Source organism: Sus scrofa, chromosome 3 (assembly GCF_054392235.1).
Source record: "Sus scrofa isolate SSC_HxYL_T2T_F1_AM1 chromosome 3, Sscrofa_HxYL_maternal_Yorkshire_Landrace_v2.0, whole genome shotgun sequence".
Taxonomy (NCBI): Eukaryota; Metazoa; Chordata; class Mammalia; order Artiodactyla; family Suidae; genus Sus; species Sus scrofa.
In genome coordinates this window covers 57,756,729-57,999,362 of record NC_139385.1, presented here as the reverse complement: position 1 = coordinate 57,999,362, position 242,634 = coordinate 57,756,729, and the positions used below count along the sequence as shown (strand labels likewise).

At 49.1% G+C, this 242,634-nt stretch overlaps 6 protein-coding genes and 1 long non-coding RNA gene across 29 annotated transcripts; 6 read left to right on the top strand and 1 right to left on the bottom strand.

Annotated features, from left to right (window-relative positions):
• Positions 1–1,691: 1,691 nt before the first annotated feature.
• LOC100521785 (zinc finger protein 2) lies at positions 1,692–12,131 on the top strand. 2 transcript variants are annotated; one of them, XM_021087076.2, is made up of 5 exons: positions 1,692–1,830; positions 4,490–4,656; positions 5,745–5,871; positions 8,830–8,946; positions 10,613–12,131. In XM_021087076.2, the coding sequence occupies exons 2-5, from the start codon at positions 4,636–4,638 to the stop codon at positions 11,053–11,055; spliced, it is 708 nt and encodes a 235-aa protein (XP_020942735.2). In that variant the 5' UTR covers positions 1,692–1,830; positions 4,490–4,635; the 3' UTR covers positions 11,056–12,131. The 2 variants fall into 2 exon arrangements, with proteins under 2 accessions (XP_020942735.2, XP_084874592.1); XM_085018466.1 differs by having other exon boundaries at positions 1,703–1,830; positions 8,830–8,931.
• On the top strand, positions 10,613–32,130 carry ZNF892 (zinc finger protein 892). Of its 6 annotated transcripts, XM_085018457.1 has the most exons (6): positions 10,613–11,850; positions 19,531–19,697; positions 21,142–21,230; positions 24,126–24,228; positions 25,528–25,614; positions 27,613–32,130. In XM_085018457.1, the coding sequence occupies exons 2-6, from the start codon at positions 19,640–19,642 to the stop codon at positions 28,881–28,883; spliced, it is 1,608 nt and encodes a 535-aa protein (XP_084874583.1). In that variant the 5' UTR covers positions 10,613–11,850; positions 19,531–19,639; the 3' UTR covers positions 28,884–32,130. The 6 variants fall into 6 exon arrangements, with proteins under 6 accessions (XP_084874583.1, XP_020942731.1, XP_020942733.1 ...); XM_021087072.2 differs by lacking the exons at positions 10,613–11,850; positions 19,531–19,697 and adding an exon at positions 19,972–20,057; XM_021087074.2 differs by lacking the exons at positions 10,613–11,850; positions 19,531–19,697 and adding an exon at positions 19,972–20,066.
• A 15,792-nt stretch (positions 32,131–47,922) lies between these two features.
• On the top strand, positions 47,923–80,774 carry PROM2 (prominin 2). Of its 12 annotated transcripts, XM_085018454.1 has the most exons (27): positions 58,305–58,405; positions 58,759–58,870; positions 59,379–59,483; positions 60,645–60,694; positions 61,275–61,324; positions 61,723–61,925; positions 62,023–62,143; positions 62,873–62,936; positions 63,171–63,260; positions 63,550–63,749; positions 64,105–64,179; positions 64,949–65,012; positions 65,261–65,420; positions 65,757–65,909; positions 67,078–67,201; positions 67,749–67,840; positions 67,969–68,053; positions 70,408–70,554; positions 71,029–71,100; positions 72,086–72,178; positions 72,318–72,371; positions 72,705–72,785; positions 73,017–73,085; positions 73,737–73,826; positions 74,043–74,149; positions 74,505–74,579; positions 74,734–76,580. In XM_085018454.1, exons 3-26 carry the CDS (start codon positions 59,389–59,391, stop codon positions 74,566–74,568), a joined length of 2,403 nt encoding a protein of 800 aa, XP_084874580.1. In that variant the 5' UTR covers positions 58,305–58,405; positions 58,759–58,870; positions 59,379–59,388; the 3' UTR covers positions 74,569–74,579; positions 74,734–76,580. The 12 variants fall into 12 exon arrangements, with proteins under 12 accessions (XP_084874576.1, XP_084874575.1, XP_084874581.1 ...); XM_085018453.1 differs by lacking the exon at positions 58,305–58,405 and having other exon boundaries at positions 58,451–58,870; positions 59,411–59,483; XM_085018450.1 differs by lacking the exons at positions 58,305–58,405; positions 58,759–58,870; positions 59,379–59,483 and adding an exon at positions 47,923–47,934 and having other exon boundaries at positions 60,355–60,694; positions 74,505–74,575.
• A 2,853-nt stretch (positions 80,775–83,627) lies between these two features.
• KCNIP3 (potassium voltage-gated channel interacting protein 3) lies at positions 83,628–177,067 on the top strand. 2 transcript variants are annotated; one of them, XM_021087060.2, is made up of 9 exons: positions 83,628–83,767; positions 97,093–97,258; positions 165,840–165,964; positions 166,366–166,435; positions 166,700–166,770; positions 172,179–172,286; positions 173,433–173,537; positions 174,285–174,347; positions 174,921–177,067. In XM_021087060.2, the coding sequence occupies exons 1-9, from the start codon at positions 83,753–83,755 to the stop codon at positions 174,966–174,968; spliced, it is 771 nt and encodes a 256-aa protein (XP_020942719.1). In that variant the 5' UTR covers positions 83,628–83,752; the 3' UTR covers positions 174,969–177,067. The 2 variants fall into 2 exon arrangements, with proteins under 2 accessions (XP_020942719.1, XP_003124884.2); XM_003124836.6 differs by lacking the exons at positions 83,628–83,767; positions 97,093–97,258 and adding an exon at positions 143,799–144,352.
• Positions 177,068–195,432: 18,365 nt separating this feature from the next.
• FAHD2A (fumarylacetoacetate hydrolase domain containing 2A) lies at positions 195,433–226,243 on the top strand. Of its 5 annotated transcripts, none has more exons than XM_005662301.4 (8): positions 195,433–195,522; positions 218,601–218,848; positions 220,239–220,455; positions 224,311–224,370; positions 224,575–224,737; positions 225,640–225,748; positions 225,859–225,946; positions 226,056–226,243. In XM_005662301.4, exons 2-8 carry the CDS (start codon positions 218,607–218,609, stop codon positions 226,116–226,118), a joined length of 942 nt encoding a protein of 313 aa, XP_005662358.1. In that variant the 5' UTR covers positions 195,433–195,522; positions 218,601–218,606; the 3' UTR covers positions 226,119–226,243. The 5 variants fall into 5 exon arrangements, with proteins under 5 accessions (XP_005662358.1, XP_084874573.1, XP_013851302.1 ...); XM_085018447.1 differs by having other exon boundaries at positions 222,336–224,370; XM_013995848.3 differs by having other exon boundaries at positions 218,580–218,848.
• Positions 226,244–226,330: 87 nt separating this feature from the next.
• LOC100524431 (glycerol-3-phosphate acyltransferase 2, mitochondrial) lies at positions 226,331–238,574 on the bottom strand. The gene is given in 22 exon segments (XM_085018445.1): positions 226,331–226,631; positions 226,927–226,982; positions 227,220–227,285; positions 227,369–227,489; positions 227,570–227,701; positions 228,096–228,173; positions 228,295–228,514; positions 228,516–228,778; positions 228,850–228,920; positions 229,531–229,649; positions 229,931–230,013; positions 230,179–230,298; positions 230,640–230,852; positions 230,954–231,053; positions 231,351–231,484; positions 231,876–231,975; positions 234,250–234,378; positions 234,601–234,705; positions 235,094–235,167; positions 235,860–235,973; positions 236,107–236,225; positions 238,499–238,574. Coding segments are annotated over 21 exon segments (2,478 nt in total). The 5' UTR covers positions 236,170–236,225; positions 238,499–238,574; the 3' UTR covers positions 226,331–226,514.
• LOC146404646 (uncharacterized) lies at positions 236,222–240,907 on the top strand. Its single transcript, XR_014841211.1, has 2 exons — positions 236,222–237,612; positions 238,970–240,907. It is a non-coding gene; the product is annotated as an uncharacterized LOC146404646 (long non-coding RNA).
• The last annotated feature ends 1,727 nt before the right edge of the window (positions 240,908–242,634 follow it).

The window sequence follows — 242,634 nt, the reverse complement described above, 5'->3', positions numbered from 1 at the left end:
AGTTTACATATTCTTGTCTATACCTATTAAATTGATCCATTAATAATCAGCATAAATTTAACTTCACTCAACACTCCAGCAATTTGCTGTTTTTTGTCCTGCCACTGAGAAATTTTTTTGCATTATAATATGGTAAAGCAGGATTCAAATAATTTAAATATTAATTACTTGAATAATTGTTGAATATTAATTGTTTAAATATTATCAATCATTACATTATTAATAATATGTATCCACCAAAAAGAGAAGAAGAAAAAGCCATTACAAAAGGTTGGTCACTGCTGTGGGCAACTGAGGCTCAACCCCACTGGCATCCAGGGAGTCATGGTGAGTGAACCTCAGAATTGTCTGCCCTTGATATGGAAGTGGGGAGCTTTTAGCTACCAGCTCCCACCCCACATTGGTTGCGGGTTGCTGGACTAACACCAAGGGTTTCTGTAGTTTTCCTTGGTTGCAGAGTCAGAGAAACTCCAAGGTGGAAAGTGAGAAGTATGGGGTACAGCTAAGGTGAGATGTATATTTGACTATATCTGTACAAAAGTGGTTGCTGCAAGCATGGCTGAGTTAGAATTTGGACCATGAAAATGTAAGGTGGTGCAGCCAAAGCGTCCCATGTGAGGGTACAGGGTGATTTCATTTGAATATATTGAGCTTGAGATGCTTTTGAAATATCCAAACATATATGGCAATGTTTTATAGGCAGACTGAAACTGAAAAGTGTGATCCCCGATATATAGATGACATCTGGAACCATGTGAAAGGAGGAAAATTGCTCATGAAGAAGGTGTAGTGTAGCAAGAGACTAGGGCCTAGGACAGGTGCTTGGGGAACACCAAGATTTAAAGGATATGAAGAAAGAAAGAGCCGGTAAAAGCAGAGTGAACAGAAGAGGATGGAGACGTGAGGGGAGCACCAGGGGAGAGCAGTGTCACAGAACTGAAGAGAAAAGACTGTCAAGAAAAGGAATAATCAAAAAAACATTCACTGTTGCCAAGCAGTCAAAAAGGACAAAGGATGTACTGGCATTTGTCATTATTGGAAGTTGGCATCAAAGTCATACTGAAATGCCCTTGGTTAAGGAAAGAGTGGCTGTCGAAGGTAAAAATATCAAGTATTGGCAATGTTGAGTAGTTTGGCTTTGATGAGAAGAGAGAGAGGATGGTAGTTGGAGAGGGATGTGACACTGCGGAAAGATTTCTTTTAAAATGTTAGAGATGCGAACACTTATCAGGATATTTTAGGTACAGGAGACAGAAAATGCTTCTCCAACTTTCTTAAGCCTAAATGTGCTTTATTGTCTGATAAAATTGCAAAGCCCTGGTGTAGCTCTGTTTACCGTTAAAATTAGAGTGGTTAGAAAGAATGGATGTGAACAAAGGCAAATTTTTAAATTAATTACAATTAATTGTTTCAGCTGCGTCTTCCCCCCACCCTCACCCTTACCAAGTGAAAGAGAAGAGGTAGCAGGTGCCTGAGGAGGGTAGGAAAGGTTTAAAAAATATCCCCCTGGAGAACTTGATAGCAAGCTGCTTAGGAAGAAGGCCATCCGCGGTAGGGTGGCGGCAGGCAAACAGGGCTATGATACTTCTTTGGCTCCTTACCCATACGCTTTCCTACATTTTTACTACAGATGTCGAGGTCCCCCTTTTAAATGATGCACGCGAAGATCTTGTAGCTACCTTAGGGGGCGTGGTGTATAAGTGGGCGTGGCCTGGGAATCGCCGCTACGCCAGCACCCTTCTGGGAATCGTAGTTTTCTGAGCGCATTTTGTGCAGGCGGTTTGCTGTTTTTGCGCCTTAAGAGGCTCCAGCGAGGAGGGGGCCCCCAAGGTGAGGATTTAGGATTGGGTGTGGTGGGAGAGGCGGCTCTGGTTGCAACACGTTTGAGGAAGGGTCGGGGAGGTGGGACGGATGCGTCGCGCCATGACGTGAAGGTGGAACTGAAATTGGATGTTTTCGAACTGTCCTTGGTCGCGGCTGCCCCGGCTGACCTGGGCAGGCGGGCTCAGGGTAAAAGCACGGCTCAGGGTGAAGACGTATGGCAGCGAGGTGGAGTGAGGTCACAGTAGCCTGGCCTCCTGAGTGTTCGATGTGCTTTGCGGTGCTCAGGGCCGCGCTCCGCAGTGCTGTCCGCCGATTGAAATGGCGCATTTCTTCCCTTAGCCTTTCTGACCGAAGGTCGCTGTGCCATCCTTTCCCTGCTTACCCCGCCTAGGGGGATTGGTACGACTGGATTGCACTGACTCCGCTGAATCCTGCTGATCCGTCTTGCCCGGAAAGCACCTGAGATTGCCCGTTTCTCTGGATTCCCCGGATCTGGGCCAGGGTTTCCTTACAACCCTTTCCACCTGGCCTGTGATGCTGCTCCCTCTTCTAATCCTCTAAGGCTGCTTTCCAACACCAACCAGACTTTCTTGCAAAACTTGGTATTTCAGTTAGACGGTAAATATTTCCTGAGTACCAAATATGCGAAAGTAGTTGTCTTAGCGTGAGGAAAGAAAGATTTGGCTCTCAAGATTCGGCTCCCAACATGCATCATCTACTTGGAAAGATAAAACAAAAATACAAATAGCTGTGATTGTATAAGGTAGTATATTTTAGGCGACTGAGACAGAAATCTGAGAGTTCAAGAAAGGTAAAGACCCTGCCTCTTTCGTTTCGTGGATTCATTTGGGAGTGGATTGGAAACAAGCTTATAGGCTTGGCTGGAAAATTCCAAAGCTTCTTTGTGAGGAAATTGACACCTACCTTTTGTTCTGTGAACCATGTTGGACGCTGTGTCTTCTATGTATCCCCACGACCCCAAAGAGCTCTGAGAAGAGAGGTCTTGGTAGCAGAACATGAACAGTGAAGCATCTGGTTAGGGAACTAGCAGATTCTAATACCTGTCTTAGGTCCATTTGGGTTGCAAATTACAGAAACCCAGTTCAGACTAGTATAAGGGGGATTCATTTTGAGGATACTTGGTAGGTCACTGAAGCCAAGGAGAAGACAGCAGGAGTGCCTGAGAACTGGAACCAGGGGCCAGAACAAACTCAGGACCCTTTTGTAACCCCTTGCCTCTACTTCTCTCTACTTTTGGTTCATATTTTCTTGTCACTGCTGACTGGCTTTTTCTGTGCTTGGATGGCATGACAAACTGTGACTGTCAATGGATCCCAAGTTTCCATGCCCTCACGGGGATGCTTGTGAAAAGAGACTGACCTCTCCTTGTTTCCAGTTCCAAAATTCCAGGGGAAGGACTCTAATTGGGTCAGATGCCAATCAGCTTTGGCCAAGAAGTGGAATGAGTTATTTATTTATTTATTTATTCATCTATCTTTTTAGGGCTGCACTTGCAGCATATGGAAATTCCCAAGCTAGGGGTCAAATTGGAGTTGTAGCCTCCGGCCTACACCAGGCCACAGCAGTTGGGGATCCTAGCTGCCTCTGTGACCTACACTGCACCTTATGGCAATGCCAGATCCTTAACCTACTGAGCTAGGCCAGGGATTCAACCTGCATCCACATGGGTACTAGTTGGGTTCATTACCACTGAACCATGACAGGAACTCCTCGTTTTTTTATTAAAGTGTGGATGTGGGTAAAGATATTTCCTTGAAAAGTGTGAAGGGTTGTTGGCAGAGCTCAAGAGACAGAACCATAGCTGCCTGTCACTCACGTTGAAGTACTTCTACTAAGAAAGCTACTTTAAAAGGAGTCATAGGCCAGGCCTGGCCTGGCTGTAGTTGGATCCTCTGAGAACTGCTCTTTTTTGTGCTCCTTGGCTACAGCTGATTGGGCAGGAGGTGGAAACATGTATTAAGGTCATTTGTCTCTCACTGGCCAACAATCAACAGTGTCTCAAGGATTTCAAGTAAGAAACATAGAATCTGTGGCCAGTTAATTGTGGATCAGCAAATCCAGGACAATGTTCAGAACATTCTCTTGAGGGATAAAAAGATGTAAGACTCAGGTAGCCCTTGATGGCTTTAGAGAGCAGCCTTGATTCCAGCACCATTGTCGTTTGTAGTCTCCTCCAGGCACATGTCATAAAGTATAATCTTGCAGAGTTCCTGTCATGGCTCAGTGGTAAAGAACCTGATTAGTATCCATGAGGACACAGGTTCGATCTCTGGCCTCGCTCAGTGGGTTAAGGATCCAGTGCTGCTGTGAGTTGTGGTGTAGGTTGCAAATCCTATCTGGCTCGGATCCCTCATTGCTGTGGCTGTGGTATAGACCAGCAGCTACAGCTGATTCAACCCCTAGCCTGGGAGCTTCCATATGTAGTGTGTGTGGCCTTAAAAAGAAGACCAAAAAAAAAAAATTTGTGGCAATATCCATAATATCCATCCCCTGGGAAAGGGTGAGTTTGCTTCTAAGTTTGCTTTGGTCTAGGTAGGGTATTGGGAGTGCGGGCTGTTTCGCACCTAATTGTTCGATAGAGATTTTTAGCCTGGGTCAGACAATTACAAGGTATGATTGTGCTCCTTCATGTTTCCTTGTCTAGCTCTGCCATCTCTGCACTGGGCCTTTTCCAAGAGAACACAGATGAGGAGAGAATGGCAGCTGTGCCCCTAACAACCAGATGGCAGTTGAATTGGACTTCCTTCCTTCTGGAGCTTTCTTACTAGCCAGAGAGTGAATGCCTTGGAAATGGGTCCCCATCTGGTCAAGGTGGGCTCTACAGAATATTCACTAGTACCCTGTCTGGCTCCAGATTCTCTCCTTCCAAACCATACAACACAGATGCAGAGATCTTCCTTCTAAGAGGCCCCTCATAGAGCCTTGGCCACCAGCCCCTTCATGAGTTTATAGGAGTTGGGAGCAGAGGGTTGAGACAGCTCTGTCTGTGACAGTGAGCTTGATGGTCTAGGGACTGCTTAGAAAACTTTCCTGAGAATCTAAACATTCTAAATCCTCTAGGCTGGACAAGATGATATTTTCCTTTCAAAGAGGCACTGTATCTTTGATCCCATTTCTCCAATTTCCATTCTTTATTTTATTTATTTCTTTATTTTTTATTTTTAGCTGTTCCTGTGGCATATGGAGGTTCCTGTATCAAATCGTGTCAAAATCAAATCCAAGCTGGACTTGCAACCTATGCCACAGCTGCAGCAATGCCAGATTCTTAATCCACTGCACTGGGCCGGGGATCAAACTGGCACTTCCACAGAGACAAGCCAGATCATTAACCCACTGCCACAGCAGGAACCCTTCCAATTTTGGTTTTTAGAATATCCTGTTACTCAAACGCCCATCATGAATCTTCCTTTGACTTGAGAACCCATTGGTCAGGCTGAGATCTCATAGATCCACTGATGTTAGAACTGGAAGTGACTTTAAAGATTATCTAATCTAGGCGTTCCCATGTGGCTCAGCAGGTTCAGGATCTAGTGATGTCACTGCAGTTGTGCATGTTCCATCCCTAGCCTGGAAACTTCCACAGGCTGCAAGCATGGTCAAAAAAAAAAAAAATTCTAATCTGATTATTTCATTCTATAGTTTAAGAAACTGAGGCTACAACATGTAGTACCTGCAATTTGAGGCTCTGCCATGGATATGATGGTGTGAGGCCATAATCAAGAGTTTCATGCCTCAGGCTACAGACCTGTACCTCTTCCTTAAAATATGCAGTCTCCTTGTCATCATCAAAACCATTTCTTTTCCATTCCATATGTCTTCCAATGTTGTTGTCTTTACACCTCCTCAGTGACACCTAAGAGAAGACACAAAAGTGAGTAAGAATATGTTTGTCTTTTCAGAAGTCACTCACATTTAAGGATGTGGCTGTGAAGTTCTCGAAGGATGAGTGGAAACAGCTGGTTCCTACTCAGAGAGCCCTTTACAGGGAGGTGATGCTGGAGAACTATCAAGATTTCATTTCTTTGGGTGAGCATGACTTTCCGTAGTGACTCAGAATCTACCATTGAGTATGTGTGTAAAGAATATGGCTCTTCTGGAGTTCCCGTCGTGGTGCAGTGGTTAACGAATCTGACTAGGAACCATGGGGTTGCGGGTTCGGTCCCTGCCCTTGCTCAGTGGGTTAACCATCTGGCGTTGCCGTGAGCTGTGGTGTAGGTTGCAGACGCGGCTCAGATCCTGCGTTGCTGTGCCTCTGGCGTAGGCCGGTGGCTACAGTTCCGATTAGACCCCTAGCCTGGGAACCTCCATATGCCGCGGGAGCGGCCCAAGAAATAGCAACAACAACAACAACAAAAGACAAAAAAAAAAAAAAAAAAAAAAAAAGAAAGAAAAAGAATATGGCTCTTCTTTTCTTACTGGAGCAGATTGTACATCTTTGGATAGATTCCCCAGGAAGGATAAAAGATTGGATTGTGAGTTTATATACTTATTGTTTTGGTGTTTAAAGTGATGTCTAAGTAGTGGGATTTGGTAGATGCCTCAAGGAGCTTCTTTGAAAGTATATTGCTCAGCAAAGTAGTAATGAAATCCTACCTCCTTACAAAGAGGTAAAGAACAGATTCCTGTAGATGTCAAAACTCATTCAAAAGACTTTGAAATACAGTCATAAGTAATAACAGTGAAGGAGAAGTAAGGTGTAGAGAGATCATACTGAATCTGGTAGGAAAAGGAACCACCTGACAGTTTTTAAAACAAGAGAAAAGCCTGAGAAAATGCTAGCGCTCCCTAGACCACAGTAATGGACCAAAAGAAAGATAGGCAGAGCAGGCCAGCTGATTGGCATTAAGGCATCTCGGCCAAGAGGACATGGCCCTTTTGAACTGGATGGAATCTATAGGATTAGTGAAGGTCGGACTAAGCCCCTAGCTTTAAGTTAAAAAAAAAAAATGTATTATATAAAACTGAAAATGGGTACCCTCTTTTCTGGGAATTGTCCCAAGGGGGAAAAAGATAAGATAAATATTTATTTCCATTTTGCCTAAAATTGTGAAAAAATGGAAACAGCATACATACTTTGTAATAAGCATTTAGATAAATAATTATACATCCATAATGGACTACAGTATTGTATGGTCTTGACAAGGATGATATTTATAGAGTTACAAAGATAGTAATGGTATATTGCGTTTTTGTTTGTTTGTTTGTTTGTTTTGTTTTTGTCCTTTGAGGGCTGCACCTGTGGCATATGGAGGTTCCCAGGCTAGGGCTCAAATTGGAGCTACAGCTGCCGGCCTACGCCAGAGCCACAGCAACGCCAGATCCGAGCCGTGTCTGTGACCTACACCACAGCTCATGGCAATGCCGGATCCTTAACCCACTGAGTGAGGCCAGGGATTGAACCCACAACCTCATGGTTCCTAGTCAGATTCATTTCCGCTGTGCCATGTTGGGATCTCCAGTAATGGTATATTGTTAAGTAATAAAAACAGGATACAAAATGATTGGAACTTGTGTATGTTTAAAGCACATATCTATTTGCATGCATGGGAAAAGTCTAGAAGAATCTACACCAAAATTTTGGAAAGCTTCCATGTGACTTTTCCTTTTCCCTTTTTTTTTAATTTCTCAATTATCTACAGTGAACATATTTTAAAAACTATAAAGAAGATGAGGAAACATTTTAAAATGCATAGAGTGATTAGCATCAAATTTAGTGTAGTGGTTAGCTCTTGAGGGAAAGGGAGAGAGAAGGGCTTCACTCTTAGTGTTAATGTTTATTTCTTAAGTTAGATGGTGAACTCATAGGTATTTGTTTTAGTCTCTATGCCTTTTGTATGTCTTAAATATTTAATAATGCATTTAAAACTAAATAAAGAAAATCAAGAGTTCTCATCGTGGCGCATCGGGAAATGAATCCTTGGATCCCGAGTTGCTGTGACTGTGGTGTAGGCTGGCGGCTGTAGCTCTGATTGGATCCCTAGCCTGGGAACCTCCATATGCCATGAATGTGGCCCTAAAAAGACAAAAGACAAAAAAAAAAAAGAAAGAAAGAAAGAAAGGCTTTATAAGTGTCACTACCTGAAAATTTTAAAAGTCAAAGACATCATAATTTATTTTTTAAGAATTTCTAGAAGTTCCCATTGTGGCTCAGTGGAAATGAACCTGACTAGTATCCATGAGGACGCAGGTTCGATTCCTGGCCTTACTTAGTGGGTTAAGGATCCGGCATTGCTGTGAGCTGTGGTGTATGTTGCAGACATGGTTCGGATACCACATTGCTGTGGCTGTGGTGTAGGCTGGCAGCTACAGCTCTGATTCAGCCCCTAGCCTGGGAACCTCCATGTGCTGTGGGTGTGGCCCTACAAAAACGAAAAATAAAAGAATTTCTAAAAAGTCGTTATTGGAGTTCTCTAGTGGCTCAGTGGGTTAAGGACTGGCATTGTCACTACTGTGGCTTGGGTTGCTGCTGTGGTGAGGGTTTGATCCCTGGCCCTGAACTTCTACACACCATGGGAATGGCCAATAAATAAATAAATAAATAAAGAAAGAAAGAAAGAAAGAAAGAAAGAACATTATTTATTGACATTTTCAGTTTTAAGTGTTTTATATTAATTGTACATAAGTTGAATTATATTTCTAAAACTCTTCTTTTGATATGTAGTTTCATCAAATTCAGTATAATTGCACAGATGCATAATTAAGGGAATACAATTTATTATTTTTAAAACTACTGGGAGTTCCTCTTGTGGTGCAGTGGAAAAATAAGTGATCTAATAGCTCTAATTTAGATCAATAGATAAAATTTAGATTTTATGGCAAGTTGTGACTTCCCTTTCACAGAACGGAAATTGGCATCTTATTTTAGAAGTTAGGATCTGCTTCCTGGATAGTTCCATTTTCCTCTCTAGAGAGTGAGGGGCTATTATTAAACCCTGGAATTTCTATCCCAAACAGCCATGTTTCATTTTGGTTTTTTGTGAGCAGGACTTCTACTTCCTAAAGCTGATGTGATTTTCCAGCTGAAGAGAGGTGATGAGCCATGGAAACTTGAGTTTTGGGAAGCTGAAGAGAGAGACGTCCCAAGAGGTCTGTATGAGCCAGGTAGGTGGGACTGTGCTGGACAGTTCACTTAGAGCCATCTCCTTGGGGTCTCATAGGCCCGTGGGGATGGTTTCTGCCATACTGGACATTGGCCTGGAAAATGTCCCCCAGATTGACACATGGCTTTCTTGTCATCTTTCTCAAGTTCTTGCTCAAATGTGCCACCTCATTTAGGCCTGCCCTGACCACCCTTATTAAAAATGAATTCCCTCCCTCCTTTTCCCCTCCCCAGCCCCTGTGCTACCTGTCTTCCCAGCTGTCTGCCTAACATGCTTTGTTTTTACTTCCTTATTTTGTTTATTGTCTGTCCGTACCTACTCTCTGATTAAAATGTAAACTCCAGGAGTTCCCTGGTGGCCTAGTGGTTAAGGATCTGGTGTTGTCACTGCTATGGCTTGGGTCACTTCTTGGATGAGGGTTTGATTCCTGGCCTAGGAACTTTCACATGCTGTGGGCACAGCCAAAAAAAAAAGTAAATGCCATCAGAGATTTTTGTTTAATGTTCGCTGCTGTATCCCTGATGTCTGGAACAGTACCTGGTACGTAGCACACACTCAGGTATTTGTCAGAGGAATGAATAAGTGGAGCTGTGCATAGCAAGGCCCTTCCACTTGTATGTTTTGTTGTTGTTGTGGGGGTGGGTTGAGACCTATTTTTATTTCAACTTTGCTAATACTTTCTTTTTTCTTTTTTTTTCTGCTTTTTAGGGCTGCAGTATGGCATATAGAAGTTCCCAGGCCAGGGGCCAAGCCTACACCACAGCCATGGCAACTTTAATCAGACCCTCATCTGAGACATATACCAAAGCTTGCAGCAATGCTGGATCCTTAACCCACTGAGCAAGGCCAGGGATCAGACCTATATCCTCATTGATACTAGTCGGGTTTGTAACCCGCTGAGTCATGATGGGAACTCCAACTTTGCTAACACTTTCTTATCTTTCCTGCTTATCCTTTTCCATCTCTGCCTCTTCTTCCTCTAAAATACAGTCCAGTAGTCAATGACACTGCCCTTTCTCAGGTGCTAGCCTGTCTCCCCACTTACACGCTGCTGTTTACACTCATGGACACGTGACAAATTCCCAGTCATTTCTGTGCTTCTTTGTGTCTCTCCTATTTTTCTGCATATGTATCTCTCCCTGAAATGCTTTCCTTTTGTCTGTTCACATGGTTATCTTGACTTTCAGATCTCAGCTTAAATGTCGCTAGATGACCCTTTTTAAGGGTCCTTCCAAGGAAATCCCCACCTCCAGCTCCCATGCATTATTCCCTTCACTGTGTTTATTACCATCTGTTATATTTTGTTTGTTTATTCTTTGTCTTCTGCCTGGTAGAATATAAACATCATGAGGGCAGGGACCATGTCTATCTTGTTCACTGAGTCTCTGTGACTTTTACAATGCCCAGGACTTTAGTAGGCACCTTGTAAATATCCATGAATGAGTAATTGAAACTTGTTTTCTGGGCCACTGCCCACCCTCCACTTCCAGTCTTTATTCCTGTCTTTTCCTCTGCCATTTTTCAGCCTCTCTATATGATGTTTTTCTTTTGAGGAGCTACCAATAAACCAGGCAGTATCTTGTATCCATTCTTTTCTGAACATACACAATGTTTTCTTTTTCACTGGCACTAAACCCAGTTATAGCTCTGTTTTCTATTTGTTTTAGACCAGAAGGGTAGACTTGATAACCAGGACTCAACTCAAAGGCAGAATGTTTCTGAAAATGTAAAGTCACAAGAGACATTAATAGACAAACTCAGGAAAGATGTTCTGGATCCTGTACTTGGCCAAGAAAACCCTGAGGGCACAATGAAGGAAAATCCTTCAGGGGAGACTCCAAGGGAAAAGGACCTCAGACAAGTGTCTACTCCTGCCAAAAAAACTGACAGTAAAGGAAGAAGCTTTAAGTGCGGCATATGTGGGAAGACACTGTTCAACCACTTGTCCCTCACTCGCCATCAGAGGACCCATACTGGAGAGAAGCCCTATGACTGCGAAGAGTGTGGGAAAGCCTTTAGCTACAGGAGTTGTCTTAAGAAACATCTTATGTCTCACAGTGGAAAGAGCCCTTTTGAATGCAATGAATGTGGGAAAACTTTCTATGACTGATTAACCCTCACTGAACATCTGAGAACCCACACAGGAGAGAAGCCCTTTCAGTGTAATCAATGCAGCAAGGCTTTCTTTGTCCATTCCTCTTTTACTCGACATCAGAGAATCCATTCAGGAGAAAGTCCTTATGAGTGTACAGACTGTGGGAAGTCTTTTAGCCAGAAGAGCATTCTCGCATGCCACAGGCTCACACATACCGGAGAGCGGCCCTATGTATGCGAGGGATGCGGCAAGGCTCTGTTTGACCGATCCTCGCTTATTCGCCACAGGAGAGCCCACACTGGAGAGACTCCTTTTGGATGTGACAAGTGTGGGAAAGTTTTCTTTGACCGCTCATCCCTTAATCAGCATCGGAAGATTCATAGTGGAGACAAGTCCTATAAATGCACTGAATGTGGGAAAGCCTTTCTCCAGAAAAGACGGCTTATTCAACACCAGAGGGTGCACACGGGGGAGAAACTCTATGAATGCAGTGTGTGTGGAAAAGAGTTCAGTTGCAAGTCATCTATCATCCAACATCAGAGACGTTATGCCAGACAGGCTTCAGAATATCATTGGGGTGCTTCAGCAAGACAGGGGACCCCCATAGAGACTTAGGATGCTCTTGTTCAAGATAAAGACTTAATATCTGAGCACTTCTAAATACGCTTCTTCTCATGCTTCCATTTGGTACCAGTCTCAATAAAAAGTTTCAATGGACAATGCCATAAACCTCACCTGGGATGCCTCAGATTTAAGATTATACTCTGAGGATACCCAAAATGGTCAGAAGCTCTCCAATCAGTATGCTCTGTAAGTGTCTGAAGGGGACCCTCATATAAGCATCATATATTTTATTCATTCATGCATGCATTTGTTTATTGCTGGACTGACTGTTCCATGAGACAGGAACTATTTCATATCTGTGCACTGCCGTTTTCTCAGTGTGGTGGCTGAAACTTATTTCATGTTTCTATATGAATGAATACCTATCTGGTCATAAGAACTTGAGTCCCAAACCCAGCACACTTTTTAGAACCAGAAACTTCAGTAAGAAAATAAACATCAAGCTAATATCTACTTAGCACTACAAATAACTTCACTGTAGTTGTGCTTTTAGCTCTTAATCCGTTCTTCTTGGAGCTTCCTGGAGCCCTGATCAGAGTCATTGGCTCTTACTCTTCACTTAGGTCCTCAGGACCTTCAGTTCCCCTGAACTTTGGCTCTTCTGCCATCTTACCTGACCTCTGGGCTCTGGTGGACTAACCCATCACCCAACTATTCTTGTTTCTAGGGTAATAGTTGTTTTTATCTTGGTTTTAATCTCATTAGTAACCAAGATTCCTTAGCCTGGCTTTGCCATTCCATTGATGCCCTGGACACAACACTTTCCCTTCACATCATATATTCACCCGTAGCTACTGAAGGGAAAAGCATTCATACCAGAAGTTCAAAGTCCAGTTGCAATAACCAGCTGTAGCCATGGAAACTGGATGGGGCCCCAGGCTGAAGAAGTCAGCCACAGTGAACGAGGAGATGGGGCCATGTCTAATCTCAAAGAATACCATACAACCAAAGTTAATTCCAGGAATAGCTCACCCCTGAGTAGTCATCCTTAAGACTAAAGCAGCAGGCATGAGGATGTAATAGAAAGATGGACCACCTGTCCATTAGATGTGATGTTCTTCTTGCCCACAATGTCAGTATCTGTGAGACCAAAAATGCAGACTTTTCTATCCATATCTACATGGTGGAGACAGAGATTGTCTCCTCATACCTCCATCTCTGAGAATCCCTGCTTAGTAGTAAAGGAGCAGCTCTGGAGAGCAGTGGAGGGAGCAAGAGCCTCAAGATAAGGAGAAGGACAGGTTCTTCATGTCTAGGTGTTTTCTTTCTTTCCTTTTCTTTTTTTCTTTCTTCCTTTCTTCCTTTCTTTCTTTCTTTCTTTCTTTCTTTCTTTCTTTCTTTCTTTCTTTCTTTCTTTCTTTCTTTTCTTTTTTTCTTTCTTTCTCCTTCTTTCTTTCTTTCTTTCTTTCTTTCTTTCTTTCTTTCTTTCTTTCTTTCTTTCTTTCTTTCTTTCTTTCTTCTTCCTTCCTTCCTTCACTTCCCTCCCTCCCTCCCTCCCTTCCTTCTTTCTTTCCTTCTTTCTTTCTTTTTCTTTTTAAAGCACAATTAGGAGTTCCTGCTCTGGCACAATGGGGTTGGCGGCATCTTGGTAGTGCTGGGATACATGTTCAATCCCTGGCCCATCACAGTGGGTTGAGGATCCAGCATTTCTGCAACTGCAGCTTGGGTCACCACTGTGGCTTGATCTGATCCCTGGCCTGGGAACTCCTTATGCCATTGGGAGGCTACATAAAAAAATTTTTAAAAAATCTTTTTAGGGTGACACCGGTGGCATATGGAGGTTCCCAGGCTAGAAGTTGAATCAGAGGTGTAGCCACTGGCCTATGCCACCATAGCCACATCAATGCCAGATATGAGCTGCATCTGCACCCTACACCACAGCTCATGGCAACTTGGGGTCCTTAACCCACTGAGCGAGGCCAGGGATCTAACCTGCATCCTAAGGAATGCTAGTCAGATTCTTTTCTGCTGAGCCATGATGGGAACTCCAAAAAAATTATTTTAATTTCTTTTGCCATATTGGCTCATCAGTGGATGAAGGATAGAGAATTAGCCTAGCCTTTGTCTTTTATCTTGTTAATGAGCAGGAATCTGGAACTCTAGGCAGGACAAGTGGACCTATGGTGAGGCCCAGTAGCAGAGGCCACAAAAAGTCAAAGATCTGACCCTGTGGTCATCAAAGCTCTGACCACTGGTATGGTGCCCAACACATTGAACATGCCATAGGTATCATGTAAGGATGCGGATTCCTTTCCGTCATATGTGTGTATAAAACCCATGCAAAGTCTGCAGAAGAGGCAAATGACCAAATATCCTAGGATGAACAGTTCAACTTATTGATCCATGCTATAGAACCTCATGATAAAGAAATTTGCAATAGCTAAAGTGTTGATAATGAGCAGTGGGTACTGGTTACTATGGCAGAAGCTGTTTGTTGCCAAACTTGTAGACATTCTTTTTTTTTTTTTTCTTAACAATAGGAAATCTGAGCCTGCCTGAATTGCAGAATGCCCAACTATATTTCTTGGTCTCTTCTGCAGTGAGGTATGGCTAATCAAGCCAATAAAATACTTATATATCAAATATCAGACCAATAATATATTGCTATATCAATTAACAGGCCAATGATATAGTGATATAATTGAAATTTGTTCTATAGGACTTCTGAAAAGGCACCTTAAATGAGAGGACAGCTAGAAAACTTCCCTTTTGCCCTTGTCCTTCCCTTCTTTCTACCTAGAATGTGGTTTTAATGGCTGGAATTCCAGCAGCCATCTGTGACTTTAAGCATATAAGCCATGCCTGAAGGATTGGAGAGGAGACAAACAGAAGACATTTGATGCCCTGATAATCTTACGGAGCCTCCATACCAGCCCTGGACTACCCACTTCTGATCTTGAATGAAAGGGATTAAAGCCTTATGCATTTAACCACTGTATTCACAGCCAAAGGAAATTTCTGTTAAACTTTCCAAAGCAACACATAGAGTCAACAGAAAAGGATCTAACTCTTCTACCCAGAGGGAACACTATTTTAGACCAGGACCATTGTGAGGCTGGCCTGATCTTAGAGGTGTAACAGGCCACATTTTCATGATCAGTTCTGGCGCATCAGTGTCTCCAGGGTTGTGCTAATTGTAGCAAAGTAGAGATGACAGGAAAAGAGGTACATCTTTCCTGTCCCTATAGCTCAGCATAATTCTTTGCAGATCCCTGATAAGAATCTGGTAACTCAACCCTAGAATCCTTCAAATATCCTTTTACATGGCTGATTTTCTTCAGGTCAACTTATCTCCACTCTTACTAAAAAAAATAAAATAGCCATCTATCCATATACAACTATATTTTTAAGGTACTCAGAGAGTGAATTAGAAATTAAATATGTATAACTCACCACAGGAAGTTGGTTACTTGTTACCAAGAGTCAGTTTCATGTGCAGCTCTTGGCTGTTACTGAACTTGGTTGTGGAGCTGACCTAATGGTCTTCCAGGTCTACTGCTTGTCTGTTTCTGTTTGGGGATGTGTGAAAGGGAGGGACGTGGTGTGTCTTGGTGCAAAAGGATGACTTGAGATTGGCTGAAAGGTGTTTTTCTTCTAAAGGTTTGTTGGTTTCTCTCACAATGCAAATGCCCATTCCCACTATTTCCTTGCCATTAACCCCCTAGGAGCTACCCTGCTAGGAAATGGCAATTTCCATAACTCCCTTGAAGTCTGTTTGACAGAAGGGTAAGACAGAGTGAGACCTCCTTCAATTGAATAAGTAACCTGATGGGTTTCAAAGCATCCCTGCTGCTATTATTTTCTAGCTGTTGTGAGTGAACAAAGCAAACATACACCAGCAGACCAAGGACAGGATGAAACCAACCCTGAATGTCCTATCTGGGCAAAGTTGATGCAGGCCGCTGTATCACATGGCTTGATATAAACTGCCTAGGTAGACCTCCATGTCTCAGATAGCTTCAAGTTCTTCAGTCTTCACAATTGCCCCTCCCATCAGGTTAGGGTAAGGATTAAAATGCCCAACCAGCATTTGTCAGGTTCCAGAAGGCTCTCCTGGTTATTGCTTGTGATGTCACCAGCCATCTTGGCTTCATTCTGTGGCTCTCTGCTGGACTGCTCTTTTGCAGCTTCTCTCCCATCAGTGTGACTCTTTCATTCTGATGAGTGGTTGGAAATTTTACATGCAAATTCTGTGACTCTTTAATAGAGAATATACATTCCTCAAGCATCTGTCCACTGCCACCAAGCTATTTACTTCCTTGAAACTCTTGGTGCTAGGACCTGAGACCCTCTATCATTCCCTCCTGGCATCTCCAGCTCCTCCTTACTCCATCCAGGTCTCAGCCTGTGCCTCAGCCTTACTTGGCTGGTTCTAACAATTGCTCCTAGCTCCACCTTGAATCTCACTGCTTGTGCCCCACAGTTCCCTGAGACAATGAGGCCGTTAGAGGGACCAGGGGGTCAGAGACCACGTTCCCAGTTTCAGCCCACATTTCCTAGGAAGCTGAGCTTGAGGCTAGGATTAAGAGCTGATGCTTTATGAGGTACAAACCCAGGGTAGCAAAAGTGAGGAAAGGAAGTGAAGCAGGGAGAGATGGGAAGAAAAGCAAGGTGATCTATTCCCCATTGGCCACTGCCTCACAACAGGCTGAGAAATAGTAGGTTATTCATCTACTTGGCTCTGCAAGAAGACGCCAGACTGTCTATGTGGAGAAACTATAGAGCAGTTTATAGGCAGAGAAGCAGAAGGAATTTATCTGATCAAATCCCTCCTGTCTTCTTCACACTTTCAGTCTGCATCATAGGGAAGCAAGATCCCACAGCTCAACGTGTGGCACATTAACAAGTCTGGTGGTACAAGGAGCCAGAAACCTGCCACATGCAGTTGTTTAGCCCCAGGTAAGCAAGGGGAGAGACCCAGGTTGATGATAACTGTCCCCCACAGGTGGTGTGGCCACAGGGCTGAGTGGCCTTATAGGCACTGGCAACTGAGGTGCAGCAAATAGCTGAGGGTCTGTGCAGAGGCCCAGAGGTAACGTGAGCAGGCACAAGACTCACACCTGACTTACTCCCTTTGCTGTTCTGCCCCAAAGCCAATTTCCTGTCTCAAGTGTGCCTCCTTCTCTGACTACCTGAGACTTTTAACTCTTCTGTTGAATCTTCTGTCCCTCAAGCCTCCACCTCTTTGCCACCCAAACTCTTCTTTTACTTTTCAGCTTTTCCCTCATCCATGGTGATTAAAGGATTCTTTGTTTACCTCTTTTAACAACTTTCACATCAAAGTTAATGGCCTTTGATGGCACTGTAGCTTCTTGAGGAAGATAAGGATGCTTTCCTGGCAGGGTGTTGTGGCAAACACAAAGATAGACTAGAAGGAAACAGTGATTCCTACTAAATTCAGGAAAACTCAAGCACAACCCACCCTTAAGTGATAATGGGGACTCACTGGAGACCAATGGATTTTTATCCCAAGGTGTTCACTCGACTGCTTTGTGACACCAATTCATATGCTTGGGCCAGCTGCTGATGTCCATTCTAAAGTAGAGCCTATGCAGATAAAAGCAGGGCTATGAAGAAAGTCCAGGTTTTCCAAAAGCATACAAATGAAAGCCAAATGAGGGCCATATTAGTCTTAGGCACTTAAACCTTCTTTGCAAGTACAGAGCATACTCTCACTCAGTTATCAATCATGTAAGTACCAGTAAATACTCTGAGCATACTCCGTGCCCCATGGAGCTTAATCTCTGGTGTATGTGTGTTGGGATACACCCAATAAAACTAACAATCATATGTTAGAGAGAAGTGCTATGTAAAAAAAAGAAGTATGGTTAGAGAAGTGTTCACAGGGAAGATAAACAAAGGCTTGGAGGTGAGAGAGCAAGCCATGTGGGCAGCTGGGGAAGGACATCCATGCAGAGAAACAAACACAAAGGTTCCATAGTGGAAGTATGGTTCACTTGATTGATGAGTGACAGGCCAGTATGGTGGCAGCAGAACAAAGGGGAAAGGAAGAGATCAGAGTTAGGGGATGTGGATGATGCAGATTTTGAAGGGCTTTGTGGGGCATTGTAAAGGTTCTGGTGTTTTTTTCCGAAATAGGAAGCAGCTATGTTGAGACTAGAACATGCAGGGCAAGAGAAGAAGTGACACCAGTTATGGGCATTTGCAGTGATCCAGACAACAGATGACGGAGGCTTAGACTAGCATCATAGCAGTGGGTGTGGTGAGAAGTAGGCAGATTCTGCATATGTTTTGAGAGCATGGCCAACAGGATTTGTGGAGGAAGTGGGTGTAGGTTGTGAGAAAGAGGACTGGTTGACTCCAAGGTGTCTGAACTGAGCAGCTAGAAGGACAGAGTTGCCGTTCATTGAGATGGGAAAAACTGCAGGTGGAAGAGTTATGGCAGTGGGGGAGGAAAGACATCAAAAGTTCAGTTTTGAACAGGCTACACTGGCAATCTATATTAGACATCCAAGTAAAGAGTTTGAGGAGATAAGTGGAAGGTCAGAGGAAAAGTCCCAGGCTTGAGATATAAATTGGGAATTGACCACATTTGGGTGGTAGTTAGAACATCTAGACTGAACAAGATCACTAAGGATTAAGTGTTGATAGAAAAGGAAGCAGAGCCCAAGAATTGAGCCCTGGGACATTCTAACATTTAGTTTGTTCCCAAATGAGAAGTTTCAGCATCCCTTGGGGACTTGTTAGATGTGCAGATTCTCAGGCCCCACCCCAGACATCCTGAAATTCAGCACTGTGGTTTAACAAGCCCTCCAGGGGCTTCTGATCATGCTATAGTTTAACCACCACCGGCTTAGAAGCTGAGGAGGAAAAACTACTTAAAGTGCCTGAGAAGGAGTGGCCAGTCAAGGAGGAAAACCAGTGTTTCCAGGAGGGAGTAGTCATTCTGTCACCTACTGTGGATAGGTAAAGTGAGAGGACTAGGGGGGAGTGAGAACTACCCACTGATTGGGTAACAAAAGAAAGGGGATTTTGCAGTGAAGGTTAACAAAAGGAAGGATGGTATTCCCAGGCGTTCAGACATATCAACTGGTGGTACCTTTCACACACATTTTTGGAAAGAAACTGCCCACTCTGTATCTCCTGCTGATGGGGAGGGGGTTCCCTCCAGCTGTTCTTTGAGCTGTCAGGGCTGTGTCTCTGTCACATGCCCCTTCCCCCAGCCCTAGTTGATTAGGAGCCAACCAATTAGAAGATAAGCATAGCTATCTGTATATCAGAAACCTAGTATAATAGTGGTTTATATAAAATAGAAGAGTTTATATCTCTTCACATTAAAGCCCCAAGCTCTGTTCCACCAAACTGTCAGGAGCTCAGTTCTTTCTGTCTGATTGGTTTGCCATCCTTAGGGTATTAACCTTATCCACACCATCCATGATGACTCGCCTGTGTTCCAGCCAGCATGGAGGAGGTTTCTTTTTCCTTTTAAGAATCGCTTTGCTCTCATCCCCCTGGCAAGACGCAAGGATGACAAAAAATGTCGTTTTTACTCCAGACAGCCTTAGGCCTAGCTAAAAGTTGGGATTCTATTAGAGAAAGGACAAACGGACACTGTGGCTTGCACCCAAGCAGGGACAGTTAGGCTAATTTGATTTTCTTTCTTGGAAACTTGAACTGGATAGAAAATTAGCAACTTAACTGTGGATAGATAAGTGAGAACATCAGCCTGAACACCCCGACTCCCAGCCAACTTTTCCTAGAGCTCCTCAGGAGTTTGTAAGACTATGAAAGTTCTGGGCACCTTGAGGTCAGTGGTACTGACCTGCTATTAACTACTAGCCTCTGGCGCCCCAGACTGAGATGCTTTCCAGGACTGAGTCTACTTTTCCTTATTCCGAGGTGCAGCCTGGAGCAAACATTCCCGTTTACTTGGGGGTAATCTCTGTCCCCCCGACAACGGATGGTGGAGACTCAGCTGAAGAGAAGCGACGGGATGGGGTGAGCATCCTTTGGGATGCGGGCGTCTCCCCTCCGAAGGTGTACCGCGGCCAAGAAGGAGGAATCCTGGATAGGTGAGGGGCGCCTCCGTTTGCCTGGGGGAAGGATGAGGCGGTGTTTGGCGCGGCCGAGCTCATCTTCCGGGGGCCGGAGCCCAGAGTCGGTATCGAGGAAGGGGCGGTCCTTGGAGCATCCGGAAAGGAGCTCACCGAAGTGCTCACGTACCCTAAAGACCCAACACCGAGTGTTAAGGGGTACTCCGGTACTTAAAGCCGCCGGGCCAGCTCTCCGCGGGGTCCTCTGGGAAGAGGCGTCCGGTGACGCACCCCGCGGAGGATTTTGGGACTTGTAGTTCAGCAGCGAGTTCGGGCCGGCGCCACTCGGCCCAGAAGGCTTTTAGATGCCTTTGTCGCCAGCCAGCAGTCCTCCTTGCTGTTCGTGAGGTCGCGCCTGGGGGGGGGGGGGGGGGCGTCAAGGAGGGTTAAGCGCGTGTCCTTCTGAGTCTGAGTGGCTGGAAGGTGGGCGGGGGAAGGTTCCTGGGTGGAGGGCGCCGGGCTGCGAGGGGCGCGCGCGCGTTCCTGAGTCTCTGGGTGGACCAGAGCCGTGGATCCCCGGGCCCCTCGTGGGTTCGCCACGCCCTTCTCGCGCGGTTGTCACCTGCGCCAGCGGGGAGGGAGTCGCTATGGAGTCTTGGGGCAGAGGTGAGAATTTCGGAGGAATGCCGCCTGCTGGAGAGAAAAAGGAGAAAGGCTGCCCTCTGGCTGGGGCAGGCTCGGAAAGAATAAGCATCACGCCTTCTGTGGAGAGAGCCCATTTGGTCTCATGTTGGGGTTTAAGGGGATCCCGTTACCTGCCTCCTCCTGCTGGTCTTTAGGATGATGTATACCTCCTTTGCCCCCCAAATCAACAGATCTGACAATTTGGCTTTTGATAATGACTTTCTTTTGTTCTTATGGGAACCGCGTAAGACAGTTACGGAGGAAGGAGACTATCAAATAGATCCATTTGGCAGATGGAGAAAGTGAGGATTCAAGAAATCACAGAATTTGTTTAGAGTCCTGGATTTCCCCCCCCACAGGATCCACTGCTTTTCTGAGAAAGCCAGTATTGTATCTGAAAAGCTAATATTCAAGAAGAATTTAACTAGTCTTTCATCCTGTGAGCCTGGACTAGAACAGGAGTGACTCATTAAGTGAGACACGGATTGACATACGGGGACTTTGAGATTGTCTTGATTATCACTCAGCAGATGAGAAATAGGAATATGTATTTTAAGTGTACAGAATATTGTGCCACAGTGCTCCTGGGGTTTAAGGGCCGAGGAGCATAGGAGGAACCTGAGGCAGCTGTGGGCGTGGCTGTCTGGCTTCAGAGATGTTTTGGGATTGTCCCCTCGGGGTGGAGGAGGGCTGAGCGTGTGTCCTTCTGGCTCCCTGTGTTGACTTTTCTTTGGTGACAAGTAAATGGGTGGCAATTTCTGTGAGAGTAAATCACTGTGGCTCCTATTTCCACTTATAGGGTCACTTTCTGAGGATTCAGACCTTCCCCATTCCGGAAACCCTAAAGAAAATGGCCTGGTCACTGTGGTGCTGACCCCAGCATCCAAGGTAGGTTTATATTTTTTCTTCTTTTTTTTTCTCCTGTTCTCAGACCATGACTATGGTTCCTGGCATTGTTATGGACTTGCTCAGCCCTGATTGCTACACCACTGGCTTCCTCCTCATAAAATGATGAGCGATAACCTAACAGTAAATGCTCCTCACCTGTGCAGAGCCTGCCCTTTCAGCATTACTTCTCTATCTACTTAGTGCTAGATGCACACGTTCAAGCTTTTCAGTACTGAGATTGGTCTCCTGGTGAGTTGCAAAGGAGTAAGTGCCAGTTGCCTCTGCCTTGTGAAGTTTACTGAGGAGATAAGATATAAATAAGTAAAGCAGTTAAATGGCAGAAGATATATATATATATATATATATATATACACATATACATATATATAAATGCAGAAATTACTGCATTAAGTAATATTTGACATTACTTAATGTCAAATATGACACACAAGTCATAATAGACAAATCATAAAAGACCTTAGAAGAGGTTTTCCATACTCTTGAGTATTTGGGGGAAAAACACTGGGATAAAAGCTGTACATTGAAAAACAAGTAAGAGTTGGAAAGTGGAATATAGGAATATTCTGAGAGAGGAAACAGCTTTGGCAGAAAAGTCTTCATTTGCTGAGAGAGTTGGAGGTCCTCAGGGGGAATGTGTGTCACTGTGGAGTGAGGCAGGGTGTGATGAGAGAAGCATAGGTGTGTTGTAGCCAGACTACAGGGAAATCCACACAGGACCTTATTCCAAAGACGAATCAGGCCCCATGAAAGTTTTTAGAGGCCTAGCAAGATGAAACCTGCCATGACTGATTGGAGAGAGATTAGTCAAGGTGCTTCTGGAGGATCTGGCCTAGGATACTGGGAGAAGGCAGACCCCGTGGTAAAGGGACTAGGGCTGCTTGTCAACCAGCAGCCCCGTAAGAGAGTGTGATTGCTGAGGTTTTCTGCTGGTGTGTTACTGCTGCATTGTTTGTAAAGAAAGGAGACTATACAATTTACATGGCTTGAGTTGAGCCCTCCCAAGGTGTATGGCCTTAATGGACCATAATTTAAATTGAAAGCATAGTGATTTCATACTTGAAGTATTAGAAAAGGAGTTAAATTATTTTTATTTTTTTAATTTATTTATTTATTTTTGTCTTTTTAGGACTGCACCCGAGGCCTATTGAGGTTCCCAGGCTAGGGGTCTAATCGAAGCTACAGCTACTGACCTACAACACAGCCACAGCAACTTGGGGTCCGAGCTGTGTCTGTGACCTACACCTACATAGCTCATGGAAATGCCAGATCCTTAACCCACTGAGGGAGGCCAGGGATCAAACCCACAACCTCATGGTTCCTAGTTGGATTCATTTCTGCTATGCCACGGAAACTCTGAGTTCAATTATTTTGAGCAGAGGATTTTCAAAATAGGTAGTTCTTTTAATTTTATTTCATTCTATGAATAATTTCACCAGTTGTTTTTGGAGCAGCTATATGTGTGTGTGTGTGTGTGTGTGTGTGTGCGCGCGTGTGTGTGAGACATAAACATTTGAATGCAGAATCTAAATAAAGTCAACATTATGTTCATATATATATATGTTCAGGGAACTATGGCAAAAGTGATGTCAAAGACATCCATGATGACTAGTTCATTTCCTAGCATCCCAGGGACTGGTTTGTTTTAATGTCTCCATTAATACGAGGTTGTATGAAAAAATTTTCAATTGAATTAGAAGAATTATGAGACATTACTTTTATCAGCAGTAAACAGACTCAGCTGTAGATTCAAAAGAGCATTACCCAACCTGCTCACTCTCCATAAGTTCTAGTAGACAGTCTAAACTTTGTGCTTGTCACCTAAATCAAAGTTAGGTAAACACTCCTGCAGTGTTTTCAGTGTTTGATACTCTTCTGTTGCCTTCCAACCTCTGTTCCCATGTACACTTTTATAGAATGTCCCATTTAAATTTGGTTCTACTAAATCTTGTCCAGGTGTTTCTCCTTTATTCACCTATTGGACGATGTGCCAGAGGCAGGGGCTGCTTCACTGAGCAAACTTGAACCTGGCCTCTGCTCTCATAGAGGTTAGTGTCTAATAGGACAGACAGATGATAATCACACAGTCACCTCAGTGTGTGTGTATAACCCAGGAAAAGGGAAGGAACATGGCGGGTGCTACAACCCAGAGAGTCAGTCACCTTCCCTGAGGAGGTATCACCTGAGCTGAGACCAAAGTGTGAATAGGATGAAAATAACTGAAAGGATGAATCGATGGGAGGATATTCAGGAGCAAGAAGCGGCTGTGTAAAGGGGTAGAAGGGAATGTGGCACACATTTCAGGCCAAAGGACGGCCCCCAGCTGGAGCAGAGACAGTGCAGGAGGAGCTGTGTATGATGGGGTGGAGAGTAGATGGAGGGTGGGGGGGGCGGTCGGACTGATTGGGGAGAAACAAGAATGCATTGGGATCTCCCATAGTATTTGGGCTTAAAATACCATTTGACAAATCTATATACTGTGACATATAGCAAGCATCTTAATATTTAATATATATTGCACTGTATTCTGAAAGGAAACCTAGAGAGAAAAATAATTCATGTTTCTTGAACCTCTTTAAAACCATACCATCAAGGAAATACTTAATTCGTAATTATTATATTTTCTCCACCTTCCCACGTCTAAATAGTAAGGACTTCTGTAGTTCTCTAATTTATTGCTACATAAACTAATAACTTTTTGCACAAAAGGTGTTCCTTCCCACTTGCAGGTTACATGTGACTCTGATGCATGGAGGCAAGGAGCCAGTCTGGGTTAGGAGGGATGGTAGAGGTCATTTTCTGTAGCCTTTCTGTCTTCTCTTATGTCCTCTGTTTGAGTCCTTCCCAGAGGTGAGCCGGGTGTGTTTGGTTTTTCAGGAGTCGATGATCAGGGATATGGCTGAGGCTCTCACTCCGTGGAGGCAGCTGAACCCTCCTCAGGGAGACATGCCTGAGAAGCATAGGAATCTGGTCCTGCTGGGTAAGGATGGCTCCCCAACCCCCTGTGAATTTACTTAGTGCCCCAGAGTTCTGAGTTTCTTAAATTCAAAGTTGTTTTTTGTTTTTGTTTTTGTTTTGCTTTTTAGGGCTGCACCTGTGGCATGTAGAAGTTTCCAGGCTAGGGGTTGAATTGGAGCTGCAGCTGCCAGCCTACGCCATAGCCACAGCAGCACAGGATTCAAGCCACATCTTCGACCTATACCACAGCTGGTGGCAACACTGGATCCTTAACCCACTGAGTGAGGCCAGGGATAGAACTGCATCTTCATAGATACAGTCAGGTTCGTTACTGCTGAGCCACAACAGGAACTCCAGTTTCAAAGATTCTTAATTCCTATGTATGGCCTGAGACAAGCAATTTCTGCTTTTTGTTTCTAAATATAGGTTTAACACTTCTAGAGGTAAAAATGGACACCTTGGAGTTCCCGTCGTGGCTCAGTGGAAATGAATCTGACTAGCATCCATGGGGACGAAGGTTCAATCCTTGGCCTCGCTCAGTGGGTTAAGGATCCGGCATTGCTATGAGCTGTGGTGTAGGTCACAGACGCAGCTCGGAACTGGTGTTACTGTAGCTGTGGTGTAGGCCAGCAGCTACAGCTCCAATTCAGCCCCTAGCCTGGGAACCTCCATATGCCACCGGTGTGGCCTTAAAAGGACAAAAAAAAAAAAAAAAAAAAAAAAAAAAAAAAAAAAAAAAACCACCTTTTTATAAAAAAAATTTTTTTTGTCTATTTTTTAGGGCTGCAGCCATGGCATATGGAAGTTCCCAGGCTAGGCATTGAATCAGGCTGTAGTTGCCGGCTTACACCAGAGCCACAGCAACTCAGGATCCAAGCTGTGTCTGTGACCTACACCACAGCTCACGGCAACGCCAGATCCTTAACCCACTGAGCAAGGCCAAGGATCAAACCTGAGTCCTCATGGATACTAGTTAAATTCGTTACACTGAGCCACGATGGGAACTCTAGAAATGGACACCTTCTAAAAATTGCATTTGCCAAGGCAGTAGCCTCCTTCTTCCCTATTCTCTGACCAAGGATACCGAGACAAAGTTCTAGTGAAAACACCTGCTAAGAAATGTGTGTATTCTTTTAATAGGGAGAGGTAAAAACAAGTGACTTAGTTCTGAACTCAAATAGGCCCCATATCCATCTTCCTCCCTTCTACAGACAGATCCAGAACCCACCTTTTTCTCTCTCTTATACTGTCTTTCCTAACAACCAAGGAGCTAACACTGAACTCTTTACACTGAGACTCCTTATTCTTTGTCTGCAAACAGGGCTTCCAATTTCCAAGCCTGACGTAATCTCTCAGTTGGAGTGTCGGGGGGAGCTGGAGAGAGAAGTCTCAAAGGCAACTAGTCCAGGTGAGTGATTGTTGGAAACAATGAATGTAAAACCAAGATGATCAGTGGGAAGAGTATCTTTGAAATGCTTGTGGAGGAGCCTTTTCAGATATCGCTAGACCTGCGGAAAGGTTGACATGAAGAACCTTTCTCCTGTGCCACATGCCAGCTCTGTGGATGATGATCTGTCATAAAGTCATAAATTTACTTTTTAGACAATAAATACTTTCCACCCTTTCAAGCCAGTTCATTTTACCAAATAAGGTGAGATGAAATCAACATTTTCATGCTTGTTAATGTCTTGGGTGCCAGGCTCCAAACCAGGCTGTTTTGTATGTTATTTTATCTCTGCAGTATAGTGTGACTTTTTGTATCAGATCAATGACTAAATTGATCTCTGAGTTTTCCCTTGCCTTCTTTCTCTAAGTGAAGGCAGCATGGCATAGTGGTTAAGAGTCCAGACTTTGGACCCACTTTTTCTGGGTTCAAAGCCAATTTGAACTACTTAACTAGCTCTGCAACCTTTAGCAAGTGAATTATCCTCTCTGTGACTCAAATTCCCCAAATGTAAAATGTAGATAATGATAGCACTTCAGTCACAGGGTGGTTGTGAGGATCAAAGGAAACAATTTCAGAGAAATGCTTAGAATAGTACCTGGCTATATGCTAAGCAAATGATAGCTGATGATTAAATCCTGCTAACATTTCTTTTGAAAGATGTCATGGATTTGAGCCCATCATTCCTGTCAAACTGCATACTGCAGTAGACTACCAGCTAATTATGCTTTCATTAGTCATATCTTTGTCTAATTAGACAGCATAATACTGCCGGATTACCCACAGTGAGTTGCTTACTCTGCCAGTTTTATATTCTTCTACCTGCCTTCAAAGCCTTTATTTTTTGTTTTTTCCTTTTTATGGCTGCACCTGTGGCTAGGGGTCAAATCAGAGCTGCAGCTACAGGCCTACTCCACAGCCACAGCAACATGGGATCTGAGCCACATTTGCAACCTATGCTGCAGATTGTGGCAATGCCAGATCCTTAACCCACTGAGTGAGGCCAGGGATTGAACCCTCATCCTCACAGACACTATGTTGGGTTCTTAACCTGCTGAGTCACAGTGAGAACTCCCCAGGACCTTTGTTAGTGTACCTGCCTTCTCATTTTACCTTCTCTGTTCAACTTGAACCTTGAACACCAGACAGGCAAGTCTCTGACTGTCCTCCACTAACCATGTGTTCTCTACTGATGTTTGAAGCTTCAGTTTTTCCACTCCCCTGAGCTGAAGGTCCATTTTTTTTTTAACCTGTTTCTACCTATTGTCCTTAGAATCCCAGCCACTTCCCTGATTATATGTTGTTGAGAACATCGTATTGTTTTATTTTGTGTAGAGTCATGGTTGGAATAGATTTTAATGACCATTTAAGCCTGGAATATTTAAATGTTTCTAGCAATGCAGCTATCCCCCCAAACTCTTACTAGGAAACTTAGAGCTTGGGGCAAGCATCCTGACAGACTGGGGACTAATCTGAGCATGGGGGGATTTGACCTTCCCCTCCCTACACATGACTCATTTGATTTTGGCCACACCCACGGCATGCAAAAATTCCTGGGCCAGGGATTGAACCTGCACCACAGCAGTAACCAGAGCCATAGCAGTGACAACACGAAATCCTTAGCCTACTCACATACCAGGGAACTCTCAGGGAAGACTGTATTTATTATCTGCTCTTTCCCCATCATCTCTTTTTAGTCTTGTTCTGTTATTCTTTGTTTTTTCCTCCCCTGCTAGATACAGGAATATTGAGTGTCTGCTCCCCTCTCTATGCCTCTGCATCACTTTGCCCAGTCATCTTTCTTTTCTCATGTTCTTGCAACATTGCAAGTCTGTTTTTGAGAATTTCCAAATTCCTCTGTTTCCTGTAAACACGTTTTTGTTAGTTTCATTATTTGCCTAACATAGCAATTATTTTTCTCTTAGTCTGGAAAGCAATACATTGTGTTTTTGTTTCTTTCAGACTGGGGGCCAGGACCAGAAAGCAAGGAGCTAATTCCAGAGCAGGACATTTCTGAAGAAGAATCAGCCCCTGTGGTATTAATAGAAAGATTTCCAAAGGAAAGTTCCATTGACTGTGAGGATTCTTTAGAGAGTCAGCAGGAAAACCATGAGAAACATTTAATCCAAGAGATTGTCCCTCAGAAGAAACCTTCAGGGGAGAGAAGTTACCAGTGTGATGGATTTGGAAGAAAATTTAGTCGGAGGTCATTACTTGTTCAACAGCAAGGAGAGGGAAAACATGGTTGTGATTCATTTAAAAAGAACTTGAAACAAAATTCAGATCTAATGAAACATGAGAAAATGTGTGTAGGAAAGAAACCTTGGAAATGCAATGAGTGTGAGAAGGCCTTTAGTTACTACTCAGCTTTTGTCTTGCATCAGAGAATTCACACAGGAGAAAAACCCTATGAATGTAATGAGTGTGGTAAAGCCTTTAGCCAGAGCATACACCTTACTCTACACCAGAGAATTCATACAGGAGAGAAACCTTACAAATGTCACGAATGTGGGAAAGCCTTCAGTCACCGCTCAGCCCTTATTCGGCATCATATTATCCATACTGGGGAGAAACCCTATGAATGCAGTGAATGTGGGAAGGCCTTTAATCAGAGTTCATACCTTACTCAGCATCAGCGAATTCATACTGGAGAGAAACCTTATGAGTGTAATGAATGTGGGAAGGCCTTCAGCCAAAGCACGTTCCTTACCCAGCATCAGGTCATTCACACTGGAGAGAAACCCTATAAGTGTAACGAATGTGGAAAAGCTTTCAGTGATCGTTCAGGCCTTATTCAACACCAGAGAACTCATACTGGGGAGAGGCCTTATGAGTGCAATGAATGTGGGAAAGCCTTTGGCTACTGTTCTGCCCTGACTCAACACCAGAGGACTCATACTGGGGAGAAACCCTACAAATGCAATGATTGTGCCAAAGCTTTCAGTGACCGCTCAGCCCTTATTCGTCATCAGAGGACACACACTGGAGAGAAGCCCTACAAGTGTAAGGATTGTGGAAAAGCTTTCAGCCAAAGCTCATCTCTTACAAAGCATCAGAAAACTCACACTGGAGAAAAACCTTATAAGTGTAAGGAATGTGGGAAAGCTTTCAGCCAGAGTTCATCCCTTTCTCAGCATCAGAAAACTCATGCTGGAGGGAAAAACAAGGAATATGGAAAAGCCTTTAGTGAGCATTCAGCCTTTGGCCAGCAAAAGAGAATTCATACTGGATAAAGGCCATGTAAATGTAGGACATTCAGAACATATTTATGGAACAATCACTATACATGCTGAAAGGGCTACAAAGGAATTTAAGACTGTTACAAAAAAGATATTGAGAAGTCATTGTTGATAGGAGACATAGCTGACTTGAGTGTGAAAGAAGAGTTTTACATTTTTAAAAATGTCCTAACAGAGGATGTTGTGAATTTCCCTGGGAAGAGAGAATTATTTCCAACACCCTTATGTGTATGAATGTTGCCAAATCCTTTGGAGACAAATAGGGTGTGCCATGATGGAAAGAGGATGTCTTGGCTGGGCTAGGTGGTCTCATAATGCTAAGGGGGATCCAGTTTTTAAAGGAATAAATGGTTCTTTTAGGGGACTTGCAGGAGTAGAAATCAGAGGTTGGCAGTTCACAATGAGTCTGTCCAGTGTGGAGAGTGGCGATTGAAGGGAACTTGCCTTTGGTCTTAAATCCAAGAGCACTTGGGAGGTAGATGGCAAGGATAGGAGAGGAGAACTGGGGGGATGAAGTCAAGAAATGTTGATTGAGATAACCACACAAATGAGTACTAACAACCAGGAAAAATATTAGTCAAACTTGTTAGTTGGTCAGTTGCAAAGTCTCCATCTTGAGGCCAAGGAATGTGGCCTGGCAAGTCTGCTTCTGCACTTTTGGTCTCTTAGACCTTGCTTCTTGAGAAGGCACCTACTAAGAATCATATTAACTCCAAGAGTCAAGATCAACAGCTAGAAAGGGAGACTATGGAAGGGACTGCTAATGTTTTCAATTTATTTTCAGCTGAGTTACCTGAGAATGTGCATATTTATCAAGCTTTACCTCAGTTGTATATAGTTTGTACCTTATACTTTTCATACAGTCATTTTATTTAGCTGTAGACCTGAACTGGCACTGTGTATTAGATTGTGAAAAACTTGAAAAGACTAGACATACTTACCTTTCATCATTTTACTTTTGAATAGAGGCAGATGACATCTTTTTTTTTTTTTTTTTTTTTTCATTAGCCACATCCATGGCCAGGGGTTGAATCCAAGCCATAGCTGTGACCTCTGCCACAGCTGTGGGCAATGCTGGATCCTTAACCCACTGTGCCTGGCCCAGGGATCAAGCCCACGCCACCATAGAGACAATGCCAGATACTTGACCTGCTGCACCACAGTGGGAACTCTGCAGGTGACATCTTTTTTTTTTTTTCATGGAAATTTTGAAGGTTATTTTTGCAGACAATTTGAATACTGTGTTTTTAGTTTGTACAAGTTTGACTATGATGTCTTAGTGTGCATTACTTTGAGTTTATCCTGTTTCCTGAGTTTCTTGAATCTGTAGGTTTATGTCTTTTGCCAAATTGGGGTAGTTCTCAGCTATCACTTCTTTGAATATATTTTCAGCCCCTACTTCCTCACCCTTTTCCTCCTTCCAGGACACTGATTTTACAAAGGTTAGATCTTTAATTATAGTCTTGTAGGTTCCTGAGGCTCTGTTTATTCATTTTTCACTGTATTTTTGTCTTAGTCTTCCTGGGCTGCAATAACAAAATACCATAGACTAGGTGGCTCAAACAACAGAAATTAATTTCTCATAGTTATAGAGGCTGGAAGTCCAAGATCAGGGTGTTTACTTTGGTCTCTGGTGGGGGCTCTCTTCCTGGCCTACAGATGGCTGCCTTCTTGCTGTGTTCTCACATTGCCTTTCCTTGGTGCATGTGTGTGGAAAGAATAAGAGAAAACTCTTTCTTTTCCTCTTATAAAGCTACCAGTCCTATTTGATTAGGAATCCAGTCTTTTGACCACATTCAACCTTAATTAACCCTGAAAAACTCTACCTCCAAATACAGTCTCATTGGAAGTTAGCACTTTAGCATATGAATACAATTCAGTCCATAGCATTCAATGCCTGGCCTCCCAGAATTCATGTTCTCACAAGCAAAATAAATTGATTCCATCCCAGCAACCCTCCAAAATCTTAACTGATTCCAGCATCAACTCTAAAGTCAGGTTCAAAGTCCCACTGAAAGTATCACATAAATCAGATATGGGTAAGACTCAAAGTATCATTCATCCTGAGGCCAAGTTCTTGTCCTACTGTGAACCTGCAAAACCAGGTAAGTTATGTGCTTCCAAAACATGATTGTGGGACATCATAAGATAGACATTCTTTTTCTCAAAGGGAATTAAAAGGAGAGGGTGATGGGTCCCCCGCAATCCCCACACCCAGCAAGGCAAACTCCATGAGACCTTAAGGCTGAATAAGTTCTATCATCTGGTCCTGTAGCATCTAAGTCCGACAGCCTTCCTTCATTTGTCAGGTTTTTCTGTCCCTTTTAGACCCAGCTGGCAGTGTTTCTGCTGGTATAACCCTGTTTCTATTCCTGGCTTCTGCTGATGGCTGATGAAGTCTAGGGTCACACCCATGATCTCTTTATCAAGTAGTTGCTCAGCCACACCCTTAGTGTTCTTTTTAGATGACATTTTCTGGGAGTTTCCCTGTGACTCACTTTCCTGTATTTTGCAGCATGGCTAGAATTTCCCAAATCTCTAAGTTCTAGCTCATTTTTGCTTAACAATTCCTTCTTCAGTTCATCTCTCTCTTCTTGAATTTTCCTCTCAGCAGAAAGGAGCGCCCAAGCTGTGCCTCCAGTACTTTGCTTGGAAATCCCCACAAGTTCTACCTTCCACTAAACTCTAGAACACAGTGCAGCCAAATTCTTGCAGTTTTATAGAATTATCTTTCTTCCTGTTTCCAATAATGTGTCCCTCATTTCCATCTGAGACCTCACCAGAATGGCCTTAAATATCCATATTTCTAGCATGCAGCTCAAACCTCTTCCAGCCTGTGCCCATTAATGAGTTCCAAACTACATTTTTAGGTATTTGTTAGAACAGCAGCCCACTTCTAGCTACCAACATCTGTCTTAATCTGCCTGGGTTCCAAAACAAAATGCCAGCAGATCTCATTTTATTGCATTTCATTTTATTGCACTCCAAATGTATTACAGTTTTTTGGCTTTTTTTGTTTTAACAAATGTGGCAACCCTGTGTTGAGCAATTCTGTTAGTGCTAACAGCATTTGCTCACTTCATGTCTCTGTGTCATATTTTAGCATTTCAATATTTCAAACTTTATTATTATATATGTTATGGTGATCTGTGATCAGTGATCTTTAGTAGTATTATTATGAGTCACTGAAGGCTCAGATGATGGTTAGTGTTTTTTTAGCAATAAAATATTTTAAAATTAAGATAAGTACGTTTTTTAGACATAACCATTACACATTTAAGAGACTACAGTCTAATGTAACGACAGCTTGAATATGCACGAGGAAACCTAAAAATGTATGTGACTCACTATTGCAGTATTCACTTTATTGTGGTTTTTTTGGAACTGACCCTGCACCATCTCTGAGGTGTGCCTGTGCTGTAGACTAGGTGGCTCAAACAACAGAAATTTAATTCTCACAGTGCTGGAGGCGGAGAAAGCCAAGATCAAGGTGGCAGTCAATTTAGTTTCTGCTAAGAGCCCTCTTCCTGGCTTGCAGATGGCCACTTTCTGACTGTGTCCTCATCACCTTTGCTCGGTGCATGGGTGGAGGGGGAGAGAATTCTCTCTTCCTCTCTTTAGAAGTCAACCAGTCTTATCAGAGTAAGAGCCCTCATTTGACCTAATTACCTTCTAAAAGCCTTACTTCTAAATGCAGTCATATTGGGGGCTCCTAAGTCTTCCATATATAAATTTGGGGGACACAGTTCAATCCATAGCAATTTACTCTTTGTTGTTCAGATTGGGTATTTTCTCTTGTTCCGTCTTCAAGTTCACTGATGCCCATTAATGTATTTGAGCCCATTGATGTGTTTTTCACTTGCGTTTGACTCTCCATTCTGTTTCTCTGCTCAGAATTTATTTTTAAATTTGAATCAAGCATGTTTGTAATTGCTCACCAAGTCATTGTTTTAATGACTGTTTTAAAATCCTTCCCAGTTAATCCTAACATCTGTGCCATGTCAATTTTGGCATCTGTGGATCATCTTCTCACTTAGGTTGAGTTTTTCCTGGTTCTTTGTGTGATAAGTGATTTTCAGTTGAAATCTGAACATTCTGTATATTATGTTCTGGGGCTCTGAGTTCTGTTTGGAGCTCTGTTTGGACCAGATCCGAGGACTCTGCTCTGCTGGAGAAGGGGTTGGGGGGACACTGCCTTATTCCTGTAAGTTGGTGTTGGAAATCCAAACCCACCATTGGTCTTTATTGCTATGCGGGACAGGGGTTCCTGTTACTGCTGGGCTGGGGTGGGAGTTGGAGCTCCTCACATGGCCTCCACTGACACCACATCACCAGTAAGGATGGGGAGAGACTTCTGGTCCCTGGTTAGGGTTGGAAGCCTAGTCTCCCCACGTGGTCCCCAGTTGTGACACTGCCAAGGTGGGATGGGGAGGGGTTAGATTTTAAAGTCCTGTCCGGAGTTCCCGTTGTGGCGCAGTGGTTAACGAATCCGACTAGGAACCATGAGATTGCGGGTTCGGTCCCTGCCCTTGCTCAGTGGGTTAACGATCCGGCGTTGCCGTGAGCTGTGGTGTAGGTTGCAGACGCGGCTCGGATCCCGAGTTGCTGTGGCTCTGGCGTAGGCTGGTGGCTACAGGTCCGATTCGACCCCTAGCCTGGGAACCTCCATATGCCGCGGGAGCGGCCCAAGAAATAGCAACAGCAACAACAACAACAAAAAAGACCAAAATAAATAAATAAATAAAGTCCTGTCCCCCACTTGACATTCTGTGACACCACTCAAGGTGGAGGGGGGGCATTGAGGACCCTCATTACAGCCTGGGGAGAGTGGGCGTGTAGCTCTCCACTCAGCCTTTGTTGGTGTGGATAGGACCACAGTGTCTTTCCATGACCTCTGGCTGGAGTAGGGTGGTTATTGTCTAAAAGTGTTCTATCTCCCTAGGCCACTCTTTTCCTATTCCCTTGACTAGAAAGACCACCCTCTTCTTGGTTTTTGTTTGTGTGGGTGTTTCTGGATTGCCCACTTTTTCAGAGCAGTGAGGCAGAAGGAAAACCCAAAGAGTGCTCTCTTCTTCCTCAGGCCCCAGGTCCCCAGCCAGTCTGTACTCTCTCCAGCTTTCAGAATCTTCTTATGTTGTTTTCTGTAGCATGTCCAGGGTTTTTAGCTGTACTTGGAGAAACAAGGAAAGTCACAACTCCCTCTTTCTCCTGACATTCTCCCATCTGACACTGAAATGGCAGGTCAAGTTGTGTCAGAGGTTTGTGGCATGAACAGGGCATTTGTACCCAAGTAAGGACCAAGAGGAATGCTTACTTGTTCCCAAGTTGGAAGGTAGAAACTGCTAGGCCTCTAGCATTATCTGGCTTTGAAGGAGCTATAGTTTTTAAGTTGAGAAAACACCAGTATTAAATTGTAGATTACAGATTTGAGAAGGAAGGCTAGATATGACTAAGAAAATAAACGGGACTTTCCATAGTGGCTCAGTGGAAACAAATCTGACTAGTATCCATGAGGATTTGGGTTTGATCCCTGGCCTTTCTCAGTGAGTTAAGGATCCAGCGTTGCCATGAGCTGTGGTATAGGTTGCAGACAAGGCTTGGATCCCGCATTGCTGTGGCTGTGGCATAGGCCAGTGGCTACAGCTCTGATTTGACTCCTAGCTAGGGAACCTCCATGTGCCACAGGTGCAGCCCTAAAAAAAAAAAAAGAGAGAGAGAGAGAGAGAGAAAGAAAGAAATAAACTATGGAGTTAAACATTTGTTCCAAGAGCATGTGATAACCACTGGAGAGTTAGGTTCAGAATTTCGGGGTTTCTCCTCCTAGTTTGTATTATCTATATGTGGATTGCATAGGATATAACAGAAAAACAACAGAAGGACAATACCTGGGACTTGGGACAAATCACTTCATCCATTTAAATCTCTTTTCTCATTTATATACATTTTTCTTTTCTTCTCTTTTCTTCTTTTTTGGCCACACCCTTGGCATATGGAAGTTCCTGGGCTAGGGATCAAATCCGAGCCAGAGCTGTGACTTGCACCACAGCTGCAGCAATGCCGGATCTTTAGCCCACTGGGCCATAACAAGAACTCTCATTTCTGTATATTTTAAAAGGTAGTACCTACTTGAGAGTGGCTATTTTAGGTAGAGAATGGATGCAGAGTGATTTGTAAGCTATCAAATGCTGTATAACTAGGTATTGATATAGCTATTTACGTGACGTCTCTATCATATATGCCATATGATGGTGTAGCCCAATGAAAATGAAAATGATAATGAATATAATGGAATGTATCTTTTATCTCATTTTAAAAAATAAAGCCTTAAAAAATGAAAAGTAGTAAAATATGCATCTTTTGAGATGATCATATGGTTTAATCTGTTAATATGCTACATTGATAAATCTTTTTTTTTTGCATTATAGGGCCACATGCGTGGCATATGGAAGTTCCCAGGCTAGAGGTTGAGTCAGAGCTTCAGCTGCTGGCCTATGCCATGGCCACAGCAACACAGGATCTGAGCCACTTCTGCAACCTACACGTCACAGCTCAGACAATACCAGGTCCTTAACCCACTGAGAGAGCCCAGGGATTGAACCTGCATCCTCGTGGTTACTGGTTGGGTTCATTATCACTGAGCCACAACAGGAACCGCTAAATCTTTTAATGTTAAAAGAATATTTTCATTCCTGGGATTTACCCAATTTAATGATTTTTCCCACCCCTGGAAGAGTTTGTTCTCCTTGACTGTTTAGTTACATTCACTTGGTAAATGGGGATTATTGTTTTATAGTGTGTGATTTGATTGGTTTTAGGGCCACTCAGATTTTCTATTTTTCTTAAATTTTTTAAAGTTAGGCTTTTATAAAATTTTTTTTTTGCCGCTAAGTTCAAATATTTTCATTTTCTTTAAAATCCCTATTTTATCTGTAGTTATGTCCTCTTTCTCATTCCTGGAATTGTTTATTTTTACCTTCTCCTTTTCTCTTGTTTGTGTTTCCAGAAGTTTGTCAATAACTCCTTTTAAAAAATAGGCTTTTTGGTGTTTTATAAAATTAACTTTATTGAATTTAAATTGAATGTTTTATAAATTCACCCATATCAAGTGTCCAATGAGTTTGGCAAATGTCATATCTGTTTAACCACCACCATAATTGTGTGTCTTTATAGTATAGTTTTTTCCTGCCCCCTTTTTCCTTTCAATTTCATTGACCTTTTTATTTATTTTTTTTTTTGGTTGAACTGGCAGCATGAAGAAGTTCCCAGGCCAGGGATCAAACCCATGCCATAGCAGTGACAACACTGAATCCTCATCTACTAAGGCCACCAGGGAACTCCTCCTTGACTTTTTGAAAAAAAAATAACTTATAGTTTCATTGATTTTGTTTCCTGTTGTTTATCTATTCTTTTTATCATTTATTTCTGCTCTAATCTTTATTATTTTCCATCTGCTTTGGTCTTAGCTTGTTTTTCTTATTCTATATCCTTGAAGTGTGAAGTTAGGATTTTGATTCAAGATCTTTTTTAGCATAGGCATCTACTACTCTAAATTTCCCTGCTAGTGCTGCTTTTGCTGCAAACCTTAAGTTTTAGCATGTTGTGTTTTCATTTTCATTTGTCTCAAGATATTTTATAAGTTCCTTGTGATTTCTTCTTTGACACATTGGTTGTTCAAGAGTGTGTTAATTTCCACATAAGTGTGAATTTTCCATTTTACTCTTTTGTTATTCATTTCTAATTTCATTCCACTGGGGTCAGAAGAGACAGTGTGATTTCAATCTTAAAATTTTTAAGACTTGTTTTCTGGCCTGAAATGTGACTTATTGCAGAGGATGTGCTTATTGAGAAGGGAATTTAAACCTCTGAGTTTATCCTTTTCTTTGACTATCTTGTCCAACAACATTGGGAACAACCAGCCAACCTTATTCTATTCATTTGTGTTCTGTGTCAGGCTCAGCTTGTAATGATGCTATGGGCTAGGAATGCCTGAAGCACTCACCTGGGCACAAACTACTCGTGGTGAGCCTGGAGCCAGTGTTGTGGCTGGACCAGCCCTTGTGTTTCTTATTATAACTGCAAGATGCACCTCAGCAACACCCATCAAAGGACTCTTTTAAAAAGATTTGTTAGGAGTGCCTTGAGACCTTAGCAGTTAAGGCTTTGGCCATTGTTACTGCTATGGCTCAGGTTTGATCTGTGGCCTGGGAACTTCTGTATGCTGCTGGCACAGCCAAAAGAAAAAAAAAAAGATTTGAAGTTCCAGATGTGGCTCAATGGGTTAAGAACCTGACTAGTATCCATGAGGATGCAAGTTCGATCCCTGGCCTCGCTCAGTGGGTTAAGGATCTGGCATTGCCACAAGCTAAGGCGTAAGTCCATAGGTCTCAGATACGTCTCAGATGTGATGTAGCTGTGGCTGTAGTTTAGACTGGCATCTACAGCTATGATTCAATGCCTAGCCTAGGAACTTCCATGTCCTCAGGTGTGGTCCTAAAAAGACAAAAAAGAAAAAGAAAAAAAATTGCAAAAAAAAGGAAAAAAAATATTTATTACTTACTGGTTGTGGAGGCCCAAGGGCCACAAAGCAAAGTCAGAGGTGGAGAGACGAAGAGTGTGGACCTGAGTCTCTCCCTTTATTGGGATCTGAGAGTGGGTCCTAGGGTTTCACAGGATCACTCTTTATTAGCAAATGTAAAACACGAGAGCAGGGAGTTCCCTGGTGGGTCAGCAGGTTAAGGATCCAGCATTGTCACTGCTGTGCCTCTGGTTATGGCTGTGGTGTGGTTCAACTCCTGGCCCGGGGACATCCAAATGCCACGGGATCAGCCAAAATAAATAAATCAAAATAAATACATAAGTAGATCATTTTTAACATGAGAGCAGGAATTAGTGCAGGGAAAGGGAAAAGCAGGGTCAGTTACGTAGGTGGCCCAGGGCCTTCTAAAAGGGGAGCATATGGGTGGGGAGGTCAGGTTTCTTTCCTAGGTGTTTTGCTAGTAGCTGTGTGGAATAGCAACACGTTTATTCAAGATGGGCATCTTTGAAATGGATGTCTTGGCAACCAAAAGCTTGATGTCAGACACTTACACAACAGTTTTCTAAAAATGTTCCAGCTCCTTGCTTTTTATAAATGGTTGATAAGAGTATCTGAGGCAGATATTTTGTCTATCTCTGTTGTCAGATCCATTGTCATGGACGCTCACCAATTCAAATGCTAATCTCTTCTGGAAACATTTTCACACAGATATTTCAAACCCAGAAACCATGTTTAACCAGCTATTTGGGCATCCCCTGGCTCTCTGTCAAATGGTTTAAAATTGGCCTTCACACTAATATATGTTTACCATATAGTTTTATAGTTTATTTTTTCTGCCTTTCTCCCCTTCTTTCTTGTTTTCTTTAGGATTTGATGAATAAATTTTATTAAATTTCTCTTTTACTTGATGAATTTGAAACATATACTCTGTTTCTATTCTTTTTAATGGTTATTATTTAACAAGCTAAGTTAGCTTAAAGCATGTTTAGAGTAACCAAAACTCTAAAGTTAATCAATTTCATCATCATTCCTACAAAGATATTAAGGACTTTGAATGCTTTTTTTAAAAAATTTTTATTTAATTTTTTACTTTTTGGCCATGCTCTTGGCATGCAGAAATTCCCAGCCCAGGGACTGAACCCTAGTCACAGCAGTGACAATGCCAAATCCTTAACTGCTAGGCCACCAGGGAACTCTGGGGACCTTAGAATGCTTCACCTTTAACCACTCCTGTGTCAGTTAGTTATTGCTGCTTAGCAAACTATTCTAAAATTTAGTTCAAAAGAGTAACTATGTGTTATTCCTCATGAATCCATAGGTCAGCTGGATGGTGCTGCAGAACTGATCTCAGCTGGGCTGTCATGTGTTTACAGCCAGGTGATGGGTCGGCTGTGGCTGGCTGACTGAGGATGGCCTTGGCTGGAGTGCTGTTGCCCTCCGTCCTGCCCTTCCAGCATCCTAGCTCAGGCATGCCCCCTGGTGGCAGGTCCAAGAGTGGAGACAAGCAAGCCCCTGTTTGAAGCCTCAGCTAGAAATTAGCATGCCATAATTGTCAGGGCCAAAGCAAGCCAGAAAGCCAGGCTGAAATCAAGAGTTTGGGAAATAGATTCCGCCTCTGTATTGAAGGAGCTATAAAGTCACATAACAAATGTGGACATGGAGAGGTGAAGAATTGGGTCAGGAGTTCCCGTCGTGGCGCAGTGGTTAACGAATCCGACTAGGAACCATGAGGTTGCGGGTTTGGTCCCTGCCCTTGCTCAGCGGGTTAAGGATCCAGCATTGCTGTGAGCTGTGGTGTAGGCCGCAGATGCGGCTCGGATCCCGCGTTGCTGTGGCTCTGGCATAGGCCGGCAGCTACAGCTCCGATTAGACTCCTAGCCTGGGACCCTCCATATGCCGCAGGAGCGGCCCAAGAAATGGCAAAATAAATAAATAAATAAAGCTCTACATTAAAAAAAAAAAAAAAAAAAGAATTGGGTCAGCCTTTGCAATCACTGTACCACACTCCCCCTCCCATCTTAAATATTAGTTTTACAAGTACTGACATTGTCAATGTTCATTTAGATTTGCCCACAAGTTGATCTCTACTCATTCTTACATTTCAGAAGACTTTCCTTCTGGAATCATCTTTCTGCCTGAACTACGTATTTTTTAAATTTATTTATTTGCTTTTTAGGACCACACCTGCAGCATAGGGAAGTTCCCAGGCTCGGGGGCAAATCTCAGCTACAGCTGCCAGCCTACACCACAGCCACAGCAATGCAGGATCTGAGCCTCATCTGTGACCTACGTCACAGCTCACGGCAACACCGGATCCCCGACCCACTGAGCGAGGCCAGGGATCGAACTCGCATCCTCATGGATACTAGTCGGATTCATTTCCGCTGTGCCACAATGGGAACTCCCAGGACATATTTTATTTAATTAATTAATTAATTTATTTATTTACTTACTTATTTTTTGCTTTTTAGGGCCACACCTGCAGCATAGGGAAGTTCCCAGGCTAGGGGTCCAATCCCAGCTATAGCTGTCAGCCTACGCCACAGCCACAGCAATGCCAGATCTGAGCCATGTCTGCGAACTACACCACAGCTCATGGCAACGCTGGATCTTTAACCCACTGAGCGAGGCCAGGGATCGAACCTGCAACCTCATGGTTCCTAGTCAGATTCGTTTCCACTGAGCCACGATGGGAGCTCCCCAGGACATATTTTAGAAATTACTTTGGTGAGGATCTGTTGACAGTAAATTGTCAGTTTCTGTTAGTTGATATCTTTATTTTTGCCCCTGTTCTTGATGTATAATTTCACTGGGTGTAGAGTCCTAGGCTGACTGCTATTTTTCTCTCAACATTCTAAAGATGTTGTTCTACTTTCAACCTGGCTTTGTTTCTCATGATTTCATAAGCATGAGTTGTGAGCTTCAATCATACTGATCTTAACAAGGGGGAATTTTCAAAGAGCTGTGTCACGTGATGTTTCTCCAGAGAAGACGCGTATAAATTCATGGTTTGGACTGAGATTTCATAGGCATCACAGGAAACATTACCTCAAATGTCAAATCCTCTTGGGGACAAGGCTGTGATTATGATTTACTAGGGGAAAATCACCCCAGCCCCAACTTCCACCCCTAAGTATGGGGGTGCTTAGACAAATAGTATCCCTGTGGAGTTCCTGTTGTGGCGCAGTGGTTAACGAATCTGACTAGGAACCATGAGGTTGTGGGTTTGATCCCTGGCCTTGCTCAGTGGGTTAAGGATCCGGCGTTGCCATGAGATGTGGTGTGGGTCACAGACACGGCTCGGATCCCGCGTTGCTGTGGCTCTGGCATAGGCCGGTGGCTACAGCTCCGATGGACCCCTAGCCTGGGAACCTCCATATGCTGTGGAAGCAGCCCTTGAAAAGGCAAAAAGACAAAAAAAAAAAAAAGTATCCCTGTGGATTCCAGTTTTGGGGGGTTAGATTTAATTTCCACCTCTTTTTCCTGAAGGGTCTCAATCATATGCAGTATCCAAGGTCTAAGTCACCACCCTGCTCCCAGTGGCTCTTGAATCTCAAAGTTTCAGATTTGTTAGGACTGGCGTGCAAGGCAGGAAATTTCTGGTTTCTTTCATTCTTAGAAATGCATGATTTTTATTAACCTAACTGATTTTACAATGAAACAATTGCTGCCACAATAATTGATAAAAGCAGAAAGGAAGCTACCGCTCCTCTTTCCCTCTTTCCTTCCTTCCCTGTTTTCTTCTTTCCTTTCTCGACATCTCAACTAGTTTTTACCTGTTTTTTGCTTCTTGCCTCCTTTCTTCCTTTTCCTTTTAATTTTTCTCCTACCACATTTGCTTAATTTGTATCTATGTATGTTTTCCCTTTGCTGATCTATTTGAAACTCAATTGCCAGCATTGTGGTATTTCAACCCTGATGTCATGTATTTTATGAGAATATGTGTCAGTGTGTACCTTTTAGGAGCAAGTTTAGTCTCCAGCATAACCACAGTACCATTATTCAACCCAGGAATGCTAACATTTATGTCATAAAATGTCTAAGGTATAATCAGTTTTAATTTACCCAGTTATCCCGATGTCATTTACAGCTCTGCCGTCTGTTGCCAGTCAAGGTCATGCCTCTGTAGTCTGCTTCAGTCTAGAGTGGTCTTTCAACCTCTTTCTGCCTTTTGTGACATTAACATTTTGAGGAGTCCAGGCCAGTTGTTTTGTAGAATGCCCTGAAATCTGTATTTTCTGATTACTTTCTCATGATTAGATCCAGACTAGGTATTTTTGGCAAGAAATCCACAGAGCTGTTATGTAACCCACATTAAGAGACTCACGATGCTGATTTGTCCTATTATTCCTGAAGCTAAGTTTTATTACTTTGTTCACATGTCCAGATTTGCTCAGTCTAATTAACAATCTCTCCTTTTGGATGTACTAAGTCCATCTAGGAATATCTCCCAACAAACTTTCACACAGTGTTTTTGGACTCCATTGAAGAGCCTTGCTGGAGTCAAGTACTACATTATTTCTTCCAAAGTGGTATTTTCCCAACTCTGTTACATCTATATTTAGCAGCTATTGAAAACAAACAAAAAAACCCGTTCTTACATCCCACCCATTTTTTTTCAGTATCACTGTGAATTGCGGATTTAAAAAATTATTGTAATTGAGGTTTAGTGTTCCTAATGTGTATAAATCTTCAGTATACAGCTGGGTGAATTTTTACATCCGCATCCACCCCTATAACCTCCAACCAGCTTTAGGTCCAGATAGAGAACACTTCCGTTATTCCTGAAGGTCCCGCTTCCCCACTCCAGTCAATCAGTCAGTCCACCCCATCCTACTTCATCTTCCCAATCTCTCACCTCCTTGCCCCACCCCCATCCCCAGGTAATTACTGTTTGGATTTCTATCTTGACATCTCAACTAGTTTTACCTGTTTTTGGTTTGGTTTGGTTTGGTTTGGTTTGCTTTTTAGGGCAGGACTCATGGCATATGGAAGATCCCAGGTTAGGGGTTGAATCAGAGCTGTAGCCTCCAGGCCACACCACAGCCATAGCAATGAGGGATCCCAGCCACATCTGCCAGCCTACACCACAGCTTACAACATCAAGGGATCCCCAACCCACTGAGTGAGGCCAGGGCTCAAACCCACATCCTCGTGGATACTAGTCAGATTCATTTCCCGATATCTGAGCCACGACAGGAACTCCTAGTGTAACCTGTTTTAAATCATCATTGAAATAAAATCGGAGTACATACTCTTTTATATCTGGCTTTCTCACTCAGCATTTTGTGTGATTCACCCATCTTGCACATATCAGTAATTTGTTCTTTTCCACTAATGATATAGTATTCCTCTGTATGGATACACTACAGTCCATTCTACTGTTGATGGTATTTGAATTGTTTCCCGTTTGGGACTATTATGAATATAACTGCTATGAACATTGCTGATAGGCTTATGCTTTTCTCTTAAGGATATACCTAGGAGTAGAATTCCTGGAGAAGACATATGTTTAGCTTTAAAAGATAATGTCAAATGGTTTTCAAGTGATTTTTTTTACCACTTTATAATACCTCTATCAGCAAAGCATGAGAGTTCCAGTTTGTCAACACTCTATAATTTCAGTCTTCAAAATTTTAACCATCTGACTCATGTGTTGTGGTCTCTCATGGTGCTTTTAATTTCCACTTTTCTGATAGCTAATGGTACTGAACACTTTTTCAAATGCTAATTTGACATTTGGATATCTTTTTTTTTTTTTATAAGGTGACTATGAGTTCAAGCTCATAATGCTTGCCACACAACAAACAAGTAAATCAAGTGACAAGTTGTTGGGGCAAAAAATAGCAACTGTTTGGAAAGCCTGAGAAGATGCTAGACTGGTGTCCCAAAGAACCATCCTCCCCAAGTTAGAATTCATGCTTCTTTTATACTTAAAGTCCTGGTTCCAGCCAGACTCAAGAGGGGATGTGTTCATTTCTTCCTTCCTGCAGCCATTCACAGGTGGGCCTCGTCAGGATGTTCCTATGAGCTAAACAACGGTGTTTTTGGTTAATGCTTACTACTTGGGAGGCAGATTTCTCAGAAATGCGCCATTATATATAATTTAAGCTTATAGGCGACACTCCTTTAGTGATTAATTTGTACTAGAATACAACATTTCTTCCCTGTTATAACTATTCAGATATTTGGTCCGTTAAAAAAGATTCTCTTTCTTATTCATTTGTGGAAATTCTTTGTATATATTCTTTTTTTTTTTTTTTTTTTTTTTTTTTTTTTTGTCTTTTGTCCTTTCTTTGCTGTTGTTGTTGTTATTGTTGCTATTTCTTGGGCCGCTCCCGCGGCATATGGAGATTCCCAGGCTAGGGGTTGAATCGGAGCTGTAGCTACCGGCCTACGCCAGAGCCACAGCAACGCGGGATCCGAGCCGCGTCTGCAACCTACACCACAGCTCACGGCAACGCCGGATCGTTAACCCACTGAGCAAGGGCAGGGATCGAACCCGCAACCTCATGGTTCCTAGTCGGATTCGTTAACCACTGCGCCACGACGGGAACTCCTGTATATATTCTTGATACAAGTTGTTAGAGGTCTATATTGGGAATACTATCTCCCATCGATTTGTTATGTTAAAGTGTGGAAAGTGGGAACCCTTAGTGTTGGCCGCTCTGTCCTTATTGTCTGACATGGAAGAAAGTTCCAGGCTTACTTTTTTCCTTCCTTGCACCAAATTTGGAATCAGCCATTCTCTAAGGATCCTTGGTTCCTTTTAATGAGAAATAATTTTTTTTAATATCCAAAGGTAGCTCTTACATTTTTGTGAGTAGACATATGATGTTTCAATCCAGCATTTTCATTTGTGTGAGAAGTTTTAGAAGGAACATCGCTGACATAATAGCTTATATGAATGCTTATTTCCTTCTTACGCTGTTCATGTAGAATTGGACTTCTCCAAATTTTAGAAAGAAAACTCATATGCTACTGGCGGGGAGGTAAAAGTGCTACCATCACTTTAGAAAATAATTTAGAAGTTTCTTATAAAGTTAAACATATACCTGCCTACCCATTGGCCCAGAAATCTGATTCCTGAATATTTACCTAAGAGAAATGAAAACATTTGTTCACACAAACACTTATATGAGATTGTTCCTAGTAGTGCTATTCTTAGTAGCCCAAACTGGAAACAGCCTAAATGTCCACTAGCAGTATAATAGAAAAATAAATTTCAGCATCTTCACACAATGGATCACTGTTTAACAATAGAATGAGCTACTGGGTCTGGATGGATTTTGAAAACATGACTGAAAGAAGTCAGAACATATAGTACATGCTATACCATTCCGTTTACATGAAGCTCTAGAAAGGACAAAACTGGCCTATAGTGATGGAAAGTAGAAGGATCACTGCTTCTTGGGGGAACTCTGTCTGAGAAGGGGCACAGGGAACTTTCTAGGGTGATGCAAATGTTCCTCCTTGTCATGATTTGGCATAGATTCCACAAGTGCATATCCATTTGCCCCAAGTGTGCAGTTAAGATTTATGTATGCAGCGTGTGCAGCATTTTTCTAAAGTATGTATGAATGTATGTGAGTGCGTGTGTATAATTCATGTCTCCAAGTTTTAAAAGAAAGAAAAAGGAAAGGAAATGTTAACTGACTGGCAAAGACTCAGAGTTAGCGAAGTAGATCTCATTGATTTAAGATTAGTTGAAAGGGGAAAAAGGAGACCTCTGCAGATCTCCCAGGTGCTGCTGTCCTGAAACTCGGCTGTGGTTTTTGGCCTTTTAAGGGGTTTATTGTCCTTTTAAGAACTTCCCTGTAGTTCCCTTTGGCTTTACCAGGTGGCAGTGTTGCACCAGTCAGCCAGGGGACAACAGTAGGGTCAGACCACAGAGATACCTGCGCTCTCTGGAGCCCCTAAGGACTAGTTTCATTTTGTCATCATGTCCACTTTGGGGTGATAATATTACTCATCTTGATTACCTATTTGATTCACTGACCTCAGCTGAAAACAACTCTTGTCTTTTTCCAGCCTGTGGAGGAGTTTGGGAAATGATTTACCTTCACAGAGCCATGCCCGGCGATTTTCATGAGCCCCAGGCTCATTATATTGATAATTGCTAACATTTGTTGAGCGTTTGCCACACGGCAGGAACTGGGTAAGTGCTGAATCTACATTACATCACTTCTGCTTTCAGAGGTAGGGACTATTCCTAAACCAAAGTTTCTGGTGAAGAAGCAGATGAAAAGGGGTTCTGTGATGTCCCAGTGCTGGTAAGAGGGGAGCTGGGTATGACCCTAGTGGTCAGGCTCCAGGGTCACCGTCAAGCTCAAGGCGAGTGGACCTGGGATTCTCCTGGTCTTGTCACCGAGACAGGGTTTGGCTGACGTTCCCGAGACGGGACTTTGCTTTTCATCCCTTCAAAATTCTGGGGTGGCCTCACCTGTTCAGTGCTTGTCATTCTTAGCACATCAGTGGACTAGCCCTCATTTAATCCAGGACTTCTAGCCTGTCTGCTTCAAAGAGGAATAAGGTGATGGGTTTCTTCAGAGGCCTTGTCTATGGAGAAACAACAACAGGGCAATGATTCTGTTTTCTTGTCATTAACCTGATCCCTTCTATGGCTCCTACTAATTTAGGTACAAAGTTGCAGACATATTTCTCCAACCACCTGTGCCCCCAGGGTCCTCAGTGGGTCCTCAACAAAGGCTTGTGGACTGAAAGGCCTTATGAATTCTTGGCATAATGCACCTGAAATTACTTTTAGCTCTCTAATTCTAGTTTGCCTCACTATGTGAGGTGTCTTGTCCTCTGTTGGACTCTTTGTTTTTGAAAAATGTACTTTCTTTCGGGATGACTTGAAGTTACATTCAGGTCTTATGGTTTTAAATTTTCTTTTCTTTCTTTCTTTCCTTTCTTTCTTTTTTTTTTTTTTTTTTTTTGAGGGGGGAAGGCAATATCTGCAGCAGAAGTTCCTAGGCTAGGGGTTGAATCAGAACTATGGCCTACACCACAGCCATAGGAATGTGGGATCAGAGCCACATCTGCAACCTACACTACAGCTCATGGCAACACTGGATCCTTAACCCACTGAGCAAGGATTGAACCCACATCCTCGTGGATACTAGTCAGGTTCTTAACCCGCTGAGCCACAGTGGGAACTCCTGGTTTTAGATTTTAGAAGCACACCTTCCTCCAGGGTTTCTTTAAAGGACTCCAAATTCTAGCTCTTCATTTTAGCTTTTTATATACACACACACATACATTTAAAATAATTTTTTCCTTTTCAATACACGTATCTGCTCAGTTGGGGCACTGAAGCCTGTTGCTGCTTTGTGCTCTTGCAGCCCCATGGGACCAACAGCGGGCACGTGGCTCATTGCCTAGCCTCCCATGGAGTCAGGTCTGTAAAGTTGTTGCCATAGAAATGACCAGAGGCCTCATGGTGGAGGTGCAGAGCACAAGCTGCAGTGGGGAGATGGCTCTGACCCTGGCTTATCAGCTGGGAGGAGGGAATGCCCTATGGCTTTGATTGAGGTACATTCTGGCTGTGCCCACAGGGAGCCCTGAGACCCCTTGCCTGGAAACACACTCTTGGATGGTTCTGCCCCAAGCAAAGCCTTCACACGGAACCCCAGCCCAGCATCCTGGTGAGCCTGCTCTGAGTACTCCAGCGATGTAGACTCATTTCTCAGAAACTCAAGTGGAGAGAGGAACAGAAACAATGACACCCTCAGAGGGGAGGTGTGGCCCTGGAGAGAGGTACTCCGGCCTCAGCCCTGCTGGGTGGTGCCATTGGAGGATAAACCTCTGAGAACTACAGGAGGGCACTTGGGTGGGGATGTAGCCAGTTCAATGGCAGAGAAACAGGAACAAAGCCCTGGTCGGCTGGGGACAGAGAGACTTCGTTGTGGCTGTGTCTGGGGATGGAGGGGTGTGGCAGGTGTCTCTGGAGATAATAGTTGACCAGCACATGAAGATGCCAGGATTGTGCCTGGTCTATGTGGGGGGGGAGGGCTGTAGTTAGGATAGTCTAGCTTATGCTTCAGTAACAGATTAGCTCCAGAACTCAGCGCCTAATCCAACAAGGATTTATTTTTCACTCTAGTGGCTGAGGCTGGAGTATGCGGACCGAGGCAGAGGTGGGGGGGGAGGGTGTTGGGTCTGGCAGTTCTGCCAAGGCCCTGGGATCCAGGCAGATGGAGGTGCCACCATCCTGTAACATCCACATCTCCATGTGCAGCTTCAGGGTACCCCATGGAGGGAGAGGATCTGGGACCTCATCCTTGCCATGCTGGGCCTTAGGCGAAAAGCAACACCCTCAGCTTCTGCTAACAGCCTGTTTTCCGGGATTGGCCAATCACAGAGCCTCAGCCCAGCTACAGGGAGGAGGCTGAAACAGGGCTTGTCAGCCTGGACACTGTCTTTGCCGCAGCATCTGACCAATTCTGTGGACAGAATGCTATTAGGGAGCCAAGAGCCCTAAAGTATTTCATGTGGGGGAGTCTAGTGATCAGATGGGGTTGCCCGTGGGCCACTCTCCGGCACAAGGTAGTCCGTCGCCTGGGTAGAGGCTCCACAGTGTGGCAGGTGCTGCTGAGTCTCAAGGATTTTCATGTCAGAGAACCCAAAGGGATTCCTACTGTGCCCACTTCCTTGACCCGAAGCGAAGGCCATTTCCCTCTGAAAGGTTCCAGATGCTCCTGATGCCCAATATCCACCCAAGAGGAGCCTGAGGCTTCTTGTGAGAACTTGGCCTTGGTGGGATCTGGGTCTGAGAGCTGACCCTGGAGGACTCCCAAGGCCTCCTTTCTCCTTGCCCCTGGGCCACTTTCCTGCCCCTAGCTGCCTGCTGCGACTTGCCTCCACCTGCCCAACACCTTGGACTCTGCATCCTCGGGCCCCACCTGCAGACCTAGCTGTGCTGCGCTGAGCCTGCTGCCACCTGTGATACCAAGCTTCTGTCCAGCGCCGCTTTGCCACCGCCACTTTGCCACCGCATCGCCACACACTGACTCCGACATGTGTGTCCATCTCCAGACATTCTGCCCATCCTTGATCTTGCCCAGAGCCAGCCTGTTCCTTTAGGTCTTCCCCTCCTGGCTCCATTCTGTTGACACCTGATTCCCCTTTTGTCACGCCTCTTTTTAAAGGACCCAGTCTGCTTTGGGGCACGGAGTCGTCACCTCCAAAGTGTGCTCCTGGCCTGGCCGAACTCAAGCAGCCGTCTGTCCCCTGTGTCACCCCACGGGGGATCAGCATACACCCCAATGGCCCCTCCATCAAAGCCCTGATGTTCTCATCTCTTGGGTTTTTCCTCTCCCTCCCTCTGGGCCAGGAGGACCCCGGCTCTGTCTCCCTCAGCCCTGGAAGCAGACATCCCAGGCCTGCCTCATATACGGGAATGATGCTGTTTGAACCAGAACTCCTCCTTCCGCAGTTGCTGGAAATCAGCTGTAGCTTTGTGGGAATGAGGGGGGCAACCTTAGCAGTCAGCAAGACCAAACCTCCCTTTTGCATTTGAGGAGATTCAGGTCCTCAGAGGTGAATGAGTCTGAAGTAAAAGGCCAGAGTCCAGATCTGTCCTTTCTGAGTGTGACATGTCCTGGAAGTGTCACCTGCTGTGTACACTTAAGGTGTGCAAGTCCCATCTTGAACAGAATCCCTGGACAATATAGCACCCGGTTACAATTTGGGGTTTTTGATACCAGGATCTGAGACAGGAGGGAGATTTAAGATGACATGGGGGGAAGGGCCTGAGGATGGGGAGAAAGTTCCCTGGCAAGAGTCAAGCAGGCTGCTAGGAACACGATGACTGACATTTCAATTTGAAGTTTTTTCCTCCCTCTGCGGCAGTCGCCTTCCTTACCCCACAGCCATTACTCAGAGATCCTTATATAAGTATTTAGTGGTGAGTCAGGGATGAAGAAAAAGGGCCAGTTCTCCAGATGCCAGGTGGTGGCCAGCAGCAAGGTGAGCCAGGGGTGGGGGCAGGTCCCTGAGATAGCCCTCCTTTGCCCCAAGGTCTCCAACAGAGAAGTGACCTTGAAGGGAAGTGGAGGGGAATGATGTGGGGCAGGAGTTGAGCCATTTGCCTTGGACAGGAGAGGAGAGGAGGATCTGGGGACTCTCCAGGTGGAAGTCGCCACTCAGGGGTCCAGTCCTAGGGGTGCAGCTGGCAGGAGAGGCTAGTGTAGGACCTGCTGTTCCCCTGGGCCTTGAGTGTTCTGCCTGTGTTGCTGGAAGAGGGACCTCTTCCAGGGCCTGAGTGTGGGCTCTTGTGTAACACTTGGAAATGAACTGTCTGGGGAGACACATGTGCTGACAAAGCAAAAGACTTTTTTGGGAAGGGGCGCCTGGGTGGAGAGCAGCAGGGTGAGGGAACCCAGGAGAACTGCTCAGCCATGAGGCGCATGGTCTCAGGCTTTATGGTAATGGGGTTAGCCTTCCGGGTTGTCTATGGCCAATCATCTTGCTTGCTGCCCATATTTGGTCCAGCTCAGGGTCCTTCCCGATGCTGCCAGTATCTCTCAGCCAAGTTGCATTCCATTGCAAAGTTTTCTGGGAGGTTGGCAGAACATATTATGGGCTGACGTCTCCTCCCTCCTTTTGGCCCTTCCTGAATTCTCCCAGTTTTTGGTGGCAGCACTGTGTTTCTTTGGGGATCTCCTGTTGTGTGACAGCTCACAAAGCGGTTATTATCATGTCTGGCCAAGGTGGGCGGTTTCTGTGAATGGTTCCCAAACACCCAGAGCTGTCATACTGGCCATGTGTGCTGTACCACATTTGAGTACCAGCAGAGTCGAACAAGTGAAAGGGGAAAAGGAAAATGTGGCTTTGATTTGATAAGCACCAAAATCTGTTTTGATGCAATTTAGGGATGAGTGTTTACATTTTTTTTTTTTTGGTCTTTTTTTTAGCTATTTCTTGGGCCGCTTCCGCGGCATATGGAGGTTCCCAGGCTAGGGGTAGAATCGGAGCTGTAGCCACCGGCCTACGCCAGAGCCACAGCAACTCGGGATCCAAGCCGCGTCTGCAACCTACACCACAGCTCACGGCAACGCCGGATCGTGAACCCACTGAGCAAGGGCAGGGACTGAACCCTCAACCACATGGTTCCTAGTCGGATTCGTTAACCACTGCGCCATGGCAGGAACTCCTACATTTTTTTCAGTACTATATAATTTGATCTTAAAACACTTTCACTACTTGGGAACTAAGAGAATAGAACATAATTGTATTAGGCAGGAAGTTCCCATTGTGGCTCAGTGGTTATGAACCCAACTAGTATCCACGAGGATGCGGGTTCAATCCCTGGCTTCGCTCAGTGAGTTAAGCCGTGAGCTGTGGTGTAGGTTGCAGGTGCAGCTCGGATCTGATGTTGCTGTGGCTGTGGCATAGGTCAGACACTGTAGCTCCAATTCAACCCCTAGCCTGGGAACTTCCAAGTGCTGCAGGTGCAGCCCTACAAAAAAAGACACTAAATAAATAAATAGGGCAGCCAGACATGACACATTATTCTGCAGGTTAAAGGAAAACACACTCTCTGAACTGTGCTCTGAAAACAAAGGCATCTGTAGTCAAATATGCTTGGGGCACCCAGGGAAGTGGTGGAGGCTGGATCTACCCATGTCCACAACTGTCTTCTTCCTGAGCCACAGAACTCCTGGCTTCATTCCACATACCTAGCCCAAGGAGCATGTTCTCAGCCTCCCTATAGCTTTGTGTGGCCTTCCGATAAAGCTCTGATCAACGAAATGTAAATTCAAGGTCTGGGAGGGGGTGACTTGGGGGAAGGCCGCTTTAAAGGGAGTTGCTTTATATTCCAGGAAGGATATCAGCCCCTCTCAGCCATCCCCCAGCCTGGAATGCAGTGTGATGACTGGACCTCCACAGTCATCTTGTTCCATGAAGCAGTCATAAGGTGAGAAACCACCTTAGTATGATGGACTAACCAAAAGAGAGGAGGAGCCTGGGTATTATTGCCCTGGATGGCCAACCCTCAGTCTCATTTAATGTGAGAATACACTTCTGTCTTGGTCTCATTGTTATTTTGGATTTTCTGATGAAGTCAGTTGAATCTAATCCTAAAAGAAATAGCTGGTGTAGAAAACTCACTTCTGGGACCATCATAGTTCATAGTAGTGAATTAAAGTCAGGGAGAACTTTTACCATAAAGAAACCTATCATGGGTGGAATTCTAAAGATGTCCCCTGAAGATTCCTATCCCTTGGTCATTCAATTAAACACTAGTCTAGGCACTGCTGTGATGGAATTTTGCAGATGTAATTAAGGTTACTAATCATCTGGCTTTAAGATAGAAAGCCAGTCTGGGACATCCAGGAATGGCTTCTGATCACAGGCTGGCATGCAGAGGAGTTGGCCAGAGAGATGAGGTGGAAGAGGCAAGAGAGATACCATAGATGACAAAGTCAAATGTGGAAAAGATTGGATGCACCATCGCTGGCTAAGGGGGTCTAGGAGCCTGTGAGCAGAGAGAAGCTGCTAGATTCTGCCCAAGGCTGACAGCGAGCCAGGAAAGGGGGTGCCACTGCTGCATCTCCCCTCCATTTGGAAACTGATGCTCCTCAGTCATCTGCATTGAAAAGGCTGGGTCCACTGTCTTCTGAAGGGACTTCTTTGTTGACGATTTCAGATGTCACTGCACCATCATCCTCTGCATCTGGAGGTGTCCTCCCCTCTCCTCCCTATGTGGAAGGTGCTGAGCTGCACTCTGTATGTCCAGGGCTGTGCTCCACTGTCTCTTGTATCACTGCCACTCTCCTTGCTTCCTCAGGGGTTCCTGCTCCACTGTCCAGTGCATTTTGAAGGCACAGCTGCAGTGTCCTCTGCATTTCGATGGCATTGCCCACTGCCCTCTGTATGCAAAGGCACAGCTCTGCCATCCACTTCCCCTTCCCTTCATTGCTCTGCTGTCTTCTGCATCTGGAATCTCTACTCCACATCCTTTGCTTTGGAAGGAATTACTCCCATGTTCTCTGCAACCCCAGTGCACTGTGCTGCTCTCCTCACAACCTCCTCTGTTGTCCTGCTATCTCCTGGTCCACTGTCCACTGCTCTTGGACCTCACTGCCCCACTGTCGTCTTGATTTCAAAGCCTCCCTCCTGTCCTCTGCATTGGAAGAACCAGCTGGAGCGAGGTGGAGACCCCACTGCTCTGGTCCCTGATCTTGTTTATTTTACTACCAGCACATCAGCCCATCCCTAAGGGCTCCATTGTGGCCTCATCAGCGCCCCCAAGGAACCCCAGAGACTGCCTGACCTTGGCAGGGAGGTCTCTGCATCTCAAAGCATCCTGGGAATGGTATTACTCCCCAAATCCCTCTAGTGTATCACTGCTACTCTCCTTGCTTCCTCAGGGGTTCCTCTATAACTGGAGGCACCCCTAAAGGTGCTTCTGGGGCTCTTCAGATGCCCAGGCTCCCCCTGCCACCCGGCTACTTCCTGCTCCCCACACCCTGAGACCAGCACTCTCCCCTCTTCTCACAGCCACTGCCCAGACCTGTATGGATCTGGTCCCTGAAGCCTGGCACAGTAGCACCTGCCTCTGGTGGGTGGAGGAGCGGGGAAGAGATGGCTGTGGGCTGGAATGGAGTCCTTACACCCCCTCCCCATTCCCCACAGGAAACATCCAGAGAGTGTGATGTGGGGGCGCCCTTGCCCTCCAGAATAAGGGCTGCTCTCCTGTGATGGGGGCTGGGACTGCCCATGACTGTGGCTCTCAGACCACTTGGCTCATCAGAATCCCTAGGGAGCTCACCAACTCACATACACCTGAGCTCCGACCCTGGATATTTGCAGCCCAGCACCTGCAGGTATTTCCAGTTTGGGCATCTGTTGAGACCTATGCTCCCACCAGCAGTGTGGATGGCCTTCATCTCTGCACGTCTTACTGGCCAAGTAGCCAGGCTCCAGCTCACGTAATAGCTCCCTCACAGCCCTGAAAAGACCAGTTCTCCAAATTGAAGCCTTGGGACATTGCCTCTTATCAAGAAGAGAAGGTCTCCAGGGGTAATGAACAGTTTTGTTATCGTTCCCATTCCTCAAAAGCTGCATTTTTAAAAAACCTTAATTTTATTTACTATTTTTTTCTTTTTATGGCCATACCTGCAGCATATGGAAATTCCCCAGGCTAGGGATAGAATCAGAGCTGCAGCTGCAGGCCTGTTCCACAACCACAGCAATTTGGGATCCTTAACCCACTGAGTGAGGCCAGAGATTGACCCTGCATCCTCATGGACACTATGTCAGGTTCTGAACCCACTAAGCCACAACAGAAACTCCCAAACTTGGCATTTCTTTGGGTGAGAGTATGTGATTTCATAAGCCACTCGCAGTTTTTGTGGCTTCCTCATGTTTTAGGGGCCCAGACTTATGTGACCTCACACACCTGGGGGAATATGTCCATACTTGACATTTTGTGGTGCCTGTGTCTCCACTGGCAGTAATCGTGCATTGCATAAACACATGATGAGCCCCTCACTTTGGATTTGACCTTCCCTAATGAAATGGAGGTGAGGGCAGAGCTCTCATTATAGGTCACCCAGAGAAGAAAGACCTGCCCTTTCAAAGAGGCCCAGAAAAGGAACTGCCCAGTTACCTTCTGGGGACGGTATCCTGCCTCCTGGGGACTGGGGGTTGGCCCACTTTGGACATCAGAAGGGCCTGCTGCGGGGATGACCTCTTGGGTGTCAGGGGGTTCCTTGGTCCTTGCCTGTGGTCTACCTGTTCAGCCCCATCCTCAGCCTGGGGAATGCACCAGCTGCCCGGAAAGGGGAAAGGCTGCTGCTACTGCGGAGCCCCAAGAGGGCTGTGTGTGCCTGTCCTCATCCTCAGCAGCTGTGAAGGGGCTCAGTGGCTGGGTCTGCAGTGCAGCAGAAAAGGCAGGAGAGCAGTGGTGGGAGGAGACGGGCAGGGCAGGTCTCTGGGCTGCTTCCAGCGTGGAAGACTGGAAGCTAGGGGGCCTTTCCCCGACTCTCCTGTCCTTCCTTCTGACCTTTCGGGTGGTCCTGTCCTGGACACAGGTGGCCTCTCATGGCTCGGTGCTCCAGCCCTTCCTCACCTGGTTGTGGCTGTCTCGAGAGGGAGTTAAAGTTCCAGGGCAGGACTGAGCAGCACGGGACAATGGTCTGGGCCTCCACAGGGGGGGCCCTTTGACCTCTTGAGCTGGCTAGCATTACTGAGGCATCTTAGCTATCTGGCCTCATTATTGACTTGTTCGGACTTGTGGTCAGCTGGTCCATTATGGGTTTTTTTGTTTGTTTGTTTCCATGAACAAGTGATGAACCTAGGAATCTGTTTGCAAAGTGGTCATTACAGTTCTCCTGGCTCCATTTCTTGCTGCAGATCTGAACCCCATATTCCAGTGGACTGAGATTCTTTCAACTCCTTATCCTGTTATCAGGACCACATACCTCTCCTGGTTTTGTGTAGTCAGCATTGAGCAGGAGATGGGTTCTGATTCAGAGCAGGTCACAGGCCAGCAGGAGCTATCATTTGTCAAGCACAATGATGTCACCCTGGTAATAGTTGGGTGGGCTTATCTTTTGGGCCTGAATCCCCTCTTCCAGGCCTCCACTCACTAGGAGCCTCTGCTGCCAGAGCCTGTATCTTCTCCAAACTATCTGGAGGGGACAGAGCGTGGAGCCACTTTTTCCTGGCAGTTTAAGACTTTTGGCATGAAACTCCTGGGCACCTGGGCAGAATGTGCCCATGAGAAGACTCGGGGGCAAGACAGCTCTGGAGGATGTGGACAGTGGTGCTGTCAGGAACATCCAGGACAAAGAAATGGATGCACGGCACCTCCAAAGAGGGACCACCTGTCAGCTTCCCTTGCACTTGCTGTGATGATGGGAGGAGCCTGCACTGGAAGCGATGCTATAATAGGGCCAGCAGCCCATCTCCGGCCTGTGTCTTGTTTCCTGAGTCCGGTTCTAGGAAAGAAATGTCTTCTCTTTCGATGATTTGAGGTCTGCTTTCTTCAAGTCTAGGGAGACATTTAAAGAAAATAATCTAGGAGTCCCCATCGTGGTGCAGCAGAAATGAATTCGACTAGGAATTGTGAGGTTGTAGGTTCCATCCCTGGCCTCTCTCAGTGGGTTCAGGATCTGGCATTGCTGTGGCTCTGGTGTAGGCTGGTGGCTGTAGCTCTGATTAGACCCCTAGCATGGGAACCTTCATAGGCCACAGGTGTAGCCCTAAAAAGACAAAAAAAGACTAAAAAATAAAAATTAAAAAAAAAATAGAGTAATCTGTGCTGGGGTCTGTACACGGGGCTGAGGAGGATGTGACAGTGAATAAAGTAACTTGTCTACGTGAGGGAGATAGACTCGTGAGCAGGTGCTAGGGAAGGAGCCTGGGGGAGGGGGCCAGGGAGCCTCTTAGCGAGGACCCCTGAGCCAAGTCTTAGGGGATGAGCAGAAGTGGGGTGAAAGCTGGGAACAAGAGTAAAGAGGAGGAAATCCTCTGGCAGGAAGAGGACAGAGGGGGTGTCGCAGGGAGGGAAGAGCATGGTGTAATCGCCAGGGTGCACTGAGGGGGGTCCAGTGGGTGGCCAAGGGCCTGGAGAGACCAGTTAAAGAATGCACTTCTTTTTTTTTTCCTTTTACAGCCATGCCTGTGGCATACGGAAGTTCCCAGGCTAAGGGTCAAACCAGAGCTGCAGCTGCAGGCCTGCACCACAACTACAGCCACACCAGATCCAAGTCTCATCTTGCAGCAACGCCAGACCCTTCACCCACTGAGCGAGGCCAGGGATTGAACCTGCATCCTCATGGATACTAGGTAGGGTTCTTAACCCACTGAGCCACAAGGGGAACTCCAAGATTTCACATCAGTCCTGAGGCTGGTGCGGGAACCACTGGAGGGTTTGAAACCAAGGAGTCACATGGGCTGATCCCCAGTATCAATGGTCCATTCTGGAGAAAAGCCCAGGAGGTGGCACTGGAAGGACACAGTGGAGCAGCAGATGCAGGGGTGAGGGACAAGAAGTCAGGGATAGTTTCATGGTTCAGGGTCACCATGGCAAAAATTCTCCTACTCAGTGGACTATCCCCACATACCTACCTCCCACCACACTGGACTGTGGTGGCCTGGGGGATGCTGACTCACATTGGCACTCAGTTTCTTCCTGCTAGGATTCAAGATGTGGCCTGCAGTGCTATGGGCTCTGACACCAGCTGATCTGGGAGAACAGGTAGCCTCAGACTGGCAGGACAGCCCTCTCTGTGCCGTGGCCTCTGTGGGCTCCTGGCTAGCGGGTGGTGGCGGGGAGGCTTCCACCCAGAGACCATCCAAGACAGAGCAGTGGGCACTCAGTGGGTTTCCTATTCCAGCCCCCAGACCACCTGAGGTCCAGCTCCATGTCCCATGCCCGGGCTCCTCGAATTCTCCATATCCCTATGATAAATGCTCACTTTAAAAATCTTTCAGCAGCCTAAGTGGATCTCTGATTCTTGCTAACAAAAGAGTAGTGACTTGCCGTGAGCTGTGGTATAGATCACAGACATGACTTGGATCCTGTGTTGTTGTGGCTGTGGTATAGGCCAGCAGCTGCAGCTCTGATTTGACCCCTAGCCTGGGAACTTCCATATGCCACAGGCACAGCCCTAAAAACAAAACAAACAAAACAAAACAAAACAGTAAAGCTCAAGAGTGGTAACGAAGGTGATGCTGTGCCCTAGCCATGATGATCTGTCCCCATGGGCTGATTTACAACCCATTCCTGGGGCACAGTGTGGACTATTGAGGCCAGAAGGAAGAGGAAGAAGCCCTCTTACCTGCTTCTTCGGTGAGAACTACTGGGTATCTCCTCTCTGTTTCCAGGAGGGTGGCACCAGGTAGCCAGAATGCCACACCTGGTGTCCTTGGGCCCAACTTCTGAATCAGGGCGGAGTCCCTCTACCTTGCCCAGGTCTCTACCTCCACACTCCCCTCCCTGACCTCAGGGCTGTGGGGTTTGGGGACCATCAAACTTCTGAGGATGTATGAGTCAGGGGTAGGAAAGTGACTCCAGGAAGTATTCCCAAGGGAATGAGGGCCAGCTTATCCCAGCTCATCCAAAGAATTTTAAAGGCCTGGAGTTCTCCCATTGCTCAGCAGGTTAAGGATCCAGCATTGTCACTGCTGTGGCTCTGGTTTCTGCTGTGGCAAGGGTTCGATCCCCGGTCCAGGAACCCCCATATGCCATGGGTGTGGCCAAAAAAAAAATAGAATTGTAATGGACCCCAGAGGGTGCAAGAGGAAGAGGGAGCATGCAGGTGTGCCCAGAAAGGTAAAAATAAAAGGAGGGGGCAGAATGCCTCTGGACTCCCCTCTCTACTTCTAGAAGCCCTCCAGCCCTGCTGCCTGCCAGCCCCACACCCCTAGAGGCTACTGCAGGGGCATTCCTGCTGCCCAGAGGCCCAGCCTCTACAAGGTCCACATGGTCTGCTCCTCCAAGGAATTCTATTTAGCAGCAGTTTCATCTCTTTCTCTTTCCAGCACCCAAGGCTGACCCCTGAGCCCCATGTGCTTTCCCAGGTGAGGCTGGGTGGAGGGGAGGAGACTGGGGCTGATTAGCCAGTCTGATGATAGACTGTTCCATCAGGATCCAGCTCCAGAAGAAGACTCCTTCCTGGCTTGGCCACTGGCTGGGGAAAGTTCCCTCTTCCATGCCTCACTTTGCCCATCTATCAAATAGGCAGATTCAGTATCTCCATCAACCCTCCTGCCCCTAGGCTAAAAAAGAGGCTTGGTATGGCTCACTTTTTTCTTGGCAGAACTCTTATCTTCAAAGTATATTAGAAACACATGAAAACAATAGCAGTAGCAACTGATTGGCTCGATTACAATAGCTGAGAAGAGGGTGGGGAGGAGGCAGGACCTGGGGGCCTGGGCTGCTTATTTCCCAAAGTTACAAGTGTTTCTAATCCTCCCGGGGAAGCTGGGACCTCCACTCTCCTGCTACTGGGAAGCCCAGGTCAAAAAACAATGAAGACTAAATAGCAGTTGCTAGTTGCACCACAGGTGGATTCTAGCAAGCTGGGAAAGGGCCCTTTCCAGCCTGCTGGCAGTAGGACTAAAGCTAGAGAGTCGAGTTTCTGTTGTGGCTCAGTGGGTTGAGAACCTGATACAGTGTCTGTGAGGATGTGGGTTTGATCCCTGGCCCTGCTCAGTGGCTCAGGATTGGGCGTTGCTGTGGCTGTGGCATAAGTCTGCAACTGCAGCTCTGATTTGACCCCTAGCCTGGGCACTTCTATATGCTGTAGGTGCAGCCATAAAAAGAAAAGAAAAAAAGAAAGTGATGGTCAGGGCAGTAATTCCTTCCAACAGCTCACTTTGGAGGAGGAGAGAGAAGAGGAGCAGGGGGCTCTGGGGAGACTAGCCCTTCCTGATGGCAGCCTCCAGGAAGCCAGCGAGCCCCCAGGGCAGGTCCTGAGCTCAGGTGAGTCAGAAGGGAAGGGTGAGCAGTGGGAACAGCCTGCCTTTAGCGATTGGGCACAGTAACAGGGCAGAGGGGTCAGGGGCTCCAGGGGAGGTGCTGGCCCTGGATCCCGGGACCTGAGGAGCACCCCCAGCCCCTTCCCTGCTGCAGCCTGAGCCTCAGCTCTGAGTCACCCTTTGATGAGGTTACATTTCCTGTCCGCACCCCGTTATTAACTTATTAACTGGACTCTTCCTTCTACCACTGCTTATTCTTGTCTTCTCCCCCCGCCCCCCGTTCCGGCTCTGAGAAAACTGCAGGGACAGCAGTGGGAAGGGTGGGGACTCAAACCTAAGTCACTTCTCTACCAAGGACCCCAGCGAGCAGCCCCAAACCCCTGTGCCCCTCACCCACCCTGACAACCAGGGCTGAGCTTGGGGGTCGCAGAGACAGACCCAGCTCTCCCTCCAGGGCTCCCGTGGGGACTGCTATGGAAACTCACAAGGAATTTCTGATACTTCTTTGAAAGCAAGGAACACATGTTTTTTGCACGCAAATTAGGAAGCACAGATGAGCAGAAGAGGATGAAAAATTGCCAAAGATGCCACTCAGAGGTTTTATGCCTTCATTCCAGGTATGACTTTGTAATCAGCTACTGGGACTTGTTAGTGCGCTGTGAGTAGCTTGCAGGTCAAAAGAGTCATTTCCACATCATTTTCTTTAATGACTGCCCACTGTGAGATGCTCATTTTCCCAATCCTTTCACGGTGGTGGTGAAGGGATTCATCCGGCTGTGCCCTGTATCATGAATAACGCTGATGGGAACATCATCCATCCGTTTAACAATATTTCCCCACGACCTGCTCAACTATAAGTTCCCTCTGGGTACTGGGCTCACAGCCATCGACAAAACAGAGGCCTGTGCAGGCACATCTCTGGGCATATTCTTGAGCGTTCTGTCATGACTGGATGATGGGACATTGCTGGGCGGAAGGACACACCTTTACTGGGATTCACCCTGCAAAGGCCAGTGCCCATCTGAGTGGCCCCTCAGAGAGTCGCTCTGGACACAGCCTGGTGGCCTCTCTGGCCCAGTTTGGCCTGGCAGAGGGCCCGGGCATGACTCGAGGGGACAGAGGAAGCTGGGACATGAACCTGGTTGCTTGGGCCAGAGCTTCACCGATGGCTGTTTTCCCAGGCTCTAGGTTTGGCTGCTGAGTCTGGGCACATAGTGTAAGAGTTGAAAGTGGGCCATCCTAGATAATCCAGAGGAGCCGAGGTGCTTCCCTCGCCTACTTCAGAGGCCGCCCTCGCAGGAGCATCTGCGGAGGGCAGAGTGCCCAGGCTCCCACCCCGGGCCCCTGGGGGCGGGTCCGGACCAGGCCCTGCCCCCACCCCCACCCCCCAGCTCAGGCCTCCGCCCCTGCCCTGGACGCTCTCCGGGCGGGTGCCCAGGTAGCCCAAACCTGTCGGGCCGGTTTCGAGAGCGGCGGGACCGAGTCTAGTGTAGGATGCATGGCCTGCCCTGTGCGCTGCCCGCACTCACGGCCGCCTGAGCCCGGACCCGACCTGCCCGCAGCCCACCGGCCGACCCCATGGTGCGCGCGCCGGGCCTCCTGGCGCCCCTGCTGGGCCTGGGCCTGGGGCTGGCCCTGAGCCTGCCGGGGGCGGGCGCGGCCGCCGCGGACTGCAGGGCCCTGGGTCGGGTGGAGCGCCTGGCGTTCACCCCGGCGGCCAGGGCCCGGTGGCTGGCCCCTCGCGTCCGCGCGCCGGGACCCCTGGACTCCCTCTACAGCACCGTGCGCCGCTTCCTCTCTGTGGTGCAGCTCAACCCCTTCCCGGCCGGTGAGTGTGCCCCTTCCCCGGGAGGGCCTCCGTGGCTATTGGGTCCCCACCCTGCACCCTAATTCCTCCTCCACCGCAGGGCGCGCTCACCCTTCGCAGGCACTTGGAGGGCAGGGTCCCCAACGCTCGCCCCCCCATCTTCCTCCCAGAAGCTCTGGGCACCCAGGACATCACCTCCCTGAGTCACCTTGGGCAACCCCCTTTCCTCTCAGAGCCTCACTTTCCCTGTCCTAAAGTAGAGGAAATTACGTGGGAAGTGCTGGAAGAGCTGGATGAGATTTTCTCTGGGTCTGGTGGTGCTAGGGATTGGGAGGACCAGGAGGGGCTGCAGGACCCCTCCCAGCCTGTCCCCTGCTTCTTAGGGAAAGAGCTGCTAGACAAGGTCCTTTCTCAGCCAGGCTGCTGGCTTCCCTGGAAGGTCCAGGAGGAGCGGTGGGCCAGCCACACCCTCCAAAGCCTTCCCGGGGTATTGTGGTCCGGGGAGGACCGCTTCTGGAGAACCCACCCTCACCTGGCAGTGGGGGTGGACACAGGGCTAGGGCAACCGCTGTCCCCAGATCCAGCTTGACTCTTTCCCTAGAGTTGGTAAAGGTCCTGCTGAACGAGCCGTCCTCTGTGAACGTGGATGAGGTGAGCACTGGCGCTGCTCCCTGGGGAGGGAGCTCAGGGTGAGTGCATGGGGCAGAAGGGGAAAGGCCTCCTCAGCTAGGCTTACTTTGCTGGGTGACCCCCAGGGTGGGGTCTCAGGTACCTTCCCCTCTTCTGACTTCACACCACAGCTCAGTCCTTAACTGGCCGAGGAGTTTGCAGTGAGCCCCACCTCTCGGAGTTCAGTTCCCCCTTTGTAAGATAGTAAATAGCAATAGGCATTGTGCATCTCTCAAAGTTCAAGGAGATGTGTATGATGTGCCTCCTGCCCCTTCCCCCCATCGGGCCTGTGCCTCCTTTCCCTTCTGGTTTCCCGCTGGCATCTCAGGAGCTGGAACAGGAGGGTTAAGACAGCCCCTCTGCCTTGCTGTTCATCCCAGGTGGTGCGGTATGAGGCAGGCTACATGGTGTGTGCTGTGATCGCCAGCCTCTACCTCGCGGTGGTGCCCATTGTAGGGCTCTGCTTCTGTTGCTGCCGTTGCCGCCGGCGCTGTGGGGGCAGAGTGAAGATGGAGCACAAAGCAATGGCCTGTGAGCGAGGCACCCTCATGGCCTTCCTGCTGCTGACCACCCTCGTGCTGCTGTGAGGGGCGCCCAGGTCAGGTGGGAGGTGTGGGCTGAGGCCCAAGGGGCCCCCCCGGGCATCCAGCCAGCCCCTTTCTCCTCCTCCATCCCCTCAGGATCGGTATGGTCATTGCCTTTGTGACCAACCAGCGCATTCATGAGCACATGGGTCCCAGTGCCGAGGCTGTGTCTGAGACTCTGCTTAGCCTCCGGGGTCTGGTCTCCGATGTCCCCCTGGTGAGCACCAAGTGACCCCTTACCCCCACGTCCCCCGGTGTAGGGGCTAAGCAAGACAGAATAGGGTGGGTCCTGCAAATTAGAAAGTGTGTCCCTTTCAGGAGTTCCCATTGTGGCTCAGTGGGTTAAGAACCTGACTAGTATCCGTGAGGATTGATCCTGGGCCTCGCTCAATGGGCTAAGGATCTGGCATTGCCATGAGCTGTGGTGTAGGTTGCAGACGCAGCTTAGATCTGGCATTGCTGTGGCTGTGGCATAGGCCAGTGACTGGGGCTCGCTGTGCCTCCTATTTCACCTCTAGCCTGGGAGCTTTCATATGCCCCGGGTGCAGCCCTAAAAAGAAAAGGAAAAAAAAAAACAAAAAAAAGTGGAGTTCCCATTGTAGCTCAGCTGTAACGAAAAGTCTGGCATTGCCAGGAGCTGTGAGCTCTGGCGTAGATTGCAGATGCAATTCGGATCCTGTGTTGCTGTGGCTGTGATATAGGCCAGCAGCTATAGCTCTGATTTGACCCCTAGCCTAAAAAAAAAAAAAAAAAAAAAAAAAAAAGTGTATGCCTTCCAGCATGCACATGACTGCCCCCTGCTGGAGGCTTGCTGTTATCCATAAACGTACCCACAGTATCTTCAGGACGCCCTGCTGTCCTGGGTCAGGAAGGGCTGGGGAAAGGACAGGAGAGGGGCTGTCTGGGGACAGAGAAAGAACATACTTGTGACCCTGTGTTTTCCTAGGAGCTGCAGGCCATGGCACAGCAGTTTTCCCTTCCTCAGGAGCAAGTCTTGGAGGAATTGGATGGTGAGGGTTCCAGCTGGCAGTCCCTGCCCAGGCCTGCCTTGGGGACGCCCTCTCATCCCCTCATCCCCTGGGAACACCCTCTCAGAGGCAGGGATCGGGCCCAGCTGAGCAGCGCAGCAGCCCCCTGCTGCAGGACAACCCTGGGGAGCCCAGGGGAGGATGGATAGCCTGGCAGGGGGTGGGGTGGGTTAGGCTTCTGGGGCCCAGCCCTATGGACTGCCCTGTGCTCTCCAGGTGTCGGCGGGAGCATTGGGAACACGATCCACACCCAGCTCAAGAGCACAGTGTATGAGATGCTGGCCTCAGTGCTCAGCCTGGGCCAGGGTGAGAGCCTCTGGGGAGACAGGCCCTGCCCTCACCCAGCCTGCATTTCTTATGCCCCTTCAGCAGGCCCCACCCCTGACTTTCCCACGGCTTTATCCTAGGGTCCCTTCTGGCATCCCTGCCCACTCCTGACTTAGTGTGCCCTGGGGCAGTCTCCACCCTAACTGCAGAGATTAATGACCTCTGGTCCCTCAGGTGGGGGCGGGAAAGACATTCTGCCTCTCGCAAGGCCTCCGAGGAGGCCACTGGTAGCAGTGCAGACTGCTGAGTCCAGAGGTGGGTCTCTCAGCCCTGCAGGTCTCCGTGGACCACCTCCGAGCCCTGAACGCCACCTCCGTGGAGCTGCAGGAGGGGCAGCGGACCCTGGGGCCAGCTGTCCGGGGCCACCGGGAACGTCTCCTGGCCCTGCTGCGGGAGCCCAGCTGCCAGGGCTGCGCAGAGGCCCTGAACAGAGCCCATGCTCTGGAGCTGGGAGCCGACTTCAACCAGGTGCTGGCCCAGAGCGGAAGCCCCTTGGAAGCTGGCTGCTCCGGGAATCCTGGGCAGCCTGGGTCCTGGGTATTTCCTGAAATGGACTCCTGATCCCTCTCCACGCACCTAGGGTTAATGGCCGTCAACCTGGCAGCTGGGCGAGAGCTTTCCTGGGCCATGCGCTGTGCTGTGAGCCTCATGTGGATTAGCTTCTTGAGTTCTCACTGCCACCCAGGGTCTTTGGGGCTATAATAGTCCCCCTCTTGCACACAAGGACACTGAGTGTTCAGAGGCCTCTGCCCCCCCTTCTATCCCTCCCAGGCCTCTCTGTGGACTTTGTCATTATACCCCCCTACCCCCTAAACCATTTCAGGTACCCTCAGTAGACGATGTCCTGCATCGGCTGAAAGGTGTCCCAGAGGCCAACTTCTCCAGCATGGTCCAAGAGGTGAGTGCCTGCACTGGTCTCTCTGACTTCTCCCCCATGTACTTGGGAACTCAGATGCCAGGGGCCTCAGTTACCCACTTGGGGGTGGGAACCCAGTTGAACATAAGACTTGAGTCAAGTCAGGGCCTTATCTGCCAAGTGGTGCCCTGGGCTGTGGGCTCACAATGCTGATCCTTGAGAGCACACGGTCTGATGGGGAAGGCAGGCCTGGAGCTCAGAAGGAAGAGTTAGGGCCCTCAAGGGGTTGGGGGGTTGGGGGCTGGGGATGGCAAGGCGCAGGCTTGCAAGCTGAGCCCCTGAGGGCAGGCAGGCTCTCTTGGGTGGAGCCCAGCTGTGGGGGGAGGGTGCAGCGTGAGTCAGCACCTGTGACCCAGGGCCTGGAAAATGCCAGGGAAACAATGAGTCAGCTGTGCTAGGTGACTAGAGCAGAAGGTTCCAGGAGGAAGGAAGTGGGAGCTGAGGCTGGAAGAATAGGTTGGAGCTGGACTTTAAGGAAAGAGACCTGGCAGTTGTGTGCAGAGTGGCTGAGAGTCTACTGCAATAGTCTAGGCAAAAGGGGTGGGGACAGAAAGGAGCAGTGTTTGCGGGAGTTGGCTCAGGCCAAACCAAAGGGAGGGGAGAAGAAAGCATTGACCAAGAGCAAAGGGAAGCTGTTTCCTGATTTCCTGGGTGGGGAGCACCAGATGGGGTTGCGTTTTCTCTGGACCTGTCCCCAAGCTGGGACACCTGGGCAGAGAGCAGGAGGCACAGCTGCATTTGGTTCCTGCAGGAGAACAGCACCTTCAATGCCCTTCCGCTCCTGGCAGCCTTGCAGACGGCTGATGTGGTCACAGGTGAGGTCCCGCCTGAGGGGCTGGGCTGGCTGGCTGCCCAGGATGCCCCCACCCCACCCCCACCAAAGAGGCTTGTTGCAAGAGGAATGGGGCAGTGGTATGGAGAAGGTGAAGGCTGTCCTCTTGGCTGGGCCTGGACAGAGAGTGGACCACCTCTGTGTGTCCCAGATGTTCTTCCTGTCCATCCATCTCCTCCCTGGGCCCCTGGGTGTCTTCTCCATCCCATATGCCCCTGCTGCTTTGGGCAGAGCTGAAGAAAGTGGTGGCCCAGCAGCCTGCAGGGCTGAGGACCCTGGTGGAAGCGTTCCCAGGCTGGGAGGCGGCTTCTCGCTGGAGCCGGGCACTGGAGGAGGTGGAGCAGAGCAGCCGCCCCTACCTGAAGCGGGTGCAGAGATACGAGAAGTACAGGTGCCTGGGATCCTGGGGGGAGGGGGGTGGGATGGGCAGCTCAGCTTCTCAGCCACCCAGTTTCTAGCCCTCATCACCCTCCTTGTACTAAGTCCCTGCTTCCATTTAAGCCAAGATCCTGACTCATTGGACCTTGGTGTCCCCACCTGGGCAGTGTGCCCTGAGGATCTGAGCCTGGGGACCCAGTAGGAATAGTGGGGCCTTAGGAAGCATCCACCCCACACTGCGTAAGCCCCAGCCTTGGGGATCTGGTCCTACCCAGCCACTAGATCCTCCATTGGCCTCTCCTATGCCCATTACCTTCCTCTCAGTGACACTCCACCTTCTCCTCGGCAGGTGGATTGTGGGCTGCGTGCTGTGCTCCATGGTCCTGCTTGTGGTGGTCTGTAACCTGCTGGGCCTCACCCTGGGCATCTGGGGGCTCTCTACCAGGGAGGACCCCAGCCACTCAGAAGCCAAGGGCGAGGCCGGAGCCCGTTTCCTCATGGTGTAAGGAGGGCTTGGGAGAGGGGTAGGGTTTCTCCCTGCTGGGCTGGCATGTTGCTCTCTTGCCTATGGATGGAGCCTAGTGTAGCTGCAGGAGCCAGTCCTGGGACTCAAGAGACTGAGCTCTAGTTCTGCTTCTGGGCCAACTTGCTGGGTGGCCCTGGGCAAATTAGAACCCATCTGGGCCTTGGCGTCCTCACTGGTATCAAAGGGTTGGCCTAGAGCTGGAAGGGCAGATAAGCAGTGCTTCCCCTTCCCAAACCGGTGGCAACTCTAATAATCGATGAGCCTGGAGACAATCTCAAAATGCTTCTTAACCCAGCATCTGCAGCACCACTCATAGGACATGACCACCAGAGATAGAATCTGTTGGCTATTCTCAGACTAGTCCCATTCTAAGGCCGGGGCTGCCTCATTCACTTATGCAGGTTGGTCATGCCAAAAGGGTGCCCAGCCAAAGGCTCATGTGAGTGAAATCCAGCCTGCATTTCACCCTCCAAGCCTTAGACCCCAGGATGGGACCATGCCCGTATCACAGAGAAGCCCTGGTCAGCAGCACAGATCCTACCTAGATGCTCCAGGTTGCTGCCACCCCTGCTGGAGGTCATGGCTGGCCATGTCAGGTGGCCCTGTTGAGGCTGAGCTCTGGAGCTGATCACCTCCATGTGCCCTAGGCCCAAAGGCCAACCCGCCTGGCTCCTTGTTTATTTATTTTTTTTGGCCATCCTGTGGCATATGGAGCTCCTGGGCCAGGGATCAGATCCAAGCCACAGGCGTGACCTGCAGCTATAGCAATGCTGGATCCTTAACCCACTGTGCTGGGCCAGCGATTGAACCTGGGTCCCAGCACTCCCAAGACGCTGCCAATCCCGTTGCACCACAGTGGGAACTCCCATCCTGGCTTTTTGAGCAAAGGAGTGGCCCTCTCCTCTAGGCTGCCAGGGCCTGCCAGGGGACTGGCTATGTGGGGGGTGGGGGTGGGGGGACAGTCAGCAGTTCTGAGTCCTCACTCCTGCCCTGGAGGCTGAGTCCTCTGAGCTCCTTTCCCTAAAGTGGCCGGGGGCTGACTCACTGACCATGCTGGCCCTGGGATGGAGATGGGGGCAGAGGGTATGGTCCAAGGCTACCTCTCACTTCCCTCCCATCTCAATCCTGTCCTCACCTTCCCCAGGGGTGTGGGCTTCAGCTTCCTCTTCTCCGTGCCCCTCATCCTTCTTGTCTTCGTCACCTTTCTGGTGGGCGGCAATGTGCAGACGCTGGTGTGCCGGAGCTGGGAGAGCGGGGAGCTCTACGAGGTGGGCCTGCCCTGCTCTGGGACCCAGAGTGGCGTGGAGACAGATGTAGGCAGAGCAAGAGGTTTAGAAGGAAGTGGGAGCCTAAGGGGGCAAGAGGGAGAGAGACAAGAGGAATGATGGAGATGGGGAAGGGGCAGAAAACCAGCAATAAATAAAGGGTGAGAGAAAAGAGCCAGCAATTCTGGGAGGCTGTCCAGCCCCCAGGCAGGGACCCTGAGGGGTGGCACCCAGCCCTGAGCCCCTTGATCTAACGCTGAGTCTGGGAACTGGGGTTCCTGGTTCCCTATCACATCCAGCAGGGGAGCCGAGATGCTGGCCTGGATCCTCTGCCAGAGACCAGACTGGCCTCCTCCTAGAGATTCATGGGGAATGTCCCTGCCAGGAGTTAGGGTCCAGGGGTGATTTGAGTTAGAGGCAGGTTTGGGCTGGAGTCACAGAAGTGTGTATGGTCTGGGCTGTGCCAGGGCGCTGTGGGACTAGGCCTTGTGCTGGGGTGGCCTCACCCCCCAACTCCAGGCCCATCCCCTACTCTGTGCCCCATCCGCAGTTTGCAGACACCCCAGGGAACTTGCCCTCATCCATGAACTTGTCCCAGCTTCTCGGCCTGAAGAAGAACATCAGCATTCTCCTGGCCTATCAGTGAGTGGGAGGCCTGGGCTGGGGGACGGGGTATGAGGAGAGGCTGAAGTGAGTGTCCCATTAGGGTGTCACCAGCCCCCACCTGCGCTCCTTCTGTCTCATCTCCTACACCTGTGATTCCTCCTCAGGCAGTGCAAACAAGGGGCCGCACTCTGGAAGGTCCTGCAGCTCAACGACTCCTATGACTTGGAGAAGCATCTGGATATCAGCCAGGTGAGAGAATCTTCTGAAACACCACGGGGAACCCCTCCTGCAGATTCCCCCCTTTTCTGGTCGTGCTTTTGTGGAGGGGTCATCCCCTTGAACCCAAAAAGTCTGTAAGAGTGATTGAGGTACCTCACAGGCAGAGGACTCAAGTGCCAGCTTAGGGCCTGGCCTATGGCTTAGAGCCCAGGGAAGGTTCCAGGGTGTGTGGGTGAGTGCGTGCATGCCTGGAGGCAATGACCAGCTCTGAGCGCTGTGCTCTGGGAAAAAGTCAACACAGCTGAGGTTGAGGCCTGGACAGTGAGTGAGAGGGCTGGGGTGACCAAGGCCAGGCATTGGTTGGGATGCTCTAGTTGGGAGTAGGGAGGTTGGGAAGGGGGTGTGGTAGTGGAAATGATGGTGATGAAATTGGATACCACTGGAGGAGGGGTCACCATAGCCCCCGCCTGAGCTCACACAGCCAGTAGGTAGTGGCTGGATCTGAACACCCACATCGCCACCATGAGCCTGTTTCCTAATCACTGGACTTTGCCAGAACTCGGTTTGTAGAACTATAGAGACTTCTCCACGCTGGCAAGAGACAGTTCTATAACAAAGAAAAAGAAGAGCTACCTTATGAGAGGAGAAGTACTCCGAGCATGTGGTTCTCCTAGGGGTGCACAGAAGCTGTGAGCCCTGCCTCCTTTCCTCCCTCTGTGCCTAAATGAGGGAAAGGGGAGCTGCTGTGGCTCTGGGGCCCCCAGGAGCCCTTCCCCAGCATATCCTGGGAAAACCCACATTTCTCCCACCTGCCTCTCTCCTTACTCCTCCTAAAATGCTGACTCCTTGTTCTGCATCCTCTCCAGAAACCTTCCAGCTGCTCTTGAACCCACCACTAGGTCCTGGCCCACAGGGTAGCATAGCCCAGTGGTCCAGATTTCTGTCCCAACCCCCTGCCTTGAACTGTGGAACCTGAAGCAGTTTCTCTAATGCCGTAGCAGCCTCCTCCTTCAGCATCTCTAATCTGATGAGAGGTCCACCAAGCAGGCGCTGTCCTCATGCGAGGCCACAGGGTGCAGACTGGCCAGGACAGGCTGTGGCAGGGGGCCTGGGCGGTCCAGGGAAGGGAGGGGTTTAGGTCACAGAAGAGTCTGGGCAGATGGGGCTTCAGGTCCACAGGGACTGGGCAGTGCTTGGGGGTCATCTGGTAACATACCAAGTGTGACCTTAGAAGAACTTGTCCTCCAAGGAGATAATAATGAGCTGACGATGCAGAGGTAAGTAAGACAAGGTGTGCTTTCCAGGGCACCAGGAGGGCTCTGCCCACCTTCAGACGTTCCCTGTACCTGTTACAGATGCTGCTCTAAGGAACACCCCCCACCCCCCGCCCTGACAGGATGGGCCTTTTCTCCCTCTGGGCAAGGCGGTATCAGGGATGGGGAGAGGGGCACCGAGCTGGGCTCCATCCTCTGATGCTCCTCTCTAGCTTCAGTGTCTCATCTATTCAACACCGAGGCTGAATTTCATGCCCTTTAAATCTCTCCCAACAATGGTTGGAAAAGGTCGAGTCCTGTTTTAAACTGTGCTCTGTCTTAGAGGTGTGATTGTGTCTATTCACTCACTCATCCATTCATTCTTACACATTCAACAAACTTGTACCACACCCACCACATGAGAGCCTCTGCTCTAGAAACTGAGGATTTGGTACAGAGTGGGCAGACAAGGTGCCCCCCACCCACTATGGAGCTGATGGCCATAAACAAGTACCCAAATAAGAACATAGCAAACAGGAGTTCCCACTGTAGCTCAGTGGTTAATGAATCCAACTAGGAACCATGAGGTTGAGGGTTCGATCCCTGGCCTTGCTCAGTGGGTTAGGGATCCGGTGTTGCCGTGAGCTGTGGTATAGGTCACAGACACGACTCGGATCCCCTGTGGCTCTGACTCTGGCATAGGCCAGCAGCTACAGCTCCAATTAGACCCCTAGCCTGGGAATCTCCATATGCCGCGGGTATGGCCCTAAAAAGACAAAAAGACAAAAAAAGAAAAAAAAAAAAGAGCATAGCAAACAGGTGCAATGAAGACCTCAACACATGGCGATGTGATCGGTGGGCCAGGGAAGCTGTTTTATATTGGATGGCCTGGGAAGGTCTGTGTTGCTGTCCTGTAGCCAGATGAGTGCTGAAGAGAGAGGGGTCTTGGTAGGGGTGAGTTGGACTTGGGGGGGTGGGGTGGGAAGCAGAAGCCTGCTGGGAGCCTGTCTGGAGCCATGAGCATTCAGAGTGGGGGCCCTGAGGGCCAGGTGACCTGTCACCTAGGATAGCAGCTCTGGGGTCCTGGCTCAGCCACTGGGCGTAAACCCACCCTGCCCCCTTGCCTCCTAGTACACGGCCAAGCTGCAGCAGGAATTGCAGAAACTCGAAGTGGAAGTGAAGAATCTGGAGCTGCTGAGCCCAGCTGCCCGCCAGGACCTGCAGGCCCTGCAGAGCAGCGGGCTCGAGAACATTCACTATCCCAGCTTCCTTGTCGAGGTCAGCAGTGGGTACCACAGGCCAGACTGTGGCAGAACACAGGGGCCTGCGAAGGGAAGGGAGGTGGGAGATGTCTCGACTTGCCTTGCCCTTCCACCTTCCCTCAGCTCCTCTGAGGGTCCGTGGGGCCTCTTCTGTTGGCCCCAGGCCAGGTGGTGTTACCACCTGGACTGGGCGGAAATGAACGTGCCCCAGCAGAGCAGCACACGTCGCTGTTCGTGGTCCTGAAGCCCGTTGCTGTAGCTAAGGCTGGTGGGACATCACCTCTCCATTGGTTTACACCAGAGGGCGCCTCACTTTTTTTTTCTTTCTTTCTAATGGAAAAGGTCTCATATATCTCACAGCTTCAGGTCAAACCCGCTGTGACTGATGTATCACAGTAGACTTAGCTGGTGTGGGTACTTTTGAAAAGACTGGGAATTCAGGGGCTGGGAGAGCTGAGGTTCACGCCCTCTTGGCTTCTCTTGTCTCCAGATCCAGAAGCCTGTGGTGAACACCAGCATGGAGAAGCTGGCCCAGGAGCTGGAAGGACTGTCCCAGACCCAAGTGAGAAGGGAGCAGAGACCCCAATGGGCAAACAGAGGACTGAGGACCCCCACCCCTGAGGCTGAGGCTGTGGGTGCCTGGCTAGGATGAAGGGCTTTGCAGTGTCAGTCCTGACTCGATTTCTACCCTCGATTGGCTGGGTGGCCCTGGGCAAATCATGCTACCTCTCTGGGCCTTCGTGTCTTCATATCTACAAGTGGGTTATTCCCCTACCTCAGATTGGGTAAGGCAACTGGTCTGACATTTGGGCAGGTGTTTCTAGGGGCTTACTGCTTGTGGAATCCACTGACACAGGTACTGTGAGGAGAGCACAATAGATCTGGACAAATGCCCTCTGCAAACTTAAACTCTACTTGAAAATAGCATTTTGTGTTTATAAATATTAAGAGTTAAAAAACGTTCTATTCAGGGAGTTCCCACTGTGGCTCAGTGGTTAGTGAATCTGACTAGGAACCATGAGGTTGTGGGTTCAATCCCTGGCCTTGCTCAGTGGGTTAAGGATCTGGCGTTGCTGTGAGCTGTGGTGTAGGTCCCAGATGCGGCTTGGATCCCGCGTTGCTGTGGCTCTGGCGTAAGCCGGCAGCAACAGCTCTGATTAGACCCCTAGCCTGGGAACCTCCATATGCTGCGGGAGCAGCCCCAGAAAAGTCAAAAAGACAAAAAACAAAAAAATTGTCTTCAAAACATCTCATAGGCACTCCCGCATCCCCCCTTAATGGGTGATGGGTGGAGCAAGGCAAATTTGTCTGTTTCAGCAGGTACCACTCTTGGACAGTTTCTATGGCATCTAGCGAGCTACGGTGGGACCTAGAACTTGGGCTCAGGCCCCCAAAGCTAGATTTGGCCCAGGAGCTTAAGGAAGCCACAGTCTTCGGCCTTAAGCCCATTTCCCACCTCCCTGTCTAGTTGAACAGTTTGGTAAAGGATGTTCTGGCAGGGCTGTCTTGGCCCAGGCACAGTGCCATTCTGATCTGTCTCCCCTCAGGGCAGTTCTCTGCTGGGGCAGCAGCTGCAGAAGGAGGCCCAAGGGCTCAGAAACCTCCATCAGGAGAAGGTCCTCCCCCAGCAGAACCTCTTGGTAAGTTTGGAGGCCCAGGGAGCTTGAGACCGGGGTTCCAGGGAGGAGAAGCAGGGAGGGGCCTAACAGAGGGAGGGGTGCTGGGCAGACTTGCTTCCCAGTGATCTTTTCCCCTAACCAGTTCTGATCTCCTTCACAGGCTAAGCTCAACCTCAGTGTCCAGGCCCTGGCGTCCTCTGCCCCACATCTCCAGGTGGCTGCTGGCGATGGATGGGGGGTAGGGGGTGGAGCAGGTGGGCAGCAGAGGGAGGAAGGAAATATGGGCCTGGGTGTCTTGGGATCATGCCTGCTCCACCTGGTCCCCTTGGAGGTTGAGGGTGGGGTAGGAAGAAATGAGGGGTGTGGCAGATCCTTGAGGACTGCTATCTTTGGTCTCTGTGTCCTTAGGGTCTAACCCCCCCACCCAACCCCCCTCCTAGGTGAGTGTGTTGTACATGGTGTGTTGAGTTCACAAATGCATGAATGAATGAGTGGCAGTTCCCTGACTGAGCAGGACACCAAGCTGAGCCCCTCTCCCTTCCCCCAGCTGGAGACCTCAGGTGTCCTGGACAATGTCACTCACCTGGAAGGAGAGCTGCCAGCCTGGGCCATCCGTATCCTGAGGAATGTGAGCGGAGACGATGGGGCGGGGGCAGGGGCAGGGGGCTGCCTCAGAGCCAGAGGCGAGTTGAGGGGTTCTGGTACACGGGACTCTCACCCTCAGGCTCCCCCAGCTCTGCCCCGTCACTGTGGCTCTCAGGAAAGCCAGCTCATCCTGTCCTGATGGTGCCAGGCCCCAGGGGGCAGGGGAGCTGACCCTGGGACTCCTACCAGCCCAGGGTCCCTCTCTTTCTTGCAGGAAAGTGAGTGTTTCCTGACCCGGGAGATGGGCTACTTCTCCCAGTACATGGCCTGGGTGAGAGAGGAGGTGAGTGGGGGTTCAGATCCTCTGACAAGCTCTTCACCCTCTGCTGCCCCCGGGGTGCCCTAGGCCTTCGGCATTGAACCCAAACTCCCAAACCCACCATCTGGCTGGCTGCCTTCTGTCCACTCAACCTCTGCTACAGCCCTTCTCTGAGGCCCATGGGCCTGGCTGGCCATGGCTTTCTAGAACCTGCTGTCCACACCTGGCTCCCTGCCCTTCCTCGTGCTGGTCCTCTTGCCCAGCCTGTCTGAGGCCACCCAGCCCTTGAAATCCATCTCCTCCTTCAGGCTGTCTGCCCCCACCACCATGTGCTAGGCCGGCAAGGGTCTTCTTTAATTGTGATTGTGTCCGTGCATGCATGTGTGTGTGTGTGCGCGTGTGCACAGTGCACAAACATGTGTTGCCTCCCTGTGAGAGTGTGATGTAGAGAACAGCTCTGGGCACACAGTAGGAACTTAACACTGGCTGGTGACTGAGTCGGGGGGAGGATGAATGATGAGATGACGTCAACATGTCTTCACCTCTGTGTGTCTGTGCACAGCTGTGCCCTGGCTCCCCATTGTGTCCCTGGGCCCATCTGTGTTCCTGCCAACCTCTCTGAACACCTGTGGGTCTGGGTGTCTTGCATGGACCTGCATCATGTTGCCACCACAGGTGACCCAGCACATTGCCACCTGCCAGCCCCTCTCTGGAGCCCTGGACAATGGCCGTGTGATTCTGTGTGACATGGTGGCTGACCCCTGGGTGAGTGTCCCCCAGTTCATCGGGGCTGGTGGACATGAAGCCCCCATGGGAAGGGCAGCTGAGCAGGGCCCTGCTCCAGGCCTGCCCCCAGTCCTTCCCTCCAGCTCTGAGATTGCTAATCCACGCCCCTCGTGGAGTCGGGAGGAAGGGGGTGCCAGTGAGGTGGGAAGATGCCGCTGCCCAACCACCGTCAGCTGACCTCACATCCTGTTCCAGAACGCCTTCTGGTTCTGCCTGGCCTGGTGCACTTTCTTCCTGATACCCAGCATCGTCTTTGCTGTCAAGACCTCAAAGTACTTCCGGCCCATCCGGAAACGCCTCAGGTGAGGCTGCCAGGACTGGGGATAGGGGTGGGGGCAGCAGGGACCCAGGAAGTGGTCCTTTCAGCTACTGGGACTGGCCCCCTACCCCACTCTCTCTTGAGACCCCTGGGTAGGGGATGTTTGTGCCTGACCCTAAAGAGTCAACAAACTCTGAGGAGCTCCAGGGCCAGAAAGTTCTTCCATGTGTCTGCCCCAAATCCTTCTTGCTGCAACATATCCCCCAGACAGCTTTTGGGAACTCCTCCTCCCCCTGGAGAGCTCCTGAGGCGAGAAATTCCAGGCTCTGGTTTTGTTGCTGTGTGGGGCTGAGGGTCTGGCCCTGGGGCTCACCCACTCCTTCCCTGCGATGCTGCAGCTCCACCAGCTCTGAGGAGACACAGCTCTTCCACATCCCCCGGGTCACCTCCCTGAAGCTGTAGGACCCCCGTGAGTAAGTTTCCCTACCCCCTTCACTCCTTGGTGCCGGGGTGGGGGTGAGAAGGGAACGGGGGATTTGGGATCAGGGGTCTCTAGTAGCGGGAAGGTTCTGGGGCTTGGCTGGGACTGACAGGCCTGAGCTCGTCTCTCCCCTCCCTCCCCTTCAGTCTTAATCCAGAACTGGGAGACTTGTCAGTTGCAAGGTGATGCCCGGGGCTGCCTTGGCCTGGACCAGAGGACTTCTGTTGCTCTTGCTGCCCAAGCCCAGGCCAGCATCCAGGCCTGGATTTGTCCCCCGATTCCTGTTACCTGACCCCATCTTGCTGTTCCCTTGGCACCTCTTTCTGCTCGAGACTCTTTCATTCATTCTCACAAACATACTTTACGTCAGTAGAGGCTCAGAGCCAACAGGTTCTTCCAGGTGTCTCTCCCTTATCCTCCTTATGCAGTGTGTCAGTGCCAGGATGAGCCTTTTCTCTGCTGGTGGATCCCCCTCCTCAGCCCCTTGAGTGGGACAAGGCCCTGCCCACCCTTACTCTGTCCCTCTGTCCCTCCCCCACTTCCTCTCCAAGCTCCCTGCCCCCTTTCCTCCTCTGGCCCCTCTCTGGCCCCTCTTCTCTCTGTCCCCTTCCAAGCCTTTACATCCCCCCCAAAGCCCTTTTCCCCCTTTGTCACCTCTTTACCTTATCTTGCTACCTGCTGGCCCCCAGGCACCCCTCCTGCCCAACCACATTAATCAGGTAGAGCCAGCAAGCAGGCCAGGGGCCATGGTGGCCTGGGCCTGGGCTGGCTGCAGACTCTGCTTCATGGCCCCTGAGCCCTGCATTGCTCAGGGACTGGGGCCCTCCATGGGGGCTGGCCTGGATTTCTGGCCCCAGTGTGGGCGGTGAGGGAGGCCTGTACCTTGGCCTGCAAATCACGTTGCTCTCTGTCCCTTGGCTCCTCTCTGAGCACAGGCTCCCTGGGAAGCAACCTGGAACGTGGGCTGGAGCCGGGGCTCCCCTCTGGCTCCCTAGAAGGAGGCCTTTTCGAAAGCCCCCACCCAGCTTTCCCAGGAGAGATCTGGTGGCCACAGCAGAATTTTGTACTGTGTCCCTTCTATCCTGTGCACATGGTCTACTGCTGTCCCCAGTCCATCCCTATGCCCTCCCTGCGTGCTGGACCCTGAGTTCCAGAAATGGGAAAGAGGAGAAGAGAGAGGAGGAGATGGATAGGACCCGGGATCCATTAAAGTGTTCTCACTTGGCTAAGCCTTGGCTCTTTCCGCTCTCCCAGGCTAGGGCCTTGGATGCGGTTGGTGTTTAATGTGTGTTTTTGGAGCAGAGAATCTAAGACCTCCTTTTGAGTGTGGGCATCCAGGGGTTACCCCAGCAACCAGCAGGTGGGGAGTGGGGCTCTCATCTGGGAGCAGGCAGACCTGGCTTCACATCCTGGTCTAATGTTTGGCAATTGAGGCACCTTGAACATGATCTGAGGGCCCCTAGACCTCAGTTTCTCCATCTATAAATGGGGAGAATAGTCATAGGTGCCTCATAGGGTTGTGACCATGTATGGAAATCCCATGGCAGGGGCCTGGCGCAAAACAAATACTCAAAAGCTGCTGCCTTTTTTTTTTTTTTTTTTTTTCCATGACTGCCCTGTGCCAGAGCAGAGCTGGGTCTAGGTAGATACAAGCAAAGGGAGAGATGGGTCCCTGTTCAAAGGAGCAAAGCCCTTAAGATTGTAATCTGCCAAGTTTCAGGCAGTGTCTATTTAGTTGCAGCAACCAATTTGCTACTAGAAATTGGGATGGTGCCTATACAATATTGTCACTATTGCAGGCACACTCTCAGAAAAGCATTCTTGAATGTAACACAATTCCCTCTTTTTGGCTTTTCCAAGAGAATGTTTGGCTTACTTTTCATCTGTTGCCCTGTGTGGGGAGCTGTGGCACCCTGTATTTAAAGAATAAGATTGATGGGATACAAATAGAAATAGAAAATTATTAAAAATCATTTCTAGTTCTGTATCAAAACTGTATTTTATATATTTGAGAAAACTAAGTATAGTTATTTTAAAGTCCAATAACTCCCTAATATGGAGGCTCTGGGAGTCTGTTTCTAGTGTCTGTTATTTCTCTTGGTTTTTGTTAGTGTGATCTTGTCTCCTCACATGCTTGGCAAAAATTGAGCACCAGACATTTTTTCTGAAAACCTGTAGAAATAATTTGAAGCATGGAATGCATAGATCTTGCTCCTTGAGGATTATGTTTACATCAGGGAGTTGGCTTAGGATCCTGCAAACCAGGTTGTTTTTTGTTTGTCTGTTTGTTTTTTAGCTGCACCCATGGCATATAGAAATCCCCAGGCCAGGGACTGAACCCATGCCACAGCAGTGATAACACAAGATCCTTAACCCTCAGGGGTCCCAACCCAAAGCATGAAAGATTTTCCAGGTACCCCCCTGCTCTTGGTGGATCTAGTTTTTACCTACTTAGTCCCAGAGGCTGTTAAGAGCTCTGCCCAGCATCTTTGCAGTAGCTTCTGGAATCGGCAGACCCCCAAGGGGGAAAATAGCCCCAGGTGCCAGGTTTAAATCTCTGGGCTTCCTTCTTTTCCCAGATCTTGACACTCTAGTTTTTTTACTGCCTTCTTTGCTCCCTGATGCCCCTAGTCAAACTCTACGAAATATTTTTTTGAGCAGCTTTTAGTTGTCCTCAGCTGGGAATTTAGTCCAAATTATCTAGTCTAGCATGATCGGAAGTAATAGTCCTTAAGAAATTAACTGATCTTCCCCTTATGAATTTGGAAAGGCTGTCACTCATTAAATTCAGTATCCAGAAACCTTGGCCCAGCCAACTGAACCTGGACTTTTCAAAGGGTCTCAGTTTGGAGAGTGTCACTGTCAACTCTGGTAACCTGGGGGTGGGGCTGGTACTCTATACGTGACAGACAGAAATAGCCACAGAACAAAATATATTGGAGTTCCTGTTGTAGCTCAGCAGGTTAAGAACTTACCATAGTGTCTGTGAGGATGTGGGTTTGATCCCTGGCCTCACTTGGTGGGTTAAAGATCTGACATTGCCATGAGTATAGGTCACAGAGGTGGCTGGAATCTGGTGTTACTGTGGCTGTGGCGTAGGCCTGCAACTGTAGCTCCAATTTTATCCCTGGATCAGGAACTTCCATATGCTGCAGGTGTATTGTAAAAAGAAAAGAAAATTACAAATATGCCCAGCTTTAAAATACGGGGATCCTAAAATGCTCATCCTACTTTATGTATGAAACATAGCTCCTTTGTGGTCACAGTCCTATCTGTTCTCAGGACATTCCCTGAGGGGGTGGGGATCCTTATCCTTGTTTCACGGTTGAGCTGAGGCAGCTCTGAGATGCTCTGTGGCTGATTCAGGGTCCCCTAAGTTGAAGCCCCACCAGACCTTGAATTCAGATGCCCTGATCCTGGCACAATGCCAGCTACATCCCCTGTGGGTGTGTGGGAGGGAGGCTCTATCTCCAAAGAGCTGTGATCCAGGTGTCCCTCCTATCCCTGTGGCAGGAGGGGTGACAGATTGGAGGCCCTGGGAGTTCTGCCAGCCTGGCCATCCCAGAGAGAAGACCCTGAGCCATGCGTGGCAGATTCTGCCAAAGAAATGACACGTGAGTCAGGGAGTCAGGTGCCAGGTGGCTGCCAGGGTAGTCCTGGCTGGCTCCAGGTGTGTAAAAAAGGGCCCGCCGTGTGGCCAGGGACCCACTCAGGCTACCTGAGGGGACAAACAGTTTCACTTATTGTTCTCTGAGTATAAATCAGGAAGTGGGTTAAGCACTTCACACGAATTCACTACAAGATAGGCGCTGTTACTCACCTATTTATTGTTGAGAAAACTAAGGCTCAGGACTGGATGTGGGCCAGGCGGAAAGGGTGCAACTTACCCCAAAGAATCAACTGACAATGGTGGCACTTTTTAATTCAGGTGATACCTGAATTCTCGGGTATCAGCCTGCAGCCTGGCTCTGAGTGGTCAAGGACAGGTCCTTCTTTTCACCCTGGGACCCAGGGCCCCTCTGCTCTTAGCTCCTAGTGCCCCATCTCTCCAGGCCTGGATGCAGGTACTGAACTAGGAGGCTGAAGCCTGGTCCACACCCCACGTGCTGCTGGAATGAAGCCCCTTCTGTGTGGCCCCCAGTCCTTCCTTGCATTTCCTGGATGTGCCACCCCCAGAGCAGCTAGCAGTCACCCATCCTACAAATTGAACACCCCAGCACCTGGTAAGGGGAAGGCGGGGGGGGGGTACACAGAGATGACCCCACCCAGCCCCTGACCTTTGCCTGCCAGCGATGCAGCTTTTAGGCAGCCTGAGCCCTATTTAGTCATACCTGCCATGCTGAGGGTACCCAGGAGTCAGCTATGAGGTTAGGGGAGATTTGGGGGAGGTAAGCTGAGCCCAAGGGGAGGGGTGGGGGACCTACCCTTCACATCAAGCCAAAAGGAAGAGTATTTATGTATGTATGTATGTATTTATTTTCTTTTTAGGGGCCGCACCTGTGGCATACGGACATTCCCAGGCCAGGGGTCAAATCAGAGCTGCAGCTGCTGGCCTATACCACAGCCACAGCAATGCTGGATCCAAGCTGTGTTTGGGACCTACACCACAGCTTGCAGCAACGTGGGATCCTTAACCCACTGAGCGAGGCCAGGGATCAAACCTACATCCTCATGGATATTAGTTGAGTTCTTAACCTGATAAGCCACAACTGAAACTCCCAGGAAGAGACTTTAAAGAGAGCCTTCAGGGAGTTCCCATTGTGGCTCAGCACGTTAAGAACCTGACTAGTATCCATGAGGATGCAGGTTCGATCCCTGGCCTTGCTCAGGGGATTAAGGATCCGATGTTGCCACAAGCTGCAGTGTAGGTCGCAGATGCAGCTTGGATCCAGAGTGGCTGTGGCTGTGTCTGTGGCTGTGGCTGTGGCTGTGGCTGTGGTATAGGCTGGCAGCTGTAGCTCAAATTCGACCCCTAGCCTGGGACCTTCCATATGCTGCAGGTGCAGCCGTAAAAAAAATAATAAATTCTTAAAAATACTAAAGGGAGCCTTCAGAGAGCTCCCGGCATCCCCTGCAGTGTGAGAATTGCAGCAACCTGATGTCCCAGCCTTTCTACAAGGTCTAAAGAGCAAGGACAGGCTGGCTGTTCTGCTGGCAGAGCCAGGGAGAGAGAGGGCTGCTGACCCAGATGAGTGTCTCCTGTGAGGGGGGTCAGCATGGAGGCTAAATGGAGGGTGGACGGCCCCAGCTGAGGGAAGGCGGAGCTGCCTGTGGTGTTGGGGCTCCGAGGCCCACTGATGTGCACAAGTAACATACCCCGGGCACAAGGAAGACAGGGAGGTGCCTGATGATGGCAAGGCTCTGAGGACCCATGGAGGTGCCCACAGGAGCAAGAGCAGTAGCTTCAATCCTCTGCCAGACCCAGAGCGCAGTTCAGGATGAGGCCCCACCTCACTGAGCTGGCAGAAGGCTGGTGCTACCCAGCAGGAGGGCTGGCCTTGACCTTGACCAAGGCCTCAACCTGAGCTGAGACTGTTGTGTGCTGTGAAGTGAACCACTGTATCTTTGTAGCGGGTACATCCGGGCCTGCTGGCTTTCCACCTTGCAGGTGGTCAGGCAGTGGAAGAAAGTTCCAGAGCCAGTGGAAGACACACAGTAAGGCTGCATCAGGTGGCTTTCCAGTTGCACAGCTGTGCTGGCTCATGGTGACATGTTCATGGCGTCCTGGGGTGGGCTGTTTGGGGGCAACAGACATTTCTCGGGGCCTCCACAGGCCTGGTGAGACCCACCTCCACCTAGAGGAGATGTTCTTCATCAACAGGGGCACTTGGTGGGACCCCAAAATATACTGAGCACCTCTGTCTGACTCTCTGTGCCCTTCAGCCAGCGGCAGGCAGAACTGGGGCCAGAAAGGGTCTGAAAAAAGATGCAAGCTGAGGACTCCATGAAGCCAGGTTTGAACTACCTGAGGAGGAGGGATTTGAACTTGGGCCTGGAGTGGAGCGGACTGTGAGCAACAATCAAAGAAAGTCCAGAAGACCCCAAGACTTGTGGGTAGGGATGGTGTGACCCCCAAGGCAGCTAAGGTGGCTCGCCACTGCCTTCTCAAAAGTGATGTATGCAAAAAAAAAAAAAAAAGTGATATATGCAGATATGCAGATGTTGTAACATAAGGAAACTCAACCTTCCTCCAGGCTTGAGATGATCCCTTCCTTCCCCCTTTTGTGCACGTGGATCAAAAAAGAATTTCTGGATTTGTATCAGGGTGAAAAGAAAGAAGTTTATTGAGCATGGTGAGGTGGAGAGAAAGTAGAGTTTATTGAATAAGAAACACTGCAAGTGCAGCAGGATGACTTCCTGATGATCAGGGAGAGCCAATGCCAAGTACATGGTTGTGTCTGTTTTTATAGCCCAGGGAGAAGAGCGGTCTCTTGATAACCTGCTGACCTGCTGATTGGTTGGGGAAAGAGGGGTCTTACGATACACTTGCTGGTTGGTTGGGGGTACATAAACCCCCTATAGGACTGGGGTGAGGAGTGGGCTGTGTACCTTTCCTAGAAGGGAGGAGGGCAGGTTACTCTAAGTGGGGGAGGGAGCATTACAATGAGATGGGGTGGGGTGATGATAAGGGTCTGGTCATTCTTGCCTTGGTCAAAGACTTTGGGTTCTAGCTCCTTGAAGGAGTCTTGAAGCCCAACATCCCTTCCAGATGTCCTCATCCTCGGGCTCCCCACCCCCCAGTATGAGGAAAACCATAGCTGAAGCCCATCATGCTGAGGTTCATGGCTGACAAGGCAAGGTCCTTGGGGCTGATGCATGGCCAAAGAATCTCTGGAAACTCCCATACAGTCTCAGGGAGGGTTTGCCACTGCCCGCATACCCACACCACTGTTGGACCCACTGAGGCCCAGGTGGGGAGCCCTGCTCTCCTGTCCTTTTTCGTTCCTGCCATCCCCAGGGGCCTGTGCGGGACCAGCTGGGAGGGCTCTAGAAAAGCCCCTGCCGAGAGTGGGGGGATGAGAGGCAAAGAGCACGGTGGGGCACCCTTCGAAGTGTGTTTTAGGAGGAGGACCCCCTTGGTGGCAGCTGCAGTGGGAGGTTCCCCGGGCCCAAGGGTGTAGGGGCCCAGGGGAGGGCAGCTGCCTCCTTTCATTATAGCTGAAGCTCATAAACTTGTTAATTCAGAAGGAAAGCCTCTCTGGGTAATGGAAGCTCAGCCCTCAGGGCAAACCTGGGGTGGGGGAGGGCTTCTCTGGTTCCACCCCCGCAGACCAGGCCATAATTAAGGCCAGGCCTGGCCTGGGTGGCGTGATTGGCAAGTTTCCAAGCCCATGTATGGAGCATGGGGCGGGCGGGCGGGGGTGGGGTGTGTGTGTGTGCAGTTTTAGGCCTGTGCTCACTTAGGGCTTTGTCACTTTCTAACCTAGGACCTTGGGCAAATCCATTAGCTTTTCTGGGTCTAACCTTCATCAGCTGCAGAGATAATGACATTTCCCTCCCAAGGCCACTGTAAGGACTCAGCAGGCTCAGGAAGTCCCTGCTTGCTCAGAGCCAAGGTCACCAGGTGAAAGGCCCCCAGGCTCTCAAGGAGCTCAGCCTCTACTCTGACCCTGACTGACAGCTGCAGGGGGCTTGCCCTCACCTCTTCCCAGTGCGCAGCCAGGAGGGGCATCCAGTGTCCTCTGAGTCGCTGCCCAGTGTGAGGCCCAGGCGGGCCTGGAAGTCCAGCCGGGCCAGACACCCTGGGCCACCTCTGCTCAGGAAACAGTCCTCCTCCCTCCATGGGTCAACAGCTCCAGACTATTTTTTTCCTGCCCAGGATCTGAAAGTTGAAGCTGATTGGCTGCCTCAAAAAAACCCCCCAAAACAAAACAAAAAAATGGAGAAGGGCACGCAAGAGCTCCTGTGCAAGCAGAGGAGGGGGTGTCTCAGGGCTCTGTTTCCATGGGAACCAGTGGCACAGGCTGGCTCTCTCCTCGGGGTGCAGAAAAGGGAAACTTGGCAGATGTTTCAGGCACCTGGCTCCTGGGAGGTTTCCCTGGGGACTGAGCAAATGCCCAGGAGTCTGCCCTCCTAAGGGGCAGGAAGGGACCCCTTCCCCAGGATGCTCAGGGGCTCTCACTCCTTCCCTCCACCACCAGGAGCTCTGGCCAGGTCCCTCAGCTGCCCTGATGTGGTCCCATTCCGGACCCACACACTGGGGACAGATGCCAGGCCACCTGGAGAGTGTTAAGGAGCTCAGGGCTGGGGTGGGCTCTCCCATGGCAGGCAGAGCCCCTGAACGGTGAAAGGAGATGGGTAAAGGTGGGCATAGATGAAGCAGGTGCAAGACCCCTGCCTGTGACCCACATAATGTGCCATGGTAGCCATCACCATGGCGGGGGTGGTGGTGGTGGCGGTGGTGGTGAGAGGGCCCAGCACCCAGAATGTCCCTACCAGGAGGATATTCCAGATGCCAGGGGTGCTCAGAGGTCATCTGTAGGGTAGCTGGAGGGACAGCAGGGAGCCCCCTCTCCGCAGCTCACCTTGACTGCAATGGCCTCAGCTCATCTGGGAGGTCATGCCACCTGGGGTCCATAAGAAGGGGCCAGTAGGATGAGGGAGGGGCTGGCCTGTTCTGGAAAATGCTCTGGGAGGCTCTCCAGGCCCCACTGCTGCCCTGCCCCCTACTAGGACAGGAACTTGTGCCTGAGCTCCCCTCCCCCCAGCCCGGGCTCTCTGCACCCCCACCTCCCTGTTCCAAGGTCGGGGAGCAGAGAGAGTGTGGGTTAGAGAAAGACAGTTGGGGGGAGGTGGCACACAGAGACACCTGGTGACAGGGAAGAGGGGACACTGAGAGAACCGGACTTCGACAGGCCAAGAGGGCGATGTTAGGAACGATTTGTACGGAGAGTGGGCCAGAGAGCCTGGGAGAGACGGAAAAGATGAGAGCGAGAGACCGGAGAGGTTGAGCGTGGAGGGAGGCAGAGCAGAGGGGGTGGAGCGTAGTGTAGACGCGCGCACGGAGGGAGGGTGGGCAGGGGGCGGGCGTGGAGCCGCCAGTAACAATTACGTCTGGATCCAAGCAAACATGAGGCGGCTGCCAGCCCGGCGGCGGTGGCGGCAGTCCTGTTCGCCTCGACTGCGTTCAGGGGAGGCTGGCAACAGTTTCCTCCAGCGCCCAGGATGCAGCGGGCAAAGGTAGGAGCTGGGGTGCTGGGCGTTCGCCTAGGGCTGGGGAGCGGGGGCTTCTGGGGGTTGCCCTGGACCAGAGAGCCTTGTTGTGCCTCCTCCTTTGACCCCATCCCCGGATGTCCCCTGTAGGGTCGCTTTTAAGAAAGTAAGTGCTGGAGTGCCCTGGCTGGGAGGCTAGACTCCTGGGGTCCCCTTTGGACCTTAAGCGTCTGTGCGGAGGAGGAGCCTGGGGTCGGTCACGTGGTTAAGTTATGGGGCAGGTGCCAGGTGCTGACCCTGAGCCCACCGCTGTCGTGTAGGGGAAGGGTGAGTGCTGGGAGAGGATGTCTTAAGTTTCAAGGCTGGTGGATAAGTGCAGGTAATTAATGAATGCCCACTTCCTAAAGGACTCTGAGACCCCTGCCTGGGACACATACTGGTAGTTCCAACTCTGTGGGGCTGTTGGGAGATTGGAGAGAGATGGTGTGAGGAGAATGCCTGGGATAGAGTTCAGGACATGGTGGCAAGGTGATGGGAAGGATGAAGAGTAATGAAATGCAGAAAAACAAAGGGAAGGAAAATAAGCTGTCCCCCAGAATACAGTCAATACGTGGAAAATGTGTATTGATGCCTTGTCAGCTCCCCACATGTTTGAAACAGTCTTCCTTTGGAAGGAAGAAGAAACACCAGAATTAGATCTGACTGCTTGTAACAGAACAGCCCAAATAACAGTGGTTTTGAACAAGGTTGCTTGTGTTTCTCTGTCATGCTGAAAAAATTTGGAGGGAGGTAATAGAGGGCTGGCACGGAGGCCCCACAGTCAGCAGGGACTAGGCTCCATCTGTCTCAGCAGGGGCTCTCAGGATCCATCTGTCTCACTGGCTTCCATTCTTGAGGTTACCTTAAGGTCCAAAATGGTTGCTGGAGCTCCAGCCAGCACACACAGGAAATAGAAAGAAGTAAGGGCAGGAAAAACCCACCTCAAATCAAGGTTTTGTGAATAAGGAAGAATGGATACAGGGCTGGCATCTGGCAGTCTCCCCTACCCAGCCCCCTAGAGATATATGCCCGCCTCTGTCACCCACGAGGACAAGCAGCCCAGAGTGGGCTTGTGGCTGCTGGCTCCAGGCCACCGTACCCCAGACCACAGGCCACCCCTGGTCTTTCTGGTCCATCTCTCAAGGGTGCCAGGAGAATGGGTAGAGCTGATGACATGAAACCCCATGAGCCTGGCAACAGGGCATGTGGAAGAGGTATTTTATCTCCTGTCCCCTTAAATCTCCCCAGCAACCTTCAGGCTGGTAGGACAGAAGGAGAGAAACTTAGCACCTTGTCATAGGCTCACACACTGTGTGGTCACTGCACACACATGCTGCGGCAAGCACAGGTCTCATGGATCCACAGGCATCAGCATAAGCATGCAGTATGCACAGCCACGCCATGCGACCACCTATAGCGGCCTGTGAAGCACAAGCTGCGTGCACTCAGGTAGGATTTCTAGAGTCAGGCTGCATGCAGATGTCCCTGGGCAGGGGACAGTCCTCCTATCTTTCCTGTGCTGGCCCTACCTGCCAGGAGGCTACTCCCTGTCCCTGCCAGGGGGGTGGAATGAATGGTTCAAGTCCTGCAGGTGCATCTGGCCCTTCCCGAAGCCCTTGTGACTCCACACTGCCCTCCACCATAACCAAGCCCCAGTGGCTGTCACTGTGCCTGCTGGTGGCCTTCCTGAAACTGACCTGGCCAGAGACTGGAACTGGTCCTACACCTTCTGGTCCTGGTGAGGCAGGGACAGTGACACTACCCGGTGCCTCTCCAAGGTCGGCTGGGAGATTGAAAAATCACCTTCCTCTGTAGCGGCAATAGGGACTATGGCACAGAGCACAGAGCACAGGCTGGGAGTCGGCCCCCCTCACCCACCCTCTGCTGTCTGTCACTGTCATTTGTGGATCCTCACAACATCCCGGGGGCGGGGGGCGGGTAGGCACTGCCACTTCCCCTTGTGCAAATGTGAGGCCTAGGGGTGGCAAGGCTTGTGCAGACAGGACATGAACTCCGTGAGCTCTTATGAGAAAGGAGCAAACAGAACCCATGGCCGGCTGCAGCAGGTGTGGGCTACCAACCTGGTCCTCATGGCCTGGCATGTCCACCCTCTACCTGCCCAGGTTCCCAGCTTCTTGCAGGGCATTCGTGGGAGGTGGGCCCTAATTTTCTCCTCTGTTTCTGAAGATAGAAATCAAGCCCCAAATCGAGATGAGTAGTGAAGTGGCTCTGACTGTTCTCCAGCTGGAGCCTGGGACAAAGTCCGGGCTGAAGGGTGGGAGCCTGAGGTGGCCGCTCCTGCTTCCATGGTCTTCCCAACAGGCCCCGCACCTGCGTGATCTTCCTGGACCCCCATGCTGCCCCCGAGGTAGCTCTTGGTATTGTACCCACTTTAGAGATGAGGAAACTGGAGCCTGCCAGCTGTACAAAGTGTTACAGCTGGGTTTGAACTCTGCTCTCTCTTACTCCAAAGCTCAGTTCCCTAGGGCTTGGGGGAAGGCTACAGGAAGAGAGGGGTGTGCCTGTAACCAGGCAGCTGAGGACGTGCCCCATCCCATTTGGGGGCTGGCTCCATGGGTTTGTGGCCTGTTGCACCCTCTGACCCTTTGGTGAGTGCCCACAAGTCAGACCCCACCCCTGGCCATGTCCCCTGGATTAGCCACATGACCTTGAGCCAGCCACAGTCCTTTTCTGGTCTGTGGGTCCAGAGCTGCAAAGGAAAGGATATCAGGAGCCCTCTCGTTATCACAATCTTCTGCAAGAGTGGGAGCTGCTTTGCTGACTTGGGCTGGCTTGGGGCCCATCTGCTCTCCCACCTCACCCAGGAACATCTCTGGGGACACCCAGGAGCAGCTGCAGAGCCCTGAATGTGGCCTTTGTGAGGGAGAGGGGCAATCTTGGTTTCCAAGGCAAAGAAAAGAGATGGGCCAAGAACTTGGCAATTCTTCCTTAGCTGGTCCTCCGGCCCCAGGCAGGAAGGAGACAGAGAGGGAGGGAGGGAGGATGCTTGTGGAGTGAGTCACCACACTCCCCCCAACCCCCCCAGCTGACTGATGTTTCTCTGAAACAGGTGCATCTGTCAGCTGTGATCAGCCCACGTCCTAGAGCCACAGAGCAGCCATGTGACAGGGAGAGAACCAAGGGGACCTGCAGGTGCCAGAGTTGGAGAGGGGGCTGAGCTGAGCTGAGCAGGACAGCCGAGAGTTGGCCCAGGCCTGGTCGCCTCCTGGCCACCCCTCCTTCCAGTTTATGCCCCTAGGGCAGACAAGGGGAAAATCCAAGTCCTGCTGCTAATGCCACGCTCTGTGACCCCCTGGGCCCGGCCGGGATTTAAGATTCTGTCTCAAGATGGGCCCTCTAGGCAGTGACCCCAGAGAGTCAAATTCTAGCCCCAACTCTGCCCAGGTGACTCTGCGAGCTTGGGCATGGTCCACCCCTTCCTGGGCCTCTGTCTCCCCATCTGGGCCAGCCTCCCTGTGCTGAGCCGTGGAGGTGGGGGTAGAGGTGGGGCCACTGCCAAAAGTGCTGTTTTGCCATGATGCAGATCAGCTGGCCTCACATAAAAGCCCCCCCCAACATATCACAGAGCCCATCCCCATCATTTGGAATTGGTGGGCTGGCCGGGAACTAAGGTGGCCACAGAGATGACACGGCTGCACCTTGTCAGCTGTTAGCCTGGTAGCTGTGTGTCCTCAGACAAGTTTTTCAGCTTCTCTGTTTCATGGTCTCTTCATTTTCCTGGGGAAAATATTATCGATCTCCTAGCTAAATAAGATCCTCCACGATCTGCTTAGCACGGCTCCAGGAGCCTAGCGAGAGCTCCAAGCATGGTGGGAGTATGAATGTTACTATTTTTTCATGACTGAGTGGAGCTAGCACCCCGACAGGAGAATGTTGTCAATGAGCAGCTCGAGTCCACCCCTGAGGTGATGAGAAGCCCTTGTTGCCTGGGCAGCCAGGGGCAGATGAGGAGCTTGTGTTCTGGCTGAGGTGGCAGCCATCAGGGGCAGGGCAGGGACAACTCAGTGCTCCCCTCCCCCGTGCCAGGGCTGTGGGAGGGGCGGGGGCCCAGGCACACGTGCATGCGCGCACACATGTGAGTTCTGCAGGAACTCATGACCATCTCAGCTCCCCGCTCAGGAGGGAAGCTGCGTGGCTGGCATCTGTCGGTGCCCGCCCAGGGGTGGGTGGAGAAGCGAGGCTCCCCAAAGCCTCCCCATCCCAAATCCTCGGGGCCTGCACGACACAACGCCCACTGCCACTTCCTGCCATCTGTCCCAAGTGATGGAAATAGAGCAAGCGAGGACGGGTGGGTGCTCAGCAAGCCAGCCTGTGGCAGTCCCGGGGGAAAGGGTCAGGGTGCCAGGCAGCTCCACGTCTGAGGCAGTAGTTCCCACTCCCCCAGGCTCTGGCCTCAGGCCTCCCCCACCCCGGGAGGGAGGGAGGTTTCGAACCCCAGACCACTGCCTCCCACATGCAAGGCTCAGGATTTCCTCTCTGGGGGGGATAAGCATGCTAAACCTTAGCTGCACTTTCAGATCAACTGAAGGGCTTTATCAAAATAGAGCAGCACAGGCACGGAGTCAAACCTGCAGCTGTGGGGCGGCAGAGGTGGGGAAGCTCCCAGGTGATTCAGTGTGGCCAGCTGTGCAGAGCAAGTTGGGTCTCCCTGCTGACATTGCGGGGCCGGGGGTTTGGCCCTGCCCCTGGCACTGGGCAGCTGGACCCTCACTTGGCACCAGAAGGGTGAAGAATAGTGCTCATCACTCCTGCTGGAAACATCCTATCTGTTGCCTCAGTTAACCTTCCTAAGTCCTGTGAAGGCATACCATTATTCCCATTTTACAGGTGAGTAAACTGAGGCTCAGACTGGTCAAGTACTTTGTCCAAGTTTGCCCAGCCAGGAGGTGAGGGCCTGGGGTTCAAGTCCCTGTCTGGCTGACCACAGACCTCTTCCCGCTGTACGTGACTGACTGAAATAACATCTGCCTGCTTGAGATCCCCCCTGGTCCGCTAAGTATATTTTCTGCACCAGCATCCAGTGGGTCCTGGGAGCTCTCACGAAGCCCAGCAGCCTAAACGCCTGTAAACGTCTGGGAGAAGCTAGCTGTGCTTTTTTTTTTTTTTTTTTTTTTTTTTTCGCTCCTACGGCATATGGAGGTTCCCAGGCTAGGGGTTGAATCGGAGCTGTAGCCACTGGCCTACAGCCATAGCCACAGCAACGCGGGATCCAAGCCGCGTCTGCAACCTACACCACAGCTCACGGCAATGCCGCATTCCTAACCCACTGAGCAAGGCCAGGGATTGAACCCGAAATCTCATGGTTCCCAGTCAGATTCATTAACCACTGAGCCACGACGGGAACTCCTAGCTGTGCTTTTTGCATCAGCATTAACTCAATGACATCGCCTCTTGGGGAGGGAGTCTGATAGTTTTCACCCCAAAGCCTGCCATGTGCCCATAGGTCACCTGTGCCAAACCTTATCTGACATGCTCTTTGGGGGTTCTCTGGAGCCCAGCTGACCTGGACCACAGAACTTGAACTAGCTGCTCAAAGGTCTGGCCTTGCTGTGCCCCTAATGGCCTGACCAGATGGGCTGCCACAGGGCAGAGCTGTGCCCACTGGGCATAGGGCATTGAGCCTGGGAAGTGCCCTGCAGGCTGTGGGATACTGGCCTTTCCGGGGGCCTGCAAGGGATGGAGAGCCTACGTGTGGGTCCCACTGGTTACAGTTACTGAGGAGTCACCTGGACCTGGCCATCGCTACCCACATCTACAGCAGGTCCTAAATACCCATTTCTCTGCTGCGCCTGGCTCAGCCCCATGCCATATTCCCCTTGACTTGGGCAGCCCCGTCCAAGTTGGCCTCTTGCCTCACTGTCCCCAGTTCTCCACACTCCACCAGTCCTCCTTTCTGACACGACTCTGACCGATCCTAGCCTGGACTTGGGTGGAGAGAGGAGCTGGGGGTAGGGTGTGCCCTGGGAGCAGGAGGCTGCCCCCAGCCAACCAACTGGCAGGTCTGAGAACCATCTAGGGCAGTGCTGGCCAATAGAAATGTATTATAAGACACAGATGTCATTTTTTTTTTTTTTTTGGCCACAGCCATTATCTTTAATAATATATTTTATTTAACCCAATGTGGGCATTCCCTTTGTGGCTTGGTGTGTTAACCTGAACTAGTATCCATGAGGATGCAGTGAGAACTAAGTATCCATGAGGATCCTTAACCCACTCAGGGTTCACGGATCTGGTGTTGCCATGAACAGCGATGTAGGTCGCAGAAGTGGCTTGGATCCAGCATTGCTGTGGCTGTGGTGTAGGCCACCAGCTGCAGCTCCGATTTGCCCCTTAGCCTGGGAACTTAATATGCCGTGGGTGCGGCCCTAAAAAGAAAAAAACGAACAAGCAAAAAACCCAATGTAAATATTATTTCCATACGTAATCAATATAAAAATTATTAGTGATTTTATTAGAAAGGATTTGAAGTCCAGGCTGCATTTGCACTGACGGCTCATGTCATTCTGGACCAGCCACATTTCACATGTTCAACAGCCACACATAGGGAGTGGCCACTGGATGGGGCAGTTCAGCCCAGGGGGCTCAGCCCAGCTGAGTGGAGCAGGCCCCTAGGTCTCCAGGCTTCCTAGCTGTTTGTACTCTGCCTTTATCAATTTTGCCTTATCTGCTACCACCTGTGCCATTGCTTATTTTATTTTATTTTTTTGCTTCTTATTTTTTCTTTAAATTAGCTCACATTTTGGGATTTCCCTGGTGGCCTAGAGGTTAAGGACTTGGCATTGTCACTGCTGTGGCTCCGGTTTGATCCCAGACGTGGGAACTTCTGCATGCCGTGGGTGTGGCCAAATTAATTAATTGCTTGATTAACTCGCACTTTAAATTTCAATAAATTCATTTAAGAGGGAATCTTTTTTTTGTCTTTTTGCCTTTTCTAGGCCGATCCTGCTGCATATGGAGATTCCCAGGCTAGGGGTCTAATCGGAGCCATAGCCTCTCACCAGAGTCACAGCAACGCGGGATCCGAGCCGAGTCTGCAACCTACACCACAGCTCATAGCAACGCCTGATCCTTAACCCACTGAGCAAGGGCAGGGACCAAACCCTCAACCTCATGGTTCCTAGTCGGATTCGTTAACCACTGCGCCATGACGGGAATTCCTAAGAGGGAATCTTTAGATCGTTATTGTAATAGGAGAGTGGGTAGCTTCAGTTCAAGCATAACAACACCGTGAAAACAAAACAGCAGCATTAAATTCTTGCCCTGCCCCCAAATATGTGGCACGTGGGGGCTCTGAGCTGGAGCTCGAGGGATGCTCCAGGGTCCCAGGGTCTAAGTCATCTCCTGTCCCAGGCAGGCAATTCTCCCAGGTGTTCCACTTCCCAAAGCCAATGACCTCCAGCCACAGCCCAACAGGACACACCTGAAGGTGAATCAGTTGAGTTTACTTCTTGTTGACCTTGGGCCCTAACTCGCACCACAGGGAGTGAGGCGAGCTTCGTGGGAGGGTGTGAGAAAGACCTATTACAGGACCTGGGCTTCAGCCGGGTGATTTGGAGGAGGGCCTACAGATCCTCAAAATACTGGTGTGATCGTTAAATAAGGCACCTCTCCAAGCACCTCACAGTGCATGGCCAGAGCAGTCCCCTTCCTGTCCCTCCCCTGCTCCCCGCAGACCTGGGGACTTGGAAAGAACATGAGATCTGCCTGTGACCTTCCTGGCTGGGCAGAAGCTGCAAGTTGGGCTTCTGGGGTCAGTGGCCGGAAATGGCTCAGCCTACCTGCAGCCTCTGCCCTTGAGGGAACCTCATGAGCTTCCGAAGGGGCTGCAGGTTCCCAGCCTAGGACCTTTTCTGGGACCTGGCCCAGAATGTTCACAGGGCCAGAGGTGCCACTGGGAGCTCTGTGTGACCTCAGGAGCCAGATCTTTGGGGCTCACTGGTCTCTGCCACCCAACCCTGGCCATGCCCTGAGGCCCACAGAAGGTGGAGGGGGGCTCCAGTCCCTGTTAACATGTATCAGGCAGGAGCAGGAGGGGAAAGTCTCAGGTGAATTATGAAGGGAGCATTAGGGAGCCTTCACCCAGGCATCTGTGCATATTTGTGTGTGTGTGTGTGTGTGTGTGTGTTTAAAATACTTTTTTGTATGTATGAGAGTATTTAAAAAAAATTTTTTGGCAACACCCATGGCATGCAAAAGTTCCCAGGCCAGAAATCAAACCTGAGCCACAGCGGTGAAAATCTCGAATCCTTAACCACGAGGCCATCAGGGAGCTCTCCAGTATGAGAGTATTTTTTTAATTGAAACTTTATTGAGATCATTGTAGACTCACGTGCAGTTTTCAGAAATAAAACAGAGCTGCTGAGCAGCTTTACCCAGTTTAACATGCACTTGCGTGTGTGTCCGTGTGCACTTGTGTGCCTGTTTAGTGCTGCTCACTCTGATCACATTTGTGGGTTTGTGTTTCTACCACCACAGTCAAGACACAGAACAAGGCTGTCACCACAAGGACTCCTCGTGGCCACGCCCACCTCTCCCCACTCCCCTGCCACCTCGCTCCCCATCCTTAACCCCTGACCCATTCATCAGTTCCCCTTCTAAAATGTCATTTTGAAATGTTATATAAATAGAAGCATAGAGTGTATGACCTTTTGAGGTTTTAGCCTTTCACATAGGTACAAGTGACAGCTCGTTATGGTTTTATTTGCATTTCCCTGGAGACTAATGATGCGGAACATCTTTTCTTGGGTTTGTTGTCACCTGTACGTCTTCCTTGATGAAAAGTCTGTGTCTGTCTTTTGCGCATTTCCTAACCGGGCGCATTGTTCTTTTACTGTTGAGATTTGGAGGCGAGGGTCTCTTGGGTGTTGGGTGCCTGGATGAGGAAGAGCTGTCCCCACAACAGGCAGGGTCAGCTCTCAGAGGAAGAGAAGGAAATGCCCCAGGAAACAAATAAATAGGATAAATTCAAAAGCAGTGTGTGCTGTGAGGCACAGCGGCTGCTGACAGGAGTGATGAATGGCAGCCTAGAGAGAGGGGTCTCCCAGTCCCTGATCTGAGCGAGGCCTGACGGGGAGAGGGCGTTGCCTTGAGTGTCCAGGAACAGTGTGTGGGTGGGGGGAGGGGGTGCAGGTGAGGGATGGGTGTGTGGGTGGGGGAGGGGTGTTCAGGTGAGGGAGGGGTGTGTGGCAGGGGAGCAGCAGGTGCAGAGTTGTGACATGGGACAAGCCAGGCATGCTCAGAGCAGCCAGGACAGCAGATGAGATGGGTTGACAGGTCAGGTGGGATTGACAGAGGGCGATTTGCAGGCCCAAACAAGGCCCTGGGTTTTATTGAAATGCAGCAAAAGCCACTGGGGTCTCAAAGCAGGTGGCCGAGGATTTAATTTGTGTTGCTCTCCTCAACTCTGTCACCTCCCTCTATAGAAGCATCAGGGAATGAGGTGGTGCCCACCAGCATCTCTAGTCAGGTGGAGGGAGCCCAGAGTGGCCTTATGGCTCCCTGACCGCCCCAGCTGACCCTCCCCCAGACAGACAAGTGTCAGCTAGAGCTGTGGTCACTGCCCCGCTCCACACCCACTTCAAGCGAGAGGCCCAGCCTCTCAGCCAGGTGGAGGACCCAACCCAGGGCGCCTGCCACCACTGTCCAACCCCTTCTGCCAAGAGAGCTGTTCCTTTACCTGGGAGGGCATCGGGACACTTGTAAACTCTTACTCTGTCATGCTTAGCCCCCATTTTCCAGGGCTACTCTGGAGCCTGGCCCAGGAAAGCCAAGCAGCACAGCCCGTGGCCAAGACCCCCTGAACTTTGGAACAGGAGCCGAAGAGGACAGTGTGGCTTGGCCCTAAGCATCTCTGAGACTTAGTTTTCTCATCTTTAAAATGGTGGCAGTGTTGCACACCTCCTGGGGTTCTTAGCCCTACCCCGTGGGACTTCCCAGCTGTCCCAGAGGACAGAACCCCAGGCCACCCAATGGGTCTCTCCGACATCAGGCTGGACCCAGCTTCAGGATCCCCAGGACTGGAGTTCCTGTGGCTTAGCAGGTTAAGAACCCGATTAGTATCCACGAGGATGTGGGTTAGATCCCTGGCTTTGCTCAGTGGGTTAAGGATCCAGTGTTGCCATGAGCTGTGGTGGAGGTTGCAGATGTGGCTCAGATCCCGCGTAACTGTGGCTGTTATGCAGGCTGGCAGCTATAAGTCCGATTTGACCCCTAGCCTGGGAACTTCCATTTGCTGTGGGTGTGGCCCAAAAAAGCTAAGAAAAAAAAAAAAAAGATCCCCAGGACTAGTTGTGGGTTCCTCGAGGGCAGCCAGCACCGTTGTGGAATGGAGGTCCCACAGACGGCTGCTGCCCTGGGCTCTGAGCCCCACCTCAGCTTCTCCCTCTGAGGTTCTCCATCAACCACACGTGCAGAGCCCACAGCAGAGTTCAAGAAATAAAGAAGCACCAGCTGCCCGTCCCCCCCGCCCCCGCCACCTGCACTGAAACAAAGACTTTATTCAGTGAGGCCATTTCTCTCCTGAATAAGATTGTTAATCATGGAGAAGGTCTCTCTATGACACAGCCTGGGCAGGGTGTGTATGTGTGTGTGCACGCACGCGCGTGCAGGGGGCCTCCCTCAGCATCCCTGGCACCATGGGACCCCTGGCCACTTCCTGCCCTCTTGGGATGGTGGATGCCCCCTTAGCTGCCATTCTGGGCACCATTGACCCCCCTCCTTGCTGGGCTGAGCCTTGAAGGAGGGGAGGAGCCTGGCGGGTGCTGCTGAGGGGGAGTGCTGGGAGGTGGCTTGGTGGCGGGGTCGGGGGTGGAGGGGGGGGTACTGGGAGTGACAACTGTAGGAGGGAGAACTGGCAGCTGGGACCTGGCTGGGAAAGTCAGAATAAAAGGTTTGGACGTCGCCCTGTCTAGGTGGCCACTTCACCAAAAGCTGACCAAGAGGCCTACTGTCCAGCCCCAGCTCAGCACTGGAGGGTCTCCCACCTCGCCGGAGCCTTCAGGGGGCTGCACACCATTTTCCTCTCTGCTGGGTATCTGCACAAACTCCACAAGTTAGGGGACATTTGTAGGGTTTTTCTTAGTCGCCATGTTCAGGAAAGCCCCTGCCAAGGGCAAGAAGGAACCTAAAAGGCCAGAAGTTTGCTTTCCTAGCTCTCCTTGCAGCCAAAGATTGGGCATATATCCTGGGCTGGGATAGTCTAATGCCTGCACTCACCCTTCCTTCCTTCCTTCCTTCCTTCCTTCCTTCCTTCCTTCCTTCCTTCCTTCCTCCCTCTCTCTCTCTCTCTCCTTCCTTCTCTGTCTCCCTCTCTCTTTTTCTTATGGCTGCAGCATATGGAGGTTCCTGGGCCAGGGGTTGAATCAGAGCTGCAGCTGCCTACCTGCGCCACAGCCACAGCAACGCCAGATCCAAGCCGCATCTGTGACCTATGCTGCAGCTTGTGGCAATGCTGATCCTTAACCCACTGAGTGAGGCTAGGGATCAAACTCACATCTTCATGGACACTCTGTCAGGTTCTGGGCCACAACAGGAACTCCCCAACTCCTCTACTCCTGGCTTTGAACCTGGAGCTAGTGACTCAACTGAGATGCCTCCAGCAGCAGCCTCCTGGGGCAGCAGGGCCTGATACGCCAGTGAGGGTCAGAGGTTCAATGAACTGGGGGCCATCTGTGGCAGGGACCCAGTGGGCCAGGTCACATTTAGGGCACAGCCGTCCGGAGCAGGAGGCATGGCACCAGGCCAGCATCTGGACTCAGCAGATGCCCAGCGGGCCACCCTGCTGCCAGCAGGGGCCCTGAGGACGGAGAGTCGCTGGCTGGCCAGGTGGGGGCACTCAAAATATTGATGTAGAAAAACCCGTCTTGCTGCTCTGGGCCTCCACTGTGACGTGGGCCATCCTTTCTTCCACCACATGGGATGGAGCTCACAGCCCAGCGTCTTAACAACCCAGCCACGGCTCCCTCCTCCACGGCCCTCCTGCCAGTTGTTTGAGTGGTTCCCTCAGATGGCTGCACAGTGTAGACTAGTGGGTTCCCTCAATGCACCCCCTCCTGGGGATGTCATCAGGCCTTTCAGGCAGCCTCAGTTTGCCTCAAGGTGAAAAAAGATAGGCCGGCAGCTGCAGCTCTGATACAACCCCTAGCCTGGGAACTTCTATATGCCGCAGGTGCAGCCCTAAAAAAAGGAGGGGGGATGGAGGGCTGTGGGGTGAAGTGAGGAGGCCCAGCTTGGCTGTGTGGCCCTGGGTGGATCCACTCCCCTCTCTGGACTTCGGTTAGTGAGGGGTTTGGTCTGTGATCTCTCAGGAACTGTCCTGCTCTGACAACCAGGCCTGTTTCAAGGTCCGGGTGGGGGGCATGGAGCCTCACTTCCCTTCTTCAAGGGGCCCCATCATAGCCAGACCAGGGTGCAGAGTGGGGAAGCCCATAGGCCCTGCCCTAAAGCGGGAACTCCCTCAGCAGTTACCACCGCACAATCCAAGCCGTTGTGGAACTGTGGACACAAGGACGGACCCAACTTCCTCAGCTTTACAAGCTGGGGGGCTTCACTAGCTGGAGGGAGGTGACTTGCTAGCTGGATCTTTTTTTTCTTTTTAGGGCCACACCTGTGGCATATAGAGGTTCCCAGGCTAGGCCTACACCACAGCCACAGCCATGGCAACACCAGATCTGAGCTGCCTCTGTGACTCACACTACAGCTCACGGCAACACCAGATCCTTAACCCACTGAGTGAGACCAGGGATCGAACCCACATCCTCATAGATACTAGTTGGATTCGTTACCACTGAGCCACAATGGGAACTCCCGCTAGCTGGGTCTTAGAGCATGAGCAGGGCTCAGTGGGCTGAGCAAGGGAGGCACTCCACGGCCTGGGCAGAGAGTACAAGGGCGTGGAAGCAGCTTGTTCACAGAGCAGCCTGGTGCACCAGCAGGGAGTGTGTGGGAGGACGGGGTGCGCAGCTCCACAGTGGCCTTGACTGTCCTTCTCAACCCACTCCTCCAGCTTGGGTCACCGGGGCTGCCTTTTATAGTGGGCACTGTCTGCCCACGAGACGGCCTCGTCGTGCAGAGACTCAAGGCTCTTAGAGAGAGAGGGGCTGCTGAGAGACTGGGCAGATGACCAAGGCCAGGGGCAGCAGAGTCCTGGGGATGCTTGTGGGGCCGGGGCTCCTGGCAGGCCCCCCTGGAAGCCAAGACCCTGGGTGGAGGGAACAATGGCCTTGGAGGGGGCAGATCTGGAGGTCCCTTCTGTGAGCAGGGGCTCAGGGCCGCTCTGCCTGTTCCTGATGCAGGAGGTGATGAAAGCGTCGGACGGCAGTCTCCTGGGCGACCCCAGGCGCACACCGCTGAGCAAGAAGGAGGGTGTCAAGTGGCAGAGGCCGAGGCTGACCCGCCAGGCTCTGATGCGATGCTGCCTGGTCAAGTGGATCCTGTCCAGCGCGGCCCCGCAGGGCTCAGGTAGGGGCTGTGCCACCTGGGAAGGGGGTGGGGTCTGTTCTGAGCTCAGTCCTGCTCAAGGGCTGAGAGACCACCCTGGGGCCCCAGCCTGGGCTACACCACCTCTGCCTCTGCTGGGGGACATCTCTGCTCATCCACACCTGTCCCCATTCATCGGTGCCTGCTCCCTGCTGGGCAGGGAGCTCAAGGCGGCATCCAGGGCAGTGGGGACAGAGCACTGGGACCACCCTGGGGTCTTTCCAGTTGGGAGCTGGGCTTCAGAGCCTCACTGGCTGGTAACCTGGGGTAACACACTCTTCCTTTCTAAGTCATCTGTGAAAAGGGGGGCTGGTACCCACCTGTCGGGTGCTACTGTGTGCAGGGGCCGGGTGAGGAGAAGGCCCTGGCTCCCGCCGCTCTTCGGTCCTGCCCAGTGCAGCCCAGGGGTCGACTCTTTACTCAGCCTGAGTTCTGGGAATTCCTGAGGGAACTGGGAGAAATGTCTGCCTGGCACTTGCTGGTGGTGACATTTGGTGTCTGTGAGGCAGCAGGAGAGGCAGAGGGGACCTCGTGCAGCCCCTGTACTCACATACAATGTGCACACCACACACTCACACCTGTGCACACCCACCAAGCACATGTGGGTGCACACACCTCACACACAGGTGGGCATGCCCCACGCAGGCATACACACCGCACGACTCCTGTGACCACACCCACAAGGCATGCATAAGAGCCTGCCTCTTTGACTTTTAGGAAAATGTGCAGACGTGGACCCTGACAGCTGTGCGTTTTTTGTGGTCTCAGATGCTCTGTGGTTTCCAGGGAGCCTCAGTCCCCTTGTCTGGAGAATGGGTATATTCCTGGCCCCAGCCTCCCAGGCTTGGTGGAGGTGGGGCCAGCCGTGTGTGCATGCCAGGTCTGTGTCCCTTACCTGTGCCCCCACACCAGGGCACTCCCGGTGCCACTCCAGGTCCCTCTGTTCCCTTCTCTGAGCCCCTGCCCACCTGTGCTACTCTGTCACCCCAGCTGACATCTGCTGTTCTCCTTTTCCTTCACCACATCGCTAGTGCCTATGAATACACATGCAGGGTCCATGCACACTCCCCAGCTTCTCAGGATGGGGCAGAAACATGAAGTCACTAAAAGTTCGGGCAAACAGCTTTACCAGGAAGCTTACATCTTTACCAGCTGTTTTTCTGCCACGGGGTAAAAGCAATTCCATGTTCCATCTGGGTAAAAACGGGGAGCAGAGTGGGCGGGGGCGCCCTCGTGTGGCCAGCCGCGTGCACTGACAGGCTCGGGTTGACTGCCGACACAGCCTGGCCTCGCTCAATTCTTCCCTGCCTGCGTCTCCAGGGTTTTCTTGGCAGCAGCACAGGCTCCTCCTTGTCCTCTGGTGGATCGTGCAGCCCCTTGGTGACCCCAGTGTCTGTCTCCCTCCCTGGTCTTCTCCATCCAGCACTCCTCATCCCCAGGCCTCTTTGCTGCTGAGCCCTGGCTCCAGCTTCCAACATCTAGGAGGAACATCGGGTAAACGGTGGTGGTGCTTCTGGATGTGGTGTGCCCCCCTCGCTGAGGCCTTTTGAACATCTGAGTATGGGTGGACACAGAGAGGAGCAAGCCAAGGGGCAGGCTTGGTGTGTCCCGCATCACAAGGAGAGGGGGCCAAGGGGACCATGTCCGCCTTTAGCTCAGGTAGGTTCCTAGACAGCAGGGTCTTTCCCCTTCAGCTCCTTCTAGAGCCATCTGGGAGCATTTGCTGAATGGCTGGTCACAGCCATGCAGCAGTGGGGGCAGTGAAAGTGTGCAGGGCCGAGGACACCAGCAGCAGCTTTGCCTAGCCCTGCCTGTTCTCCTGGCAACATGTTTCAGGCACCCTGTCAGTCCCCAAGGGGACTTGTGGGGCCTGGAAAACGAGAGCCTTAGCTATGAGAGGCTGGCAGGGAGGGTCACCCTGTTTTACTAAAACTAAAGAGCAGACCGATGCTCAGGGAGGCCACATGAGTCAGCAGGCCACATGGTCAGGGCAGCGGCTGAGCAAGGGCTGTGACCTGGAGCGTCTCCCTGTGCTGCGGGCGGGGTGCCCACCCTGATGTGTGTTCTCCTTGTCTTTTCTCTTGGGAGCAGCAGGCAGGGGAGCCTTGAGGTCTGCAGCAGCCACCCTCCTGGGCTGAGGAGCTGAGAGCCCAGTGCACCCTTGTCTCCACCCAGCATTGCTTGGGCCTCGGCCCCGCAGTTACTTGAGGATGCAGTGCTGGCCCGGTCATAGTGAGGGTGCCGTGTGCTCGTGAAATGCTGGGCAGACAAAATGCCTCCACTTCTTCAGGAGCCTCCCGGGCTCTGGGTGCAGAACACAATTGTATCATTCAGTGTGACTGTCCCTGTGCTCGGTCTGGTCCAGCCAGGTGTCTGTGGAAGGCGGCCGGGGTGGCCAGGACACAGCGCTGTAGTTGGTGGTGGAGATGGAGGGGGCGGTGACTGTTCCATTCAGCAAAAGGGTCTGAGACACAGATTTCTGGGACATTCTGGAGGGAGAGCCAGGCCCTGGGCCCAGTAAAACACACAGGTGTCCCCTAGCCTCATCAACCTTGGCAAAGGGTGGGTGGGACTTAGGAGGGCAATGGATGCATGAGGGCAAGGTTCTGGGCAGCTGTGTTCTGGGCTGTGCAAGTGCCAGCTTGGAGTCAGGAGCCCATCAGCAGCGGTGGCCTCTAAGATATACATATACATGTATATGTACATGTATATATATATAGATGGGGACCCAGATCAGAGCAGCACAGAGCAGGGTGTGTGGCCCCACCCCACCCAGGAGGAGTGCCCATCCTCGGCCCAGAAGTGCATCCCCTGCCAACACTGAGCGGCCATCCCCTGTGACCCAGAGGCTGGGACTCTGAGCTACTCTGCTTGTCTCTCCAGCATCTAAAAGTCCGTCCTGTCAGCAGTTCCTGTTGTGGCTCAGTGGGTTAAGAACTCCAGTAGTATTCAGGAGGATGTAGGTTCAATCCCTGGCCTTGCTCAGTGGGTAAGGATCCAGCGTGCCATGAGTGGTGTAGGGCACAGATGCAGCTCAGATCCCATGTTGCTGTGGCTGTGGTGTAGGCCGGCAGCTGCAGCTGTGATTCAACCCCTAGCCTGGGAACTTCCATATGCTGCAGGTGTGGCCCTAAAAAAAAGTCCTTCCTGTCAAGATGCCAGGCTGCCTCTCCAAGGGCAGAGCTAAGCCATTAACTGGACAGACCTGCCTCTCAAGTCTGGCTCCCGTGAGGACTGTGGGACTGGGTATCTTTACCTGTAAAACCAGATTATTAATATCACCCACAGAGCAAGCTGGGGTCTTGGTGGCAAACAACTGAATCCAGGCTATCTGGTTTAAGCAGAGAGGCCTTTACTCTAGGCTATTGGGAAGTTTCCGGAAACTCTAGAGAATGAGAGAAGAAAGCCTGTATGTGACAAGGCCTGGGACGCACCTGCTGCTTTGGAAAATGCCCCATGTCCCAGGCCATCCAAGAACACTGGAGCTGCAGCCACATGCTCCTGTGTGACACATGCAATTATTCCTACCCCCTCCCCCAAAGTGGGGACCCAAATTCTCAGCTACCACCTCCATCTCTGGGACTTCCTGATTTCTCCTAAGGTTTCATCAACCCCATGTAAAATTATAAAGTCACCACCACCATCAGCACTCCTGATAAAAATGCGGTAGTAGAAAAGTATGGGGACAAGAAGGTAAATTAGCTTGTCTATAACATGCAAGGATATACCAATATATGCTAATGGAATTTTAGAAGGACCAAGATACCTTCAACATCATGTTTCAAAGTGAGACACCAGGAGTTGAATGGGTGGATTCTAGGGGGAAGAGGATTTCTCTGGAGAGTCCAACCCCATAACTTGAAGCAGAGACCCCTTGGTTACCTTTTGTTACCTAACGAAATACCCCTAAATCTAGTGGCTTTAAAACAACCATCATTTCCCCTCTCAGTTCCGTGGGTCAGGCATCTGGGCAGGCCTCCCTGGATGGTTCTTCGACCCCCCTCGGCATCAGCTGTGATGACTCACTTGCGTTTGTTTAGCTGGTGAGTAGGCTGGGCTGGAAGGTTCAGGAAAGTCCAGCTGCTTCTGACATGGGGAATGGGGAGAGGCCAGCGGATCTTGTAAGCACTGGCCTTTGGCCACCATTCTTTGGTCAGTAACGCTGATGTGTGGGACACGGTAATGGGTGGCGCTGCTGGCAGAGAGGAGGGTTCATATCCAGCACCAGTGTCCATTCCAGAAAGAGGAAATAATGCTCCCCCCACCCCAGGATGGAGGAGATACAGTGTAGCTGACCTGCCACCTGGTGGCTGGATTGTCACCCTGCTGACAGGCTGGACCCCAGCTCTAGCCAGATCAGCCCAGCGAGGAGAAGTTGTCTTCTTGAACCCTTGAGGAATCTTAGTTCACCGTGGTGTTTTGTTCATGGACAGGGCTGACTGATATGCATGGTTGGGCCATCTTGTCAACCAGACCCTGAGCCCACTGCCCCAGCTGGGTTGCCCTCTAGGGAACATCCACCAAGGACTGTGACATTCTCACACCTCCTAGTCACCACCTGTCCAATCTTCCCTCCACCTCCCTGACTCCTGAATACCCCTGAGTCCATCTAAATCTGTACTTTGGGACACCTCTCCTTCTGGTGACATGGGCAAGCAGTTGGACTCAGCGTTCTGCCCACCAGGGAGATTTCCCTTCTCTATTGCCCTCCCTGCCACCCCAGTTGCCATGTCAACTTAGAGTTGGGCCATGTGCTTTTTACATACATGTGCTTTTTCCTCCTCTGATGGTCTTAGGGACTTCCTACAGGGCACAGGTGTGGGCTGATGGGACGGTGGCAGTGCAGCTGCTACCAGAGAGGTCTGAGTCCCTTGTGTGAGCCTATGCCTACCTGAGCCTTCTGGACCCCCAGCCCTGAGCTCACCTGTGTGCTCACCTGTGTGCGATTGTGGGGTGCTGTGAACATGCGCCTTTACAGCTGGGGTGAGGCTGACACTCAGTTGCTGTGAGCAGCTCAGGTCTCAGGTGTTCCCTCTCCCTGAGGGCCCAGTATTGAGCCACTGGCCACTAGAACTGGCCTGCCCTGGGCCCTGCAGAGCACCCTAACATGCCTTAGACACACTGTGGGCCATGGAATGCGCTGGCTCCTTGGGCCCAAGGTGAAAGCTGCTCATCTGCAGCTTGGACCTGCTGCACCGCTTGTGGTCAGAAACAGTCTGGAGCAGTCCGCTGGCCTGTGCTACACATGAAGGCCTATCACACACTGCACTTCCGCTCACTGGCTGGGAGTGCAAGGTGCAACAGTTCGTCTTTCACTTTGGAGGAATATTTTGACTTGGCTGCCCATGCATGTAACCGAAACCCCAAATAATAGTGGTTTAGTTTAGGCAGAGGTATGTATCTCCTATCTGAGAAATTTGGCCTAGGCAGTGGGTGGCACTGGTTTAGCAGCTTGGGGATTCCAGAATCAAGGTCTTTGGGTTTTTTGGACTTTCCTCACAGTGGCAAAGTTGTTGCTCTGGCTCCAGTTGTCATGGCTTTGCGCCAGGCAGGAGAAAGGAGAAATCAGGGGAATAGAGGAAGTGATGGCACCGATGTCAGGAAGGCCACATGCTCACAGAAATCTCTGGAAGATTTATGCCTACATTTCTAGCCAGAACTGAACCATCCTGACTGCAAGGAAGGCAGGGGGGTGGCATTTTTTTTAGGCTGGGCGTATTTCCACCCCCAATGAAATCTGAATTCTGTAGGTGAGAAAACAGAATGAATGCTGAAGTGACATTCGCTGCCACATGTACCTCACAGAGTTGTTTTGGTGCTCAGAAGGGCCTTGGTGAGCTGCCTGTGCACACAGGGTGCTCAGCGAGTGTGGGGGCAATGCCTGCTCCCGTCACACCCTTGGTTCCCCCCGTATCCCCCCATCCCGAGGACCCCTGCCCATCTCCCCTTTCTCCACTCTGTGGAGGTACCAGCAGGGCTGGAAGATGGGGTCAGCAAGCAGAGGTCAGAGGTGAAGAGCCACCGGAAAGCCAGGGCCCCACCCATCCCCCAGCTCTGCCCAGCGTCCCCAGCCCCTGAGCCTTCTGGCCATCGGGCTACATGGGAGCAGGGCTGCTCCCTTTCCGGCTGCTGCTCAGGAGCCCTGAAACTGGGATGTGGCCCCTTTGCAGAGAGATCACATCCTCAGCTAAAAATCACACCAGTAGCACCTCCCCCCCTTGCTGCTGGGAGCTCAGGAGCAGCACCCACCCCCGCCCTCACACCCTCCCAGCCCAGGAAGCTGTAGGAGCCATTCCGCCTCCAGGGAGAGTGAGTGCCAGGGTCCTGAGGAGTCACGCTAGGTGCAGGGTGAAAGGCCGGCCCTGGGGCAGGAGCAGGGCTGAGCCCCCAGTGGGGTGAGCAGGAAACTGGCCAGCCCCTGGGGGCTCTGGGCTGGGCTGAGGTGCAGGCGGTCCTGGGAAAGGTCCAGAGGCAGGAGGTGGGGCCAGAGCTTGGAGGACAGAAGGCAGGCCAGCGAGACCAAGGCACAGATAGCCTGAGACTGAGAGACAGCCCAGAGGTGGGAGAAAGAGTTCTAGAAGAAAGGCTCTGAGTACCAGGTTGGGGAGAGGCAGGCAGAGGCGGGACAGAGCCAACAAGGGCGGCACTGTGGCTGGGGTTCCTGGGGTCAGGCCCGGGGATGGCAGGGCGTGGTGAGGCCCCTGGCCCGGCCCACGGGGCTGCACTGAGGCTGCAGGAGTGCCAACATGGCTGCAAGAAGCACCTGGGCAACATCATCAGCTTCTTCTTCCGCTTCATCTCCGGGAACCTGGCTCGAGGTGAGGACTGCTCTGGTAGGACTGGGCACAAGGGGCAGGCCCACTTCGAAGGGGGCAGGGGTGATGGGTCAATCGTCCCAAGAGCCTTAGGGTCCTGCCTTGCAACCTGGGGGCAGTGAGTGCCAAGCCGGAGGCTCCCCCCACCCCCCACCCCTGTGGGCCTGGGGAGGGTGAGGGGTTGGGGAGGGGACCTCCTTCTCCAGGGCGCAGACTCAGGCACAGCCTGGGCTGGGAGGGAGCCAGGGACCCTCAGGCCTGCCCTCTCGCCTTGCACACACCTACCTCCTTGTCCCTCCATCCCTGAGGACCCTCCTCCTCCCTCATCAAAGGTAGATGTGACATCTGCAGCGAGGATGAAAGAAAACAAGTGAGTGGGTGGAAAGGCTGGTGAATAGAAAGGGCTCAGTCGGTGAAGCCATCTTGCAAAATCAATGAGGTCCCCTAACCTGAAATTCTAGCACGGACAGAAAGGGGGCGCCCCTGCAGCCTCTGTTCTCAGACGTAGGCCTGGGGAGAGGCCCTGAGTGGAAGTGACTCCGAGCAGGTGGGGTCCCACCACCCGTTGGCCTCCCCCCTCTGCAGCCCTGTCTCTAGGTGCTCGAGGCCTGAGCAGCACCACGTCTGGGGCGGGGCCCTGTGGATTGGGAGGCAGACACAGGGAGAGGGGCTCCTGCGTCTGGGGACCTGGAGTCCCCTTGGCAGGACGCCCCCTGGGGAGGGCTGGTGTCAGGAGCTTCAGACCATGAGAGGAGAGACCCTCAGCTGCTGGGGGCTGGTGGGCCCTTGTATTCTGCCCTGTTATTGGAAGGATGTGAAGATAAGTAGGCTAAAGAAATCACACAGTTCTCTAAAGAGAAATCAGGTTAAATCTCTAAGACAGAAAGATGAGTCGATGTTGACAGCTGACATGGTGGCTTTTTTAGCCAAAGCTGAAGGCCGCTCCTTCTGCTCAAAGGTGCTCGTGAATGCTGACGGACACAGTGTCAAGATCAAGCAGGGCTGGGCTGGGAAGCTTGACGTTGGTCCCCTCTCCAGGGGCATCTTGTCCTCTGCCCTGTCTCGAGTGCCTAGCACAGAGCCTGGTGCCCCCAATACTTGTCAAATCAATCAAATTCCCTGTGTTGTACAGTAGGACCTTATTGTTTATTTTATATGGAGTAGTTCGTATCTGCTAACCCCAGACTCCAGATTTATGCTACTCCCACCCTTGTCTTTGAAGGGAGACATCTGGGGGTTGGGCCCAGAGCCAGAGGGATGTGTCTGGAGTGGCCAAGCCTCTGGCCATGACCCTCCTAGCTGTTTCCTCTTGCTCCTGCTGGCTGGTGACCTAAAGCATCTCTCGAGAGGACCTCTGTTCCTCATCTGTCTGGCCAGGGCTGTGTGGAATGACACCTGCTCCATGGGGCAGCCATGAGGGTCAGTGAGCGCCCCTGCTTAGTGGAATTTCAATGCATGGGAGTCTTTATTGCCAGTAGCTTCATGCACCTTTTCTAAGTCTCTTAACCTGCCTGCTATGCTTGTAGGCTCAAAGGTGTTTTCTCTCACTCTCTCTGTCTCAGTCTTTCTAGAAAGGGAAGGATTCTGCCAGTCTGTGTCCCCTAAGGGTTTGGTCTGCTTCCGGACCTCAGGCCCCTCATCTGACAACACTCACAAAAGTCTGGGCTTGCTGGTCTACCTCTGAGCCCCTTCTAGCTCTGGGGGATGCTGGTTCCAGCATTCACAGGATGACTGGGATGGGAGGAGCTGCCTGGAGTTGGGGGGAAGGGAGGAGATGTGGGCGGATGCTAAAGACACCAATGCTCTACATCAGCGTAGGAAACAAGCTGGAGGAAGTGTGGCTCTTTGTCACTTCTGACCCTTAAAGGCCGCTCGGTGGAATTGCTCTTCCCAGCCCTTTGGATGAAATTTTGTGCAGCTCCTGTGGTCATCGTTCAGGTGTTAGCGGGCACCCAGGGAAGCCTCAAGTTCCAGACCTTCATTCACCCTGGCATCCTCCACTCCCACCCCCGACTGTCTCAGGCCTAAGGACGGAGCAGGAAGCCTGGGCATCTTTGCTCTCTCTCCGCTCTTGCGGTTGTTTGTGATGCCCTTTAGCCTCGCAACCCATGAGACTTCCGCTCTCCAGGTGGTCTTTCTTGGAGGACGATGGCTCCCCAGCTTCTCTCACAGAGTCGAGGGAGTCCCATGCAAACGTCACTGGGTGGGTGTCCAGGTTCTTCCATCACCCTGGCTGCCTCTGGCCAGTGTGGTCACCACCATCCCCCTGCCTTCCTCTAGGTGTGGGTCAGACCCACCTGGCCTTGCCTTCCCCAGACTCCAAAGACACAGGCCCAGAAGCCTCGAACCTGGACAGAGTACCACCCCCCCCACCCCCCGTGGTGGGAGGAGGGACCATTTTCCAGCATACCAACCAGCCTTTCCAAAGACATTCTCTCCCTTCATCTCACCAGCCTTTCTCTTCGCGGGGTGGGGGTGGGGGGGTCACAGAGTTGGTTCCCAGTGCCCTAGTGTTATCTGCAGAGCTGGTCTTGGCCTTCGGGACCTTGGCCCAAACCCAAAACGAAAAATCACATTTAACACTTGGATATGAAACATGGCGTCCACACCAAGATGGGGAGAGCCCTGTCTTCTGGGCTGCTCACCACACCCTGCAGCAGGGGCCCAGGCTTGGGGCCCCCAGGGATCAGGCCAGTGCGGGGCAGAGGCCGGGAAGGGCCAGGAGCCAGGAGAGGGGCTCAGGCTCCAGGCTGAGGTGGCAGAGACCCAAGGTTACAGATGAAGTTGGGCCCAGCTGGCTTAAATTGTCAAAGCACATTCTCAAAGTCTTAAAAATATCCTCCTCCAGCATATAGACCGTGTCAGGTTCCACTGAAGTCCTTAATGAGGGTACCAGCAGAGTGACAAAGCTGATGCAACAGAGAAAGGCCCCCAGGGGTTTTTAGAGATGGTGGAAATAAAAGGAACACCGAGCTGTAACTGCTTAGGTGGAAAAGGAAGAAAGATTCAGGGCAGTGAAGGCACGACCTTGGGGGTTACCTTCTCTGCCAGAAGGAAGAGGAAATTGTCACATCTTACCAGCTTTAAGGGCTTGTAAAATGGCTGGGCCCTGATCAATTGCACCACTTTGTTCTGCTCGCCTGGACGGTCTGATGCAGGTGCTGGACAATGCCCCAGTGAAGCCTGGAAGGGCGTACAAAGCCCTTGGGCTTTATTTCCACAATTTAAAAATAATTTTTAAATAAAAAAGTTTTAATTCTGCCACTCATAAAAGGTAAAGGCTCATTAAATGTGTCAAGAGTTTGTGGAGTTCCTGTTGTGGCTCAGTGGTAACAAATCCAACTACTGTGCACGAGGACACAGGTTTGATCCCTGGACTTGCTCAGTGGGTTAAAGATCTGGCATTGCCATGAGCTGTGGTGTAGATTGCAGACAAGATTTGGATCCTGTGTGACTGTGGCTGTGGCTGTGGCTGTGGCTGTGGCCAGCAGCTGCAGCTCTGATTTGATCCAGCCTGGGAACCTCCATGTGCCACAGGTGTGACCCTAAAAAGCAAAAAAAAAAAAAAAAAAGTTTATTGGAGTTCCCTGGTGGCTCAGCAGGTTAAGGACCTGGCGTTGGCACTGCTGTGGCTCAGGTCGCTGCCGTAGGGCATGTTCAGTCCTTGGTGTTGGAAACTTCTGAATGCCATGGGTATGGCCAAAAAAAATTTCAAGAGTTTATTTGAATTGGGCAGTACCAAACCAAAGGTAGTTAGGAACATTCCATTGACAGGAGCTATGGGGTGGGGAAGTTTTTATAGAGAAGATGCAGAAGTGAAGTAAGGACATTGATTGGTTATAGCTTAATTGGTTGTCTTATTTGGGAAAGCCTAGTGGCTGTCTGTGATTGGTTGTTCATCAGTTGCATTTTCTTGAATCGAGCACGTTGACATGGTTTAGGTGGGTTTTTTTTGTTTTTGTTTTTGTTTTTTTCCAGCTGCACTTGTGGCGGCATATGGAAGTTCCCAGACTAGGTGTCAAATCGGAGCTGCAGCTGCTGGCCCACACCACAGCTACAGCAACACCAGATCCAAGCCGCATCTGTGACCTATGCCACAGCTTGTGGCAGCGATAGATCTTTAACCCAGGATGAGGGAGGCCAGCAATAGAACCCACATCCTCAGAGATGCTATGTGGGGTTCTTCACCTGCTGAGCCATAGCAGGAACTCCTAGGTTTTGGTTTTGACCATAAGCTACCAAGGCATAGAGCCAACTCAGTCCCATAGCTTCTTGTTTAATAATTTCCTGACCAACGATTTGGTAATACTGCCACTCTCCATCACCGCTCCAATTGTCTCATCATGAAACTCATAGGTTATGACGTCGGGCTGCGGAAGAATTGGTTTTGCTCTTCGTCTCATGGTCCACCTAGTTTCTCTTTCTCCAAACCCAGTGAGACCCTCTGATGTACTGCTGGTGGCTACAAAGGTGAAGTGTATTTAAAACTCTTGAGAGAGCACACCAGGGAGAGCAGGAAGGTGACTACCAGGAGGATGGTACTGAGACTAAGGATGCTCCTTAGCTGGGGCCCCAGGGACCACACCAGTTGGTAACAGATAAATCAAAGAATGCACCTGAAGAGGCGTCAACCTTTTTTTTAGCCTAGGGGCTTGTTTGTTCATTTGTTTGAGTTTCTACTTTACCAGAGTTGTTGATCCAAGGAGGGCAGGAGGTCACTGCTATGGCATAGACTCTTCTTTGCTCAGCCAGCAAGTAATCTAAAGTCATTCTATTATCTGAAACCATTTGATCTGCTCAAAATAACCTCTTAGCCACACAGGCGTATTTTGCTACCTAGTGCTCTTTTTCTTCTTCTTTTTTTTTAACAGCTACACCTGGGGCATATGAAAGTTTCCTGGGCTGGGGGTCAAATCAGAGCTGCAGCTTGGAGCAATGCCAGATCCTTAACCCACTGAGCAAGGCCAGGGATTGAACCTGCATCCTCATGAGCACTATGTCAGGTTCTTAACCCACTGTGCCACAGTGGGAACTCCCTGCTACTCATTATTCTTCCCCTTTGAAATTTCTGCAAGACATCCCAGGTTGAGTTGGTCGATGGTTCCCTCTTACTTAACCAGTCTCTTCGTCCTGAGAATAGGTCAGTTCAGTTAGACAGTTGAGTGTCATTTCAGGAAGACGTGTTGATGGCGGGTCCCCAAGCACTCATGTATTTAATAAGAGGTCTCTCTATGGAAACAAAAGAAAAATAAAGGATAACGGTAGGAACAGATTATAAATCAGTTTCTGAGACCAGAGCTCAGCCAGTTGAGAAGGTTTCTGGATACTGGACTCCTAGACATTGGGCTCAAAGCATCTGTTGCAGTTTGAATGTCTTTGTGATGTCATCGGGTGTTTGAATGAACTTCCTGAGTGGCCCATGTGGCAGCAGGCACAAAGCTTATCCATATGTGACCTGTGGGGGTGGTTTCTCTGAAGTTCATGTCAAGTCATCCAGCTCCAGTTTGCAGGGCTTGGTGAAAAAGACAGTTTTTGTTCTCAATGATTCCAAGTCAGGAGGGTGGAAGAAAATTGGAAACATTTAGTTTGGAGAGTTGTAGCCAGATATGGGAGGAAACTAGAAGAATTCAGGATCTAGCCCAGTTTACAGGTACATAACAAAAATCTCAAGACAATGACCATGACTAGAATCTGATCTCCACCAGGGTGTGTTAGAGTTTTCTACAGAAACATAATTTTTCTCTGTATAATTACCCCAGTAATCACAGTGAGATGAATTTATTTGCAAAAATAAGTCTAGTCTCATTAGAATTGGCCTGATTATTTATAGAAGAGCAGCAAGAGTAGCGATTGTATGTTTGTTCTTAAATAGGATGTTCCATTTAAGCTTCGTGATACCTAGGGGCTTTATTGGCTCCATAAAGTCAACCCTAGTTTATTAAATTTTTGAAAGTCTCTTTAGTCTCAGAAGCCAAGTCAAGGACTCATTCAGTCGTGTCCTTTTATAGTCTTTGCAAATACCTACATTGTAAAGATGAAAATATTCAATAAGAGTTTCTGAATTCTGGAGTGATCAGGTAGAGAGAAAAAGATAAATATATTCTGTTTTTGTTTACAAAGTATACTTTACCAAATTGCTGTAATATAGATAACGTAAAAGAAAGGAGAAAGAGGGCTCTTTTCTACGGCCACACCTGCAGCATATGGATGCTTCCAGACCAGGGACTGTATCCGAGCCACAGCTGTGACCTATGACCTATGCTGTGGCTGTGGCAATGCCAAGTCAAGAGGGTTCTTTACATCTGGAAAACAACTGAAAATCAGCAATGTTTCAAAGTCATAGAATTTATAGTTATCCTCATCAGTTCATTTAGCCTCATGTAATTAATTCTTTTTTTCTTTTCCATTGCGGTTTATTACATGACTTTAAATATAGTTCCCTGTGCTTTACAGTAGGACCTTGTTGTTTATCCATTCTATATGTAATATTTTGCATCTTCTAATCCCAAACTCCCAATCCATCCCTCCTCCATCCCCTCACCTCCTTGGCAACCACAAGTCCATTCTCTGTATCTGTGAGTCTGTTTTTGTTTCATAGATAAGTTCATTGTGTCACATTTTAGATTCCACATATAAGAGATATCATACAATATTTATCTTCTTCTTTCTGACTTGCACTTAGCACTGAAACCGGCAGAATGTATTTTGAGACAGTAAAGTGTAGGTTCTACTGTCTTGGCACAGAAGGAATTCAGCGAGAGGCAGAGTGACAGGTAAGGAAAAAGTTCATTAGTATAGGATGCTTGTGAGAGATACAGGCAGGCAAGGGAAGGAGTGCCACCCTGAGAACTAAGTGGGGTACAGTTTTATACTTGAAGGAAAAGTGGGGAGGGGGAGAAGACCACCATCTTCCTCATTCTGGAGTAGATGTCAAGCTTCCATCCTCAGCGTCTCCTCTGTGTTGGGCAGGGGGGTTTTCTCGTCCCTACGTGTGGTCAAACTGGGACCGTCATGGTGCAATGGAAATGAGCAAAAAGGCAGTAACTTATAGTAAAATATGATAATCATCTCAGGTTTCAGTATAATGTCACTTTCCCCTATATTTTTGTGTTTAGTGTATGTGGAGAAACATATCCTAGGGAATCATTAACTTACTGATCTTACTGGGCAGGATGTGAGTTTTTTGTGGTTTTTTTTTGTTTTTGTTTTTTGGTCTTTTTAGGGCCACACCCTCAGTATATGGAGGTTCCCAGGCTAGGGGTGGAATTGGAGCTCTAGCTGCCAGCCTACATCATGGCCACAGCAGCGTGGGATCCAAGCCATGTCACAACCTACACCTCGCTCCTTAACCTACTGAGGCCAGGGATCAAACCCACATCCTCATGGATACTAATTGGGTTCATTAACCACTGAATGATGACAGGAACTCCCTCATTCCACCATTGTTTTATTGTTTGGAAGCGTTTCTCATGCTTCTGTTGCATGGTTTTGCCGCTAAGCAAGGCTTGCTTGGTTTTATTGTTAAGCTGGTCTGCTTTTTGAGTGATCATTAACTTACAGGGTATCCCATACTTTTTTTTTCCTACTCATAAGCTCCTAGTGGGATTAACTATTTAGTCAACTGCTTTGGCCCTTTTCTCTGTCTCTATCCCATATGATAATCTCTATTCATCTATGTTGCTGCAGATGGCATTATTTCATTCTTCAGCCTTAGAAACTTTAATATCACTAAGAAATGAGCAATTGTGGGCTGTTGCACCAGCATTTTGTAGATGGCAAACTTATTGATACATCTCATAATTTCTAGAAGCATATTCTTTCTCATAGTGAATTTTTCCAAAGAGTTGTGGCTTAGCGGGTTATGAACTTGAGTAGCATCCATGAGGACGAGGGTTCAATCCCTGGCCTCTCTCAGTGGGTTAAGGATCCAGTGGTTCCATGAGCTTTGGTGTAGGTGGCAAACAAGGCTTGGATCCTGCATTGCTGTGGCTGTTGTGTAGACCAGCAGCTGCAGCTCTGATTCGACCCTAACCTGGGAACTTCCATATGCTGGAGGTGTGGCTCTAAAAAGCCAAAAAAAAGAAAGAAAAAAAAAAAAGAAAAAGGAAAAAAATTCCAAATGTGGCACAAAACACACTTATTTATTTATTTATTTATTTGTCTTTGAGGTACCCCACAGCTCACAGCAATGCCGGAACCTTAACCCACTGAGTGAGGCCAGGGATTGAACCTGCGTCCTCATGGATGCTAGTCAGGTTCCTTAACCACTGAGCCACAACAGGAACTCCACAAAACATATTTATTAACAGACTCAAATATCTTTAGTCCCTCTGTAATAAGAAGCCAAAAGTAGATAAACTTATATTCAGTAACTAATTCAGTATTTTATCTTATTTGAAAATTGTTGGGAAAGGCAGTCTTATAGGTGCAGACTTTTGACCCCCCACTCAGCAGTATGAGAAAGGGTCTTGGGCCCAAAACACTGCTTTTCTAGAAGATAAGAGTCCTCACAGCCTGTGGGGCTTCTTTCTCACCTTATATGGGAGTGTCTTGCCTTATTTAATTTTCTGAGTATTCCTATTTCTGTGCTTAAAGTATTGAACCTGCAACCTCATGGTTCCTAGTCAGATTCATTTCTGCTGCGCCACCAAGTAGAACTCCAGATGGGCTTTGAATTGCTTCTGAAGCTGCTTTTCTATTCCTATAAAGACTCAATTTGGGAGACAAGAGCAGTTATTTTCAATTCCTCAAAGAACTGGGTTGCAGCTTGAATGATATCAAGGGCTGGACCATTTGCTTGGACCATCCATCCCATGTGCTTCTTTATATCAGGGAGAAAATTTCCATCTACCATGGAAATCAAAAGATTTCTATAATCTAGATTTAGAGCTGTGTATCTTTGGAATGTTTTAATAGATTGTTCCACAAAGGCTTCAGAATGTCGTCTCCCTCTGGATACACAGCTCATTTTAGCTTAGGAAAGAAGGCTTCAAAAAGGTTCCTAATAGGCTTTGAATGTTGGCCTCCAGTTCACCCAACTTCTGATCAAAGAGGCCCTCTTAAAGAAAAAACCTTTTACAATATCTATTATCAGGTTTTAGCTGGGACCCAGAGTAAATATTCCTAGTAGAGATGAACCTTTAAAAGAGACCATTTTGATTCATTTTGTCAAAGAAGCTTCTACATATTAATAAAAAATGTATCCCATTGTTTTGGGGAAGTTTGGGACCCATTTTTCTCTAGGACATCTTGTAAATGGACAGGTTTATCTAGGTTAAAAATTCCTCACTCTCCTTTTCTTAAAACAAAATTTTACTTACCCAAGGCCTCAGTCCAATTTAAGTGTGATCCATTCCAGTTTAAGTCAGAGAAACCTGTATAATGTTTAAGTTGGACCCAGTCCAACTCTAGACCCAGTCTAGTCAAAGAAATGCTCAAATAAAGTCAGAGAGCTCATAATGCAAAAACTGTGGGACTCAGTTATACAAGAGAGACTTACCCATGACCTTTAGGTGCAGTGTGAAAGCTGTGAGATCAAAGGGCTCAGCAGGTGCCTATACCTGGTTGCTTGTTGCTCCTGGGGACCACTAGAGGGGGCTCTCCATCACATCCCACTTCTGACACCAAAGTGGTTAAAAGGTAAACATAGGCACACTAAAATTTTCAAAAGTTTATTTGAGCATACCATGATTTGAATTGGGCAGTGCCAAACAAAAGATGGTTAGGACCACTCTGCCAATAGCAGCTAGAGGAGGAGTTTTCTAAAGAAGATGCAGAAGAAAGGCAAGGAAATTATTCGATTAGCTTAAGTGATTGTCTTATTTAGGAAAACCTAAATAAGCTGTTTGAGATTGGTTATTCTTAAGTTAGAGTTTGAGTACATTGACTCTGGCTTAGATTTTGGCTTGCTTGCAAAGGCTACCAAGGCATTACAGGCACTTCAGTCCAATGGCCTCCTTGTTTAAATATTTAACATAGTTCTGCATGAACCAAATTGCTTCTAACGTCTCTGAACCTCAGTTTCCTCCCTCATCTGTAAAATGGTCACAAGAATAATGGGGTTGTTAAGAAGGTTGTTGTCAAATCTCTGCACCTGTGGCATGGCCTTTTACCTTCTCTACCCTGATACTATGGGGGTCTCCTGTATTGGCTAACTTTAGGTTGGTATGTGACTTTGGGCAAGTTACTTGGTCTAGCTGAGCCTTAATTTTCTCATCCATTGGATGGGTACCATGAGGGTGGTTTTGTGGATTCTACTAGGATCTGTAAATGGCTAGGGTAATGCCACCCCTGGTGGTTTTAGGGGCATGGCTGGTGATGATGGGGATTTACTCTGTGATTCTGAACTGTACTTCCCCTCTTCTGGACCTCAGTTCCTGCAGTGAAATTAGAGATGGAGAGGACAATTTTCAAGTTCAAGGACAAGCTCTAAAGTCTGTGATTTCTTCCCATCATTTTTACCCAGGCATGGGGGCCTGAGCTTGGGGTGTGTTTATGGCTCCTGAACCCCAGGATGGGGAAGCCTTTAGAGCCACTGCCCACTCCTACCTCTTCTTGGCTTCTCCTTAGATGCTCTTTTCTGGGTCCTTCCACCACTCAGAGCCCCTCCCAAATCTCTCCCCAGGGCCTTGCTAAGGAGGTTATATTCATCAAAAGCTAGCTTTGAGCATCCTGGTGCTCTTCTTTAGCATCAGCAGGGAGACTCTTCTCCCAAGAGATGAAATGGGCTGTGTGGTCCTCACCTCTGCTCTGGCACCTGCCCACCTGGCCTTCCCTATTGCCTGCCTCCAAATGGCAATCTCAGAATAGGTAGGAGGGGTGAGTAAGCAGGAAGGGTTCGCTGGGCACTGACTAGAAAGGTGGGCTAGGGGACGCCCAGAAAAGTGTCTGGGAGTCACCTGTCCAGACACATGGGCCCCTTGGTCCTGTACCAGATTCCTATCCTAGCATGAGTATGGGGCTGTCCCTGCTGGTGAGGGGTCCAATTCCCTGCCCTCTGGGGTGGAGGAGGATTGAGGGTTATTTTGGGTGGTAGGGAGGGAAAACAAAAATAGCTTCCAAATGCTCCAGGATGGGAAGAAATGTTTGTGCTGCATTTGGGATGGCTCAGGGAAAAGGCAGAACCCTGGTGACTGGGAGGTTGTGGCTCCTGGGCAGATGCTTACAGGCTGGCAAGCCTGGTGCCCCTTGGCCTGGCCATCCACTGACTGCCTCCCTCCCTCCTTGCCAGCCAGTCTCTCTTGATAGGCATTCTCCCATATGGCCACCAGGGGGCAGCAGGGACCAACATGTCCAGCAAGCAGGACTATTTTGATCTTAAATCATCAGCTCTGCATTTTCTGGCACCAACCCTCCCCACAGGGCGCCACATCTTCACATCTTTAGGGCTTAGGGACACAGGAATCTGGGGTTCCCGGCTGTCACCTCTCTTCCAAGACACATATTATCTCCTGGTGCCCTGAGCTAATCCCAGGACAGGCTGGGACCTTCTCACCAACAGGCCTCCCCTCCCCTCTGCTAACCATGAAGCACCTGCCCCAGAGGTCACTAGGGGCTCTGTATGCCTGGATGGCAGTGCTGCCTTCTTGGGTCACCCCAGAGGCCTCAGGAGGGCAGGGTGAATCATAGGTGCTTCAAAAGAAGACTTTAGCTGTCCTCCTCGTGTGGATGAGGCACCAGGCTCAGGAAGGAGCCATGTCCACACCATGGGCTTGTGCCAGACATGGGATGGGAGGAGCCTGTAATGACCTGATAGGAATGCTTCCTTAGATGACCGCCCTGGCTCTTGATCGCCAGCCCATAAGCTAGTATGGGTCTCCAAGGTGACATGCAGGAAGACGGCTTGAATGAGCAGTCAGTAGGCTAAAGGTTTTCCCTTCCACGGTCCACATCTTCATTCCCTGTTGAAATAATGCTGAAGATAGAGAGTAGTCAGGGTTTTAAGAATATGGCTGTGGCTGGAGCTCCCATCAAGGCTCAGCGGAAAAGAATCTGATTAGCATCCATGAAGTTCGATTCCTGGCCCCGCTCAGTAGGTTAAGGATCTGGCATTGCCATGAGCTGTGGTGCAGGTCACAGATGCAGCTTGGATGTGGCATTGCTGTGGCTGTGGCATAGCCTGGGAATCTCCATATGGTGCAAATATGGCCCTAAAAATAGCAAAAAAAAACAAAAAACAAAAAAAACAAAAAACCACACACACACACACACACACACACACACACACACACACACACACACAAACGCATATGGCTGTGGCAGAGGCTGGCAGCTGCAGCTCCGATTCTGCGCCTAGCCTGTGAACCACCATATGCTACAGGTGTGGCCCTAAAAGGCAAAAAAAAAAAAAAAAAAAAGTTTGTTTTTAATGCCCTTGTATTTCAAAATAGAAGATGATACTTTTATGACCTTCTTACATATTTGGAGGGAATTATGAGGGGTCTAGAAAAGCCTGGGGACCACAGTTGCAGACCCTGCCTGGCTGGGCTGGAAGGTTGGAAGGGGGCTCCAGTGATAGGAGTGACAGATGGGGAAGCCAGGTGTCCTGGCTGGGCCCCAAGGAGGACATTCTCCCCTGCCTCCCTGGGTCCCCCACTCTGCTGGCCAAGAGCTGTCCCTCTCAGAGAGCTATAGATTGGGCCTGAGCAGTGACCCAAGTCCTGAGACCGGAGTAGGAAGTGACAGAGCCCACTCAGGCCTTGGAACAGAGCGCCACCAAGAGTAGGTGAATTGGAGTTCCTGTTGTGGCGCAGTGGTTAATGAATCCGACTAGGAACCATGAGGTTGCAGGTTTGATCCCCGGCCTTGCTTAAGGGGTTGGGGATCTGGCATTGCTGTGAGCCGTGGTGTAGGTTGCAGACGCGGCTCAGATCCCATGTTGCTGTGGCTGTGACATAGGCTGGTGGCTACAGCTCTGATTGGACCCCTAGCCTGGGAACCTCCATATGCCTTGGGAAGCGGCCCTAGAAAAGACCAAAAAAAAAAAAAAAAAAGAGTGGGTGAATGAAGTAGGCCAGGAGGGAGAGGAAGAAAGGAAAAACCAGGGAATCGATAGTTGACCCAACACCGCCCAGCAGGATGGAAGCCTCCCCCTGCCTCTAAGTTTTCTAAAGAAGGGAGAAAGAGAGAAGTGAGAGGGTCGTTAGAAACTCCTAAGCCATGGGCCTCCCAGGGTCTGGCTGAGGGTGGGTGACTGAATGCCGGGAGCCCCCAGCAGGAGAGAAGAGTCTAGGGGAGGGGGCAGGGCAGGGGTAGATGGAGAGGCTGGGAGCCTTGGGCTGGAGTGTGGGGATTCTGGGAGGGCAGGTCCTCCCACCTATTGTAAATGTGGTGGAAAGCCCCAGAGGGTAGCTGCTCTTTTAGGCTGTTTCTCTCTTTCTCTGCTTCCTTTTCTCCATCCTGCCTCTCCCAGTTCAATGGCTTTGAGGTGACCTCTCTCCCCTAGAGGTGGCCCCTGCAGGCATGCTCCGCCCAGCAAGCTGCCCGAGGCAGCTTTGCAAACGGAAATAAGTCACTCTCCAGCCAACCCCCTGGTGGTTTCCCTTGAACCTTGAGTGAGTTCTAGCCCCACCGCCCCTGCTCTTCCCCAAGCCCTCTTGGTCTTTCTCCTCCTTCAAATGTCAGTTCCTCCGAGGACTTGCCCTGTCACATCGCTGCCACACCTGGCACATATCAGGTGCCTGATCCAATGGCATTTGCAAAGATCACTCTCTCTTTGGGGGATTCAAGCCAGACCCTGTTCACTAGATTTAGAATTTTCCCACATGTGCAGAGCTAATAAGACTTTAGAAGCCCCTTTATCTGGGTCAGTTCTAGGAACCCCGGGTTGACTAGCCGAGGCCAGAAGTCCTGCCAGTCAGACTATGCTGTTGCCTGTGCGGTTTGCTAACTACGCCACCTCGTCTTTGGCCATGAAGTGTACCACTTGACTCTGCCACCCAGGATCCCAACAGCCCCAGCGCATTCAGGGATCCCAGTTCAATGGCTTTGAGGTGACAGGCAGGCCCGCTGCCAGCTCTTTCAGGAAACCTGCCCATGCACACCCCCCAGTCACACCCCCGCCTGCTGTGGCCTGAGCCAGGGGCCATCCCAGGTGAAGCCAGGACTGGAGTGGGTGGATGTGGTGCCTGCCTGGGAACCAGCTGTGGTTGCGCTGTCCGGGCCAGGCCTGAGTTGGGGATATTTGGGGACCTGCTTCCAGCCTGCATTGGACAAATCTGGAGCTCCAGGGTCCCTGCACTTGAGGGGTGGGGAGCAGAGGCAAGGATCTGGGTTGTAGTTTATCCTCGCCCCCTTCCCATGGAGATCTCAAAACCACCACTTCCCCATCTCCCCTGGACCTGGGAAGCTGCATCAAATACAGTGACAGACTCCCCCCCGCCTCCAGCCACCCCGGCCAAGCCTCTATCTCCTCTAACCCCCCAAGCCTCCATCTTCTTCCTCTTGGACCCTCTGAGTTCTCAAGGTACAAATGAGGAAAGGGGCCGGGAAAGAGGATAGGAGCTGCCCAAGGTCTAGGTCTGGGAATTCCAGGACCTTGCTCTTTCCTCTATCCTGCAGCTGGCTTAGCTTCAGTGTCCCTGCTCGGGAAATACAAGGGGCCCAGACAGGGGGGCTGGGGCTCTGTCTTTGCACTTGAGGAAGGCAGTGGGTGCATTGAGGGCGGATGAGCTCTTCCCAAGCCCAGAACTCACAGGGAGGTGGTTGAGGTGAGTCTGTGGGGAGCCTGGAAACCGCTGTGTTCCATCTTAGCTGTATGTGTGCATGCATGTGTCTGTGTATGTAAGAGGGTGTGTGTACACGTTCACCATTTGTGCTTCCTCTGAGATCCACATGGACTTCAAGAGACCACTTGTGTTTTGGGGAAGAGACCAGGCACTGTAGCAGCAACATGTTCAGGCCACGATGAGAGGGTCTTTATTTTTGTTTATATATTTATTTATTGTATTTTTGGGCCACACCTGCGGCATATGGAAGTTCAAACCCAGGCTAGGGTTTGAATTGGAGCTACAGCTGCCAGCCTATGCCAAGGCCACAGCAATGCTAGACCTGAGCCATGTCTGCAACCTACTCTACAGCTCATGGCAATGCTGGATCCTTAACCCACTAAGTGGGGCCAGGGATCAAACTGGCATCCTTATGGATACTATTCAGGTTTGTTATCACTGAGCCACCACAGGAACTCCACGAAGACAGGGTCTTTAGAGATCAGTTGAGCACCCACTGGGACAACCTGGTCCATGCAGGCCCCCACAGTATGGATCTCAAGGTGGAGGGGCTGCCAGGCAGAACAGTAAGCAGAAGCCAGGCTCCCTTTCAGCTGGGGCCTTTAGATATGCCCTCAGGCATGTGTGGCTGCTGCCTGGGGCCAGGGCACCTCTTAATGGAAGGATAAGGAGGTGCCATGGAGGAGGAGAGAGCAGAGAATGGGTAGGTCTCTGCACAGCCCAGGGATTCTTAGAAAGGGTGGGAGGGGCCTAGGCTCTCATCCTGGCTCTGCCACTTACCAGCTGTGTGACCTTGGGCAAGTCGCTGAACCTCTCTGAGCCTCAGTTTCCTCACCTGTAAAATGGAGAGTGAAGGTAGAAGAACTCTCCTTTCTGTGCTGCCATGAGGATTAAATAAGACATAGCACTTAGCCCAGGAGTGTCCGGCACACAGTGAGTACGTAGTAAACATTCCGGCTCCTGGCTCAAGGCCAAGCCTCAGGGCAGTGCCTCACCAGCCATCTTACATTTCTGGGGCTCCTACTGAAAGTACCCCACTTCTGAGACTTAGGCTGATCCTGTTTTTTTTGGGGGGGTGTTCCTTTTTAGGGCCACACGGCATATGGAGGTTCCCAGGCTAGGGGTCAAATCTGAGCTGCAACTGCTGGCCTACACCACAGCCACAGCAATGCTGGAGCCAAGCCATGTCTGTGACCTGCACTACAGTCACAGCAATACCAGATCCTTAACCCACTGAGCGAGGCCAGGGATCGAACCTGTCCTTGTGGATACTAGTCAGGTTCATTACCGCTGAGCCACAATGGGAGCTACTGATCCTATGTTTTTAACTAAGTAAGGGTCCAAAGTAAGACCAGAGCCCTAAGCATCTGCCTCCAGGTGGGCCTCCACCTGCCAACCCATTGGGCTGGGGATCAGCAAGGCTTGCATTTACCTGGGTGCTGCACTGGGGGTGCTCATGTGCACTGGGTGGGCTTCATCAGCTCATTTTGCAGATGAGTCCAGAGGTCCCAGGAGGTTGAGCAGCCCGGTGGTGTGACGAAGCCAGGAGAGCCCTTCAGAGCCCCACCCCCTCCCCCACCCCGGGAGTCTCACACAGGGCAGGCCTGGCTTGGCATGGGTGGGGCTGGAGCTGCAGCCCTCTGGGCAGCCTGATGGGGTCTTTGAGTTAGGGCCCCCTGTGTTAAGTCCCTGGCCACAGGACACATTCACAAGTAAACAGAGTAAATATTTACAGCCATTATGGTGATTGATCGCCTTCATCCTGTGCCCTGCCGTGCTAGAGTCCTGCTTACTCATGCTTTCTTAAAACCGGCCTCTTCTCTCACACGTCTTTAATAATTCAGCTCCTAATTGTCTCCAAATGCAAACCTGAAAAATGCCAGCTCAGGGCCTTCCTCCCGCTCTGGTGCTCCTCCCTGCCAGGGCGGGGGTGGGGAAGTGCTCACCCCACGTCTGCTGCAGACCCTGCCTCCCTGCCTGGCCTGTGATCATTTGTGGGAGGCGCCCAGGCCCCAGGTTCTGAGGTTTCCTGCGGGGAGGAAAGCCTGGAGCAGCTGAGCCGCAGGGCTGAGCCAGGATGAGGCAGGAGCAGGAAGGTGCAGCCTGGCCCTGCAGCCCTAAAGAATGGGAGGGGAAGGGTGAGGACATGGGGCGTCTTGAAATGACAGGGGAGGTTATCCTGCATGGGTCCCTGGACAGGTCTCAGGCCAGGAACTGCTCCTGCCCGGGCTGCGGGGTGGGAGGTGGGGCCAGATGGCCACAGCATCTCCTGGGGGCCAGATCTTCAGCCTTAGGCTTCCTGGCTGGCGAGGCTCGCTAGCGCCCTCTGTGGACCGTCTCCAGAATGGGGAGACTGGAGGACTGCACCATGTCCCTGCCCCGCCTGACGGGTTGACCAGAGGCTACTAATAGCACCACTCTGAGCTCCTCTTGCCTTCTTCCTCCAGGCCCAGCCAGGCTGACACAGGGGTGCCAGGGAAGAAGCCACTGAACTCTGAAGCATCTGCCCAGTGAAAGGCTCATGGCCACCTGGGCCAGGCACAGCTAGGGAGGACACGATGATGGGAGCAGCAAGGAGGGAGCCAGTGGTGGTGGTCTGTCCTGGGCAGGGGAACGACTGGGCCAGGGCTCCCCATCCCTGTGAGGCCTTTGGGCTGGTGCTGGTCCCGTGTAAACATCTGGGACCCCCTGTCCTCCTGCCCTAGGCCAGGCTGAGAGCATCCAGTTCACCAGACAGTTCCTCAAGGTTGTCCACCAGGTGCTGTCCTGGGCCCCGGGCACACAACCAGGAACTAGACAGATCAAGTCCCCCTAGAGGTGATAGGATATAAAATAATATTGATAAAAAAATTATAGTTGGGAGTTCCCTGCTGGCTCAGCAGTTAAGGATCCAATATTGTCACTGCTGTGGTTCAGTTTATTGCTGTGGCACAGGTTCGATCCCTGGCCTGGGAACTTCTGCATGCCATGGGTACAGCCAAAAAAAAAAAAAAAGAAAGAAATTACAGTTGAAAAGGAGTAGGGGGGTTCCCATCGTGGTGCAGCGTAAACAAATCTGACTAGGAACCATGAGTCTGGGGGTTTGATCCCTGTCTTCTCTCAGTGGGTTAAGGATACAGTGTTGCTGTGAGCTATGGTGTAAGGTCACAGATGCAGCTCAGATCTGGTGTGGCTGTGGCTGTGGCGTAGGCCGGCAGCTGTAGCTCTGATTTGACTCCTAGCCTGGGAACCTCTCTATACCACAGGTTCTGCCATAAAAAGACAAAAGCCAAAAAAACAAAACCAAAAAAAAGAAAGAAAGGAGTAAAGTTACAGAAATTACACAGGATAGAGGACGGATGGGAGCACCCAGGGAAGGGCTTGGAGGGAACATGTCATTTGAATACAGACCTGAAGGGTGAGAGACAATCCAAAGGAAAAGCTTTCTGGGCAGAGGGAGGGTGAGGGCCAAAGTTCAGGGCTGGGGATGAGCTGGTGTGTCTGTGGACCAGGGAGGTGGTACATGTTAAGGTCTCAGCTGGGGACAGATGGAAAAGGGCCTTGCACCCCCATGGGGGCTCCAGTTGTGGGTAGGAGTGACCCAGGGATGTGAGCGGCCCAGTGCCGGGAGCTGCCTTCTGCTCTGAGCTGCCCTCCTGCTGCTGGTAGAGGATAAGCCTTGGGGCCCGGAGGGCGGCCAGGCTGTACTGTCACTAGGCACCACAGACTGGGGCAGGTGGAAGTGACAGAAGTGTGAGAAGCATTTAGGGGGCCCTCGTACAGCATCTTAGGAGTCAGATGGAGAGAGGAGGCATGGCCAAGGGGCCGGGGAGGCCCAGAGCACAAGGGGAAGACTGGGTCTCCTAAGCTCTGGACAGATTGCCTGGAGCCAAGCCTCTGAGGGGCGTGGGACACACGAGTGGTCATTGGGGCCAGGGCAGCATTCACTGGGAGAATGGACCAGTTACCCGATGCTACTCTGAATTCACTGTCTTAAAATATATATAAGGCCTCTCTCAGTTCATTTGGAATCCAGATGGAAGTCTGACTGTTTTCTTGTTTGTTAATTTTCTCCACTAAGAATCCCGGGGAAGGAGTTCCTACTGTGGCACAGTGGGTTAAGGAGCCAGCCTTGCCACAGCTCTGGCATAGGTCACAGCTGCTGTTTGGATTTGGTCCCTGGCCTGGGAACTTCCATATGCTGTGGGTGCAGCAAAGAAAAAAAGAAAAAAAAATCTCAGGGAAACAATGAATATATGACTCAGGTTCATTGTGAAGCCAGTGGGGTCATTTTGGGGTTGAGGGCTCGGGGACTCCCCCTTCCCTTTGTGTTCTGGGCACAGGCCTTAACAAGGTCCCTCGTTCCATGCCTCTCCACCCATGGATAAGCCAGACTGCGTGCAACTGGAGAGCAGAATGGAGGTGGGCATCTCTGCTCGGGGCCCAGCATGCACCAGGGCTCGGCAAGTGTCCCCTTCTCAGGTAGTTCTTGAAAACCCAACACAAGAGGGAGTTCCTGAGATCGAGCTCCTGTCAGTTCACCTGTTGGGTGGAAGAGACTGGTTGAAGACAGCGTACTGCATATCTGCTTCCAGCTCTCCTAGGAAGGCAGAAAAGATCTCCAGGAAGAATAAAGAAGGAAACTCTTATGCAAAGGGGCTTAGAGAGGATTTCCCGTCGTGGTTCAGTGGAAACGAATCTGACCAGTATCCATGAGGATGCAGGTTCTATTTCCTGGCCTCACTCAGTGGGTTAAGGATCCGGCATTGCATTGCCATGAGCTGTGGTGTAGGTCCCAGATACTGCTCAGGTCGGGCATTGCTGTGACTGTGCAGTAGGCTGGCAGCTGCAGCTCTGACTCAACCCCTAGCCTGGGAACTTCCATATGCCACAGGTATAAAAGCAAAAATCAAAACAAAAACAAAGGGTTTTAGAGAATGTCGCAGCAAAGGCCTCAGAGCCACCCCAAAATGTGAGGCAAACCAGTCACATCAAAGAGAGGTGTTAAGCTCAATGAAATGAAGACTTAACACCCAAATCAAGAGTTACAGGACAAACAAGAGGAAAAGAAAAAAAAGGAGAGGACAATGAGTATAATCAATATTCTCAGAGACCTCAGAAGACATTACCTGTAAACAAAAGAATTAACGATCTTGGAAGTGAAACCATGATTCCTGAATTGTGGAAAATTTCATAAATAGGTTGAATAGCAGATTGAGTACCCTAAAAAGCAAGGCACTGTAGCCTAGAATTTCTATCAAGTTCCATAGGCGAAGAGAGAGATGAAAATACAAAACAGAATTAAGGGTCATGGAGAAGAGGTCAGTAGTTCCAATTTTCATTTAAAAGGAGTTCCAGAAAGCAGGTACCAGGAGAACCGAGAGAAGGAAATGATCATAGTAAAATTCTTTTTAAAAATATCTTTGTTTTGGAGTTCCCATCTTGGTGCAGCAGAAACAAATCTGACTAGGAACCATGAAGTTGCGGGCTCAATACCTGGCCTCGCTCAGTGGGTTAAGGATCTGGCGTTGCCATGAGCTGGGGTGTAGGTCACAGCCGTGGCTCAGATCAGGCGTTGCTGTGGCTGTGGTGTAGGCCGGCAGCTGCAGCTCCGATTAGACCCCTAACCTGCAGCCCTAAAAAGACAAAAGACAAAACAAAAACAAACAAAAAACTTCATTTTATTTGTCAATTATATCTCAATAAAGCTAAAATTTAAAAAAGTATGGGTAAAAATTTAAATAATCAAGTAATAGTAAAATTCTGAGTGTTGGTTCGTTTCATCTTCCCAGCAGTGCAGTGAGGAACCCAGGGGAGATGGGAACAGACTTTTCCAGAGCCCCACAACTAGGACAGGGATCTCCTCCTGTGTCTGCCTGACTCCAGAGCTGGGCTCACACTCAGACATACTGGCTACTCCCTAGAAGCTTATGTGGTAGAACAGTTCCTCCAGGTAGGGGCCACACGGTATTAACAGGTGATCGTGAAAAGCAGTTCTGTTGCAAACACATTTCAAGTGTCAGAGGAATAGCCGTGAAACTGCTCCTAATGTAAGATTGTACAAATATGAAATATCTTGTCTCCCATGAGCTGCCAGCTAGCTTGCTTTTATGTATTTATTAATTTGGGCCACATTCGTGGCATATGGAAGTTCCCAGGCCAGGGGATTGAATCTGAGCCACAGCTGCAACCTCCGCAGTGACCTGAGCTGCTGTAATCAGATTCTTAACCCATTGTGCCACAGTGGAAACTCCTATTTCTTTATTTTGGAACTATAGGTGATGTAATAGATTATATAAGTTACAAGTGTATAATATAGTGATTCGCATTTTTTGCGTGTGTCTTTTTAGGGCCGCACCTGCGGCATATGGAGGTTCCCAGGCTAGGGGTCTAATTGGAGCTGCAGCTGCCGGCCCTAAAATGCCACAGCAATGCCAGATCCGAGCCTCGTCTGTGAGCTACACCATGGCTCATGGCAACGCCGGATCCTTAACCCACTGAGCGAGGCCAGGGATCGAACTTGCAACCTCATGGTTCCTGGTCAGATTTGTTTCGACTGCACCATGATGGGAACTCCGTGATTCACAATTTTTAAAGGTTATGCTCCATTTAGAATAAAGTATTGATTGGCTATATTCCCTGTGTTGTCCAGTATATCCTGTAACTTATTTTATACCTAGTAGTGTGTACCTCTTAATCCCTCACCTGTATATTGCCCCTCCCCTTCCCCACAGGTAACCACTCATTTGTTCTCTATACCTACGAGTCTCCTTTTTTGTTGTTATATTCACTAGTATGTTGTAATTTATAGATTCTATGTAGTTAGAGTGGTCGCTATAATGGAAACAAACCAAAACAAGTCAAATACTCCATTGCCCTCTGGATGAAGCTCTGTCCCAGCTCAAGCTTGACCTTGGGTCCCTGACTGGCCCTGCCTCCCTGCCTCTGCTCCCTATGACTGTGACACCTGCTCACCTTGAGTCACACACCTGCCCATCCCTGCTCCCACTTTGGCTCACTCACCTGCCCTGGGGCCTCCTAGCCCCTCCCATCTGCCCCCAGTCCTCCTCACACCGTGTTGGCTTTCAGACCTCAGCCTGGACACATCCATGCTCAGCCTGGGAAACCTGCTCTGGGCCTCAAGTCTGGGATGGGAGCTCCTCTGATGTATTTCTCCCATCAGTCTTTGGTATGCTTATTATAACGGGTTCATTGTCCGTCTCTCCTCGAGAACGTAAACTGAGGCCAGTGGCTGTGTCTGCCCTGTCTCAGGCTGTATCCCAGGTATAAAGGCGATGCTCAGTAAATACACGATGAGTGGGTAGGTGCATGAATGAATCTAGGCCTCATCTAACTGAAATCGTCTCTCTAGATGGAAGGAAGAATCAAAAGCCATTTATCTTCCTCTGGGCCCTGACCTCTCCTCCATGATGGTCTCACAGGTACCCACCTTGGCCAGTTCAGCCCTCTGAGAAGGGGGAATGCTTGGATATTTCCAAGGAACTTCTCAGAGCATGTGGTAAGGTTAGAATCCTGATGCTTATAGAGAGTAGCATGTAAGGCAAGTCTTACAGCCTTTGTTATTTGCAGTTGTGAATGGTTTTTTTTTTTTTGGCCACACCCATGTTATGCAGATGTTTGGGTGCCAAGGATCAAACCTGTGGCACAGCAGTGACAAAGTCAGGTCCTTAACCTGCTGAGACCAGGGAACTCCTGTGAATGGGAATATTAATAGGGGGGTTGTGAGGATTAAGTGCCATTATGTCTGTGAGGGTCTAGGAGAGTGCCTGGAATGTAGAAAGTACTCAGTTGAAGAAGCTGCTACTGTTTTTTTTTTTTTTTTTTGTCTTTTGTCTTTGTTGTTGTTGTTGTTGTTATTGTTGCTATTTCTTGGGCCGCTCCCACGGCATATGGAGGTTCCCAGGCTAGGGGTTGAATCGGAGCTGGAGCCACCGGCCTACGCCAGAGCCACAGCAACGCTGGATCCGAGCCGCGTCTGCAACCTACACCACAGCTCACGGCAACGCCGGATCGTCAACCCACTGAGCAAGGGCAGGGATCGAACCCGCAACCTCATGGTTCCTAGTCGGATTCGTTAACCACTGAGCCACGACGGGAACTCCCAGAAGCTGCTACTGTTATTACCCAATTCCCTCACTTCTCTGAGCTCAGAGAGAATGGCCAGGTTGAGGCCATAGGCTGAAGGCAAAGGTGGGACTCAGATCCAGGACTTCCAGCTCCCAGTCTGGGGCTCTGGCTTCTCCCCTGCTATCTTCCCTCTCAGATCCCAAGGTTTTTGATTCCCAGGTCACTCGTCTGCATCCAGCTGGCACAGGGCATCTGTAATACACACACCACCCTGTGCTGCCAGAGGCCACCGCAGAAGCCAAGAAACCAGCACCGAGCATCCCGGATGGAAATTCCCCAAGACACCCTTGGGCCCTCAGCTCAAGTTCAGACAAAGAAAGGCTTATGTCCAGACATCTTCCCAGATCAGCAACAAGGATGTGACTTGAGAGCACTTAGCATCAGTGTCATAAAACATGAGGATTGATGACCCCCTGTGACTGGGGCGAATGCCAGCGGGAACAAGCAGACTCTGATTTGGCCAGTGATGCTTCCCATGTACCTTTTGTGTACAGGGCCCCAGCCTTGATTCAGCCCGGGGTTAAAATAACATGGCACTATACTATGTCCATGGGACCCCTCATACATGCATGTGTGCACCTGATTCTCATGACAACATATGAGGGGGTGAGCCTGGGACTAAGAAGGTCTCCCCAGTTTTGGAGATGAAGAACTAAGACCCAAGGAGGTGAGAAGCAATGCCGCTTAGGTTACATAGCCCTCAATCTCCTGACTCATCATTACCCAGGGCTCTTGCTGACAGAGAGAGGTGGGAAAGCCAAGGTTGGTTGGTTGCCCTGGGCTGGAGCTGAGTAAGGGTAAGAAAAGACAAAAGGGAGTTCCTGCGGTGGCTCAATGGTTAAGAACCTGAAATAGTGTCCATGAAGATGAGGTTCGATTGCTGGCCTTACTCAGTAGGTTAAGGATCCAGCATTGCCACAAGCTCCAGAATAGGTCACTGATGCAGCTCAGATCCAGTGTTGCTGTGGCTGTAGTGCAGGCCAGCAGCTGCAGCTCAGATTCGTCCCCTAGCTCTGGGACTTCCATATGCCCTCCAGGTATGGCCCTAAAAAAAAAAAAAAGAAAAAGAAAAAGAAAAATGATAAGACGAAAGAAGAGATGAGAAATCCTCCAAGTGAAAGAAGGAATGGAAATTTTCCATCACTGTGAACCAGGAAGGAGGGTGAGGGGCTGTGAGGACATGGTACCCTCAAGCATCCCTCCTACCTGTTCAGTATTACTAGACTCTTACAACCCCCTGGGACAGGAGATGGGGATTTGGATATATCTTGTATGGGGATGGAGGCATGAAGAGAGGTTCTTTCCTTCTGACTGAGGGGAAATCACACGGGTCACTGGGCAATCAAAAGAGATCTTTCCTATAAGTAGGCAGCGAGGAGTCCACCACCACAATGATACTTGACAATGTTTCCACATGGTCAGGTGGCTCAGTTCTCTTATGCCTTCCAAGTCTTTCCAGATCATGAGAACCACGGGATCTAGACATGCTTAATTAAGGAGTTCCCACTGTGGCTCAGCGATTAACAAACCCAACTAGTATCCATGAGGGCGCAGGTTTGATCCCTGGCCCCACTTAGTGAGTTAAGGATCTGGCATTGCTATAAGCTACAGTGTAGGTTGCAGACACGGCTCAGATCCAGTATCATGGATGTGGGTGTGGCTGGCAGCTGGCTCCCATTCAACCCCTAGCCTGGGAACCTCCATATGCCGTGGATATGGCCCTTAAAAAAACTAAAAATATAGAAAAGAAATGCTTATTAAAGAAGCAGGAAATTCTTTTCCTTCCAGAAACTACTGACCCTGATTCTGGTCTAATGCTCTAAGATGCTGAGAAATCCCTTGACTCCTGTGAAGACATTTCTAGAAGTTGTTTCCAACATCATTGCTTTAGTACTTCTTGTGGAATGTGTCTACTGATGACAAATTCTCTCAGTTTTAAACTCTGAATGTCTGAATTTGCCCTTTATTTTTAAAGGACGTTTTGTTTGTTACAGAATTATTGGTTGACCAGTTATTCTTTGAGCTCTTTGAAAAACTGTTATTCCATTGTAGTCTGGCTTCTGCGATTTTTGTCACAGACTTTTTGTCATCATCTCAAAAACGTCTCTGACACAGACATCATATGTACTGTTATTCCGCTGAATGTCTTTTTCTTCTGGATGCCTTTAGGGTTTTCTCTTTACCTTTGGTTTTCAGCAGTTTGACCATGAAGTGGCTGGCTGTGGTTTTCTTTGTATAAATAAATTCTCCCTCCTGGGTTTTGTTGAGTTTATTGAAACTATGGCTTGATAGCCTTCATCAGTTTGGGGAAATTTTTCTGCAATTATTTCTTCAATTTTTTTTTTTTTTTTTTTTTTTTTTTGCTTTTTAGGGCCACATCTACGGCATATGGAGGTTCCCAGGCTAGGGGTCATATCTGAGCTGCAGCTGCTGGCCTATGCCACAGCCACAGCCAAACTGGATCTGAGCTGCATCTGTGACCTGTGCCACTGCTTGCGGCAATCCAGATCTTAACCTGCTGAGCCACAATCTCCTGTTAGTCTTTTTAAACTGTGTCCTACCTCTTCCTTATATTCCTTTCTGTTTTTTTTTTTTTTTTCTCTTCCATTCATTTTTGGTCCATTCAAACTTATTGTAATTATTGATATGGTTGGGTTTATGTCTGTCATTTTACTATTTGTTTTCTAATTATTTCTTTTTTGTTCTCTGTTCCTCTTTACTGCCATCTGTTGTGTTAAACAATTTTTTTTTTTTTACTGTACCATTTAAATTCCCTTGTTGATTTTTTATTTTTTTATTTTATTTTATTTTTTATTTTTTTTTTGTCTTTTTGCTATTTCTTTGGGCCACTCCCACGGCATATGGAGGTTCCCAGGCTAGGGGTTGAATCGGAGCTGTAGCCACCGGCCTACGCCAGAGCCACAGCAACACGGGATCTGAGCCGAGTCTGCAACCTACACCACAGCTCACGGCAACGCCTGATCCTTAACCCACTCAGCAAGGGCAGGACCGAGCCCGCAACCTCATGGTTCCTAGTCGGATTTGTTAACCACTGCAGACGACGGGAACTCCCCTTGTTGATTTTTTAAAACGATTGAGTTACTTGATTAGTGGATCTTATAGGGATTACAGTACACATTTTAATTTATCATCACAATTTACTTCAAAATAATATTAAACTGGAGTTCCCATCGTGGCTCAGTAGTTAATGAATCCAACTGGGAACCGTGAGGTTGCAGGTTCGATCTCTGGCCTCACTCAGTGGGTTAAGGATCTGGCGTTGCTGTGAGCTGTGGTGTAGGCTGGTGACTACAGCTCTGATTAGACCCCTAGCCTGGGAACATCCATATGCCACAGGAACGGCCCTAGAAAAGGCAAAAAGACAACGATAATAATAATAATAATAATAATAATATTAAATTAATTCCAGTAAAATATAAAACTTTCCTCCAATATACTTACTTTTTCTCTCTCCTCCTTCATGCTGTTATTATCACATATATTATGTCTCCATATGTTATAAGCCAAAGCGTACAGTGTTATAATTACTGATTTATGCACACTGTTTTAAAGAACTTAAGAGTAGACATTAGAAAAAGTGTATTTATGTAGTCTTTTAAATTTACCTACATAATCACAATGTCTGGCTCCCTTCATTTTTTTCCCCCGTAGATTCAAATTATTTTCTTTCAGCCTGGACTTCTTTAGTATTTCTCATAAGGCAGGTCTGCTATTAATGAATTCTCTCAGTCTTTGTTTATGTGAGAACGTCTTTTCAATTTTCAAGGATAGTTTTTGCTGAACAAAGAATCTTGGATGATAGTTTATCTTTTCTTTCAGCCCTTTAATTATGTCATTCCACTGCTTTCCAGCCTCCATAATTTCTGATGAGAAGTCAACCTAAATTCACAGTGTCAGTATATAATGAGTCATTTTTCTCTTGTGGCTTTCAAGATTTTCTCTTTGTGTTTCAACTATTTGACTATGATGTATATAGGTATGATATCTTCATGATTATATTTTGGATTATTTGAGCTTCTTGGATCTGTACATTTGTTTTTCATCAAACTGGGGAATTTCGGGCTATCATTTCTTCACATATTTTTTCTGCTCCTTTCTCTCTCCCATTTTTCTGGGACTCTCATCACATATATGTTGATGTGTTTAATATTTGCCCACAAGTAACTGAGACTCTTTTCATCTTCAGTGTTTTTCTCTCCGTCCTTTAGTTTTGATAATTCCTATTAGTCTGTCTTCAAGTTTACTGATTCTTCTGGTCTGCTATTGAGCCCCTCTAATGAATTTTTAAATTTCAGTTATTTCACTTTTCATTTCCATTTGGTCCTTTTATATTTTCTATCACTTTATTGAAATTCTCCATCCACTAAGTAACTGGCCATATTTTCCTTTAATTTTTAAAATATGGTTTCCTTCAGTCCTTTGACTGTATTTTAATAGCTACTCTGAAGTCTTTGTCTGCTAAATCCAGCATCTTATGATACTCAGAGACAGTTTCTATTGACTGAAGTATTTGTGTTTTCCTGAGTGTGAGCTATACCTTCTCATTTCTTGGCATGACTTTTAATTTTCTGTTGTACAGTGGGTCAGGCACACATGCATCTCTGTGGGGCAAATGGTTTCAGCTTCTGATGGTCACCTGTGTTGTCAAGGTTGCAGGCAGTGAGAGAGAGATGTGGTTTCCAATTTGTTCTCACTTTCACTTCATGTCCATTTTTTTTCTCTATCTTCTGATGCTGCTGACCTGGACATGTAGAGGGACCAGCCTTCCACAGACTTCTTCCCCAGCTGCCACAATTGTGTAAGGGACTCATATATCACTCATCGTGGTTCTTCCTTTACCAAACCCTAATACAGAATCCTGACTCTCTGCTAAAATTTAAACTTCATCTTTTCATTCACTTTATTAATTCCTTTTTCCATTAAAAATATATTAATTACAGTTACTTTGAAATCCTTATCTGCTAACTCCAACATCTGAGTCATCTCTGGGTTTTATTTCTATTAACTTCATGATCAGCCACTTTCTCCTTCTTCTCATGTCTAGCAATTTTTTATTGCCTAGCAAGCTGAAGATTGTAAATGATATGTTATAAAATCTGGATAGTTCCCGCCCCATGCCCCCTCCCCATAAAGAGTGTTAAGCTTTGTTTTGGCAGGCAGTTAAACTCCTGGCAAATCGTACTAATTCTGTCAAGCCTTGATTTTAGGATTTGTTAAGGCAAGTCTGTTTCAGATTTTTCCTTATTTATAGAGTGCAGCTCTTCTCTTGAGGCATGGTCTTAATCCCAGTGTGTAGTCTTTCTGGGATCTCAACAGAAAGTGCAGGGGTTCACCAGTGTCCTTTATTTGGGGTGGGCATGAACCTCAGTATTTCCTGGGAGCTATATGACCTCTGAAATCTCTGTTCAGCAATCAGCTCCCCCCCACAGTTATTCTCTTCAAGCCCTCTTGAAGTCTCTCCCTGCTCATGCACTGCCTAAGCATTGACCAAGCATCCAGGGGATGCTTTCATGTAGATTTGGGGGCTGATCCTTCTCTGTGACTTCTTCCTTTCCAGACCCCTGCCCCCTCAAGTCACAGCCACTTTAGCAGTTCTGTACTCTGATCTCTTTTTCCTCCACCCAGCATGATCACCCATGCTAGAAAGTTTTACTGCCAAGCATTTTAGGAAATATGATCAGGGATAAAGATGAAATGAACGTAGGAATTATTTACTATGATTCCTTCTCTCAAGAACCATTGCCCTACGTTAATTGCTGTCCAGTGTCCACATACAGTTGCTTTACTTATTTTGTCCAGTTGTTTTCAGTGGTAAGATAAGCCTGATGCCAGCTATTCCATCATGAGTGGAACGTCCTTTTCTGTACTCAAAGGGGCTGAGAGAGGCGATGGCATTTGTGTGGTTAAAAACATAGATGTGTTCAAATTCACCCACGTTCCCTCTTGGTCTCTGAGTGTCCTTAGGCTGTACAATAAATCCTTTCTCTGTAGTAACAATAGAAGCTATAGCCCTTATTGAGAACCTAAAATAGACAAAGGACACAGTTCTAAGTATTCTACATGGAATAATTTATTTTACCCTCATACTCACTCTGTGATAGAGGTATTACCATTCCCATTTAGAGTTGCAGGAACTGAGTTATGTTAAGGTTAAGTTGCTTGCCTAAGATCACATGGCTAGGAGTTCCCCACGTAGCTCAATGGTTAATGAATCTGACTAGGAACCATAAGGTTGCAGGTTTGATCCCTGGCCTTGCTCAGTGGGTTAGGGATCCGGTGTTGCCGTGAGCTGTAGTGTAGGTTGCTGTGGCTGTTGTGTAGGCCGGTGGCTACAGCTCCAATTGGACCCCTAGCCTGGGAACCTCCATATGCTGCAGGAGCGGCCCAAGAAATGGTAAAAAGACCAAAAAAAAATCACATGACTAATAAGTAAAAAACCAGGATTTGAACCCATGCAGCCTGACTACAAAGCCTGCTCTATTAACCACTACACTACTCTGCCATTTAAAGGTAATCTCAATTTTTTTTATACTTTTGTTATAAGTTATAAGAAAAATCACTTTATCAGCAAGAGCTCTAAAAGTTACAGCTTTGGATTTCCTGTTGTGGCGCAGCGGAAATGAATCCGACTAGGAACTATGAGGTTGTAGGTTCAATCCCTGGCCTTGCTCAGTGTGTTAAGGATCCGGTGTTGCCGTGAGCTGTGGTGTAGGTCACAGATGCGACTCAGATCTAGTGTTGCTGTGGCTGTGGTCTAGGCCGGTAGCTATAGTTCCGATTTGACCCCTAGCCTGGAAACCTCCATATGCCGAGAGTGCAGCCCTAAAAAGCAAAAAAAAAAAAACAAACAAACAAAAAAAAAACCTACAGCTTTTCTTCGCCTGCTGCACTGGAGACACGTGGGAGCTGTCGGCCTCACTCACTCTCTTAATAAGTTTTCCTCCTGTCCAGGCCACCCTCACCTTTCACTCAAGCTTTCCTTGTTCCTCTTCATGGGCTTCTCTGCCTCCAGGTTTGTTCCTGGAGCAACAGGACCAGAGAGAAAATGCAGGAAGCTGAGCTAGGGAGTGCTGGTGAGGACCAGGGCCACAAAAATCAGTCCAACCATTGGGCTAGAGGGACAAGCAACCCAAGGTGATGAGGAGCAGCAGAATGAACAGCTGGAGACCTCAGTTGGAGACCAAACCTTCAGAAGGAAGTTCCCGGCCTCAAGACTGGCAACTGGCAGGGAGGAGGCAGATAGGAGGCAAGGCAGAGACCTCAAGGCCAGCCAATGGATGGGAGGCAGGGGTGGTGGCACACACCAGCCACATGCCAGCCATCCCTGTGTCACTGCCTTCAGAGTGAATTCAAACCCTGGCTCTGCCTCTTACCAGCTGTGAGCACTTGGGGGACATTTCTCTCTCTCTCTCTTTTTTTTTTTTTTTTTTTTAATTTTAGGGGCACAACCATGGTATATGGAAATTCCCAGGCTAGGGGTTGAATCCAAGATACAGCTGCTGGCCTACACCACAGCCACAGCAACGCCAGATCCTTAACCCACTGAGTGAGGCCAGGAATCAAACTCGCATCCTCATAGATACTAGCAGGGTTCTTAACCTGCTGAGCCACGACAGGAACTCCAGGGGCGTGTTTTTTAAATCTTGGTTTCTCCTCAGCTTCATGAAACAAAAAACCTAAGTAATGATGACTTAAATGAGACAGAGGTTTAGTTTTCTTAAGTAATGAGAAATGCAGAGGTAGGCAGTGTTAGGTTTAGTTTGGCAGCTCAAGTCATCAGAATCCAGGAACCTCTATTCTTATTTCATGGCTCCAGGAACAGCCATCATAACCCCATTTCAGAAAGGAGGAGGGAGAAAAGCAAATCCCTCTCCCTTTAGGATAGTTTCCTAGGAGCCACCCTCAGTACCTTCTGCTTATATCTCATTGGCCAAACTATATCACATGACCATCTCCAGCCATGAAGGAAGCTGGGAAATGTAGTTTTTAGTAGAACACATTGTCATCCCCAACAAAATTAGGATTCTGTTAGAAAGAAAGAAGACCAGATACTAAGTCTGTATAACCAGAATGCTGTTATTTCCTCCATTGTTAGGGTTGATGTGAGGATGAAACCAGGTAATTCTTGTCAAATACTTAGCAGGTACCTGGCTCAATAAATGGCAGTGAGTATTCTTGAACTTGAAGAACTTTTCTGATGCCCCATCTAAGAGGCTGGCTCCTCTGCGGAATGCTTGCCAGGACCACCCACAGGGTGAGGGCCCAATAAATACTTTCTGCCTTGACTCCTCTAAGCCCCACCCAAAGAGAGGCCTCTCAGGAGGGGCTGGTGAGACACAGTCTGGGGCCTTTTAAAAACACTGCATTGGAGGAAATTGACTCTTTGATTTAATATCTCTTTACCCAGGGGCTAGGGGGCTAGAGGGCTAGGGCCTTGGCCTAGATAAGGAGAGGGGTATTCATTGTTGCTTGTTTTCCTTCTCCCTCTTTAGAGAACTCTGGTTTCAGCCCCAGATTCAACCACAAGAGGAGCTGGGCCATCTTTCTTACCCCAGGGGCTGTTCCTGATTGATCTGAGCCATTGTGTTTGTATTAATTAGGGTAGATCTAAGGGCTGTAACTATGCGGCACCCTAAACCCAGCGGCTTAACAGCAAAGAAGCTTTTTTCTCTCTGTGTGGCCATCTTGAGCTCAGTGTTCACGTTAGTGAGAGACTCTGCTCTACACAGACATTCAGGGCCCAGGTGCCTTCCACCTTGTAGCTCTGTCCTAGAGTTGTGTCACTGTTACATGGTTAAGCCTGGTCACTGCCACATCTGGGCACCAGCTGTAGGGTTAGGAGGTTGGGGTGTGGGGGGGGGAGAAATGCCCAGGGTAGTAAGGGCTCCACCCAGAAGGGGCACACTTCACCTCTGCTCACAGTTTGCCGGAGGGAACATAACCATGTTCCCAGACTGTAGGGGTTTGGAAACACAGTCCCCAGCTACATGTGTTCAGGAAGAACTCTTTTTGTCGCCACAGAAGCGGGGAATGGGTTTGGTGGGGGGCTGGCAGGCTCTGCCCCTGCTCACCCGCGGACACCTGTGCCCATCCTTCTGTTTAGAATGGATGAGCAATGAGGTCCTGCTGTGTAGCTCATGTTGCGATAGACCATGATGGAAGACGGTGTGAGAAAAAGTATGTATGTATGTGTAGGATTGGGTCACTCTGCTGTACATCAGAAATTGATACAACGTTGTAAATCAACTATACTGTAATTAAACAAACAAAAACAAAAATAAAAACCCCACACTTCCACCTGCCCCCAGGGAGATAAAGTAAGAATGGAAAACACACAGTAGACAATGGTCCATTGCAATGATTAAATCCTGCCAGACAGAAATGACAAATACATGTACCATTGCCATCAGAATTCTCCTTATCCAAAGTCAGGAACTGAACAGAGTCAGATAATTTCTGGAGCTATCTTTCCTTCATGAATTCTCATGCTTGTTATCCAAAACTCAGGACTCTGATAGATTTGGATAATGTACTACACTACCCATGACCTGAACTCACTAAAAATAACCCTCATTCTCTGAATTCAGGAAACACGGGGATGTGGATAGTGAGGATTCCTGGGCTCCCTGCCTTGGCAGTGAAATGATAAAGCTCAGTTGGCCACCTCGGTTCTGCTTTCTGGGACCAACCCCCTTGTCCCCTCCTCCAAGGCCCCAGCCTCGCCCTCCAGAACCCTCCCTGTCCATATCCCTCTGACCACAATGGAAGTAGGTGTTGAGAGGTGTGCCCTCCTTTGGGACTGTAAAACTGCCCAAGTTTTCTGCTGGTGCAAGCTGGGAGCCCTAAGAATTATTGTATATATATTTTCATTTTTGTCTTTTTAGGGCCACACCTGTGGCATATGGAGGTTCCCAGGCTAGGGCTCAAATCAGAGCTGCAATTGCTGGCCTACACCACAGCCACAGCAACACCAGATCTGAGCCGGGTCTGCGAACTACATCACAGCTCACAGCAAGGCCAGATCCTTAATCTACTGAGTGGGGCCAGGGATCAAACCTATGTCTTCATGGATACTGGTGGAGTTCATTACCACTGAGCCACCACGGGAACTCCCAAGAGTTACTGTAAGTCCTCATTAGTCATGGGCTTTTGGGGACTAGGCTTCTGACCAGAATATAATTCCCTCAAAGATCTGGTCAGTTTCTGGTGCATTTGCTTCCAACCAGTTCCTTGGGCAGTAACCATTACCAAAGTTCTTTTCTCAATATAGCTCTGAGAGTTGCTTTGTTTCTTGGCTTCCTCATCCTACCCATCACTCTCTCACTCTCTCCTTTGTTTGGCTGAATGTTCAGCTCATAAATCTTAAAGGACATTGGAAAGATTTTTTTTTTTGCATTTTTCTATTCTGTTTGGTTCAAAAGCCATTTCCTTTTCCAACAGTGTGGAGCCTTCAATACCTGGTATCCCTCTTTTCTCTTCTCCCTCTACTTTCAAAATAGCCAGCTCTTGCCTGATCCCATCTCTTTCCTTAAGGAATTTTTTAAAAGTTTATTTCTGTCTCTCTTCACAGCTCACAGTGAATGGTCCATATGGGTGGGAGGTTCTGTTCCATGTGGTCCTTCAGGGAACCAGGGTCCTTTCATCTTGGTCTTTATCTCCCCCCTCCCGCCTCCCCAGGTTTGACATGATCTGCATGGCAGAGGCTGGTCATCAACATGTCACGCTTCCAGCCAGTGGGAAAAGAGAAGAGACAATGAGTGGGAGACTCACTTGCTGTCTTAAGCCTCTGTGTCCAAAGGACCCCTTCACTTCTATTGGCAAGAACCTAGTCACACGGCCACACCTAATTGCCAAGGGGTCTGAGAAATGCTATTGCCATCAGGTGCCATGTACCTGGTTAAGACATTTTTTTAACTTGTAGAAGAAAATGAATTTTGATGGGGGGCTAGCAGTCTCTGCTACAGTGGAGGTCTTACTCCTCTTGCCAGCAACTGTTTTAGGGATGGCATGGGAAAACTTCCAGCCAATTCAAAATGAGGGATTGTTCATGAGAAGCTTAACAGAAAAGTCTTCCTTGCTATAAGAAAGAGACATAGGAAGGCATGGTCCCTTCTTCATTGCCAGGACATTGTCATGTCAGGGTGCGATGTCTGGAACCTGGCATCAATCTTGTGATAGTGAGGACAGCATACTGTGGATATGGTACACACTCTGTGGCCAGCAGTGCAGGTAGATACAGGAACCCCAGATCCTTAATGATGCTGCTGGATCTGAGCTGACTGCCCCTGGAGCCAGCTTCCTTCTGGATTTCCTGTGTGTGACATGATACAGTTCCTTTTCCTTATGGTTTAAGCTAATAAATGGAGGCTTTGTTATCTGTGGCCATAAATCTCTCACATTTCAGCTGAAGTTGGGCTGGATCAGAGGTTGTGTGAATGGGTTCTGTGTGGTCCCATAGGTCTGTTTGATGGGAGGGCTTGGGTGATACCATAAGGCAAAAAGAAACAGACCCCCTTATCACTCCCTAGGTGGTCCTAGCTCTGAAGAAGTGGGCTCCTTCAAGAACAAAGGTCCCTCGTGGGTGTCTTGGGGTGCTGTCACATACATCAGCTTGTTAGATGCTCATGGCTACGGTGTAACAAGCAGGTAAATGTCACCAAGTGACCCCATTTTGCAAGAAGGAAAGGAAGGCTCAGAGAGGTAGTGTGCCTTGGCCAAGTCTGACAACAGGTTAGGGTTGGAACCACAGACTTGGCCCTGGTTCTCCTAGACTCCTGGTCCAATGCTCTTGATGGTTACACAGGACACCCTCTGCTGTAATAATTGGAGAAAAAGCATCATATGACATTTAATAAATACTTAATATGAGGCAGGTAAAACCCATATCTTTAGGAAGCCTACCATCTAGTGGGAGAGCAGAAACAAATGAACACACAAGTAAATACCCAAGTTCATATTGTAATAATTGCAAAAGGGAACAGAATGGGAGCCATGCAAAGACTAACGAGGGGAAGCAGATCAGGGAAGTCACGTCTGCAGATGTGACATTAAGCTGAGACCCAAAGGATGAGCAGAGTGGGTGATGGGGAGGAGGAGAAGGGCACCATGGCTCAGGGAAGAGCTGCACAGAGACCTGAGGGCTCTGGAGCTGGACTGCTTAGGTTCAAATCCTGACCCTGTGGTTTATCACCTGTGTACCCTTAAACAAAGCATTAACCACTCTGGATTCATTTTCTTCCTCTTGTCAACCCCCTACCTTGCCAGGATCTGTGAGGAATGAGTGAGATGAGTTGTGTCGAAGTGCCTGGTACATAGTAAGGGCTCAGTAGATGTCAGCGGCTCTTACGGGGCTCGTTATGGCTTTTGGTCTGTTCTATGAGTACTGGAAAATGCACCCATTAGGATCAACTTGGTTGCAAGGGACAGCAACCCAACTCACAATGGCTTAAGCAACACTAGGGGGATTTATTGAGAGATATAGGTTTGGATGTGCTGAGAGATGTAGGTTTGGATGGGCCATCAGGAATAGCTGTTCCCAGACACATAGCATTGTCAGCTGGATTCAGTCTCTTTCTCTCCACCTTTTGCTCTGCTTTCTCATAAGGTGGCTACATTCTCAGGCTCACTATCCTCACATGGTGGCAGGGTGACCACATATCTGCTGTAGTAAAAGAGAGTGCCTCTCTCCTGCTTGTCCCAGGGCCAGTCTCCTGCATGTCTCTTGTCGTCCTGGCTCCCATCCGGTGCCCATCCCTGAGTCAGTCACATGGCAGTGGAGGGGTGTCATGGAGTAGGGAAGAGAGGAATGCTGATGGACCCGTCATACCCCCACATGTCTGAAACCACTGGCCTGAGGCTGGCAGCGGCGGGGGAGTCTACAAAGGAAATTGGGGTGCTGTTACCCAGTCAGGGAGAGGAATACTGAGCAGGCGGCCACAACAAGTGCTGAGTGAGATCCAGCCACTGGAGGTTTCAAGCAAGGGAAGGCCAGGATCTGATATTTATCTTGTGATGACCACTCTGGTTGCTGAGCAGAGACAAGAGGTCAGAGTGGAGGTGGGACGAGACAGTGGAGGATGGTGTTGGGAGTCCAGGAGGGAGAGACAATGGCGTGGCCTGGCTGGTTTGCCATAAGGAGCAGAGATGGATGAGAAAGGCACAGTGCTGGGGCTTCATGACAGACTGTGTAGAGTGGGGACAGGCAGAGCCCAGTCTAAGAGCCAGGGTTTTGGCCTGAGCAGCCAAGATGGGGAGCTCAAGGAGGGGCTGATTTGAGGTAAGGTGGAGTGTCCAGCTTTGGCCATCCTGCATTGGAGGAGCCCCGGGACGTCACAGGGAAGAGTTCTGGAGGCATTTCTTTGGGGTGTGGGATTTCACTTCTGGGCATTCTTGTCTGGTTGTTATGAAATATGAGAAGGATGAATAAATTGCATAATGCCTGGTCTGCCCAGTAGAATGCACTAGAACCAAGGGAGGCCTGCCCTCCAGAGAGTTGGGGCAGGAACAACTTGCTGGGCTGTTTGCAAGGAATGGGTTCCTTAAACGGCCTGTGTTCATCCCCTTCCTTAAGACTCAAAACACCTCTTGAAATCCTTGTGCAGCTGGGGGGTCAGGAACCATAGGCCAGGGGCAGCCAGTCAATGTTGGTTCAACGACAGGGTCCCAGCCCACAGGAGCGAGAAAAGAGGAGCATGGATGACATGGAAGATGTCTGGGCTGCAGACACACAGCGCAGAAGTTGTGGCCCATGCAGCAGGGCGTTCAGAGGTGAGAGGGTTAATGCATAATCCAGGGTGGCTTCCCGGAGGCAGAACTAGAGTGTCATCAAAATTATTCCCATTGTGGCTCAGCACTTACAAACCCGACTGGTATCCACAAGGACTTGGGGTCGATCTCTGGCCCCACTCACTGCGTTAAGTAAGGATCTGGTGTTGCTGTGGCTCTGGTGGAGGCCAGCAGCTGCAGCTCTGATTCAGACCCTACCCTGGGAACTTCCATATGCTGTGGGTGTGGCCCTAAAAAGAAAAAAAGAAATTATTCCAGGCAAAAGGAAGACCATGACTGTAGGTGTGGGGTGCAAGCCTAGGTCTTGGAGTGCACTCCACCCCACCCCAAAGCAGCTGGGTCTCTGGAACTTTCTAAGTGGGACCAGGACACCAGTGCCTCCAGGGCCTCCCATACCTCCTGAGGTCTCAAACGAGGGCTCAGGGCCACCCCCCATTAGGCTTCCCCCCTTATCTGAAGAAAAGCCATTGGCCCCCTCCAAAATGGCCGTCATTCCCCTACCTCTGAGGCAGCCCTCAGTGGCCACACCCCCACCCCCACAAAGAGTTCTCAGTCTGTGCCCCTCCCCTGAGCCTGTCCCTCCCCCAAGGCAGGGGCCCAACACCCAGCTTGCTTTCTGCCCCATGAGGCCTTTGGGGGGTGGGGGAGGGGTGGATGCATGCCAGCCTATGTGCCCCTCTGGGAGGGGAGCTTGAGGCAGCTGGGAAAGACCTGGCCTGGCACTTCATGGGTGCCGGGAGGTTGTATGGGGGGGCATTGGGGATTGCCTCCAGCTCCCCTCTCCAGATCCTGGGGAAGAGGGTGGCCAGCCCAGCCTCAGTGGACCTGGGTTGGCCCCAGAGCTGGCAGGCCCCAGGCTAGTGAGCAAGCAGGGGAGTCAGCTTCCCATCCATTAGGCCCCTGGCCCAGGCTGCTAATGCCAAGCGGACATTCTGCTCTCAGCCCTGGTATCCACTTAGGCATCGTTAATATTTTACACTGCGTAGCCAGGGGATCAATGTCTCATTTCTAGCTCGGTGTTTATGAGCAGTCATTGACGCTTTCACTGGGGAGAAGCTCAGAGCACCAGGGGAAACTGAGGCAGGGAGCAGGGCGGGGGCAGCTCAGGAGGACCCCTGAGATGGTGTCCTTTGCTTGCTCTCCTCTCTGCACCACCCCCCCGCCCCCGTCCCCAATCTCTCTTAGGTCTGGCACCCTGTACACACCACAGTCCTGGAATAGGGGCCATCAGAGCCTTGACACAGGCCAGCTCTTGTCTCACTCAATCCTTTACCAGCCGCTGGAAAGGCTGGATCACCACCTGCATTTTATGAATGAGCAGGCACAGGTAGGTCATATACCATGGGGCTCTTAACCAGGCTACTGATTGGTGGGAGCTAGTTGGGACACAGGCTAGATTTTGCTCAGCACTCAAGTGTGTAAATTAGATGGGAGGCTTTTTAACCTTTCTAGACTTTTACTCACAAGCAACTTGTGGGCTCCAGCAGAGCCAGTGTTCTCCCACAATCATTAGCATCTCTACTTAGAACTCTTGCCTTTGGTCAGTGGAGACTAACCACATGCCCACTTAAATGGAATTGAAAGCTGTGCATTTGCAGTTCTTTAAAAATATCCCCAATAATTTGGTCTTTTAACCAGGTGTGTTAAATAGTGAGGTTGAACTGCAGGGAGAAAGAGAAGCCTCCGCCTTTCTCCTCACTTTTCACCGGAAGCAGTGCGGGGTTGGGAGACAGCATCTCTGCAATTCAGTGAGCCTGGGCTGCGTTGGTATCCCCTGCCATACTCCACCCTCTAGGTTTCGGTTTTCTCACCTGTAAAATGTAGGAATGCCTCATGGGGGAGCCCTTAAGGATTACAAGTAAACCTAAAGGCTTGGCTCACTTTCACCAGCTCCAGCAGGGCTTTCAGCCGCGCCCGCTAGGGTTTCCTACCCTTCCCGGCACGGGCCTCTGCACCTGGGGCGCAGAACACGCTGGGTATTTGATGAATAAGGACAGAACGGGTAGCAGAGGCTCCATAAATGGAAGCTGCTGCTGTTCGGACCCTAGGTCCAAACAGGACTCACGCTTACGAGCGTGGTGCAGAGCTGGATTTACCCCTCCACTAAGACAGAGAACAGAACGGCGCGGGCTTCCAGACCTTAGTCCTGGGGTGGTGAGGACATCGTGGTGCACAGCGCCCGCTGGGGGGCAGCAGAGAGTCACGACTCCGGCCCTCAAGCCCCCAGTGATCTGGGGTTTAGAGGATTCCGGGCTCCGCCCTACTACGCCCCCTCTTCTCCCCTTCCTTTCTCCTTCCTTTCCGCGGCTTTCCTTTCCTACCCGGTGTCCCCAGGCAGGAAGAAAGCGATCCACAAACGAATTAGCACTCCCTTGCCCTGCCCGAGCGTAGCACTTGGCATCCGCTCAGCTCTTTCCCACAGCCGGAAAAGCAGGCACCAGCCCCTCTTTATGGAGGAGGAGGAGGCTGCAAGTCTGTGACTCGACCAAGGTCACGCAGCAAAGTTAGGACTTGAACTCAGCTCGTAGACTCTAATGCCAAGGCCCAGCTCCTTCCTAAAGCCTCGAGCGCATGCTTTGGACACCAACTTTGGACACAAACTTTTCAACGGGGGGCAGACCACGGCCAATCAATCTCCGGCCAAGGGCTCTGATTGTTGTGGGAAATACCCTGGGGCGAGGGTGCTTCCTGGATCTTCCAAAGGCCAGCTCTGCGCTGTCCTGCGGAGCGGAGAGCTGCGGTGGCCAGACTCGGAGCCCTCAGCCAGGAGAGTGGATCCTGATTCCCCAAGGGGAGTGTCACTGCGGCTCCCTTCCTCTCTGGCCCCAGCCCCCTCCTCAGCCACTCGGCCCCACCCTGCACGGGAGATTCGGTGAAACCGCGGACCGCGCGGCCTCCCCAGGGGCTGGCCGGGTAGCGGTGGCTTTGCGCCAGGTTCCGTCTGGGGGCAGGACCGTGAGGGGAGGGGCCGCCTCCCTCCGCCCCTTCTCGGGTTCGTGCGGGGGGGCCGCAGGGGACTCCTCCCGGGGTGGTCGCTGCGCCTAGGCCAATGAGCGCGCGGGGAGCGGCGATGGAGGCTGGGGCAGCCGGGAGCGCCCGGGACCCCCGCCGCCGTAGCGCCCCCGCTCCCCCAAGCCCGTGGGGCTGGAGAGGGGGTGGAAGAGGCGCGGCGTCCGCGCCAGGCATGGAGGCACCTCTGGCCCAGGCCGGCCACCTGAGCTGTGCTCCGCGCTGCCGCCGCGCGTCGAAGTTTGCGGGCTGACTCGGAAAGTTGCGCTCGGACTCCACCGCCGCGCCGCGTCCAACCTCCCAGCCGGCCCCAACTCGCCGCCGCCGCCCTCTGCGGGGCCCCGGCCCCGCCGACACCCGCAGCCCCGCCTGCCGGGGGCATGTGAGCCACGGTCTCCCCTAGAGGCCGGGCGGGCTGCACCGGCCCGGCGCCTTCCGAGGCAGCTCGCGGGCGAGGGGCACGCCCCGGCCCCAGGCAGCCCGGGCCGCCATGGGCATCCAGGGCATGGAGCTGTGCGCCATGGCCGTGGTGGTGCTGCTGTTCATCGCCGTCCTCAAGCAGTTCGGCATCCTGGAACCCATGTCCATGGAAGGTAACGCTTGGCCACCCGCCCCTCCACTGCCCTGCACCGGGGGCCAGCGGTCAGTGGGGTAGGGGAGCAGCACTTGGAGTCCGGGGCGCGGGCACCCGAGTCCGGTGAGGAGCGACCCTCAGGGACTCTGCGCTCTGCCGCCCTGCTCGCCTCGGCAGCCGCCCCCTCCCGGCTCTGGAGGGCCGGCCTGGAACTAAGGGAGTAGAAAGGGCTGGGGCTGTGAGAAGCCCCAGAGGGGATGGGGCCGCGGAACTTGGGGTGGGCGTGAGAGAGATGCCGGGTTACACCTTGAGTGGGCACCCCTGACAGTCCTAGGCCCTTGGGTCTGAGCCTCCGCCACCGGTGAGCACAGCCCGTTTGGCCGCCGGCAAACGGGAGGTGGCACAGGGTGAAGGTAACAGGAAGGACCCTCAGCCCAGGGTGTCCGCTGCAGCAGCGGCGAGTAATATAAAACCTTTGCCGCGTGATGGGGCCATCCCTGTCGCCCCCTAGCCCACATCCAGTTCCCTTTCCCCAGCCAAGGCTCAGGCTTGGGGATCAGTAACCAAACCCTCGGCGCCGCATTTCCTTCTGTCCCAATAAAATACTGAGGGGACAGATCTCTTAAATCAGACGTTGCCTTCCTGCGTGTGACCCCTGACAGGGATCCTTAGGTCCCTCCCCATGACCTCTGGGCAGGTTACAGGTGAAGGGCTGTAACTTACCTGCTGAAGCCCTGTGCCCCTGGACTATGGGGAAGGGGGTCGTCTGTCCCATTCCTGTCACCTGTGTGCCCATGCTGTCCTCTCAAAGGAGGATATGTGTCCTGCCTGCCTCAGCACTCTGCTGACCTTGCCAGGCTCCAGCTCCTAGGACTGAAACCCAGAGGCCCCAGAGAGGGGAGGAGGGAGAAGCAGCCCTTGCCTCTGAACTGCCAGGCAGCCCCTCCAGCCTGGGGATGTACTCTAATCCTCTACAAAGGGCTGCTGAGGGCAGGAGGGGGCAGAGGGCCAGAAAGCAAGGCCTGGCCCCCATTTGGCCTTCAGAGCCAAGGGCTGGCTCTTTATCTGAAGTCCATGGCCATGTGCCCCTCAGAGGCCATTGGGCTGCATCGAACCTTTTCTAGGTGAGTTCAGGAGGCCTAGAGAGAAAGGTCTTGCTCAAGGTGGTTCTGAGAGGTACCACCTTGAACTGTACATTTTGGTTCAGGAAGAAAATTGCCCAAACTGGACCTGCACTTGGCTGGATGGATGCGGCCTCTGGCAGGGGGAATCTTTGACAGGGGACTTAGTGGGAAATACAGGTGGGGCTGGGTGGGCATCCCACACAGCCATGCCTTGAGGACCCATCTCTCCTGCGGCCACTAGCCCACCCCCTACTCCCTACCCTATCCCTAACTGGAGCCTGCCGTGGGCATAGTGGCCCATGGTATCTGGGAAGCCATGTTCCCCGTATTGTCCCACGTGGGACCTAGGAGCACTAGCCAGGCTCACTCTACTTGGTACTACAAACCCTTCTTAATGGGAGCCCAGTCTGGTAGTCTGAAGTTTACCTTTGTGACTTCACTTCTAAGGAGAAGGGATTTCTTTTCAAAGTGGATCAGATGCACAGGACTATAGATACTTTATTCAACTTGCTAAAAAACTCACTTTGGGCACTAATGAGTTTGTCTTTTCTGGTCTGTTTGCCCGCTTGTGCCCCTTGGAGTTCTGGGGTCTGGCTGCAGTGGGAGGAGCATGGAGCCTTGGAATCAGCCTGAGCTGGGATCCTGTCATCCCACACATACTGGCTGTAAAACTCCTTAACCTTTCTGAGCCTCGGTTTGACTATCTGTAAAGTGGGGCCAATAATAATCCTGCCCTGCAGAGCTGTGGCAGACTTCTAATTGGGTCAGTAGGGCTTTACTGGACCCTAGGATGGTTCTTGGTGTGGAATAAATGCACAGACTTTGTGAACCTTTGCTGTTAACAGTAATTAGCTGAGACCAGAACTGATTCATGGTTGAAAACATTATCTCCCTCAGGCAGGTCTCCCCTGCCTGCATCAGAGGGAGGGAGTTATCTGTTTCCCAAATGTTCCATGTGGATGAGGAATGGTGCCCACTAAGTGCCTGGAAGGGCCCATTGGCCAGGCAGCATCAAAGGGACTATTGTGGGCTATGAGGAGGCCAGGACCCTCCGCCCCAGCCTGGGAGGGAACTGGCACTGGCGGATGAGGGCTGGGCCCAGCTCCCCTCCAAGCGTGTGTGTGCAATCGGATGTGCCTCTTGTCCTATCTGAGCCTCTGTAGTTCTCATGGGTAAGAGACCAGAGTTACAGTGCCCCTGGGGAGTGTTAGGAACTAATGAATTTGGGTTCTAGCAGACTTCTAGAAGTATATGCAGAAGTTGAAAGGCTTTCCTCTCTTGGCCCTGTTGGTCTCTGTCTCTGGGTGACTCTCTCAGGGGGAGTTCCAGCCTGGGTTGACCCCTTGGTTACTGGGTGACTTTGGTGCATCAAACCTTCTGGAGCCTCAATTTCCTCATCTATAGAATGAGGATGGTAATAGAATATTTTCCTCTATACCCCTCACAGGGGGGTGGTGAACTGAAGCACTTTGAAAAAGTTACAAGCAAGACTCCAATCTAAGGGATCACACTAGTAAAATGGGAGCCTAGCCTGGGCTGGTAAGTTTGCTGCTTGTTTGCATGGCTGGCACAGCCCTGGCACTGGACTTTTTTGTCCTGTGGCCCAAGGCTTGACTCTGGTGGCTGCCTCTCTGATCTTGGTTCTGATGTCCCAGATTCTAGACTAGTGGCTCTCAGCTGAGGGCACTTTTGCTCTTCAGTGGACATTTGGTCATGTCTGGAGGCACTGGTTTGGCACAGTTGATGGGGAGTGTACCACTGGCATCAGGGGGCAAGAGGCTGGGGATGCAGCTAAACATTCTGCAAGGCACAGCCAGCCCCTCACCACAGAGGATGGGCAGGCCCTAGTGTCTGGTTGAGAAGCCTGGTTCTAGAAGGAGCACTGGCTGGGGCTGGGAGAGCTGCCTTTCAGCTCTGATGTGGACACTGACATGCTGTCATTAATTGGGAAAGTCACTTTTCCTATCTGGGCTCTTCTTCCTTGTATGTAAAAGTGGGGGATGGGATTAGAGGCACCATCTTCCCCTGACCTTCTGGATTCCTGCCTGTCAGGGTGCACTAGAAGTGGAACTCTCTCTCTCTCTCTCTCTCTCTTTTTTTTTTTTTTTTAGTGGCTGCACCCTTGGTATATGGAAGTTCCTGAGCCAGGGATGGAATTCGAGCTGCAGCTGCGACCTACACCAAGGCAGCAACGCCAGATCTTTTAACCCACTGCACTGGGCCAAGGGTGGAACCTGCACCTCTGCAGTGACCCGAGACTCTGCCATCTGATTCTTAATCCACTGTGCCACAGCAGGAACTCCTTTGGTTGTGTTAGATGATGCAATCCTGAAATTTTCTCTCCCTTTCCCCACCCAATGTGAGCTCTCCAAGGGTGGCAGGGACTTGTGTCCATATACTTGTGGCCCCAGAATGTGCCCAGTGCTGCCCAGCAAACAACAGATGTTGAGTCTGTGTAAATCATATGCTGTTTCCAGCCACACTTATTGGGCACCTATTGTATACCAGGCAGTGTGAGGCCACCCACCAGGAACACAAGCAGTGTGGGATCCTGGCCCTCCCTTTAGGGCATCCCTGGGAGATGATTGCTTAGGGGCAGGTCCCTCTGGCTGGGGTGGGGGCAGGGAGGTTGGATTGTGAGGGCCTGAGTATAGGTGGGTGAAGAGAACAGGGTGGGTGAGGGGGAAGATGTGCACAGCCTGGCCCACCCCTCGTTCCTCCCTCTGGGAGGCATCCCCAGCCCTCTGTAGCTGCCTCTGTGCCCAGCTGCCCACAGGGGCCTGACCTTGCAAAGGTGACCTGGGGGGCCGGTGGGCCCATGGCCACCTGCTGGCTTGGAGAAAGCCCACAGGTCTGCCCCCCCTCTTCTCCTGCTCCTTCTCCTGTCTTCCTCCTCCCAGCACCGGCTCCTGCCTTTTCCGGGGGTCTGGTGATGCCCTTAGCAGCCTGCATGCCCTTCTCCCTGGCAGGGTCCACCACTCTTGGTAAACTGCAAGTTCCTCAGGACTCCTGCAGCCCCTGAGCAGAGTCTCCAGATCTGAGATGCTGGTGACGATGACAGTAGCCAACATCTAGCGAGTGCTCTCTGCATTAGGTACTTCATAGGTATCATAAGTTTGTCCTCAAGAGCAGGCCCACTTTACAGATGAGGAAACTGAGGCTCAAGGAGTGGCAGAGCCAAGACCTTTCTGCACCCTGGCACACCCATCCTGAGTGTGTCTCTAACTATGCAGGGCCAAGGGGACTTTGGCTACAGCAGTGCATCCAGCCTCCTCCAGTGCAAGCGTTGGGAGCCCAAAGTGCAGGCAGCTGGGTCAAATCCAAAGTGGGAAGAATCTCCCTCCTAGAGCTGCACGAATATGTGCAAAGCCTGTAAAGCAGGGCCGGGCACCATGTACGTGCCGTTTGTTAGCTCTTGCCATTGCTTACCAAAAATGTCCTAGCCCAGATTCCTCCCAGGATCACATGTCATTAACTGTGGACTTGAAGTTAGTGGAAGAGGAGGATATGGGAATTCTTGTTGTGGCTCAGTGCATTAAGAACCCAACTAGAATCCATGAGGATGCAGGTTCAATCCCTGGTCTCACTCAGTGTGTTAAGGATCCAGCGTTGCCGTGAGCTGTGGTATAGGTCACACATGCAGCTCAGATCCGGTGTGGCTGTGGCTGTGGTGTAGGCTGGCAGCTGCAACTATGTTTCGACCCCTAGCCTGGGAACTTCCGTATGCAGCAGGTGTGGCCCTAAAAAGACAAAAAGAAAAATAAAAGGAGGATGCACTTGATAGGCTCGTCACAATGGTGGACACCCTTCACTGTGTGTTGCTCTGTAATGTTGGGGCTCTTGGGCCCCAACTGGCCGGAGGCTGCTGCCCACAGGCACACTAGGCCGGGCCAGGGAAAAGGAAGGAGAGAGGTGGGCTCTGCGTGAGTGGCTTCTGCAGGACAGGGAGGTGGGCTGGAGCCCAGCCTAATGTTGCTTCAGTTTGGGGGCTGGCACAAGACCCCCCTCCCTCCCTCCTTAAGTCACTGTCTCGACCGTTGCACATCTAGACAGAGGTTTCAGAACAGCTTAGCCGGGGACCCCAAATGAAGCCTGGCATAGAAGCCCACACCCGGACAGTGCTCAGGGCACTGCTAGGATTGAGGGGAGTCCCAGGGCTTCTCTTTAACCCCTGGTGGTCCCTGTGGCTCTGCTCTGGGAACTCCAAAGCCAAGCATCACTTGACCGTCAAAGAGTACGTGAGGGATTCGACCCACCAGCTGGGTTCCAGAGGTGCTGGAGCCGGCAGGTGTGAACAAAGATGAGTGATGGATGGAGGCGAGGTCTGCTCAGGAGAGGGTCCCGCAACCTACGGGGGTGCCTTGCAAAGGTGTTGGGGGAAGCCTGGGGTGTCCACACCAGGATCATGCATTGGGGAAGACCAAAAAGCACCCCTCACCCACAACAGGGCAGGATAAGGAGCCCATTCATGGTGTGCTGGAGACCCAGCCTCCTCTTCCCTGAGCGCTTGTGAACTGTCAGCCACAGGCACCTGTAGGTAATTCCAGCCTCCACTGTAACTCAGGAGCTGAGTTCTTGCAGCTCTTGGAGGCCGGTCCCTGGGGCAATATTAGGGCCAACTTTCCTCCCATTCCCCAGAGGCCAAATTTGGATTATGCAATATCACCCCAGCCTTCCTCCTCAAGAGGTACTCACTAAGGAGGGGTGTGACATTAGGGCAGTGGTGTGGGGACCACATGGAGGACTCCGAGGCCCCCCAAATACAGAATTGTAGAGCTTCCTATCAGTAAATCAAATTAAGCTTCATGCTGAAACCCAGCCTTGGGGTAAGGAAGTCTATGGGCTTTCCCCTTGGTGACAGCATAGATGCTTTTTAAACTGTCACATTCAATCACTACCAAGCCTGGCACCAAGGGCATGCTGACCAATGGCTGGGTTCAAGAGGGGTTGAAGAGTTCCTGCTGTGGCTCTGGTGGGTTAAGAACCAGACTAGTATCCGTGAGGATGAGGGTTCAATCTCGCTCAGTGGGTTAAGGATTCAGAATTACTGTGAGCTTTGGTGTAGGTTGTAGATGTGGCTCAGATCTGGCATTGCTGTGGCTGTGGTGTAGACCAGCAGCTGCAGGTCCAATTCAACCCCTAGCTTGGGAACTTCCATATGCGGCCCTAAAAAGAAAATAAAAGAGGGGTTGGAGCCACAGAGTGTAGACAGCAGTTTGGAGTATTGCTTCCAAAGGGAGCAAAGCTGAATGTTGGCTGGCAGCCCTAGGGGAGCCTTTGGTTGGGGCAGCCCGGGGTGGGGGTGCGGCTTCCCCGGGCTCTTGCACTGAGGCAGGCAAAACGCACCCCTCACTCAATACCTGGTGCCCCTTAGCTCAGTGAATTACAGATATGGAGCCACCTTTCCCATGCCCCTGCAGGTGGGTCCTTTGCAGAGGGAGCTGCGTGGAGGGGGGCACAGGGATGGGGACTGAGATTTTTACGCCATGGGCAGAAAGTCCAGTTTGTAAGCTGTCAGGTGATGGTACAACTTTGGGACTTTCAGCCTTAAAACAATTTTTTTTAAAGCCTTGTGCTTTCACCCCTTGGACAAAGTGCTTGTGTGATAGAGAGGTTAAATCTGTATTGCCGACCCCCTGGCCATCAATGGATACTTGCTGGGGAGGGAAGGGGTGGGGAGGGCTGATACAGGGAGATGGCAGAGGGAGGATGACTTCACAGTTTTGTGAACAAGGCTCCTCAGCGGAAACCCATGCAGGTGGCTGTTTAGGTCCATTTGTCACCAGCGCAACTGTGATTGCAGAGGTGTGTGTGATGTCTCGGGCAGCTCCTGAAAGATCCAGCTGTGTCTCCACTGAAACATACCAGAGGGGAGATCCTGTGGATTTCTCCTGTGGAAGAGCCAGGAGAGACTCCAGGGCCCCTGGGAGCAGGTGGGGGCCCCAGCATAGGGCCTGATGCTGTGGGCATCAGGAAAGGGCCAGGCAACCTGCTCTTTAGACAGCCCCACATGGTTCAGGGTGAGAACCGTGGGTGGAGATCAGGCGCCTTGAGGAAGGAGCAGCCAGCTACTCAGGGTGGGGAGGGGCCCACAGAGCCAGGGACTCGGGTGGATGTAGAGAACAGTTTCCTTTTTTTTTTTTTTGTCTTTTTGCCATTTCTAGGGCTGCTCCTGCGGCATATGGAGGTTCCCAGGCTAGGGGTCTAATCGGAGCTGTAGCTGCCAGCCTACACCAGAGCCACAGCAATGCGGGATCCAAGCCACGTCTGTAACCTACACCACAGCTCACGGCAATGCCAGATCCCTAACCCACTGAGCAAGGCCAGGGATCGAACCCGCAACCTCATGGTTCCTAGTCGGATTCGTTAACCACTGAGCTATGACCAGAACTCCGAGAACAGTTTCCTAAGCCAGGAAAAAGGAGAGATTTCCTTGCCTCTTTTGTCCTGCCTGCCTAAGCGCAAGTGTCAAAGTGAAAAATCTGACTCTCATTTGTTTAGGGAACAGGAGAGCAAAGCTGTTTCAGAAACTGATGCAACATAGGACTCAAAACTGGTGAATATTGGAGTTCCCTGGTGGCTCAGTGGGTTAAGCATCCGGCGTTGTCTCTGCTGTGGCTCAGGTTGCTGCTGTGACTCAGGTTCGATCCCTTGCCTTGGAATTTTCGCATGCTGCAGGGCAGCCAAAAAAACCAAAAAACCAAAACAACTGGTGGATGTCCAATGGGGCAGTTAATAGCCACTAACTTTATAGGATATATTTTTTAAGGATGGAAATAACTCGAATCCCTAGTGGACACAAGTCATTTGCAACCTGTCAGTCTAGTTCACATCTGGCTTCACAGCACCTGGGTTCTGATGGATAGACAATAATAAGTCAAACAGAATTTCCTAAAGCCAATGTCTAGCGTGATGTTGGAAAGCCCTCAGCCATCCTCCTGCCTTATCTTCCAGTTCTGGGTAATTAACACCCAGTCTTTGTGGATGGCACCAGCAGTCACTTGGTTTTCCAGGTCAGAAACACAGGGTCGTCCTGGGCTCTGCCCACCATGCCCTGGTATGCTTGGTAGCTACGGACAGTGGCTCTCCCCCCTCCCCGCCCTTTTTTATTAGGGCCGAACCCGAAGCATATGGAAGTGCCCAGGCTGTGGTTGAATCAGAGCTGCAGCTGCTGGGCTACACCACAGCCACAGCAACGCTAGATCCGAGCCCCATCTGTGACCTGAATTGCAACTTATGGTTGAACCCATGTCTTCATGGATACTAGTCGGGTTCCTTACCTTGGGGCCGCAATGGGAACTCCATGGCTTCCTCTTCCTGCCAGTCTCTCCTCTCTGTGTCACTTCACTTGACACTCGAGGCCAAAGTGGCCGTTCTGGAATGGAGATCAGACAAGCCCTTCCCCTACTTTGGCCCTTCAGTGGCTCCTGTGCCCACATATCCCTTGGCTTACCTTCAACCCTCTGCCCAGGGTGCGCTCTGATCCTATTGTCATCTCCCCTGAGTCATGGAACATCACCTCCCTCTCTGATTCCCCACCGTTCCGTGCCCATCAGGTATAAGCCGCAGGGAGTGTTGGGGCCCTGGGGCCAATCTGCAGGAGATTGCTCCGGCCTGTGACATTAAAATTAACTCCCGAGGCAATAATCCATGAACACCCCTGCGCTCTCCTCAAGGAAACAGCGCTGTGGAGCATCCACCCACCTGACATGTGGAACAGGCCCCCCCCCCCTCACGCAGGTGCTGTTTCAGGGGTGGGTGCAGCAGGGAGCAGACAGAGGTCTGCTGAGGTCCCCACAGCAGGGGGAGGGACTGACCATACACCAGTTGTCTTGTTCTACTCAGGCCCCCGTAAGCAAATAGCCCAGACTCAGGAACTTACACCACAGAAATTTTGTTTCCTCATAATTCCGGAGGCCAGAAGTTCTTGATGAAGGTGCCAGCAGGGCTGATTTCTGGTGAAGCCTCTCTTCTTGGGGTGCAGATGGCCATCTTCTGGCTGTGTCCTTATGTGGCCTTTCCTCGGTGCATGCCTGTTGGAGGGGAAGTCTCTCTTCCTCTATTTACATGGTCACTGATCCTGTTGGATTAGGACTCCACCTTAATGACCTCATTTAACCTGAATTATCTCCTAAAGATGTTACTGCATTGGGGGTTAGGGCTTAAACATGTGACTCGGGGAAGAGGGGGACACAAGTCAGTCCATAGCACCGGTAAACAGAGAAATGTGCATCTGCCAGGATCACAGCCAGATGAAGAAGTGAAAACAGGGAGTTCCTGTTGTGGCCTAGCAGGTTGCAAACCCAACTAGCATCCACGACAATGCGGGTTCGATCCCTGCGCTCACTCAGTGGGTTAAGGATCTGGTGTTGCCATGAACTGGGGTGAAGGTCACAGACACAGCTCAGATCCCGTGTTGCTGTGGCTGTGGTGTAGGCTGGCAGCTGCAGCTCCAATTTGACTCCTGGCCTAGGAACCTCCTTATGCTGCGGGTGTGGCCCCAAAATGCAAAAAGAAAAAAAGAAAAAACAGAGACATGGATAGATAGTAATGGTGGGGGCGGCGCCTTTGAATAGTTACGATTGAGCAGAGACTTGAAGACGTGTGGGTTCTGAGGGAAGAGCATCGGGACCCAGAGAGAACAGTGAGGGAGGGTGCTGGTGGTTTTGAGGTGCCAGCATGGCCGAAGGGGGGCTGCACGCAGAGGGACCTGGGAGATGAGGTCAGAGCTGCAGGCTGGGGAGCACATTTATTGGCACTTCCTTTGTCGTTTACACCCAGAGCTTGGGGAGCTTGTTAGCAGAAGAGAACGTGAGGATATGTTTTCAGCAGCCTCCTCCAGCACTATTGAAGGCTAGACCAACCCATGGGATCCAGGGCAGAAGCAGAGAGACAAGCCAGGAGGGAGGATGGACTCGTGGCCCTGGGTAGGGGCAGTGGAGGTGGGAGGAGCGCTCAGAGGCAGATTCGGGTTGAAAGTAGGGTTTGCTTGGGGACTGTGTGTTGGCAGGAAGGTTCGTGCCCAGGGTTTGGGCCTGAACACCCACGGGATGGGAGCTGCTGTAGCTGAGCTGAGGGAGGCTGGGGATGGAGCAGGGGGAGCTGGGGTGGGGGAGGGGGATCAGAAGCACAGTATGGTTTTGTGCCATTTGAGAACCTCCTGGATCTCCAGGTGCAGGTGGCAAGTAGGCAGGGGAGTCTAGGGCTCCGGGAGAAGTTAGCCACATCCTGGGCTTGACTCTGGGAGGAACGTTCAGATTTTGAAGGTTCAATGGGGGTAAATTTTTTTTTCTTCATTGTCCTGACATGCATTTTTCAAACTCAGAATTTTGAACACCTGTATGTGTGCTTATTAGCTTTTTGTTTCCTTATCTATAAATTTCCAGTATGTATCCTTTAACCTTTTCTCTTGCTGTCCTTTACTTATTTTCCAAGTGTCTGATGTTTCATGCAGACCACAGGTGTTTGGATTACTATTAAACATTAATTGCATTTATTATTTTTTTAAAAACCAAAATTAAAGTTTTGCTTTATTATTTCAAAATTCTCAGCCATTAATTTGGGTGTTTATACTTAGTGTGTTTATTTCTTGAAATTACTATAAGAAATTACCTAGACCCCAACCCCTCTATAGGACATAACTATTGCTAGCATTTCGGTACATTTCCAATGTTTTTTCTTTTTTTTAATTTAATGAATTTTATTACATTTATAGTTGTGCAATGATCATCACAACCCAAATTTATGACATTTCCTTCCCAAACCCCCAGCCCACCCCCCACCCCCAACCTATCTCCTTTGGAAACCATGTTTTTCAAAGTCTGTGAATCAGTTTCTGTTCTGCAAAGAAGTTCATTGTATTCTTTTTTAGATTCCACATGTAAGTGATAGCATATAACACTGGTGTCTCACTGTCTGAGTAATTTCACTTAGCATGATAATTTCTAGGTCCATTCGTGTTGCTGCAAATACCATTATTTATTTATTTATTTGTTTGTTTATTTATTTATTTATTTTTTGGTCTTTTTGCCATTTCTTGGGCCGCTCCTGTGGCATATGGAGATTCCCAGGCTAGAGGTCTAATCAGAGCTGTTGCTGCCGGCCTATGCCACAGCCACAGCAACGCGGGATTCGAGCCACATCTGCAACCTACACCACAGCTCAGAGCAATGCCGGGTCCTTAACCCACTGAGCAAGGCCAGGGTTCGAACCCACAGCCTCATGGTTCCTAGTCGGGTTCGTTAACCACTGAGCCACAACGGGAACTCCTATTTCATTCCTTTTAATGGCTAAGTAATATTCTATTGTGTATATGTACCACATCTTCTTTATCCACTCCTCTATCGCTGGGCATTTAGGTTGTTTCCTTGTCTTGGCTATTGTGTATAGTGTTACAGTGAACATTGGAGTACATGTGTCTTTTCAAGTCATGGTTTTCTCTGGATAGATGCCCAGAAATGGGATTGCTTGATCAAATGGTAATTCTATTTTTAGTTTTCTGAGAAATCTCCATACTGTTTTCCACAGTGGTTGCGCCAATTTACATTCCTACCAACAGTGTAATAGGGTTCCCTTTTCTCCACACCCTCGTCAGCATTTATTGTTCATAGACTTTTTGATGATGGCCATGCTGGCCTGTGTAAGGTGGTACCTCAGAGTGGTTTTGCTTTGCCTTTCTCTAAGAATGAGTGATGTTGAACATCTTTTCATGTGTTTTTTGGCCATGTGTATGTCTTCTTTGAAGAATTGTCTGTTTAGATATTCTGCCCATTTTTTGATGGGGTTGTTTGTTTTTTGGTATTGAGCTGCAGGAGGTGTTTATAAATTTTGAAGATTAATCCCTTGTCAGTCGTTTCATTGGCAAATATTTTTTCCCATTCTGTGGGTTGTCTTTTCATTTTGTTTAGGGTTTTCTTTGCTGTGCAGAAACTTTTAAGTTTAATTAGGTTCCATTTGTTTATTTTTGTTTTTATTGTCATTACTCTAGGTGGTAGAACTGAGAAGATATTGCTGTGGTTAACATTAATTAGGTTTAAACATTTCAGTTAATTTCATATATATATATTTGATATGTGAGTTATAAAGAATAATGTGATGATTACCAGTGATCCCATCCTCCCCCAGGGCTAGAGCATCACCAGCATCACCAGCCTGCCTCTCTGAGCTCTTTTCTCTCTCACCTGCAGAGACAGCAGATTTTTACCTGTCCTTCCGGGATTTTTATTCTTATTTGTAATACGATCTTTCATATCTCCCTGTAAATATATTATTTGGTTATTCTTGGTTTTGAATTTCATTTACAAAAAATGGAATCTTGGAAATGCTATAAAGTTTGGTTGTGATGATTGTACAACTATAAATGTAATAAAATTCATTGAGTAGTTAAAAAGATAAATTGAATAATGAAAAAAATAAAAATGCTTTCCTGAAACCTAAAAATATTTAAAAATTAAAAAAAATAAAAATAAATGGAATCCTAGTTTCCTAGAACTGTCTTTTCATCCAACACTGTTTCCAAGACTGACTCATACTGCTGTGTGTAATTATGGTTCATTGCTTTTTCACTGCTGCATGATATTTCTTCCAGTGGATGCCCCCAAATCTATTTTTCTACCTGTTGTCAGTGGACATTTGGTTGATTCAAGCTCTTGTTACCTTGGAGTGCTCCAGGGACCCCTGGCATTGAGTTTCTCTGGTATGTAAACCTGGGGGAGGATTACTGAGCCCTGTGGTATGCAAATGTATACATCATTAGTATGAAAATGCAAATGATCTTCCATAGTGGTCATACCGGTTTGCACACTCAGTGGCATGTTTAAGAATGACCATTGAGGGAGCTCCTGTTGTGGTGCAGTGGAAACAAATCTGACTAGGAACCATGAGGTTTCGGGTTCGATCCCTGGCCTCATTCAGTGGATTATGGATCTGGCGCTGTAATGAGCTTAGGTCGCAGATGTGGCTTGGATCTGGCATTGCTGTGGCATAGGCCGGTGGCTACAGCTCCGATTAGACCCCTAGCCTGGGAACCTCCATATGCCTCAGGTGCGGCCCTAAAAAAGACCATTGAAGAGTTCCCTTGGGATACAGTGGATTATGGATCTGGTGTTATCCTTGTAGCTACTTGAGTCACTGTTGTGGCACAGGTTCAATCCCTGGCCCAGGAACTTCCACATACCGCAGGTGTGGACAAAAAAAAAATAAATTAAAAACAATAATAAAAACATAAAAAAAGACCATTGATCTATGTCCTCTCCAGCACTTGGTATTTTCAGCCTTCTTATTTCATCATCATCGTCTCCTGTCAGTCCAGGAAGTGTTGCCTTCTCAACATAATTTGCATTTTCCTGTTATTAATGAGGTTGAACCATCTTTCATGTATTTATTCATGTTTCTGGTTTCCTTTTCTGATCATTATTAGTTCTGGACACTCTTCCTTCATCAGCTGTAAATACTGCCTGCTGTTTCCTCCCATCTGTTGAGTGTCCCAAAGTGCCCATGGCGCCCAGTATCAAACAGAAATCCTTGATTTTGATGTAATGGAATTCATCCATTTTTTTTTTTTTTCCTTTCTGGTTTTTCATTTTAAGAAATCTTCCACCCTTAGGTTAGCAAGATACTCTTTTTCTTTTTTTTTTTTTTTTTTTTTTTGGTCTTTTCTAGGGCTGCACCCGTGGCATATGGAGGTACCCAGGCTAGGGGTCTAATCGGAGCTGTAGCCGAAGGCTTACGTCAGAGCCACAGCAAAGCAGGACCTGAGCTGTGTCTGCGACCTACACCACAGCTTACAGCAACGCCGGATCCTTAACCCACTGAGCAAGGCCAGGGATCGAACCCGCAACCTCAGGGTTCCTAGTTGGATTCAGTAACCACTGAGCCACACGACGGGAACTCCCGCAAGATACCCTTTTACATTTTACTTTAACGCTACAGCTCACCCTTCACATTTGAGTCTTTAGTTCATCTGGAGCCCGTTTTTGCCTGTGGTATATGGAAGGGATCTGGATTTCTTTTCTTTTTTTTTGGTCTTTTTTTTTTTGGTCTTTTTCGCCTTTTCTAGGGCCGCATCCGTGGCATATGGAGGTTCATATTTTATTATATTTTATTATATTTTCTAGGTGGTTATTACTGGTGCAGGAAATTGCTATTGATTCTCATAAATTAACCTTGCATCTGGCAACTTTACTGAACTCTCACGTATATTGATTCTTTTGGTCCCTGTAGGGACCATATCATCTACAAATAGTTAGTTTTATCTTATATCTCCCAACTCTTACACTGGTTTTTGTTGTTGTTTTCCCTTTTTTTAAATTTCCTTAGAGCATTGGCAAGACATCATTTAGTGGTAATTGTGGCCAACCTTGGCTTGTCCCAAACCTTATAGAGTATGTGTCTGAGCCTTTGTCATTAAACCTAATATTTTCTGTAAATAAACATTTGATTTGCAAATCTAAGCTGCCTTAATAAAGTTCCCCTTTGCTTCTAGTTTGCTAAGAGTTTTTATTTAATTATAAATAGATGTGGATGTTACCAAATGCCTTTTCTATACAGGATTTTCATATGATTTTTCTCTCTTTACACTCTTACAGATAAAACCTTCTTGATCCCAATGTACTTTTTTTTTTTTCTTTTTTGGTACAGTTGGATTCAGTTACCTAACATTTGGTTTTAAGATTTTGCATCTATATTCAAAAATGAACTAGGCATATGATTTTCTTTTTATTTGTTTTTCCAGCTGTGTGGAGATGTTTTTGACACTAACATTGTGTAAGCTTATGAATCATCACCACAATAAGGTTAGTTGATATGTCCATCATCTCACACAATTACCATTTTTTGGTTCCTGTGATGTTGGTGAGAACATTTAAAATCTACCCCCTTAGTTCCCATCATGGCTCAGCAGAAATGAATCTGACTAGTATCCATGAGGACGCAGGTTCAATCCTTGGCCTTGCTCAGTGGGTTAAGGATCTGGCCTTGTGGTGAACTGTGGTGTAGGTCACAGATGCAGCTTTGATCTGACGTTGCTGTGGCTCTGGAATAGACCAGCAGCTACAGCTCCGGTATGTGTGGCCTTAAAAAGGGAAAAAAAAGATGACAGTACTGACCACGGGATTAGCAGTATGGAGATCACCTGTAATCTTAGAAAAGCAGTTTGTGGAGTTCCTGTTGTGGCTCAGTAGGTCAAGAACCCAAAACAGTGCCTGTGGAGAATGCAGGTTCAATTCCTTGCCTCGCTCAGTGGATTAAGGATCCAGACCTCTCTTTATGTGCTTTTTTTTGTATCTGTCTATCCTCTGTGGTGTAGTGTTTGATCGGGGTTTTCACTCATTTGTTAATTTGAATTGCTTGTTTACTTTTTTCTTTTTTTGCTTTTTAGGGCCACACTCATGGCATATAGAGGATAGGGGCTGAATTGGAGCTACAACTACACCACAGACACAACAATGCCGGATCCTTAATCCACTGAGCGCGCGGGTGGGGGATGGGGGGGCAGGGACCAAACCTGCAACCTCATGGTTCCTAGTCAGATTCGTTTCCACTGTACCACAATGGGAACTCCATGAATTGCTTGTTTTCTTACTGCTGAAGTTTGCGAATTCAAGATATCCCTTGTTGGGTATGTAATTTGCACATCTGTAGTTTCCCTTTTTATTGAACAATATCTCTTACAGAGCAAAACTTTTAATTTTTTCTTAAAAAGTACAGTTTTTTAATGTTTTCTATCACAGCCACAGCAAAGCCAGATCTGAACCGTGTCTGAGACCTACACCAGAGCTCACAGCATTGCCGGATCCTTAACCCACTCATGCTATTAGTATCTTGTCTAAAAACTCTGCCTAAATCTAGGCCATAAAGATTTTCTCCTATTTTTTCTAGAAATTTTATAATTTTTATATCTTACATTTAAGTATATGCTCCATTGAATTAATTTTTGTATAAGATATAAGTTTTAGGTCTTAGTTCTCTCTCTCCCTCACTTTTTTTGGTAGAGAAATTTCCAATTATTCCAGCACCATTTGTTGAAAAGAAAAAATCAACCTTTTCTTGAGTTCCCATCGTGGCTCAGTGGTAACAAACCTGGCTAGTATCCATGAGGATGTGGGCTCGATCCCTGGCCTCCCTTGGTGGGTTAAGGATCCAGCATTGCCTTGAGCTGCAGTGTAGTCGAAGATGTGGCTCAGATCTGGCATTGCTGTGGCTGTGGTGTAGGCTGGCAGCTACAGTTCCCTAGCCTGGGAACTTCCATATGTCACAAATGCGGCTCTAAAAAGACCAAAAAAAAAAAAAAGAAAGAAGGGAAGAAAAATCAATCTTTTCCTCATTGAATTGCTTTTGCACATTTGTCAAAAACCAGCTCATCATATTTATGTACATCTATTTCTGGATTCTCTGTTTTGTTCATTGATCTGTGTCTGTCTTTTCTCTACTACCACACATTCTTAATTATTATAGTTATATAATAAACCTTGAAATCAGACTGATTTATCTCATTTTATTCTTTTACCTAATCTGTTTCCTTTGTCTTTCCATATAAATTTTAGTATTAGCGTGTCTATGTCTACTAAAACAAATGTCCTGGGATTTTTATTGGAATTATGTTAAATGTGTAAATAGTTTTCAGGATATTGACATCTTTATGGTGTTGAGTCTTCCACTCCATGAACATAGTGTATCTCATCACTTATTTACATCTTCTGTGATTTTTCTCATCGGCATTTTGTAGTTTTCAGCATATAGATCATGTGCATGTTTTGTTAGGCTTTTTTACCTATTTATTTTTATGTTTTTATTTTATATTATCATTATTTATGTTTATTTTATATTTTTAACCTGTTTTCCTTATTTCATTTAAGTGGTGATTGTAATTGGTATGGTGTTGTTTGTTTGTTTTGTTTCTTTTTAGGGCCACACCTGTGGCATATGGAGGTTCCCAGGCTAGGGGTTGAATCAGACTACAGCTGCCAGCCTATACCACAGCCACAGCAAAGCCAGATCTGAGCCACATCTGAGACCTACACCACAGCTCACAGTATTGCTGGATCCTCAACCCACTGAGCAAGGCCAGGGATTGAACCTGCGTCCTCATGGATGCTAGTCAGTTTTGTTTCCACTGAGCCACGTTGGGAACTCCCTCTCTGACAAATTACTTCTGTCAAGCATCTTTTCCTGAGCTTTTTGACCATTTCTATGTCTTCTTTTGTGAGGTGGTCTAGTCTTTTGCCTTTTTAAAAAACTGAGTTATTATTCTTCTTTGTGTTGATTTGCAGGAGTGCTTTATATATCCTGGAAATGAGTCTTTGTCAGATATGTATACTGTGGATATGTCTTCCAGTCTATGACTTGCCTATTGAGTGTCTTAGTGGCTCTGTTGCCTTTTCTCTGTTTTCTTTTTCATTGATTTCCACAATTATTTTTATTATGTCCTTTCTTATAACAACATTGAGTTGAATTTGCTCTTATTTGTAGATTCTAGAGCTTATATCACCTATCCTCTTTTCTTTTTTTCTTTTTGTGTGTGTGTGTGTGTGTGTTTGCCTTTTCTAGGGCTGCTCCCGCGGCGTATGGAGGTTCCCAGGCTAGGGGTCTAATAGGAGCTGTAGCCACCAGCCTACGCCAGAGCCACAGCAATGCGGGATCCGAGCCTCGTCTGCGACCTACACCACAGCTCATGGCAATGCTGGATCCTTAACCCACTGAGCAAGGCCAGGGATCGAACCCTCAACTTCATGGTTCCTAGTCGGATTCATTAACCACTGCGCCATGACGAGAACTCCACCTATCTATCCTTTTTTCTAATAAAAGAATTTAAAGTTAAAAATTTCCCTCCAAGCACAAATTTACATACATCCACAAAATTTTGATGTCACGTTTTCATTATCATTTAATTCAAAATATTTCAAAATTCTCCTTGTGATTTTTCTTTTCTAACTGAGTTTTTTAGAAATATGTTGTTGGAGTTCCTGTCGTGGTACAGCAGAAACGAATCCGACTAGGAACCATGAGGTTACGAGCTCAATCCCTGGTCTCGCTCAGTGGGTTAAGGATCCAGCGTTGCCTTGAGCTATGGCATAGGTTGCAGATGCGGCTCTGATCCTGTGTTGCTGTGGCATAGGCTGGCAGCTGTACCTCCGATTAGATACCTAGCCATCCATATGCCATGGGTACAGCCCTAAAAAGAAAAAAGAAAAAAAAAAAGAAATGCGTTGTTTAATTTCTAAATATTTGGGATTTTTAGGATCTCTTACTGTTTTAGAGATTTTTAAGATCTCTTACTGTTTTAGATTCTAAGTTAATATCACTGTGGTCAGAGTCTTGTTTCAAGTTCCAACAGCTGGTATATTTTGGTAACCACAGGATGTGGTTCTACAGTTGCTGGGCATAGTGTTCTTTACCTGTCCTACCGTTTACTGGAAAGGATGTTAAAATTTTCAGCTATGATTGCGGTTTATCCCTTTCTCCCTTTAGTTGTAACTTTTTTGTTTCAGATATTTTAAAACTCTGCTACTAGGTGCATATAAATATATATGTGTGTGTGTGTCATTCTGACTTCTTGATGAATTAATTTTGTGTTTTCCAAAATGTTCTTGTCTCTAGTAGAGTTCTTTGTTCTGAAGCCTACTTTTACTCTTGTAAATATAGCCACTCCAGGGTTCTTATCTTTTTCCCACTCTTTTCAAAAATTCTTTATTATAATTGATTTACAATGTTCTGTCCATTTCTGCTGTACAGCATAGTGACCCAGTTATATATGTATATATATATATATATATATATATATATATATATATATATACATTATTTTGCTCATAATATCGTCCATCATTTTCCATCGCAAGTGAGTGGATATAGTTCCCTGTGCTGTATAGCTAGACCTCATTGCTTATCCACTCCAAATGCAGTAGTTTGCATCTACTATCCCCACACTCCCCGTCCATCCCACTCCCTCCCCCTTGGCAACCACAAATCTGTTCTTTATGTTCATCAGTTTGTTTCTATTCTCTAGATAGGTTCATTTGTGCCATATTTTAGATTCCACATCTAAGTGATATCTTATGGTATTTGTGCCTTTGTCTGAAGGTGATCCTTTGTGTAAATAGCATATGGTTAGGTCTTGCTTTTTCATCCAGTCTGAAATATCTGCCTCTTGATTTAATAAGCACCTTATTTTTCATATCCATCCATGCTGCACTATGTATCTGCAGTTCCCTGCAAAGGCCTCCCTGGTGTGTCTCCCCCTTACTGTGCCTTCCCATCCTGTGTGATGGACCCCTGGGATACCTCCAACTCCCTCATCAAAAATCCTGTTGCCAGGAGTATCTTTGTACAGGTCACCTTAGCTGGCTATGATTCTATTGGGGATGTTTATCCAGAGTGGAATTTCTGGCTTGCAAGGTTTGCTTATACTTAACTTGATAAAGGATTGCCGGATTTAGCCTTGTGTCTGTATGATGATAGAAAGGATCCTAGGAGTTCCCGTCGTGGCGCAGTGGTTAACGAATCCGACTAGGAACCATGAGGTTGCGGGTTCGGCCCCTGCCCTTGCTCAGTGGGTTAACGATCCAGCATTGCCGTGAGCTGTGATGTAGGTTGCAAACGCGGCTCGGATCCCGCGTTGCTGTGGCTCTGGCGTAGGCCGGTGGCTACAGCTCTGATTCAACCCCTAGCATGGGAACCTCCATATGCCGCGGGAGTGGCCCAAGAAGTAGCAACAACAACAACAACAAAGACAAAAAGACAAAAAAAAAAAAAAGGATCCTAAAGAATAGGAAGGAAGATGCCAAAGAAAGGGCGGGGAGAATTGCTGGAGCCACATGCTTGAGTAGGTGAGAGGGGCTGGGTCCCACTGAGCAAGGAGAGGGGTTTGCCTTAGGCTGGAACAGGGACGGTTAACCCCAAAGGAGGAGGATGTCTGGGCCAGACGTGGGTGAGGAGGTGCGATGGTGGAAGCTTGGGGAAACGTCCTTCTGTGGCTTCTGTCTTCTCAGTGAAGTGAGAAGCAGCTGGAGGGTGAGGAGGGTGAGGAGGTGCTGGAAATTCAGAGATGGAAGGTAGGAAATGGTTGTCTTGCAGAATGAGTACATTCGTGGACCAAGGCAACGGAGCCTGATTGACGGGTAGTCTGCAGGGAGCTCTTGAGGTTAGTGAGGGTGGGCAGTGCTCCCACCAGAGACCCGGGCACGGAGCAGGTGGGCTTGGTTTAGGTGTGCGAGGCTCCGCAGGCACAGGGCGGGCGGCTCGCCCTGCAGTGGGGGCAGGCAAACAGCAGTGCAGCTAACCATGGACTCACAGTTGTCGTGGTGCAAAGGGAGGCTGGGTGGTGACAGCCTTGGGGGTGGTGCTGCCCATTTCAGTTCTGTAATATGTGAGCCTGCGGCCCGGCAAGAGAACTCAATGCGGTTTTGTCTGGAGCTTTGTTTTATATTATAATTTATCTGTACCAAAGTAAAAAAGTAAAGACCACCTCCCCCACATAAAGGTAGCCATGGTAAGTTAACATTTTGATGTGTTGGTATTAAAGATCTAATCCCTGGAGTGTTCCCATTGTGGCTCAGTGGTTATGAATCCATCTAGTATCCATGAGGTTGCAGTTTCAATCCCTGGCCTTGCTCAGTGGGTTAAGGATCCAGCATTGCTGTGAGCTGTGGTGTAGGCTGCAGATGCGGCTCGGATCTGATGTTCCTGTGGCTGTGGTGTAAGCCAGTAGATGTAGCTATGATTTGACTCCTAGCCTGGGAACCTCCATATAGGTACCTCGGATGTGTCCCTAAAAAGCCAAGTATCTATACACACACACACACACACACACACACACACACACACACACACACAGTCCCTGCCCTACAGGCCTTTGAAGTCTGACCTGCCACTTAAATGGGAATAAAGCCCCCACACTAAATGCATCTGGGCAGAACATGTTAGGCCGGGCCAAGGTGGGTGCCCTCCCCATTCCTGGGGGAAATCAGGGAGGGCTGCATGGAGGAGGTAGCCCAGGAATTGGATCTTGAAGACAGAGGGTCCCCTCTGTCCATCTTCTGTTTTTTTTCCCTTCCACCTCCCCTTGTTCAGTGTCTCTCCAGGACAAGACTAGCTTCCACCCCACACCCCCCATCCCACCGTGTGGCTGAGAGGGTGGGCCTGCTCCAGGTAAGGTGAGAAGGGGAGGGTCTACTCTGTATGAGGAACAGGGCAGCAGGGAGACTCCTGAGTGTGTCGTTCTGCCCCAGCCCGTCCATTTGTGCAGTGCACATCCTGGGTGACTGTACGTGGTAGTCACACAAGGAGAGTCCTTCCAGCCCTCACTTCCACCCATGGCCTGGTGTCCACACTACAGCAAGATGGGGGAATAAGTCCACATGTTCCCTGCTCTGTGTCCCCTTCCAGACAGCAGCGACAGTGAGCTGGAGCTGTCTGCCGTGCGCCACCAGCCTGAGGGGCTGGACCAGCTGCAGGCCCAGACCAAGTTCACCAAGAAGGAGCTGCAGTCCCTCTACAGGGGCTTCAAGAATGTGAGTGCTCCCCATTCCCCTGGGAGAGGACTTTGTTCCCCAGGCCCTCTTGTCCTTGGACCCAGGAGGGAGGGACTCTGATGCAGGAGGACCTTCTGGAAATTTTCCATGGCATGGTAGATATCCCAGGGCCTTTATGGGGCTCACATTTTGTGAGAGTTCATGTTCTAGGGGGTGGGCTGCCCCAGAATCAGTGTTCTGAAGGCCCCGTGCTCCCTGCTGTGTGTGGGAGGAACACGCAGTTGGATCCAGCTTCCCGCCAGGCCCACCTGGGGCTGGTAGAGCCCAGTGGTGCCTCAGCCAGCAGGCGTCCCCCACGGGGAGGAGAGAGGCCAGCCCTGTGGCTCGGGGTGCGGGGCGGGGTGGCTGGGGTCACTGAGAGGGAGACCTTCCTGCTGCAGGAGTGCCCCACGGGCCTGGTGGATGAAGACACGTTCAAACTCATTTACTCACAGTTCTTCCCTCAGGGAGGTGAGTCTGAGGCTGGGGCCCCGTTCCTCCCCAAGTCCCCACATCCCTGTGACAGCCCTGCGGAAGGTGGGCATCCCTTTCACGGGGAGAGGACCTCCCCCCCCAACCCTCCCCGCCACCCCTTGCCTGGCGCTACCTCTGTCCCGCAAGAAGCAGGAACTCCAGCCCAGGAGGCAGCCAGAACCTCCAGTGGAGCTGCTTGGGGTGGGGGCTCAGGGGGCTGGGCCGCCCCAGAACCCCCATCCCTCCCCTTGTTCTCCCCAGATGCCACCACCTACGCACACTTCCTGTTCAATGCCTTCGACGCTGACGGGAATGGGGCCATCCGCTTTGAGGTAGGTCCCTGTCCACCCCTACCATGTCCCCTGGTCCTCCATCTCCCTGCCCTGATGCCACCCTCTCAGGGCTGTCCAGAGACTCAGACATGACCCTAGTGTAAATGATCCAGTGTGTCACCCAGGGAAGAGGGGACTCTGCTTGGCCAGCCCTGGGTCTGGCTGTGGAGTCAGTGAAATCTGATTTTGCCGTCTGGCCTCCTATGCTCCGCCTTTCCTTCCATTCCAGCCCCGCCAAGCCAAGGGAGCTATTAAGACACACTGAAGTGACAGGGATTTGACAGAAATTTGCATTTGAAAAGGGGACAAAGTCTAACTGTCTGTGCTAATGGGATCTGGGCACCCCCACCCCAGAATGTACCCCCTTGCCAGAAAACAGGCAAAGCACCCCCGCCTAAGCAGGCTGGGGGTGGGGGTTGTCCCAGCAGGCACTGTGAGCGAGTCTGGTGCTCCCCGCTGTCAGGAAATAGAAGCCTGCTCCCTCACCCCCAGACACCTGCCCCCCAGGAGGACCTCGGCTGGGCTCCGTGCGGGCTCCACAAAGGCCCAGCCACATGGGATCATTTGAGAGAGGCCCCAGCTGTGGAGCCCAAGCCCCTAAAAATAGCTGCCTGCAAAAAGCTGAAACCTCTTTCGGAGAGGAAAACCTTGCTGAGAGCTGGGCTTGATCGATAACCACCCGGCTCGACTTCCAAGGCCAAGGGCGTGACAGGAAAGCAGCCGAGAAAGCACCCGGTTCAGAAAGCCGCTGCACCAGCCAGCATAATAATAACTGTTCCTTTTTCTGCTCTTGGACACCAGGCTGGGGCGGGGCAGCCTCAGGCCACCGCTGGCTTTGTGACCACAGGGGACCCACCCTCCCCAGGCCACACTCTTGGCGTGTCTGTGAACCTGCAGTATTTTCAGCTTTTTTTATTTTTAGTACTGCTGGCACATGGTAAAAATGCAGTCAGTACCAAGGCGCAAACAGGGAAAAGCATTGTTCTCCCCTGGTGCCACCCTTGTGGCCAGTTTCTTACACATCCTTTAAGAAGTACCTGAAACTTGGGGGAATGAAGTGTGAGAAGTAGTTGTGTGATGGACCCAAGCAGAGCTTTGGTGATGGTGTCTCTTGTTCAGAAATCAGATGATCGGGGAGTTCCCGTTGTGACTCAATGGGTGAAGAACCTGACTAGTATCCCTGAGGATTCGGGTTGAAACCCTGGTCTGGCTCAGTGGGTTAAGTATCTGGTGTTGCTGCGAGCTGTGGTGTAGGTCACAGATGCAGCTCAAATCTGGCGTTGCTGTGGCTGTGGTGTAGGCTGGCAGCTACAGCTCCAAATCAACCCCTAGCCTGGAAACCTCCACATGCCGCAGGTGCAACTGTAAAAAGAAAAAACAAACAAACAAACAAACAGAAATTAGATGATCAAATAGCTGAGCAGGGCACAGTGGCAGGTGGCAGAAAAGTTTCGAACACCCTCCCATGGTCACTGTTCCCTGTGGTCCCTTTAAGGGGGTCGATGTGGGTCTTTGTCACAGAGGTGCTGTCAGTGGCTGAGTTGGGGGTGCTGGCGCTGACACCCTCTGCCAGGCACCTTCTGAGAAGGTTGTGCGTCTCTGGTGGGCTTCTCTATCATGAAATTTGTTCCTCTGGTTTCAGACAAGGAGGTTTGTTTATCTTCAGGATTTCTTGATATCAGTGCTCTGTTCTAGGAAGGCTTTTTCAGGAAAGGAGGAGGGCAGGTGTCCCCAGGAACCTTCTAAAGTGCAGGGCCCAGTCCTGGCTGCACTAAGGATGGGGATCCCTGTGATCAGAAAGGAGCCGGAGGGTTTGGCGGGGAGGGAGGACACTCAGCCCTCCTTGATGCCACAGACCAAACCTCTCAATGTGCCCTTCAAACAGAAAGGCAGGTTGGCTTTTTGATATTTACATTGGCCCCAATCCTTTTTGTATGTTCCGGAGATGAGATGCATACTAGAGACTATGGATTTGTAAAACATTGTGACTTCGCTGCCCTCACCTAAAAAAGTAAGTAAACGGTAGAACAAGCCAACCTCAGCACGGGGCTGCCCTGTTACCTCCCACAGCAGTCACCCCCTCCCTGAGCCTCTGCCAAGCGGGTGACTGCAGAACCCTCGGGAAGCCGGCAGCCCGCGATCTGATTACACCCCATCCCATGCTGAGCTCCTGCTCTGCTCTTACCAGGCGCCCCTGTGTGCTCTCCAGGGTGTCCCAGCCTGTGCACCAAGGTGCCCCTCACCCCTCCCTGGGCCCTGGTTGGGGGACAGCACAGACAGGGGCTGTAGATGTGCCAGGCTTCATACTCTTCAGTGTTGAGAGCATGTTTTTCTGATGAGCCATGGTCCACATGAAGTTGTGTCTGTGCGGCTGGAACTTTAGAACTAGGCTGGCTGGACGTGGGGTCCCCTGTGTGTTACTGAGGACGGGCCAGTGGTCTTGCAGGGAACATTCCACCCACTTCTCTTTTAGTGCTGTCACTGTTATACTGCACATACACACATACACACATAGTAAGGGACACCAGGTAGGGACAGGCCTGGGTTGTGGCTGACCATGAGGGCTTCTACACAGCATCTGAAAGGAGCAGATAGAAGGACAGTGGTGCCATCCCCACCCCCCGCACCCACCTGGGAAAGGAGGTCCTGTGCAGGCCCTGCTGGTCCCTGTGGTCCCAAGTGTGAATCCTCGCCTTCTCTTCCCATGGGGAAAGCCCGCCAGACCCTAGGGAAGAAGGTGTGACATGACCGCAGGGATGCTCTGACCCTTCACCACTTCTGTGAATCATACACGAGCTCTGGTGCTGAGCAGTCCCCAAACTCAGACACCCGAGAACCATCCCATTGTTTCTCATTTTGTGGATCTTCATTGCCTTTGCTCATACACGCACAGGGCTTTAAGGCGCCGGCAGGTTTACTGGAAAAACAAAGTAAACTTTGGAAAAACAGCAGGTACCACTCCCCCCTCCCCTGGCCTCCGCCGCCCCCGACACCCAAGGAGACAACCACTTCTCTGGTTTTAGCCCATTGTCACTGTTTGTCTCCATGGCACCTAATGGCATCCTCCTATTGCTCCTTTCTGACGCCCCCCCTTGGCTCTCTGTGTGGGGGCCAAGGAGTTGGTGTCCTGTGTAACACACGCCTTTCCCGTCCCCCGGCTTCCCAGAACTATGGGATTTGGATTGGATCCGCATTCGTGGTGTACTCTGGTCATGGGACTTCGATCCCCAGCTGAGCCTTTTGCAGTAGACTGTGATTGCATTTCCCTTTCCTGCACACATTTTAATTTTGCCTCCAGTTAACAGTGGTGCTGATTTGTCATTAGCCTGGTGTCTGTGACCTCATCAGTAATTCAGCCTGGGCCCTTCTCCAGTTGTCTGAAGTGGCAGCTCCCAGAAGACCCCCCCACCCCACCCCCAGCCTCCAACCAGCTCCATCATCAGATCTGGGTATCCTCTGAGGAACTCTTTCTGGGGTTGGGTCTCCTGGTCCTGGAATCCTCATCCTTCTCTTCCTTGCTTTTACTCTTTCTTTTCAAGAGCCTGCCTTCCAGGAGTTTCCAACAAGAGTACATGGGAGGTAATTGCTGAGCCTTTGATTTTTTTTTTTCCTTTCTTTTCCGTTGTTTTCTTTTTCCCTTTTTAGGGCAACAACACCTGCAGCATATGGAAGCTCCCAGACTAGGGACTGAATCGGAGCCCCACCTGCCAGCCAGATCTGAGCCACATCTGGAACCTACGCCACAGCTCACAGCAATGCTAGATCCTTAACCCACTGAGTGAGGACAAGAATTGAACCCGCATCCTCACAGACACTGTGTCAGGGTCTTAACCCACTGAGCCATCAGGGGAGCTCCCAATTTCTGAGTCTTTGGATGCCTTTGTTCCATTCTTGCTCTTTCTTGATCTATTGTATGGGACCAGCTTCGATGGAAAACTGTTCTGCTGATTCCTGATCCTGTGGATGGGACCTCATTTTATTGTTTTTTTGGTTTTTTTTCCTGTTTGCTTTTGTTTTTCTCTCTGCAAGCTTGTAGGACCTTGTCTTTGCATTGTTTTCTGAAATGTCATCATGATATATGGCTGTAGGCGCCAACATGGGCTGTTTGTTAACAGGCCTGAGAAAGACCTTGGCACTGACAGCCTTCCTTCTGGGAATATCTTCATTCCTTCTTGGATTCGCTCCCCTCTATTTCCCCCCGTCTCTTCCTGGAACTCCTGCTGGTCAAGTGTCAATCCCTCTGGATGGGACCCCCTATTATGTACTTTTCTCTTATTTTCCAGCTCTGCCTTTTCATGCTGCTTTATGGCAGAGCCTCCACCTGCTTTCCCAACCCTCCTTCTAAGTCTGTCATTTGCTTTCTGACTCTCTCTCTCTTTTTTTTTTTTTGGTTGCACCCGTGGCATGTGGAATTTCCTGGTACAGGGATGGAACCTGAGCCACAGCAGTGGCAACACTGACTCCTTAACTGCTAGGCCACCAGGGGACTCTCTGCTTTCTCATTTTTAATTCCCAAGATCTCTTTCTTGTTCCCAATGATTCCTTTTTGTATAGCACCCTATTCTTGTAGGATCCCAGATTTATAACCTTTGAATCTAATAGGTTTTTTAAGTTTTTTTTTTCTCCTGGAATAATTTTTGTTTCTTCCAAACTGCTTTTCTCTGTTTCCCTTAGTCTTTCTCTCTGGTAATACAGATTTCCTCTGAGCCAGAAATTCTACAATTTGAGTGCAAAGCCCTGTCCCTCTGCTGTCTACAATCCTCTGTTCCCCTCCCAGACAGCCCTTCTCTGCTCCCCTTCTGTCAGAGCACCCTGGGAGGACCCCACGGGGCAGGGGGAGCTTAACCTGCAAACCTTCTGGAAGTGGCAGGAAAGACTGACTTTCCGTCAACTGCTACAACAAAACAGTTGACGTTTTCAACCAGGAAGGCATTTGAACTTTCGTGACTTGTCATGTTAGGAATTACCTGTCACACCTCAGAAGTGACTGCATATGGGTATGGCATGACCCCAGAACGGAGCACGGTTAATTTTTAAGCTGTGCGTTTTCAAGCACCTTGACCTGCAGAGGCTTGTTACACAGGCACAGAGCACAGCCCCTCCACTGGAGGAGCGCTCCCAGGCCTCCTCTGCCAGTGGCAGTGCATCAAAGGGGTCTAAGACACATTATGTTTGAATGGCTTTATTTGAGACGATCAGTACCGGTCACTGTGCCATCTCTGCACACACATGCGCACACACACACACTCACACACGCGCTCACATTGTGTTGACTTTGCAGACACCATCTGCCTGCTCTGTGAGGAAGGCACCTCACCTATACACTGTATGGTGAATCCACACAGCAAACTTGAAATAGACTCTGGGCATTGGAAGGTCACTCTTCACCACCCCCGCTTCCTCCACAGGACTTTGTGATCGGTCTCTCCATCCTCCTGCGAGGAACAGTCCATGAGAAACTCAAGTGGGCCTTTAACCTCTACGACATTAACAAGGATGGCTACATCACCAAAGAGGTATGGGGTGGGGTGGGGGCAGGGGCTAAGGGTGGCGTGTCAACCCCTCCCCCATCTTCCTGCTCCACACTCCCAACCCCTCTCCTCACACATACCCCCCAGGGTCCAGAGACCTGGCTCTCAGCCAGGACCTGGAGGGGACTAGGGGATGGCCAGGGGGCTCCTCCTCTCCCAAGATCCTGGACACCTGCATGCAGGGAGTGTGGAGCTTCTGTGCCGTTCACCACACACCTCCATCCTGTTCAACAAGTGTTCTGGAGCATTCTTCCTTTTTCTCTCTTTTTTTTTTTTTTTTTTTTTTTAAAGAGCCGCTCCTGTGGCATATAGAAGTTCCTAGGCTAGGGGTTGACTTGGAGCTGCAGCTGCCAGCCTACCACACAGCTACAGCAATGCCAGATCCAAGCAGCATCTATGACCTATGCTGCAGCTTAGGATCCTTAACCTGCTGAACAGGGCCAGGGATCAAACCTGCGTCCTCATGGATACTAGTTGGGTTTGTTACTGCTGAGCCACAATGGAAACTTCCATCCTTTCTTTTTCTTTTTTCTTCTTCTTCTTTTTTTTTTTTTTTTTTTTTTTTTGGCACATCCATAGCGTGTGGAAAATCCTGGGTCAGATTTCTAACCCACACCATAGCAGTGACAATGCTGGATCCTTAACCGCTTGACCACCAGGGAACTCCCCAGATCATCCTTTCTTACAGGGAGGTCCTGAGGGAGACATAAGTGGAGAAGCTGGAGGCGGGGCTTGGGGAGCTGGCCTTGACCCCCACCAATTGATGGGGGGGAGTGAGGTCTCTTAAGACAGGGTACAAACAGGGGGGCCCTCACCACACAGGCCCACAGTCATTTTTGTTGGTCCAAACATTTTTTGCTTTGTGAAATAGTTGCTACAGTTTCAAATTCTGGAGATTGCACATCAAAAACAATGTCCAGCTTCTCCTAGAGAGTCCAAAGCTTGCACTGGCTGGACTGCAGGGAGGTGAGCTCTCCTCTCCCCAGCTCCCACAGCCCCACCTGCTCACCCATCACCCCTGGAGGTGCCCTCTGCCCTGAGATACAGCCCCCTCCCCTCAAACCCTTGAACCCCCACCCCACCTCCTTGCAGCTAGGCTCATGCCAGCTCTTCCTGCCCCCTTCCCCACAGGAGATGCTGGCCATCATGAAGTCCATCTATGACATGATGGGCCGCCACACCTACCCCATCCTGCGGGAGGACGCGCCCCTGGAGCACGTGGAGAGGTTCTTCCAGGTGAGTGCTGTATGTACCCCCAGGCCCTGCAGGGGAAGGGCAGCCAGAGGAGGAAGGGGCTCCTGCTCTTAGGGCAACCCCCCACCATGCTGCTCCCTCTCTGAGCCTCCCTGCTCCCACCAGAAGGGTCACCTTGCCCCTCCCATCTGGCTGGTTGTCAGGATCCTCAAGGAACAAATTAAAACCATCCCCACTCCCAGATCTGCTGGACTGCATCTCAGAGCAGGCAGGAGCTTGTAGATTCCAACGCAGCCCACACCCTGGGCCAGGGTTCCTTCCAGGAGCTTGTCCGCTCCTCCAGAGACCTCGCTGTGAGAGGAATGGGTAGGAGTGACTGCCCTGTGTCCATGGGGACTTAAGGGGCTAAAGTCTCTGCCTCCCACTCACTGGGGTCCCTCTAGGGTTTCCATCCAGGCTTGGGCCGCTCCACCTGCCTCGGCTGCCTGTCAGAGAGGTCCGAGGTCCGATGCCCAGGGGAGGCATTCTGGGCAGTGTGGGCCCAGGACAGTGGCCAGGAAGTGGGTGGGGTTAGGGGGGCAGAGTGGGGAGATGCCAGAGAGGTTGGCTGTGCAGGGGAGGGGGCTGGGGAGGGCCCCTTCCGTGACCTGGATCCCAGGGACGGGACAGGGGACAGGTCAGACTTGAGGGAGCCCATGCACCCCCAACCCCCCCACCGTGTCCTCAGGCCTGGGTCAGGGCCAGCCCTGGTGGGACACAGACTCACTGAGGGCACGGCTTGAGTTGCAGAAAATGGACCGGAATCAGGATGGGGTGGTGACCATTGACGAGTTCCTGGAGACGTGTCAGAAGGTAGGCGGCGTCAGGGCTTGAGGACCCCCCATGTCCCACCTGGCCCAGTCCCCTCCTCACCTCCAACCACTGCTTTCATTCTTTCACTTGAGCCCAACCGCCCACCGCTCCTGCCTGCCCGCAGTCCAGCCAGGCACATGCCCTCAGGTCAAAGGGGACAGATGTGAGGCTTTCAGGATGGGGTCCTGATGTGGGAAGGAGCCTGGGGTCCCCATCACCCCCCCCAGCATTGCTGCTGACCCTCCTCTGCCGAGCACCCCTGGGGGGACGGGGGCAGGACACTGGGCCTCCACTGGCTTCAGCCACCTGCCTTGCTCCCCGAGCAGCCCCTTGGTTGCCACCCCCCCTCGCCTCCATCCGGTGCTCAGCCCGGGGGGCTGTCCATCAGTGAGTTAATAGCTCCAGAACTGCTGGAACTCGGCTGTGCCTGACCAGCTGCCCCTTTGCCCAGTGAGACAGATGGGGTCACTGGAAAGTTCTGAGCCCCTGATGAGAATCTGCTTACGGTCAGGCTGGACTTGGGTGCTGGCCACCCAGGGCTGAGCAGGCCCCTCGCCCTCTCTCTCCTCGCAGGACGAGAACATCATGAGCTCCATGCAGCTGTTCGAGAATGTCATCTAGGACGCGTGGGGTGGGGGCAGGCAGGCCCTGAGTGGCTGTGGCCTCCTCTGCCCCACAGAAACCTCAATCCTGCCAGGAGCAGCCTCCATGAGAAACTTTTTTTCTAATATATTTGCAAAAAGTGAATATTTTGCTCCAGACAACCCCACCCCACACAGACACAGACAGACACACACACACAGACACACACACACAGACACACACACACACACCTCCTTCCTCTGGGCTGGCAGATGGCAGGGCAGAGGTTAGGGAGGGGCCGAGTCTGGCTGGGAGCTGGGTCCGGGTGATGAGAGCCACACAGCCCCTGGCCACCCTGGGCCAGCCTCTGGGAGCTGCTCTGGACTTTTTTAGGGCCGCACATGCTGCATATGGAAGTTCCTGGGCTAGGGGTCAAATTGGAGCTGCAGCTGCTGGCCAGTGCCACAGCCACAGCCACAGCAGATCCGAACTGCTTCTGTGACCTGCACTACAGCTCACAGCAATGCTGGATCCTTAACCCACTGAGCAAGGCCAGGGATCGAACCTTCGTCCTCATGGATGCTAGTCAGGTTTGCTGGCACTCCCTGCCCTCTGACTACACTTCCAGAATAGCCCTCAGCGCAGGACCCCAGATGGACAGCTGGGGGTCAAGGGAATTTGGCCCAGGGAGGAGGTGACTGGACAGAGTCTGCTTTCCTGGAAATGCTTCCCTGGGTCCCAGGACATCTGCCAGGCCACACAGCTGTGTGTGCCGGTGGGGAGCGGCCAGCGGGCTCTGTCCTCCTTCATCCCAGGAAAGGGGCTTTCAAGCTGGGGTTGGGTTTTTTGATGGAGAATCTGAGGGGAACTCTGCTGACTCCACTGGGGGTGGGAAGAAGCCTTCCTTTGCCCAGGCTGGCTCCGTGGGGATGCATGCTTACACCGCCGGGGCCCCCAGGTCACTGTCAGTCCTGAGAAGGGGTCACCCGGCTCAGGGCTGGCAGCCAGGGAGTGTGGGGGGAAGGGAGGCAGAGCAGCCTGGGAAGGGGCTCCTCCATCTGTCTTTCCTGTTGGCCCCTGTCACCCTCGGCCCAGCAGCTTGAATGAGCCCCCTCCCCCCTTCCTGGTTGGGGTCCGGAAGCCGTGTGGCCGCCCCTCCACACAGGCTCACCTCAACCCCATACAAAAAGCACAAGGGCCCTAGCAGCTCAGGCTGCAGCCCACGAGCGGACACTCTGCTCTTCAAGGCAAGGCCATCCTGGTGGGCTGAGGCCTGCGTCCCACCAGCCCAGATCAGGTGGCCCCAGGGTTCCTTGGGGGGTCAGTTCTGTGCCTCAGAGCAGTGGGGGACCCGAAGCCCACCGCCCACCCAGCCCAGCCCAGCCACCTTCAAAAGCACAAACCCTGGGGATTCTGCTTGGCTGGATTCTGCTCTTGAGGGCGAAGGCCAGTGTCAGTCTGAAGCTAGCGCCAGTGGGGGTCGAGGGGCTGTGGTCAGGTGGCAGGTCAACAGAAATTTCCAAGACAGAGAGGCTGCTCCCACCTGGCCAGGTCGCCCCGGGAAGGAACCCAGTCTCAGGCCACAGGGGCCCTTCCCAGGAACATTCCCAAAGCAAACATTCCATCGGCCGCTGCCCCATCTCTGCTCAGTGAGCAGGGCCCTCAGAGGAGGAAGAGCGGGGCAGCGGAGGCCGTGGAGACTGGCCTGGCTCAGCCTTGGGGACCCCTTGGCACCCCCCTACGGGTGGTCCTCCCCCTTGGAGTGGCACCAACACCCATCTCCAGTCTGACTGGGGGCTCCCTCTCCCCCCACTCCAGGAGGGCATCAGCTTTCCCAGGCTCAGGGAATCTTTTCCCACATCCCTGCCCCCCACCCCCAGCCCAGCCCTCCCAGCTGGTGTGGCTTTGATTCTAAGAGGCCAAGGCCACATGAGAGGGTCACCACCATGCCCTGCCCACCCCCTGACCTTGGGCCAGACTGGCTGCAGGTCCAGCAGAAAAGGCTGGGATGCAGAGCAGCCTCATGTCTGTATGGCAGAAGTGTCTCCCTCGGGCGCGGCCTGTGGGGGTGGTTCCTGTTCTCAGCACCCACCAATATTCAGTCCTGTATATTTTAATAAAATAAACTTGACAAAGGAGAGGGACTCTTGTTGGCTTTATCCTGACTCTGAATTGTGGTCCAGCCCCTCCCATCCTCTGCCGCTATTAGCCATGACTCCTGCCCAGTGCTGTCCTGGTTAATGTTTAACATTCCCCAAATTGCAGCATTTGCCCATTTCCACACTCAATTTCAAGTTCCCAATGTGCTGTCCCTGAAGGCGGGGTCAGGAAGGGATGCCCTCATTTGGGAAGCCTTTAGGAGAGGCTCCAGCCCTGCAACCTGTGTACAGAGCCTCGAGGTAGGGTAACTCCTTGAGGTGCCATTTGTATTTTGTTCCCAGACTTTTTTTCTTGGCCAGTTCCAGAAAGACATTTCTGCATGTCCCCTTGTCTGGAGGGTGCAGGTCACAGGACAGAAGCAGAATTTGCCTGAAAACATCTTCCTTTCCTGGCTTTATTTCCAAAAGTCTAAACCCAGGGGAGGGGCAAGAAATGAGAACCTGCAGAGAGGAGAGGAATGGGTCCCCCAACTCAGGGATGGGGAGGCCGAGGCTCTGGGGGATCTAGCAGTGCTACAAGAGCCAGACCCCAGGCCGTGTGCCATCACCTCCAGACCCAGGCCTCCAGGGGTCACCAGGTTCAGCTAATGGGCATCTCTTCAGTAACCAGGAGCCCCTTTCACTGCCAAACACACCAAAGGCTCCACCCTACCAGAGCCCCAAGGGCCTCAGCACAGTCCAGGCAAGGAAGCCTTGACCTTTCTGCCTGGGGTGGGATGTCTTGCATTCACCTAAGCTGGTCACAGCCCTGTTGGGCACAGATGGGGAAGCTGGGCTAAAGGATGTTAGGACCCCTCAGCCATTATAGAGTAGACCCAGGTCATGGTGGCTCCAAGTGGCTCCAGGCCAGGTGTAAACCCTGAACTGCCCACTTCATGATGGGCCACAGAACTCGGCATCTCTAAGACTCTGTGACATGTAGGGCCTGGGACCCATACTGTGGTTCTGGAGCTTTCTGTTTCACCTTAAGTATATGTCAGTTTACCTGGCTGAGCCTCAGTTGTCTTATCTGTAAAATGGGCAGAGAATCCCTCGATAGGATTGTTCTGATGATGCAATATGATTTTTCACTAGCCTCTTTATAAAACAAGCATGCGTCCTTCTTTTTTTTTTTTTTTTTTTTGTCTTTTTGCCCTTTCTAGGGCTGCTTCCGCAGCATATGGAGATTCCCAGGCTAGGGGTTGAATCGGAGCAGTAGCCACCGGCCTTCGCCAGAACCACAGCAACACGGGATCTGAGCCGCATCTGCAACCTACACCGCAGCTCACGGTAACACCGGATCCTTAACCCATGGACTAAGGCCTCATGGTTCCTAGTCGGATTCGTTAACCACTGCGCCATGACAGGAACTCTGCATGCTTCCTTCTTATCCCCCTGAGGTTTTCATGCATTTTTTCCCTTTCTATAGAAGGGTGACTTGTACCAATAAGCCACAGAGAAAGGGCAGGTGTTTCAGAAGGAGTTTCTAGGTGCTGGAATGATTTTGTGACGCTCTCCAGGTTCCCTGGTAACCCCATGACCCATTTGAGGACCGGCTGGTGAAGGAGAAGCAGTCAGGCCACAGCGGCCCACACACTCCACCCTCAGCACCACACCATGGGAGGCCACGCTGACCTGCCCAGGGTCCCAAGCAACCCCGAGCATCTCACAGGCCTGGCTTGACTCCACTCTCACGACAGCCTATGGTGGAGACCCTTTCTTACCAACTTTATAGCACAGGATCGTGAAAGTGAGGGCCAGAGACTTTGGGTAAGGCAGCTGTACCCTTCCCCACCCTACTCAGCAGCAGAGCTTTCCAGACCAATGGCCGGTCAACGATGTAGACCATTCATGGCTCCTGTTCCTCCTCCACCTGAGGCTTCACTCAAGACCAAACCTCTGCTTCAAAGTGCAATGCTGGAGTTCCCGTCGTGGCGCAGTGGTTAACGAATCTGACTAGGAACCATGAGGTTGCGGGTGTGGTCCCTGCCCTTGCTCAGTGGGTTAACGATCCGGCGTTGCCATGAGCTGTGGTGTAGGTTGCAGACGGGGCTCGGATCCGGCGTTGCTGTGGCTCTGGCATAGGCCGGTGGCTACAGGTCCGATTCGACCCCTATCCTGGGAACCTCCATATGCCGCGAGAGCAGCCCGAAAAATGGCAAAAAAAAAAAAAGACCCCAAAAAAAAAAAAAAAAAGGTGCAATGCTCCATGTTGACCACTAGGGGGAGACTGCACCCCACACTAGCCTCCTCACCCATCTCCTGCCCCGGGGCCCTCAGGAAGCTACTTGGAAGGGAAGGTACTTTTCATTTCTTTGACCCCAAAGACATTTTCATACTTCTACCACATTCGCCACATGCTTTTCCCTCAGAAAATTGTATCAAGTACCAATTCCACAGGCACAGGCAGAGTCCACCAAAGCTGGGTGCTGGGAGAGAGGACATACGGTCAGCCCTGTTTTACCAACTAGGACACACATAACTCATTAGACGGCATAACAGGCATAGCCGTTACCACATGGAGCTGACTTCATTCCATCCCAAAGCAAAGAAAGTGCCTGTTTGGTTTTGCCAGCCAGCTTACTTACCCGTTAGGCTTCTGAAAATCCTGAAAAGAAGCTTGAAAACCCCACTTACACCTTTTTCAACCCGCAGGGGGGTCTTTGGGCAGGGTCTTTCTGTGACAGATTAGACATCTGGGCCATCAGAGACCCCCTCAGGAAGGAGGGGCGTGTTACATGTCTGCTTTGGCTGAGTGTTCTGCCTCCTTCCCGCAGGGCAGTGATGCCCAGGGATCCTCTTCCCTGCTCTTCCCAGTTGCTGGGTCCACACCAAGGGGGGCATCATTCTGCGTTTAGTGAACACCTTCCACACCCCGGGCGTGGGCTGCATCGTGAGGAGACCAAGGTGGATGAGCCATAGTCTCTGCCTTCGGGAAATTCAAGTCTGTGGGAACACTGAAGGCAAAAAGTCCGAGGCAGTGATTCAGGCCATGAGGGAATCTACAGGTTGGGGACCTTGCTCTTGGGGGAGGCCTTGGACATCACATAGAATTGTGAAAAAAGCAAGAGGAAACCAGCTCAGAGAGCTGAGTTGAGGAGCCCTCATTAGCGTGGTATTTGGATGTCCATTTAGAGTACGTGGGAGGAGTTCCCGCTGTGGTGCAACCGGGATCTGCCTGCCTTGGGAGCACTGGATGCAGGTTCGATCTCCAGCCCAGAACAATGGGTCAAGGATCTGACATTGCCACAGCTGCAGCTTAGGTCGCAACAGCAGCTCAGATCTGATCCCCAGCCACCCCTGCTGCGCCACGGGGCAGGCAAAAAAAAAAAAAAAATTAAATGCAAAATGTAATGTAGCGTGTATGGGGGCCTTTCTTTCCTTGTTCCCTCCTGGACATGGTCCAGACAGGAGCTGTGCTTTGGAGTCACCTAGTATGGGGCCCTTCCCGAGCCAGGTTCTGACATCCTGAACATGGCCTCTTGTTCTTTTCACTGCCCCGCCATCAACTGTCTCCATCCCAGACAAGTCCCCAACCCAGACAAGCCCCCAAGGCCATGGACACTGTTGCAGCCTGAAGCAGGTCCCAGGCCCCCCTCCAAGCCCTCTGGACCTCACTGGGGCCCTAGCCTTTCAGTAAAGGAGAACCCCAGAGGCCAGCCAGCTCTGGTTTCCCGTGACCAGCTCATGGACTTTGTCTGAACCCACTGGTTGTAGAGAGAATGTGCAGACTCTAGCTGCCGACAAAGTGAACTCTGTAGGGTTCAGAGATTAGAGAAGAGAGCTGGGTACAGGCACAGTTCAAGCTGCACCAGGAACAGTGCCCGTGGGCCAGACCCAGAGCCAGTGTCACCAAGATGAGGGGATCTGGAAAGTTCTACTTAGCCCTTGACCAGAGCTGAGAGGTCCTGGAGAAGGGGTGGCGGCGTGGGAGTAGGCCCAGAAGGGATTCAGGACCTCCTAAGCATGCACCTGAGCGCAGCCTTCTCTTAGTTGGTGGTCCCAGCTAGGGGACTGTCTGACCCACAAACCTACCCCCAACGTCTGCCCCCAGTGCCAAGGGCTGTCATAGAACTGGGCTCCCTGCCAACTGCTCCATACCTTTTTGATCTGTCTGTTCCTCCAGCAGAAAAGCCCAGCTTCCCTCTAACTCACCTGCCCCAGTCCTACCTGCCTTTGCTCTTGCACCTCAATCCAGGCACAGGGTTCCCTCTGTTTGGCTCTCTTGGCTGGCTTCGCACATTATTGAACCCTTGTGGACGCTGGCTCTATGGCTACTCACCCCCGGCCTGACACAGCCCCTCCATTCCCCTAGCAAGAAAAGGCCTTCAGCAACTTCTCTCCCAACCACGTGGATGCCAGGGGCAGCGAGGAAGGTCAGCTGATTGGACATGAGTCTTTTGCCTCTCAAGCATCCTCCCTCTTCTCCGGGCAGTGCCCCTCAGTCTTGCCTGGGGATCCCTCCTCCACTCTCTGTCTGCACAATCCTGGGTCCCCTCTACCTCCAAGGCCACATGCAAGTCAACTGGCACATGACCTTTGCCCCATCACAGAGGCTGGTTGAGAGGTGGGCACCTGACCCAATTACAGACCCAGGGAGACCTGCACTGGGAATTCTAGGGAAAAGACGCTGCTCCCTCACTATCTGAGATGTGAGTCCCGGAGCTGCTGCTGCCATTGTGCTACTGTGAGGAGCTGTGGGAATGAAGCTAGGACGGAAGATGGCCTGACTGAGGGAAGAAGAGAAAGGGACTAAGATTAGGGGGCATGAGGGGAAGAGAGTCAGCCCTTGAGCTCAAAATCAAACTGCACCTTAAGCAAACCCCCGCCTCTAAACACTTCCCTTATAAGAGTCACTAATGGGATCTAACCCCCTCCCCCAAAGCCAGTTAAAACTGGGTTACCTGGCACTTCCAGCTGAAAAATTCTCAGTTGCTGCAGCACCTAATATCAAGCTCAGCTGAGGGTGGTAAACATACTTTCCAGACTCCAGCAGGCCCTGAAGGAAGAGGGCCAGAGGCCAGCATGCTAAGCGCTGTCCCCCCTGCTAGCCTGCTAGTCTGTGAGCCAAGCATTCACCCTCGAGCCCCAGGACTGGCCCTATGGTGGCACAGGGTGAGGGTGGGGGGACCAGTCAATAAGGCTGCTGCACCGAATGTTCTAGGGAAGAAGGCCCCGGCACACAGCCCACAGCAGGGTGGGTCCCAGGGCCCTGAGTGTGCCTGGTCAAGGTCCAGCTCTAAGCAGTGCCAGGGTCAAAGTCTCTTTGAAACACTTTTCCTGGCTACAGCCTGAGCAACGTTCCCCTAGCATCAGCAAGATAATTGCTTAAAAGGTAACGTTCCTTCTTGATCTGTGATGTTTAGTTCTTGATTGTGTAAACTGTCAGTAACACATAATTTAATGTACAGCAACCTGTCTCAAAAAACTTAGATAACTGTGCCCTGACTTCTAAGGTGTGTGGATCAATTCTCAGAGTTTTCTTTCCTTTTTAGGGCCACACCTGCAGCATATGGACGTTCCCGGGCTAGGGGTTGAATTGGAGCCACAGCCGTAGCCACAGCCACAGCCACACGGGATCTGAGCCGTGTCTGCAACCTACACTGCAGCTCACGGTAATGCCGGATCCTGAACCCACTGAGCAAGGCCAGGGATAGTCCTGGACACTGTCAGGTTCTTAACCCACTGAGCCACAAAGGGAACTCCTTCCCGGAGTTTTCTGAGATGGGTTATAATCCTCCATTTGGCGCCATTAAAATTTTCCATTCCTTTCCTAAATTGATGACTTTTTCTTTGACATGATTAGCCAGCGGGATAGTGGAGATACCCACCAGGGGGCACCTGGGGCCTACCAGGAACTGGTACCAGCATGGGCCCATTGAGCCCCATGGGCTTCTCCTTAGCAAGTGTTCTGGTGAGGCCTTCTGAAATGCAGATCTTATTGTCTGAATAACAATCTTGAATTTTTGAGCTGTTTCACTTAAGACGTGGAATCTTAAGGGGCACAGGTGCATTTCTTAAGCAAGACCTAGGGGGTTTGGGCAAGAGGCCGAGGGAAACAGGTGGCTGGGTTTTTGTTAAAATTGGCTTAAATTGAAGGAAAAAAAAGTTGATATATGGGCTGAACAAATCTTTTGTTAATGAAATGAGAGACTGAATTCTTTAGCTTGGAGGAATAAGGGAGACGTGGTGAAACCGTTATTTACATTTGGTAAATACTGCTCATCCAGAGGGCAGGTCAGAGGCTGATAACCTAGTGCTCTGAGCAGCAAGGATGGTTTCAGGCTGTCACAATGTTACTGAATTAAGTTATATGGACCTTGCTCAGTCTGGTTCTTGGTCTCTTCGTCTCCACGGGGGAGGGTTCTTTTTCCATTTGGGTTCAAGTAGGCGAATAACAAATAACAAAACCTAAGCTGAGGTCAACCTTGCACAGGGGGCCAAAGACTGGAAAAGCAGACACTAAGGGGGCCAAAGACTGGAAAAGCAGACACTAAGTTATAGATCAACTTCTCGCCCATCTGGCCAGAGGGATTTAATTTTTAAAAGTAAAGGAATGAGTTCCCTGGTGGCTTAGCGGGTTAAGGATCCAGCATTGTCATTGCTCTGGTGTGGATTCTACCCCTGGCCCAGAACTTCCCCATGCCACGGGCAGGCACAGCCAAAAAGAAACGAACAAAACAAAAAGTAAAGACAAAGGGAGGAATAGTGAGGCTAATGGTGGGGAGGCATATGCATCAGTCTGTATGGGGAACAGGCAGGGCTTCTTCTGAGGGAGTGGCTATTACCCCCTTTTTATCTTTTTCTGGTCCTTAATGTCTGGTCACTCAAGGCGAAGGAGGGTATGTTACTTAATATGTTAATATAGAAAATCAACATATAATGAGACTCAGGGTCTGTTGGAGATCAGATTCATTGACATCTTGATCTCAGATGATTCTACCTTGGTTTTTTATTTGTAGCTTCCTTATCTCTGAACTCTTTAAATTAAAGATTTATGTTTACTCTGCTAAAGGGTAGGGGTTGGCAGCTTTTGAGCAAGGATACTCCTGCTGTAGGTGGAAGTTGTTGGATTTTTTTTTTTTTTTTTTAACAGCCACACCTGCAGCATATGGAACTGCAGGGGTTGAATCAGAGCTGCATCTGAGGCTGATACCAGAAAGATGGTACAGGAATCTGGGTTCTTGTTCACGGCAGTCGAAGAATGAACTCCGTGAACACACAGGCAGCAAGCAAGCAAAGTCTTTATTAAAGGAAAGCAAATAGCTCCCAGGGTTGCTGGGAGGGGGGAAAGAGTCCCCTTTCTCTATTGTCCTTTAGGAGTTTTTAATTCCTTAAAGATGGGGGGCACCAACATGGGGTCCAGAGAGATGTGGTTTTTTCCCATTGGCCTTGCCCAGTTCCCTAAATCAGTCCTTGTCCAATAGGGATTTTAGGGTTGGAAATGTCCTGAAAATTCTATGGGTTTTTTTTTTGTTTGTTTTTTGGTTTTTTTTGTCCTTTTCTTTTACCATTCCTCTCATTCCTTTTTTCTCAGCTGAGGAGTGGGTTAGAGATTCACATTTCCTATAGTAAACAGTCTGTGGGGAACACGCATTTCCTGTGATAAAACAAGGCCTGTGGAGGTGTTACTCCCTGGAGCCCTTAAGCCACAAAAGTTAATCAATATCCATATCAAAAGAATGTATTGGAGCCCTTGCTCCTACACTAACTACCTGAGTTCTTATTCTGTCTCAAGGCCACTGCCATGGCAACACGGGATCCAAGCTGCGCCACAGCCTATGGCAATGCCAGAGACTTAACCCACTGAGAGAAGCCAAGTGTCTCTGGACTGCAATGTCCAGTCCTTAACCCATTGAGTCACAAAGGGAACTCTGCAGTTGTAGGATTTTGAGCACAGACCTGGAACAGCTCTGGCAACAAAAGGGGGAAACCAAGCCACGGAAGAGAGGTCGAACTGAGCCAAGGGTAAGCCCTGGGGAGCTAGGCTCAGAAGCAGCAGAGGTGTGATCCCCCACCATGTTCTCAGCAAGTCATTCCTATCCTATCTCGTATCTGAATTAGCCTAAGAAGTTAATACTGGGAAATTGTGTCTCAAAGGCCAAACAGTTCCCATGCAAACAGTCACCCATGGGAATGCCAGCTGGGTTTAGGTGTGCTTGTAAGTGCTCTATTGGGAATTAAAGGTAATCGGGCCCTAAAATAGCCAAGATGGAGTTCTTGTGTCACTCCAAAACAATTCTGAGTGAGCAGTTAAAGCTGGCAGTGTTCTGGATCTGTTGCCTGCAGGCCTACTGGAAACACCAGTGGTGGTTTTCTTTTTTCTAAAATTAGGTTAGCAGGGGAAACATTTTTTAAGGATAGTTTCTTGGACCCTTTGAGGTGGAGAAACATTTAAATTGCTAAAATTTTGAGAGCCCTCAACTATTGTACCTTTTAAAATTAGTATGCGGAAGCCTGCCAGGCGCTTCAAAATGCCAAAATAGCCTCATTGAAAGATTCATTGTAGAAGGCTAATGAAAGAGTACTGATCTAAAGGGTACTTAAAATTTTAACTATGCTCTAGCCTCCTTTATTTGCTTACTCACTCTAGTAATCTTCTGAGTTGCAATCCCACTCAGAATGCACTATTAAATGGATAGCTCTAAAAACGGGACCACCTGAGTTCCTGTTGTGGCTCAATGGTAATGAACCAGACTAGTATCCATGAAGATACGGGTTCAATCCCTGGCCTCGCTCAGTGGGTTAAGGATCTGGCGTTGCCATGAGCTGTGGTGTAGGTAACAGAGGCAGCTCAGATCTGGCATTGCTGTGGTTGTGGTGTAGGCCAGCAGCTGTAGCTCTGATTTGACCCCTAGCCTGGGAACTTCCATATGCTGCTGGTGTGGCCCTAAAAAAAAAAAAAGAGAGAGAGAGAGAGAGAGAGACCACCTGAGACCAGAGGCAAGCCTCTTCAGATCAAAGCGCAAACTGTAGGCCACAGTTAAAGAAATTCTTGCAGCTCCTGTTGTGGTGCAGTGGAAACAAATCCAAGTAGGAACCATGAGGTTGTGGGTTCGATCCCTGGCCTTGCTCAGTGGGTTAAAGATCCAGTGTTGCCATGAGCTGTGGTGTAGTTTGAAGATGTGGCTTGGATCTGATGTTGCTGTGGCTGTGGCTAGGCCAGCAGCTGTAGTTTGACCCCTAGCCTGGGAACTTCCATATGCCGAGGGTGCAGCCCTAAAAAACATAAAAAAAAAAAAAAGAAAAGAAAAGAAAAATTTTAAACCCAGAGAAGATCCTCAAAAGTATTTGTAAATGGATTTTACCAATGTGGGAGGCCACCAGTCTGACTAAACTGACCATAGCTGATATTCAGAGCCTGAGAAGAATTTGCGGGACAGGGGCTTCTCCCCTAAGTTAAATGAGGGTAAGTGGAACATTCCAACATAGGTAAATGGGTATGTCAGGCCTTTGTTATCATTGAGGAGGCCACCCAATTCTTTCCAGAATTAAAAAGAACTGTCCTTATTGAATTAAAAGACAATTCTAGTCTTTTTTTTTTTTTCGTTTTTCAGGGCTGCACCTGCAGCATATGGAAGTTCCAGGCTAGGGGTTGATTCAGAGCTGTAGCTGACATCCTACACCACAGCCACAGCAATGCAGGATCCTTAGCCCACTGAGCAAGGCCAGGGATCGAACCTGCATCCTCATGTATACTAGTGGGGTTTGTTACTGCTGAGCCACAAGGGGAACTCCACAATGCTAGTCTTTATAGGACTAGAGGTGTGGCTGCAGAAATAATCCAAAGCCTACCAATCATTGTACCACACTGAGGAAAGAAATTCTGTGAGAAGGTGTATGTTTCTAGAGGTTATAAAATAGACTCATAAATGCCAATTAGGCAATGCTGGTATGACAAACAGTTCACAGTTACTTACTTATTGGTTTTCACTGAAGATTAAGGTTTTTTTTGGGGGGTTGTCTTTTTTTTTTGTCTTTTTAGGGCCACACCCATGGCATACAGAGGTTTCCAGGCTAGGGGTCTAATCGGAGCTGTAGCTGCCGGCCTACACCACAGCCACAGCAACATGGGATCCGAGCCACATCTGCAACCTACACCACAGCTCACAGCAACACCGGATCCTTAACCCACTGAGGGAGGCCAGGGATTGAACCTGCAACCTCATGATTCCTAGTTGGATTCAGTTTTGCTGCGCCACAACGGGAACTCCGAGATTAAGGTTTTAAGCTTAAGAATTACATGTAACACAAGCTACTAAAATAAGAGAAATATATCAGTGTGCAAGGAAAATTGGAGGCACATTTTCAGTGGAAAGAGGTGTAAGGAATGGAAACGCATTTTGTTCTGATTTGCTCTTCCCAGGTTATAACCCTCAGTTGGCTCAAATAAATTTTTCCATTTATTTCTTAGATCAACTGATTTAATTTCTTCACAGACAGATGAGTAGGAATGAGACAGGTAAAGGGCTATGGGGGTGGGAGGAAGACAGCCCTGCCCAGAATCAGGGGCTGGGTTGATGGGGCCAGAACCTGGAATCATGAGTGCCAATGGTAATGAAATGGGGAGGGTGGCAGGATGGAGCCACAGGTGGGGGCGAGGTCCTCTGAAGGCTTGGCCTTGTCCTGAGAGCATCAGGAAGCCACTGAGGAGGGTACTGTCACATCAGTATCTTGAAAATCCCCCTCTGGGTGAAACTGGAGGTGGCAGAATGGATGGAGTGAGGAGGCTGCGGAGGTCAGCTATTGCTGCAGAGAAAGGTTGATTATCATTTTGCCCAGTCCATAGGGTTGGTTCAAGGTCTCTCATGCACTTGCAGTCAGTAATGTTCTCTAGGATCAGTTTACTGAGAGTGAAAATACAAGCACAATTTACAGATGGGTCTGCATGAGATGTAAGTTATAAGCTGCAGCATGACCATATCATTTAAGGATGACTTTGAAGGTCAGTGGCCAAAAAACAAAACAAAACAAAACAAAAAACCCTCCCTGTGGATAGAACTTTGGGCAATATATTTGATTTTCTGGAGTGAGAGATGACCAGAAGTATGAATCCACTTGTCGTTGATTCACAATTATTTGTTAATGGTTTGGCTTATGGTTCAGGATTTGGATGGAATAGGAATGAAAGGTTAGAAAATTAGGGAGTTCCCGTGGTGGTACAATGGAAATGTATCTGACTAATAGCCATGAGGATGCAGGTTTGATTCCTGGCTGTGCTCAGTGGATTAAGGATCTGGTGTTGCCGTGAGCTGTGGTATAGGTCACAGATGCAACTTGGATCCAGTGCTACTGTGGCTGTGGTGTAGGCTGGCAGCTACAGCTCTGATTTGCCCCCTAGCCTGGGAACCTCTATATGAGAGCGAGGGAGAGAATTAGGTTTCACCAGAGAATAGAACTAACATAGATAGATAGATAGACAGACAGATAGATAGACAATTTTAAAAAGATTTATCAATACAGACTATGTTTGGCTGAAAGTAACAGGGGTACCAAGTAACAGTAGCTTTAAAAAAAAGTGAATTTTTTCCTCTCTTACATAAAAGACCCAAATCCCTACCCATAACCTCTAGCAACCATTAATCTGTCCTCCATTTCTGTAATTTTGGAAGGTCACATAAATGGCATCACACAGAATGTAGCCTTTTGAGGTTGGCCTTTGTCACTCAGCATAACCCTTGAGATCCATCCAAGATACTGTGTTATCCAAGGTTGGTTCCTATTGATTAACAAGTAATATCCTGTGATATGGATGTTAAACCATATTTTGTTTAACCATTAGCCTATTGTAAAACATTTTGGTTGTTTCCATATTTTTAGCTATTACAAATAACACTTCCATGAACCATCATGTACAGGGTTAAATGCCCAGGAGTTCAGTTGCTGGGCCATATTGTAAGTGCATGTTTAGTTTTTAAAGAAACAACCAAACAATTTTCTGGAATGGCCATAGCATTTTACGTTCCTGTTAACCATGTATAAGAGATTCAGTTAGCCTCTGCAGAATTTGGGATTGTCATTCTTTTTTTTTTTTTTTTTTTTGTCTTTTTGTCTTTTCTAGGGCCGCTCCAGCAGCATATGGAGGTTCCCAGGCTAGGGGTCGAATCAGAGCTGTAGCCGCCGGCCTACACCACAGCCACAGTAATGCCAGATCCAAGCCATGTCTGCAACCTACACCGCAGCTCATGGCAATGCCGGATCCTTACCCCACTGAGCGAGGCCAGGGATCCAACCCGCAACCTCATTGTTCCTAGTTGGATTCGTTAACCACTGAGCCACGACAGGAATTCCTATCATTCCTTTTTATTTTTATTTTATTTTATTTTTTTGTCTTTTTGCCTTTTCTAGGGCTGCTCCTGCAGCATATGGAGGTTCTCAGGCTAGGGGTCTAATCGGAGCTGTAGTGGCCAGCCTACACCACAGCCACAGCAACTCGGGATCCGAGCCATGTCTGCAACCTACACCACAGCTCATGGCAACACCGGATCCTTAACCCACTGAGCAAGGCCAGGGATTCAACCTGCAACCTCATGGTTCCTAGTTGGATTCATTAACCACTGAGCCATGATGGGAACTCCTCCTGTCATTCTTTTTAATTTTAGCTGTTCTAATAATTGTGGAGTGATATCTTATCCTGGTCTTAATATCTACCTCTTAATTTCTAGTGATAGTGAACAGCTTTTCATGGGATCACTGGTCATCTGAAGAGTCCCTTTAGTGAAATATCTCTTCATGTTATTTACTCATTTTCTAATTAGATTGGTTCTTTTTCTCTGTTGATTTTTGAAGGTTCTTTAGATACCCGAAATGTAAGTTCTTTGTCAGGTATGTAGTTTGCAAATCTTTTCTCCCAATCTGTTGCTTGTTCTCTCACACTCCTAACATCCTTTTGCAGAGCAAACACTTTTCATTTTCATTAAGGCCACTTCATTGATATTTTATTATATTCTGGGTGTAACGTCTATGAGGCCTTCACCGAGAATATTGAACTAGCCTTGCCCTCTTGGAATAAACCCCATTTAATCATGGTAGAGAATGATCTTTAAGTATTGCTGAATTCTATTTGCTAATGGTTTGTTAAGGATTTGCATGTCCATATGAGGTATTGGTTTGGTTGTCTTTTTCTGTACTGTCTTTGTTTTTTTGGTATCAGAGGAACACTAGCTTCATAAAATGAAAAACATTGTTCCTTCCTCTTCTATTGTCTGGAACAGATTATGTAAAATCAGTGTTTATTCCTCTTTAAACAATGGGTGAAACTCTCGAGTGAAATCATGTGGGACTAGCTTTTTCTTTGGGGGGGAGTTTTTAAATTATCTATTAATTTCCTTAATAGATACAGTGTTTTTCAAATACTATATTTCATATTGGGTGAATTGTGATAGTCTGTATTTTGAGGAATTGGTCAATTTCACTGGGATGGTCAAGTTTATGTGTGTATATTTGTTCATGGCATCCTCTTATCTTTTAACACCTTCACAGGCTGAGGTGATAGCACCTGTTTCACTCCTGTTAGTGGTACTTTGTGTTTGCTTCTTTTTCCCTTTGTCATGCTTGATAGAAGATTGTCACTTCATCGATCTTTTCAAAGAACCGTCTTGTTTCATGGATTTCCTCTTATCTTTCTGGTGTCAATTTCATGGATTTTTTTTTTTTTCCTCTTTGGTATTTCCTTCTTTTCACTTGTTTTGGGTTTATTTTGCTTCCTTTTTCTAGAAACTAGGGGGAGTGAGCTAAGCTTGTTGATTTGAGAATTGTCCTCTTTTCTAAAGAAAGAATTTAGAGCTATTCATTTCCTACCAAACACTGTCTTAGCTGTGTGCAACAAATTCCAATATGTTATTTTTCAGTTTCACTGTCAGCCTCCATGACACCCAGGGTGGGGAGGATCCTTGCTGCTGTGCAGGGAGGGAGCTCCAGCTCCCCACGTGGCCTCCATGTGTGCAGAGTGATCTTGCTGTAACCCAGCAGGGAGGAGAGCTCAGGCTCCCAACTTGTCCTTCTCTGACCCACCCGACTCACCACTCTGACCTGGCGGAAGGGTTGAGGCACCTCATGACAGCCTAACAAGGATGAAAATCTAGGCTTCCTACTCTGCCTTTGCTGGTGGGCATGGGGCCATTGTTTTTTCTGGGTCGTTTGGCTGGAGAACAGCAGTTATTGTTGACGTCTTGTTTTGCTAGGCTGTCCCTTTCCTGGTCCTTGGACTAAAGAAAGCAGGGTTTTCTTTGGGCTTTTTGTGTCTGCATCCATTGTTATTTCCAGGCTGCTGGCTTCTTAAAGACCAAGTCTGGGATTACCGAGAAAAAAAAAAATTCATAATATTCACTGCTGTGTCGACTCCAGGCCACTATGCCTTTTCCTCACCTTTCAGAGTCTTACGTTTCTTTTTCCTTCTTTTTCTTTTTTTTTTTCTTTTTTTTCTTTTCTTTTTTTTGTCTTTTTGCCTTTTCTAGGTCTGCTTTTGCGGCATATGGAGATTCCCTGGCTAGGGGTCTAATCAGAGCTGTAGCTGCCGGCCTACGCCAGAGCCACAGCAATGTGGGATCCGAGCCGCGTCTGCCATCTACACCACAGCTCATGGCAATGCCAGATCCTTAACCCACTTAGCAAGGCCAGGGATCGAACCCGCAATCTCATGGTTCCTAGTCCGATTCATTAACCACTGAGCCACGACGGGAACTCCCATCAGAGTCTCATGTTTCTTTCATGAAGGTTTTTAGCTGCACTTAGCAGGAGGAATAGAGACAAGTGCTTCTCCATTTTTCTGGACACAGAAGTCCTCAGATTGCTTTTAAGATGTTCTCTTTATCTAGAGAGTTGTTCTAGTTTTGAACGACTTGATTAAGGTACGCCATGGTGTAGTTTTCTTCATGTGCTTGGGGGGGGGTGGGTAATGAGATTCTTCAATAGTGGGTTCATAGTTTTCATCAAGATTAGAAAAGTCTGGGCCATTATTTCTTCAAATATAATTTTTTTTATTCACCTTTTCCTCTCCTCTACTTTAGGGATCCAATTATACATATATTAAGCTGTTTGGATTTTCCCCACAGCTCACCAACATTTTTTTAATCATGTTTAAGTCATTTTTTACTATGTATTTCATTTTGGAATTCATTTTCCTTTTTTTTAAAGTTTGCTTTAAAGACGTCGGAGGAGGAGGGGAGACCACACTTCTACTCAATTAAAAGAAACATTTTTACAGTCCAGAGGTCTTTGTTATATATACATATATATATATTTATTTATATATATATAAATTTTATATGTATTTTTAAAAAGTGTGTGTGTGTGTGTGTGTGTGTGTGTGTGTGTGTGTGTATGCCAAACTGTATCATTACTACATTATAACCCAGAGATGTGCCTCAGCCCCAGAGTCATACAGACCCTCTGATCCCTGTTCCTACTGAGGGGTTATGCTGGGGTTCAGGCTGTGGGGAAGCCAGGGTCCCCTATTCCAAACCCTCTTCCCCCTCAACCTACCCCCACCCCACTGGGAGACATTCTCAAGCTTTTCGTATGGAAAAAGAAAAGTGTTATTTCTAGATACATTTTAAGAATAACTTCTATTATGAATATGGCTGGTCACCATTGTGCATGTTATTAAAGATACAAAACGTGGGGTGGGGGAATTCCATGAGTTTATATGGGATGGGTTCCCAGCCCAGGCTCACAAGTGGAGAACCAGCATCTCCATTTTTCTAGGTGGAGCAGCTGGGCTTCAGTTGGACCCAAGTACCTTTCACTCTGGCTTCCTTCTTTTTTCTGATCATTTTCCTTTGCAAGTTTCAGGAAGCTATCTCAGCTCTTAGAGTGCTGAACATGCTCAATATGTACATCAATCTTCTTGGCAAGAATCTTGTCCTTTAAAAAAAAAAAAAAAAAAGCAATGCCAGCAGCATCAGGGTCACACTGCAGACTCCTGCAGTTTTGCTGTGGGAACATTGGTGGGGCTTCCTTTTTGAATATTGCCCATTCCCTTGATGTCAAAATCACCCTTCTTGTAGACTTGAACACATGGGGCCAAAGGAACAACTCCTTGTCTTCTAAAAGGCCTAGAGAAGATAAATCAGTCAGGAGCCTCTCCTTTGTGTTGGTCATTTTGGCAAATTACTGAAAGATGGAGGCCCCAGCCAAAAAGCTAGGGCTCTGTTTTCAAATTCGCTAATCTCTTCTGCAATGTTGAATGTGCCATTAATCCATCGAGCGCATTTTTCATCTCAGACATTGCAGTTTACATCAACAGAATTGTGATTTGGGTCTTTTTTTAAAAAACAAACAAACAAACAAACAAACTTCCCTATCTCTACTTAATTTTTGAATATCCAGGGTATATTTATTAAAAAAAAAAACACACCCTGTCGTAATGATTTTGTCTGTTAATTCTAACACCTGTCAGTTGAATTGTATTAAATTGCTTTATTATTCTCCTTAAAAATCCTGTTTTCCTGCTTCTTTCCAAGCTGGGTAATCTTTGCTTAGATACCAGATCTTGTGAACTTTTACCTTGTTAGATGCCAGGTTTTTTTTTATTTCTATAAATATGTTGAGCTTGGTCTGTGATGTAGTTAAGTCACTTGGAGACAGTTTGATCCTTTTGTATCTTGATTTTATGATTTGCCAGGCAGGACTAGAACATTGCTCAGTTGAGGGTTCATTATTCCCGACTGCGGCAGGACCTTTTTGAGTACTCAGTTTTTCCGTGAATTCTGTGTCTTTCCAATTGGACTAGTGGGAAGATGCACTGTGCCAGGCCCTGTCAATTTCTTAACACTATTCCTTCTGATTCTTTCTTTTAATTTTATTTATTTATTACATAATGAGTTTTATTTATTTATTTTTTTCATTACAGCTGGTTTTACAGTGTTCTGTCAATTTTCTACTGTACAGCATGGTGACCCAGTTACACATACATGTATAGATTCTTGTTTCTCACATTATCATGCTCCATTATCAGTGACTAGACATAGTTCCCAGTGCTACATAGCTCCTTCTGATTCTTTCTGAGGAATCTTTCCCTGGCCTCAGATAGCTGCCTCATGGGCATGCACTGCTCAGCACTCTGCTGAATACTCCAGGGGCCACGTCTGCAGCTCTGGGTTCTCCTTCTGCCTGGGTCTACTCCCTAGTACTCCTGCTTTGTTGTTTCCCTTCAATCTCTCCAGCTGATCCTCACATGATGGGTCTCCTGACTAGGGGTTAGGCCAGGCTCTCTTTAGCATTTTCCCCTGATGACACTCACCCTCAGGTTCCACTTTTACCTCTATCTTCAAGCCAGACAAGAGCCAAAACTCCAAGTGGGCTACAACAGTCCACCCTGCAGAGCTCCCTTGAATGTCCCACGAGCACATTAAATACAATCCATCCAAAACAGAGCTCACCATCTTCTCCTTCAAACTTCTGCCTCTCCAGAAGCCCCGTTTCCATGAAAGGCACTGCCATTTACCACCCCAGAGACTGACTCAGCCTTGCACCTCCTTCCACCTTATTCCCACCTCCTGTCATCACTGAGGGCCATCAGTTCTTCTAAACATCTCTGGACTTGCACTATCTCTGCCACATCGTAAGCCACCACTGCTCTTACCCAGACACATTTCCTTGAGAGTGGCTGAGCAAAACTCAAATACAAGCCTATCCATGGCATCCAACCCCTCTGAGGCCTTCTGATGGCCTCTTGTGTGCTTAGATAATGCTCAAACTTCTTCCTAAGACAAAACCCTTGATGATCTGCTCTTTGATTAAGTCTTGGGCCTCTTGCCCAGAGCCCTTCATATATATATATATATATATCTTCATATGCCAGAAGCCTGGAGAGTTGGATTGTAACTGCCTGTTTAAACCACCTTTTCACTAAACTGCCCATTTTCTGACACTGGAGGGTATGCCTCCCACTACCCTGCACACAATACAACACAGTACATATGAAGACAGGGCGGCTGAAAGTGGGTGCAAAAGGCTGTCACTGGGTGCAAGAATGCTGACACCACTCACTCTTACAGTGTCATCTTGAGCAAAACACTACTGGCCTTAGGTTCCCCATATGTAAAATGAGTGCAATCACCCCTCCTCTTCTCAAAGATCTGTCGAATCGGAAGACAAAAAGATTTGTCAATCAGCTCGCCACAAGTTTTCATTTTGCTCAGCAACCACAGGCAGGGCGGGAGAACTCCGGGGCGTCAGGTCTGGGGACCCCCACCTGAAGGCACCAGCCCATGGTCATCGCTGGACCCGTCCCCTCTCACCCCACCCCCGCGACTCGGCTTCCGGCGCCCTGCCATTGGTTGTTGTTAGCGTGAGGTCACCAGGGAGCGCCCGCCTCTGCTGACGTCTTATTTAGAAGAGCTGCGCGGCGCGTCTTAGCGGGTGATTAGGGCTGGTTGCCACTCCAGCGCTCAGGCGTCTGCTGACCTTGGCCTCGGGCCGGCGTGGCCTCTCCTGACAGCGCAAGGCGACAGGTAGGTTAGATTTGGGCCAGGGGCGGGGCGCACCGGACCTCAGCTTCCTGCGGAGGGCAGGACTGGGCGCTGGTCCTCGGCCGGTCAGGCCACGCAGACTGGGCAAGCGGGCTCTCCTGAGCGCCCACCGCGTGCAGAGGACCCAGCTGGGCATGCAGGGAAACGGATTGGCACAGGGTCCCAGGCGAACAGATAGGGGCGAGCTGTCCCAGGCGCACACCCGTTTCTCACGGGCTTGGGCGCCTGCGTCGTTGCGTAAGGGCCTTTTTCCAGAGTTGACTTGAGCTCGCCCAGTGGTTCCCGCTGAAGCAGCAGAGCCACTTGCTGACTGGTTCCTTAGCAGTTGACTTTCAACTTCTTAAGCCTCAGCGCCCTTACCGTAAAATGAAGCGCTCTGCCCGAGGGGATTGCTGTAGGTCGGAATGAGAACCTACCGGTGCCTGTCATATGGAAAGCACAGTCATTGGGGCCCACGGTTATCTGGGAGAGTAGGTGATCATCTTTATCCCTTGAGGCAGTAGCCAGCGGAGACCAGGTTTCCCCGGACTTGGCTGAAGGCTTTTACGGTGTACGTTTCCCTCTAGAATATCTCCCCTTGGAGGATCTATCTCTTGCCACAACCTGTATTCCCAGTACCCCTAGGACACCTCAGCGCAAACCAAGAACCGCAGTGTCACCTGGACTCGGGTTCAAGATCCAGCTCTTTCCCCTTCTTGGGAATTGGGGCAAATCCTTTAACTTCTCTGAGCCTTACGTTTTTCATCTGTAAAGTGGGACTAACAGTCTCTACTTTCCACAGCTGTCAGAATTAAGTCAGATACTGTAGGTTAAGTACTTCAAGTAAGACGGCATTCAGTGGGTGCAGTTACACTAATAATCGTAGTATGTGGAGCATCTGAGCGCATACACTTTAGCTTGAATGACCCCAGCAGTGCTGAAGTTGGGGCTGTGTAAGACAGGAGGATAGGAGATTCCAAGCACCAGGTTTTCCAGTTAAACTCATCAACCAGCAGTGATAAGATCTAAGGAGTCTAACTATACAAGGCAGATTGAATCATCAGAGTGAGAACCAGAAGTCTTGGATTTCCTCGGTGCCTGAACATAAAGGGCTACTTTATTATTATTATTATTATTATTATTATTATTGCTTTTTAGGGCCGCACCAGCTGCATATGGAGGTTGCCAGGCTAGGGGTCAAATCGGAGCTACAGCTTCTGGCCTACACCAGAGCTACAGCAATGCTAGATCCCTGCCACGTCTGCGAGCTACACCACAGCTCACAGCAACGCGGATCCTTAACCCACTGAGCGAGGCCAGGGATTGAACCTGCAAACCTCATGGTTCCTAGTCGGATTTGTTTCTGCCGAAGCCACAACGGGAACTCCAAAGGGCTACTTTAAAAGCAAGGAACCGTGCAGGGAGGGACTGTTGGAATGAAGGCCAGACTAAGAAACGAGAGGGGAGCCTAGAACTCAAAATTGGACCAGAGCCCTGTTGATACTTTCTAAATAATTTGAGGAGGGGAGGCATGGCTGTGCCTTTCCCTAGTGGTGAAAAGTCAAGCCTCTGCTTCCGGCATTTGTCCATTCAACAGAGTAGCTGAGAGCCTTCTGCGTGCCAGGCTTAGTGCTGGGCACTGTGGACTCAGCAGTGAGACAGTCCAGTGATAGCTGGTAGGCCTGGAGTCTGCGCTTTGTCTGCAGTCTCTCCTTGGGCAGCCCCTACTCCAGCACAGGAGCAACTAAATAATTACTGCCTAGAGAGGCAGTGGGAGCTGCTCCTAAATGACTGGGGCAGCCTGGTAGGGGTTCTGGCTTGAGCATGTGAACAGTGGAAGGCATTTTAAGTAGGAGAGTAGTGGGATCAAATTGCATTTGAAAACTTACTTGTGGTAGCTATGAAGCATTTTACCTGTGCTCTCTTGCCTATGCTGGGCCACACTCTTTTTTTTTTTTTTTTTTCATTTCTTAAAGTTTTATTGAAGTGTAGTTGATATACAATGCTGTGGTAATTTCTTCTATAAAACAAAGTGATTCAGTTATACACATTTATTCATTTACAAATTCTTTTCCCATATAGATTATCACAGGCTTTTGGGTGGAGTTCCCTGTGGTATACAGCAGGTCCCCATTGGGCAGTCATTCCATAGACCACAGTGTGCATATGTCAGTCCCATACCCCAGTCCATCCCTCCCCACCCCACCTGTCCCCTTTGGTAACCATAAGTTTGTTTTCAGAGTCTGTGAGTCTGTTTCTGTTCTGCAGATAAGTTCATTTATATCCTTTTTAAAGACTCCACATATAAGTAATAGCTATGATGTTTGTCCTTCACTGTTTAACTCAGTATGATTATCTCTAGGTCCATCCATTTTTCATTCTTTATGGCTGAATAATATTCCGGTGTGTATATGTACCATTCTTTATCCATTCCTCTGTTGATGGACATTTAGGTTGCTTTCATATCTTGGCTCTTGTAAACAGTGCTGCAGTGAACATTGGGGTGCATGTTATCTTTTCAAATTATGGTTTTCTCTGCATAGATGCCCAGGAATGGGATTGCTAGATCATATGATAGTTCTATTTATAGTTTTTTTCAGGAATCTGCATACTCTTGTCCATAGTGGTTGTGCCAATTCATATTACTACCAACAATGTAAGAGGTTTCCCTTTTCTCTGCACCCTTTCAAGCATTTATTGTTTGTAGACTCTTTGATGATGGCCATTCTGGTTGCTATAAAGTGGCACCTCATCACCTTACATTTGATTTAATTTTCATTTCTCTGATAATGTTACTAATTCTCTAATTAATGATGTTGAGCATCTTTTCATGTGGGTTTTTTTTTTTTTTTTTTTTGCTATTTCTATGTCTACTTTGGAGAAATGTGTTTTTAGATCTTCTGCCCATTTTTTCATTGTGTTGTTTTTTTTTTTTGATATTGAGCTTCGTAAATTGTTTGTATATTTTGGAGATTGATTGCTGGTCAGTCACTTGGTCTGCAGATATTTTCTCCCATTCTTTGGATTGTCTTTTTGTTTTTTTTTCTTTTTACAGCTGCACCTATGGAATATGGAAGTTCCTGGGCTGGGGTTGAATCAGAGCTGTACAGCCAGGGCAGTGCTGGATCCGAGTGGCATGTGTGACCCATACCATAGCTTCTGGTGACACTAGATCCTTAACCCACTGAGCAAGGCCAGGGATTGAACCAGCATCCTCACAGAGACTACATCAAGTCCTTAACCTACTGAGGCATGATGGGAACACCTGTCTTTTTGTTTTATGGTTTCCTTTGCTCTGCAAAAACTGTTTAAGTCCTATTTGTTTATTTTTGTTTTTATTGTCTTTACTCAAGGAGGTGGATCTGAAAAGATATTGCTGCAGTTTATATCAGAGTGTTCTGCCTGTGTTTTCCTCCTAAGAGTTTTATAGTGTTTGGTTTTATATTTAGCTATGATGTTTGTCCTTCACTGTTTTAACTCAGTATGATTATCTGTAGGTCCCTCCATGTTTCATTCTTTTTTTATGGCTGAATTTTATTCTTTAATTCATTTTGAGTTTATTTTTAATTAATTTATTTTTTATTGATACAATGTGCCAATTTCTGCTGTACAGGAAAGCAACCCATCATATATATATATATGTGTGTATATATATATATACATATATATATGTATATACACATACATGCACACACATGCATTCTTTTTCTCATATTATCTTCTATCATGATCTCTCCCAAGAGACTAGATATAGTCCCTTGTGCCATACAGTAGGACTTCATTGCTTATCCATTCTTAATGTAATAGTTTGCATCTGCTAACTCCAAACTCCCAGTCCATCCCACTCACTCCTGCCTCCCCCTTGGCAGCCACAAGTCTGTTCTTCAAGTCTGTGAGTCTGTTTCTGTTTTGTAGATAGGTTCATTTATGCCATATTTTAGATTCCACATATAAGTGATATCATATGGTATTTGTCTTTCTGACTTACTTCATGTCGTATAATATCTCTAGTTGCATCCATGTTGTTGCAAATGGCATTATTTCATTCTTTTTTGTGGTCCATTGTGTATATGTACCGTACCTTCTTTAATCCATTCCTCTGTCAGTGGACATTTAAGCTGCTTCTGCGTCTGGGCTCTTGTAAATAGTGCTGTATTGAACACTGGGATGCATGCATCTTTTCGAATTATGGTTTTCTTGTGATAGATGCCCAGGAGTGGGATTGCTGGATCATATGGTAGTTCTGTATTTAGTTTTCTGAGGAATTTCCGTACTCTTTTCCATAGTGATTGTACCAATTTTCATTCTCACCAACAGTGGACGAAAGTTCCCTTTTCTCCACACACTCTCTAACGTGTTATTTATAGACTTACTAACGATGGCCATTCTGATCAGCGTGAGGTGGTACCTCATAGTTGTTTTTATTTGCATGTCTCTAGTAATTAGTGGTGATGAGCATTTTTTCATGTGTCTACTAGCCATCCAGTATATCTTCTTTGGAGAAATGTCTGTTTAGGTCTTCTGCCCAGTTTTTGATTGGGTTCTTTATTTTTTGTTGTTGCATTGTATCCATTGTTTGTATATTTTGAAGATTAAGACCTTGTTGGTTGCATCATTTGCAACTGCTTAATTCCATTCTGTAAGTTGTCTTTTTGTTTTGTTTATGGTTTACTTTGCTGTGCTTGCAAACCAAGTTTGATTGGGTCCCATTGGTTCATTTTTGTTTTTATTTCTATTGCCTTGGGAGACTCGTCTAAGAGAACATTTGTACAGTTGATGTCTGAGAATGTTTTGCCTGTGTTTTCTTCTAAGAGGTTGTGTTTTGTTTGTTTTTTGCTTTTTAGGGCTGCACTCTCACAGCATATGAAGGTTTCCAGGCTAGGGGTCTAATCTGAGCTACAGCTGCCAGCCACAGCCATGCCAGATCTGAGTGACATCTGCCACAGCTCACGGCAACACCGGATCTTTAACCCACCAAGCGAGGCCAGGGATCAAACCTACAACCTCATGGTTCCTAGTTGGATTTGTTTCTGCTGTGCCGTGGTGGGAACTCCTCTTCTAAGATTTTTATGGTGTCATGTTTTATGTTTAAATCTTTAAGCCATTTTGAGTTTATTTTTGTGCATGGCGTGAGGGTGTGTTCTAGTTGCATTGATTTACATGCAGCTTTCTAGTTTTGCCAGCACCACCTGCTAAAGAGACTTTGTCTTTTTCCCATTTTTATATTCTGGCCTCCTTTGTCGATGATTAATTGCCCATTGGCATCTGGATTTATTTCTGGGCTCTCTAGTCTGTTCCATTGATCTGTATGTCTTTCTCTTTCTCTCTTTTTAACCAATACCATACTATCTTGATTACTGTGGCTTTGTAATATTTGTCTGAAGTCTGGGAGACTTATGCCTCCTGCTTTGTTTCTTTTTCCTCAGGATTTTCTTGGCAATTCTGGGTCCTTTATAGTTCCAAATAATTTTTGGATTATTTGTTCTAGCTTTGTGAAAAATGTCATTTAATTTGATAGGGATCACATTAAATCTGTAGTTTGCTTTGGGTATATGACCCTTTTAACAATATAAATTCTTCCAATCCAGGAGCATGGGATATCTTTCCATTTCTTTGAATCCTCTTAAATTTCCTTGGTTAATGTTTTATAGTTCTCAGCATATAAGCCTTTCACCTCCTTCCTCAGGTTTATTCCTAGGTATTTAATTATTGGAGTGTGATTTCAAAAGGTATTGGTTTGTTATCTTTTCTAATATTTCATTATTAGTCTGCAGAAATGCAACTGATTTCTGAATGTTAATCTTGTATCCTGCTACTTTGATGAATTTGTTGACCAGTTTGAGTAGTTATTGTGTGGCGTCCTTAGGGTTTTCTATATATAGTATGTTGCCTGCATCTAGTGACAATTTTAACTCTTCCAATTTGAATACCTTATATATATATATATATATATATATATATATATAATTATTTATTTATTTTTTTTCTGATTGCTGTGGCTAGGACTTCCAATACTATGTTGAATAAAAGTGGTGAGAGTGGGAATCCTTTTCTTGTTTCAGATTTTAGTGGGAAGGCTTTCAGCTTTTCTCCACTGAGTATTGTATTGGCTGTGGGTTTACCGTAAATGGCTTTTATTATGTTAAGATATGTTCCCTCTATACTGACTCTGCTAATAGTTTTTATTGTGAATGGGATGGTGGATTTTGTCAATTTTTCTGCATCTATTGAGATGATCATATGGTTTTTGACATTTCTTTTGTTCATGTGGTTTATTACATTCATTGGTTTCCCTATGTTGAGCCATCCTTGTGAACTTGGGATGAATCTCACTTGGTAGTGGTATATAATCTTTTTTTTTTTTTTAAACATTCTGTTCGATCTTCTACCCAATTTTATTTATTTATTTTTTTTGTCTTTTTTTTGTTGTTGTTGTTGCTATTTCTTGGGCCGCTCCCGCGGCATATGGAGGTTCCCAGGCTAGGGGTCGAATCGGAGCTGTAGCCACCGGCCTATGCCAGACCCACAGCAACGAGGGATCCGAGGGATCCGAGCCGCGTCTGCGACCTACACCACAGCTCACGGCAACGCCCGACCCTTAACCCACTGAGCAAGTTCAGGGAGCCAACCCGCAAACTCATGGTTCCTAGTCGGATTCGTTAACCACTGCGCGACGACGGGAACTCCCAAGGGTTCTCTCTTCTTGATGAATCTGGCCAGAGGTTTGTCAATTATGTTTACCCTTTCAAAGAATCATCTGTTAGTTTTATTGATTTGTTTCTATTGTATTCATTTCCTCTCTGATTTCTTTCCTTCTGCTGACTACATTTTGTTTGTTCTAATTTTTCTAATTCTTTTTTTTTTTTTTTGTCTTTGTTGTTGTTGTTGTTGTTATTGTTGCTATTTCTTGGGCTGCTCCCGGGGCATATGGAGGTTCCCAGGCTAGGGGTTGAATCGGGGCTGTAGCCACCGGCCTACGCCAGAGCCACAGCAACGCAGAATCCGAGCCGCGTCTGCGACCTACACCACAGCTCACGGCAACGCCCGACCCTTAACCCACTGAGCAAGTGCAGGGAGCGAACCCGCAACCTCATGGTTCCTAGTCGGATTCGTTAACCACTGTGCCACGACGGGAACTCCTGATCTTTCATTGTTAATATAGAGAAATGCAGTTGATTTCTGGGTATTAATTTTGTATTCTGCAAATTTACCAAATTCATTGATGAGCTCTAACAGTTTTCTAGTAGTGTCTTTAGGATTTTCTAGGTATAGTATCATGTCATCTGCATACAGTGATAGTTTTACTTCTTCCTTTCCAATTTAGGTTCCTCTTTTTTCATCTCTGATTGCCGTGGCTAGGACTTCTAAAACTATATTGAATAGTAGTGGCGAGAGTGGACATCCTTGTCTTCTTCCTGATCTTAGCAGAAATTCTTTCAGCTTTTCACCATTGAGAATGATGTGAGCTGTGGGTTTGTCATATATGGCCTTCATTATATTGAGGTAGTTTCCCTCTATCCCACTTTCTGGAGGGTTTTTATCAGAGATGGGTGTTGGATTTTGTTCAGAGCTTTTTCTGCCTCTGTTGAAAGGATCATATGGTTTTTATTCTTCAGTTTGTTAATGTGTATCACACTGATTGATTTGTGGGTATTAAAAAAAATCCTTGCATCCTTGGGATAAATCCCACTTGGTCATGGTGTATGATCCTTTTAATGTATTGCTGGATTCAGTTTGCTAGTATTTTGCTGAGGATCTTTGCATTTATGTTCATCAGTGATATTGGTCTGTCATTTTCTTTCTTTGTGATGTCTTTGTATGGTTTTGGTATCAGAGTGATGGTGGCCTCATAAAATGAATTTGGAAGTGGTCCTTCCTCTGCAGTTTTTTGGAAGCATTTCAGAAGGATAGGTGTTAAGTCTTCTCTGAATGTTTGATAGAATTCACCTGTGAAGCTACCTGGCCCTGGACTTATGTTTGTTGGAAGCTTTTTAATCACAGTTTCAATTTCAGTACTTGTGATGGGTCCATTCATCTTTTCTATTTCTTCTTGGTTTACTTTTGAAAGATTGTACTTTTCTAAGAATTTGTCCATTTCTTTTAGGTTGTCCATTTTATTGGCATATAGTTGCTTGTAGTAGTCTCTTATGATTCTTTCCATTTCTGTGATGTCTATTGTAACTTCTCCTTTTTCATTTCTAATTTTATTAATTTGAGTCCTCTTTCTTGATGAATCTGGCTAAGGGTTTGTCAATTTTGTTGATCTTTTCAAAGAACCAGCTTTTAGTTTCATTGATCATTTCGCTGTTTTTTTTTTTTTTTTCATTTCTATTTCATTTATTTCTGCTCTGATCTTTATGATTTATTCTGCTAACTTTAGGTTTTGTCTGTTCTTCTTTCTCTAGTTGCTTTGGATGTCAAGTTAGGTTGTTTATATGAGATTTTTTTCTTTTTTCCTGAGATAGGCTTGTATTGCTGTAAACTTTCCTTGTAGAATTGCTTTTGCCACACCCCATAGCTTTTGGATTGTTGTGTCTTTGTTGTCATTTGCTTCTAGGTATTTTTAAATTTCCTCTTTGATTTCAGTGATCCACTGGTTGTTCAGTTGTGGGTTGTTTAGTCCATATATTTTGTTTTTTTGCAGTTTTTTTCTTGTTGATTTCTAGTTTTGTAGTGTTGTGGTCAGAAAAGATGTTTGATATGATTTCAGTTTTCATAAATTTACCAAAGCTTGATTTGTGGCCCAGAATGTGATTTATCCTAGAGGATGTTCTGTGTGCTCTTGAGAAGAATGTGTGTTCTGCTGCTTTTGGATGGCATGTTCTATAAATATCTATTCAGTCCATCTGGCCTAATGAATTTTTTAAGGGCTGTGTTTCCTTGTCAATTTTCTGTCTGAATAGTCTGTCCATTGCTGTAACTGGGGTGTTGAAGTCCCCCACTATTATTGTTGATTTCTCCTTTTAAGGTTGTTACAGTTGCCTTTATATTGAGGTGATCCTATGTTGGATGCATATATATTTCTAATTGTTATATCTTTTTCTTGGATTGATCCTTTGATCATTATGTGGTATCCTTCTTTGTCTCTTATAACAGTCTTTATTTTCAAGTCTATTTTGTCTGATATGAGTATTGCTACTCCAGTATTTCTTTTGATTTTGGTTTACATGGAATATTTTCTTCCTTCCTCTCAGTTGGTATGAGTCCCTAGAACTGAAGTGGGTCTCTTATAGACAGGATATATATGGGTCTTATTTTTGTATCCATTCAGCCAGTCTGTGTCTTTTGGTTGTGGCCTTTAGTCCGTTTACATTTAAGGTGGTAATTATTGATATGTATGTTCTTCTTCTTCTTCTTTTTTTTTTTTTTTTGTCTTTTTTTGCTATTTCTTGGGCCGCTCCCTTGGTATATGGAGGCTCCCAGGCTAGGGGTCGAATTGGAGCTGTAGCCACCAGCCTACGCCAGAGTCACAGCAATGCTGGATCCGAGCCGCGTCTGCAACCCACACCACAGCTCATGGCAACACCGGATCGTTAACCCACTGAGCAAGGGCAGGGACTGAACCTGCAACCTCATGGTTCCTAGTCGGACTCGTCAACCACTGCACCACGACGGGAACTCCTGATATGTATGTTCTTATTATCATTTTGTTAATTGTTTTGGATTTGGTTTTATTGGTCTTTTTTCTTCCCTTCTTCTCTTGTTCTCTTACGATTTGATGACTGTCTTTAGTGTTGTATTTGGATTGCTTTTTCTTATTTGGGTACGTATTTATTATAGATTTTTGGTTTGCAGTTACCATGAAGTTTTGATATCAGAGTTTATATATATACAAGATTGTTTTAAGTTGCTGGTCTCTTAATTGCAAATGCATCTCCAGTATCCTGCATGTGTACCCTCTTCTCATGATTTCTGGTTTTGGTAGCATATTTGTGCATGGATGGTTTTGTACCTTTATGCCTTTACTGATGAGCCTTGTCATTTGTAATATTTTTGCTTCTAGTTGTGGGCTTTTCTTTTCCACCTAGAGAAGTCCCTTTAGTATTTGTCGTAAAGCTGGTTTAGTGGTGCTGAATTCTCTTAGCTTGGCTAGTCTGTAAATCTTTTGATTTCTCCTTCAAATCTGAATGAGAGCCTTGCTGGGTAGAGTAGTCTTGGTTGGAGGTTTTTTCCTTTCATCACTTAAAGTATATTGTGCCACTCCCTTCTTGCCTGTGTAGTTTCTGCTGAACAATCTGCCAATAACCTTATCGGGGTTCCCTTATGTATTGTTTCTTTTCCCTTGCTGCTTTCAGTACTTTCTCTTTGTCTTTAATTTTAGTCCGTTTGATTAATATATGTCTCAGGGTATTCCTCCTTGGGGTTATTTTATATGATTTTCATTGTACTTCCTGGATCTGAGTGAGTGATTCCTTTTCCATGTTAGGGAAGTTTTCAGCTGTTATCTCTTGAAATATTTTCTCTGACCCTTTCTCTCTTCTTCTGGCACCCCTGTAATGTGGGTGTTCATTTAAAGTTGTTCCAGAGTTCTCTTAGACTGTCTTCATTTCTTTTAAATCTTCATCTCTTTCTGTTCTGCATCGGTGATTTCCACCAGTCTATTTTCCACTTTGTTTATTCATTCTTCTGCCTTCTGTATTCTGTTGTTGGTTCCTTCTAGTGTTTTGTTTTTGTTGTTGTTTTTTGTTTTTTGTTTTTGCTTGCCACACCTATGGCATATGGAGGTTTGCAGACTGTGGATCAAATTGGAGCTACAGCTGCCAGCCTATGTCATAGTCACAGCAACAACAGAATCTGAGCCATGTGTGTGACCTACACCACAGTTCACAGCAATGCTGGATCCCTGACCCACTGAGTGAGGCCAGAGATCGAACCCACATCCTCATGGATACTAGTCAGGTTCATTTCTGCTGTGCCATAACATAAACTCCCTTTCTAATGAATTTTTTATTTCAGTTATTGTATTTTGCATTGCTGCTTGCTTAATCTTTATATCTTCTATTTGTTAAATGTTTCTTGTAATTTATCAGTCTTTGCCTCCACTTTATTTTCAAGATCTTGAATCATATTTACTATTATTAGTCTTTTTCATGGAAGTTGGTAATCTCCAAATCACTTAGCTGTTTTTCTGGGTTTTGTTCTTGTTCCTTTATCTGAGTCATAATTCTCCATCTTTTCACTTTGGATAGATTTTTGTGTGGTCTCCTTTTTGCATGCAGTAGGGTTGTAGCCCTATTTGTAGCAATAGGGTTGTTGCTTCTGATGTCTTCCCTCCTTGTGACTGAAGTTGGTATGGGGGCTTGCTGCAGGCTTCTTGGTGGAGGTACTTGGTGGAGATACTTGCTGCAGGAATCAGGTGGAGCTGATTCTTACCCCTCTGGTGGGTGGGGCTTTGTCTCTGGGTGTGATTAGAGGCTGCTTTGTGCTTAAGAGGTCTTTTAGGCAGCCTGTTTGCTGATGGATGGGGCTGTGTTCACACCTGGGTTTGTTGTTTGGCCTGGGGCTTGTCAGCCCTAAAGGGTGGGGCCAGATTTTTCTAATTTAGCCACCTCCCGGGAAGTTCACACTGATGATTATTCCTGAGACCTTTCCTTTCCAATGTCCTTCCCCCACACCAAGCTACCCACAGTCATCCTTGTTTGTCCAGGACATTCTCCATGAACTACAGGCAGGTCTGACACAGGTTCCCTTGGAGTGTGCTTTGCTCTGGGACCAGTGCACACAAAAGCCTGTGTGTACCTTTCAAGAGTGGAGTCTCCATTTCCTTCAGTCCCATGGAGCTCCTGCACACAAGCCCCACTGACCCTCTTGGAGATGCCAGATGCTCTTGGAGTTACCTCCTCCTAATGCCAGACCCCCAGGCATGGGAACCTGAGGTGGGGCTCAGAATTTTCACTCCTTTGAGTGAGGCTCTGGGATATAGTTACTTCCTAATTTGTGGGCCTCCTCTTTGTCTTTTGGTGTAGAATATATATATATATATATATATATATATATTTTTTTTTTTTTTTTTTTTTTTTTTTTTGTCTTTTTGCCTTTTCTAGGGCCGCTCCCGAGGCATATGGAGGTTCCCAGGCTAGAGGTCTAATCAGAGCTGTAGCCTCCAGCCTACGCCACAGCCACAGCAATGCCAGATCCAAGCCACGTCTGCCACCAGCTCACAGCAACGCTGGATCCTCAACCCACTGAGCAAGGCCAGGGATCAAACCCGCAACCTCATGGTTCCTAGTTGGATTTGTTTCTGCTGCGCCACGACGGGAACTCCCTATACTGACTTATCTTAATGATTACTTTCCAATTGTGATTTCCTCCATCCTGTATCTTCTTACTTCTTTCCCTCTCCTTGTAGTTTCTAGTTCCTTTCTAAAGGAGAGATGTAGGCAAACTTTTAATATTTCTTTTAGGGTAAGTTTTGTATTACTGTGTTCTTTGTGTTTGAGAAATTTTTTATTTCTCTATTTTAGATAACAATCTTGCTAGGTAGAGTATTCTCAGTTGCGGTTTTTTCCCCTTTTAGAACTTTGAATATATCTTACCCCTCTCTTCTGGTCTGTAGTTTTTCTGTAGGGAAATCAGTTGATAGCCAAAGAGTTGTAATTAACTCTTTTTCTCTTGCTGCCTTTAGAAGCCTCTCCTTTATCTTTACTTTTTGCTATTTTTATTGATGTATGTGTGTTTGAGTTCAACTTGTTTGGGGACTTCTATGCTTCCTGTGTCTTGATACCTGTTTCCTTCTTTAGATTTGGAAAGTTTTCAGCCATAATTTCTTCAAATACATTTTCAATCCCCTTTTCTTTTTCTTCTGGAATCCCTATTATGTGTAGATTGGCATACTTTATATTATCCCATAAATTTCTTATATTGTTTTTCATCTTTTTCCTTTGGCTGTCTATTGTCCTGATTGGGTGATTTCCATTATTCCACCTTTCAAGTCACTTATTCATTCTGCTGCATTATTCATTCTCCTCTTCAATGGCTTTAGCTCAGCTTTCCTCTCTGCAAATGAATTTTCTGACTTGGCTCCTCCATATAGTTTCTAGTTCCTTTCTGAAGTAATCTGCATAGTAATATGCACATAGTTGATATGCACTCTTAATTCCTTCAGTATTTCCATTACTTCCTTTTTGAACTCAGTGTCTGTTAGACTTCAGAGGTCTGTTTCATTGCTTCTTCAGGGGAATTCTGTACTTTTAACTGGGAATAGTTTCTGTATGTCTTCATTTTGCATACACACACACACACACACACACACACACTTTTTTTGGTCTGTGAGTTTAGGGGAAATAATTATCCACTGTAGTCTTGGAGAGCTATTTATACTCAGGAACATCCCTGGGTAGCTTGTGTGGGTTTACTATTTTTTTTTTCGGGCATGAGGGCTGCTTTAGGTTTGGATGCTTGCTGTGTCTTTCCTCAGTGTATGTAGGCTGTTTTCCCCTTGATAGGGGCTATGCAGGTGCATGACTTGTGTATGCTACTACAAGAGGTGGGGGCAATGGGCAGTACATGGTCACTGGGCCCTTGGCAGTGGCAGCGACCATGGGGAGGTGGGGGGCAGCACTCATAGCCCTTGGCAGCTTTGACAGTGGCAGGGTGTGTTCATTTCCCAGGAGGTGGGGGCAGCCTCCACAGTGGCGACCCCTGAAGTGACTGGGGCTGCAGGCAGGGCCTGGTCATGGGACCTTTAGTGATAGGGGGCCTCGGCCACCTCTGGAGTCAGAGATGACCATGGCAGTTTGCAGCCACCCCTGTAGCCTGCCCAAAAGGAGCTCTGCTGCCTGAGAGCCTGCACGTGTTTGAAGAAAGAAGTTCCTGTAGCAGTCCCATCTCCTCCTCTCACACTCCCCAGCAGTGGCACCTTGCTTTTCTGGTGGGCTCAGGCCTCCTCCTGTACTCCCTGGCTGTAGTGCACCTCTCCCTACCGGCCTCAGGCTGTTTCCACACAGCCAACACTAGTCCTGTCCCTGGAACTGACCTCTGATGCCCAAACCTCAGTGCCAGCCCCTTTGGAGTGTCTCAGGCTGTGATGCACAGGGCAGTGGTACCAGTTGGCTTTGAGGCTCCCTTTCCATCCCTGTTGATCTCCCTGCCACTTAGGTGGCCTCCCAGTCTGGAGATTCCTTTCCTCTTTCAGAGCTCCCTCTCAGGAGTGCTGGTTCTATCCTGATTCCTTTTTTTTTTTCTTTTTTGAAAAAAAATTTTTTTTTTTTTAATGTTGTTCTGTCTTTTTAGGGCTGCACCTGCAGCATATGGAGGTTCCCAGGCTAGGGGTAGAATCAGAGCTGTAGCTGCCGACCTAAGCCACAGCCACAGCAACATAGGATCTGAGCCACGTCTGCAACCTACACCACAGCTCATGGCAATGCCAGATCCCCAACCCACTGAGGCCAGGGATCAAACCATCCTCATGGACACTAGCCGGGTTTGTTAACTACTGAGCCATAACAGGAACTCCCATTTTTTTAGAATTTTATTGAAGTATAGCTGATTTACAATGTTGTGATTATTCTTGGTGCACAACAGTGATTCAGTTATACATATATACACTTCCATTCTCTCTCAGATTCTTTTCCTATATAGATTATCATAGAATACTTCATAGAGTTCTCTGTGCTATACAGCAGGTCCCCATTGGCCAGTCATTCCATATACCTCAATGTACATATGTCAGTCCCAAACCCCGAGTCCATCCCTCCCCCCACCACAACCTGTCCCCTTGGGGAACCATAAGTTTTTCAGTTTCTATTCTGCAGATAAGTTCAATTGTATCCTTTTAAAAGACTACACATGTAAGTGATATCATATGATGTTTATCTTTCACTAACTTCATTTAGTATGATAATCTCTGGGTCCATCCATGTTGCTGAAAATGGCATGATTTCATTCTTTTTTATGGCTGTTAGTCCACTGTGTATATGTACTATGTACATCTTTTTTTTTTTTTGGTTTTTAGGGCCAGCCCTGCAGCATATGGAAGTTCTCAGGCCAGGGAGCTACAGGTGCCAGCCTACACCACAGCCACAGCAAAACAGGATATGAGTCATGTCTGTGACCTTCACCACAGCTCATAGCAACACCAGATCCTGACCCACTGAAGAGATGAGGGCTTGAACCTGCATCCTCATGGGTACTAGTCAGGCTGGTTTCTGCTGTGCCACCATGGGAACTCCCAGGTACCACGTCTTCTTTATGCATTCCTCTGTCAGTGGACAAATAGTTTGCTTCCATGTTTTGGCTATTGTAAATCGTGCTGCAATGAACATTGGGGTGCATATATCTTTTTGAATTATGGTTTTCTCCAAATAGACGCCCAGGAGTAGGATTGCTGGATCATATGATAGTTCTAATTTTAGTTTTTCTGAGGAAACTTCATACTGTTTTCCATAGTGGTTGTACCAGTTTGCATTCCCACTAACAGTATAAGAGGGTTCTCTTTTCTCCCCACCCTTTCCAGCATTTATTGTTTATAGACTTTTTGATGATGGCCATTCTGACTGCTGTAAGGTAGAAAAGAATGAAGAATGCTCTCTAACACCATACACAAAAATAAACTCAAAATGAATTAAATACCTAAATAAACAACCAGATACTAGAAAACTCTTAGAGCAAGACATAGGATGAACACTCTCTGATATAAACTGCCACAGTATATTCTCAGATCCACCTCCTAGAGTAATGAAAATAGAAACAAAATAGAGGAGTTCCCATTGTGGCCCAGCAGTATCAATTCTGACTAGTATCCATGAGAATGCGGTTTCAATCCCTGGCCTCTCTCAGTGGGTTAAGGATCTGGCATTGCTGTGAGCTGTGGTGTAGGTTGCAAATGAGGCTCAGATCCTGCATTGCAATGGCTGTGGCATAGGCTGGCAGCTGCAGCTCCACTTTGACCCCTCGCCTGGGAACTTCCATATGCTGCACGTGTGGCTCTAAAAAGCAAAAACAAATAAACAGAAATAAACAAATGAGACCTAAATAAACTTAAAAATCTTTGCACAGTGAAGGAAACCATAACCAAAACGAAAAGACAACCCAGAGAATGAGAGAAGATATTTGCAAATGAAGTGACTGACAAGGGATTAATCTCCAAAATTTATAAGCACATCCTACAGCCCTCCCCTAAATAAAGCAATCCGGTTAAAAAATGGGCAGAAGGTCTAAACAGACATTTCTCTAAAGAAGACATACAGTTGGCCAAAATCACATGAAAAGATGCTCAGTGTCATTAATTTCTAGAAACAATCAAAACTACTATGAGTTACCACCTTACAACAGCCAGAACAGCCATCATCAGAAAGTTCCCACTTTCTCTCTCTTTTTCCTTTTGTTCTATGAAATTATGTGGAGGATTTCTTGCCCTTTTTGGAGATTGAGGTCCTCTGCCAGCTTTCAGTAGATGTTCTGAGAATTGTTCTTGTAGGTTGGTTTTTTTATTTTTTAAATGTGTTTTTGGAATAGGGGAGCTCCACCTCCTACTCCTCTACCATCTTGATCCTGCCTCTATGAGTTTATTTTTGTGTATGATGTTAGAGGCTGTTCTAATTGATTCTCTTACATGTGGCTGTCCAGTTTTCCCAGCACCACTTATTGAAGAGACTGTCTTTTCTCCATTGTATATTCTTGCCTGCTTTGTCATAGATGAGTTGTCCATAGGTGCTTGAGTTTACTTCTGGGCTTTCTGTCCTGTTCTATTCATTGATCTGTATTTCTCATTTTGTGCCAGTACCATGCTGTTTTGATGACTATAGTTTGTAGTGCTGTCTGAGGTCAGGGAGGCTGATTCTTACAGCTCCATTTTCCTTTCTCAGGATTTTGCTTTTGCTCTTTGTGGTCTTTTGTGTTTCCATACAAATGTAAAAAATTTTCTTGTTTTAATTCTGTGGAAAATCCCATTGGTAATTTGTTAGGGATTGTGTTGAATCTATAGATTGCCTTGGGTAATACAGTCATTTTTGATTCTTCTAATCCAAGAGTTTATTTTCCATCTCTTTATGTCGTCTTGATTTCTTTCATCAGCATCCTTTAGTTTTCAGAGTACAGGTGTTTTGTCTCTTTAGGTAGGTTTATGCCTAGGCATTTTATTTTCTTTGATGTGATGGTAAATGGGATTGTTTCCCTACACTATCTTTCTGATCTTTCATTGTTAGTATATAGAAATGCAATTGATTTCTGTGTATTAATTTTGTATCCTGCAACTTTACCAGATTCATTGATGAGCTCAGTTTTCTGGGAGCATCTTTAGGATTTTCTATGTATGGTATCATATCATCTGCAAACAGCAATAATATTACTTCTTTCCAATTTGGATTCCTTTTATTTTTTCCCTGATTGCCATGGCTAGGACTTCCAAAACTATGTTGAATAAAAGTATCAAGAGTGAACAGCCTTGTTGTGTTTCTGATCTTAGCAGAAATTCTTTGAGCTTTTCACTGTTGAGAATGATTTTAGCTGTGGGTTTGTCATATATGGACTTTATTATGTTGAGATAGTTTCCCTTTATGCCCACTTGCTGGTGGTTTTTTTTTTTTTTTTTTTTTAATCGCAAATGGGTGGTGGATTTTGTCAAAATCTTTTTCTGCATCTATTGAGATATGATTTTTATTATTAAATTTTCTAATGTGTATCACACTGATTTGTGGGTATTGAAAAATCCTTGCATCTTTGGGATAAATCCCACTTGATCATGGCATGGTGTATGATCCTTTTAATGTATTGCTGGGTTTGGTTTGCTCGTATTTTGTTGAGGATTTTCACATCTATGTTTATCAGTGATATTGGCCTGTAATTTTCTTTTTTTCGTGGTATCTGTCTGGTTTTGGTATCAGGTGGTGGTGGCCTATGTCTTGGCTGCAGCAACACCAGATCCCTAACCCATTCTACCGGGCTGGGGATTAAATAAATTGTCACCACCACTGAGACAAGCCAGATCATTAATCCACCACATCACAGCAGGGACTCCCATAACTTCTTTTTTATTTCTCATTATTTTGAGCCCTCTCCACTTTTTTCTTGATGAGTCTGGCTAAGGGTTTATCAATTTTGTTGTTCTTTTCAAAGAAGCACCATTTCGTTTCATTGATCTTTTCCATTGTTTTCTTTGATTCTAGTTCATTTATTTCTGCTCTGATCTTTATGATTCCTTTTCTTCTATTTAGTTTTGGATTTGTTTGTTCTTCTTTCTCTAGTTGTTTTAGGTGTAAAGTTAGGTTATTTGAGATTTTTCTTGTTTCCTGAGATAGGCTTGTATTGCTGTAAACTTCCCTTGTAGAACTGCTTTTGCTGTATCCCTTAGGTTTTGTTTTCATTTTTATTTGTCTCTAGTTTGATTTCCTAATTGATTTTTTCCGTGATCCACTGGTTGTTTAGTAGCATGTTTAGTCTCCATGTGTTTGTGGTTTTTGCAGGTTTTTTTCTTTTAGTTGATTTCAAGGCTTAACCACATTTTGGTCAGAAAAGATACTTGATAGGATTTCAGCTTTCTTAAATTTACCAAAATTTGATTTGTGGCCCAGAATGTGATCTTTCCTAGAGAATGTTCTGTGTTCTCTTGAGAAGAATGCTTGTTCTGCTACTTTTGAATGGTATGTTGTATACATATCTATAAAGTCCACCTGGTCTAATGCATCATTGAAGGCCTATGTTTCCTTGTTGATTTTCTGTCTGTATAGTCTGTCCATTACTGTAAACGAGGTGTTAAAGTCCCTCACTATTATTGTACAATTATTGTTATTGTTGACTTCTCCATTTCAAGTTGTTAGCAGTTGCCTTATATATTGAGGTGATCTTATGTTGGGTGCATATATATTGACAGTTGTTACGTCCTTTTCTTGGATTGATACTTTGATCACTATGTAATGTCCTTCTTTGTTTCTTGTAACCATCTTTATTGTAAAGTATATTTTGGGAATTCTTGTTGTGGCTCAGCAGTAATGATCCCAAGTAGTATTCATGAGGACATGGGTTTGATCCCTGGCCCCTCTTGGTGGATTAAGGATCCAGCGTTGCTCTGCACTGTTGTATAGGTTGCAGACACAGCTTGGATCTGGCATGGCTGTGCTGTGGCCTAGGCTCCAATTCGACCCCTAGTCTGGGAACTTCCATGTGCCACATGTGCAGCCCTAAAAAGACAAAAACAAATTCTGTTTTGATGTTCCCGTCGTGGCGCAGTGGTTAACAAATCTGACTAGGAACCATGAGGTTGCGGGTTCAGTCCCTGGCCTTGCTCAGTGGGTTAAGGATCTGGCATTGTCTGTGAGCTGTGGTGTAGGTTGCAGATGGGGCTCGGATCCCACATTGCTGTGGCTCTGGTGTAGGCTGGTGGCTACAGCTCCGATTCGACCCCTAGCCTGGTAATCTCCATGTGCTGTGGAAATGGCAAAAGTCTGTTTTGTCTGATATGAGTATTGCTACTCCAGTATGTATTTTGATTTCAGTTTGCATGGAGTATTTTCTTCCATCCTCTCACTTTCAGTTTTCGTTGAACTAAAGTGGGTCTCTTATAAACAGGATCTATATGGGTCTCATTTTTGTATCCATTCAGTCGGTCTGTGTCTTTTGGTTGGAGCATTTAGTCCATTTACATTTAAGGTAATTATTGATATGTATGTTCTTACTGCCATCTTGTTAATTTTTTTGGATTTGGTTTTTTGGTCTTTTTTTCTTCCCTTCTTTTGTTCTCTTGAGGTGTAATGACTATCTTTTTTTTGTTTGTTTTTTGTTTTTTTTGGCTTTATAGGCTGTATTTGCAGCATTTGGAGGTTCCCAGGCAAGTGGTCAAATTGGAGCTACAGCTGCTGGCCTATACTGTAGCCACAGCCATGCCAGATCTGAGCCACGTTTTTGACCTACACCACAGTTCATGGTAATGCCAGATCCTTAATCCACAGAGTGAGGCCCAGGATTGAACCTGCATCCTCATGGATACTAGTCGGGTTTGTTAACTGCTGAGCCACAAAAGGAACTCCTAATAACTATCTTTAGTGTTATGTTTGGATTGCTTTTTGTTATTTGTGTATTTATCTATTATAGATTTTTGGTTTGTGGTTACCATGAGGTTTTGATATAGTCTGTATATATATACATGATTGTTCTAAGTTGGTGGTCTCATAATTTCAAATGCATTACCAGTATCCTGCATTTGTACTCTCCTCACGATTCCTGGTTTTGATATCATATTTGTATGTGGATGATTTCATACCTTTATTATATGTTGGCCTTTATCAGCAAGGCTTCTCATTTGTATTTTCTTATTTCTAGCTGTGACCTTTTCTTTTCCACCTAGAGAAGTTCCTTTAATAATTGTTGTAAAGACAGTTTGGTAGTGCTAAATTCTCTAAGATTTTGCTTATCTGTAAAGCTTTTGATTTTTCCTTTAAATCTGAATGAGAAGTTCCACTGTGGTACAGTGAGTTACTGATCTGGCTTGTCTCTGTGCAGGCACCAGTTCAGTCCCCAGCCCAGGTGCAGTGGGTTAAAGATCCAGTATTGCTACAGCTGTGGCACAGGTTATACCTCTGGCTTGCATTCGATCCCTGGCCAATGAACTTCCATAGGCTGTGAGTGTGGCCAAAAAAGAAAAAGAAAACATAGAAATCTGAGTGAGGCCTTTGCTAGACAGAGTATTCTTGGTTGTACGATTTTTTTTTCTTTCATCACCTTACATTGTGCCACTCCCTCCTGGCCTTCAGAGTTTCTGCTGAAAACTCTGCTGATAGCCTTGTATATTATTTGTTGCTTTTCCCTAGCTGCAGTCAATATTTTCTCTTTGTCTTTAATTTTGGTCAGTTTGATTAATGCATGTCTTGGGATGTTCCTCCTTGAGTTTAATCTATATGGTATTTGTTGTGCTTCCTGGATTTGAGTGAGTGATTCCTTCTCATGTTTTCAGCTATGAACTCTTCACATATTTTCTCCAGCCCTTTCTCTCTCTCTCTTCCTTCTGGCACCTCTGTAATGTGAATGTTGGTGAGTTTAAAATTCTCCCAGAGTTCTCTTAGATTGACCTCATTTCTTTTCATTCTTTTTATTTATTCTATTCCACATCAGTAATTTCCACCAGTCTGTCTTCAGCCTCACCTTTCTTTCTTCTGCCTCCTATATTCTACAATTGGTTCCTTCTAGTGAACTTTTTATTTTGCTTATTGTGTTTTTCATCTCTGTTTGTATATTCTTTAAATCTTTTCTTTGTTAAATATTTCTTGTAATTTATTGATCTCTGAGTTTTTTTTTTCCCCCAAGATCTTGGATCATCCTTACTGTCATTGTTCTGAAGTCTTTTTCATGTAGGTTGATTATTTCCACTTCACTTGGCTGTTCTTCTGGGGTTTTGTCTTATTACTTCATCCGGCTAATATTTGCTGTTTTATTTTGTCTAGCTTTCTGTGTTGTCTCCTTTTTGTGGGCTACAACCCTTGATTCTTGCTTCTTCTGTCTGCTCTCTTGTAAAGTTGATACAGGGGCTTGTGCTAGGCTTCCTGATGGAAGTGACTGGTGCCTGCCCACTGGTAGGTGGAGCTGAGTCTTGTTCCTCTAGTGGGTGGGGCTTTGTTGCTGATTGTGATTAGGGGAGGCTGTGTGTCTGGGGGGGCTTTAGGCAGCCTGTTTGCTGATACGTGAAGCTGTGTCCCCACCCAGTTTGTTTGGCCTGGGGTTTCTCATCCCTGATGGGTGGGGCCAGATTTTTCCAAAATAGTGGCCTCCAGGGGAACTCACGCCAATGATTATTCCCTGGGACCTCTACCTCCAATGTCCTTCCCCCATGACAAGCCACAGCTTCCCCCTGCTTTCCCAGTAGACCCTCCAAGACTCCTAGGTAGGTCTGACTGAGATTTTTATGGAGGCCCTGATTTGCCCTGGGGCTGAGTGCACAGGAAACCCTGTGTGCACCCTCCAAGAGCCTCTGTTTCCCCCAGTCCTGTGGAGTTCCTGTACTTAAACTCTGCTGGCCTTTGAGACCAAATGCTCCAGGGGCTCCTCCTCCCAATGCCTGATGTGGGCCTTGGAACTCTCACTCCTGTGGGAGAGCCTCTACGATATAGTTCTTTTCCAGTTTGTGGGTTGCTCACCTGGCACTTATGGGATTGCTTATATGGTGAAAGCACCCCTCTTATTATCTCAGTGTGACTGCTTCTATGTCTTTGAGTGTAGGATATCTTTTTTGGTAGGTTCCAGTTTCTTTTGTCGCTGGTTGTTCAGCAGTTTGTTGTAATTCTGGTGTTTTTGTGATGGGAGGTGAGCTTGAGTCCTTCTACTCTGCCCTCTTGTCTCTCCCCTCATTTTTGCTCTCTGACCCCATTCTTTTTATTTCTTTTATCTTTTTAGGGCTGCACTCTCACAGCATATGGAGGTTCCCAGGCTAGAGGTCTAATCGGAGCTGTAGCTGCTGGCCTGTGCCACAGCCACAGCAACGCCAGATCCGAGCCATGTCTGCGACCTACACCATAGCTCATGGTAATGCCAGAGCCTTAACCCACTGAGCGAGGCCAGGGATCAAACCTGCAACCTCATGGTTCCTAGTTAGATTCTTTTTCGCTGCGCCATAACAGGAACTCCCATCTCTGACCCCACTCTTAACTAATATCTAGTCCTGCTCGTTTTAGCCCCCAGCTCAGCTCAGCATCTCTTCCTCCAGAAACCAGGCAAAGATGGGCCCTTGATCTTCACAGCGGGAGTCCCATTTGCTGAATCCTACTTAATGGTGCCAGCTGTTGACATCAGCTCCCCGAAGGCAGGACAGCAGGGCTGAGTGTGTCTGACCTACCTGGTTTGCCCTGTGCCTCCACTAGTGCCAGGTACAGGCTAAGCTTTCAGAGACACTGGTTGAAGGAAGGCTGGAATTCCTGGGACCTAGTTTAGTGGCTGGCATGAAGTAGTTGCTCTTGTAGAAATGTTTCATTACAGGCATTGAACTGAGCAAAAGATCACCTTATAAAGTATATAGGGTGAAAGAAGTTAAAATCTGGACCATTTCCCATGTGCTGTGTCAGGAATGGAAGGGACATGGGCTGTAGCTTGAGGAATTTGGGGAAGCCCGACGATGCTTTTAGGCTCTCTCTGTCCCCTAGGACTCATTTTTGTCTCCATAGGTGCTGATGCTGGTTTGTGGAAGAAGATTGCTCACAGCTCTGCTGCAGGCTCGGAGGTGGCCCTTTCAACCCTCTAGAGACATGAGGCTGGTACAGTTCCAGGCACCCCACCTGACAGGACCTCATCTGGGCCTGGAGTCAGGGAATGGTGGGGGTGTCATCAACCTCAGTGCCTTCGACCCCACACTGCCCAAGACAATGTTGGAGTTCCTGGAGCAGGGAGAGGCTGCTCTCTCGGTGGCAAGAAGGTAAGTCGCAGGCAGCATTTCCCTGCTGCCGTATTCTGTCTCTCCTGCTGCCCACCCACATCCCTGCCCTGGGAAACAGCCAGTGGGTAGCTCTTTGCAAGGGAACAGGGTCACCCAGCCTTCCTTTCCCACCTGTTCTCTTAGTGAAGAGCCTTAGAAGTCTCCTATGACAGCATCCTCAGTTCACAGAGGGGGACACTGAGTCCTCAGGCCACACACTTGGTGGTGGAGCCAGAATTCTCCTTTGTCACACTGCCTTCCCTGGATGATTAAGTTCCTGCTTGGCTGAGGGGCTGGAACCTGGGGTCCTAAGAGATATCTTGGAAAGCTGGGGGAGAGATTGGACTCGGCTCATTAGAGGAGAGAGGACTGCAAAGAGGTCTTCTTAGAGACCATTCCCGGGGGAGTTCCCATCGTGGCTTAGCAGTAACGAACCCGACTGGTATCCATGAGGATGTGGGTTTGATCCTTCGCCTCACTCAGTGGGGTAAGGATCTGGCATTGCCATGAGCTGTGGTGTAGGTCGCAGATGCGGCTTGATCCCACATTGCTGTGGCTGTGGTGTAGGCCAGCAACTACAGCTCCAATTCGACCCTGGGACCTTCCGTATGCCTCAGGTATGGCCCTGAAAAGAAAAAGAAAAAGAAAAAGGGGAAAAAAAAAAAAAAAGACAGTTCCTGGGTTTGGGCTAGATTAGGTAGGAAGCCTGGAGCCTTATGGAATCTGGTCTAAAGATGTTGATGAACAGTACATTAAAAAACACTGAGATGTCATTTTCACCTATTAAACTGACAAAAATACACAGTGTTGTTTGACAGTGTTTGCCAGTACAGAGTCCTTGTATTAGTATTTTTCCCTTACTTTCATGTTCTCACAAGATTAGAAACTATTTCCGTGTCCCTCATCAGAGAATTGGGTATTTCTCTACTGTGCAGTAATATGCAGCCACACAGAAAAGAGGGTGCTATATACTGTTATGGCAAGATCTCTAAAATATATATATGTTTTAAAGGTGTATATAGTGTGCTGTCATTTGCATTAAAAAAGATGGGAGAAGCCTGTACCTAGAGTGGCTGTGAAGAGCCAGGCAGGACACAGTGGTTGTCTCCAGGGATGGAGCAGGGTGACTAGGAGACTGGGTTGAAGAGAGACCTTTCCATTATTCCCATTTGCACCTTTTGAATTCTCATATGTGGACATGTATTACCTGATGCGGGAGAGGAAATTGACCTTGGCCAAGTACAAACAGTGCTGTGATATCAGAGGACAATAGCCCGGCTTGATTTTCATGCTGACTCTGGCTGTTGATCTAGAAAATATATTTTAAAAAGCAGAACTTGTAGGTGCTGCAGGATCTGTAGTGCCCCTCTCTCTGCTCTGGTCTCTGCAGAGCCCTGGCTGCCCAGTTGCCAGTCCTACCACGGTCAGAGGTGACGATCCTGGCCCCAGTCACACGGCCAGACAAGGTGGTGTGCGTGGGCATGAACTACATGGACCACTGCAGAGAGCAGAATGTGCCGGTGCCCAAGGAGCCCATCATCTTCAGCAAGTTTGGCAGCTCCATCGTGGGCCCCTACGATGAGATCGTGCTCCCACCTGAGAGCCAGGTTGGTCGCTGTCTGTCACTGAGCCCATCACATGGACGCTTAGCATCCAGCCTAAAGGGGCCACCTGTTGCTCAGCAGTGCATGAAACAGAAACTCCAGTAGTGAGACAGCTCTTGGGAGCTCCCTTGTGGCACAGTGGGTTAAGGATCCAGCATTGTCACTGTAGTGGCTCTGGTCACTGCTGTTTTGTGAGTTTGATCCCTGGCCTGGGAATTGTCGTATGCTGCAGGCACAGCCAGAAAAACCACAGCACATTAATTTATATCTTTTCCTGATTACAAAAGTAAAGATAAGGAATAAAATACAGGTAAACATAAAGAAATTAAAAGTCACCCATATTCCCACTGCCCAGGGCTTGCAACATGAATGGTTTGCTGTATATCTTCCTAGTGTTTTTCTATTCCTGTTTCTGTTTATACTGCGCATATATATGCCTGCCATTTACTTAGGTCTCCATCAAGAACATTTTTCATGTCATTAAATATTCCCCCCAACATTTTTCAGGTTACTGCTTCGTTTTCTGTTATGTCAGGGGCTGTAATTTCTTCAGTAGCCCTTATTTGCTAGATAGGTTGTTTCCAGTTTCTAGCGTTTATAAATAATGTTGCAGTGAATATTCTTACAGAAGACTTTGCACATCCGTGAATGCATGTTTATTTTCTTTGAATAAAGTCTTATAATTTGAATGTCTTTGTTGAAATATAGGCAGGGTTTCAGAACTTTTGGGCTATGAACTAAAATGGCCTTCAGAAGAGGCGTAAAAGCAATTTACATATCTGCTAGCAGTGTTTGTACCTTTGCTAACACTGGCTGGTTTTTCTTTCAAGTTTTTGGTTTAGAAATATTTTGGAAATTATAGTAAAGTTGAAAAGTAGTACAGTGACTATCCACAGAGACTTCACCTGGATTCACTGTTAGCATTTTGCCATATTTGTTTCTTCTCCTCTTTCTCCCTCTTCCTCTTTTCCTCTTCTTCCCTCATTTACCATGCTACACACACACTTTGGTGGGGGTGGGGTGAGAGAAAGAACCTTTACAAATAAGTTAACAGATGGGGTTCCCATCCTGGTGTAGTGGAAACGAATCTGACTAGGAACCATGAGGTTGCCGGTTCCATCCCTGGTCTCGCCCAGTGGGTTAAGGATCCAGCGTGGCTGTGGCTGTGGTGTAGGCCAGCAGCTGCAGCTCCAAATGGACCCCTAGCCTGGGAACCTCAATATGCCACGGGTGCAGCCCTAAAAAGGCCCCCCCCAAAAAATTTAACAGACATTAAGACAAATGAGCACTCCACTCATAGAAAGTTCAGCATGCATCTCCTAAGAATAAGGACCTGTCCTACATGACCATAATACCCTCATCACAAATAAGAAAATTAACATGTATAATAGCTAATATATAGTCCAGTTGGGAATATACCCAATATTTGGGGGGATATTCCCATTTTCCCCCAAAGATGACTTTTAATTTAGGTACTGTTTTGCCTTTTGAGTCCAGGATCAGTGAGTCGCATATTTTGTATTTGGTTATGTCTCTTCAGTGCATTTTATATAGATAGAACAGATCCAGACTTTTTCTCAAAGGGCCAGTTAGTATTAGGTTTTGAGTGCCAAATAGTATTTGTTGCAACAATCGACATTGTAGTGTGAAAGCAGGCATGGCTGATAACAAATGAATGAATATGGATATGTTTCAGGAAAACTTTATTTACAGAAACAGCAAGAAAGGATTTGGTCTGAGAGCCATACTCTGCTGACCCCTGCCTTTTTTTTTTTTTTGCTTTTGAGGGCCACACCTGTGGCATATGGAGGTTCCCAGGCTAGAGGTTGAGCCTATGCCACAGCAACGTGGAGTCTGAGACGAGTCTTCGACCTACCCCACAGCTCATGGCAATACCGATCCTTAACCCACTGAGCGAAGCCAGGGATCGAGCCCACATCATCATGGATCCTAGTCGGGTTTGTTACTGCTGAGCCACAACAGGAATTCCCCCCTGCCCTTATCTTTCATGACAGACTTTTTGAAGATGTCAGGTAAGTTCTCTCGCAGCATGTTTCACACGCTGGATTTGTTTGGTGATTCCTCATGATTCAGGTTAAACATTTTTGTCAAGTTCTACCCAGGTTGTTTAGTCTGTACAATGGACTGGGTGGCGTATAAACAAGACATTTAATTCTCAGAATTCTGGAGGCTGGGAAGTCCAAGTTTAAGGCGCCAACAGATTCGGTGCCTGGTGAGAGCCTGCTTCCTGGTCCAGAGACGGCTGTCTGTTCATGGTGTCCTCACATGGTAGAAGGGAGCTCTCTCAGATCTCTTTTTAGAAGGGCACTAATCCTCTTCATGGGGGCTCTGCCCCATTATCACCTCTCAAATGCCTCACCTCCTAAACCATCATGTTGGGGGTTAGGTTTCAATATAGGAATGGGGTGGGGGTTGGGGGAGACTAACAGTCTAGAGCCACAAGTGTGTACTCATACTCTGTCCCATTGGGAGGCTTGTGTCAGATGGTCCTGATGTTTGATCACTTAGTTTACTTAATGTTCACTAGATCTCTCTCTCCCCCCATATATATACATAAATGTATTCACTGTGGTAATTAACAAGCAATTTATAGATTCATGACCATTTTATTGTTCCACAGTTTTTCATCCAGGGATCATCTGGTCATCTTTACCTGAATCCATTATTGCTCTAAGGGTTATTAGCAAAGGTGATTTATTTTTCTGTCATGTTTTCTGCTTTTATTAGCCAGTATTCTGCCTCCCTCTTTTTTTTTTTTTTTTTTTTAAGGGCTGCACCCGCGGTGTACAGTGGTGCCCAGCCTAGGAGTCAGATTGAAGCTACAGCTGCCAACCTACACTACAGCCACTGCAATGCAGGATCCAAGCTGCGTCTGTGACCTACACTGCAGCTCACGGCAATGCTGGTTCCTTAGCTCACTCAGCAAGGCCAGGGATTGAACCCACAACTTCATGGTTCCTAGTCAGATTCACTTCTGCTGCACCACAATAGGAACTCTTCACTTTTTTTTTTTTTTTTTTTTTTTTTTAAACCCCATCCTCTTAGGATTACTGTAAAACTCCTGGTTTTAATTTTATCAAGTGTTACAGTTCATAATTTACATTCTTTTTGATACTCAGAGGGTCTCAATTTGGCCAGTGGGGGGCTTCAAGTTAGCTGCCATCTCCATCACTCTTTGAACAATTCCTTACTCTGGCCAAGCCATTCCAGGCTCATCTTGTACTCTCTGTCTCAGACCTGAAATTAGCCATTTCCCCAAGGAAGCCAGTTCTTTTTAGTGTTACTGGTAGAAAGAGCAGTCAGTTTAAAAGGCTACAGTGTGTCTGTTTTATGCTTGCCCTCTGCTGTTACAGAAAAGGCTGCGTTTTCCTTTTGGTAGCCACATACATGTATTTCTTTTTGTGATAAGCCTTTGGCCCACATTTATTTTGGCATGTTGATCTTCTACTTGTTACTGTGTAAGTGAGGAAGTACATGAAAGCACTAAGAGCAGTGCCCCGTGCACGGTGGGCCTAGCTGGTCTTTGTATTCATCCTCCTTTTTGGAAGTATCTGGGGCACTCTTGAACACCCTCCCCAGACACATCCTACTCTTCTGCAGTCGCAGGGGGAGCTCTGCCTACCGCAGTGGTGCTGCTGCCACTGCCTGGAGTTTATGGGCGTACACATGATACGTACCACCTACGCTCTTCACTCCACCCTGGTTCTTGGTCTTACTGTGTGGGTCAGCAGCCAGCCCCGAGTGTCCAGAGGCCCCGGCCCTGAGGCATGGTGTGTAGTCCCTCAGCACAGGACTGGGCCCAGAGCTGGGCAGCTCATTGCTTTTTCCCGCCTACAGGAGGTGGACTGGGAGGTGGAGCTGGCCGTGGTCATTGGAAAGAAGGGCAAGCACATCAAGGTGAGGTGGGAAGGGTGGTGCTGGCTGTCCCTGGCATTGGGTAGTGGTTGGCACCTACCAGCTCCTGACACTGCCTTGTTCCTCACCCACCACCTGGGCTAGCTCTGGCCACTAAAGTAGGATGGAGGCTTTAAGATTCTTTGTTAGAGGGGTTGGTGTCACCGTGATCAAACCTCCAATCTGGCCAAATCCTCTGCCCCCTAGGCTGCAGATGCCATGGCCCATGTGGCTGGCTTCACTGTGGCACATGACGTGAGTGCTCGTGACTGGCAAATGACACGCAATGGAAAGCAGTGGCTGCTGGGAAAAACCTTTGACACCTTCTGCCCCCTGGGCCCTGCCTTGGTGACCAAGGACAGTGTAGCAGGTAGGTCTCTGACAGCCCGCTTGGTGACGCCTCTTCTTGCTCTTGGACACATCAGTGAAGAAAAAGCAGCTTTCAAGAAAATGGGAGTGAGGGGTATGGCTCCATAATCTCCAGAGGGTCTCCTTCCCTGTCTCCTCACCCCAGAGAGGACCACCACTGCAGAGGTGCTGCTGGGCCTGAATTTATGAATGAATTACAAAGAACAGTGCTCTCTGGATGGGTGGGTCAGGTTTCCTCTAGCTGCAACCATCTGGGAGAGTCAGTTGGAAGGAAGCAAAGCTGGCCTTCGAGCATTTCAGAAGAATGGCTGTCACAGGTCCTCTGCATCTTCCATAGTAAGGGAGATGTGAGATCACTCCCAGCCACCGTGTAACCAGGCAGTGGCAGCTCCAAGCAGCAAGGGCACGGTGAGAGCCAGGAAGAAAGCATTGTTAAGAGGACAGAGCAGAGCCCTCTGGGTGGGGCCATGTCCATGCATCAGTGAAGTGGTGTCCCCGGGGGTATGTTTGTGAATGTGTAAAACACACAAGTTACCAGTGTCTGTTACCCCAGGACACTGTTACACAGGTAAGCTGTCAGGAGCAGGAGTCTTCACTGCCCCCCTGCTCATGCAGTTACAGATGCCAAGCAAGCTTCTGCTGTGGATGTTTCTTACAGCAAAACTGAGCTGTTTCCCACCCCCCTGCCCCCAGGAGAGTCTGGAACGTCCCCTCCTTAGCCCGCCCAAGTGATCACTGGCAGACGCTCTGCTCAGTGGTGGCCAGTGTCCACACACGAAGGGAGCCCAGCAGCTAGCCTCCTCACTAACAAGCCACAGGGCTCCTGTGCTTTCATTCTCTCTTTATCAGGAGGGGTTTGAGGGAGAGAAGGGAGAATCCCAGAGTGGTGTTTTTACATTTCAGACCCACACAACTTAAAGATCTGCTGCCGCGTGAATGGGAATGTGGTCCAGAGCAGCAATACTAACCAGATGGTGTTTAAGACAGAAGAGCTGATAGCCTGGGTCTCCCGGTGAGTGGAGTGGAGTCCCACCCCAAACACCTACCTGGAGGCTGAACAAGCCCTCTGTGCCTGGCCATGGCCACCTTAGCCCCTGATCTCACTCAACCCTTTTGCCCTAGATTTGTCACTGTCTATCCAGGAGACATCATCCTGACTGGGACCCCCGCAGGAGTCGGTGTATTCAGGAAACCTCCTATCTTCCTCAAGGTAGGTTGGTTAAAGGAGGGAAGGGCGAAGGACCCAGAAGGCCTGGCCGGGCTGGCTGAGGCCTGTGTGTGCCAAAAGACTGACAGCCTCACGGCTCACTCTGTTGCAGAAGGGTGATGAAGTCCAGTGTGAGATTGAGGAACTGGGTGTCATCGTCAACAAGGTGGTGTGATGGCCTCTGCTGCCAGCGTGGACTTATGATGAGGTGGGGGCATGTGTTCCCATGGAGCTGAGCACAGGGAGAGGCCTGGTGCCACCCGAGGATGCTTCTTCCTCAATAAACTTTTATTGTCTGTCTGCCTTTAGGGTTTGTTTTGAGGCGTGAGACGGGGCAATTCTCACAGGGATGGGGGCGTGGGGGCAGATCAAAGACACCCGCTGAGCTTGGGGAAAGAGGACTCTTGTTTATTGCACCAAAGGACAGAGAAAGCAAGCAACAGCAAGGGCCAGTCAGACCTTAAGGATCTTATAGTCCAGCTGAGGGTTTGCAGCTCCTAGTCTTCAGGCTCCAGGGCATGGCCGTGTTCTGGGACTGAGAAGGCTCAGCAAGGGGCTCCTCCCTATAGTTCTAGCCACAGATGAACTGCTGGATGAACTGTTCCAGCTTTTCCTGGTTGTCCCAGCTGGCAAAGGTAGGGGACAGGTGGAGCATGGGGCCGGCAGGGCTGGGCATCTGTTGCAGCACCTGGGCCACAGAGAAGGGCTCTGAGTACCCACCCTGGGGCTGTGCCTCTCCCCAGGGAAACTGCAGTGAGACCTGTAGTCACTTAAGCCCCAGTGCTCCACCCAGACACAGGATGAGCTGGTGCTTTGGGAGACCAAGATGGGCAGGAAAACTATCCTCCAACTAGTGTCACCACACATATTCTTGGGAGACCCTGGGTAACACCCAAGGTAGGTACAGCTGGGCTCCCCTGAGCAGCTCTATCAGGATGGAAGGCCAGGGGAGATAGGAGGTTGATGAGACTGGCCCCTCTTACCCCCAAGTCTCTGAAGGTCCAGACAGCACTGATGGCGAGATTAGGGTCTGCACACTCTGGAGGAAAGAGAAAAGCGAAGGCTATAGAAGGGTGTGGGGGCCACGAGGCACAGCCTCTCTCTTGTTTCGAGAAAGAACAACCTAAGGACAGGGCTCAAACTGGACCCAAAGGCTTCCTTCCTCTACTCTGCAGCCATTGTCCTGAATTCAGCTCTCACTGCCCAGTAGGGGGCAGCAACCACCAGCAAGCCTGCCCCTGCCTCCCTAGGCCTGGGCTAGCTGCTTGGAACTCACCAAAGAACCCTTCCTCCTGGGCAGTGGCCTGTAAGAACTGGAACAGCTGCTCCACGTAGCCAGACTCTGTGGGAGAGAGAAGTCCGAGCCCTGGGACCCCACACAAACCCAGCCCCTCCCCTGAATGGCCACCAGAGTGCGGGCCTTACCAGTGTCCGGCAGCTGTCCCTGGCGGAGGAAGGTGGCAGCCTGCGCAAAGGCCTTGAGCAGCGGGCTGAGCAGGCGGCAGAGGAAGAGGAAAAAGTCAGGGCAGCGTGACTGCTGGCTGAGCTGCAGGAGGACAGGCCGGGGTGAGGGCAGCCCACTGCCTCCCTCCCACCTCCCTCCACTCGTGGCTTCTCACAACACACCCTGAAGTACCGGCCCTCAGCCTCCTCAAAGTTGTCACTGTCACTGTCAGTGAAGTCCCCACTTGGTTTCCACAGCAGTTTAGCACTCAAGCGCTGCCGCCTTGTGTCACATGCTGGCCGGGAACCTGGGGTCTGGGGGAGCCATTAGACCCTGTTAGGCTGGCTGAGGTTCAACTCTGAGCCCCCTAGACCAGGTACATGGCCAGCCAGCATGGGGAGGTGAAACCGGCACAAGCAGGCTGAGGGAGCCCGGAGGATGCCCCAGACAGTGACGCCTGCTAAGCCAACTTGCGGGGTGAGAGGATGTGAGCACCCACCCTCAAGGGCCACAAGGCTGTGGGACGGAAAATGTGGAGGGCAGGCGCTGTGGAGAAACCCTCCAATCCTATCACGACAGCTACACATGGGTCCCAAGGTGGAGAGTGGCTTCTCTGAATACACCAGGGAACTGGCCCCCAGAGTGCAACAGGGAGGAGAAGGGGGCCAGGCCCCTGGCAGGGACTTCGTCTCCAGCTGCCCTTCCTACCTCTTCGGCGACCAGGAGCCCACACTGGATGAGCCGGTCCAGCACCTCCTGACAGTAGCAGTAGGAAGACTGGCAGGGCTGGGGAGGAAGGCATCTATGTGGCTCAGCAGAGCCAGAGGCTGGGCAGGCACAGGCCCCCACCTACACCTAAGAAGGGGAGGCCTAGGACTGCGCCGGGCTGGGGGTGGGAGGGTCTGACCTGCAGCAACAGCAGGTCCCGTGGCAGCAAATGCAGCAGCAGCAGGATCTGGCGATACAGGTCGTTCTGGCTCAGCAGCTCGATGCCCTGCAGCTCCCAGGGCCCCTCAGGTGGCACCCTGCCTGCCAGCAGCCCCCGCACAGCACACGCTGGAGGGGGGGGTGTGTGAGAAAGGAGGCCATTCCCCTCACCCCTACATGGCTTCCACCCACCCTGGAGACTCACCACCTACAGCCTCGCTCAGGAAGGCAGGCAGCAACTCAGCGCTCAGGCGTGCCAGGTGCACAAGGCCTGGGCCCGGCCGTGGAACCACCAACAGGTCCCCCTGGTGGACGCGCAGCAGGGCCACGTGCGCACGTAGCAGGCTCAGGGTGTGCTGCACCAGGCACCGCAGCTGCCCCGAGAAGCCCACGTCAAAGCCACGCAGCAGCGTCTCCTCGGTCAGCCAGGAGAACTCCCCCAGGAGCTGAGACAGGAACACACCCTGGGCAGGCAGTGAGGGGCTGAGCACAGGGCCATACCCCCTCCCCTAGCCCCCACCATGCCGTGACCTACCTTCCGGTGCCTGAACAGCAGCAGTGTCGCCATGATGGCTGTGCTCATTACCGCCGAGCTGGCCACGCTGGCTGGCAGGTGGGAGGGGATGCTGGTCAGGGGCCGAGAGCCAGCCAAGAGCACACCTCCCTGGCAGCAGCCACACACACGCCCTGCTACCCAATTACACCTCTGGAAAGGGGAGCGCAAGCTCTTGGTGCCCCCCTCCTCCAGTGGAGAAAATTGGTATTTATCAACTATATATTAAGAACCAGGCTGGGAGCTCAGGGGCATCCCTTGCCTCTTGTAGCTCTGCTACCCACCCACCCAGTTTCTGCCACAGAGGAGACATCTGAGAAGATGGTAATGAGGCTGTTATGAGCCCCTCTGTGCCAGGCACTGTGGTTATATCTCTTAGGTTATTCTGTTCAGCTAACATCACCTCAGAGTGAAGTGACATGCCTGAGGCTAGCCAGGTGGCCGCCTGTGTGCAACTCACTCAGCAGCTCCATCATGTCTTCCCTGGCTGCCCTGCTCCTCAGGGGCAGGGTCAGATCCCACTCCTTAACGTCCAAAGTGGGCCTTGCAGGAAGAGGGGCAGGGACAGAAACCCCCCCGGAACACAGGGCCCTGACGACCAGCCACCTCTGAGGAAAGTCTGCTCAGGAGCCTCTCCCAGAGACCAGACCGAGTTCCCCTCACCATTCAGGATGTGACGGCTCAGCCTCCTGACCAGGAGCTGGTCCTCTTCCTTGAGGGCCAGAAGGGGCCCGGTTACTGGGGTCCACTCCTGCTCCTTCTCCGTGTCAGGGACGACAGTACTGCCATAGAGACAGATCAAAGGATGAAAGGACCAAACCTAAAAACGGTCACTGGGAAGCCCAGAGCTTTCCCCACCCCCACAAAAGACAAGAGGTGGATCATGGAACCCTGTCCTTCCCAGGCCCGTGTGCCATAACCCACCCAGATTACAGGTGGGGGCGTGGGGGGTGTGTGTGTGCAGTGCCTGGCACGGGTCTAGATGATCCTAGGTTATCTGGTAAGGGCAATGCCAAAGGGCTACCTGCCAGGCCCCGGGCCCTGGCCACTCCTCTGCTCTTACCACTGGCCCAGCACAATGGGCTGCAGCAGCTGCTCCAGGGTCTGCCTGCTGTCCCAGCAACTTCTGGCATTGATAGTGTATTCCTGCCAGGATAAGGCTCTTAGGTGGTTAGCCCTGGCCCACAGGACATCTGCACACAACCCACCTGAAGTGGGCAAGGCTATCCCTGCAGTGGCTTCAGGGACAGGCTGCCAGAAGCCCCAGGACAGACCCCAGGTAACTCCAGCATTGCCTAACAGGTTCCATACCTGCAGGGAGAAGGGCTGAGCCAGATGTACACGGGCACAGACCCTGCGGCCACGGCCCCATCCTCGTAGGCTCCGCAGAGCAGCCAGAGCTCCTGTCCACAGCCCCAGTGGGGCCAAGGCCTGCACGGAGGGAGGGGCTGAGTGGGCCAACTTGCCTGGGGCCTGCTTTCTGCTCAGCTGCATTTTGCGTCCAAGCTGTTATATGACCATGGCCTCTACAAGCTCATTTCTCATCTCTGAAGCAGAAGAAATCCCTCCCTAGCAAGGGCTTTTGAGGATGAGACAAGAGGATGACTGTCATAGACTTGGTAGGTGCCACAGGATAATGACTGTAGGCGTGAAACTCCTGGGCACTCCCCCCTTAACTCCAGCCCCAAGGGGGACTCAGCCACAGGGCACGATATTGTGCCTCCTCTCGAGATGATGTCCACTTGGGGTTCCCAAAAGCAGAAGAGTCTCACTTGGTATGTGTCACGGGGTGCATCTGGAACCAGGTCGTAAGTGATGGCCACTGGCACTAGCATAGCATCAGGGACAGTGCCCACCCGGACAGCCTGAACCACTAATCCCAGCCAGGTCTGGCCCAGGGCTGAGAGCCGAGGCCCCTGAGCCCCAGGGGGCTCTTCAAGGAAGATGAGCAGGGGCTGCCCGCTGACCAACAGCTGCTGCACAGCCTACAAGTGGGGAGGGGAGGCAGGTGTCAAGGCCAGAACAGCAACAGGCTCCTGGACCCTGGCCTGGCCCCATGTATAACCACTGGGCACACAGTACTCACCTCATGGAACACAGCCCTTGCAAGGAACCCCTCAGAGCTGTCTGGGGAGAGATTGGCCTCTGGGGGTAGAAAAAGTCCCCCAAGTTTCTTCAGCAGAGCTCTGTGGGGCACAGGGCAGAGAAGGGAAGGGACTCAGGAGATGGGACCAGGCAGTAGGCTTGTGAGAGCCCAAGCCCATTTGGGCCCAGCCTGGGTCCTGCCTGCACAGCCTGAGGCACCCTTGGCCCGTAGCTGACCCTCTGCCTGAACCCCACGGGCTGGGCTGGCAGAAGTTGGGAGCAGAGGGGCCAGGAAGAGGCTCCAAGAGCTGCTGCCAGCCAGACCACCTTACACCCGCCACACCCCTGACCCAGCCTGGGGTCTTCTCCCCATATGTCTAAGGGCACACAACTTTTACCTGAGGATGGGGGAGAAGATACGGGGGTCCCAAGCCACACGGAGCACACCCAGGCCCTGGGAAAGCAGCACAAAGGGCAGCAGGATCCCATCCAGGAGTGACTTGTGGGTAGAGAGGAGCACGAGCGGCGAGCCCTGATCCAGGGAGAGCCAGAGGGAGGTGCCAATCCTCTCCTGACCCTGAAGATGCAGGAGCCAAAACCCGGCGCCTCCAGACCCGGGGCAGCCCCAGAGGGAGAGAGGGCTCAGCTGAGCAGTTCTTCCTCTGAGCACATTTCCCAAAAGCAGAGGAGCTCTGTCAACAACTTTTAAGGTAATCTACTGACGTTATGATGGTTAAGACCATGATGAAAAGCCGTTAGAGGAAGCCCCACGGGAAAAGGACCGTGAGACACGAAGAGAAGGTCATCAAAGAGCAGTGGATTTTTCCCACCAGCTGATGGGGCTGGTCCCAACTTAGGGTTTGGCCTAGTCTCTGCTCTTTCCCTGCTGTCCCATCCCCATCCGAATGGGGGGCGGGCCTTACCGCCTGGGCGGCCTTGTGGACCATCTTCATCTGGCCCTTGTGCAGCTGCACATTCAGGAAGAGGCAGTTCAGGAACCGCAGCAGTGCCCAGCTAAACAGCCTGGAGAACGACACCCGGGCTGAGATCTGGTGGGACATGGCCTGAGAGGCTGCCCACCAGCGCATGGCTTCCCAGAGGGCAGCCGGCACTCCTCTATGGCAGGCGCTATTGTCCCCATTTTACAGAAGAGGGAAGTGAAATTCAGAGACATTACAGACACTGCTGAACAGGAGAAAAGGCTAAAAAGTTCGAGCGCTGGGCCTGGGAGGCGAGCCTGACACTGGAGCCCATGCCTGCAGGGTGCTGATAGTCTCCCAAGAAGAGCCTGTGGTGCGGCTGCCTCACATCAGCTTCAGAGCAGCTCCCTGCCTCCCTTTACTCTAAAGGAGATCAGAGAACCAGGACTCCCTCCAGGCATGACCCAGGTGTCTTTGAAAACTGCTGGCAAAGGTGGACTAAAAAGAGAGGAGTTAAATGACACAAGAAGGAAAGGGGATAACTGAAGGGGCACAATCTCCAGGGAGGGGGTGTCCAGAGGCCTGAGGTGGGGACTGACTATAAATGAGGACAGAAGCGTAGCTGCAGGCAGCATGGAAATGGGGACATGCAGCATGTCCTCATCCGATGGCTTGTTTCTCCATGAAGCACGAGGTGGGCCATCTGTTGATAGTGGGTAAGTTGGAGAAGGAGCAGTCAGATGGGCTATGGAGAGTGCTGGCTGTGTGCCCCTCTGAGAACCACATTACCAAAGGAACCAGGTCCACCCAGGGACATCTGGCTTCTCAGGTGTGTAGAAGGCAGGTCGCTGGGTTCAAACACAACCAAGTGGTGCCCAGTGACTCTTTCACAGGGGCACTTTTGTCACGAGGGGCCCTGGAATCGAAGCTAGGCTGGTGTAAAAGTGGCCCAATCAAGGGAACAGAAGTCTTGACAAAGCCAAAGAATCATCATGTGGAGGGCTGGTCATAGGTCACCAACAATCTCTACTTCCTGTCCTTGCTCAGTTGACCTCTCAGCACTTTCAAGAGAGCTAAGCCCCTCATGTGCAGCCCTGGGCCCTCCCCTCAATGACTCACTCATCCCCTGGCTTTAAGCATCATCTGCGTGCTAAAGCTGTAAGAATATATGCTCCTGGCCCAACCTCTCTTCTGAGTTCCAGACTCATATATATGAGCAGCTGCCTCAGTGCCCAACCAGTAGGTCAGGTATCTGAAATTTTATGTCCAAAACATCTTTTGTGAGCCAAACTCACTATCACCAACCCCGGCAAGCCTGGTCCCTCCCCTCCACCCATGCCAGCAGGTGCTCGGCCAGAAACCTGGCTCTCCCAAAATTTCTCCCCTCTCCCCTCACTGTTCCCACCCCAACCCTCCAATCCATCAGTGCATTCTGTTAATTTCATATTGGTCTCTCCATCCATTTTCCCAGGCACTACTGTCACCCCCATCATCATGTCTCACCTGGGCTAAGAAAACAGCCTCCCAGATGGTCTGTTCTCTGCTCCTGACCTCAATTAATCTTGTCATTCTCTGCTTAAAACCTTCCCATTGGTTTTCACTGCACTTAGACATCAAATGCAAACTTCTTGTATGACCCTGCATTTCTGGTCCCTTCTAACTCTCAGTTTTGTCTCTAACAACCCTCTCTCCCTTACTTGCCAGCTTCTGACCACATCAGCTTCTTGAGCAAACCTGGCCCTTCTCTGAAGCCACAGCTGTTTCCTCTGGTAGGACTGCTCCCCCACAACCTGGCCTCCCTACAGCTGGCTCCTTTCCCCTCCTGTCCCTGACTTACAAGTGTCTCCTCCCCTCCAGGTATTCTCAGTTCTAGCCCTCATTCTGTCCTACTTGCAGGCATGCAGATCTCTCTTCACTCTGACCTGTACATCCCCCCATTTCCCCAGAAGAGTGCCCTGCATCTAAGGGGATCTCAGACCTGCGCAGAATAGAGGTGGGAGGGAGCAGGTGGTGACAGCAGAATGAACGTGTGAGGGCCTATAAGATGGGGAAACAGCCACCTCCTCTCTGGTTCCTCAGGAACCTAACCTGGGAGGAGGTGGAAGGGTGGAAGAGGAACTGGAGTCTGGGCCACACCAAAGGCCAGATGCATAGCACCAGGCCAGCATGGTGAGAAGTCTGGGTTGGAGTCTATGGCCTGGTTCAGATCAAAGCCAGCTGGTCCCACTAATGGGCCAGTTGTCTTTGAAAAGTCTCATAATGTCCAGATCAGGGGCTCCCTTAGGCTGTCTGTAAACACATCACCCACTCCCAAGCCCAGCCAATGCTCTCTCCGGGAGGGCAGAGGTCCTAGCCCAGAGCCCCTCAGCACAGTTACCTGAGCAGGAAGGGGCGGGGTGGAGTCTGGATGTGGCCCAAGATGCGCTGTACCTCTTTCTTCACAAGGCTGGGCCCCTGGCCTTCCCCAGCCCCTCCGGGGGCCCTCCCTGAGATGATGTTCTGCACCCTGTGGTCAGTGGGGGAGTCGTGTCAGGCTGGAGCAGGCCTAAGGCACCACAGCATCCCCTGGGCACAGCTATCAGTCTTTACCCTCCATCTGTAAGGAAGGGCCCCAGACCAAACTAACACTCTAGAAATCAGCCCTTTCAACCAGCCCTGCCTAGGGCCTTTGTCATCCCCTTCAAGGACCCCAGAAGTACCAGCCAGAGCCCAGTCCCTGCCTCCTCACCCAGTGCTTTCCATGATCTTCTGTGGTGCATCCTGGCAGAGGGGTATGTGCTGCTCCAGTGACCACAAGAAATAGCAAAGCCTCCGAACCAGCCAGCCCCGAAACCTGGGCACAGCCCCCAGAGCAGGGGGTAGATCTCTCAGAGGGACCATCCCCGACTAGGGCCCACAGAGGGTGTTCCATCACGAAGGGATCACACCCCAGTCCCATGGACTGGGAACACCCCAGCATGGCTTATCATGGAGCAGGAAGAGGAAGCACCTGCCCATCTGTAGCCTATTCCTACCCCTTGCCCTAGTGACAAGAGTACAGATTCAAGGCCTGAAAGTTCACAGAATGAAATGCAGGAAAGCTCCAAGCCTGTCTGTCCCCACCTGTGGCTTTGGAGCAGAGGCAGGGGCCCTTCTTCATCAAAGGAAAAAAAATGATACCACAAAGCAGGGCCCCAGCAGCCCGGCACCCAAGGGCCCTGCCCACACCCAGCTCTGACTACCTGGTGTTCTCTTCCTTCACCAGGATCACGTTGCAGAAGCCTAGATCCATTATGCTTCTGTGGAAGAGGGACTCCTGCCAGAGAGGGGCAAGGACAGCATGTCCTTGGGGGGCCTTGGCAAACTGGCAAAGAAAAGCCCATGCCCTGTCTTCTGTGGTCTTTGCCTGATGGACTATCAAGTCTACCAGGAGGCAGGACTATAGCACAGTGGTTCCCAAAAGATGTTTGACCCCAGATGCTGAAGCTCCCTCAGGAAAGAGGGGTCCATAGTCAAAATGGAAGGGCTGCATCCTCTACAGACTCACCTTCTTGGAGAGTAGCATATTAATGTCTCTAAGAAGTTCTCTCACCAACAGCAGAGAACCTGTAGCCTGAATCCCCACCAGAACCCAGGGTCCTGTCAGCAGCAGCACATGGCATGGACACACAGAGATCTTCAAGCATGTGCTGAGTGCAGGGTGACACTGTGGGCCGTGTCCCCCAAACTGAATAAGGACTTTTGCAGGCAGAGTCAGACCCCAGCCCTCCGGCCATGCTCTACTTCCTCTCTGCTCTCTGGAACTTCCCCACCCAACTCTCTTAGGCCTGGAAGCCAGGAGCCAGCCCCAGGCCAATGAACCACCAATATACTAGCACATCCATTTTGCCCAAAGACAGAAGAGGGGAGCTTAGGAGACATAAGGAAGCTGCTTTCCAGAGCCGTGGACTCCCAGAACCAAGCTAATCCAGGCTTCCCAAGGTGGGGCCTGGCCCTATCATCACTCACCCAGCTCTTAGGGGTGCAGGTCTGGCAGCAGCGACCCACAAAAGGGCGGTATTTCCCCAAGAACGGGGTGACAGCCTCCAGCTTCATTCCAAAGCCTGAGGACCACAGGCTGGTCTGGAAAAAGGCCACAGAAGAGATGAGAGGACTCAAAGTCCTTGGCAGAGGGAGGGAGGCTCCAGGAGTGAGGGCCACATGAGGGGAGGTGGAAGGGCAGAGGGCGTCCTGGGACTAGAAATGACTACCCTACCTCTCGACCATTCCGGCTGCTCCTCTGCTGGGTTTGGAGCCTGGCTTCTGACATGGTGTCCATGGAGAGCTATAGTATCTGGGAACCAGTCACCTCTGCCTCTCTCTCGCCACAGGAACCTGAACAGGAAGAAGGATGGAGAAGGCACTGGAGTCTGGGCCACAACCAGGGGTTCCTGCAGTGACCCCCATACTCCTCCACCAGGACAGACAGGTAACACCCAAGCCGGCAATGGCGAGAACCAGGCTAGAATCTGGGGGCTGGCTCAGATCAAAGACCCCTACCCCTATCCCACACCTGACTGGTCCCACCAAGGAACCACCTGTCCTCAAAAGGTCCCACAGTGTCCAGATGAGGGCTTCCTCAGGCCAGCGTGAAAGGGATGGGTTGTCTTGCCATCAACGTCCACAGCACCGAGAGGGGCTGTTAGAGACTCCGACCCTGCCCGTGCACAGGGACAGAACATGGCTGGGCAGGCAGGAAGTAGGCATGAGATTGCCAAAGAGGAGGAGGAGCATGGTCACCAGGCCACCAGATCCTACGCAGCTGCTCTTTCCCTCTGCACCAGATGACAGCCCTTTATCCACTCAATCCTTACAGGAATGTGGGTCTAGGGTATTGGGGAGGGGGACAGCTGGGGGGCCAGAACACAGAGAAATGCCACACGGAACTGTTCCCAAGACACAGTCACCTGGTTGGGGAGAAGACAACTTTTCCACCACTGGTCTCATCTCACACGGCCCTCTCCATGGAAGACGGCACTTGGTACCACTTCAGCCTCCTTCCTACCACAGCACAGCATCTCTCTTCCATAAAACAGCACCAAAGCCCTCCCGGCCCAGAAACCGGGCCCTGAAAACCCTTCTACCCTGATTTCTCACCACGGCTGATCCAATTATTTACATTATCCCTACCCCACTACGCAGGGCACATGCCTACCTGGGAGTGCCTTCCCCCTCCCCTCCACTCCCCACCCCCTATTCTGCCCAGGACTCTAAGTCCATGAGGCCTCTGCATCACCCTTAAGCTGTTCCTCTCTTCCTTGGTGCCCCCAGCCCAAGCCTGCTGGGCAAGAAGCTTCCTCCAGGGCTTGGATCTCATTTCCCCACATCTTCTGAAAGTATCCTGAGGGCAAGGGCTGCAACTGACTCATCACTATATGCCCAGAGGAGGGAATGGGAAGTGCTAGACTGACTGCAATTTCCTCTCCCAGAATCCATCCAGGTCTCTCCCCCTCTCCCCAGTTAGCACAGTTTAGAACCACAAGGCCAAACAGTACCAGGCTTGCCATGCCCCAAGTGCTCATCCCACTCTGAAAATGTCCTCACAGCCCCATTCAGAGACATTTGGCACTGGGAATCCCCAAGCCCAGACTGCAACTGGAGGAGTCCTGCCTGCTGTGCAAGGGCTGCTCCCCGCCCTCAGTCCACCCCACTCTCAATCCTCACCTGCTAGATCTGGGCTAACCCTGAAGCGGCAGAGTTCAAGGCAAAGAGTAATTCCCAGGTGCCAACCCAGTCAACTACTCAGCTCACACCATCTAGAGGTCAGATCTGGGATAGATCTTTCTAGCACCCAGAACACGCTCCCCCCCCCATGGGGATCTGGCAGTCTGTAACCCCTGCCTGGACCCTCCCCCCTATGACACAGCAGAGGCTGCCGGAGGGCCAAAAGGCAATTCACAGGTGTCTTTTCTGTGGCGCTGCAATGTTCTAAAACTTGACCATTAACCTCAACGTTTAAAACTTGAGAGCTTGTTACGAAAAAACCGAGGTCTCCAGCGGCTGTTGTTAAAAAACAAAACCAAAACGAAAAACCAAGAGGCATCTCTGTCAAGGACCCCACAGGGCCTCGAGCAGGTGACCGAACGGTGTGTCCCCATGCCCCTTTGGCGAGCAGCACACGCTCTTCCCTTTGCGGCTGCATCAATCGCACTCGATGCGGGGCTCCTGTGCGCATGTGAGTTCTCGGCCCTTATCGAAGGATCACATCCACACCCGCTCCCTGTCTGGGATGTTCCTTGCCTACAAAGAACCACAGCTTGAACATGACCTCTTCACCCACCTCCGCCCGCACCCGGGGAGGGGCCGAGGGGGCGGGTCCTCAGAATTCCAGTACCTCACAGAGCCACGGAGAGCGTTCCCTGGGCTGTCCCGAGAAGGAAGAAAGGGCGCCTGCCGCACTGGCTCTGTGTCCGGGAGGCCGAGGACCAGGGAAAGCAGGGCTCTCTGAGGGAGCGCCTCTCAGGCCGTGACTCCACAGAGGGGCTCGCGGGCGCGGCAGGCCCCTCAGGGCTGGCGCTCCGCCCAACCCTCGCCACCCCCCAGAAAGCTCCTTCAACACGACGCCCCAAACGCGGAGGCTCCCCGAGATGTCCTGGGCCAGGTCCTACCTGGTCTAGGCCGGGAGAGACACCGTTCGACCTCACCTCACACCCGCCGCCAACTCCCGCCAAAGCGGCAGCTAATGAGGAGGCCGGAAGGCAAGGGCCCTCGGCTTCTGCGTGCCTTCAGAGAGGCACCTCTGAGAGCCAACTGGGAAGCGCGCTGGGCCCAAAGCCCCGCCCCAGGCACCAGGCTCCGCCCCCTCCGCATGCTGCGTGACCCATCAGCCCTCGCTGGGGGCTGGCCAGGCTGCCTGTGTGGGCGGGGTCCCGGCGTGTGGGGTGCCCGGCACGTCAGTGAGCCCCTGGCCAGGTGTTGCTCACCTTCTAAGGTGGGCCCCACAGGTGTGTGGGGACCCCCCAGGGAGCATCCTCGAGACCCCGGGTAACCCAAGGATAAGGACGCCCTGGTTCTTTTTTTTTTTTTTTTGTCTTTTTGCCTTTTCTAGGGCCGCTACTCCAGCATATGGAGGTTCCCAGGCTAGGGGTCCAATTGGAGCTGTTGCTGCTGGGCTACGCCAGAGCCACAGCAACGTGGGACCCGATCCGCGTCTGTGACCTACACCACAGCTCACGGCAACGCGGGATCCCCAACATACTGAGCAAGGCCAGGGATGGAACCAGCAACCTCATGGTTCCTAGTCGGATTCGTTAACCACTACACCACGACGGGAACTCCGGACGCCCGGGTTCTAATGAAAGAGGTTCTCAGGGTACACATGCTGCCAAGCTGGGGACACTGGGAAAAGAGATCACCATAAGCCTGATATGGATCATGAGAAACAAGTCAGGCCTCCTGTCATTTCCTTTGTTGATTAGAACCCTATACCACAGCCAGGGACGTGCTACAGTCACCAGGTGCCCTAGGTTTTGGCTGGCCCTAGGGCCAGTGTGCTTGTTGGTATGGTTATTTGATTAATACTCGGATCCTGTCTCCACCCTAACTTCAGGTGAATGAGGACTGTATAGATTCATTCATCTCTTGAATATTCCCAGCACACAGTAGGGTTAGCAAGCCCCATAGAATGAAGGAGGCGGTGATTGTGCTTTGTTCCTGCACTGCCCTCCATGTAATGACAGCCGGAGAATCCCACGGTTTCAGAACATTGTGGCACTGAGTGAGCAAAGCTCCATTGGAGCCTGTCCAGGTTCACACCCTGACCTCCTCTCTGACTCACCAGCTCTGCTGTGACTACCCCCACTCTTCCCCTCTCAGGTGCAGCCACCTCTCTACCTTCTTCATGCCATGTTGTGGATCTCTACCTGGGTCATATGTCTCTGTCCACTCACTTTAACCCAGGTTATGTCCTTTTAGCATTTTCAGAATCCATTTTGTCACCCATCTTTTGTATCAGGGTACACTTCAGCTTTAGAATCTGAAAAAACAAACACACAAACAAAACCGAAAAAACTAAAACCACTTTTAATTGGAAGTTGGAAGTTGCCTCATAAGGGTACAGTCTGGCATTTACCTGATGCCCCTTTGTTCTGAGAACACCATCTGTACAGGCAGTTGAGTCTCACAGTTGTCAGTAGGCCCCCGCCATTCCTTCTTAGGGAGATTTGATGCTCAGAAGTCGCTCAAGACAGATGCTTCAGACTAGAAAGTTGCATGGATGGTGATGACAAAGACCCGGTCTGTCATCCAGCAGAGTTTCCATCCTCAGTCATGTTGCTTCTCTGGAAGAAATGTGCTATGTTTTTGTTGTTTGCTGCAATTCGGACATTTAAAAAGAAGAATACCTCTCAGAGCTGGATCTTAGTTGGGATGTGGAGAATTCAGTGTGCTCTTCAAGCAGTGCACAGAAAACACAAGGCTGCCATGCGGCAGGACCTGCCAGAAAGCTGCCGTGCAGGCTGACGGTGCCTGACGGGACCTTAGGAGAAATAGAGAAACTCATTGAAGCTTAGCCCCACCCAATGTGAACTGGACTTCGGGAGCCCCACCCTGGGTGCAGGTCAGACTCTATCGCCCTGAATGTCCTGATGCAGGTAGCTGAGTCCCTGGGCCCAGAGGAACAAAGGCTCTCCCAGTGGTTGGGACCCAGTGGTCCCTGAATTAGATGGGTTTTTCTGCTGCACGTCATCTGGAGAAGAGGGCTGTGGCTGGCATTCATCTCTAGGGCTCACCAGCATGTGTCCTCCCTGTTGCCCCGACTTGGCTAGGAATGGAGGGAGTGATGCTGAGGAATATTCTAGGCCCCTCCTCCTTCCCCCTTGGAGATTTCCTCCTTATCATTGATTGTTAAACTATCCAGTACCTGCAAATTGCCGAGTGGGTGCAAAGTGGGAGTGGAGATGCTCCCCAAACAGTCCTATATTGCTCTTGGGAGGGTGGCCCAATATATGATGATGTCAGTTCTCCCTAAACTAATCTCTAAATTCCACCGTAATCTCAATAAAAATTCATGGGTTTTTTTTGTTTTTTGTTTTTTTTTTTTTTCCTGGGTTTTTTGGGTTTGTTTGTCTTTCTGGGGCCACACCTGCGGCATATGGAAGTTCCCAGGCTAGGGAATGAATCAGAACTACAACTCTCAGCCTACATCACAGCCACAACAACACAGGATCCGAGCTACATCTGAGACCTGCACCGCAGCTCATGGCAATGCCGGATCCCCGATGCCCTGAGCAAGGCCAGGGATAGAACCTGCATCCTTGTGGACACTAGTTGGATTTGTTTCCTCTGTGTCACAACGAGAACTCCAAAATCCTGGTTTATTTATAAACCTACTCTGAAATCTGTGAGGAGAAATAAAAGTCTACAGATGCCTAAGTAAAATGAGGATGGGTGGGAAACTTGCTCACATAGATATTCAAGAATATTAAGATGTTTGAAAAAGAAACAAGGAGCTTCTGCTGTGGTGCAATGGATTGGCAGTGTCTTAGGAGTGCTGGGATGAGGGTTCGATCCCTGGCCTGGCACAGCAGTGAAGGTTCTAGAGTTGCCACAGCTGTGGCTTAGTTTGCAGCTGTGGCTCAGATCTGATCACTAGCCCAAGAGCTCCATAGGCCACCAGGCAGCCAAAAACAAAAAACAAAAAACAACCCTAAACCAGTATGGTGTTAGTGAAAGAAGAGACAACCCAGGATTTCCTGTTGTGGCTCAGCAGTAATGAACCTGACTGGTATTCATGATGATGTGGGTTCGATCCCAGGCTTCTTTGTTTAGTGGGTTAAGGATCCGGCCTTGCCACAAGCTGCAGTGTAGGTTGCAGATGCAGCTCAGATCTGACTTGGCTGTGGCTGTGGCATAGCTCTGATTCAACCCCTAGTCTGGGAACTTTTGTGGCCTAAAAAGACAAAAAAAATAAAAAGAACAGACAACCCATTGGGACAGATGGAAAGTTCAGAGTTGAATCCCTGGTTATAAGGAAGCTTAATATGTGATATATGTTGCTTCACAAGCCAGTGGGGAAAGAGTTGTTCTTAATGGGAAAACTGACTCACTTTGTAGAGAAAAATGATGTTGTCTAGAACAAGGTAGATACTCAGATGGTGGATAAAGAATCAATGTGAATGGACAAAAATACATGAAGGGGAATATTTTCAAGACCCTGAGGGAGGGAAAGATTTCTTAGACAGAATTTTGATCCGTAAAGGAAAAAGGGGGGAGATGGAGGATTTTATTATGTTGAAATTCAAGATGTCTGTTCCAAATGACACATGAAAAAATTGAGAGGAGATATGCACAAAGTCTAAAATTTAAAAGGTTCATAGAGCCTCAATATTCAAGCAACACCTGCAAATTGACAAGAAAACTAAATGGACAAAGGATATAAGCAGGCAATTTTTGGAAGAGGAAATACTAAAAAATCATATGAAGAGATGGCCAAAATAGTAGAGAAAAGCAGACTATAATAATAAGATATCTGAACAGATTTTTCTACAAATGTCCAGTAAGCATGCAAAAAGGTGCTCAACATTGCTACCATTAGGGAAATGCAAATCAAAACCACAATGAGATACCCCCTTGCACCCATCAGGACAGCTACTACCAAGAAAACAGAGAAAGGAGTTCCCACTGTGGCTCAGCAAGTTAAGAGCCCAACATAGAGCCCATGAGGATGCAGGTTTGATCCTTGACCTCATTCAGTGAGTTAAGGATCCAACTTTGCTGCAAGCTGTGGTGGAGGTCAAATATGCGG

Bases quoted from the DNA above. Each gene is read 5' to 3' on its own strand.
- LOC100521785 (XM_021087076.2), top strand. From the start codon at position 4,636: ATGGGTCCCCATCTGGTCAAG. The intron at 4,657-5,744 runs GTGGGCTCTACA...TTGTCTTTTCAG, and splicing joins TGGGTCCCCATCTGGTCAAG to AAGTCACTCACATTTAAGGA. The intron at 5,872-8,829 runs GTGAGCATGACT...TTTTGTGAGCAG, and splicing joins TCAAGATTTCATTTCTTTGG to GACTTCTACTTCCTAAAGCT.
- ZNF892 (XM_085018457.1), top strand. From the start codon at position 19,640: ATGCGGGCGTCTCCCCTCCGAAGGTGTACCGCGGCCAAGAAGGAGGAA. The intron at 24,229-25,527 runs GTAAGGATGGCT...GTCTGCAAACAG, and splicing joins TAGGAATCTGGTCCTGCTGG to GGCTTCCAATTTCCAAGCCT. The intron at 25,615-27,612 runs GTGAGTGATTGT...TGTTTCTTTCAG, and splicing joins CTCAAAGGCAACTAGTCCAG to ACTGGGGGCCAGGACCAGAA.
- PROM2 (XM_021087069.2), top strand. From the start codon at position 60,445: ATGGTGCGCGCGCCGGGCCTCCTGGCGCCCCTGCTGGGCCTGGGCCTG. The intron at 64,180-64,948 runs GTGAGTGCCTGC...TGGTTCCTGCAG, and splicing joins TCTCCAGCATGGTCCAAGAG to GAGAACAGCACCTTCAATGC. The intron at 65,421-65,756 runs GTGCCTGGGATC...TCTCCTCGGCAG, and splicing joins CAGAGATACGAGAAGTACAG to GTGGATTGTGGGCTGCGTGC.
- KCNIP3 (XM_021087060.2), top strand. The intron at 165,965-166,365 runs GTGAGTGCTCCC...TTCCTGCTGCAG, and splicing joins TCTACAGGGGCTTCAAGAAT to GAGTGCCCCACGGGCCTGGT. The intron at 174,348-174,920 runs GTAGGCGGCGTC...CTCTCCTCGCAG, and splicing joins TCCTGGAGACGTGTCAGAAG to GACGAGAACATCATGAGCTC.
- FAHD2A (XM_005662301.4), top strand. From the start codon at position 218,607: ATGCTGGTTTGTGGAAGAAGATTGCTCACAGCTCTGCTGCAGGCTCGG. The intron at 218,849-220,238 runs GTAAGTCGCAGG...TGGTCTCTGCAG, and splicing joins GCTCTCTCGGTGGCAAGAAG to AGCCCTGGCTGCCCAGTTGC. The intron at 224,738-225,639 runs GTAGGTCTCTGA...TTTACATTTCAG, and splicing joins GACCAAGGACAGTGTAGCAG to ACCCACACAACTTAAAGATC.